Source organism: Phoenix dactylifera, chromosome 5, assembly GCF_051530095.1.
Source record: "Phoenix dactylifera cultivar Ajwa chromosome 5, Ajwa_hap1_PhDact_Kaust_v1.1, whole genome shotgun sequence".
Taxonomy (NCBI): Eukaryota; Viridiplantae; Streptophyta; class Magnoliopsida; order Arecales; family Arecaceae; genus Phoenix; species Phoenix dactylifera.
Window position 1 is genome coordinate 31,597,528 of NC_143194.1, and position 219,541 is coordinate 31,817,068.

Consider the following 219,541-nt stretch of genomic DNA (forward strand, 5'->3'; position numbering starts at 1 on the left):
GCCCTGGCCAAAAGAAGACAATCGTCAGCAAAGAGTAAGTGGGAAAGAGGACTAGCCCCCGGGGCGGGAACATAGGCCTCCAGCTCCCTACGGGCACACACCCTCTGCAAATCACGAGACAAAATATCAGCACAAAGAATAAACAAGTAAGGGGATAAAGGGCATCCCTGACGCAGCCCCATGGTAGACTCAAAGAAAGGAGAAGGTGTGCCATTGACCAAAATCGAAAACTTTGGCCCCCTGACACACCCCAGCACCCAGTCGATCCACTGCCTATGGAATCCGTACGCCTCCAGTGTCTGCTGAAGAAATCTCCATCTGATCCTGTCATAAGCTCTCTCCATATCCAGTTTAATAGCCATCAGGCTATGTCGCCTCGATGCTCGCTGAAGGTCCCACATCATCTCCTGAGCCAGCAGAACATTATGGGAAATGTTCCTGCCAGCTATAAACGCCCCCTGCTCCTGACTGATGATGGCAGGCAGAAGGGGTTTCATCCTTCGAACCATAATCCTGGCCACTACCTTATACAAGGTAGTGCACAAGCTGATGGGTCTGAAGTGGCAGGGCTCGGCCGCCTCCTGACGCTTCGGAATGAGCGTGATGAAGGTAGCCTTCCAATCCCCTGGCATCGCCGCCTGGGAGAAGAAGCACTGAATGGCCTCAACCACCGCTGTCTGAATAATACCCCAATATCGTCGAAAGAAGAACGGGGGAAACCCATCTGGTCCCGGAGCCTTGTCTGGAGCCAAAGCCCACACTGCCTCCCGTACCTCCTGTGCCGACACCGGACGGACCAGGGCTGCGTTCTCATCATCCTCGATCCTCACATCCACCCGTGGAGGGATGGGGTCACTGTCGTCGGACTCCTCCTCCTCCGTCCATCTGGAGCGGAAGAAATCCAACAAGATCTGACGAATGGAGGGCTCACCTTCTACCCGGCGTCCCGACCAATCTCGCAGCGAGTGAATCGTGCTCCGCTGCCTCCGAATAATCGTAGTCCGGTGGAAGAAACTAGTATTGCGGTCACCCTCACGCACCCACTGGATTCGAGATTTCTGACGCCAGAAGATCTCGTGCTGTCGTAGAAGGGAGTGGTGAGTCGCTAGAAGCCCCCGAAGGTCACCCATATCGCTCGTCGAAAGCGTGCCTTCCAAATCTTCTTTCGACTGCAGCTCGGAGATCGCGGTCTCAACCCCCTCCACTCTCCGGAATATATCGCCCACAACCTCGCGGTTCCATCTCCGGAGACGCCTCTTGGCCAACTCTAGTTTGCGCGACACCCGGTGCATAGCGTCTCCACGCACCGGGAGGCGCCATGCATCACGTACAATATCCCAGGACTGGGGGTACGATAGCCAAACCTTCTCAAAGCGGAAGGAGCTAGGATGCCTGGGTCCCAGTGATGTAGAAATCAGCAGGGGGCAGTGGTCCGAGGCGATCCGAGGTAAGTGAGTAACCCTGCAGGTAGGAAAGAGAAGAAGCCAGTCTGGGGACGCAAAGGCCCTGTCCAGACGCTCCCAAACCCTAGCACTGCCAAGCTGGTTATTGCACCAAGTAAACTGAGGTCCTGAGAAACCTAAGTCCACCAGGCCCGTGCGTGACACAAAGTCACGGAACTCCCTCCTGTCCACTCTATCCGTGAAGGCTGCCCCTCCCCTCTTGTCACCCGAATTCAGGATGCAGTTGAAGTCACCAACAACAACTGTCGGGACACCCTGGGCAGTGAGACTAGCAATCTCCTGCCAGAGGACTCTCCTGACCCTGTGATTCGTGCTTGCATACACCCCACACAAAACCCACGGAGGAGCATCAGGTGCCGATACAACCATAACTACCTGTTGAGAGCAGTTATGGAAGACATCAAAGGTCGCCACCCCACGCCTCCACAGGAGCAAGATACCTCCCGACAACCCCTGGGACTCGACTGCGTATGTCTCCCAGTCCCTCCCCAGACGCCGTCTCAGACGTGCAAGCCCCTCACCAAATAGCCGGGTCTCACTAAGGACACATATCTCTGGGCAATGAATTTGCACTAACCGTTTAAAGGAAGACATGAAGGAGGGCTTGGCTGCCCCCCTACAATTCCAAGCTAGGATCCTCATGGGTCACAGTCCACAAAGTCGGCCTCAGACCCATCCTCCCCCTGGTACGCGGGGCCAGCCTCAGGTACGATGCCTGGGCCCATCCCCTGCTCGTCAGCAGTGGACTGCATGACTGCCGTCCTGATGAGCTGCACAGTAGTCATGTGGTCCATACCCTCGCCTGGTCTCAGTGGCGCGTCCTGACACCCCTCCGGAAAAGGCCTGAGGTGATCCCTGGCCCTACTCCCACTAGAGGAGGCTTCCCCCTGCTCACCCGCAACCAGGGGCAGAGGGCCAAACCGGAAGACTCCAGCGGGGCCAGTACCACCCTGCGCATCCCATGGCTGTGCCTCACTCGGGGGGGGATGGCCACCGTGCGAGTCGGCCCGGCCCGGCAGCTCCCGGACCCGCTCTTCCGCCGCTGGGGGGGCCCGCAGGCCCGGGGCTGATCGAGCACGCAGCGTGCCCCGCGCTGCAGATGCATCCCGAGTCGCACCCGGCAGCCCACGACCCCGACGTCCCCGCCCCTGGGCCCGGCCGCGGGTCAACAGCGTGTCAGCCCGCTGACCCACCGCAGGAAGCACACGTAGGTGATCCCCCCTACCTGGGCCTCCATGCGGGCCCGGGTCCACCGGTGGCCTGGGCCTCTTCTGAACTTGGGCTCGGGCCACAGCTGGCCCACCAGACCCGGTCTCAGCCTGCAATAGGCTGTCCTGACTCGGCCCCAGGTCCGCTCGCATGTGAGTGGTCCCCCCGTGTCGATCCGGCTCGGCTGGCTCGGTCTCGTCGTCCCCGAGCAAGTCGTCATCGGCCATGTCCACCGGAAACGGGCCGAGAGGAGGGGCTAGCTGGAGCCCTTCCCCCTCCGCTGCCGCCGGCGACCGACGCCGAGCAACCTTAGCCGGCTTCTGCCAGCCGGCCGTGTCAGCCGGAGAGACCGCTGCAGGCGATGGTGACGCCACCACCGGACTCACCGGCCGCCTCGCAGACGACCCAGCCCCGTGATCGGGCCCGGGAGGTTCCTTCGGCCGCGGCGGCAGGTCCCCCCGCGGGATCTTCCGCCGGGTTGCCACCATCCAGGGGCCGAAGACTGGCCCCTGGACCTCCACCCCACCACCGAAGGTCGGTAGACCCGAGCTGTCCCCCGCCTCCGTTGCCGCCGGATGCACCTCCCTGTGTGCGCCGGCGGCCATCTGGAAACGGCACGTCACCTCTGTATGCCCCATCCGCCCACAGCTAGGGCAAAGAACAGGGACGTTCTCGAAGACGAAGGGCTGCCACCGCACCTTCGTCTTCCCCTGTATGAGCACCCCCGGCCGCAGCGGTTCAGTGGGATCAATCGCCACTTTAACCCGGGCGAACCCCATCGCCGCCTGCTGCTCGGTCACTTCATCCACCGCCACCGGCTGGCCGGCGCGAGCCGCGATGTGGAGGATGGTCGACGTCGACCAGTACTCCTGGCGGTCATCTTGATGTAGCAAGCTGTGGCCCAAATCTATTTGTTTAACTAATATTCCTCCCTTGATATTTTTGATGGCTGGTCCGTCGGAAGTTCTACATACGTGACGAGCGCGATGTATCCACTTGACACACAGTGGTGCAAACATTTCAACACAACCGGCTGCAATACGTAAGGACTGATGATGTTATGATGTCATGTAGGGAGTTAGAATAGATAGATGATCAAGACGAGACAAGTATGGGCAGAGAATGGGACTGCATTACGCTGGATCGATGTTGAGAGAAAAATTGAGAGAGAAGATGGGTAGAGTAGGGACGTCTATCGCTCCGTCTTCTCGTCCGATCTGATCTTCTGGGGAGTGGGATAGGATTGTTGGGCGTGAAAGGGTCCATTGTATCGGCTATAAGGCTGCATTATGTTGTAGCTATACAGGCTACGAGTGTAGATATTGCCCCCTCCTAATTTCTCTCTCTCTCTCACTCTCTCTCTCTCACTCTCACTCTCCATCCTTGCTCATGATCACATCAAGGTGCCACCGTATTGTACGTACTCTGACCCTGCTATCTAATACTGCTATGTGCACTATGTGGCTGTGCATCAGACCAATCATATCATATCTCATTTGCATCATTTATCATGCCCTTATTATTATGTTCGAAAGTACTATTATCTACACACTGTATGCAAGCCTAAAGCCACTCATAATTGCTGATTTCTAGGACTCCATTATCAGGCGCATATCTTGATGCCCGACCATTGAAACCAATAATTGTGTTGGCTGCTTGCACTGCCTTGTGGTGCACACAATTTAGGCAATAATTGTTCTGATGATTGATAGATGAAAAGAAAGGCATATTGCATGGTGCACATAATGTAGGTTATAATTTATTGTTATCAACAAACTATAGGGAAGAAGGGCTACTCATTTTTGGAAAATTATATCTTAGACCATGCATACTACATCCACAATGCACCATAGAAAACAAACCAAGATAAGATATACCCGGGGGCAATCTGACATAAGCGCATGATTAATAGAGCTTATAGGAAAAGAGATACGTGATTGCTGTGATGTATCACTAATATGGTGCAGGTATCATTTTTTGAATGTTCTTCTCTGAACGATGTGCCGCTTTTCTAGCGATCACTATAACAAAATCAGATATTGCAGACGTTTTTTATTGTATATACCGATGCTTATAAGCATCATTAGTTTTATTCTGACGCTTTATAAAGTGTTGCAAAAGTGTCGGCAATACAAGCGTTGAAAATTAATTTGCCGATGCTTTTAAAAAACGTCAGTAATTAGACACCATAAAATTGTTTTTTACGGAATGCAGGTAATTATAAATTGTCATTATTTGATAGAAATGTCTCCACTTTTTTTTCGTTGAAATACAAAAATGTTTTTTTTTAATATTGTTGATCCCATGATAATCCCCACTTAAAACATAACACTAGCTTACTATTTTCGGTGAATCTCTCTTGTTCGTCTCTCTCGTTAAACAAACTAAGCACTCCCCATCGGCATGGCCATCGACCATCGTTAGCCGGCCACCAATCATGTAGCAGGACCCACCAAGCCTAAGTTTCAAGAAAATAAATGTTTTAGTGCGCCATAAACCATTCTCCACTTCAGTATGGTATTATGAGGATTTATATTGGTATGTATTTAGTTCAATATGAGCTATATCATATACAGATCTTTGGTACGAGACCAAAGAATTCAAATCACAATTTTTTTTTGACTTGCCTTGTCGGATCTTAATTGTTACAAATGGTATTAAATTTGACTTATAATCTATATAAACCAGTGGAACACAAGTTCATGAGGAGTGACCATAAGCTAATTATGGTATCTATAGTTAGATTTGATTAAATATGGATTCTTTACGCAGTAAAAATGCTAAAGTTTGAACGAATGCCTATGTTCAGTTCCGCTATTTAATTTTATATTATTATGCATTGAATAATTTTTTATATTTATATAAAATTTAATTAATTTAAATAATATTTTCTTGATTAGTCTTTTATTATTATTATTATTATAGGTTTGGAATATAGAACCCGCCTGGGAAAGACCGGCGAGGAATGTCACGGGCCCTAGAAAGCAAATTTTTTGGAGGACCACCGTTCAGGGACCATTAGCGAGCCAACTAGCTTATCCCACGTGTAGTCCACGTGTCCAGCCCTTCGTTCGCTCCCGCGTCATTGCTGGTGCAGCTGCAGCCGCTCCCTCCGCGGCGTGGACTTGAAAATATATTTAATTAGCGTGCGAATATTACTGTTAACTAAATTATATCTTTTTCTGAGGTCCGAGGACCACCTCGCGTGGAAGCGACGACTTTTTTTAAATTATTTTTCTTCTCACGGCCCTATCCTTTTCTCGGTCCCTGTCTTCTCACCCCTTTGACATTTAACCAAAGTCAAGTTGGAAGCCCGAACCCAGTTTCCGGCCTTCTGAAAACCATGCGCACCTCCACCTCCACCTCCACCTCCACCTCCACCAAATCCCTCTCTTTGCTCTTATCCCCCCTTCCTCTATAAATTCCAAAACCGCTCCCCCCCGTCTCCAAAAAAAGGTCAGCGCCGCTCCGTCCTCCCCTCTGCCTTCCGACTTTTTCTCTTCGTTGCCGCCGCTTTCCTCCTCGAAATTAATGGTTACATAGCTCGACTCCGGAGCTCAGATCTCGAGCCAAGCGCGAGTTTGGAGGCATAGTTTTTCCTTGTTTTGGTTTGGTTTGTTCTCCGAGGTGGCGATGGACGACGACAACTGGGATCTGTACGCGATAGTGCGGAGCTGCAGGTTTACGGGGCGCCCTGCGACGACAGACCCCTTCTCTTCCTTCCCTCCGCCCTCGGGCCTCGAGGCGGAGGAGGCGGCAAGGCCGGCGGAGGAAGGAGGGGCCTGCTGCGGTGGCGGCATCCCTTTGTTGTTTCCGGATATGTCGGAGACCCAGAACGTTCTCCAGGAGCTGGAGGAGCTCTGCAAACCTTCCTTCCCCAAAGCCCAGCAGCAATCGCCACAGAGCAGCCCTTCCTCGCCGCCGTCCCCCGCCGTGGGGGACCCCCAGCAGCAGCACAGCAGGCAGCCCCACCGCCCCCTATCCCAGAATCCTCGCTCCAAAAGAAGGTAAGTGCGCCACCCACCTATTTCCTTCCATTCCCTTCTAATTAAAAGCCATTCGTCAAGAAAAGAAAAAGTGGATCTTTGGCTGAAAAAAATAAAAATCGGATCTTGATGTGAATACCAGGAAGAACCCGCAGAAGAGGGTGGTGTGCCATGTCCCCCCCGACGGTCTCTCCTCCGATATGTGGGCCTGGCGGAAGTATGGCCAGAAACCCATTAAGGGCTCGCCTTACCCTCGGTTAGTGATCTACCTGTTCCTCCTCGTTCCTTCTTCCAGTTATTTTTGGTTCCCAAAGAGAAGAAAAGAGGCAACTTTTTCGGTCGGTTTCTCTCGGAACAGGGGATACTATAGGTGTAGCAGTTCCAAAGGCTGCTTGGCCCGGAAGCAGGTGGAGCAGAGCCGGATGGATCCGGCCATGTTCATCATCACCTACACCGCCGAGCACAACCACCCGTTGCCCACCCACCGCAACTCCCTCGCCGGCAGCACCCGCCACAAGTTCTCCCCTCCCCCTTCCTCCTCCGCAACCCAGCCGCCCGCCACCGGAGGCGAAGCCAGCGACGGCCAGAACCTCCGTCCCATCAATCCATCCTCAAGTCCGCCTTCGTCCTCCACCGCCCCGGGTCTCTCCCCCACCACCCCGCTTACGGCCTCCATGGAGGACGAGCTCCTCCGCCACGGCCCCCGCCCGCGCAAGGGGGAGGGCGGCGACGAGGTAGACGACGACGAGGAAGAGGGAATGCTACTGGTGGAAGACATGGAAGTGATGGGCGTGGATGACTTTCTCCTCATGGGATTGGATGAGTCTTCCGGTGCCCCGGCCACCTCCGCAGCCGCATCCACGGGCGGCGATGCCGGCCGTCACCTCTACCTTCCTCGACGATGACAGTGCCTTCGGGGGGCACTTCTTCCCTCCCCCGTGGCTGTCCAACAGCAGCAACAACGCGGGGGCCGCCGCCGCCGGCAGCTGACGACAGCCCTCTGCTCCTGCTCCTGCCATCAGACAGCGGAAAAGGGGTCGAAGAGGCTGGAAGAAAGCATCTGATCCGTTCATTCGCATCCCTATTTTTTTAATATTTAATTACACCATATACGCAAAAAAAGGAGAAAATTAGGCCAAGGTTCTAATGTTCCATGTTTTCTCTCTTTTGCTCTCCGAGAGCCAGAGACGGCAATGCTTGTAATTTTGTTGACTTGTTCTTTTGATAATTTTGGCTGTGCGTGAGATGTGTTCCCTGATGATTCGATTGCTCTTTGTTTCTGGTCGTATTTCTTTGTTCGGTCGTAATTTAATTTAATTTTTTATTCTTCTTTTGTTTGACTTTTTGTGCTTCTCCTTGTTTCCGGCCAACTTGAATTTTTTTGGGTAGAAGGTTATAGCATTTTTAGGCCTGTTTGAAAGTGCTGTTGATAGTAGAGCTTTTGAAAGTAGAGCTTTTATAAAAAGTTGTTTACTATTTGGTAATTACATTTTTGAAGTGCTGTATGTTTGGTAAACAAATTGAGAAAATACCTTTGTATGATAAAATTACCATAAAGAATATTGCATAGTATTATACAACAGAGCATAATAAAATATAATATATAGTAATACATAAATATATGATATAGTATAATATTACTGTAATATAATATAATATTATTATAATATAGTAATATAACATTATATGCTATACCATAATAATTTATATTAAATTATTTAACATAAAATATCAATATATTATGATATAATGTAATATAATATTATATTTATAATATAATACAATAATAAAGATACAAAATATTATAATTATCAGCGTACATTAATTTTTCATAATATAATATAATATTAAATTATTTAACATAACATATTAATATATTATGATATAATGTAATATAATATTATATTTATAGTATAATACAATACTAGGAAATAAGAATTTTTTTTTTTTTGTTAGGACTCCAGCAGATTTTTAGGTTTATAGAAAGAACAAAATATGTAATTGTTATATTCTATTACAAGTATTTCGGCCAAAAAAAAAAGCTTTTCGACAAAGCTCAAAATAGTTTTTTTCGTAAAGCTTCAAAATAAAGCTTCTTTCAAAAAAAAAAAAATTGTTTTAGCTTTTTGAAAAAACTAAAAGAGGTTTTCAAAATTTAAAACAGGTTTTCAAAATTTTTACCAAGCATCCTTTTTCATCCAAAAATACTTTTGGAGGCCAAAAAGTACTTTTTGGCTCTCTAAAAACTTCCTTAAATGAGGTCTTAGTCTCCCTAACACCTTTTTTTTTTTTTTTTGTTATTTTCTCGCAAAGATTACATAATTATTTTAATTGACTTTAGGTTTAAGTATATAGAAAAGATCTCGGACTGGCAAGACAGTTGTCGATTGGGGCACCACCCACCGAGGACCACATGGGAGAGGCCTCGTGCTGCCACGTAGAGATTGGGATGGACGGATGGATACGCTGTCGGCACGGCATACGGTTTTCTTTTTGCAAATCACGCTGTTTACTGTTTGGCACTATCATCCTGTCATTAATTAGGAGATGACTAATCGTGATTATAAATATTTTGGTTATCTACTTACACATATACATACATACATACATACATATATATATATATATATACACACACACACATAGGTATGTATGTATGTATGTATTGGTTATCCTAATACAACTGCAGCACTCGGGACTAAGATTCGATGAGACGTGGTTATACGACCATTAACATAATTTATAAGATCGCCTTGTCGATGCGCAGCGATGATTAGAAAGGGATTGAATAATTTGATGGACTGCACTAAATGATGCACGCCGATCTCACTCTCTTAGATCTAGTCAAATCCACATTCTTTGTAGATTCCAGGGAAAGGTTGTTCTCATTGGGCCATTGTCGTGGAGCCACATAGAGTAGCATTTGCATGCACATCTTTTAATTCTATCCTCATGGGGGAAAATATAAGCCTACAAGCAGGTATTGCAAGAATGACATATGCCAGTTCCATGCACGCCGGTACCGTAATAGCGCTGGAATGACATACTCATACGTGGGATAACTCACAGATCAAAAAGGACACGCGGAAACTTGCGACTCGCATCAAACATTTTCTGATGGAAGGAGGGCTCGGTGGGGACTACCACGCAAGTAAGTTCGTTCTCCCCCCTCCCCCCATCTTTTAACCAAAAAAAAAAAGAAATGCTTCCATACGTGTGCAATTATTTATGAAGTCATTTAGTGATACCAAAAACACTAATTATGTGGAAGATCACAATCTCACTCTTATGCATTGCATACGTGCAATGCTAGCACATGTATTGGATGTATGGGATGCTTCTTGAAGATATGGCTTCCATATGACCATGTGCTATAAGAGCTGGTGTTATTGCTATTTGCTTGTATTTGTTTTAGTATGATACGCTTCCCTTGCACAACAAAATTGTATGCTTGCTAACATGAAAACAATTATTTTCGAAAGCAAAGCCGTACTGAAAATTGGAGTAATTCATACCTTTCTATGAGAGATGAAACTGAGGAAACCTAGGACACAAATGACTAGAAAAAAATGTCGAAACTTAGCTTGTTTCATTAACACGCAATTGCAACTAGGCACCATGCATGGACACGCCTTTCACACAACTCCAGCATTAGATGAGAAGCAGCTCATACACCATGCGACCAACTCGCAGGTGCACTCGGAGCATGCAAGAATCCTGTTTGTATTTCCCATTTCTTACAAGATCATAACCAATCGATCCAACAATAGACAGCTTCTAAACTCCCTTGGCAAGAATTTTCAACTTCCAGGCCATAACCATATGCGAGTTGGATGCACAACTAGGTAATCAACTATTACATGAATGCATGCCATGAGGAGGCAAAGAGCATCTACACATACTACGCACTGCAGAAACTTGTTTTATGAAGCCACATTACCAAAAATGCAGGATGAGAAGAGCTTCTAAGTTGATGTGCCAACAATGAGGTAGGGAATGAAGCAGGTGTAGTTTGCCCCCGCCTTGTTACTGGCCAGCCGTGCATCTACTAGAGATTCCTCTATATCAGTGTGCTCATAGCTCGTATAAACTAATATGATGCATGTAGGAGTTTCAGATGATTACCTGGTTCTCTTGCTTGCCTTTACAAGGGAAAGCTCATCTAATCTTCTCCTCAAGAAAGCAAAATACTCAACTTGGCTTGACCAGGCCGATACTAGGAGGGGGAAAGCGAAGAGAATCAGATGCAGACAAGGAATTGCATTCGCCCAACTGCCAGACGTTATTGATTTGACAGTTGACAATTTGCTCCATCCCATTTGACCCATTCTCCTCAGAGTCAAAGGCTTAGACTTCAAAACTTGAGTGCCCCGTTGGCATCTCAAGTTATTGGCTGTATCTTTGATGTCGGCCACTCCTCTAGCTGTCAATGCTAGATAAAACAATTTTAATTAATCTGTTCATTTCCGGTTACAAAACCTTGCGTTGTCTTCTGGACATACTTCCTTCCCCTACGTTATATGATGTCGATTTCATATTTTGAATATCTTAGAAAGCGAAAAAAAGTGAGAGAAAAAAAAGGCATGCGAGTCGCCAAACACAGGGTGGCAATGAAGCGAATGATCTTATATGACTTGTAAACAAGACAATTTTGGACCTATTTGACATGGATCAAGAAACCAAAGTTTTTAAGTTTCAATGGACCAACTCACTCGTGAGAATTCCGGTTGTCCCTGTCCCAGATATCGCATATCTTACTGAGAGCAAGACCTTCCGTGGAAGTTTGAATGTAATCATAAACATCCATCAAAGCATTGTCTCCCAACTTGTGTCATCACAGTTGGATCTTCAGATTCATGAACCTAAGCTATTTCTTCCTCTCAGTTTTAAGCACATCGTTGTTCAAGTAATACTCCCCTTTTGTAGAAAAACTGCAGAAAGTAGTAATATGGCGGGTAAGAACTTGATCGACAGAATCTAGGCTGACAAGAACCTCTTCAAGTCAAGCAACGAAGATTATATGGACCATAATTTTTTTGACTGACAACAAAGATAATTTTTTTGACTGTCAACTCAAGCATCAATGACAGGAAGTTACATGGACTTCCATTGGAGGTGGATGAAGAGGTCCGTCCACAAGAGCATCAATTATGTCAATATATGGAGATGCAACATGACCGCGCGTTTTATAGGCAAAACAGTCGGCAAAAATTTGGAGAAGGCTCACAATTAAAGAAAGAATATTGCAGAGCGTCAAAAACCAATTGGATAAATAGGAACTTCAACAAATCTCAAAACAGAATAGATTACCTAAGAGATAGAGTAAGAGAATATGCATTTATTTCACTAAGTTGATCAGGAATTTAGAACATTCGCAAGCAAAATTTATAGGTTTTGACAACTAAATATACCAAGATAAACAGGCTGATAGAGATTAGAAGGCTTAGAGAGAGTATTTAAGGTTGCATCGGCTGCCTAAACTTAAATCAGATGTCCTGTGAGAATATGTCCACACACAGTGTCGACAAACTTTGTATTGTCCAAAACTTTTCATAATCTCATCTATTCTATAGCAACAGCCCAACAAATCATAACGAGTACTCTTTGTAGTGTGCAGCCAACGATGCAGGATTCTATGGGTAGAAGCTGCTTCATTAGCTTTGCGACTCTCTTAAGTATCCCAACTTAAGATTTAACTGATCTGAACTGTTAAGTGGGAGGATTACATGATCATCTTTGAGCTCTATAGAAGAACGTCCAACATCCTTCTGAAGAATATAGCCGGCATGATCATCTTTGGTCCCAAATGCTTTGGATTTGTAGATGCCAAAATAGCCAGCATCCTTCCAATTCTCTCAGGCTATCCCCTTCTCCAGCTAATCCTAAAGAAGATATAACTGCCAAGAACCTACTGCCTAATCTTTAAGAAACTGGTACTGTCTGTCTTATCCTCCTAAATATCTAACACCATGTGCATCACCAGTAACAAGCTTTCATGGAAAACAACGCAAAGTTTCAATGTTTCAATCCGGTACACTATATAAAAAAAAATCATTTGTAGCTTGTGTCCAGGGATTGCAAGTAACTCACAACTTCATGTCCCAGCAACATCCTACGATAATCACCACAAGAAGCAGTCATTCTATTGGTATTGTATGTGCTTCTGCAGAAAGGAGATTTTTTCCTTCAGCAAACAGATTATCACTAGAATAACTGAAGTAACACAATCAGAGATCCTTCATTCACCTGCTTTGTTTCATTAGTGATTTCCATTGTTGGTGAATGATGAACAATGATTTCAAGGATTCTTCATTACCCTCATTCATCCAAATTGCATGTCTCCAATACCAGTTTTTTATTCTAGCACACTATTTATGACACCAAAATCTAATAAAAGCAAGTCCTACCTAACCATGTGTAAAATATTCGAAGAATTTGACAGCTAACATCAAGAATATTGAGTTAGCTATATCAACAATTATGAGAAAAATAAAAAAAAATAATTTTTATGATGACATCAAGTCGCACTTTGAACCAAGTCCCTGTTATGGCATCAACACTGATGCCTCATCTATATGGCAAAATTGCAGAGTAACTCATGAAAATCACCGAACCCCTAGGGCATGAAGATGAGCCAGACACCCATCTCTATCCAATAGAACACAAGGTTCATCCTTGAGAAATTTTGGCATCAAGCTAGCCCACAATAGAGATGATGTTGAAGCCAGATTGTTCTTAAAAGAGTGGAGAAGAAAATGAAGGGGCAGGATTTCCGCCTCAGCGACCATCTTGATTAGTGAAACAGAATGAACAAACAGAGGATATTGTGAAAAGATGAGCAGGCAGTGAAGGCATTAAAGAAGTGTAATACAACTAGTATACCAATGAGCATCAAAACAATAGAAAAAGAAAGGAGAGAAAGGAACTACAAGGTGAGGAAGTAGGCTTGACAAGTTACATTAGTCGCACACTTATAAGACCCTCCTACCTTCCATCATGTCTTAAAGCTGGTTGCTGCCTCTATCTCATAACCAAATCTTCTAACAACCTCAATTTTACTTCAAGTAACTAAATTTTTTTCGGGAAAAAGAAAAAAAAATCCTGCATGCCATAGAAAAGATGTGAGAATAGAGATGGCAGATTAATCACTAAAATTATTTCGGGAAAAAGAAAAAAATATCCTGCAAGCCATAGAAAAGATGTGTGAATAGAGATGGCAGATTAGTCACTAAAATTATTTCGGGAAAAAGAAAAAAATATCCTGCAAGCCATAAAAAAGATGTGTGAATAGAACTTGATATGTTTTCTAGACTATAATCAAAGAGCTCCAAAAATAAATACATGCACCTGCTTCGATTTCCTACCCCCTGGAAAAACACCAAAACAAAGCATATATATGACAAGCTCTAGAACCACACTCCTGTACTTATTGAGAGTAAGAGAAACATGTTTGGGCCAGATATAAATTTAAGCGAAGAAACATCTTGTAGTGTGAAAATAAAAAACATTTTAGCAAAAAGATCCATATCCATTTCCATTCTGCAAGGGGTAGCTTTTTCTTGGAAAAAAAATGTTTGCTAAACCATCCTTACGAGGAAAAAGAAAATAGAAACATAAGATAAAACTATCAGAGAGACCTGGCTGTTGAAAGCAAAATCCACACTCAGCATGTGTCTTTCGAAGGTCTCCCAGCTGTCTCAACATTCTCAGCAGCAGCAGCAGCTGCTGTGGCAGCTTCATTCAAGCCCATCTTTTGTAGCTCGTACAGAAACCCATCAACATCAGTTGCACTTATTCTGTATGGCGTGTAAGCTGCACCTGGAAATGATCGGTTTTCCACTTCTTGTTTGTACTCTGATAGAGCCTTGTTGATGGCATCCCCCACATGCCCAAATTGTTTGCAGAATTTAGGAGTAACCTGCCAGATGGTTAAGAACAAATGTGCACATTTAAAGATCCTTTTGGATTGTGAAGAACAAGAATACTGTCTAGCACTAACCTTAGCATGATGAGGGTGTTGTAACATGCCCAGCAAGTCATGGTAAACTAGCACCTGTATGGAATGGACATTAATTGACGTAAATATGACATTAAAAATATGTTCTTAAAGCTCAGCCGAAGGAGGAGCAGGAGGAGGACGAGGAGGAGAATTTCTTCAGTATTAAAAAATACAACCAAAAAATATTTTTAAAACAAGGTTAGGTTTCTGCATTAGAAAGACTATGAACCAAACTGTTTTCACTATTATGGTCTGCAGTCAAATAGTAAATTGTAAATTTCAGTTATGTCATTAAATGAGATCATAGACATCTTCAATTTCCTTGTCAACACAACCTTTCCAAATCCTTCCCCACAACCTTCATCTACAGTTGAAGTCCTCTAGTCCTTTACCCTAATTCTTTCACCTGATTCCACATCTCATAATACCAAGATAGCTTTTCTTTTTAGAGAAACTAGTAGCGGATATGGCAGCAGGGTTGTACTTCCCAACTCTGGTACATGAATACAAATAACAAATTGCCAGGTTTTCTGTTTTTAATAATTTTTCTCCATGCATCCAACAGAATTAAGAAGAGTTTCAGCTGTCACTCATATAGCGCATGGTAGCTGTAAGAAACCAACAAGAAGTGAGCTGCCATTCTCCAAATTAAAAATACGTGCTAAAACTTAGCACAAAACAGCAGACTAATGATTGAACTAACTAAGACACAACACAAGCAATAAGGGTGCAATAACCATAAGAAAAAAGAAAATTTAAGAGATTTGTTCATTTTTAAAGATCAGTGTACTTCTCATGAAAGTAAATAAAGCAGAAAAAAAAATGGAGTCATACCCCACAAAGAAAAATGAGTGATGTGATCAGAAAGTGGCCCAGAAGCCTAACCGAATGACCCCTCAATAACTTTTTGTCCTAGCCTGGCCTATGAAGACTAACAAATCTTTGAATCACAAATTCTACAGAGCTATCAATTGTTATCAACTGATTCCCTCAATATAGATCCAAGGGTTCTAATAATATATTCTGATCACGAAAACCATCAGTGTTTTAGGTCTACCTGACAACATCATTCTTTGGTAAGAGTCTCAAAAGGTTGAATGTCATCGCCTTAAATTTAAGCATAGTCTTTAGTTTCCCTGGCCTTACTAAATTCCTTATAAAGGTAACTTTTCTAGTCTACATATTCAGCTTATCAATTGCAGTACTCCACCACTATAGATTTGAAATCTAACATATGACTACAAGAAAATTCTTTCTTCACAAAACAGGCAGCAAGAAAGAGCTTCAGATCCTACAATAATGAGTCCCTCCTTATGACACAAAAACATCTAAGGTATAGTGGTTTTTGGACTAGGAGTGCCTTATTAGACATTTTATTATAACTCCTATCTACCTCTTGCATCTTTTAAGATTTTTGGTTTTGCAGCTAGGACCATTCCCCCTCTTATACATAATAACACGTTCTTTTATATTTCATCATTTTTGCCTTTTATATTTCTCCATTTTTCCATCTTGTTCATTTCATCCTAAATTTCATGCAGCCATGTTTTGCTTTTCAGTTTGTTTATCCCTGCAATTATATCACTCATGTTAGTTATTTCCAAATATATTAGCAACTGCCAAAGTAGTTAAATTTCACTGGCTTCTTGGTTACTCTTTCTCCAGCAATTACATCACTTGAATCAGATCAAGTTTGGTTCACCATGCTCTAGGAAGCCGAAGCTTACAATTTACTTGCCTGAAATTCTGAAATGTTTTGCACCATGATCATCTCATACTCCACGCTAAAGATGGTGTTTCTTACACATAAATCTTACCATATCAAACGAATCTATTTAAAGAGTTAGGGAAATTAAGATTGCCAGTAACCAACCTCAAGAAACATAATTCACCATTCGAGTACAATATTCCTATTATGCTACAAACAAATTGCCACAAGCAACACATTGTGCATTCTACCCTCATCTATAAATACACCACTAAGCAATCCAACAACAGATTGGCCATTCTTTCTATTCCTGAAGACCCTTCTATGCTAGAACTACGTGCACATATCTATCATACATCACAAATGACAAAATTAACATGCAAACTCCTTGGTAATGTCGGAACCCTTTCATGTCCCCTAGCATATCATTTCTAGTTATGTATTATACTAAATTTACCAAGTAATAATCCAACAAATATTGCAACTGGTCAGCATTACCATTTCTAATCAAGTGCTATAAGCTATGTACCATTGTCAACCATAGTGGTCTTACAATAATTGTTCTTCATACAATGATCAAATGGCACTTGTAGTACATCTCCCATTTTCTTGGCCTCCACCAGGCTGCACTTCTCCTGGGCATTTCCTTGCTATCCTCCTTTCCATACTTAAATAAATTTAGATAACGGAAGTTGTTGATAAGACAATGTGGTATCAACCAACTACTTATAAATAAAAAAAGGCGGTGGAGTGGCATCAAGCGGACAAATTGTTCTGACTAAATCATAATATAATTCCTCATTCTAACATTCTCTTTGCCCATGGTCAAATAAATGACGCAATCTTTGACTCCCAGGAAATACAAATTTAGAATCTCTTAGATAATCGGGAAAAAATCAAATGGAACTAGCAATCATTTACTCCCTATCTCCACAACTAATTATAAAGTATAATTGCCTTTTTCATTCAGCAAATGATTAGGCAAGTCAGATCAAGCTATTCTACAAGCAATTTAAAGAATTTATACTTGCTTCCCAAATCAAATGCAAAAGAACATATCAGGACACAGCCACTGGATTCTACACATCCTAATGTTAACAATATCTATAAATGTGTAACAGCCCTCCAATCATAACAATTTTAGATTCTCTTGGCCTTATCTAATGTCGAAGAGACATAAAGGATAGATGCTTCTCCAGTAGTGATTCCAGATGCAGTTGATCTTCTTTTGTTTAATGTTTTGTTACATGCAAAACGAAATTAAATGGATTTCCTACAGCAGTTCAGCGGAGAAACTTGGGGCCAGCTGGGGATGAACAAACCTGACCACTGCAGAACGGCCCGGCCCCAATGCCAATGGTTGGAATTTGGAGGGAAGAACTAGCTGCAGCTGCCACCGGTGCCGGCACGCACTCCAAGACAACCGAAAAGCATCCAGCCTCCTGCAAGGCGAGCGCAGTCTCCACAACCTGCACCAGAGCTTTCCAGTTACCTACGAAAGCCAGCGAAGATATACCATTCAAAATCACCATCCAGGTGGCGAAAAGGAGAGACCTTGACAGCACTGGTGACCGTCTTGCCCTGGGGCCTGAAGCCGCCGAGCACGCTGATGGCCTGTGGAGTTAGACCAACGTGCCCCATGACCGCAATCCCGGCCTCGACGATCGCCTTGGCCGCCGTGATTCTAGAGGGGGCGCCCCCTTCCAGCTTGATGGCGTCCATCCCACCTTCCTTGAGAAACCTCACCGCCGTGTCCACCGCCTGCCCTGCCATCGATCCAAGAATCATTAACAAGAAACGAGATTTTTTTAAAAAAAGTTTTTTTTTTTTGTAGTGAGAGATAGAGGGGTAAAGACCTGGGAGGGGGAGGACTCATAGGAGCCGAAGGGCAGGTCGCCGACGAGGAGCGGGCGGGAGGCGCCGCGGGCGACTGCGCGGCAGTGGACAAGCATCTGATCAAGGGAGACGGGGAGGGTGGTGTCGTGGCCGTGGACGACCATGGCGGCGGAGTCGCCGACGAGGCAGACGTCGATGCCAGCGGAGTCGATGTGGACGGCGGAGGGGTAGTCGTAGGCGGTGACCATGGTGATGGGCTCACCGCGCTGGTGCTTCTGCCGGAGGTGGGTCACCGTCACCCGCCGGTTCGGGCTCTGCGGCTTCGGCCCGCCATACACCGTGTTCTCCGGCATGTTGCTCATCAGCCGCCTCGCCACCTGCCGCAGCATCCTTTTCTTTTTGGTTTGCACTTCCTCTCCTTCCTCAATCCTCCTCGGCGCCGCAGACAAGGGGGATTTTTTGATAGAGAGATACTGGGGCCGGGGAGACGGGGAGATCCAGCTTGATTTGGAATCGGCTACTTACATGGAAAATTTTGACACGTTACGAGATGCGTACACACGGGCAAAGATTCACGGCGCTACGAAAAGCAACAATTTATATTTTTTGTTATGTTACTACTAGTCAAAGCACGTGTATCATAAAGAGAAATTATTGGTTATTTTATTACATCTCTGATGGGAGGAACATTTACCAAATACTGTGAATGTGGGTTTTATCAGAGGTTTACTGGATGATACCCGGTTAAAGGTGAAAATATTATTAAGTTTGATAAAAATATTATTTCAATTCATATTTTCAAGCTTCATAAAGATGAAAACATGTTATGTAGATTGTGATAATAATAAAGTTCTATAAACTGAAAACCATACGACAAGTATAATTAGCATAAGAGTTGTCTTTATCCCAAAATATTCCTAGTAGATCGATTGATAATACGCTTGTTAAGCATAGCTTGGATGGCTATAAATCTATCATAACCATCTAGCAATGTCTAAATATACAACACAAACTGATAAATAGACTTCCTTTTAATTGGAAAAAGGACCTCTTTTTTGAACTTAATTTTCTTCTGTAACCTCCTTACTTTTTTTTTAATTTTAATCCTCAATAGATGAAAAGGTCAGAAAAGAAATTGCAGACGTAATGTCATCATCTAATTTGACAAAATAATATATTCAAAAATATTTTTAAGAGAATGCCCATTGCTAAGGGCACAAAGGGCTGATCACATGGTATGATAATATAGACAGTAATCCCATGCAGGCGTGGGAGAAATTGCAATTGTAGAAAGAATTCTCCTGATCAATTTATTTTGCTCTCCGGTTATTGCTTGAAACAAAAGTTGCGATCCATGGTTCCGCACTTACTGCCCCCTTCTGTTGTTTTCTCCTCTCCAAGGCTTCTCGAAGTAGCGGTGCCACAAAGATTAAAAAATTTCTATATGCCCTACTTCGTTTATAATCATGCCATTTTATTTAGGAGAGCTCTGGCTTAGGAGTCCTACGTCTTAGAATTTCTTACTTTTTTTTAATCTAAACAACAATTTTTAAAATGTCATACTTTTTCCCAATTTCCCCTCCAAAAAGAAAACCTGCAAAATGCTCTCCTTCCATGGAGTAAACAAGGCTTTGGAGAATGACATATTTATCCTCTTAACATAATGGCATATAATTTTTCCCTACCCAGCAAATGCCACAATGGGGGCGTTTGGTATGGAGTGATCGTCCTAGGATTAAGAGTGATGTAGATGGAGGTGATGAGATCACTGCGTTTGGTTGCACCACGGTAATCCTATGTAGCGGTGATCTTAAATCACCTCCACTCCTCAAATTACCTCCCAACTCGGTGATGGGATATCCGTCCTTGAGGTCGAGAATCCAAGATCACCCCAGGGCAGTGATCCTGGGTTGAAAGTTAAAGATAAAAATACCCCTCAAGTTAGCAGAAAAATTGATATATCAATACCATCAAATATATATATATATATATATATATATATATATATATATATATATATTATGTTGATATTATATATTATATTAATGATATACATTATATTATAATATATTACTAATCATATTATTATCTTATCATTATTGAAGGATAATTTTAAATTCTAGTAGAAATATATTATTATATTTTATATTTATATAATGAAAATATTTAATATATTACTATATTACTCCTATTTACCTTATTTTTTCATCAAAATAATTATTAGTATTAAAAAATCTATTATAAGTATAAATAAAAATATTAATTCTATATGAAAAATAACATATTTTTATAAGATTAATAATTTATAGGAGTAAAAAATATATTTTTATAGAATATATTAATAATTAATATATTGATAAATATATTAATATTTTATTATAATATATTTTATATGATTAATAAATATATGATAAGAACTACTAAAAGTAGAATATGTGACAAAATTATGAAGTTATTATAGAAATTAGTATATTGACTTACATTTTTAATTCATGAGAATTAAAAATATATAAAAAATCCATCTAAGATATATCCAGGATATTTGTGGTATTATGTAGTCAGTGATCTTGCATCTCCGTACCATACCAAACAAGTTACTCATAAATATCCGAAAATTTTTAATCACTGGATCATGGCCTACCAAACATATTGATCTTAAATTACCGGAGATCAAATCACCCCAGCATTCGGATCACCAGGAATCTTAAATCACCGTGGTGATCCTGTTGGGGTTACCAAATGCCCCCAATAATCCCAACCGGTTGTCATCATATTTCCATGCAAACTTAAGATTTTCAGCATCCGGTTAAAATGAGGGCCCTTCGCTCTGTTCAGAACTGTTGTTCGGATTATTTAACTGGAGAATTGATCCAGATCTCATATGAAGAATTCTGAGATCTTATATTAAGAATATTTGCACAAGGATATGGTTTTCAGGCAATAGACACAGCAGAACGACAAATGTAATAGCACGAGAATGTCTCTGTACAAGCCCTACCTCATGCTTTTGACCAGCATCACCAACCTCTCACAAGGAAAACTTTCACGGTCGCCTTGAAAAAGGCGCTCTCTTCTTTTTCCAACTTACGGATCTTCTAAAGTATGTGCTCGCTGCAACGACCATCAACCAGAAGGCAGTAAATACCAACTGTAGAAATGAATTTTGATCACAATTGAAATGTGCCCAAGTCTTGACCATGCCGAGTAAGTTTAACACCCCTCCCACCAATCCATTGAAGCCGATAAGAGAGATCAAGGTTGTGAATGAGCAGCTTCAGACTGTCTGCCTCATCCAGCTCCATTGCCCTATCCTGCAGAGATGAAAACCATAGGTGGTGCTTCAAACTGGGGCGGAAAAAGATCTCTTCATTGTTTAATCTTCTAAATGCTGAACTGAGTTAACAAAGTAAGGGCAGCAGTGAACGTGAGATTCCAGAGGGAATATACATGGATCCTACATGCATCGGCTGAAGGGCCCTCATTAAGAGGAGGCTAGTTGTGTGGTTCGCATTATGTTTAGGCAGCATTCACCTATGCATCTAACAGCACATTATACAGCATGACAAGCACAAGAGGCTACAAGTCTTCACTATTTGCTATGAAGTAATTTCATGATTCTTTATTTTAATACAAAATGCTTTTCTTTAAGAAAAATCTGGTTATAAGCAATCAAAGAATTTTCTTCAACAGCGACTCAGGCAAAGTCAAGGATCCAATGGCACTACACCAAGCATATTATGCTTCTACTTCTAGAAATGCTGCAAGAACCAAGGATGACATGCTAAAAAAAGATACGTAGGAAGAACTTGAAGATATCCCAAAAGATGTAGTAATTAATGTTCAAACACTGATAAGTCTGATATACCTGCTAGTGTCATATATTATCTTTGCTTTCAAATTTTCCATTTCGGGCACAAAGTCATCAATATACATTTTCAGCAGGAACTCAAGTTTGGAATCATGATTACAAAGTCGTAAACATCCTTTATGGCCAGAACTGTGTCAGTTTATATTTCACTTTGAATATAGAGCAAGCATATCAGCATGTAGGACAAAAAATTATTAACTCAAAGCGCATTTCTTCATTGATTTCTATTAAAAAAAAACTTTTCATGAGAGAGAATTGGATAAATCCATTTTCTATTTAAAAAATGTACAGATCAATTAGGATAGGATAAGACAGTTTTCAGGAGCTGAATGGGAAAAATGCAACAGAATGCATAAGGAGAAGGGATACTATCATCGAGTCCAGCCACTCAGAACTTAAGGTACACTTGCAGCCCTTGATTAAATCACCAATAATTTTAAAGTAATCGCCAAAAGAAAAGATCTGAGGATTTTCCCTTGAAAGGAGCCTATTTGGATTTGGAGGACATCTTTAAAATACCACGGTGTAGGAAATGTGTGAGGGGAAGACAATTAGAACATACTGGTCCAATGCTAATTGCATGTGCTATTTGGGTGACAAAACTTAATGGAGAATGACTTGAAAGTTGTGGGAAGAAAGGGGTAGCTGGAGGTGCAATGCCAATAAAAGGCCTTCATTCTCTCTTCTTGAGAACTCCAAGTAAGAGGAGGAAGTGTAGATCAAGATTCTAGAGTGCCATTCCTCACCAGCAAATACAGGGTGTACTGTGTCGGCTTAGTTCGGTACCACTATAATATGGGGGCTCAATGTGTCTCCATACTGACGTGCTGTACTGACTTCAACAGCATACCATGTGCCAGTAGAGGGATGTGATGCACTTTACCATACCAGTAAGGTACTAATACAGGGCGCTATACCCAAGGCTTAAAACATTGGCATGGATTAAATTCTAAGTAGGCAAAGAGAAAAGAATAGATTTCTTTTGTCTCATGGATGTACTGGGGCTAGACTTAGAAGATTCAGAAATTGTGACACCTGGTTTCCAAATCAGTAGTCTAGGCATATAAAAGGATAAGAAGGCTTTCTAAAGATAAATAGTAGAGATCAAGGGAACACCAAATGTAGGTTCTTTTTACCTTCAAGGATGAGAAATTTTGTAAGGTTACTAGTAACATTTGCCGAAGAACATAAATAAAATTTGTCATAAGAATGACCCTCAACTACAGTTGTCACCACCTTCGTCAAGAAACCTCGAGTTAAATTTTGATATCAGGTCCTTCAGGTGACATCAGCCTGCCTAGAATCCACTGGGTTGCATAGCTGCATATTCCACTTTGTGCCATTTAGAATGTCAAGAGAAGATATATAAAATGAATGCTCCTGTACTGAAAAGAATCAAGTATTGGGACACATCTTTTAAAATGGTTTGTAAGAAAACATGACCTAGTAAAAAGAATAAACATTTATGTCGTCTTGTTTATCTGATGTAAAATGCAATTTGCTAGCAAAAGATCATTAAAAAACAAGGGAAAACAAGTCAGGGGAGAAATTCCGGGCAAAGATGCTTGATAATCCAATATAAAGGAGAACAGTGACAGAATCAAGGAATGCAGTAGATTGGTGTAGAAAATCAACTAATCAATCAATAACAGTTTTCCTCAAACAAAAACAAATAAATAATTGACTTATTGATGCATTTTAATGGAAAATTACCACTTGAAGATGTCACTAAAACATCCATTAAGCAGGTATAAGAAAGTAACAGACACTCGTAATATAAAAATGTCTTAAGTGCATCAGCTACCTGAGCATTGACCCCTTTAGTGTGCCCTATTATGTTTGCCATTATACTTGATCGAGAAGAATTAGGTGAAAATCCTTCCCATGGAGGAACAAAAATGAGTTTAGTGCATTGGACAGGAACAAGACTTCTGCTGAGCTTCTCCCACCAGGCCGTTCCAAGAGACCACCATCTAATCATCAGTCCATTCTCAGAGAAAGCAACGAGCCCCTATTTCAGGAGAGACCTTGTTAGAATACATGCAAGAATGAGCATTCTTGATTACATGGTATGGGCCTATACAACTCTTCAACTGTTCGATTTGCTGAAAAAAATTACAGGGTTATGCTTTCAAATATTAATGTTGTCAAACCTAAAACCTGTATCAAATGTAGGAACTGATGCTTGCAGTTTATTTGGCTACCAGAATACAACAGTGTAGTGAATTTCTGTGTGTTTGTGTGTGGTGATGTTTTGCGTATTTTATTGAAGTAAACCATTTATTAGGAAACTGGAACTACAACTTGACAACTGAAGCATGTCCTTGAAAAAATAAGAAAAGTGTGCAATTTCAGGACAACGCCATCATGGAGATTTATGTAACAACAGATGCAAAGCAAAGTTAATAGTCATGTTTGAAGATATCATTTAAAATATTCTAGAAAAATAATTAGCATCAATATGCCTTATAGCATCATAAACAACTTCTAAACATAATATAGTATGACAAACTGTATTTTAGCCCAGCAGTTGCAGTCCACCTTTATTTTTTTGGAAGGAGATTCTGGGTTTCAACCTTGCGAGGTGTTTCCAAGCATATTGACTCCACCTAATTCTAATTAGTAGCATTCCCACCAATATACTCAAAATATTAAAAAGGAAGGTATGACATTCCATTTAGTAAACAATGGAAATGATCATTAAACAGGAGCTAAAATGAAGACTGTCATGCTACCAAAAATGCCAATGCATAAGACATGAACCAGCAGACACATCATGTACAAAAGAAACCAACGCAACCCAAATATCAGGATACTGGATACACATTTGCAAACATAGGTTCTTTAAATGCAAAATGTCTAGGATACTCAACCTCTCCATCTGGCGAGAAACTCAAAGCTGTTATTGCTGTACTGATCCTTGAATTTGAAGCTCCTTCAAGCAAAATTGGAAGACCTGGAGGTCCACTTGCATCCAGAATCTTTATTTTTGTCACACTACAAGAAAACAAAAACATAATTATATCAACAAGAGAAAGCAAACTGTGAAAGAGTGTAATGTCAAAGTTGAAATCAGGTATTTATTAGACTGCATAAACACCAAGCGAAAGATCAAACATGATGTATGCTAACATCCCAAAACTTGTGCAAATTAAGCTCCAATTTTCAATCTGTAGCATTTTACATTGTTATACACTATGGAATCCTCACATCTATTCAACCATTAACAAAGATTCTAATGTCTCAGATAAGATATCAAGCCTCAAATTTTTAGCAGAATAAGAACCATCAGCTGAATCCTGTTGAACTATCAAACAGGGCAATTTTATAAACAAAGGAAGCTAACAAATGCATGGACCCGTTACACACACAGAGAGAGAGAGAGAGAGAGAGAGAGAGAGAGAGAGAGAGAGAGAGAGAGAGAGAGAGCATTCCCCTTTATCTGATACAAGATATTAACTCAAGAGGACAATCATGTAGAGTCAATTTACTTAAAGGCCTTTCCTTTTAACTCAATATGGTTTGTTATTCTCTATAAGGAAATTTCAGAACCTGCTTTTACAATCTTTAAACCAAAGGCCCGATTGTTGTGTCAGTTTTATGGATCAAGGTAACATCTATTAAAGATTGTGAATATTCATATCCAACAGAAAAATGTGACTCAACCCTCTGGCAAGACAATTTTAGGCAAGAGAAGACCTACCATGAAACCCAAAAGGGCAACTGTTAAGCAGGGGACTAGTGATATGCCTTACACAGTTTAAGCTCATGAAGTTAGTGCTCAACCTTCTAAGTTCCTCTAAACTTGAAAAGAGTGAAGATAGATGTAAAATGGCCAGGTTTAGAACTGTTACAGTATCATTCTAAAGAAGCCACCATACGCTCATATATTATCATAAAGTTGATTAACTAGTAGAGGGTCTTGGATTAGATTGCCAATTTGCTTCTGAACAACTAACAACCTTACACTGTGTAGATTATTACATCTTATTTGTCATTTATTTTTCAACATACCTTTCCACATCATATACACAAATAGTAGCACTGTGAATATCTCCAATAGCATCTCCAACAGCCAAACGTGTTGCTCTCCCATTCAGAGCAATCATAGGAAATACACGTGCAATTTCCCTTAAAGCAAGCATTGAGGTGTGAAGGCAAACCTTGCGCATCACTAAGTTGCTAGGGTCCATGGTCTGTAAAACATAGCTTACAACCTGCAAAATCTGCAATTTGTCAGCAGGGTTTTTGATCCATATAATAGAAGGGAGACGAAGAGACATAAAATTCATAAAGTGCACCATGCAAACTTGAATGTTTCCCATGTACAGAACTCTGACCATGTGTATACACCCTCCAGATGTGACTCATGATACCATGTAAAAAATTACAGGTTAGAATGGTGGTCAAAAGGTCTGTATTCTCCTTTTGTGTCCAGTGTTATTCAGGTAAACACATGATACAGTTATCCAGGTGTCAAGTGTTCCAGCATCCAGAAGAATCTGATACAGGTACTTTCAAGGAATTTAGGACAAAAGCTGTCTTTATCTTAAAACTACTTGTGAAGAAATATATGGATGATTTTAGATAATTAATCATTAATTGGAGAAATTGCTCCATAAGTTTATAGCACTGATGAAACAAAGGCTAAATGTTCTATTAGGCTTCGCAATGTTTATATAGAATGCCAAAAGTTGACATATACTGGTGACAGCATCATAATTGTATGATTTAAGGTGTCAAGGAATTTTATTAAGTGTCCAAGTGTTTGACATGATAAGAAAACTTTTCTTTTTTGAGAACACAAAAACAAAAAATAAAATGTCTAGGTGGCACTATACATATCACATTAGCAAGAAACCACTAGATTGTAGAAGTGAGAACCAACTAATGATTTTGTAATAACACTGTAATATGCATCAGAACTAATAGCCCACCAGCAAGCAAATTGTAGTATGATTTTTTATGTAGGTAAGTGGACAAAGTTAACGTCCGAGACGTGACAATAAACAAGCATATGAAGAGAAACATAGAAACTAAAAGCCATCGTCATCAGTACTGATGTTAAACTGTAAATATATGTAAGAAGGAAATCACAAGAACAACTCTTTTATTCATTGTATCGAGCCAGTGGTAATACAAACCTTATCAAGATATGGAGCTAAAGGCTTTGGAGAGCCACGGACTACTCTGATAAGAGTTTTGAGTGATACAAGATGAACAGATGAATCAGAGGAAGTAGCCCAGATCTGGCCTTCTATTACATTTAGAAATCCTAAAACATCAGCCACTGCTAAACTAGGCAGAAGAGTCCCAACCAAAGCCTCCCGAATAGTAACAGCTACTGCTGGATTTTGTATCACATTACCATTCGGTGTGCCACCAAGACATTCAATCTGGAAAAAAATATCTCCAATAAGATGAGAAATTTCAGGGCCTAAGCATACTTTCCATGTGCTATCCATACCCTCTGCTAGAAGCTCTGCTGCAGTTGAGCTGTATAGGTCATTCATGGACATTACCAACTTAATTAGTTGGTTCACAACCTGCTTGGCAAGTATATCCTTTACTATGCTAGGGTACCAAACCACTAATGCTGCTGCAACAACGATATTTGAGGCCATCGCATCTTGGCTTGTCCCCCCAACCCATGAAGTCCACTCTTGAATCTCGAATGATTCCATCCAGGAACCTATGCTGGATGTTTCAAAATCAGCACTGCCAAGGTTGTTACCGGACTTATCTGAGCCTGTGTAGGTACTTAAAGATATATCACCAATATTTGAAAGAACATTCTCCTCTGTAACATCTAAAGGACTTGAAGGAGCTTCAGGAGATATGGTTTTCTGACTGCGAAGAGGATGTGGAATGGCACGTGGGGCTGCACAATGGAATAAAGAGCGTGCAGCCATGCGTACATGCTCATTAGGATCTTGCCAAAAACTCACTAAGAGCTGCACATATCGTAAGCCAAATTAGTTCTAGCCCCAGATAAAAATTGAGCTGACAAGGTTTCAAGAATACAAGTCTAGATTCTGATTGTTTAAGCGATGATGTTTAAAGCCTAGCTGATCATAAATGTTGAAAATGAAAAAAATAAAAGAAAAGAAAAGGCAAACACCAGAAAAACTGAGCATTGGCAAGAACTCATATGGCTTGGTAAACTAAGCTCAACAGGAAAAGAGAAAAAACTGGCACCTTTTAAGAACATTTTCTGTAACAAAAGTGACATTTTCATTAGAAAGATCAAAGAGAAAGCAGGAAATTGTTAATTAAGTGTCTGTTATTGCACATTGATTGATGAAGAGAAGTACATATTAAACTGTCACTTGAGTCCCACAAGAGAGGCAACAAACTTAAAAAAGAAGAGGAAAGAGATAAAGAAAGAAATGCAAAGAATTAACAGGTTGAAACCCTCCTTTGTCATATATATGCAATGAACTCTTTAACTAAGACAATATGCTTAAAAGAAAATTAGGAAACAAAGTAGATAACAAACCAAAGGATCATGACATGGCATGGACTACATGCTATAGATTCATGCTGCAAAATTACCAGCACTACACTCACAAACATGACGAATAAAAAATACATCCTGTAGGGCATAAGTCATGTGTATTAATCTAGTATGATAATGTAGCTCTATATTATAGTATATCAGCATGCATCAAATTGTGACAGGCCAGTATACTACAATATGCAGCAGAATTATATATATATATATATAAACTGGAAATTGGTTCACTAGAAAAAAGGAAGGAGGTACCAAACCCATTATTTTTTTCTAAAGCCAATCCCACCATCATTTTCCAAAACATTGTGTCTCATAAAGTCAAGTTTTGAGATGGAAAAACATTCAATCAAGGATCAAACAGAATTTCTTAACACCCCTCATCCCCCGCTTTACACCCACAAAGACCATAATTTTATTTTAAACCAGATAAACTGATTGAGAAACATAAATATATTTACTCTTCAGCTAATGTGTGGTTAAGCTTTAATATATAAAGATTTATTTCTGGTTTAAATTAAAAAAAACACAGTTTTTGATTTTCTCCCCCTTGAAACAATCAATGTATCAGAGAAAGACCTGAACTATTTTAGACTTTCAAAATGTTATTTGTTAGTAAAAGCTTGCTCATGCCACAAAGTGAAATATGTCCTTTAATTCAGAAGATTAAGGTGACTTGGGGACATCTCCCGACCAGGGCCGTCCTAAGCAGGCGCGGGTTGAGCATTCCGCCGACCTGTTCTAGGTGCAAGGTGGAGGAGTCATTCTATTTCAATATGATCGAGATGTGCGGGTGTGGAGACTTTTTGATATCCTGCCGAAGGCTCTGCACTAGTCTGGCTCCTTTACCTAGGCGCTCAGGAGGTGGTCCGGTACGCCTCAGACCCGGCATGTGGCCATCAGGGCTACTTATGTTGCTTATCACATTTGGCTGGCTAGAAACTCTTGGATATTCAGGGAGAGCAGTTCTATGCCAAGGCTCGTCTTGGAAAGGGTCCAAGTGCAGACTGCGAAGATCACCCAAGCAGGTCCGTCTGGCGGGCTTTTGATAGCTTGGGGCACCTGGGACTCTGTCTCTGTTCGTGTAGCGTCTTGGATGGTGTACATCACCTGAAAGCCCCCACCCCTGAGCTTCCTCAAGGTCTACTTCAATGGATGTGTTTTGGATGGTGGCAGGAGGGATGGCGTGGATTTTGTGATCAGACGCCCGGACTCTAAAGTGGGGGCAGCCGAAGGAAGCTCGGTCTTCGGCATCTCAGTCTCTGGGGCGAAGCTGAGGGCAGCTTGGGTTGATTTTTGTCATGCTCGGCATGTGCTGCGGGCCAATGCCATCCTATTTGAGGGTGACTTGGCCATAATGATCGGTTGGATCCGGAGGCGTCCTGGGACGCCACCCTCTGCTTCAGGACATCTGAGGCATGGCTAGTGGCAGTATCACCTTCAGAGCAAAGCATCTCTATATGGAAGCTAATGGAGTTGTGGACTTGGTGGCTTCCTTTGTGACAAATCACTCTGAGGGTTCTTTGGACTGGCGAGGGAGAGTTGTCTCTGGCGCTTCGTGACTTATTGTATTTTGACTTTTTTGGATGTATTCATACTACAATTGTATGAGTCATCCGGTGTAGCAAAAAAATGATTTAAGATGACAGTGAATATTTTTTATGATTTTCATGTTTAGTACTTTCGTTAAAAGAAATGTTACGTTTTCTATCCATTTAATCACTTAGTGTATTTAAGAAAGTTCTTTTATTGAAAATAATTTTCCTTGACTTGATTGCAAGTTGGTAAGGGACTACATTTTTCTCCTGTGGCAATTAAGATTCTCATGTTTCACACAATTAAGAGGAAAATCACTAGAGAGACATTGACCCATGGTTGGTGGAATCATCCCAAACCGCCTGGTTCGGAGCGTCCCGAGGTGTACCGGCGGCGGATCAGAATAGTTTCGGCAACGAAAACGAGACCGACGATAGAGAGGGAGAAGGAGGACAAGGAGGAAAAGAGAGAGGCGGAGGAGGGAAAAAGAGGGAGATGAAGGAAGAGAGAGGAAGGTGGAGGTCGAAGAGCCGCCGCACGAAGGCGGCGGAGGTCGGAAAGCCGCAGAAGAGGGGCTCCACCTTCGGTCCCCTTTCGAAATAGGGGACCGAAGGGGGAGCCCCTCCTCCGCCTCCTCCGCGCGGTGGGTCCCCGGCCTCTCCCTTCTCTCTCTCTTTTGCTCTTTCCCATTCTCCCTCTCTCCCGCTTCTTCTACTGTGTCGGTACAGGCCCGGCATGGTAAGGCGCAGGCCTGTACTGATCCGTGCCGCCGGGCAACCGGTCCGAGGCCCGGTACCGGCACAATAGGCACTGCATTAACTTGCTAAATTTTGGAGAAAAGTTGTTAGAAATATATTTTCTTCTAAAAAGAAGTCATTCATGCTGCTTCCCTCCTTGCTAGTTTATGTGAAGATACTTGGATAAAGAACAATGCCTTACAGGAAAAGTTAATAGACTACTTTTTACCAACTTTTCTACCTACACATACTCAGACACACATAAATAATATACACAAATTTGTTTCTGTGTGTAAAAACACTGCATTGTTCCCTATGAAAGCCCACAGATATGCATCTCCATTATGGAACCCGCTTAATACCCTGCGTTCCCTAGTTATATTTCTAGGGTGCTCTTCGTGAAATGGTGATCACTTCTTTATTATATAAAAATTTCTAGTTTTTGCAAGAATGATGAGATGAAATATCAAACTGCAAAATTTTCTTTGACAGGAATGTCTTGGATTCACTCAACTTTTAAGCATATTTTGTTCAGTCTCATATTCAAGCAGTCAGAGGAAGATATTTATTCACATCAAGCAGTTAAAGAAATCTTGAGCATCTTATCTATGTTTAATGATGAGTTGATGACTTCACTGGGATATAGAGAAGATGCCAAACCATTAGTATATTATGCAACCTGGAGTAAAGGAGGCTTTATATCTGGAACTTTCTCTGCAAAATTGCGAGTATAAAATGCTGCCAAAGCACTGCAAAAAACACCAAACAGATAAATCGCATTTCCCAACCTCAAGACACAAGAATTATGTTGGCCTCAAGCACATGCTCTTCAAGTTACAAATAATAAAATAAAATAATGACATAATCCAATAAGGGACAAACCAACATAGTCAATATCAGTTCCTATATAGTAATTGAAAAAAACAAGTGCTCACATGTATAAGGGCTCATGCACATACATGTGTGTCCATCTGTCTAGTATGTATGTATGTATACAAGTATGCATGCATGCATCTGTGCATGTTAAATTTTGCATCTTCCAAGTAGCAGTAGCTTCCAAACAAGACATGGCATATTATCAAACAGCTTAAAATGATGCTAAATAACCTTACATTCATATCTGCGTATTCATGGTCCTTGTTTTAAGGAAAGTTTACCTAGCTACATATTGAAAGCAGGGCAAGTGTTGGAAGGGTAGAAGTAAAATGCAACAGAATCCACAATTGGGACAATAGTGCAGTAACTCAATTTTAATAGGTTATGTTCCTTTTAAGAGAAAATGAGGGTGGAGCGCATTACCAAAAGTCATCCTGCATTGTAATAGCCCCTACAAATCTGATAAGTTGTCTATAAAATGGCTTGCTATATTTGCCAATGATACAGCCCCCCCCCCAATTGGAAACAGAAGTTTCAAACTTTGCTTATCATATAAAATTACAGTACTAGAACTCATTGGTCTCTATCACTTCTGTTCTTGATTGTAGAGCAGTATACCATTTGGGCTACAGCAAAAGTATTTTAAAAAACAAAACTATCATGCACCTCCATGTCAGATATTCCATATGAGGCAAGGATTGCTAACTCTCTTTTCCAAAACATACTTAGAAGTGAAATATTGGTAAAACTGATAGCCAATAGTGACCCTTGTGTGGCACTTTTCATTATCAAGAACCAGTTTGCAGAAGAATAAAGAGATAAGGGTTCAAGTTATAGTTATGACATACATTATTAGTCATTTGTTGTATTCACATCACATACAAGAGGATCATAACTTATTGAGTTGTTATATTGTCTTATTACACCCAAAAGTGGAATACTTGCACCATTGTACATTCGCAATCCACAGCTAGCTTCAATAGTTCCATCTATAATATTTATTATCTGCTCTCTTAGTTCATTTTATGTAGCTTTTAGGTTAATTTGAATAATATGAGCACAGTGGGGCAGAGACCGAGCCAATGAATTGACTTCTAGAGAAGTTGATCGAGGCTTGGTACAGCTTGTTCACATTATCCTATAAATAGAGCATGTTCAATCAGAAAATTACGGTCTGTTGATTGAAACTATTATTGATTTAAATATCATGTTTCATAGAGTAAAATAGTGAAAGAAATGGCACCTGCTAGCTGTTGCACTGGAATGAGATAAGCTGATCATGCGTTGGGCAAGAGACACTAATGCCAGGGATCTCATAGCACAAAATTCTGATGAAGCCTTCCAAAGCTGAAACATATCATGTATCTTAGAATTCATTGGAAGCCCTTAATATGTAAGGCATTGACAGAAGCCACTGAACATTACCTCAAGAGTAGCACGCAAGCCAGGAAACATCAATGTTAGGGAGCCTCTATTCCCTAGCACACCAGAAGCTATATAACACCCTTCTGGCTTGTAGACATTCATCTCATTCACTAGTAATTTATCTACTTCATGATCGACATCCCATAAATGTAGAAAACATAAGCTGAACCGAAGTAGAGATCCTTCGATTGATTCTTTTATAGGATGACTTTCAATTGTTTCCACATCAGAATTATCACTCAAACTTCCATGTTGAGAAGCCAATTCTTTAGTCTCAAGGTCAGAAACGAGAGTATTAACCTGTTTATCACTGCTATGCACCAAGTGCGGAGACATTAGAGACGATATGTCAAACTTCAAACTTGCAATACCAGGAAATGGGCAATAACATTTAACAGGATGTTTTATTTTTTGAGGAGTGCTCTGTGACGAAGCCTGCTTTGCAAAACGGCTTCCAGCCAAATCATGAGTGATGTCATGGACTGCTCCTAAAAGTGGTACCTTCACTCTACTGCTCTGTGCCAAAGAATTATTCAACTCAAGGGAACCAGTACTTGTTTGAGATTTGTCATCTGGAAGCACTGCACTCAGCCCCCTCTCACTCTTTGTAACACGAGATTGAGAACCATTTTTGAAAACTGGAAGACGCAATGATGATGCTGAAGTAGTTCCACCCAATATGCTGCCAGTGATAGAATTTTTGTTGATGCCCCTACAGAAATGATCGAACATCGAATGGGAAGCCGTTCCCCGAATAACTCGTTCTCGAGCACCAGATTTTACATCCCAAAGGTAAAGAACACTAACTGCATCTGATGATGATTGGAGATTTCTACATAGACAAGCTATGTAGCCTTTTGTGGTGTCCCATGCAACCATTGACGGGTAACTGGAATGTCCAGGAAACATTCTTTCAACACACAAGGTCTCAAGGGATACAAGAGCCACACATTGATCTTCCCCTACAGAAAGAAAACAGTTGTTCCATGGACGGTTGGTCCATGGTGGCGGCAATATGATTTGCCTAACTGGAGCTATGTGATGATGCATTACTGAAAGAAGATTGCCTGCATCCATATCCCAAATACGAACTGTACAATCCATGCTTCCTGAAATCAATGCTTGACGAAAACATTGCCCTTCAAAGCATGCAACCATACGATGTGCTGCCAAGCACAGAACAGCACCTGTGTGCCCTGAAAAAAATCGTTCCGATATGTACGGATAAATTTGAGATTTAACACTAGTGGCATCAGAATTCACTTCAGGAGACAAATTTGCAAATCTAAGCACTTCTATTTCGCCACTATAGAAACCATATACTACAGCATATGGAGAATAAAAATCTTCAGAGAGTACCATTGAAGATGATACAATCCGTTCGCTCAGCTCAGGACCATTGCTTTCAGGTTCTCTACATAGACCATTCGAACTGTTGGAGCCTTCAATGCAACTTTGCTGGGAACTTTTCTTTGCCCTGTCTTTTGCCTCATTCTGGCAACAGGAGGACCACGTCCCTGTCAGATCACCTGGAAAACCCCCTTCACCTACCAAATTACTCAGATAAGGCTTGCCCAAGTTATTATCTAACCTTGATTCAATTTTTTCAACTAGCCATTTTGTGATATAAGGTCTCCAAATTAATGACTCTCTAACTACAAAACAGAATGACTCAACCCGAACAAGACAGTGGTTCAACTGACAGAAACGAACAGATGCTTTCCTATCAAGTATGCAAGGCATGTCTGGAATTTTGCACAGAGCTTCAAACTCAAACATAGCACCTGAACCAGATATCCTGTATGCAATTGCCGCACCATTCGTATTCCACAGAGCAAACATCCTCACAGAGACTTCAGCCAAATTCTTGATTTCGGATCCACAAACACCATTATTGCCCTCGAGAAACATGCCTCCAATGAGTTGAGCCTTTGTTGAAGGGTCATCATTGTATAGCGAACTGCCCAGTAAGGAGATCTCACCAACTGTAACACCATCAGCTAGGCACTTGAACACACAATGATTCCCATAAACGAGAGCCAAGAGTTTCCTATCATCTGAAAAAGCCACCGCCTGCACTCCTTCACTCGAAACCTCCCCCAACGTGAATGCTGCAATGTCGGGCGAGGAGCTTCCGCGCGGAAGATTTGCACCTTGTCCGTCATGATCAGCCTCCGGCACTGCCAAGAACTGCGTTCTCCCATGCCCATCAACCAAGATCACATCTTGTTTATTCTTTGCCCCATCCTCCTCTACTGGGACCACGGCCATGGACTTCACTGGCCCAATCGACAAGCTCCCGTGGAAAACGGTCTGAAGTACGTTCATGGTACACGAGTCCACGATGACCACCGCGCACTTAGGCGCTCTTCTTGGGTGAGCTTCGCCATCTCCGGCGGCAACGTTCGGATGGTGGCCGGCGGCGGGATCAGAGGAGCTGCAAACGATACAGACGTAACGTGGGGACGAAGGGAGCGGCGATAGCAAGGACGGCGTCCCCGCCCACGGTGGCAGCCTCCGGCGGCGACGGCAGCGCCCGCTACCGGCGCTCCAGACGCAGATCACGCCATCAGCGCAGGCGCTGAACAATGCCGGGACCGGGTTAGGGCTCGGTTGTTCGGACTCGGCGGGCGTGCAGGTGACGAGGGCGGCGATGGGCGCCGCGTGGCCGCAGAGCACGGCCATCGGCCAGATATCGTGGGGGGCGGCGAGGTTCCACCAGACGATTGAGCCATCGAATCCGCCGGTATAGAGGGCGGGGGGATCGGGAAGGACGGCGGCGGCGGTGATCCGGTGGGGCGGAGGGGAGGCGGGCCACAGGCACGCGACGGAGGGGCACTTCATTTGCCCCCACTGGGGTTTCCTTTACCTTTGGGAGAGATAACAAGAGCGAGACATGGAGTCGGTTGGGTTCTTGGAAGGGAAAGTAGGAAAGGTAGAAAAGGACTTATAAGAGGAGATCGTTTCTGAAAGATCTGTAAGAGGAGATAGGTAAGGCGGTGAGGACACCGACGGCAATCTTGGGCTTTGGGCACAGCTTCCACGGCCGGAGGACGAAGTTAGGAGCGGATCGCGTGCACCGTCCGACAACCCTCGAGGGCGCAATCCAGCGAGGGTACAATTTCTCCTGAGGCACCGCACCTGCTGTAGGGTATAAATTTTCCTTGCCGGATATGAAGAGGTGCACCATTTGCACAACTGCACCAAAAGATCAAATCGAGGCAACATTAAGTGAGGCTGGGTGGCAATCGGAACATAAACGGATCGGATCACATACAGGGCGGATCAGAAAATCATAAATCTGAACCCAACCTATTTATTAAACATGTCATAAATAACCCGTCATGTTTAATAAATAGGTAACCCGATCCGATCCGTTTAACCTGTTTAATAAACAGGTAAGCTGTTTGCCCAACCCGACCTGACCTGTTTAATCTGTTTGCCCAACCCGATCCATTTAACCTGTTTAGACCTATTTAACCTGCCCAACCCAACCTGTTTAACCTGCCCAATCCGACTTGTTTAGACCTGTTTAACCCGGTTTAACCTATTTAACCCGTTTAACCTGTTTAGACATGTTTAACATGCCCAACAGTTAAACGGATTACACGGTTTAAATGGGTCAGACATTTAAAATCCGTAGGTTAAATGGGTCGACCTGTTTACGACCCGAATCTGTTTAAGCCGAACCCAAACCTGTTTATGGCGGGTCGAACACGGATCGGATTGGCGGGTCGGGTCATATTTTGCCACCCCCGCTCAATCCTATAGAAGCACATGATGAATAAGCTCACAGGAATCAAGATATATGATTGGCACGGTCCATTCCATATGGTGCATCGTCATACAGTGCACGTGTGCAGCAAATAATTTTTTTGAGATAAATACAGCTCCCGAAAATAAAAAATTTAATTAGCATGGTGCACCACTTACATGATGCATACGGTATAGGGCATAATTTTCTCTTGCTATGCCCGATCTTGGGGCTTTGAGCGATGATGGTTTTTAGCCCATTTCGGCTCCACCAAGCTCTATGATTAGACAATTAGGTGCGCCCACCAACCTATCAAGCCCAACGAGCCATCAACTATATATATATATATATATATATAATGAATGACGAAGATAAAACTTCCACAAATATTCTAGACCATGATATATTTTTGGTACAAAAGAGGAGGCTGAACCTTGACTAAAATCTATAGTAAGACGCATTAAGTACATTAGCATATAATATACTTCCCAAGGAGGGTGAAACAGAGGTCTGATTTTCAATGACGAGATCCCTAGGATCGCCTACGCTGCTATGCAGTCTGTTGCCTGAATTCCTTTGTAGTAAATATGGGTTGCTTTGAATGCAAAGAAAGCTCACTTCCAATGCCGAATTTTTTTTTTAACGCGAGTACGTACACACTCAATAAAATAAAAAAAAACGATATATTCCGAAATACCCTAGGCAACTTATCATCCCAGGTCCACAATGTGCCGCCAAAATGATTAGCCACATAAGCAGCTACCCAGTCTACAACATCATTGGCCTTCCTAAAAACGTGTTTGGCCTGAAACGCTACTCCGTCCCCAGCCATCGACCAAATATTTCGAAGCAGGGGGTGGTCTCCGCCTAAACCACGTGGATCCCCCTGAATCCAACCTATCACCGTGGTTAAATCACCCTCCATGATGATAGAGTCAGCCCACAATACGCATCGAGCATAGCGAATGCCCGCCCAAGCCGCTCGCAACTCGGCTCTGGAAACAGTGGTGTAAGAGAGCTGACATCCACCAGCAGCCACCACCTGCGAGCGCGAGTCCCTGATAACAAAGCCCACGCCCCCCTCTGTCTCCACCATCCACAACTGATCCATCAAAGTTGACCTCGAGAATATCTTTCAAAAAGAGGTTAGCTGCTTCCCTCTTTAAGTAAGCTGCGTTGATCCAAGGGCTCGTTTGGTTCGCGGAAAGTATTTTCCCTCCGAATCAGATTCCTAGGAAGAGGATACCTAGAAAAGTACTTTTGGCATGTTTGGTTAATAATGGAAAAGTGACAACTTTCCAAATTGCTTATGTTTGGTTGACCATCCACTTTCCTAGGAAAGTTATGTATAATTTCTATTATGCCCTTAATAAAAATTAGATCTTTAATGCCTCTTTAATGCTTCTTTAATGCTGAAGGGTCTTTTTGGGAAAAAATAAAAAAGGAGTGATTCCCACCTCATGGGAAAGTAACTTTCCTATGTTTCTCATGGGAAAGACTTTTCCATGAAATGTGGGAATCATATTCCCATGGGAATACAACTTTTCCATCTCTCTCCTTTGAAAACTCCAACCAAACAAGAGGCATTTCATTACTTTCCCGTTGACCATACTTTCCCCTCTCCTTTTCCTGCGAACCAAACGAGCCCCAAGAAATAGTAGCAGTAGAGCCTCCTTCGATACAAACCTGTGGCACATCAAAGCAAAGTACCATACATCTAGATCATGATCAATTCGATATAATTGCTAAGAAATTTATTTGTTTGATAAATTAGTACCTTTGAGCCGGTATATTTTAGGCATGCTGCAAATTGGAAACTTTTAGACCCACCTGCCGTGTCTAATGGTTGGCATGTTTGTTTTTCACATTCAACATACGATATACAACATACATATCAAAACCCACAATGCATCGCAAGCTGATTCAAAGTGAAAAATTGGTGAAATCACATCAATGCTTGAATATATATGTTGATGTGCATAACTAATAGAAACAATTCATCATTTAACTAAATTGAATTTTACTCGAAACATGCTAAAATTTTACCTAAGATTGGCCATTCTATATATGCCGTGATCTGCTTTGATATTACCAACTAGATGGAAAAATAACTAGTAATAGCTAACCCATTTTTTTTAAAGTCACTCATGTTACATCATGGATTACAAGACCTTGGCATCATAATTTAGAACTTGGGATCTCTAATTAGCATTTAGCTTTCTTATATTTTCTATGCAAGCAAGATAGACAACCTTATGAGAGACTTTTATTATTCAAAGGACCAAATGTGAAATAAATGGGTGGATATCTCTTTGAGTTGGGCATGCTAGGTGCTCATGTGTCAACTTTGTAGGCATCCTAACTTTATCTAGCATTTAAAAAATGGTGACACTCTTGAATTCCTTTGGATATCCTCGCCCCCTGATCCCAAAGTTTTGCTATTTAGAATTCTCCAATATATTTTTGATAAAATATTTCAGCTCCTTTTTTTTTCTTTTTTATTTTTTTAAAAATATTATAAGCAAATTTTCTAATTTTGATTTTAATATAGTTGCAAGTGTACCAACTTGCAAAGCCCTAGATTCAACATGTCAGTGATACTAGTGAGGCCATCACATCCTATGCCCCAGCCCTCCTCTCCTTCCATATTTTGTGCTCATAAGTTTTGTAGCATTCTCATCGTTACTCTATGCATGAGAATGTTGCTTCCCTTTTGCAAACTGGATTATAGCTAAATTTCAGCAACCTCTTTCTTACAAGTAAGAGGTTAAGGGTTTTAACCCAAGTTATCTATTGGAAATGGTCCATGCATGTCTTCTTTTAAAGGGAATAGGTAGGATATAAATTTTCTCATGCCTAAAAAAGATCAAAAAAAAGTTGCTTCCCCTTATATGGCATCATATGCGCAAGAAGAGAGAGAAAAAAATTTACAATAATCCAAAAATAATTAAACATGCGATCCAGTGCACCAAAGCTCGAAAAAGCTCAACATGCCATGTTGAAACTTAAATAAATCAACTAACAAATAAAATCACACGTAGAGATTTCTTGATGGATAAATGTGTGGGAGACTACCACAAGGCTGATACTCCATAAAATCAAGCATGGCAAAAGGTGTTTAGTTGTAGAAAAATACACATACAATCCAAAACTAACGTTCTCCCTAACTCATTTGGTTCTATATTTCATGTTGCCCTAGCTTCAACCCAACCCAAATACTGATCCCATTGAATGAAACGGAGTCAAACTCGGATCCACCCGGATCTATTGACGCCAAGGAAATATCGAGCCGCCGTCAGCGCGGACAGCATTATGCGGCCGAGCCCCTCGTCTGCCTTATCCAGGCCTTAGTCCTTTCTGCGTCCGGTCGTCCTTCGGCAAGGGGGTCCGTCGCTTCGGAAAAGAAGCGTCTGGAATCCTCGAACCCTGCGAACTCCCCCGTCCCCATCTTGTCGTCTCCTCCTCGCCTTCTTGGTCTTCATCTTCATTGATCCCTTGTTGTTCCTCTCCCTCTTTCTCCCGTTCTGGTGCTCTCTCTTCATCTTCCAATGGAGACCGATCTCGAGAAGAGGGCGAAGGAAGCCTTTGTCGACGATAACTTCGATCTTGCCGTGGATCTCTACACGCAGGCCCTCGACATGGACCCCAAGAACGCCGATCTCTACGCCGACCGCGCCCAGGCCAATATCAAGCTCGACAACTTCACTGGTAGGCGTTGGCTGATCAAGAATCCTCTTATCTAGTGCTATTGGATAGTCTTTTTAGGTTTTCAGCTTTATTTGCTCCGTTCTTTGAGTCCCCTTGCCTGTTCTATTGTTGCCTGGGGTGAAAACCAAGTGGTTTATGATTATATGGTGGCGGTGTATTTATGTAAAAGTTGGTAGCAGGCTGGTTGATTGATTTATTGGTTACTTTTTTCTCGATTTTGCGATCACTTTTCTTTTCTTCTAATTTGATAATGTTCATACTCTTTTTCGCACAATTTGGATTCTCTCGGCTTCTCGAGCCAATCCTTGCGTCATGGAGAATTATAATTAGGCATTCAATGACCTCTTATTTGAGTGCCCCTTTAAATGCTAACCAGCCCCCCCCCCCCCCCCCCCCCCCCCCCCCTCCACACACATTCTGTGCTAACCCGGGAGCGATATTATTTATCTAGCTTGCAACATTCTATTTTTCAGTAGATCAATTTATCAATATCATCGTGAGAGCAAACCAGTCACTTTAATTACATTAAGGACTCATTTGGTTCGTGGGAATTTTTTTTTCTCACTGGAATGTTTTTTTTGAGAATATGATTCCTAAGAATATGATGCAGTTTTAGCATATTTGGTTGATCATGAAAAAGTGGCACATCTCAGAGTGGCTTATATTTAGTTGAGCATCTACTTTCCAAAAAAAGTTGTATGAAATACCTATTATATCTTTAATTAAGTGTACGACCTTACTCATGGCTTTTGATGGCTTAAAGGTATTTTAGGGAAAAAAAAGAGATCTTAATTTCCAACCGGTGAGAAAATAGCTTTTCCATGTCTCCCATAAGTTTTTCTTTTCCATGAAACACGAGAATCTTATTCCTATAGAAATGCTATTTTTTTCAATTTTCTCCTTTGAAAACTCCAACTATACAAGAAGTATTTTTTTGTTTTTCCGTTGACCATACATTCCCTCCTTTTTTCTGCAAATCAAACGAGTCGTAATGAAACATAACTTGGAGAAATATGGACAAGAAATAAAAGGGAGATACTACTATAAGGCAATATGACCATTTCCATGGCCGGCAACAGGTCACACTTGATTTATGGTATAGGTTGTCTGGGTATAGTTGCTTATTAACTGCATAACATCCGTCCGTCTATGCCAGTTCCTCGAAGTCATTACTTTTCAAATATTGATGCAAGAGCAACTAAGACAAATTTTGCACCATGGTCTTTTTTTAACCTGTGTTCTCAAGCTGAAAGCCATCCAGCAAGTGTTACTTTACATATGGATTGGAAGCTGCCCTTCTTTTTAGGGAAAAAGAAACATCAAACATCTGAAAATCCTGTCACCTATTGTAAGTAGTAGGTTGTAGAGATGTGCTCATATGGGTTAGAGCTTTAGGGGACCAACTGGTTTCTCAAGGACATAAAGGAGCTAATTAATACATCTTTAAATGATAATGGCTTAAATAGTCTTGCTGGTTCTCGCTATTTGTGGGACAGATCCTTACCTAACGCTACCTTTGTGACTGTTTACTATTTCTTGTTGATTTCCTTCTATATATATATATATGTAAATATTAGGTAAAGATCTATTATGCATTCCTCTCTTTTTCTTTTTCTTTTTTTCCTTATTTTTTAACCATAATTATTAACAGAAATCTATTTTTTAAAAAGCTGCGACACTCTCAAAAAACTATATTCTTGCTAGTTTGACATCCTAAATTTCTTTTTTCCAAAAATGGGATTGGGTTAGTTTCTTGTATGAGTTTGTTGTCTTTTAGAATTTTTTTTTTTCATGTCATTTAATTTATAGATCATGCCCAAGTTGATATCTTTTCTCATGTTGTTAGTTTTATGTATTTTCTTTTTATTTTGCAGAAGCTGTTGCAGATGCAAATAAAGCGATCGAGTTGGATCCTTCAATAGCAAAAGCTTACTTGCGAAAGGGGTTGGTACAATTATTCCTGTACTATTATGTTATGCACCATGTATATAGTTGACCTTGTGTACTTTGTACAATTATATGGACATTTTAACTATTAAGATCAAATAGTATTGTAGTTGAGCCTTTAAGTATGGGCTGACCCTTTGGTTCTCATTCATTGGATTGAGCATGTCAAAACAGGGCTTGGGCCTAACAGATTGTTGACTCGGGCAACTGTCATCCTTGATTTTGTTGTATAAATGAAATACAAGTCATAAACCATTTGTTCTTGAAGAAGTTAATGTTATCACTATTGAATCTTATTTTTAGGGTTATACGTACATAGTACATTCCTATACATACCTATGAGGCCTATAATATGCAAGTCCTGGTTGGTTTAGATAATGTTGGAGAACTTAGTAAAAATGTATTATTTTCTCTCTCTCTCTCTCTATATTTATAGAGCTATGGATCTTGTCAATATGCAATAAATCATCTATAGAAACAATAATTTGCTTCTTGAATAAAAATTTTACCATAAGAAGCTAGGGGATGCAAATTCTAAACATACTTTTTTTTATAACATATGCATTGAATTCTACTAAAAGATACCTAAAAAAATTTACGGGCAACTTTTTTTTGGTAAGCCGAATACATCGTACTGTCCTAGTATGGATATATCCAAAAAAGTTAGAAAGAAGAAGATAGCGAAGATGGGGTGGTGAAGACTCATAACTATTACAAATCTAGACACCAGAGTGCGGCGCAACATACGATGTGACCCAATTAGCAGCTCCATTCGCTTCGCGATATACATGGGTAACCTGGGAGACCATGCAATTCCTCAACAGGTTGCGAATGTCCTGCAATAGTGAGTGTTTGTCGCCAGCCCTAGCATGGCACTGGATTCACCTAATCACGATCGTCAAATCTCCTTTCAGGTGAACTCGATCCACCCCCAATGTAACTCGCGCGTAAGTAATACCCTCCCAAGCAGCCTTGAGCTCAGCTCCAGAAATAGAGGTGTCATAGAGTTGATTGCCTCCAGCTGTAACCAATCTGTAATCAACATCTCGAATTACAAACCCGACTCCTTTTCTCCCATCATCAGACATACTACCATTAAAGTTTACCTTAAGAAAGCTTGGGGATGGGGCCTCCCAAGAGACGAAAATTGTCCGAGATGCTCTAAAAGCTGAATGGGAATCCCAGATGTTCCTCGCAATCTCAGGTCCTCCAAAAATATGCGCATGGGAGAACTCATCAGCATAGAGAAGTACTCTATCAGCCACCGCCCTATGGTTTTGTCACTGCCCCTTAAAGATCCTGGAGTTTTTGTCCAGCCAAATATGATAAACAATATAAGCAGAACTGACACCCCTGTTATTAGTGATGGGTCCCTTCAAGAACCTTTCAAGTAATCAAGGAACGTTGCGATCGGGCTCGAAGACTACTGTAAGCACTCCGACCAGTTGCCACACCTAAACTACTCTTGGGCAACTAAACAGGACATGCTCGATAGACTCCACCATATCCCAGCACCCATCACAGGTAGGATGGAGCCTTATGCCCCATCTACTTAAACCTCTCTGGTCGGCAGACAGCCCCACACCACCTTCCACAAGAGCAAGGCATCCCAGGACTGAACACGGAGCTTCCACATCCAACCGACATCCATCGATCGAGACGCCACAACTCTATATAGCTCCTCCAGATCAGTGGCTCTCATCTTGGATCTGCACATCGTACTCTAGATTCTTCTGTCAGGCTATCAGTAGGGCTAAAATTCTCTCCACCAACTGAGCCCCAAAGAGCCGCATGATCTTCGCTGCATCCTATCTCCGCTCCTCAGAAATGAAAAGGTCACACCTAAGGTCGGAGCTCTCCACATCAACCGTAGTGTGCCACAATTGGAGAGGAAGATTTGACACCCAAATATCCTTCAGAACATCGATCGATTGGCTGTCCCTGACTACCCACCTAATCTGGGAGGTCCCTTCCGAGGCTTGCTTGCACATCTCCCGCCAGATAATGGAACTGTGCTGGCCTGCCTGGAAGTCCAATGCCTGAATGCCATAGTCCGTACTTAGCCCTCATCAAGGAGCATCCGGTTCAAGCAGGAATTGGGCGACATGCCTGGCCGCCATGGTCTCCCCTTGGGCAACTTTCAAAAACACATAATTAGACATATGGGGCTGTTGATGAAGTTATTGAATTTGTGCATCTCTTTTTGTTGTTTCATGACATGAATGTTCAAGTTATGACACATTCATCATAATCGAAGTTGACTACCTATGCATTTTAAAAGAAGACATAGTTGCATTGTTCACCTTTAACCTTTCTCTCGTTGTATCTTAACATGCTAAAAACAATGTTAGTATCTTTTCAGTTCATTTGATTTTATTTTATTTTTAATGTAGTGCTCTACATGTTTCTCCATAGTCATTTGTGATAAACAGGAAGAAGTTGCTTCATGTTATTCTGGACAAAAGAGGAGAGAATGGGGTAGACTTCTTGAAGAGAGGATGTCATGTTACATTTGTGACCTACCATGAATGCTAGTGAGCCGACCTATGCGGCCCTTTATTTTGATGCTGTACTTTTTCTTATTATATGTATCTATTTATTGGATGCAGTTGTTGATTGCTACAATTAGTAGAGTCATACTTTGAAAGTCTCGGTAGATGTTTTGACATTTCCTTATGGACATTATTTTCTCCATACTTTTTACTTACATGAAGAAAGTCCATGCAATTCACTAATTTGAAGATGGCATTGCATGGTAATTGAGCTTGTGCTTTTATGATCAGTTAAACTTTGTTTCTCTCCCTTCTGCTTGTATAGGTTCCATTTGCTTAGCTTGCAGTATAGTTATTTCATGTGGGTTGATATGATGTCATTTGATTTTAAACAATTAGGTTACTATGCTCTGCTTATATATATATGTTATTTGCTAGGGCAGTCTTGACATTCCATGTGGATTGACAGTACATGCTGGATTTCTCATTTATTTTTAAACTTTTGATCACCTTTGTAATTTGTTTTTTCCTTCAAGTAATTTATGGTGTAAAATTGTGCTGACAGAACTGCCTGTATCAAGCTTGAAGAATATCAGACTGCAAAGACAGCTCTTGAAGCAGGTGCGTCGTTGGCACCTGGAGATTCAAGATTCACACGATTGATCAAAGAATGTGATGAGCGTATTGCAGGTATAATCTTGATTTAAACTTTGTACTTTCTTCATACGGGATGCAATGACAGTTCTGTTAATGTCATGCATGGATGGAATGATACGATGAACTGGTCATCAATTGTTTATTTATATCTAAAGCCATTTTTACATCAGTCTTCCTCATGATTCTCATCAATAAACTCAATTCTTTGATCTTTGTTAAGCTGGGATAATTCTTATGAAATTTTCTTCATGGTCATGCTTGCTTGTGTGCAGAGGAAACTATTGATTTGCCCAAAAAAGTGACGCCAAATGCTTTACCAAGCACAATGTCTCCTCCATCAAATATAACTACTGAAATCAGAAAGGATCCTCAGTCCCCAAATGATTCACCCTGTCAATCTGCAGTAATCCCGAACAAACCGAAGTACAGGTGATTCCTCCTAATCATGATTGGCCTTCTAACTTTGTTTCATTTTCCTGATACTTATGAATCTTTCATGGTCTCTGTGCATGTTGTAATGTTTAATGGAACTGCTCCCATAGCAAATCTTCTTAAAATAAGAGCACATGATATGTCTAAAAGCCTTTTTGCTATTTTTTGCCAACTCTTTGTGTGAGGTTTTTGTATTTCTGACTCGCATTGTAAGCTGATATATTGAATTTTCCCCATTTCTCGCATTATATTATTGTTCTGAATGTGCTTTGAAGAGTATTTTATTTGCTACACCAGGGCTTGAAGTATCACATTATGGGGGTGTACTTGTTACATTCTGGCACAGTATGTATTGCAGTACACCATGTCTACTGATGGTTTGCCAGTATGGTGGGTATTGTATAATATATGGGCAGTATAACATATGGTAAAGGTTGGTATGTACTGCAACATAGTTGTTTTTTTTATACTTGGTCGCATCATCATCCAACCTGCAGCTTGATTTATCAGTAAAAAGAGAGAGCCAATGCTTCTCTCTCTCTCTCTCACACAAATATTCTAGGTAGGTGTTGAAAGATGTAACTTTGAAAAGTGACATTCAAGCTTAATGTCTAGTAAGCTTTATGATGCTGTTATATTTCTACCCTCATTATTGTAGTAAGGTTTAAAACTAAATTTATGGAGAAGCTTTTGGAAATACAGAAGGTTTAACCCAGTTACTTGTCAAAGGAGTTAATTATATTTATTAATTGTTTATTTAAGTAGAAGGCCATTTGTGGATGACAGGTGGTGAGGTAGGGGAAGAAGAAAAGTTATTGGTGGGGTTTCTTCTCCGAAAATGATCTACTAGTTTAGGATGTTATGGTTTTGTCCAAGGTCCGCCGAACTGGTACCGGAACTCATACCGGTCAGCAGATATGGTGCGCTTGGGCGTGTCGGTTCTGAACCAGCATACCATTTTTTTTTAAGTTTTTCGAGTTCAATTAATTGGTAATCAATTTTTTCAAGTTTTTCAATGATTTTAGGTCTAATTTGATTTTTTTGATTTTTTTTGATATTTTTTTTGATGTTTTTATGATTCCGATTTAACCTAAATGATGCATCTTGCTGTTTTAAAATGATACAAAACATAAAATGATTAGTAAGATGTTGCATGCTACAAGAAGCAACATGAAATATTCTCAAATCAAGTAGTAAGTTGAAAAATATAAAATAATACAATCAATTACATATATTTAAAATACAATATACATATGCACATCTAAAATCTCGTCGAGTGGCGATGCCTCTCGTAGATATCCGGATCATTAGCATAGTTAGGAGGTAGATCAACCCATCTCTCTAGCCAAGCGATGTTGTAGTCTTGTATGTTCATTCCATAAGAAACACACTCTGGGATATAAGCATTCTCGGATCTCTTGTTAAAGCTATGGCTCTGAAAGGTATTTTCTGGCTGATAAAACGACTGTGAAGGTGCCCATCCGAATAAGCAGACAACAAAATCCATCCCGTAAAATGCTCCGGACTATGTAGGATAGTAGCCATCGGAAGATGTCTCAAACGTACCATATTTGTATCCGTATTCGAGCTATTTTTTGGAGCTCCTCCAAAAAATAGAGGAAATGAGATAGGAAAGAGGAAGCACACCTTATTTAGGTTTGGATCTTCTTTCAGTTGCACTGAATCGGTGTGATTTTGCAAATTGGAGGGAAAGGAGAGCTGTTTAGACTTTAAAGTCTAAACCAAACAAAGAAGATGATGTTGGAAAGGCCTTCGGCCTTCCCAACACCTTTTAACAAAAGAAGTAAAGGGGGAGGGGGCCCGGTTCCAAATCGGGTCGACTCCGGCTCGCATCGAGTTTGAACGAAACCGGACGGTTCTGAACAGTTTTGGCCGATTTGGTCTAGTTTCGCCCTTCTCCGGCCGGTTTTGGTTGGTTTGGAACTCGTTCTGGCCGGTTCGGGGCCAGAACTAAATTTAATAGACGAACCGACCTGGTTCCCCACCGGGTCGGCTCGGTACGGGACGAACTAGGCAGTTCGGTTCGGTTCGGCCTACCTTGGTTTTGTCACTATCCAAGGGCTAGAACCAAAGTAGCCTAGCTTTAAGCTGTGGTGGCTCATTTAAATCTGAAGGGAAGCAAAGAACTTCAGGTTAAAAGTGAGGACCCCATTCCATTTTAGAGAATTTTCCATAAAGGGAAAGGGCTTTTATTTTTGAGGAAAATTTTGAGGCTAATTTTAGGCTATGCAGGATGCTTTCTTATGGTGAAATGTGTCCTACTGTGTCCCAATTGGATCTGATGCATGCATAGGCCAATTCACCAACGGACTTCTGCATTATACATTTTTTTTTGTTTTTATTCTATTTGATTTTATATTCTCCCATTTTCTTGGTGGGTATTTTCCATTGTGCAAAGTGCAAACTTATTATTTGCAAAATATATGAAACTTGCATTTGTTTACAGTTTCAAGTAAAATTTATTAAATTAAGGTAGATAGGCACTTGATTGACGAGAATGTATTCATATATATATATATATATATATATATATATATATATATATATATATATATTCTATATTTGGTAGATTGCTCAAGTTACCATGTTTCATTTTTTGTGTGCTGTTTGGCTATTTTTGATCACATGTTGTTTGGATTTTGCTTTAATTGTAGTGAAGCATTAATTTTTAGGAATGTTGGTTTATTTCTGCTTCTTTCCAGTGCATGGTTATTTTTGCAATTAATGATCATGGGTTGGTTGTCTTTGCAATGCAGGCATGACTATTATAATTCTTCTACAGAAGTGGTTTTGACAATTTTTGCTAAGGGTATTCCAGCTAACAATGTATCTGTTGACTTTGGTGAGCAAATGGTATGCTCTTCCACGTATTCTTATCCTTTTCCTTTTTGATGCTTTACTAGTTTTATCTGAGTCAGTAAATGCGGAACGTGATTTGTTTTGTGTCAATACTGAATCATAGTTTTCTTCATCTTTTCAGTTGAGTGTTATAATAGACATCCCTGGGGAGCAAAAATATCATTTTCAACCTCGTTTATTTGGAAAGGTATGCACTTGATCTGATATTTCATCTTATGTGCATATAATGACCATCATCATGATATAGGAAGGGATTGAGTGCTTCTCTATTCACCTTTTATGTATACCGGCCTTTTCCGTCTTTCTTGCTCCGTTAAAAGATTGGCACTGTTCTGTCCATTGTCATTTGGCATGTTAAATTTGTTGATATGTGAGTCAATCAAATCATCCATTTTGATGTCAAACATCCTTTGCGTAGAGTGAATTTTTTTTGCAAGTTATGATTCTACTAGAATAGAGCACATGCACCACACGTGAAGAGAAATGCATTGTATGCATATGGGAGAAACCAACATACAGGGTGAGGCTCGAATGAGGTTGTATTTGCAAGATAAACACATCATCTTCTTTTTTCTTAAAAAAAAAAATAAATGGATGCAGGGTCCTCTAGGGAAATTGCGGGAGGCTTTGGAGCCGAAATGCATATATGGACTCTGTAGTCTTTCAGGTTATTCACTTTTTTAACTGTTTAGAAATCTTTGTTCCAAGACTTCTAATTTTACTCATAGATTAAGAAAAGAGAAGTGGATGGTCAACTCCGATAGGTAAGGCGCCAAGATGCAGAAGTGCTCTGGACAAAAGCATGCAGTGTCACACTTTTCATTCTAAACATTTGTTCTGAAGCTTACCATGATGCATGGGGAGAAATTAGATGTCTGTTCTGACTCTGAAGGAAGTTCTGTTTACAGTTGTGTTCCATTGTATTCCTACTGTTGGCTGTCTTAATATGTTACATGGATACAGGTACGAGAGTGTGGTGTATCTAAGCTTTTCTTACGAATCCATACCCAAGTGTTGCAGTCAAATATCGTCAGGTGTGAGGAGATATTTAACATAGCCATCCTATCAAATATGCACATACGAATTGTAAGATGCATATTAGGAACATCTGCATCACCAGCTCCTTGATGGCACTGTTGCCAAATCATCATAATTCAAGCAGTCATACTTCTCAACGTATGTATTATTATATCGGTGCTAGTCATAATGTACATTAGGAGGCAACCGAGCTGAGACTGCCCACCCCCTCTGTCAAGCATTTCTAGAAGAGGATACTATAAGATGAATGTTTTCATAAGCTTCTTTCTCACACAAGAAGTTGTGTTTTTGCCTATTGTCCTCTTCTTTGAGAACAGTAGGTCAATCTGCTAATCACTTTTTTTTTGGATTAATATGGATAACTGACAGCAGCTCCCTTTTTGTTGTGTGCAACATTTGTTATAGTGGAACGTGAACTTCCAAAGTATGCCTTAGCCTTCACGTCAAGCTTTGTTAATTGATAAGTTTCTATGATCATTACCAGATGAGCCTTGTGCTGCAATGTCCTTTTTTTTATAAGGGATAGCTGATTGGCTGCTTGTAGATTTCAGCATGATTAATATTTTCTTTTATGCAAATTTTGATTGTTTATTGTTCTAAAATCAGCGAGAAACTATCATGTGCTTGTAGTCCATGATCATCATGATCATCTTTTTTTTCCTGTTTTTGTTTTTTTTTAATTTTAAAGTTGGTCAGTATGGTTTTGGAGGCTGAGTTATTAGCAAAACATTTTATTTCAGATGGATTCCTGAACTTTGTTTCATGTACCTATTTCATATATTAGTGTTCGTTACATTTCTAATTATGCTCTTTTCTTCCTTTCCTGATGTTCATCGGGAAACAAGCAGATTATACCAGAAAAATGCAGATACGCGGTCATGTCTTCCAAAATTGAAATCCGTCTTTCAAAAGCCGAACCTATCACGTGGACGTCTTTGGAATTTAGTGACAAGAGAACAGTCCCCCAGAGGATAAACACATCATCAGGTAGTGTAAGTTTCTTGTTTGATGCGATGATTTGTGCACATGGCCTTTTGCCAACAAAAGAAGGGGAAAATAACTATTAAATCTTTTGATAATTCTTAAAATACGACAATTATCCTGTTCAAGTACTGGAAGACCACTTGATAAGTAGGCTGTCTTATCTGCCCATACATGTATGCAAGGCACACCTTTGATTATGTGTTGGAGCATGTGCTCACCTGTCCCAATGAAATTCAGTTTATCTGCATTTGCTTATCTGCTTCTTCTTGACATCTGCACCACCTTTGTTCAAGAGTTAAAGACTCTTTTAGATGACAACTTTAAGAATGATTTTTCATTTTTCTAGTTAACTTTTCATGTTTCATCCAAGGTAAAAGATATCCTTTGATAAAATATAATCCAATTTGGAGGTGGTTTTATTGCTGCTACTTGCAAGTATGCAGTTGTTTCAGTAGCCATGTGAGTCTCTGACTCATTTTACCCAACTTGAAGCAATCCTTTTTGCAAAACAATATTGACAATCTTGTAAATAAAACAGAACTTCGATTATCTTTTCACAGAAGAATAAGATTACATGTTCTTAATATAAAATTGTTTGGTTTACATGCATGCACAATCCTTTGTTTGGTTTTTGTTTGTTTACAGGCTGATAATGGACTTAAACTTGTCCCATATAAAGGTCCAATACTTTTCCTTTTTTTAGTGCAGATATATCGATTGTCTATTGTCTGGTTGCTAAATGCTTGTTTTGTCGGAAGTTGTTACCATCTTTACTTGATAGCCAAAACCAAATATTAACAAAATCTTCTTGCTTTATTTGGGCCAACAAGATATGCGTTGTACCTTCTTAAGTTGAGCAACCAAACTGTGCCTTGAATTTCCCATCTCTTTATTAAATTAGGAAAGCATATGTACTTATTTTAGGAATGAACAAATGTTTTGGGAGGAGTCTTGCGGTTTTTTTTTTTGTAGCATCCATTTATATTTAATGCTTTCTTTTTGTTAATGAAAAGATATTGAAATCCTTTCTCTAACTTTTGTCTAGATTACTAGGTACCTCTCCTTTGATTGCCTGAGACCTGCCCGGGTGCCCCTGTTTAACAAGGTCTCTTGGGATCTAGCTTGCAATTTGATCCCTATATTTGACCCATTTTCTATTTAAACAAAAGAATCTTATTTCCTTGTAATCAGAAATATATTTTTCCTTTCTTTCAAATTTTCAAAGTTATCAGTAGCTATTCATTTGATATTCTTCACCATGTGGTTCCGCCTATCCAGTTCCTTTAAAAATGTTGGCTTCTCTCCAACACTTTGTTGTCAAAGGATTGTATATGGTCCATGTTAAATGTTGATATTTTGGCAACATATATTGCCAGTTTTTGTTTGTGTTTTGGTTAAATTTTCTGGTGCGTGTTCTTTAACTGGGTTATGGTGACATCAATTTTTCTCTAAAACACTAATGACTTGCTTAAGAATATCTCAGAAGTTATGCTAGTGAAATATTTGGTTCGCTAATGGGACCAAGAATAGTTAGTAATAGGCATTAGATGCTTGGAAAGGTTATTTTGTTTGAATCTCAGTGATCAGGATATTCTGGGCACCGAAAATGCTTATATTAGTAATTAGAGATATTAGACACTGATTATCCCGCTTATTTTGAATATGCAGTACCAATGTCCAAGAGACCATCTTACCCGTCATCAAAAGCTAAAATCGATTGGGATAAGTTGGAAGCTCTGGTAAAAAAGGAGGTAATCAATGACTTGTGTGTGAAGAACTTTTAGGGCCTGTTTGGGAGAAATCCCAGAGGGATCCAACTGGATCATTCAGGGAAGGGGAGCCTGGAGAAGAAAGAGAAGGCGGAGAGGATGGGAGAGGGTTGTCATGGGGGTCGTGGGGCATGATTCCAGAGGGATCAAAAAGTACCTCACAAGGTGTTTTTTTTCTAAATCCCACAGGAAGTGGGCACAAGGACCCCGTCTGGCTCTCTTGGGTCTTCTCCAGAATCCCACTTCCCGGCCAGATCCAATGGGAAGTTTCCGAACACGCCCTTAGTAGGGCTATCATCCTTTTGCATATATCCATGGATGCCTATATGAAGCCAATGAACCTATAATCTCCACGTCTTTCTTTTTCATTTTCCTAATGTTTCACGACTCCAAGATGAACATGTCATTTGCTTTCTTTATTTTCTGTTGCTTTTTGCCAGGAGAAAGAGGAGAAGCTAGATGGTGATGCGGGATTGAACAAAGTGTTCCAGGATATGTATCGAGATGCTGATGAGGACACAAGACGAGCAATGAACAAATCCTTTGTAAGATATTATTCTTATCCAGTAAATATTGTTTCATTGAGGATGATAGCCTGCTATATTAAATTTATGATGATTATACTATTCTCTGCCTTTGTTGTTGTTGTTTTTGCTAGAATTGCCCTTGCGGCAACTGCTTGTAGGACCCCTTCAAAAAAGCCTTGTCAGGGAGATGCCTGTATCAAATTTTGTTTCCCTTGACTAGAAGTCTAATTTGGTGTTCATTTTTATAGATTGAATCTAGTGGCACGGTGCTCTCTACGAATTGGAAGGATGTGGGTTCAAAGAAGGTAGAGGGAAGTCCACCTGAAGGGTTGGAGCTGAAAAAATGGGAGTTCTGATCTTATTGCTGATACTATCATGGTGCAGCTTTTATTGGCAACATGGCTGTGCATCTCAGTTCAAGGATGGAAGTATAACTGTACAATTTCACTCTGGACCAGCTTTTTATTACAAAGTGGCCAATGTCACATGTCTTTCAATGTCTGACACAGCTCACTAGAGGTTGATTTGATTTTTTTTTTTCCGGAAGAATGCAGTTTTTGGGGTTGTTTGTGCTGAAGTTCTGTTGTTTTATTCATCCGTGGCTTGTGAAGGTTTCTCTTCTTTTTGTATGTTTGGTTTGAACCTGTTGTATTTTGGTCCACTTTTTCTGTGTCTGCACAAGGAGAGCATATTTGATATGGCCAAATTTGGTACCCTATCTGGTCCTTTACTGAAACATGTTTATTAACAGTTAGGTTATCAAAGGTGAGCGTCCTTGATGACCATTGAAATGCTTCTGGGAATTCTTAATGGAAAATGCAACCCAAATATGACCCGGATATCCTTTTAGAAGGGTGGTGATGTGCTTTCAGTACCTGACAATGTAAGCTAATTCACATTTAATGTGGACATGATCCAAAGAGACTGGATCCAAAGGGGTATGGATTCCAGTAAGCAGCCCAAGACAGGTTATGTATGGGTGGAGTGTAAGTGTTAGCTACAATAAAAAGTTTGGTGCTATCTATCATGCATGTTTATGCTTCTTGCCTCGACTTTGTTAAGCTTACTGATCAAACGGAGGGTGGAGATTAAATTCAAATTAGACTTTCGAAAATGCTTGAATTTAACAAACTGAAATTTTTGTTTCAATACTTTCTATGTTGGTCTCATTCTTGATACACTTTGGTGGTCAAAATTTTGTCATCTCCTTTTAAAACATTACGTATGTGGGGGTTAATCAATTCATCTATAAAATGGCTGGGTGCATATATTTATCCATGCAAATGTTTCTCCTTCTTAAGAATTTTCTCCAAGTCATATGATAGCATCAACCAATCTGGGTTTTCTCAGGACTGTTTCATTTGTTAGATGTATGCCCTAGAAGCCAATTTGGCTGACACATTGTTGATTCTAGGGACATAATTTTGTACTTGACTATTTATTATTGAATAAATAAAAGGCATCTTTTCATTCATATTGTTTATGTGTCTATGAATCGTCCAAGGAATTAATAAGATGATGATACATATTCTCAAGAGTTGAGAATTTGAGCCATGTATCATTGGTGATTAATTTCTAAATGCTCCTGATCAATGGATCATCACGAGGACGGTGATCGATCCGATCAGTGCACAGATCACTCTCCTTCTGGATGGACGAGGCTGGAGTCCACAGTGTAGGGACACTGAAGTGATAGTGCAGGTGCTTGTTAGAGAACAAGGGTACTGAGCGTGACCAAGACAAGAAGTCACTTGGATGTCTATCCACTCGTCAGTGACTTGCTTGATGTTGCAGTAGTGTGACTGGTCCTTTGACCTGCGGTGCTTCGGCTACTCACAGTGAGGTTATTGTAGTTTGACTGCACACATACATGGTCTCTAGCCATATGGGTCCATGCAGTGTAGATTGGCTGCAGTAGGTTCACTGTAGGAGTAGGGTATGCACCTATAAGGAATCTATCGACCTTGATAGAAAAGGAGTGATCCTATGTGATTTGTTAGACTGAGTTCTAAGACCTTGGCCAGGGCAGTAATATAAAGTGGAAAAAGAGTTTTCCACTATCGAACTCAAGTCGAATAAATCTTGACATATGACAGACGATGGGGTTTGACGAGTTGTCCATGACCTCCGTCCTGTAGGGATCCACGATAGTAGGATTGTATCACACGTTAACTGCACCTAGAGGTTCATCATTCCATTCTGCTGGGTAGCCACTACATGCTGCTAGGTGTCACTGGTGGATGGTGGGACTCATAGGGATTATCTCGATGATCGATAAACCCTAATGAGTTGAGTTGGAATCGTTCCAACCAATTGAAAGGAGTTTTCAATGATATAGTGATAGAGATAACAATATATCTCACTACCAGTCAGAATAGAACCTATGGGGTCACACACACTAGAAGTATTGACCGATCCGATGGTTGAAATCGTGATTAAGAATCACAAGTAATCAATTTGATTGATAAAGAAGTTGAAGAAGGAACAAAGGGAATTAATTAATTGGACTTGAAACAAGAATCCTACTTCGGGTAGGATACCTAGAGTCCTAATTGGATTAGGACTGGGAATCCTAGTTGGAGTAGGACTGAGATTCCTACTTGGGATAGGATTCCTAAAATCCTAATGAGATTAGGAGTTTTGAATTAAAATTGGATTCCTACTTGGAGTAGGATTCCTAGAGTCCTAATCGGATTAGGACTTCGGATTCAAATAGAGTCCTAATTGGATTAGGACTAAAATTAAACAAATCCTAATTGGATTAGGATTCCTTAAGTCCTAATTAATTAATAATCTAATGAATCAACATGACTCCTAATTGGATTAGGATTGAAGAGTTCAATTGAGTCATGATTCATCCAAGTCCTAATTGGATTAGGACTAGCATAGTTGAACCCAAAATTGGCTAATCCTAATTAGATTAGGATGAAACCATGAGAGAGGCACCTAATCCTCTTCGGAAGAGGATTAGGTTAACCAACTAAGAGGGGCATCAGCCCCTCTCCAATTGCTTAGGGCGACAAGAAGAGAGAAGGTGGCCGGCGCTCCAAAGAAGGAAGGCTGTCAAGGGCTCCTAACTTGTAGGAGCCCTTGATGCTTATAAAAAGGGACCTAGGGCCGGCGCCCTAGGGGTGAGCTCTCTTCCTCCTCTTGCTGCCGCCACCAGCCCCTCTCCACCCTTGGTTCAGCCGCCATCAGCAAAAGAAAAGAAGAGGAGGCGTCTCCCTCCTCTTGGTCTTCTTCCTTGGCTTCAGCGCGTGTGAAGAGAAGAAGGCTGCGAAGGGATTTGATCTTCTTCTTCTTCTTCAAGATCCTTCTTCTTCCTCCTCTCTAGTGCAATCAAGAGTTGATTGAAAGAGAGGACATCAGCCATCAAAGCTATCTTTGCAAGGGAGCTAGCACCCCGGTGAGATAGAGAGCTTGGATCGAATCCTGCTTCGTGTGGATACCCGTAGAGGCCGGACGTTTGAACGGCTTCAAGCGAACCCTCTTCCAAAACCACGAATTCAGATTTGCGGTGATCATCTACCCGCGCAAGGTGAAGATTTGATCTTCCTAATAGTTTTAAAAGTTTTAATTCTTACCTAATTACGAAAGGTCTCGAAACAACGTTCATGCGATGAACGTCGAACCCGTGCATGCCGATTCCGCTGTCATCTGAAAAATTTTTGAAATATCAGCGGCATGGGCGGGTTCCCAACAGTGGTATCAGAGCCTAGGCTTCGTAGATTAAGGTAAGAATTAAATATCTAAAGGCATATTAGATCTGAAAATTGAATGATCATGCATGCTGAAAAATTCTGCATGCAGATTTTTCAGGGGTGCTGATTTTTTGCATGCTGATTTTTATGTGATAAAAAGATGATTCTAAATGCATTGTTAATGGGATTACAAAGTTTAGAATCATGATTAGCATGATCAGCGACCTATGTCATGATATAATCAGTTAGTTTTCAGATCTGAAAATTATAATTGTTGCATACGGTGATGATCATAGGATTCAAACCCTTTTGGTATCAAATGTAATGACCTGCGATGTGATCTGCGATGTCATGTAATTTTTCAGATGCTTGCATGCATCTTATTTGATATTTTGAGAGGCCTGCGTGCCTCCTAAAAGGAGATGTAATTTATTTTTATTTTTATTTTACATCTGGTTGTATTTCTGTGATGTGATGTACATCAACGATCAAGTTGAAGCAAAGGCATGAGATGAAAGGTGATCTAAGCGGTTGATGGCGATGGGATCAAGAGTTGATCAAGGATCGAATCAAGGAGGCTTGGAACCAATTCAAGAGTTGAAGACCACTTGATCGATTGATGTGCATGTGCTTGTAATACGACCTAATTAGAATCCATGATCATCACCTAGTTAAAGTTTAGCTTTAATTTGATGCTGCGATTATAACTGCCTGTGATGTGCCGTTTGCATGTGATGTAAATGCGAGTCGGGTAGATAGGTTTACATGTGATGTAGCAAACCCAATTGAGACCTAAATCAAAACCTCCTCAATCAAGTCGAAAGTGAACCGACATGAGCAAGTCATATTAGATTAATTGATCTAATTGGTGTCTAGGAAAGCATAAAAGGTGGTTACTTAATTAGGACCTTACTCTCTGAGTAAGGGGAGCCTCCCACCTGCTTACCTGGCCAATTGTTTGATTACCTCTTATGAAGGGCTCAAGTTGCAAACACTAAGACCTGATTAACCAATATTAAGTCAATAGGTCTTCCACTGTAGTAGAGCTGCTAAGGCCTTTCTGATGTTGATTTGTCTCGGCTGGACACAGTGGTCAAGTTGCATCGGGGGGCTGGACCTCTCTATAGACATGAGATGTTGTAGGGTAAAGGTGGGGTTGGGCACCAATAACTGTTAGGTGAGGACCCAATGACGACTTTATTCCTACGGTTATACGGTGGGTCTGACTTAACTAAGAAATGGGACCAATAACTGTTAGGTGAGGTCTTCATGGCTTAGAGACCAAGTTGCACTGCAACATGCTTGAGAAGCATTGAACAAGAGTTGTACACTCATCCATCTATGTGTCACCAATAACTGTTAGGTGAGGTGGCATGTAAATCGGTGGGACCGCAGTACCCACTAGAAACTCTAGTCGTGTAGGATTTCCGTTTTCCTACCAGGGGAGTGTGAGGGATTCGAGAAAATAGTGGGAGTTACATTTGTTCTAAAAGACCTTAGAACAGATTAGGATCAAGTACAAAAGTCTAACTAGAATCTTTACTCTCTGCAGATACAATGTCGGCTTCAAACCCTTTGACCCGTATTCTTGAGACCAACCGACTGACCGGAACCAATTACAAAGACTGGCTTAGAAATCTCAAAATTGTTTTGGACTGTGAGAAAATAGGCTATATACTCGATTCAGATACCCCCACACTACCAGCACGTCCTACTGATGTTCAGCGTGAGATGCATAAAAAGTGGTTGGATGATGACATTAGAGTAAAATGCTCTATGATGGCATCCATGTCTAATGAACTCCAATGCCAGCATGAAAATATGAAGACTGCTAGGGAAATACTGGCACACCTGCAAGAGTTGTATGGTGAGCAAAGTCGCACAGCTCGTTTTGAAGTGTCCAAGAGGCTTTTCAAAACAAAGATGCGCGAGGGGCAGTCTGTCCATGATCACGGTCTGACCATGATCAAGGACCTAGAGGAGCTTGAGAAGCTCGGTATGGACATGCACAAGGAATTGCAAGTGGATTTGATCCTACAGTCACTTCCTGATTCATTTGGTCAGTTTATAGTAAACTACCACATGAATAAGATTGAATGCACTAAGACTGAACTAATCAACATGTTGGTAACTGCTGAGGGAGCCTTGAAAGGTTCAAGGGGCAATGTCCTTGCTGCTGAGTTGACTTCTGGTTCCAAGAGAAAGTCTACTTGGAAGAAAAAGAAGCCTGCTAAGAAGTAGAAGAAAGACAAGAAGCCAAAGAAGGAAGTTCAAAAGAAAAAGGCTAACGACAAAGGAAAATGTTTTCACTGCAATGTCGAAGGCCACTGGAAGAGAAACTGTCCTTCATACCTCGAGAGCCTGAAGAACAAGAAAGGTGACACACCTTCAGAAGGTATAGACTTGCTCATAATTGAAACTAATCTAACGGTTTCTTCTACTTCTAGTTGGGTTATAGATTCTGGTTCTAGTGCTCATCTGTGCACTACCATGCAGGGTCTAAAGGAAAGTAGAAGGCTGGCGGAAGATGCGGTAACCCTTAGGGTTGGCAACAGGGCAAAAGTTGCTGCTGTGGCTGTAGGTACCTACCATCTGCGACTACTGTCTGGATTTAGTTTAATACTTAGAGACTGCTATTATGTACCTGTTGCTAGCAGAAATTTGATTTCTGTTTCATGTCTAGCACAGGAAGGTCATGTTTTTACATTTGACAAAGACTGCTGTTCTATTTATTTGAGAAATAAAATAGTCGCACGTGGTTTCATGATTGACAGTCTCTATCATTTACATATGGATGTATCTGTGAATGTTACCGAGCAAGATGTGAGTGCCAAAGGATCCAAAAGATCCAGAGATGAGATAAACCAAAGATATTTGTGGCACCTCAGGCTTGGCCATATTGGAGAGGACAGAATGAACAAAATGGATAAAGATGGGCTTTTAGGCTCATTGACTTCCGAGTCATATCCAGTTTGCGAGTCCTGTCTTCAAGGAAAAATGGCAAGACTGCCCTTTGTAGGACATGGGGAGAGGACCACTGAATTACTTGCCCTAGTACATACAGATGTATGTGGCCCATTCGATGTGCTAGCCAGGGGACGTTATTCTTACTTCATTACCTTTACCGATGATTATTCACGGTATGGGTATGTGTATCTTATGAGACACAAGTCTGAATCTTTTGAAAAGTTCAAAGAGTTCAAGAATGAAGTAGAAAAACAAACTGGAAAACCTCTTAAGGCTCTTCGATCAGATCGAGGAGGAGAATACCTTAGTGGAGAATTTCGGGACTATCTCAAAGAAAACGGCATAGTCTCACAATGGACACCTCCGGGTACATCTCAACTCAACGGGGTGTCAGAAAGGAGGAATCGGACCCTATTGGATATGGTCAGGTCCATGATGAGCTTCACTGATTTACCTATGTTCCTTTGGGGAGATGCCTTACTCACAGCGATTTATTTATTGAATAGAGTTCCCTCTAAATCCGTTCCTACCACACCGTATGAGATATGGCATGGTAAGAAACCAAGTCTGGGTCATCTCAAGATTTGGGGATGTCCGGCCCACGTCAAGAGACTACAGGCGGACAAGTTAGAGGCTAGGACCATAAGTGCTCGTTTTATAGGATATCCTAAAGAGTCATTAGGATACAATTTTTACGTCTCAGAGGATCACAATGTGTTTGTGAGCCGTCATGCCATCTTCTTGGAAAATCAGTTTATCCTTGATAGAGGCAGTGGGAGGAAAATTGAGCTTGAAGAGAAAGTCTCTGAAAAGCAACGAGTCATGGATCCTATTGAACCCATTCGTACAGAGCCAGTACACGATGTCCCTCGACCACCTCGTAGATCTAGTAGGGTCTCCCATCCTCCCGATAGATACTTAGGTATACTAGAAGAGGATACCGAGGAAATGTTCCTAGTGGGAGATAGGGATCACATACAGGATCCCAAAACCTACAACGAGGCGATATCTGATGTCGATTCCGAGAAATGGCTGGAAGCTATGAAGTCAGAGTTAGACTCCATGCGTTCCAACCAAGTCTGGACTTTAGTAGATCCACCAGAAGGTATTGTACCTATTGGATGCAAATGGATCTACAAAAGGAAGATAGGTTTGGATGGAAAGGTAGAGACCTATAAGGCAAGGCTTGTGGCGAAAGGGTATAGTCAGCGCGAAGGCATTGACTATCAGGAGACCTTTTCACCTGTAGCCATGCTAAAATCCATCCGAACATTGCTTGCCATTGCAGCATTTCATGATTATGAAATTTGGCAGATGGATGTGAAAACTGCTTTCCTGAATGGATATCTTGATGAAGATATCTATATGGAACAGCCTTTGGGTTTCACTTCCAGTGATGGAGATCACAGGGTCTGCAAGCTGCAAAGGTCCATCTATGGACTAAAACAAGCATCTCGGAGTTGGAACACTCGTTTCGATGATGCAATCAAAACGTTTGATTTCATCAAAAACGAAGAGGAACCATGTGTTTACAAAAAGGTTAGTGGGAGTGCTGTCGTTTTTCTCGTACTGTACGTAGATGACATTCTCCTGATTGGGAATGATGTTCCCATACTAACCTCGGTCAAGGTCTGGTTGTCAAAAGAATTCTCCATGAAAGACCTTGGGGAAGCATCCTATATTTTGGGAATAAAGGTCTATAGAGATAGATCTAAAAGGATGCTTGGCCTGTCACAGAAAATGTACATAGAGGAGGTGCTGAAGAGGTTCAGCATGGAAAACTCCAAGAGGGGTCTCTTACCCCTAAGGCATGGAATTCATCTCTCCAAGAAGATGTGCCCCAACACATCTGAAGAGATTCAACGCATGAGCAAGATTCCTTATGCATCGGCAATAGGAAGCCTCATGTATGCCATGCTATGTACACGACCTGATATAACTCTTGCTGTGAGTGTCACAAGCAGATATCAGTCGAATCCAGGTGAAGAACACTGGACAGCTGTAAAGAATATTCTTAAGTACTTGAGAAGAACTAAAGATTTATTCTTGGTCTTTGGAGGATCATCAAAGTTAAAGGTAGAAGGGTACACAGATTCAGACTTCATGACTGATGTCGATGACAGGAAGTCAACATCTGGATATGTGTTCTTGTGCAATGGTGGTGCGGTAAATTGGAAGAGTTCTAAACAACCGATCATTGCTGATTCTACTATGGAAGCCGAATACATCGCCGCCTCTGAAGCTGCTAAGGAAGGCTTCTGGTTCAAGAAATTCATTGCAGAGTTGGATGTGATGACATCAGATGCCATAACACTCTACTGCGATAATAATGGCGCCATAGCCCTTGCTAAGGAGCCAAGGTCTCATCAGAAGTCTAAGCATATAGAGCGGCGCTTTCACCTCATACGCGACTATGTGGAGAAGAAATATGTAGAGGTGCAGAGAGTAGACTCCGCGGATAACGTGGCAGACCCGTTCACTAAGCAGCTGAGTCAGCAAAAGACTGAAGCCCACCTTGAGAAGATGGGCCTAAGATATATGACCAATTGGCTTTAGTGCAAGTGGGAGATTGTTAGATGTATGCCCTAGAAGCCAATTTGGCTGACACATTGTTGATTCTAGGGACATAATTTTGTACTTGACTATTTATTATTGAATAAATAAAAGGCATCTTTTCATTCATATTGTTTATGTGTCTATGAATCGTCCAAGGAATTAATAAGATGATGATACATATTCTCAAGAGTTGAGAATTTGAGCCATGTATCATTGGTGATTAATTTCTAAATGCTCCTGATCAATGGATCATCACGAGGACGGTGATCGATCCGATCAGTGCACAGATCACTCTCCTTCTGGATGGACGAGGCTGGAGTCCACAGTGTAGGGACACTGAAGTGATAGTGCAGGTGCTTGTTAGAGAACAAGGGTACTGAGCGTGACCAAGACAAGAAGTCACTTGAATGTCTATCCACTCGTCAGTGACTTGCTTGATGTTGCAGTAGTGTGACTGGTCCTTTGACCTGCGGTGCTTCGGCTACTCACAGTGAGGTTATTGTAGTTTGACTGCACACATACATGGTCTCTAGCCATATGGGTCCATGCAGTGTAGATTGGCTGCAGTAGGTTCACTGTAGGAGTAGGGTATGCACCTATAAGGAATCTATCGACCTTGATAGAAAAGGAGTGATCCTATGTGATTTGTTAGACTGAGTTCTAAGACCTTGGCCAGGGCAGTAATATAAAGTGGAAAAAGAGTTTTCCACTATCGAACTCAAGTCGAATAAATCTTGACATATGACAGACGATGGGGTTTGACGAGTTGTCCATGACCTCCGTCCTGTAGGGATCCACGATAGTAGGATTGTATCACACGTTAACTGCACCTAGAGGTTCATCATTCCATTCTGCTGGGTAGCCACTACATGCTGCTAGGTGTCACTGGTGGATGGTGGGACTCATAGGGATTATCTCGATGATCGATAAACCCTAATGAGTTGAGTTGGAATCGTTCCAACCCATTGAAAGGAGTTTTCAATGATATAGTGATAGAGATCACAATATATCTCACTACCAGTCAGAATAGAACCTATGGGGTCACACACACTAGAAGTATTGACCGATCCGATGGTTGAAATCGTGATTAAGAATCACAAGTAATCAATTTGATTGATAAAGAAGTTGAAGAAGGAACAAAGGGAATTAATTAATTGGACTTGAAACAAGAATCCTACTTCGGGTAGGATACCTAGAGTCCTAATTGGATTAGGACTGGGAATCCTAGTTGGAGTAGGACTGAGATTCCTACTTGGGATAGGATTCCTAAAATCCTAATGAGATTAGGAGTTTTGAATTAAAATTGGATTCCTACTTGGAGTAGGATTCCTAGAGTCCTAATCGGATTAGGACTTCGGATTCAAATAGAGTCCTAATTGGATTAGGACTAAAATTAAACAAATCCTAATTGGATTAGGATTCCTTAAGTCCTAATTAATTAATAATCTAATGAATCAACGTGACTCCTAATTGGATTAGGATTGAAGAGTTCAATTGAGTCATGATTCATCCAAGTCCTAATTGGATTAGGACTAGCATAGTTGAACCCAAAATTGGCTAATCCTAATTAGATTAGGATGAAACCATGAGAGAGGCACCTAATCCTCTTCGGAAGAGGATTAGGTTAACCAACTAAGAGGTCCGCTGATATTTCAAAAATTTTTCAGATGGCAGCGGAATCGGCATGCACGAGTTCGACGTTCATCGCATGAACGTTGTTTCGAGACCTTTCGTAATTAGGTAAGAATTAAAACTTTTAAAACTAATAGGAAGATCAAATCTTCACCTTGCGCGGGTAGATGATCACCGCAAATCTGAATTCGTGGTTTTGGAAGAGGGTTCGTTTGAAGCCGTTCAAACGTCCGGCCTCTACGGGTATCCACACGAAGTAGAGAACCGATCAAAGCTTTCTTGTCTTCCCGGGGTGCTAGCTCCCTTGCAAAGACTTCTTTTGATGGCTGATCTCCTCTCTTTCAATCAACCCTTGATCGTGCTTGAGAGGAGGAAGAGGAAGAAGGAACTCAAGGAAGAAGAACACAGCTTCTGCAGCCTTCTTTCTTTTCCCCGCGTTGGAAGAAGGATTGGAGGAAGAGGAGGCGGACAAGGCTCTCTTCTTTTTCCTTCTTGTTGGCGGCTGAACCAGGGAGTTGGGAGAGGGTGGCGGCAGCAAGGAGAAGAGGATTCAATTGCTTAGGGCGCCGGCCCCTAGTCCTCCTTATAAAGGGATTGGAGCTCCTAACTTTTAGGAGTTCCAATGACAACTTGCCTAAGAAGGGGGGGCGCCGGCCCTAGCTTCTTCATGTCGCCCTAGCCAAGTGAGAGGGGCTGATGTCCCTCTTACTTGGTTAACCTAATCCTCTTCCAAAGAGGATTAGGTGCCTCTCTCATGGTTTAATCCCAATCCAATTAGGATTAGCCAAATTTGGTTCAATCTACGCTAGTCCTAATCCAATTAGGACTTGAATGAATCATGACTCAATTGAACTCTTCAATCCTAATCCTATTAGGAGTCATGTTGATTCATTAGATTAATAATTAATTTAGACTTAAAGAATCCTAATCTAATTAGGATGTATTTAATTTTAGTCCTAATCCAATTAGGACTCTTATTTGAATCCGAAGTCCTAATCCAATTAGGATTTCTAGGAATCCTACTCCAAGTAGGAATCCAATTTTAATTCAAAATTCCTAATCTCATTAGGATTGTAGGAATCCTATTCTAAGTAGGAATTCCAGTCCTACTCCAACTAGGATTCCCAGCCCTAATCCAATTAGGACTCTAGGAATCCTACCCGAAGTAGGATTTGTGTTTAAGTCTAATTAATTAATTCCCTTTGTTCACTTCTTCAACTTCTATCAATCAAATTGATTTCTTTGTGATTCCTAATCACGATTTCAACCATCGGATCGGTCAATACTTCTAGTGTGTGTGACCCCATAGGTTCTATTCTGACTGGTAGTGAGATATATTGTGATCTCTATCACTATATCATTGAAAACTCCTTTCAATGGGTTGGAACGATTCCAACTCAACTCATTAGGGTTTATCGATCATCAAGATAATCCCTATGAGTCCCACCATCCACCAGTGACACCTAGCAGCATGTAGTGGCTACCCAGCAGAATGGAATGATGAACCTCTAGGTGCAGTTAACATGTGATACAGTCCTACTATCGTGGATCCCTACAGGACGGAGGTCATGGACAACTCGTCAAACCCCATCGTCTGTCATATGTCAAGATTTATTTGACTCGAGTTCGATAGTGAAAAACTCTTTCTCCACTGTGTATACTGCCCCGGCCGAGGTCTTACGAACTCAGTCTTATAAATCACATAGGATCTCTTCCTTATCTATCAAGGTCGATAGATTCCATATAGGTGCATACCCTACTCCTACAGTGAACTTACTGCAGCCAATCTACACTGCATGGACCCATATGGCTAGAGACCATGTATGTGTGCAGTCAAACTACAATAACCTCACTGTGAGTAGCCGAAGCACCGCAGGTCAAAGGACCAGTCACACTACTGCAACATCAAGCAAGTCACTGACGAGTGGATAGACATCCAAGTGACTTCTTGTATTGGTCACGCTCGGTACCCTTGTTCTCTAACAAGCACCTGCACTATCACTTCAGTGTCCCTACACTGTGGACTCAAGTCTCGTCCATCCAGAAGGAGAGTGATCTGTGCACTGATCGGATCGATCACCGTCCTCGTGATGATCCTTTGATCAGGAGCATTTAGAAATTAATCACCAATGATACATGGCTCAAATTCTCAACTCTTGAGAATATGTATCATCATCTTATTAATTTCTTGGACGATTCATAGACACATAAACAATATGAATGAAAAAGATGCCTTTTATTTATTCAATAATAAATAGTCAAGTACAAAATTATGTCCCTAGAATCAACAATGTGTCAGCCAAATTGGCTTCTAGGGCATACATCTAACAAGAGGGGCATCAGCCCCTCTCCAATTGCTTAGGGCGACAAGAAGAGAGAAGGTGGCCGGCGCTCCAAAGAAGGAAGGCTGTCAAGGGCTCCTAACTTGTAGGAGCCCTTGATGCTTATAAAAAGGGACCTAGGGCCGGCGCCCTAGGGGTGAGCTCTCTTCCTCCTCTTGCTGCCGCCACCAGCCCCTCTCCACCCTTGGTTCAGCCGCCATCAGCAAAAGAAAAGAAGAGGAGGCGTCTCCCTCCTCTTGGTCTTCTTCCTTGGCTTCAGCGCGTGTGAAGAGAAGAAGGCTGCGAAGGGATTTGATCTTCTTCTTCTTCTTCAAGATCCTTCTTCTTCCTCCTCTCTAGTGCAATCAAGAGTTGATTGAAAGAGAGGACATCAGCCATCAAAGCTATCTTTGCAAGGGAGCTAGCACCCCGGTGAGATAGAGAGCTTGGATCGAATCCTGCTTCGTGTGGATACCCGTAGAGGCCGGACGTTTGAACGGCTTCAAGCGAACCCTCTTCCAAAACCACGAATTCAGATTTGCGGTGATCATCTACCCGCGCAAGGTGAAGATTTGATCTTCCTAATAGTTTTAAAAGTTTTAATTCTTACCTAATTACGAAAGGTCTCGAAACAACGTTCATGCGATGAACGTCGAACCCGTGCATGCCGATTCCGCTGCCATCTGAAAAATTTTTGAAATATCAGCGGCATGGGCGGGTTCCCAACATCATTGGTCAGCAATTTTTCAATGTTGGAAGCATCACAAGCTTGTCTACCGTACGGTATGGTTCTTTGAGCACAAATATCATTTAGACATGGTCTATATTTGGAAGCATGCGAACTTGGGATTCAACTTCATCTGCATTTCCCGTCCAAGATGTTCTACCAAGAACCAAAAAATGGAAGGAAAGAAATCCATGAGAAACGCTCAGCAAACCCACGGGCACAATTAAGAGTAAAGGAGACGAATCACAGAGCCAATATGGAAATTCTTTGTTGCCACTCTGTTTGGTATCCTTTGTGAGAAGAAACTATTTTGTTTTTATTGTTGTAATGTGGCTGACATGCTGTATAAATCGGGCTAGGTGCTTTCTAACTCCTGGTGCTTTCTAACTCTTGTCTTCATATGACATCTCATAGACTTCTGTTTCTAAAGCAGGCATAGTAAATCTCCAGTGCATCAGTGCCTGTTTATTTAGTTCTAGCTCCAGGAATAAGCAATGTGAGAACTGCAACTAAATACATACATACATACATACATACATACATACATATAATTAAAGTTTTTAAAATTGGAAGGGCTTAAAGCTTTTTGCCTATTTAAACTCGATCAAAAATCTAAGTTGTCGCATCATTGCTGTAGTGTGATTGGACATGCTGTATAAAATCTGGCTAGATGCATTAAACTTCAGTCTTCATACGGCCATTCTGGTTGGCTTGCCTTTTCTAAAGCTGAAAGAATCTCTAGTGCCTGTTTATTGACTCCAGCTCAAGGAGAAAGCAATGCGGGAACTACATTTAAATACCGTGCTTTTATTCCATAAAATAAGCATGCTTAGATTTTTTTATCTATTATTTTAATTTTATTGAAAAGGCTTAAAGCTTTTTGTCTATTTAAACTCGATCAAAAATCTAGGTTGATAGTATTAGTTCCCATCATCATCTCAATCATCTTAATCTATGACATGCAGGATGCAGCACGCGGTAGTGTCAAATTATTAAAAGTGGTTTGATGAGAGTTAAAAGCCTGTCCATGAAAATGAACCATGAGATGTTTGGTCCATTAAAAGCATCGACACACCTTGCCTTCTTATGCACCTCGATGCACGATTGCTAGCTTGGCATTGCAATGAATAGTGTTTTTTTGTTGTTGTTGTTGTTGCTGCTGTTCTTTTGGTTACAGAGAGCGTGAATAGACTACAGATGAAGAAATGAAACACTTCAGCATCTGCTCGAAGAAGATAAGCTAGAAGAGGAGGGAATCCGTCACCCCAAAACGATTCCCGTCGCCACCGTTCCCTTCCCCTCGACCTTGCCCCTGCTGTCCTTTCCTCTTCCGCCCTCACTTGTGTGGTGCACATCCCCCTTGCTCCCATGTTCTTGGGCACTCGGCATTTCATAGAACAATTGTTAGTCCCTGACCATGGAGCTGCTGTGCGAGCTCTGCATCCACTCTACCAATGCCCTCTCCTACCGCCACCTCCGCACCCTCATCTGCGACCGCTGCCTCTCCTAGCCCATCGCCATCCGCTGCCTTGATGACCGCCTATCCCTCTACCAGGATTGTGACCAGGGTGGCCTCGGCCACCGCCATTGATGCCACCCCGTGAACTGCTACTCTGGATGCCCGAGCTCTCCTCGACGTGGTCCTCCATACTATTACTAGACCTCCAGCCATTAAGTTGTCAGGCTGGCGGGCCCGAAATGGTCATGATCGAAGAGCACCTGCTGGGAGCCTAGGGAGGACTCAAGCTCGATTGGCTTCTTGATGGTCCGGATGTTAGGTGGCTTGGAGCCTTGCGAGCAAGGTCTGCCGTATCGGTATTGGTCGGCATACCGGTGGCGGCCCGAACTGATAAGAACCGGTTCCGTACCGGTCCGAACCGGTTCTGTACTGGTTCTCTAGCAATAAACCAGCCGGTACCGGCCGGTACGGACCGGTACGGCAGACCATGCTTGCGAGCGCTAAGTTCGGCTCTGGAAGAGTTCTTGAAATGAACATGCGCATGCCGTTGGGTTGCCTGGATGACCTATTCTTGCGCCTTCTTCATATTTTCTTGCTCTTTTTCAATCGCCTGAAATTCCAAGGCATGTTATAGGTGAGATGTTCAATCTCATAGGTGGGTTTCTCTTCTGGAGAAGAATTAAAAACGGGGAAGAATGCTCCAGCGAATGTTCATTTTGCGTTCACATTTTCAGAAACAGGTCACGTTTATTATTATTTTTTTCACACAAATGGTCGAACTCTTTTGGACCGTTATGATCATGCTATGCGACATACAACATCAACTTATACGTGCATCCATTGCTAGTATGTGTGCATCGAGTAAAAAGTAATATTGATTTAAGGATATTGATATAATGGTCCCTAAAGAGAGATGATGGTCCATTGAAGTCCTGGTGGATTACTTTCATAGAACAAATATCCCAAACAATCAACCGCCCTGAAAATTGCACCCGAGAAAATTCAAGATCTCTGCTCAATCTCAAAAAAAAAAAAAAAAAATGAAGTCCTGTGCTTTGATGCCTGTTTATCAAGAATGTTTGGGGTTAATTTGAGTTATCAATTTTCTCCGACTTCATTAATTTCTCAAGCAGAGATATTTTTTTTTATAATCTCGAGAAGGGTTTTAATACATGCTCCAGTTGCTCATGCAACTAATTTCTGAATCATCATCCAGTTAAATCTTAACAGAAATATCAATACGGACACCGAACAGATGCATACTGCTGGACATGTTAATTACGAGAGACCGATGGTAGCAAGTGTTGATAATTTTCACCAAACTTTCCCATGAATAGTCCAGAAAGTTATCCATCCCTCCAAATACATGCTGTTACCTCCAATCAACCATGTGAAAGCAATTATGACAAATAAAGGGAAAAAAAACATTTTCCAAAGAAGAAAAAAATATGATCTCAAGGGAATTGAAGTTCAAATATGGATGGGTCACAGCAATGTCCTCTCCTCTAACATGTAAGATGCTCATCCTGTGACAGGTGTACATGAATTCACCCTGATGTTAATGTACAACCTTCCTAAATAATTCAACTAATCTAATCACCTAAAATACTCTGGAGCACCCGATTTCAAACAAAAACTAAACAATATGTACACAATTTGCTACCTCATTACAGTTAACTGTTCCATGCACGATCATTAACAATCAAGTTTCAAAGGTCTCATGGTTCTTATGTGCTCGAACCTCCTGGTTGATTGCCCTCCCCTTGCCTCAAGTTAGCCTGCTGGGTTAAGGGTCCACGGGCATTGATGCTATTAGCAAGGAACACTGATAGGTGATCAGATATAGAGATAGGAACTGTGGTAACAGGTGGTCGGACTTGCAATGACTGCGGTGGAGGAACCAAGTATTGGCTCAGTGCAGCAGAGTACGCACTACCTGTTAGGCTTCCTCTCATCCTTCCTGTAGGCCGCCAATTCTGCTCAAACGGCAGCTCTGGCAAGCCATCAGATCTTGATAATGAAAGTGCAGGACCCCTGTCAGCAGTTGCTGGGGTAGATGGTGCTGTTCTGGGTATTTGTGGATGAACTGCCGCTGTTCCCGCTTGCAGCCTCACCGCTTGTGCTGCATGTTGGGCAGCCAATATATTACGAATACTTCCAGAGCTTCCTGCTGCTTGACCAACAGCATTTTGTGATGCTTGTTGAACCTGCATTGGAGGGATGAGAGAAAACTGTGGAATATTTCCAGATTGGCATGTTATTTGGTGTGTCCTCTGATTAAGTATCTGATGGGGATTTTGGAGTTCTGACACAGGATGCAATGTAGCTCTATAAGCACCCGCTCCTCTCTGTTGGTCACCTGGAGCTCTTGTGCTGATGACGTATGGTGCTCGAAGGCCAACCACCTGGTGCATTGCTGGGTTCAGAGTGTATTGGTGGTCCTGGCGATCACGGTTCTGTGTATGCAGTAACTGAATGGGGTTAACCCAGTAAGGGAATCACAAATAAAAAGTGGAATGTTAGATAAACTTATCAAAGTAAGCACATCTAAATCAAACAAAACTCAAAAATGATAAAAGCTACAGGAATATCACCCATGAGACAACAATATTTAGTTTCAGAATTGGTAGGCCAAACTCTATACAAATAACTCCAATATAATGGTCATAAATATTCAGTTTCTAAAACTGACGGTTCATTGTGGACCTGAAGATGTTGAATAATTGCAAAGCATGCATGAAGAGTCTTGCTTCAGTTCTGCTTGTAGTTATGGTGAATGCAGATGCAGCTGATAGTAATTTTACTGGAAGTGATACATAGGTGAAAAATTCAATGATACAGAAGATTTTTTAAATTCAAATATACTTCATAGAAATTGAAATTGGAATGTCCAGATGGATATAATATGCCAGTGAAAGTCTATCACAAATTTTGCAAAAATCACGATGCCAGGGGTCTTAACCAGTAGCACTCCACAGAACCACTAAACTCATGGCTAATCACGGAGAATTACTAAGTGATCCCATGTGGTTAATAAGAATGTGGCAGTTGAGTTTTATCATTCAAGTGTTCAATTCATTAGCGACATGTAATTTAGTTATGTGGCAATTTGTACCCTCTGATTTCTAAAGAGGTAATCTAAGATGACACATGATGTATAAAAACCAAAATCACCATCCAGATGCAGGATATCCCAACGTAGATGCAATCAAGTACAGATCTCATTAGATAGAAATAGTTTTGCAACAATCAAGCCACACTATAAAGAGATATCAAGCCGTTGGAAGGCATCATTTTTGGGGTTACTGAATGGTTAGAGTCTAATGATGTTCGTGGGTTTCAGCTATCGAGCTTTGCACTCATGATTGGTAACATCTGTATCCAGGCCTTCTAGTGGTAGCCCAGACCATAAAAGCAATATGTTCATTTGACCATAAGTTGTGATGCCTAGTTACACAAGCATTAAGGGTAACAACAATTGACAAGGCCACCTGAAGACCATTTTGTCTGCTCTTCTCCTTGTGCTCCTCTCCTATCTTCTCCATTCTTTTAATTATAAATTTCCTTTCACATAATCTTTATATTTCTCCTATGACATACCTTTTTTCGCTAATCTATTTGAGGATGATATACCAGATACAGTCCATGTTGCATGTCACTTATAATCTTTGTTTAGAGCCTATAAAGCTTTTAAGCCTGATTCTAGCACCATAGGTCTATAACCTTAAGATCTCAGAGTCTTCCCAGAATAACCATCAAGTGATTCGAAATTTTAATAATGAAGCAAAATTATGAGGGAAACAAATAAACTGATATGACTCAAGTAACTTAAATATCCGGTAACATCAGATTATGTCGTCTTCAATATTGGTTGCTTTTAATTCAAGAGTAGAAATACCTGTGCCGCTGTATGGAGATGCAACGATGAGGAAACTGCATCAGAAGTGCTTGAAAGTTGCTCAATTTCCATGTCACCACTTACTGCCCCAAACCCATCTGAAGCAGATGTTAGTGGAGGATTTGTCTGATAAGTAGCAGATGCAGGACTGTTGGGGATGACAGATGTGGAACTGAGTATATTTGTCCACATCCTGCGAGATGCATTGGGTGTCTGTGTCTGCACTGGAAGGGCCTGAACAGCTATAGGGTTCCTGCTGATATGTCTAGGCAATGAGGGCCTTGCAATTTCATTGTTGATAATTGAACCTCCAAAATGTGACTGTTGTAATTGCATAAGCTGCCTTAATTGTGTTGCATGATGAAATGATAATGTTGGTTGAGAAAGTTCATGATTGGTCGTGGCATCCCGGTTAAGTGCTGGTGAAACAGCATCTGTAATAACAGGATTCAGTATAATATCAGGCACAAGAGACTCCAAGGTTCCAGATGCATGAGCATTTGATCCATTTGTGGGGGCTAACAACACATTTGAGTAAGTAGTTAATGGCAAATTCCTGGACCAAATACCATCCACATGATGCGCAGCTACTTGAGTGGTCCCAGAAGTACTGGCAACTGGCAGTTCAGAATGAAATTCAGAGCCAGAAAAACCTTGAATATGCTCGAAAGGTTTCCTATCTTCAAATTCACAGGTACCATTTTGACTCATTTCACTTTGGTCATCGTCTTCCATTGTCAGGTCCACAACAGTGACTGTGTTGATATCACTCTCGATGCTACCATCCTGCTGTCCCTCAAGTCTCCCATCATGCAGTTCATCTGTAGTTTCATTATGTTTGACGACCGCCTTCCAAGATTCATCAGCAAAGATAACAACATCGGAAACACCCTCTCCTGCCTCTTTCAATATCTGAAAAAGAGGAAAAAGAAAGAAAACATCATGCACTATGGTGGGAAAGTGAAATCACCCCATAGTCAATGGATAGTTGAAGTACTTACCTTAACCATATTTTGATCAATACGCAAGTCAATATAGCTAGCAGGCGTGTTACAACATGGACAGCGCCAGGATGGCTTCCGTGAGTTCACTTCCATGAAATTGTCATAATCAAAACACTATGGAAAATCCTCAGAGTCAATGAACAGCTTTATCCATTTCCATAAAGCAAACAAGCAAAATGAAATTTACCTGATGGTGTTTGCAGAGATGTCCTTTGACAGGAGTTTTTATGCGCTTAAAGCTGCACATATTAGGACAGAAAATAAGGTATTGGCTGATAGAACATAATAACACACTGAATAACTATGAATGATGCATTAGATGCACCTGTATTAATGTCAGGTAGATTGATTTTTCATTTCATTTGGCTAATCAAAGGAGAATATTGAAATCATAGAGACAAAATAATCAGTACGCAAAAGCTATCTGTGCACATGATGCCTCTCCATTCTCCATAGTAAATGGGTCAAAAAAGTCACGCACACACCTAATGCCTGAAATGAATGATATGAAGGCATTTGTTGTCAAATCCAAATATTGGACTCTGTTAGCCCTCATAAATCATCAAGCCTTTGAACAAAGGAAGCAAAGGGCTGGACCAGGACTAGAAGTTGATGAAGGGAAAGATGTTTATTTTGTTGTTCAAAGTGGCATGACTGACATAAATATGAGTACCATTTGGCAACAGCAAATGATCAGATCAATGAGAAAATGCACAGAATATCATCTAACTAGATAAATCCAGAAGCATGGGAGCACAAACATATCTATCATTGGGCCATAAGACAAATATACATGTGTATTGACTTGGTCGCTAACATGGAGAGAAAATCCTGCAACAAAGGAAAAAACAAAATATCAAGCAAAATTAACCATCTCATACAATATATATGCATGCATCCCCACATAATGGGTCCTCATGAAAGAAGGGAAAAGAAAGATTTCTACTCTCTCTCAAGAAACCAGAATCTCCAAATCCCAACCTACAAACCCAAGAAACGAAAGAAACAAAAGGATGAACTCCTCAAGAAATCTGCAATTTTGGGTCCCAACCCATGAAACCCACAAAATTGGCTTCTCTAGGAAATTCAGGCTCTTGGATCTCAACTTGCAAATCCTATTTCAATGGACAATTTCTTCTCTCTTTAATCCAATCCATCTATATTTCCTCTCACATATGTCACACATGCCAAGATCTGGGAGAACACAAGTATAGGCCACCTAAAATAGAAAAAACATATAGGTAACTAATAAACTGACAAACCTTCAGCATTATATGTCTTCCAGATTTTAGTGGTTCTTATCAGTTTCAGTTCTTGCATAACTCATAACATAGGCATTTCTACTTCACCCAAAAATTGGTCCCATTTGACATTTTCATGCTATTTCATCGATGTTTTTATGGTAAAGAGAGGTCATGAAAGCCATGCTGATAGGGATTCTTTTCTCCATAATCTTTAAGTTACATCTTCAATTCCTCTAATACTCCTACTAATCTTTAAATCTCTAATTAAATGCTCACCCTCCTCAGTCTCATCAACAAAGACTTGTGAAAGTGGAGATATCTAGAGGCTCATATTTAGCCTTTGGCGAAAGTCCTTTGTCACTATGGCTTCCCGTGCTCAAATATAAGGACAATAAACAATAACAATTGATTCCACCTACATGTATCTAATGTGATAGAAAACTTACTTGATATGCCTTGTTTACCATGGACTGCTATTATTCCTTCCATAGTTTTTCCAAAATGTAGATAAAAACTTACTTGAACAGTAAGTAGGCACACGGTAAATCAAATTAAATCAAAAGGAACCTTAGCTTGAGAAGCTGCACAGCTGCAGGATTCCCAGCAATACAACAGGGAAGTACAATAAGCAATACAACATATGGAAGTACAGGAGTTGCATTTGGATGGAGTACAAGGGCTTGGCAGACGACTTGAAACCTTGGTTTAATGTGATATTTGTGAACATATAAGCATATGAAAAATGGCAAGTTATTTATCGCAGGAATAATAGGAAGTCCTATAATATATAAAGATATGTGTAGTGTGTGTACATGTGTGTGTGTGTGAGAGAGAGAGAGAGAGAGAAAGAGAGACTAAATAGACACATGATAGTGAAAAATGCTTCAAGAATGTTCTAAAATACCTTATTGGACAATTCAGCGATATTCTTGATGGCCCCTCAATGATCTCAGAATCTAACATCAAATTCATGAAAATGTGTTCGTATTAGCAATGCATCTTAAAATTCAATATAATCCTTGAACACAATCAACTGTAAAACAAAGATGAAGTCTAGCCATTTAACATTGCATGATTTGATTTCCAGCATACTCTATGCCAAAAAAATGTAATTTATTGGTAACTCAATGCTTCTTTAACATGTCTAATTGGCTACTAGCCTGGAAGGTATTTCAATAAACATAAGCAATTTAATAAATTCCAAAATAAAAGCGAGTTGATAAATTTCAAAAAAAAGAGTATGGAAGACCATGATAGATAGTGAGCAATGATGCCTTTTTATATATGGATTAACTTTAAATCCTTTTTCTTTTCCTAAACTTGTTTCTTCATAAGTTGACATAGGTTATGCCAAACCCTTCTTCAAGCACCATTTTTTTGCTTTCACAAGGAAAGTTAACCATCAAGAAAACTTCTTGTTTTTACAGTTCCCAGAGTAAGCAGACAATGATAGTGTCACAGAGATGTTTTTATAAAATTTTAAAAAAACAACAGCTAACTGATATTTCCACTAACAACATTAATGATATGGAGTAAGAATAATTTGAGGTGAAACAAACAACTAGTTGTTACTATGTGTACCCACCAGGTGCATTAAAACTGAGAATGTTAAGGAATTGAAAACAAGCTAGATATGTTAAACAAGTGAGTACCCTAAGGTTTACTCTGAAAGTTAGGCAGGAAAATGGTTGGACATTAATATATTTTATTTTGGAGGTCCACTAATAGAGGATTTACTGATGGAGAACTAAGATTACATGATAAGATTAAAGACAACTTGGAGTGTAACTCAAACTTCAAGAATGGAATAACAGTTAAAAGCAGCATACCCAAGCAACTTCAATATAGAAGGAATGTAAACTGCATGCATAATGTTCCCTCAATAAAACATATGGTGAACAATAAGAATGTCAAAAGGCCAGACATGAGTCAGGCATATCCGAAAATTTTAGTAGGCCTGACTCGATACCCTGTACCAAAACAAAATATAAAAGGTCCAGAGGCAGCCCTATTTACGTCCCTACTAAAGAACTATTCGACTAGCAAACAAATTAAGTGTCTCTATAATGGTCATAATCAGTTGTCAACAACCTAAACCATTCAGGATGAATTCATCAGCTAACATTTCCTAAATTTGCTCCAGATTTTTTTCAAAATTCTACCTTTTTGAAAGTCTCCTTGGCATCTCAAATCAAATTCTGCATCCATGGAAAATATTGTATAACCAAGTTTTAGCAGAGATGCACTTCTACAGAGATGTTCACTTGTATGTTTAACAGTGTATAATTGATGACATACAAGGAACAAAATTGCAGAAGATCTGATCAGCAAACACCAGAGGCTCGGTATCTCGTATCCTTGGTTCCATCTGTAGCACCTCAAGTAATGTCAAGTAACAGAAGGCACTGGAATCCACATCAACCCCACAAGTTGAGCCAAATGTCTTTGATTAGATTAGTATTCTGTCCATATGTTGGACAAGTAGCACAAGCTCTAGTATAGCCCTCACGTGGTTGTTTTAGTTTCTTCTATTTATTTCCATTTCTCGCTCCACTTTTTTAAGCAAAAGTGGAATTGCATTGCTTTTGCTTCCTTTAACATATTTTCAAGATAGAAACAAAATAAGGAGAGGATGACACCATAACACCAAAGCCCAAAAAACTGTAAAGTGTAAACCATAAGTTCCTAAAATAATTGGAGTATACAGTAGCCTTGTACTGCTTCTTGGTCTGCCCACGATAACATTTCTTACAAACTTCAATGTTGCTAGCACGAACTTGGTAAATGAGTCTTCAAGTATGTAGGTTAGTAGAAAGTGAAAACTATTCAAAATTGAAACAGGTTACCAGGTGGTTAGGACTTACAGCTGCATACAAACAGCATGCCCCCATCGTTATCTTAAAAACGTAGAACTAGTACGTTGATCGTTTCCCACTATTGATTGACTTGTTCTCGCTTAACCTGGGTTAGTTGAGGCCACCAAATAGCTACAAGAGCAGAAGGTCTCAGCTGACAGCTCATCACTACAGAGTGTGATGGTTGATGGGCTTCTTTTGCATAATAGCATTGCGCTCAAAATGACACCCAATCCTCAACCATTTCCAGTGACAAATGTCAAAAATATGAAGTGCTTGAAGATCTTTATGAAGAACGATTTTCTTCTGCTTTTGATGCTATGTAACATAAAACACAATATGTACCACTGTTTTAACTACCAGAATATGCATGGCATAGTGTACCATACTGGGAGGGAACCAATACCTGTTATGCCCCCCAAAAACCAAGTGCACCAAAAGATATACCGTACAGTTGAGTGCCAATACTTGTGCCGAAACTGGGTATAAAACCTTGATATGAACTAATAGTCAATTACATCCACCCAGCCACCCACATACCCATAATGCACATATATGCAACTCAATTTTTTTCCATGGTCTGGGTGTTGATGAACCTAGTTTCTTCTTCAGAAATACTGGGCCTAGACATGTTTGAAATGTCTAGGTTCCAAATGATCCTACATTATCTGTTAAAGGAGGAGGTATTAATGAAAATAGGGTTAGGATATTATTTAGATCTATTGCACTGGAGAAGCAATAGAGTCAGAAACTCCATTAATGATTAAGCACTTGAATCAACCATAACATACATGGTTGACATGAAAAACAGTCTCAGGCCATGACTCAACAGCTCCATAGCATTCCTGTTTCAAGTTACAATGGATGAATATCTCTTTAGAAGACAAAGAAGACCCCCTTTAAAAAAGGTAGGCTCCTTCATGCTAGGACATCACACTCTAGAATCTACACAACAATAAAAAATGGCATTTAAAGTTTATAAAAGAGTTTTTTACCCCCACTCCAGAAATTCTTTGGAAATTCTCTTGTTCTAGAACAACAACATAGCCAACGCAGTGAAAAAGCCTGTATATCATCAATTTACAGTTATCTTACTTCTAAATCATCAACTTCCTAATATATTTGAGAATCCAGAAAAAAATGTTTGACTCTTACTGTAACTCTAGAATTCTATTATCTATCTGAAGAATGCACTACCATAATCACACACATTACCACCAAGCCTTATCACATCTAATTTAAGTTCTTTAATCACTCTTTATGATTCACCTGGTGAAAGCATAAACTTGTGCTCATATCCTTTCTCCAACAAGGTCAATATTTTATTATCAATTTATCACCATAAGGCGATGACCTCATAGTCCATTGATCCCAATTATACCTTTGAACTTTTTTAATACTCTAGTTCAGTGCTAACCCCGGTTCTTATCTCATCTTAGACTAATACAGCAGCTGTAATCATCAGATACACCAGAGGACCTCCTATATCTCAGCAATATCCATGAAAAGAACAGATAAGCTGTTATTGGGTTTTCTTGATATATTTCAGTGTTAACGAAGAAAAAATGTTAACTGGGACAAGATGCTACCAGTACTACCTCACACTTGCAATTGCACTTCTATACAAGTATTTCCTTTTTCTACAATTACATGAAACGCAAACAAGAATTATAACCCATACTCATTCAAATGAGAGCCAAATTTTATTGACCATCTATCATATTGCTTTCTCCTTTTGAAACATGGCGATTTTACTCTCCTCATCTCTAATAATGTTTTCTTCGAGGAACAGAATTAATTAATTCAAACCTTCACAACTACAAACTTCTGGGCTATAATTTCACCATGGAGTTTGGTGAGGAAGACTAACACAATCAAACGAGCTAGTAAGGCATACCATGAAAAGACCTTCTATGAGGTTAGAATTGAGACTACGATCAAAAAACGATATAAAAATAAACGACAAAACTGAAAATCTATGTAACCTACTGCTTCATATCATGCACAATGTTGCTACAGTTGTTGGACCTCTTATTGGCTCTAACTCAGTTTGGTACAACATATGATCATCTTTTGGTAAGAGAAGCGGCAAAGCCTGATAGCTTTCAGAATCAATACTATTTATATCAAATCATGGGCAGATATTATTCTAGACTTCCAGCAAATAATTAATGACAAAAATGAAAAAGAAGTGGAGCAATTTCCAAGGAGGACATAAAACTAGCGAATATGGTGGGCAAAAGTAAGCACTGAGTTGTTTAGAGAATAGGATATTTACAAGTTACAACTGCTTTAGATGTCTGGAAATGTTTGAGATTTATATGTCTCATGTGATTGACTAGACCAATAATCCAAGCAAAATAGAAAATAATACATGTCATACCAAAGGTGCCAGCCCTAGGGGAAAAAGAATCCATTTCAAATTGGCAGTCTCGTCAATAAAACAAATGCAAAATACTGACCAAGGTTGGTCTTGCTTACCTGAAACAAGTTCTGCAGCCACAGGTTGGACATAATCTTGGAGTACTGGGGCATCAAGGTAAGCTATCTTGCTCATAAAGGCTATCACTATGACATAGTTACCTGTTATTTGAGTTAGACAGGGAATTGATTACAAGCAGATCAAGTAAAGGTGCACTGTGCACTCATTTTTTTTTTTTGTAAAACAAGTCGCACTCAATTTTGAAACCTTTTGTGCATGTGCATATGCATGTGCATACCATTAAAAAATCCAACTGCCTGGATAATATTTGTCCCATATTTGAGCATTTTAGTAATATCGGTCGGAAACTGAGGTCCAGTATCCTGATGAATTAGAAAAACATATATTTAGTATGTTTATGTTGCACCACTCAGAAGACCAAAAAAGAAAGAGTGGCTTGAAAAGCAGCCATAAAAATCAGTCATTGAAAGCCCACAAACCATTGATATATTTGTTCTTCTATCAACGCCTCTTCCATTCACCAAAAAGCTGCAAAAAGGGGGGGTTTAAACTTTAACAAAGATCAAACTTGCTGTACTGGAAGAGGAGAAAAGAAGATGTACCTCACATGTGGTGGGTTTATAATACAAGACGATGTCTCTAAATTATCTGTTCGAACAACAAATAGCCTCTGCAAGAATGTGAAGTTAAACTCAATAGACAACCAACATTTGGATTGCTTGAATTTAAAGATAAAGAAGCAAAACATGTTTTTCATTATTAGGTGGCGCACACGACAGCATTCATCAAGCTGGGCACATGGGCTCATCCCACCTGCTCTGTTTTGAGAGACAATATGTGCTACATGCAGCGCAATGCATATGTACTATTAGTGCTATCAAGCATGGACGGAAAACATAGAAAATGAATATGGAAGCAAAAAATAGCAGTTTACTCATTACTAAATTATATGTGCATTCTCAAAAGAAATCACATCAAATAATTAATCGAAAAAGAACCCAGCCAAGATATCAAAGATGTGAGCAAAGAAAAGATACCTCACTCCAAATACTAAATAAATAAGGATATCAACCAAATGAGCCTAGACAAATAAGAAAACAACAGTTCTCTTCCAGTAGGGCTGCCTCAACTAGCACAAAGAGATTACAATAATGCACCATGCAGCAATTACAAAAACTGTATCTGGCAGTTGACCTCGGATTTGTTTTCAAAATGGATCAACTCTATCGTATCCAAGATAAATTAGATGAGTCAATAGATCATTGCTTATCAAAAAAAGTAAACTACACAACATGTATCAAGAAAATGCTTACAATCTTCTCATCTGCAGGAATATTCCTTCCGATTTGGAAATCAGCCATTAGAACATGGTATCCATGCTACAAAATAGATGAGCGAAAAAAATTAAAACTTGCCTGAAGAATCAAGTCCTTTCAAAAAACTTCCAACAGCATCATAAAGCAGAATCCAAATTAACTTAGCAATGTACATAGATGTTAAAATAAATAAAGAATCAATTTCCGCAATCTCGGTATCGGATACCGTATCAATATCTTATCGGTTCAGTTCAGCACGGTACATCTCTGTACCGAAATAGCTTTCTAATCATTTTTCTCAATTTTTCTCTTAGTACGCCTCAGTACAGACCGGTATAAACCTCAGTACGCCTCGATATGGGTGGTACGAAGCTTGTACCAACTTGAAGGTATGTTTCATACCGATTTTCTCCCAGTACAATACGGTACCGTACGCTCCGTACCGGGCAGTACGGCAAGCCTTGCTAAGTATTAGTTTTGTGTCAAGCTACCAATGGTAAAGCAAGTAATTCAATGGCTAAGATGTAAATAGGTATTGAGTAGCAGCAACAATAAACCCTCTAGATTAACCAATTAGGGGAAATTAAGTAGCAGCAATGCACATAGATGCATAAAATGCACGAGTACATATATCTTTTTCTTCCTATAAGTAGTGTCCAAATGTATAAGAAAAAAACAACGTACAATAAAGCATATGGAAGTGCTGTCAGCATATCAAAATAAAGCAGAGTGCCAAGATTTACTAATAGATAAACAACACAAACCAGCAGTGCATAAGGGAATAAATGAAAAATGTATCATGTGTATAGAAAGAACGGTCTGCAACGCATTAGACCCCTCACTTTCACGCTATAAAACTTACTGTTTTCATGTAAATGTAAGTTGATATTTGGAGAGCCTGCCCCTTCTCATATATAAGTAAATTTATGTATTATGCCAGATACATTGATGCTCAATTGACCATCCATCTCAGCATCTCATCAATATGTTCTCTCATATCTAGGATGACTTCATGGCTTGGGTCGATACCTAATTTGGATAATAGATGAAGGTTTATGAGACGATTAAAATATATTTCAAAATACATGCTATGTTCCCTCCAAGAAATGTCAGGATGGATTTGCTTAAAAATGGCATCACTACATTCTTGAGATTGATTGTGCTCTTCTTATATTTGCTTCAATGCCTTGAATTTGCACATCTTGCATTCTATCATATAGTAACCTCTAATTCCTAGTTGCAACCACGCAACTTGAGAAATGCAGTTAAGCTGGCATGTTGTCTTCTATAAAAGACTACATTCATCATGATTTGATTTCTTTGCCAACTTGTTTATTGGCAGATTCTTTCCTTTTCACATCATTTACTTGCAAGTAGATATTTCGTCATCAGTCCCTCTTTCAGTAGCCTATCCTTCTTTTGTGACAGCACTTTATGCTCATGAATTCCTTCCTCTCACTCATGGTATGCCATACCGGCCTGAACCAAGCGATACGGGGCGTACCGTACCATACCAGTTCGGTACCGATATCCGGTACAGATGGGTGGCGTGCACCAAAAAAATTCCATACCATATTGTACCGACGATGTGCTAGTGTGGCACCGGTACAAGATCCGATACCAAAACAGCGAACCTTGCTCTCACTCTTAGTTATACTCGAAAACTCTCTTATAATTCAAGTTTATACTCATAAAGCCTCATCCTACATGGCACTGAAAAAGTAGCTGCCGGTGACGAACTTTATTAATGCGTCAAGTAGTATTGCAGTTAGTTTGTTATAGAGTTCAACCCTTTACGGTGCTTTCAAGGTTACCTTGACACCCTAAAAGTACATAATGGAACAAAAGCACACAATATACCTTGTTGATTGATTGCATTTATTTTATCAATCAATGGACTACAAGCTATCCAAGGGAGCCACTTTTGTAGGTTTCTCCTATCTTCATTAATCCACCCAAGGTCCGCCGTACCGGTACCGGTCGGCGTACCGGTGGCGGGCCGGACCGGTACGGTACCGGTCCGGTCCGGTACGTACCGGCCGGTATCGGTACAGTACCGGCCAGTATCGCGAGCCAAAAACCACAGCGCCTCGTGCTGTGGTTCATATAAAAAAAAAAAATCGTACCGGTGCGAACCGGCCGGTTCGCACCGGTATGAGGCCGGTACCGACCGGTACCGGCCGGTACGGGCTCCGTACCGGCCGGTACGCACAAGAAAACCGGAGATACCGGTTTTCTTGTGGTTCCGGTACCGGTCTAGGACCGGACCGGTACGTACCGGCCCGTACTGGCTGGTACGGGCCGGTACGGCATTCCATGAATCCACCCATTGTCATCTTACCAATGACCTTGTCTACATAAGTATTACTTGCTTAGCATTGTGAACCATGTCTACATGCTTCATTCAAGTTCTTTTGAATGTTATACACTTATACTTCTCCAAGCCAATCTTCCGGGCTGTTAAATGGTCTAGAGACTGCAAGAGCAAAGCTTCTTTATGGGCTTTCACAAGTTCAGAACATGCTTTTGATCCAGGCAGAGCAAACCAACAATATGGTCAAGTACCTTACTATGGAGCAAACAACTTCCAAGACTGTACTCAAGGACCTTTCACATGACATAAGCATTGAGAATAAGGTTTGCCGTCTCGGTACCGGACTCCGTATTGGTGCCACACTAGCATAGTATCGGTACAGTACGTGATTCTTTTGGCGTACCGAGTGTCGGTTCCGAACCGGTACCGTCCGGTTCGGTACGATACGGCATACCATGATTGAGAATTCTTTACCTAAACATGCCCCTCATGATAAAAGATAAACTGTCAATGTTACATTATTCCCAAGTATGATGCATGTCCATATTGATTTTACTGATTTTTCCATCAGCATTGTGTTGGTCTTTCCCCTTTCCTCTTGACCACTTATAAAACTTTTGTTGCTGATTTTTGTTAAAAGAATGCCTATCCACTATCTTTTATACATTTGATTATTGTGTTTCCAACTCTCTCTTAAATATCAGAGGTATCAGTCTATTATATAAGCTTATAAAGGTGGCCAATTTTCTTGTAAATACAATTGTGCCGTCGATCTCATTTTCAATTAGAAAGAATCAAAATTAACCCACTTACACCAAACAGCCTGATAAACCAATACAACATCCTCTAATTAATGGAACAATTTGAATAATGTCCTCCACCCATAAATGCACGGCATACTTGGAAATACCAACCTCATTTCTCGAAATTGTTGCAAAGAATATCCCCAACCAGTAAATTGCACGTAGAAACAAAATGACCCTCCATATTTGAAAAAGAGTGACTCATTATGCAAATTTATGGAAGGATAAAATTGTTGCTTTTCTCATCTTTCAGCACATCTTGGAGGTGTTCTGTATCCAAAGCAGTGAGCTTGGATTCCTGAAGCCTCTCCATAAATTTCTTCAACTTCACCATGTGATTTCTTCAGCACCAACTAGACCATAGTACCAACAAAATGCAAGCCACATACAACACATGTATACATACACACACATCTCTCTGTGTGTGTAAAGGTCTGCTTGCAACCATACAATATGCATATACTGGCGCTCATCACAGAAAGTGTTTAGAAGCAAAACCTAGGAAAAATAAAAGAGTGCTATGACTTATGATGCTAAGCAATCACATGTAACCTTTCACATCCATGGCATAGTGATATTTGACCAGCAAATTTTAGCATGGGGGGTCCATTTGGTAGATGTTTTTAATGTTATCCCAAAACACCCCCTAGGTAACACAGTGCATGCCCCACTCTCTCTTATCCACCATCTAGTGCAACCACCCCCTTGCACCACCACAAATCCAAATGACTCGTGCAAGAAATGCACCCTCAAACATTAATCATTGCCCAAATGCTCTGCTCTACGATGCATTGCAGTTAATATACTTAGAACAGTTATAACTGTTGGCATCATTGTCCTCATCAATAGGCTCATGGTTTGCCTGTCAAGAATGTCTGAGCCCACACCTTTGGTTGACCCTGCTGATGGTGCATGTGTGGGAAATTTTGTAAATTGAGCTCAAGGTGACAATAAAAAGAGGATCTCATTTAAGACAGTAAAGAAAATGCACAAGTTGAAAATCTACCGAAATGAATTAAGAGGGTGATTGGTGTGAAAGAGGAGCAAGAGAACAGAGTAAAGGAAACTAAAGGTCTTCCAGGACTGTCAGGTATAAAATTCAAACCATGAGGAACTTCAGCTCGAAACCGCAAAATTGATAAGAGCGCGTCAAATGCCAGCCAAATGGCATGGCAGCACAACACAGGAGACTGTTGCCAGTTTGCCACTTAGCATTCAGTAAGGATAGCAAAGTATGCTACTTATTCCACAAGTTACACAAGTCAAACCAGCTTTTAACCAACCAACTATGTCCCATAACATTTTTAAGTAAGAAAAATTCATCCATACTTAAGAATAATAGTAGGAATAGTAGGTGATTGGAAAATAATCTCAAACATTGTCGAGTTGGTACATGTCAAAGTTGACATCGTCGTTCAAATCAATAATGACCATCGCCTAAGATGTATTACCACTAAGACAATTTTTCTTATTCTTGCTCTACAACTAGTGGGTTTTGTGTAAAGCTATTTTTTGATCCCCAACTCTGGCCGTTACCAAGACAGTTATGACTATCAAACATCATCAGCAAGTGACATAGGTATTAATTTGTTAAAAGGGCAAAATTTAGACAAACAGACATAAATATCAACCATATAATAAATATATATGGGTAGGTTAAGATTTGCTTCCAAAAAAAACATTAGGCTTATAATGGCAAATAAAACCAAGCATAAAAATCATGATGGTTTCGCACTATCACAAGATCAAGGTGTAGATATCTACTCGTTATAAATGAAAAATGATAACACCACCAGACCTTTGCTTCAAAAGAAACAACTGAACGAGAAAACTTCAAATGGGGATAATACCTGCAGATTGAAAAAGATGATATATAATGAATGCATCAGGTACAATAGAAAATTCTTTATTAAACTAAATATCCAATTATGCTGTAACCTCTTTACAGACTAAGCAATCATGTCAATAACTAAAAGGGACACTACTTACAAAAATATACACAAATAAACTAGAAATATTAGCATGATTAGTTTTATTTTTTGATGCATAATCAAAAAATAGTCATAATTATTAGAAACTTCTGCATTCAAAAATTTAGTCTCAATTTGACACAATTATCTGTAACAAAATTCTTGTGTATATGCTAATCTACAAATAGTAACCATATTAAATCCACAATCAGATATGGTCATACAGTAATAGCATAATGTAATATGATCAGAAATAATCAACTGAAGTAAAAAATGTGAAGAAATTTCAGCTAGACCCAGTACTATGAAGGCATTTACCAATTTTTCTATGGATTGTACCAATGAATCTGCAAAAACAATCCTCAGTTTGGTGCTTAAACATGAAAATACTTGCATCATGAGTTACAAACCTCAGTTATTGAGATTTCTCAAATTTATAGTGAATAATGTTCTCTCAATGCATGTAAGAGGGTGCATTATATAAAGGTGCATGTTTCTTATTAGTTTGGGACAAGGTCCGCCGTACCAACCGTACTGATGTACCAGTGGGCGTCGGTACCGAACTGGTACCACTGGTTTGGCTTGGTTCATACATCTAAAAGCCCCAAAAAAAAATTGAAACCGATATGGGCCGGTACAGTTCGCCGGTATGGGCTGGTACCGACCAGTACGAGCCTGTATCAGTTTTTAATACCGAACCGGACCGGTCAGAGCTGGTACCAGTTCGATATGGGCTGAACCGGCCAGTCCGTACTGGCCGGTTCAGCATTCCTTGGTTTGGAAATAATTTTCTGCCTAAATTCAGTCTATAATGTGTTAGCTATGTAAAGATGAACACTCTTGACTTGGCCAAATAAGTCCTGATAGTGCTCCTTACATATCTTAGCCGGATTTTCATTTCCATCTTTCCCCTAATGTTTAAAATCAATGAATAAGTAATGTTTATAAAAGCAAATTATATGTTCATTGAGACTACCCTTTTACACTTAGCAACTAGAGACAAAAGATTCAATAATTCCTAATGGCTTAAAACGAGGAGAAACTTAAATGTGCCTTCCTCTTAAAGTGTACAAAATGTATTAGAGGATATGACATCAGGTAAATGGGGTTAATATACATATAAAGTAGTGAAAAAATAGTTGTAACACGTAGGTTGTAACTTTGGCTAGACTGATTAAATATCTTCAAAGATTTAAGTAGAGTAAAAGAGTAGATCAATATGGGAATGTAGTAGATGAAGATGCCTCTTAGCTCTAATAATATTAAGTTTAGAAACATAAGTTAAAATAAAGACCACGCAGACTAAGCTTAATTCAACTTAATATGGGGTCTACTATAGAAAACGGTTTTAGTCGAGAAGGCTCAATAGATTGAACAGATTTTATGATCGGTTGTCAACCAGACAACAAGAGCTTGCACGACATAAGCTTGCCATGAAACCTTTATAGCCAATTGGCGGACAGGGAGGAGTGCCTAAGATGTACACATGTAATTTATTAAGTGCATGCAAGGCCATAAGCAATCTTCCAAAATCTTCCTAGCAAGGAAGGTCGAACTGACCTAAACCGGGCAATTCAGGCCGTGCCAAACTGAACCAGTCAAAAACTAGAATGGTTCAAGTGGTCGGATCGGTTCGGCCCTTTAAAGCCTCCCATGCCCCCCCCCCACCCCAATGCCCTACAAGGTCCTCTCCCTCCCTCACTCCCTCTCGTGTTGTCTTCGCTGCTTGGTTGCTTCCACAGGCATGGCGTACACCGTGAATAGGAGAGCCGGAGGGGGTGTGAAGTCAACCTTCCGCCAGATCTACTTTCACCTCAAGACAGAGTTGCTTGAGGATCCCGCCTTCAACTTCACTAATGCGGTTGTAGATGGCCTCGCCAACGAGGTAGACGCCAAAGGCAACAAGAGCGATGCCGAGGCTTGAGAGGGCGTGGCACATCTGGTTGTCGACCATTGAGTGCTTTCTCCGCACATCCCTATGTCAGAAGAACTCCCCCAACCTAGGAGGTCCTCTCTGTCCCTCCTAGAGTAGATCGATATGGGAATGTAGTCGATGAAGATGCCACTTAGCTCTAATAATATTAAGTTTAGGAACATAAGTTAAAATAAAGACCACGCAGACTAAGCTTAATTTAACTTAATATGGGGTCTACTATAGAAAACGGTTTTAGTTGAGAAGGCTCAATAGATTGAACAGATTTTATGATCGGTTGTCAACCAGACGACAAAAGCTTGCATGACATAAGTTTTCCATGAAACCTTTATAGCCAATTGGCGGACAGGGAGGAGTGCCTAAGTTGTACACATGTAATTTATTAAGTGCATGCAAGCCATAAGCAATCTTCTAAAACCTTCTTAGCAAGGAAGGTCGAACCGACCTGAACCGGATAGTTTGAGCCGTGCCAAGCCAAACCGGTCAAGAACTGGAATGGTTCAAGTGGTCGGATCGATTTGGCCCTTTAAAGCCTCCCATGAACCCCCCAATGCCCTACAAGGTCCTCTCCCTCTCTCCCTCCTATGTTGTCTTCGTGGCTTCGTTGCTTCCACTGGCATAGCGTACACCGTGTGCAGAAGGGCCGGAGGGGGTGTGAAGTCATCCTTCCGCCATATCTACTTTCACCTCAAAGCATAGTTGCTTGAGGATCCCGCCTTCAACTTCACTAATGCAGCTGTAGATGGCCTCGCCGACGCGATAGACGCCAAAGGCAACAAGAGCGATGTCGAGGCTCAAGAGGGCGTGGCACATCTGGTTGTCGACCATTGACTGCTTCCTCCACGCGTCCCTATGTCAGAAGAACTCCCCCAACCTAGGAGGTCCTCTCTCTCCCTCCTAGAGTAGATCAATATGGGAATGTAGTAGATGAAGATGCCTCTTAGCTCTAATAATATTAAGTTCAGAAACATAAGTTAAAATAAAGACCATGCAGATTAAGCTTGATTTAACTTAATTTGGGGTCTACTATAGAAATCGGTTTTAGTTGAGAAGGCTCAATAGATTGAATAGATTTTTAGATTGGTTGTCAACCAGACGACAAGAGCTTGCATGACATAAGCTTGCCATGAAACGTTTATAGCCAATTGGCAGACAAGGAGGAGTGCCTAATTTGTACACATGTAATTTAAGTGTATGCAAGCCATAAGCAATCTTCCAAAATCTAACTAGCAAGGAAGGTCGAACCGACCTAAGCTGGGCAGTTCAGGCCATGCCAAACCGAACCGGTCAAGAACTAGAATGGTTCAGGTGGTCGGATTGGTTCGGCCCTTTCAAGCCTCCCATGCCCCCCCCAATGCCCTACAAGGCCCTCTCCCTATCTCTCTCCCTCCTATGTTGTCTTCGTTGCTTGGTTGCTGCCACTAGCATGGCGTACACCGTGAACAGAAGAGTCAGAGGGGGTGTGATGTCAACCTTCTGCCAAATCTACTTTCACCTCAAAGCAGAGTTGCTTAAGGATCCCGCCTTCAACTTCACTAATGCGGTTGTAGATGGCCTCGCCGACAAGGTAGATGCCAAAAGCAACAAGAGCGATGCCGAGGCTAAAGAGGGCATGGCACATTTGGTTGTCGACTATTGAGTGCTTCCTCCACTCGTCCCTAGGTCAGAAGAACTCCCCAAACCTAGGAGGATCCTCTCTCTCCCTCCTTTCCTCTCTCCCTCCCTCCCTCTCCCCTTTCATCTCCCTGATTCAGTACATCCTGGAACAGCACAGTACAAACCCATACCGTCCCATGCCAATTGTCGATCGATATGTGCCTCAGTATCGGTTTGACGAACTTGGCCCCCCTAAACCTGGAAAATCTACATGAAGGAGAAGATGATAGCTTTTGATATCAAAAGCAGAGTTCATCTCAAAGGTAAAAGTAAGCCAAATAGAAATAAAAGCTGCTTTAGACTAAGATTGAAGTAAGGAAAAAACTTAAATTAAGGTGTGAGGTGGCTGCAGACTCGGTGAAAAGCCTTAGTTGTGTGTAATTCACACTCAATTACAACACTGTGCAAGGCTTCCTAGGCATGGAACTTTGTGAGTTGAAAACCTATTCCATTATAAGGCATATGGACTGGTTTCATTGCAATGCTCGTTTTCAGGGTAAAAATATCAACTTGTGTGAACATACAGATGTAGCTAACAAGGTTTATGAATGTCATGGTGCAGTGGACAAGGCAGTTCTCGGTACTAAGTAATCATGCAGCACACTAGAAGAAAAAAACGACCATCAGTATTTTCACAACTCAAAAATGCATAAAAAACAATTTTTTTTTATTTCACATCATAATATAAACAAAAGGGGCTCTACATAGGCCAAGATAAAAGTTCATACCTAGACATAACAATGGATATAGTGTCTAGAGCGTTAATTACATCAGTGGTGGCAGTCTCTGGCATACAAAAGCTGCTGCATAGCTACGTGCCAAAAATTCTGTAATTAGAAAGACTGACTTAAAGGCCAGAACCAAAAAATTTAGTATAGTTGTGTTGTGTTGGGACAATTTTGAACCTCGTTCGCCATGCTGAGAAGTTCTTCAGAATCCGAAGACTGAAACCATCTTTTCTTACAAGCATTCTGAAAGGTAGACCGCATGATTAGAAGCATGGCAAGAGTTAAACAGACCGGTGATACGTGACATAGTGGCTAATAAGAAACTTAAAAAGGGAGACTCTGAGATCAAGACCCAAAGAACGGATATAATACATAAAATAGAAAGTTCAGAAAAATAGGATCATTAGAAGATAAAACAGAAGTTCATCAATACGAAAATATCGCACATGTGATATTTCTGAGGTTCAAAGCAACAGAAAATTAGGTGGAGATAAGTACTGTTGTTGCTCAAAATTCCTGAAGAAAGAAAATAGTCTTACAAGTTACAATAGTATCTGTAATTTTACCAAACAGAAGAATTGAACTCCTTACCTAGCAATTTAGAAAAATGTAATATCTGATTGTGAAATGCTAAACAAAACCATCCATTTAACTGCAAAATTCCTTTTACCGATCAACATCAAACATTTTTTTAATGTAAATTTTTTTATACTGATACCATCAAGCATTTCTGAAGTTCCATTCAAAACAGACCTGTTTTGGCCTCATTGAAACAATATTCACGTAAACATAGCTCATACAATTATTACTTCAGACTGAAAAGGCAGCAATATCATTCCATTCAGTAATGTGTTGGAAAGAAAACAATGATGATCAGAGTAATATAGGAAGCACATACCAGAAATTAAATAGAAACATTAAGACAGTACAAAATTTTACCTAAGACATCCAAAAAGAACTTGCAGCGTCTTGGAAACCATTACCGGGAAAAGTAAATACAAAGCAATCAAGTATCCAGGCTCAACAGAAATGACTCAGAAAGCTCAAGGTGGTTAAGACCACGAATCTAAAAGCCCACAAAAGTTTCTGTTTATAACTTGAGTTGAGCAATAATAATGGTTTAACTCCCTATCAAGTTAGTCTGCCTCAAATTTGCTTACCTTAATGGCCTTCTCATAAGGCCAATGTTTGAACAAAGCTATTTGGAGGTGGTTACCGCTAAAAGGAAATGATTGACTAAGAGATGTCAAATAAGGATCACAAATTTTCTCAGAGGGCTTTCCTCCTAGAAGATTTTAATAGCCAAAATGCATCAAACAGAAATTTCTTAGTGAAAGGTGATAAATTTAAATTGCAGTAAAGTCAGTTCAAATTAGAAATTAGTTAATGTACATTTGGATGAGTGATAAATCCTGTAGCCACCCCACCCCACCCCAACACACACACAAATATATATATATATATATATATATATATATATATATATATATATATATATTATTTGTGACTGGACAGTCTTATATGACTTTTGAGTGTAGCAAATCGAGTGATATATTGCTCTAGACAATGAGAAGATTGATACTTCTTGCTTTTTCACATAAGGCACTATTCGCTTCCATCATGATGAAAATGAATAGAAGGTGATAGTGCTAACAGGAATACTATAGGTGAGAAATACATACATTGTTGCATAACATGGACATCAACCTATTTTTACTTAGTTGTCTTTTAACCAATGCACTAGAGGCCCTAAAAATGATCATGATGCCCAAAGGACATGGGGCTCCACTTCATAACATATCTTTGTGATAGTAAAGAACCCTCCCCAAACCCTGTAGTGGCAGGAGCCTCGTACACTAGGATGCCCTTTTTCATGATTGTAAAGGATAGAGCTAGGGCTTATTATGTAACAAGCATGGCAAGCATCTTGAATCTGGAGCTCTCCCCTAAGGCATAAATGCTATTAAGGCCTAGAATTGATTGACTTCAAATGAGCTAGTGTCTACTTATCCAATCACAAATATTAACATTGAATGTGCACCCACATATCTCAGATCACCATTTAAGTTATTCTATACCTAATGATCAGCCCTATGCCTCATTTAGCACCATGAAGGAAATTCAATACCCTGCTTGCACATCTAATGCTGCATACAACTTAAAAATCAAGAACCACCTGTCTTCAATGGATACATGGGGACTTACAACATTGAACCTCCTACAGTGCATGAGCCATGAAAACAATACCATAAGTGGCATCTCTAGATCATACAGAAGCTAGCGTGAAATTACAACTACATATCACAACACAGAACTTCAACCTGTGCTAGCATGACAATTATCATACTACTTGGCATTTTGGCAATAAAGAAGGTATGCTGTCATCGTAACTTTAGTGTTTGTACATTAATTTGATATTTTGATGCTGTTGTCCTCATGTTTTTCCCTTTTTATCAGCAAATCTTCATACCATTATAAAAGGCTTGTGCTTTCTACCTTAAGGTTTAAGTTCTTAAGAATTAATTTGCTTTTTCCATCAAGCACAACTACACATTTTTTTAATAAGAAACACTAACATTATGGTTGAACTTGGTTCAAGGAAAAGCGGCATAGGGATAGTTATTCCTCGTACTCCTTTTCTTCTTTGGCTGAAATTTCTCATTCTCGGCTGGAATAACTGTACGACGAGGACTGAGGGTATCAATGACTTAGAAAAAGAGGCAGGTACAAAAAAGACAATACCACAGAAATAACATGCTTGTTTTTAAATTGGCTAAAAATTCTCATTCCTGGCTGGAATAACTCCAGGGCTGAGGGTATTAATGGCTATTAAAAAAGAAGCAGTGCAAAAGGAAAAGAGCTTTATTCCAGAACAATGCACCCCTTTAAATTGTTATTCCAGGAATAAGCAAGTTTGACTAGAATAGTGATCCATCCCTTATTCCTATTTTTTTGAACTCATTTGACAGGAACAGGTTTTATTCCGACCTCACTCCTGAACCAAGCACAATCCACTTGTGCTTATGGCATATTTTATTGATAAAAGCATGCTCACTCTATCTGATTTAGGATGAATAAAGGTCATTTGAATGTTCAAAATATGCCAGTTTATCATTATAATGCAATCTAAAGGGAGTAGTAATTAAAGATAAGAAAAGGTATTCTTGTTTTGAGCTGATGCATAACAGCACAAAAACAAATGATCAATTTAGGAAGGAATCTACAAAAGATGCCACAAATCAATCAACAATTTTGCTATATCCAGATGCTCATCTTATGTACTTAGGCCTCTCTATTGCACTGTATTATTACGTTTATAAGTTAAATTTCTTAATAACTACTAGAACTCTTCAGCTATAATTAATTCTAACTATTTATTAATTTTCTTTCAAGAATTAGATTCACTACCTCACCACTTTTAGCCTTCATGTCGAGAAGCTAGATGATTTAATTAGAGTTCTGAAAAAACCTTTTACAGGATACCCATCATAGCAACTCCCCACCAACTGATGAATGATTTGAACCCTAAGACATAAATTGTGGGTCTTATTTGAATTGTGATCAAAGAAAAAAAAGCTACAGATGCAAAAGGTTGCAGATATTTACTTAAATTATTGCTTAAATTGTTATCAAAAAACAGCAGTTACGAAGTTGTTATGACACAAAATTTATTTAAATTGAAGGAGAGCCAGACATGTCACAAACAACAGTATTACTTTTCTATGTTCACTGCCTTTCATGTTTCATCATGCCCACATTACTGTGAAAGTATAAATTATGCCCTGCATAAGAGAAATTACCTTGGCAGAAATCATTAGCATTGTTATGGCAGATTGAAGTGATGAATCATTCCTACGCTGATATGCCTATTTAAATTGAGAATCAAAATAATAAAACGGTAAGAGTTAGAGCAAAAAGAAAAGTTGACCTGCAAATAATAGAAGCAGAGAAAGAAAACAAGGAAAAAATGCACCAAAGTGAAATTTTCTATATGTGAAGTTGCTTCTAGTTATATGAATTGAAGTATCTTGAATTATGCAGATTACAAAAACCAACATATCTTCAGCAGGATAGGAGAGGAAGGTTGGATCAACTAAGCATATCCAACTACAACAACACATTCACTCTTTCCAACGACTTCATCAGGTACTCCATGTCAAAATGTCATGCAAGGGAACAAAATATGACATGTAATTAATCTTTTAAAAGAAACTGATGTGATATGAATGCACCTTCTAGAAACAAATGTATAAATCTAAAAAACAAAGACATGACCATATTTAACTATTTGGTACCTCATACTTGGGGAAAAGTGATAAGAGCGGCAAATATTATGGGTCAAGGCATAATATACACAAAACTCAAAAGCAACAAAAAAAGGAACAAAATGCATATAGTACCTGGATCTTTACAACATAGTTTAAATTCACCTGCAATTCCACAGATGCACACCCTTTCCATCCTAGAGCTACATATCAACTATCAATACCATGTAATACTAGAAATTGATGATACATGGCAATAAGAATCAAATAGAGTTGATAATTCTAACAACCAAAATATATAAATTGTTGCATTGCTTTTTAAAAAACAGGCTATTTTTCAATATGTGGTCCAGTGCTATAAGTAAAAGTATAGTATACTGGTTCTACTAATGCATATCATAACAATTCATTGCTGCAAGGATGTATGCTATTATACCTTTTTTTCACAAAAAAAAAAAAAAAAAAACAAGCATGAATTTCAGCAGCTGTCAACAATGCCTATCTATTATCAGAGAGATGTCCAAAATAGTCCATATTACGGGCAGAAGTGTTCCCTTAGTGCACATTCATGTATATTGTCAAACAAATAGCAGCACTATGCATCTTTTGACGTCAGTTCTTGCCACATTGTCGCAATGGAACAATAAGATGGTGGTGTGGAACAGTACCACCAAAAATCATCCTATCTTCATAGCTTCAGCACATTCATTAAGAGAGCTTTCAATCTATCACCAACCTTCAATTTTTTTCAAGTTACATAGCACATTTACAAGTAGCACCATCTTATTTTTTAAAGGTAAAAATATACCAACTAAACAGCAGATTCAGGCCAGAGGCATGGGGAGGTGCTCCTAGAAGAAATTACGAAATTGGAGTGACACAAAAAATAGTTTAGACGTACTGATCATAATTTTATAAGATAATAAACATCAATTTATCTGGTTTTCTTTATATAAGTAAATTTGGTGATTACATATATTATATATGGACGAAAAAAAGCTACCACTATGACTACGATCAAATGAAACTTAGATTTAATAAAACTATTATAGAGGCATGAGCAACCACAGGTTTAGAAACAAATAATTAGAGACTGATCAAAAATCCAGATGAAACCAATAGAACAATGTGAAGGACAACATGCAATTTATAAAACACAAGTATGACAAAGGTAGCTAAACAACATGACATGTTTTATCTCACACTTACACTAACATGACCTTGCAATATTTTTGTTTGGACAGAGCTTTACTGAACAATAAGATGGCAGTTTCAGTAGAAGCTTTACAGACCGATGCCTCTTGATTTTTTTGGATGTAGTGCAGCCAAATTAGCAATAGAGATGTTTGATATCCATGGTGGTATAAAATAATAAAAAACCAAGCACAGAAGCAGGAATAGATAAGTAGCAACATCCAAATCAAAAATTACAAATACTAAGGGGGTGCCATATGATGGTGATATAATTCTTCCAAGGAATATCATACACGTGCATGCGTGCGGGCACAAAAGGATGGCTTAAAAATGAACCAGTAGAGAGTGTCTAGCCTGCAATTCGTTGGAAATATTGTTGAGTTTAATTGTGAATTCCAGATATTTGATAAAAAAGACATGTGGTTCTCCTAATAAGCACTTATTAAGCCAAAGTAAATTTCCTTACGTATGGCAAAAAGCATAGATTTTGTGCATCGTTCCTCTTATTTTAGTTATAGGTCATTGTATAGGATAATATGCAATATCTAAAGAATGAAGAATCACCAAGAGAAACAACTGAATTATAAATGCATGCCCCTAATCATCAAAAGACCTTGTTTAGGAGGATAAGTGGTACATGACCACTTCAGAGAGTAGCTATCATCATCTACCGGGAGGATAACATCCCTATACGGTATAAATCACCTCTTTAGCAGCTCAATGATAAGAGTTTGTGCATTAAATACATGTTTTATTATTATAAACATTCTCCTTATCCACAAGGAACAAAAAGTGCATGTATTAAGATGGCACATTAGCATACTTGTAGAACTACCAAGTATATACTAGAAATTGGAGGCATCAGTGGAGTAAAATAGACTTCAATCCATGCTTGAAAGACTATGAAAAGCTACCCAAGCCATATGCCAATAAACTAATAGATTACTTTGCCTTGTCACAAGATTAATCCACCTTGCATTCTTCCCAAACAACAAGAAAAGAATATCATTTACTTCTTTTCTAACAAACCATCACATAGCAAGGCAATCAAACAACTGTATCTGTTTTTCCTTCCTAGTAGAACAAATTTTATATATCAAGAACTAACTTATTCATGTTCTCATGTGTAGACACTCTATAAATCATATCAAGTGATTTCCTTCTGGACCTCACAGATAGTAGGTGTTACCCTTCAAACACCAAAGACACTAAGTGATTTCCTACAATTAATAGAAAAGACAAACATGTTTTAAGACTGTTTCTTCCTCTACAAGACCAAATATTATAGGATTTCCAAAGTCTATCTCTTAAAGCTACATTTTGGCTTCATTGCCCTGATATTCCGCAAATCATAGTCTCTTAATATGTTATGTAACTCCTTGTTGGATACAACTACAAGAATCTAATAATATTATACAATCTCATAATTTATCCTTTTAACAATTTAAAATACCTCATGCCTTAAATATTGTGAAGATTAGACAAGGCAAGTATATCAAAGATACTTCTATCTCAGTGAAGTTAGAAAGTAACACTAAGAACTTCATATAGAATACGTTAAGCTTTTGTTTATTTTGAATAAAGTGGATTATCATGTTATCTTGCTAAGGCCACAATATTTCACAGAATAATCTTATCCATACAGCTGTTGTAGTTAAGATAAATCTATGAGTTCATTATATGGATATTATCTTCAATTAAATAATAATGAAATGTGTATTATATCTTTCTGTGATATACTAGGTAGGCTGCATGGCAAATAGAAACAATTCATGCAAGATATCACAGCTGTAAAATAATATTCCCTTAACCATCTCATGTTATCCAGGTGGCATTTAAATCATTCTTTACAGCATAAATTATTTAAAACAAAAGCAGCTTTCAGAAATAATTTTAACATTATTATATCCAAGGATGCTGCATCTACTCAACAATAAGAAAATTAACATTAAATAATTCCAGTAATGTACACAAAATGCTTGCAAAAGCAAAGTTTTTAGAAAAAGTAATATCCTTTAAGGACAAAGTGTGTTTAAACAGTAAAATTTTCCCTGAAGGACTGAAATAAACTTTGAGTAAATTTACCTGTTTTATTAGTGGAGGCAGACGATGGGCTATTCCAGGAATATCATTGCTTGAGAGTGCATAATCAATGCCTCTGCATTTATCAGGAATATGTAATAAAGAAGAATTCCTATGATCAGCATGACTTCTTATTAGCATGTAAAATATAATTATTCTGGCATATTGACCTTACATTTCTTTCAACGTAAAAGAACAAACATTAAAAATATATACAAAAGAATTATGCTGTATTGATGAACATAAACATGTTAGAAGTCAGCTTACAAGAAAAAGTAGAACATGAACACCACAAAGGACCAAAAGTATAATGAGACCTATATATAGAAACCCACTATAAGCATGAGAAAAGAAAAAGAGCATGAGAAGGGAGCGCTAAAAAACATGCACGAACAACAATACGACTTTTAATACGTATTTCCCTTTTAAATGATCCATAGAAAAAAATTATTGCAGAAATCCACAATAGGCAGGAATTAACACCAAATTGACAATATAACCATGTAATTGAATAGTCAAAATAAACCAGCAGAGTCTTTTGCCCATAGTTATTGATTACATAATCTAATTCTTAGATAAAACGCAAGCTGGCTGTATATAAATTAATAGTCATTAGAAGTACATAAGCATCAATTTCAATACCAATATGTGCTGCAAATGAAATTACAAACATAATGTTTTTCTGATCAGTTTCAAATGGGGCTATGTTAAAATATATGTTCGTACAAGATTTAAGGCACCTTTTTCTCATTTGGTCTTTCCTTTCCCTCTCTTTATTAATGCTACTTAAGCCTTCTCCAAGATGTGCTCAAACCAAAACTAGACTAAGGTCTGAACAAACCCATATTTAACTAAGGACGGAACAAATTCCAAGATCTAATGGCTGAATATTTGCCCTTCTTGAGGGATTTTTTTTTTTCAAATTGCAGTTGCAAATTATAGTGTGCAGTCAGAAATTTGACAAAGGCATTAATTTCTGGATGACATTAATGTATCTTCTGGTCTTTTAGTGATATATTAAAATTCTTTAATGCCCTGCAAGTTTGTACCTCCTGGATAATGTATTGATTTAGAAATTTATTTTTGGACTATAGGTGCACATATCTAAATATATGTATATATATGTATGTGTGTGTGTGTATACATACATACATACGTATATATGTATGTATGAAGACACATTGATGTCATGCGGCCGATAAAACAAGTTATTTTGGTGAACGAAATTATATTCTTTTGTCATTAATAGACCTTTTTCTATTAATCATGTTGTTGCCCTCTTGGCAAATTTCTTGCGTGTGGTGATACATCTTGATCTCTGCCTTTAAAATACCTACTATTTGTACGAGGACCAGCATCAATCATTATCTGAGCAAAAAAAGAAAGGAATCTAAACAGGAGTTCTACTAATTTCTTGAATGTGGCAATAAATCTTGATGTCCGCCCTTAAAATGCTTCCTATTTTTAGGATGACCAAGCATCAATCATTATCTGAGCAAAAAAGACAAGGAATTTAAACAGAAAGAAACCATGATCACTCAAGAATCAACAGAACTTACAAGACCGCAAAAGATTTACAGCAACTTCATTCAAGAAAATAACGATCGCAATCATCATTGGCTCAAACAGTAGACAATACCGAGAATCCAATTCAAACGAGGCATATCACCTCAAGATTCAGAACCCCTTAGCAGTCATGTTATATTTCTTGGTTTTTTAACCATCTTGCTTGCCAAGAATCATTAAAGGGATACCAAGAAAACAGTAGCGTATCGCAAAAAGAATTGGAAAAAAAGAAAGGGCAAGCACGGCAAAAAACCAACAGTGACGACAGTACCTGGCGAGGGCAAAGTAGAGGCGGAAGAGCTCGAACGGGGTCACACGGATAGCTCCATTGATGTACAAGGCGAGGCGCTTCACGACGGCCTCGAGGCGGACGGCGTTGGCTTCCACCGCCGTGGCCACCGGCATCTGAGAGGCCACGGGCACCGCCGCCGCGGGACGCTGGGAGGGAGGAGGGGGAGGAGCCGGAGGCTGAGGAACAGCACTCGCCATCATCCCTCCTTGCTCTCTTCTCCTCTCGCTCTCTTACTCTTCTTGGCTCTCTTCTCTTCTCGGGAGTCGGAGGGGTTGGTAGAAGGAGTCGGAGAAGGGTTTCCCCGTCACGGCCAGGTCGAAGAGAAACGGTTGGAAATAAAAAGAAAGAGGAGATGGTTATAAACAGGGAAGGCCCTTGGCTTTTATTTATCGCCCGGTTCGGTCCTCCAGACGTCGACCCACCGTTTCTTTTACCATTTGGTACAGCGGAGGATGCCAACGAACATGAGAGGCAGCCCACAGTATCAGCTTGGATCAGAACAGCCAATTTCAGCATGGAAAAATTTAAGCCAGCCTCCAAACCATGACTTGGGTGTCTATAAATTCAAAATTTAGAAATCTAGAAGGCCTTCTGCCCCTCTGTCTGTTATACAGCCACTTCAACTGGGTTTTTGAGGCCACGCTGACCCAGTAATTTTGGTTGTTAGGGTTAATAAAAGGTAAGGTTATAGTAGGTGAGAGTGATTAGAAGAATGCAATACCCTCCGGCTTAATTAACTAGTATAACCATAGTAAAGGTAAAATACAAAACTATATATTCTAAAGACAAATATCATTTTCTTGCGAGACGCACCAAACCCTAACGAATCGAATCAAACCCTAACAACTTGCATTAACTTTGAGATAAGTGCCTTGGACATTTTAAATCCCTATTAACTTGCAAAATTGTCTCATTCGCAGCATTCATTGCACATAGCTCTCGTGAATTGCTTTAACTTTCATGAGTGCTTTGAACCTTTTTTTTATCTCTATTAGCTAGCAAATATTGTCCCATTAGCGCCTTCGGTTGTTTTAGCTAACAAATTTTGTCTCACTACCAGTATCGGTTGTTCGAGTTGACAGACTCACTAGCAGCACTTGTTTTTTTAGCTTGCAAGTGTCGTTTCATTCATAGCATTGGCTATTTCAATGGCCAACATTGCCTTGTTCACACAGTCCATTATTTTGGCTATCAAATATTCTCATGTTATTGCCATCCATTACTTTAGCTAAGCAGGTAGTACATATTATCTCGTTTGCAATGTCAGACATTTTACCTAACAAACAAAATTTTATCCATACGATCAATCTTAAAGATATAATGTAATATAACTAGATCATTATATTTTTTAAAAAATATTCTATAATTAATGATTTTCTAAACCAGTTCAAAAATATTGGCCCGCTATCCTTAAGCATGAGGGACTTAAGAAAGTCTAACTAATGAGCACGAAAACTCCTTTCTTGGAATCTTAAATCCATTTAATGAGAAGCGGAGTTGCAACTTATGCAAGTAGGTTTAAATTAATGACTAAGTCCTACCCACTATCTAAACTAGATGATTAAGGGCTAAGTTATACCTAAATTCTAAATCGACAGTCCAACCCATAAGGCAACCCAACTCAACATTTTTTTGAGAAATTAGAGGCTACAGTATCTCCGTAATTTTGGCTATTAGGGTTGATAAGAGGTAAAGTTGCATTAGGAAAAATGTGAGTGCTGCGATTAAGGAAATTTAATACGTAAAACCATGATAGGAAAAAATATAAAAATGAATTTTAAGTAAACATTCATCATTCTCTTGCGAGGCATATCAAATGCTTGCGAATCATATTAACTTTTAGATAAGTATGTTGGACGTTTTATATCTCTATTAGCTTGCAAACATTGTCTAATTCGCAGCGTCTGTTACACTAAAGTTTAGTAAATTGCATTAACTCTCACATAACTGTCTTGGACATTTCGCCTGCAAACTAATAAATTTTGTCCCATTCGCAATGTCAGTCGTTCCAGCTAGCAATTACTACCTCACTATCGACACTGGTTGTTTAACTTAATAGGTATTGACTCACTTATAGCACTTGTTGTTTTAGCTAGTAAATATTATTTCATTTGGAGTATTGATTATTTTAGCCGGCAGCCTCATTCACAGCGTTTGTTGTTTTAGCTATCAAATATCCTCCCATTTATAGCATCAATTGTTAGCTAAACAAATATGGTCTCACTTGCCATATCAGTTATTTTAGCTAGCAAATTTTGTCCCATCCATATAGTCGATTATGAAGATCATGATGCAGCCAATTTCAGTATGGAAAAATTTAAGCCAACCTCCAAGCTATAACTTGGATGTCTATAAATTCAAAATTTAGAAATCTAGGAGGCCCTTCTACCCCTCTTTGTTTGTTGTACAGCCACTTCAACTAGGTTTTGAGATCGATTTGAGGCCATGCTGACCCAGTAATTTTGGTTGTTAGGGTTAATAAAAGGTAAGGTTATAGTAGGTGAGAGTGATTAGAAGAATGCAATGCCCTCCAACTTAATTAACTAATATAACCATAGTAAAGGTAAAGTACAAAACTATATATTCTAAAGACAAATATCATTTTCTTGCGAGATGCACCAAACCCTAACGAATCGGTTCAAACCCTAACAAGTTGCATTAACTTTGAGATAAGTGTCTTGGACATTTTATATCCCTATTAACTTGCAAAATTGTCTCATTCGTAGCATTCGTTGCAGATAGCTCTCGTGAATTGCTTTAACTTTCATGAGTGCTTTGAACATTTTTTTTATCTCTATTAGCTAGCAAATATTGTCCCATTAGCACCTTCGGTTGTTTTAGCTAACAAATTTTGTCTCACTACCAGTATCGGTTGTTCGAGTTGACAGACTCACTAGCAGCACTCATTTTTTTAGCTTACAAGTGTCATTTCATTCATAGCATTGGCTATTTCAATGGCCAACATTGCCTTGTTCACACAGTCCATTATTTTGGCTATCAAATATTCTCATGTTATTGCCATCCATTACTTTAGCTAAGCAAGTAGTACATATTATCTCGTTTGCAATGTCAGACATTTTACCTAACAAACAAAATTTTATCCATACGATCAATCTTAAAGATATAATGTAATATAACTAAATCATTATATTTTAAAAAAAATATTCTATAATTAATGATTTTCTAAACCAGTTCAAAAATATTGGCCCGCTATCCTTAAGCATGAGGGACTTAAGAAAGTCTAACTAACGAGCACGAAAACTCCTTTCTTGGAATCTTGAATCCATTTAATGAGAAGCGGAGTTGCAACCTATGCAAGTAGGTTTAAATTAATGACTAAGTCCTACCCACCATCTAAACTAGATGATTAAGGGCTAAGTTATACCTAAATTCTAAATCGACAGTCCAACCCATAAGGCAACCCAACTCAAAATTTTTTTGAGAAATTAGAGGCTACACTAACTCGGTAATTTTGGCTATTAGGGTTGATAAGAGGTAAAGTTGCATTAGAAAAAATATGAGTGCTGCGATTAAGGAAATTTAATACGTAAAACCATGATAGGAAAAAATATAAAAATGTATTTTAAGTAAACATTCATCATTCTCTTGCGAGGCACATCAAATGCTTGTGAATCATATTAACTTTTAGATAAGTATGTTGGACATTTTATATCTCTATTAGCTTGCAAACATTGTTCCATTCGTAGCGTCTGTTACACTAAAGTTTAGTAAATTGCATTAACTCTCAGATAATTGTCTTGGATGTTTTCTTCCCCTACAAACTAATAAATTTTGTCCCATTCGCAACCAGCTAGCAACTATTACCTCACTACCGACACCGGTTGTTTAACCTAATAGGTATTGACTCACTTATAGCGCTTGTTGTTTTAGCTAATAAATATTATTTCATTCGGAGTATTGATTGTTTTAGCTAGCAGCCTCATTCACAGTGTTTGTTGTTTTAGCTATCAAATATCCTCCCATTTATAGCATCAATTGTTAGCGAAACAAATATTGTCTCACCTGCCACATCGGTTATTTTAGCTAGCAAATTTTGTCACATCCATATAGTGGATTATGAAGATCATGATGCAATACAACCAAAATTTTATAATTGTTAAAATATTTGAAGATTATTGATTTTGTAAACCTATGCAAAATTATTGGCCTCTCTATCCTTAAGCAAGAAAGACTTTAAAAGACTAATTAATGAGTAGGAAAACTCTATTCTTGGTTTCTTAAGAACAAAGTCCTATCCGCTATCTAACTACATAATTAGCAGCTAATTCACATCTAAACTCTAAACTAACAACCCAACCTAAAAGCCAACTCAATACTGCAGTTTTTTTTTTGTTATTAGGAGGAGCTAATCGCCACCTTCTGTTTTATATGCACCATACCCTTTAAGAGCTGGCTCTGACTAGAATCAGACCCATGACCTCTTGCCCAAGTGGCAAATGCGATACCATTCGAACAAGCAATTCCACAAGTTTAAACATAAAATATTAGTTAGATCAGGTTGGATGAGATTCAAGCGTACCATATTGAGTGGAGTGATATTATCTATTTAAATCCAAATTGTCAAGGATATCTTCACAGAAAAAGGGATACCATGTTTGAGGCTACACCAACTCAATAATCTGGCTATTGGGATTAAATTAATCTAAGATAAGGGTTTTAAGTCGAATGTAATGTGGCACATGCGTTAACTAGCACTGCCATGGTAAGGGAAAAAAAAGAAATTGTACACCAAATACAATCATCATTCTCTCATAAGTTGCATCTAGCCCTCGTGAATTGCATTAACTTTTTAGGTAAGTTTCCGAGACAGTTTTATCTTTTTTGGCTGGCAAATATTGTCTTATGTATACTATCGATATTTTTAGCCTCATTCACAACGTCAATTATTTTAATTGGCAAATGTAGGCTCATTTATATTGTCAGTTGTTTTAGCTGGCAAATATTGTTATTCAGAGTTTTATTATTTTTGTTAGGAAGTATTGCATCATTCACAATATCGTTTGTTTTTGTTGGCTAATATTCTCTTATTTGTAGCATCAATCATTACCTAACGAATATTGCCTCATTTGCATGGTTAGTTATTTTAACCGGTACATATTTTAATGCTCACAATGTCATTTGTTTGAATCGACAAATATTGCCTCATCCATACAGTCGAGTTTATTTAAGAATTATAAGGTAATATTGCAAAATTACAAAAGTTCTTCTTTATGTCTAATTATCTTGTAATAATGACTCAACTAGTTTAGAGACATTGACATCTATGTCCTTAACCAAAGGCGACATAAAACTCCAAGTAACGAGTAGGGCTGCAAATAGGTCGGGTCGACCCGTGACCCGACCCGACCTGCATAAGACCCGACCCGATCCGAATTGTAGGATCCGCGGGGCCAGGTCGGGTCCTAAATATGAACTCGTTCTATTTTTCAGGTCGGGTCGGGTCGGGTCCACCCAATTTTGATCTGGACTCGGATCCGACTTGACCCATTTTTTTATCAGTTTTTTACTATTATATAGCAAAACTTTGAATATAAAAATACATAGATCCGGATCCGACTCGATCCGAATGATCCGTCAGGTCAAAATTTGTAGGCATGGACCCGACCCGATCCGATTTTCAACTAGGTCGGGTCTGGGTCTGAAATTAGGACCCAAACAAGAAACTGGGTCGGATCAGGGTCACTTAGGACCCGATCTGACCCGACCTATTTGCAACCCTGGTAACGAGTGGGCAACCTCTTTTATTAGTTTCTTAAATTCACTTAGGGTATATCTAGTGGCAAGGAAATATACAGAAAATAAAAAAAAAATAAACTAATTTATAAAATAAATCCTGAAATGCAGCGACAAACTTTCTAAGCTGGGTTTTGGGCAACTTCCAGGCCTGGCATGCCCGCCTTAGCCGAGGTCGATCCATTGTCCATTGATGGTCCGATACTCCGACCCACCCAAGTTGAAATATTACAGTACTTCAATATTTTCACACCGTAAACTCCGAATTAATCTCAACATATGAATCCATATATGGATATATATATTTTACTCAAAGACTTGCTGCTATACTAAGTTGGATCCCGTATCAATACTATATATCCTGTGTCGTCTTATAGCAAGTAAACCTTTACGTATTTGTCAAATGCATTAGATATTCAAGCCTTGGATGGTGGATTTTTACGCCATTTTTATAGTCACATAATATTTTCTTTGTTCATGTGTCTGGGACCAAATGCTCTCATGGTAGAAGCACGAGACAATGTGGCCTTAGGACTCCGTCACATGCCACAAGCATAATTGCCTTTGTATATTGAATTTTCTACCAGAAGACGCAAGCAATGCACTGCAAGAAAGATGAATGATTATGATTAAAAAAAAAGGTACGTACATGGCATGCATGAGGAACATTGATGGTTTTAAAAATATTTTTTTTTGTAATTTTACTCTGTCTTCAGCTAAGGGTTTGTGAATACCATCATAATATATACCATGCCATGCCACATACGTGGAGGAGTACGTAGATTACTAAAATCATGGAGCTTCCTCTATCCAGCATATACGTACGAGACTCGAATAAAAGAAAGAGAAGAATTCTGTCGACCATTGATCCATAACAGCTCTGGGCCAACTCCCCATGCAACCTGCGCATCCCACGCGTATGACATCATGCATGAAGAACATTGATGGTTTTAAAAATATTTTTTTTGTAATTTTACTTTGTCTTCAGCTCCTTGTTTGTGAATATCATCATAATATATACCATGCCATGCCACATACGTGGAGGAGTACGTAGACTACTAAAATCATGGAGCTTCCTCCATCCAGCAACCAGCATATACGGGACTCGAATAAAAGAAAGAGAAGAATTCGATCCATATCAGCTCTGGGCCAACTCCCGATGCAATCTGCGCATCCCACGCGTATGACATCAAGAACACGTGTAGGAACGATGGCCTTAAACTCGCCTCCCACTTGGACCGATTCAACTGGTGCTGGAGAGCACGCGTCCGTCTTACGTCCACGAAGCACTCCGGGCGGTGACAGATGCCAATAAAGCCGTAGAAACTCTTCAGCCTTCAGTCCCTCGTTCATCTATAAATCAAATCCACGGTCCTCCAGAGAAATAACGGGCAGAATATATAGAAGCAGCACAAGGGCTGGTGGACAAGGCAAAGGAATTCATGGCGCAGCTGGTGGACAAGGCAAAGGAGTTCGTAGCTGACAAAATCGCCCATGTCAAGAAGCCGGAGGCGAGCCTCACCGACGTGTCCATCAAGCACGTCAGTAGGGACTCGGCCAACTTCATCGGTCAGCTCGTCGTGGACAACCCCTACGGCCACGCCATCCCCATCTGCGAGATCTCTTACTCCCTCAAAAGCGCCGGCAGGTACGTTGCCTAGTAATTCCGGCCCTGTGGAATTTTTCCTGCTTTTGGAGTGATGGTTGCGTGTTTGCAGGGAGATAGCGTCGGGGACGATGCCGGACCCGGGGTCGATCGCGGCGAAGGAGACGACGAAGCTGGAGATCCCGCTCAGGGTGCCGTATGACTTCTTGATGAGCATCATGAAGGATGTTGGGAGGGACTGGGACGTCGACTACGAGATGCAGGTGGGACTCACCGTGGATCTCCCCATCGTCGGCAACTTCACGCTGCCGGTGTCCAAGAAGGGCGAGTTGAAGCTCCCTACCCTTTCCGATGTATTCTAGTTCTCTTGCCGTCATGCTAGGTGTAACGAATAAATTAAGTATTGTGTTTTTTTTTTTTTTTTTTTTTTTTTGCTAATACTGCTGGTGTGGTTAGCCACGAGCTCTGTTGGCTTTTCTAAACAAATGCTTAGCCTAGACAATTCCTTCATCACTTATCATCATCCAGATGAAACATTGGTCACCGGCTGCAACCCTCTGGATCCAACTGATGCTCATAGCCGAGTCATCTACTAGGATGATTAAACTAGCTTGTAGCACCCAGTATTGTATTTTGGAGCTGTAACTTTTTTTTTTGGAAAGAAAACAGGTGAAATCTATCTTATTAGTTCGTTCCACTTTCCTGTGAATTATTATGCTCTTTAGTTCTTTCAATCTTTGTGCAATTCTCGAAAACTCAAAAACCCTTAAGGTAGGATCGAATCCTATCCCTCAACTTCATCAAACTCTTCGATTTATCTCATATACTCCTTGATTGATTAAATCCACAAATTGTGTGTGGGTTGACACAAGCAAATATCAAAACCTCCTCGAGTAACACATCCGAGGGCACAACCTATGCACTGGTGACCAAGGTATCTGTAGAGGCTGCATGATAGAATGATAACCAGGTAGGGATCCTATCAAAGCCTGATTAGCTCAAAGAACTCGTGCCTATCAATGGTGCAATATATTCAAATGCAATGCCAAAACTAACTAATAAAATTAGAACAAGTCATAAAGAAACTGCGAGTTTAATAAAGCAAGCTTCAGGCATCAGGAACATTGGCTCAGCTGTCAGCTTGATAAACACCAATTTGATGTGTTGCATATCAGGGATTGAACGTGTAAATACAACCAGAACATTAGAGTACAGTTGGTAATAATGATAGTAGAGCTTTCAAAATAACTTTACACATTCAGGACTTTGCTTAGGCTAGTTAGCACAGCATGCAAATCTCAGCTTCCTGTTCAATCCTGATGCCTGGACTTGCTGGTAAACTAGGTGAAGCTATGTCTGATATCCCAGAAACCTTCCAAAGGACCGAAATATAAGATCCACTCGTGGTAACACCTGCTAACCTTTTCCACCCTGATAAAGCCAAACATAATATCAGTATGAGATTCAACAAGTCTGTTGGCAATGAGCAACTAAGATATTGCAAAGGGCTTTTCCCTTTCTCTTTTTAACTATAGCGTTGAATTTATATTGTGCCAAAAAAACAGATGGTGGTAAAGTTGGTGCATATGGCATACATGCAGCCTTCTGTAGCAAATATTGCAGATGCCTTCACTTATTTTAAGGGAATCAATTAGACTAAGAAGAAATGTGGGAGATAAATTGAAGATATAGCGGCAGCAAACAAAATGAGATGGCATGGGAATGGGCCATGGATAGTTGAGAAGGCCTCGGTACAAGAAATAGTATGTATTTGTATCAGCTGTCAGAAATAAATTCGACTCCACTCCAGTACATGCAAAGGAGTTGGGCAGAAGATCTGACAAAGCTGGTGACAAAATAAATAACTGTCAATAAGAATGAACGACAAATTATTCATGAAGCCACCCCATAAAAAGTAGAAAAAGAGGGTGAGGTTTGTGCTTATATACAGATGAGATTTTCAACAATGAATCAGCAAGAGGTCAATAGAAATGCAATGTCAAAATTTTCAATTGCAAATAATTTGGAAAGTGCTAAGTAGATCATCTTAATTACTCAGGGGAAGATAGTTGAGATCAGAATTAAGGTTTCCATGGGATACATCCACCCTGGCCCTTAATAATTTGATATCTACAGGGAACATTTCCACAATGAAAACAATGGTCCGAAACAAGAGGAATCAACATCAGCAAAGATGATTTGCATGTGTTGCTAGAATCCAAGTTAGTTGAAACGTTCAGAGCCTGAAGAAAAAGCTGCAGCTGATACGAGTAATAAATAATCAGAAGTGGCAGCGACAGAAGTCAAGCGGACACACTAAATACGAACTTTAAAAGTGAACCAAAACAAAAGAGAGCATAAATGGCCAGACAGAAAAAAATGAATTCAAGGTTCCCATCTCGGTACCAGACCCCATGCATGTACCATCATATTACAGTGTCTGTATATGGTACAGTATGAGAAGGCACGACATACTGTAGGGTATGAGACTGCATACTGGTTCAATATTGGTATGATACGGTACGTCCGATATGGTACGATACGAACCAGTACGGTGAACCTTGAATAAATTACTTTACATTGTTGTATTTTAAAATGCAAACTAATAAAAAATGAGAAGAAAAACCTTTTTTTTTTCTTTTTTTCTCTTTTTTTGAAAGAAGAGCATCAGTTGCAATTGAGCTCCTTTCCCATGAAAACATGTTATAAATTTATATTACCTCAAAATGAATAGAATAAGAATATTTACTTTTATATAAAAACACAAGTCCAAGTAACTCATGAGATAGTACTTGTTATACAAAAAATGCAAACTTGCAATAGATATCTTGCTCATGCAGTGTATAGTTGATTACCTTTCTAGGAGGTGTTCCTGGTTTCATTAAATTGTTCCCAAAACCGATCTTCCCTTTCTTATCAGATGGTTTAAGAATTTGAAATGAACATGTCAAAGTATCATCCACGCTCATCATAGCACCGGCATTATCAAACTCCCCACAATAATTTGGGGCCGAGAATATGGTAACCAGCTGGCGTTTTGCAAAGAACTCATAACCATCTTCTACAACCTGCCCAAACTGATATATCAGATGAATGCACTCAGAAAAAGGAAGATCAATTTGCTCAAGAGACCCAACTTTGGAAGGAAGTTGTTAGATATAATAGAGAGGAGATAGTTTTGTCTAGTCTACTTGCCTAGGAGGAAACAAGAAATATCATTTCTTAACTTGGTGTATGATATGCAGCAGAACCTAAATCCAGTGGTTTATCATTTGCTTTGTTTAGCCATCACCTCAAAGTAAAAGAAAGAGGCAATATACCAGTATACTTATCTTATTCAAATCTTCAGCATTATTCTGGTGTAAAAACTAAAAGCTGGGTCAATCAATTAGTCAATAAATAAATGCCCCGATTGATGTTTTCAGATACCACCACTAACCTGATGGGCTCGGCAAATGAGATCTAGGTCATGCTTCTGAAGGAACTCAGCTACCTTGTCAGGCCCAAAAGTGTAAGAGACTCCTCGGTCATTTTCCCCCCAGCCTTCAATATCTTTGTCAGGGTCTGACCATAATAAGTCACAAAGGAGACCTTGATCTGGTACATCCACCGGACGAGCAATATTTCGAATCTGATCCAAGTTCTTTAAATCAGGAGACAAACCCCCATGCATGCAGAGGATCTTCTCGTCAATAAGTGCAGCCACAGGTAGGCAGTTGAAACAATCAGTAAAAACCTTCCATAAGCGAACATTGAACCTCCTCTTGCATTCATCATAGAACCCATATATACGATTAATGGAAGCACACTCATGGTTGCCCCGCAGAAGAAAGAAGTTTTCAGGGTACTTTATTTTGTAAGCAAGAAGGAGGCATATAGTTTCTATACTTTGTTTACCACGATCAACATAGTCCCCAAGGAACAAATAATTTGCCTCTGGCGGGAACCCACCATATTCGAATAGTCGAAGAAGATCAGAATATTGACCATGAATGTCTCCTGCCAGCGAGAAAATAAGCAATTTGGAGATTCAACTAAATAATTTAAAATTGATGTTAACTAGAAGACACATAAGCATCATATCAAAAGCATTTAAACATGAAGATATCAATCCCTATTAAGGAAATCAATGTTACCGAAGTGTTAAAAAAAAAAAGACGAAAAATTTAATTAGTCTACTCTATATGTTAACAGAATTGTTGAGAACTGGTAACCCATTGTTTTTCCTTCAAATATTGTTCAATACCTAAAATGCCATTCAGCTTAATGACCTGGTCATGATGGTTGGGGCATGGATCCAACCCTCATAACCACCCACCATCAGGAAAAGATAAGCAAAAACATACTTTTGCATAACATCAATTTGATCATCAGAGCTTATTCCTTGTAAACATAAAGAAAAAATGTTGTTTAAATACCTACTTGAGCAGACATCTTCAAATGTAAACCAATAGAGGATACAAAAATAAATAGCTCACTTGTAGAATATCCAATACCAAGCAATTCAGTTTTCGTTTGGGTTAGATGATACAATTTGTTATTTAATGGAAGATACAAAATGAGAAAATAATGATATATTGAACTACAAGACTGAAAGATTACCATCCAGACATTATACATAAGGAATCTTACCCAAACTATTTATAGCCCACAGTATATGGTCATTATCAACTTTTTTGGGTAACTATTCTATTTATCCAATCCTCTACCACGCTAAGAAGGTTTAAAATCCTTCAACTACATAATGCATGTTTATCTCACACACAAACATGGCAACGGAACCCATATCATCTTCACTAATTTCATTGTCTATGATGAGAACAGAAATGTGACTGTACTCAAAGCTGCTGACTGCTCCCACAACCCATGAATATAACATAAGCATACTTTATAGTTCCATGCAAAAACAATGTAAACGCCAGCAATTACAATGGTTCATAAGTTACTAATGATAATAAAATTTTACACCTTTATGCCGTATCCATGACTAACATTTTCCCTCAACCCACAATAACTTCAAATATCAAAGGTATCACGTTTCTAGAAAGGTTGCACCCACATAAGCCAGAAGAACTAAGGAGCCAGACTTTCATCTTCACAAATCCATCCAGCAACATTTTGATTATAACATGAACACCATTAATTTTATCGGTCAAAACACAGGTTAACTGTGTGTTTGTACCACCAGTAGAGGTAGATAAGATATTGCTAGTCCACTACCATATGCCCCAAAAAAATCAACATAGAAACAAGAGAATTAGAACCAGAAGCAGTCCCAATCAATATAATAAAAGTTTGAGATTCTTTTCCTAAATGATCATTCTTAGAATCTCCTCCTGGGAGCATGACTTAAATTATATAATTCATCGGTAAACCTTCTCACAATTTAACTAAATTTGGAGGGCAGTGGATTGCCCAAAAAGCATCCTCTAATGCTGAACATGAGCACATCTTCAATGCGGGGTTGGTAAATGGCTTTTAGAGCTTATCTATGTAAAAAACGAAAAAGTCTATACTCTTCCAAATGTTGATTTCATGCACCAAGAAAACAAAAAGGGCATGTTTCCATGTCTGAAGTAGTATTTGAACACAAACTTGATAATACTACAAGAGAGAAAGAAGATCAACCTGATAAAAAATTCATCAAGAATCAATGCAACTGAATTTTTAAATAAACCAAAGAAGTCAAACCACTACTCACAAATAAGACATATTCTGTATGCTCCAGACGGTCAAACAACCAAAAGAATAAAAGTTTGAGGTCAACTAAAGGCTAGAAAGACTTTACAAAGGAGGAGCAGGAGGAGGAGAAGAAGAAAGATTAGAAAGCTACAAAAACAGGAATAAGGAAAGAGAGTGCGAGCAAAAAATTGAAGGGATAGGGACAATATGTGCCAGTTGTTTCCGTGGTGGTTGTTTTCTGGCTTCTTCAAATTGAGAAAAGTGAAGCAAGATCAAAAGAAAGAAGAGGTGAAAGATTTCTATTCAAGCCTCCATTAAACAAACTTCAAAAGTTCAAAGCACGTGATTTTGTAATTTCAAACAATCCATGCACATCCATGCAACGCTAGTTAAATTGAGAATCATCCACCAATTAAGTTCAAATCATCATTTCTCAAGACTTTTGTCCACGCAAGTTTACTTCTTTGCTTTCTCTTTCATCCATGCTATCTTGAAATTAACCTTTCCTTTCCACCTAAGACTACAAGGTGACATCAGTCAGTAAATGTGGGAACATTAAGATTTTCACTTCAGAAATTGAAAGTACCCAATCATCCACATTCCTTCTCTTCACTTAAAAGTGGGCCCAAGTAAGCAATGTGGAAGTTCAGATTTTGCTCTCCCCTTGAATACTGTGCATGTCAACACATGCTTCCATATCCCTTCCCCTACACCCCCCTCTTCCCCAAATAAATAAACAAACAAATAAGAAGGAAGAAAAATGCAAACTTTCCATAAATATTTCCTCAATGTAACTCAAGAACATCAACCTTTGGATATGATACCAACTTAAAGCATCTAATGGAGTGCCAAAGTATATTGATTTCCACCAATAAAGATTTTTCTATAAAGGAAATTGTAATAATCATTTGAAAGCTAAGAGATGAAGGTATTCAAGACTATGCTTTAAGTTTCTTCTAGTTAGTCACCAAGTACATTTTCTTTACTTAGATTAGAATTAGAAATAACAAGATAGGGAACTAGAGGAAGTGAATAAAATATTTTTAGCTTAGGCCTCTAAATTTTGTCATACAATTCTTTAAAAAGGTTCCACGAGTTTTACACAATATAACACCTTATGGTTCTTCAGTGTTCAAATATCAAAATATCTACCTAAAACATTAGCAGTAAGCCTTGATCCTATATATACAGGGTCAAGGTTCAAAGTACAGCAAACAAAGTTTGATAATGTTATCTTAATGGGAAAGATATAACCAAGCAAGGCAATTTTAGGAAGACAGGCCTACCATGAACTTGGGAGGGTAAGGAAAATCTATGGCCCTGCAACTTATAAGCAATCCTTTACAACATCTTAGACAATATGGGAATATAAGGTAGCTCTAATACAGGGATTTCCAATAATATGCAAAGAACAAGTTATGAGCCTAGATGCAAATCAAAACTCAATCCTGAGAATGATTGCTAAAAGACCTTCCAAATTTTTGAAGAAAAATTTCTTTTTTGTGTCTTGTCCCTGGAGGCAAATGTAATATGGTTTTATACCAATGTGAAGAAGAACAAACTTTGAAAGGAAGGAGAGACAAAATCAGACAACAATAAAATAAAAGAAATACACTAATTTCTGATGGTGTCTGGTTGGAAGAGGTGATTTAATTTTGTCTGGTTGGAAGTGGAGCATGAGGTTATAAGCCATAGGCTCCACATACCAAGGACTTCTAAAACATTCTTAACTCTTAAGTAAGAAAAAAAAACATCTTATGATCTTTTTTGTTTTTAAGCTATTAGTTATTATTAAAAAGCTACATGAGCCTTTATCATGGCAAATGTGTCCACAATTTTCCTTTTAAATAATTGAAACAAACAGCCACATTTTTTCACTGAAACCTACTAAGGCCTCCAAAATTAAATCAATTTCATCTAATGTGCCAAGACTGCCTATTACCTCCCAACCCAATAACTGCTCCCCCCGCATCCCCTCTCTAATTTTCATGCTTTCCATGCCAGCATGTCCACAGAAAGCTCCCTGTCAACCACCAACTAGCAAAAGACTCTGTAACAATCATTATTGCTAACCTGGCATTAATGCCTAATTCTAATGCATGAGATGATGGTAGTGGCAATGGGCAAGGGAGACAATTCCAATGCATGTAAAGATTTTAAAAAAAACATAAGGGAAGTAGAATCTTGAGGCAAACGGGTAGTTAAGGTACTTGATTAGCAATAAAAGTTGTTTCTAAAATTTGGTCTAAAACTAAAGGGGACATAGGCCAGGACATGATGACAGTGGCTTTCAGAAAAAACCAAAATAAATAAGAAAGGATGCATTTCTAATCATAGTTCTTGAACTGCATAGAAGTTTGTTAAAAAAATTTATGCTAATTAGAATTATCCATATAAATATCCTACCAGCCATCGATATAAAGGTTATTAAGAACCAAGAATTTTGAAAACACATCAAGCACTGCTCCAAAGCCCAATAAATTGTCCCCACAAAGGAAAGATTCGTTAGCAACTTAGCATATTCTCATGCTTTCTAAAATAGAAAAATTTATTCCCATAAAGCTGTTTTAAAATTGAACTTCCTCATGCCGTCTGATTTGACTTTGACTCCTTCAAATACACTTTTTGAAAAGATTACAATCCAGGTCCGCAATCTCAGTATCGGTTACCATATCGATACCTTATCGGTTCGATACGGTACGGTATGGTACATCTTTGTATCGAAATAGTTTTTAGACCATTTTCTCAATTTTTATCTCGGTGTGCCTCGATACAGACCAGTACAGATCTTGGTACGCCTCGGTGGGCTTGTACCGACTTGAAGGTAAATTTCGTACCGGTTATCCCCCAGTACAGTATGGTACGCCCCGTACCAGGCGGTACGGCAGACTATAGTTACAATGACAGCAACAACCATGCAATTAATAATACCTAATAAATGTAGGTGGGCTAAACTAATTGGTGGCTAACCATTGTATTCAAAACCTAAAAAGTAAGTCTCTGATCCAATCAACGGTGCAAATATAGGTACTAAAACCCATCCCAGTTTTGCCCTAGGATGGTACAATACCGTGCATCTGTATGATTGGGATGGATCAAGATTGTCATAATTAATAAGAATGAAAAGCAACAGGTGTGCAACTGGTACAATCCGTATGGATTGTCTGTATGGAGTATGGACCAATACAATCAGAATGACATGGATTGGTACATACCAATCCAACCAACTTTCGCATCCTAGGGTCCGTCTGCATACTGTTTGGCCATCGGATGGTATGGAACCAGTAGTACCATCCTATTATGCTAGTTTTGAAACATTAGATCTAAATTATTAAAACATCCTCCTTAATATAAAATCACCAAAATATGAAATGTAACACATAAGAATCAAGTGTAATAGTTCCAGCTAATTATTTCACTAGGACGACTTATTCTATATTCTTGTTTGATTACAAAGACTATGCATATACCTCCATTTAAAAAAAAATGGCTCCAACAAGGAAAAAAACACTAAAAACATGACTATCAAAATCCATGAACTACAGCTTGATAGTTTGTCTAGTCACGTGGAAAAGGAATAAAAGGTCCACCTATATACCTTTGAGTGACTTTAATACCATAAGGAAACAAAAAAGTCCTAGGCCTTATATCGAGAATAGTTTTGCAAATTCTTCTAATTTTGATTTGTCATGATTCTGTCGTGACCCCCAAAGGGTCATTTCTCTCTACGAAACTTCAATGCTTAACCATGCTCTCAAGAAGCCTCATCCCTTTGAAGTGCACAAACGTCCAAACCTATAACTTGTTCCAACTTTTCTTACATTGTCATGTACAAATGTGCAATAAAATAGGTGATTCATTCAAGGATTTATCAGCTATATTTGAATAACTCTGAGAAGTAGCACAACATAACAGTTCAAGCTTCTATCAAGCAAGTGTTTGATTGAGCAGCTTGCTATAGGCATCACATATAGATAATTACAAAGTGGTCCTCATTCATTCCAATGTTTACAATTCCAAAACTGAATAGAATGTTCCTCAAAACATGCTTCTCCCAAGAATATTACCATACTCAAAATCTTTGCCCAGCAAATGGGGTCCTTTGAGGATCACAACTCTAAGTTAGTGATGATCCACCATAATAAGCAGATTTTTATAGTCCACTGTTAACTCGGCATCAAATTTCAAGAATTATTGTTAACTTCATTGCCAAGGCAATGTTAGAAAAGGAGCGAGGGTATTTTAAATTCCTGTAGATTTGGAAAGAGTCAAGACGGAGAGCAAAGGTCACAAGGTTTGATATACTAAATTGCATCCATCTGTCAAGCATAGCCATAAGCCTCGAAGTAATAAATTGCACTACAAGTTAAAGAAAATGATTTTTAAAAAATGCATATTTGATATCGAATTGACCAACTATATACTATGCCTATTTGGCCATATGAGTAATTTTGGCTGCACCATGAGTCATAAATTCCCCTGCAATCCAGCAATTAAAGCGTACATCTAATCAATGCCAATACCATATAAACATCCAAAAAATGCTTCTACAAAAAAAAAAACTGATTTGTATCACTTACAGAATGAAATAATATAAAGTGAATGTTGACCAAACTTTGATACTGATGATGTATGCCAATAATGTCCTTGCAAAATAACCAATATAATCCTTGAACGAATCCTAAATATAAGCTCATAAAGAAAACCAATGATTACCCCAAAAGGGGTAAACTAACAACCATGCACTAAGGCCCTGATCCAGAGTGAGAAACAACTGACTTGGTTAATTGAATGTTACACTAATACCATGAGTCATATTGTCATATATTCCAGAAACAGTCAATCTTCTGAGCGTAAGCGAAGTATGACCATTACCAAAAGGTAAAAAGATATTTATAACATGCATGTGTGTCAGATAACAAACAAAATTTTACCAGAAAAACAATGAAATGGAATATCAAATTGGTCTTTGGGATGGTAAAAATTAAAATTTGGCAGGCCATTAGAAAACAGGTATATGGTTATGTGAAGTTTATCAATTTATGATCAAACTAAAACTCATAAGTTGAGCAATGCGCATGTTGTCATTAGCCAATCATAGATCAACAAGGATGACTATAAGTTCTGTGATACTTGGACGTGTTGCTACGAGCCAAATTTAATGCTCCGCTCTCCATATTTTGATGTTTTTAGCATCCAGGTTGAGTTTTTTCCCTATTAATACAACTAATCTATCTTGAAATCCGTGAAATATCACTCCCAAAGCCAAAAGCGCCTCCAAACGTAAGGAGGAAGCGAACCCATAGTATCATTTCCATATGAACTGAACAGATGCCCGCCAGGGAGTAACACAGCTAAAATCTAGGATCCTTTCAATCCCAAAACCACTCAGCATGCAGAGAAGAGGAGAAAACGAAAAATATGAGAGCTTTAGCCGTTTTTACCACAAATCTTGATCGGCGCTTCGAGTTCCAAGAGATTAGGCTGGCTGACAAAGATCTCCTTCGAAGCAAGACACAGCTGCCTGATCTCCGCCTCCGTCAACTGGACCGGCCGCACCGTCCGCCCGTTCCTCGCGTCAAGAAGCCGCCGTATGATATCATCCAACAATCCCTCATCCATCGGCATCACCCTCCCCCTCCACCAACCTCGCCTCCCCTCTTCTCCAAACCCTAGAAGCACTAGAACTCCTCCTACCCTCCTCCGATCGACCGAAGGGCAGAAAGGCAAAAAAGCAAGGAGAACCAAGAAAAGGAGGGCTGTACTTGGATTTTTCTATGGCGGTCCCCTTGTCGCTCACTCGCTTTCTCTCTCTGATAAGCTTTGCCGCATCTTCTTGAAGGAAGCAGTGGGCGTGGAGGCGACGCTCTCGCTTGGCTGGCTTCCCGCCGCGGTCCAAAAGAACGGAAGTTCTCTTTAATCTTATTATCTATATTCTTTTCGGAGCCCTAGATGGCGCCCCTGGTACCTCTTCTCGCTCCCCCCATGACGCGTGCCGTTCGACGCGTGGCGATGCTGGTATATCTCTATATATGGCATCGCGTGTTCTAGGAATCCCGGAAAGGGCCTTTCAATCACGACCGTCCGTTCTACATGATGGGCTCTAAATTTTTTTAAAAGTTTAATAAGTTTTGATGGAAGATTATGTCGGCAAAATTACTTGTCGGCAAGCAGTTTGCGTTGCTAAGCTTGCCGACAATGATTATCACTCTAAGGTTCGCTGGCATTTACAGAGGAACGAATAGAACAGCAGATTAGGTACCCTCCTTTGTCGCAAACTATTCACACTTCTCCGTTTGGATTCAGCTCATTCAGCTCCACTCCAATTATAGGATATTTTAGCTTTTTTGAGAGGAAAAGAGCATCGCAGCCGGCCCGCCCCCTCTTTCGAAGCAATTCTTGTCTTAACAATGGAGCTTTTAGAAGTGAAGTTACAGCCCCAATGTTCTATGATATCCTTGGAATTCTAGTTCTCCTTCGCAGACAGATTGGAAGCATTGATTTTGGCGTTTATGTTAAAAGGGCATGATGACAGAATAGAGCATCTCTAAATCTTACTGGGGACTGTGGCCTCATGACAGCCAATATTATTCATCGGTGTCCACTGTTGAATGGCATAACATCAAAAGAAGCATGGACAGACAGAAAGCTTGTGATTTCACATTTGAACAAAGGCCCTCGAAAATAGAGAAACCTACAAATAAAAAAATACCAGCCAAAAATTTTACCTCGGTAAACCTTTGGAATACAGATCGTTGAGCCACCGACAACTTCCAGGGTTTCCTAAAATAGGGGTACTTCGTGATTAATGCCGGAGATTGTATTTACTCCAGATAACTGTGCTGTGCTAAATAAAAAATTTTTGTTTGCAAAAATAGTTATAAAAATATATATTATTAGTGCCAACCGTGCTGTCCTTCAAAAAAAAACTTTTTTGTTTGCAAAATGGTTATAAGACCATGTATTATTAGTGCTCCATGTACACCATGAATTGTTACATATTAAAATTTGTATCTCCGAAGAGAAGTTTGCCATCTATATAATACTGAGGCTATATTTGGTTATGGAATAAATTTTAGGGGGGGGGGGGGGGGGAATTATTTGGATAAATTTAGAGTAACAAGGCTATTTCAAGAAATAAGAGTTTTGTCCATTTGGTTGGATGGATAAGTCTATCATAATATTGTTTGATTGAAGTAGAAAATAAGTAATGATTTTTTTAATGGATAAAATTGTCCTTCAACTAATAAGAATAAATTGACTAAGTATTAGGGTTTAGAATCTAAACAACTTCTCCACTCCTTGCGCCAGTCAACATTCACTGCACCCTCCTTGGTCCCCTCTTGTATGGCAGAACAAGATAGTTTGGGAAATGTCCATAAAAGAATTATAACCCACAATTATGAAACAAAAGAAATTCATTTCCATGATAGAGTTAATATTATATATAAAAAATATTGTAAATACAAATAACATTGCGGTTCCAAATAATGAGTCTATAATAGAATTGTAAATTCTACATGACATGGATCTTCTCATAAGTCGACTGCCTAGTCAATTATAAAAAAAAAATATCATTGGTAATTGCAAATATAACTATGGCATCACATATAACTTATGATTTGATATGATACTGTTTTTGCTTCTACATCATGTTCCCCTATTGGTTCACATCCGGGCACAATGTGTGACTAAACCAACATTTTGCATTGGATGGTGAATTAGTAAAATAACCTTCATAACAAGCATCGGATAACCCTACTTCGTGGTCCAAATAACAATGAAAGCAAGTAAAAATCAAAACATGAAAAACCAACTTAATATTAAGATGAAGGCTCGAGCTATGAAAATATCTTCAATGGTTTTGCATATAACGCATGCTATGCTCGATATCGAAAAGCGAACCACAACAACCCTAGCTGTATGCAATGCATTTCATGCCATGCATCAACTAGTAGATCAGGAACGCGATAACATCGGATACATGCCAAGCTTGCCAAAGTCCTCGAAGGCTAGCATCCAACATATCATCATTGTCTCGCAAGTGCATGCCTTCTGGCTATCCAATTGCATCCAAAATATTTTGAGAAAAGAAAATCCTGAAAAGGCATCCAATGTAAGTAAAATTTAAAATAAAATCAAAATTAAGATGTACACCCATGCAAATCCCTCGTCACATGCTATCGAGGCATGTTGTGTGTATAGGAGTATGCTATGCCCTCTCACAATATACACACGTATCAACTGAGAATACCCTGCACAAGGGTGTAATGAACAACCAGCCAACTACCAATATAAAGTGTGTAAAATTATGCTACTGAGTACAGATGATGCAAATGTTACTCAATCACCAAGCCACTTCTATCAACAACCACATGGAGAATTTATCAATCATGCAGCGGGCATAGGATAAAGTTATCCTCCAACTATTCTACCCCACTCTCAGTGGAATTTCCTATTATCTCTGATATGGAATATAATGCATATCAACGAACAGTTTATTCCAACCACCTAAGAAAGCTATCCAACCTCTTTTTCATCTACCAAGCAAAACTTTTGTCTGAAGATGCCCGAAGTTGGCCAACTAGCATGTGGAATCATTGGCTCTTTATACATGATGCATGCTGAATTGCCATGGATGCTGTGAAAGAGTAAAAATATCAAGCAGAATAGCTCCAATTGACCAAGGGATTCCATCTTGGCGGCTCAAAATGTGAACCAACAAAAGAAAGTTGTTCTCAATCTCAAGCTCGGGTATGCCCATGTTAGTGACGTGAGCCTCCCAAACCAGTGAACCACCCATGCCTCGGCCAATAAGGACCGAGACTTGGCTCTCATTCCTGCATGTAGATATGCAAAGCATCAAATGTTCTCAAAGCAAACCCAGAACCATCCCTCCTATCATTAGGATCATAGGAATCATCCATGATTAGTTTAATTCAATGTCGAGACAGTTATGTCTACTAAGTCACAGCTTAGTTTGCTGGATAATAAGTTTGGAGGATATATGTGTATGATGGAAGACCGTCGCATTTCTACTTTTCCAACCATAAGACCAACTCAAAAGAGCAGGCTGCTATGTCAGTGGAAGTTGATAGTCGTAGCCACTCCAACTGAATTCACTAATCAAATAACGGCATGTTTGGTTGGAAAGACTTGGGATATGGAATGAAAATGGAAATAAGTAGCTTCTATTCTAGCAGTTCGGTAGATGAGAGTTTCATTTCCATTCCGATTCTAGAAAGAAATGGGATTACCTCAATCCTCCAAAATCTAATTCCGACTCTCCTCTAAAATTCAAGTTCTATTCCAATTTCGATTTTGATGCCAGTTATGAATCAAATGTGTTGAAGAATATGGCCGTTTGGATTCCTATTTTAATCGATTTCGATTCCGACAAGCCTACACTCAAAAAAGCAAGTGGTGCATTGGGCAATTACCATCGGCCGTCAGGGCAATAGCATGAAGATACTATTTTGGGCAATTGCCCCACAAGGGCCTCCACACAAATGCACATTACTATGTATTTATTTAGATTAATTTATGAAATTATGGAAAATTATATCAGGAGTATTTAAGTTAATTAAATGAGTACCACCAAAACTTCTACTACCAAAATATCCTGAAATTTGCTTTTAGAAGTACTGTAAATATATCTTAAAAAAGCTAGGTATGATATTTTCTCATCTTATAGGGATTATATGCGAAGGTATATATAGGCAAATTACTGAGAATATTGATTCGCTTACACTTAAATCTATGCACGGGCCAATCTTAATATAAGCCTGACAGATGGGCCGGTCTTGAAATATAAGACTGCCAGTTAAAAATCTAACTTTGATGATTAAAAAGATATTAATATTGTCTTTAGTGAACCGACACACCTTGTGAACAACCATAAATATAAATTTATGTGTCTCACCAATTCCTTTCTAATAATATTTACTCTTTGCAAGTTTTTTTATATATTTTTTAAATTGAAAAATAGAGTTCAAAAAGTTCGAGATTAGGCCCAAGCTTAAGTATCGTGCTCCGATTTGGAAAGTATGTCCGATGGCCGGGCCGGATCGAACTCGGGTCTGACTAAATTATCTTTAGCTGTGCCCGGCCGGAACACGGCCCGCCCGTTGACGCGTAACTCCTCCCATCATCCCTCCGGTTGGAAAGATCCGATCAAGAAGTACCGAAACCCTCTGCTGCCGCCGTCTGGGAGCAGAGATCGAGAGGAGGGGGGCGAGCGGGCGCACGGACCAGCGATGCAATTCTTCGGAGGGTCGTCTGTGGCGGAGATCGCCCCATCTCCGGCAGCGCCGCCGGGAACGGCGACGGGGCTGGCCAGGAACAACGGGAACATGCTGTACATCTTCAACCGGAGCGGGGTGTGCCTGCTGTACCGCGAGTGGCACCGCCCGCTCCACACCTTGGACGCCCAGCAAGACCAAAAGCTCATGTTCGGCCTCCTCTTCTCCCTCCGCTCCTTCACTGTCAAGATGGATCCCACTAGGTTCCTATTCCCTTATTCCCCCGATCCCCCTTTTATCTTTCTTTGTCGATCCGAGCCCTAATAAACCATCTCCTTTCATTTCTTTTGGAGCAGCGTCGATAAAGGAAATCTGGGGGTGCCTCTGCTCCCGGGACAAGGTTGCTCCTTCCACAGCTTCCGCACCAACACTTACAAGTTAAGCTTCATGGAGTGCCCCTCTGGGATTAAGGTCGGTTGTTCCGTGACCTCCTTTATGTTCAATCTGATCGAAATTATTCGAGAAGATCGGAAAACTCTTTGATGAAATTGCCTATGATTGTAGTTGCCACGATGCCACACTAGTTGAGTTTAGAATACTTTAGTCTCCAATGCGTTATACTGGATTCTAAGAGCAATGACAGTAAATACGGAAAAATGAATGAATCACAGTGAAAATTAATGCATGTGTAATAAAGTTAGCAGCCATTTGGTGAAGCAAGACCAAAAAGACCACAATGTGTTGTTATTGGCGAATAATTTTGCATATTAGAACATGTTTGCTTGATGGTTGAAGCAGTGAAATATATAGATGTAGTCTCTGCAGTTATGTGTTGCAAGATATTCATCCTATCTCATCTGTGCATAGCACATTTCTGTGCCATCTTCACTGCTCCCTCTTTTACAACTATGCTGGACAAGTACAAAAGTTTCTTTCTTTGGAAGAAATTATTGTAATTAGAGCAACTTTTGGGATGGTATTGGATTTTAAAGTAGATTCTACCTCATTATCTGGGGCCATGTTTGGAAAAGAAAGAATTGGAGGAATGTGGGCTATTGTAATTCCCAGTGCATGAGTATATCCCCTAGTGGCCCATGGTATTGAAGTGAGAATAGTCTCTTGAGCATTTCTAATTTGAATATCAGAAAATAAAACTTTGTAGATCTGTACAAATGCTTGGAATTTGGTACATGGATTACTTGTTTTCCATGAGGTTTTAGAAGGGAAACAACAATGCTAATTCTGCTCAGCCATATATTGGAAGTGAATTTGAAATCAGGCACAACAAAATGGTGATGATCCGGATATGCAGGTAGTTCAGAGAAAAGAAGATTTAGTACTATTTTTATTAATCTTGGCAAGCTTTTTCCTAGTATCACTTTCATGGTTAGGGTGTCTATGGATAGCTCCAGAAAGAGATTCTTGATTTTGATTACTTTGGAAGAACCTTTTCTAATATCATGGATTTGTTCTAATAAAATTACATGATCTTTTCATGGAGTGCTATATATGGAATAATTTGGGGCTGAATGTTTGATCTTACTTGTTTAATCATTTATTTCCTGCATCAGTTCCATTCTGATTTGGAAAAACTTAAGAAGTCATGCCGCCTTATCTTCCCCCATCATTTCCATAATAAGCCTTCCTGAACACCATAGCTTCTAGCAAGCTGCTTCTCATTTAGTCTTAAGATATATCTTGTCACTCCTTCACTGAACTCTGCATGTCTTCCTTTCACATACATACTTTGTATTCAAATCTATTTTTGCCTTACTGCTTCACTAAATCGCTTCTGACTGGGCTATTTATTCAATTACATGGGTTACTGAATGCAACAATATTTAAATATTTCCCACTAATTTTCACAATTTTAAGAAGCTATGAATTAGAGTTTGATGTAGTTGTGAACTCACAGATATATGTTATTCTTTATATGCTGTTGGTTTGGATGCTACCCATCTGTATCCTTTTTGTTTCATGGGAGTACTTGCTTGTCTTGTTGCAAGGTTATGGACTTGTATTTTACCTCTTTTGATGGTAAATTGATTTGCTAGTAGCTTCATAATGTGTACCATAGCTGGCATTTGCCTACTCCTTTGATGCAGATTATTTTGGTTACTCATCCCAAGACTGGTGATATGCGGGAACCTCTGAGATATATATACAACATTTATGTGGAGTATGTCATAAAGAATCCCCTCTATGTTCCTGGGTCTCCAATCAAGTATGATTCTAATCACTTGTTATATTAGATTTTCAATTCTTTATGCCTTGAGCACTGGCATTAGTATCCCACCTAAATCTACAAGTTTCCATTTTCTTGAGCATGGAATGCATATCTTATGCACCATTATCATTCAATTCTTAGAAAAGGAAATGTTCAGCAAGTTAAGATTTGTCTGTGACCGCTGTATCTAGATGCTCTCATGCCTTTGGACCTGGAAGGTTTAAATGACACTTCCTGGACAGACAAAAGCAAGCTCATGCAAATCTTCATATTTCAACATATAAAATTAGTTCTACACTTCTATTGCCTAACAGCAGGTTCTAGGCAGCATGCCTAAGATTTGTATTAATGAATAGTTGGGTCCAAAAGTGTTGGTGAAGGACTTCTTGTTTCTTTAAAATATAGAATGGTGAACTATGAAATGTGAACTGAAACCAGTTCAATAATGGAAGGAACAAGTCCAACTGCCGACAATTGCTATTTGAGGGTGCCCAGGTGGCTATCTGGTTAAACTTCAAGACATGCTAATGTTGCTCATTTTTGACCTTTGAAAATATTGTTCTGTGAAATTTGATCTGAATCTGGCATGGTACATAAAAGGGATATACCAAATGTTAGATATTGATACTTTACGACGATTTAAAGCATAGCAAAATCCTTTTTTTCTGGGGGGGAATATGTTAACCATGAAATTTGAACCAAATCTGTTCAACAGCAGGAAAGGATGATTCAGACTAGCATTAATATACTGTGTGTAATTTGCAGACCTCAAATGTTGATGTAGTTGAAGTATGATGGAGATAGCCAGAGGTAAGTACATCTATTAACTATTATGAGCTGCAGCTATTAAGCAAAGTGCTGGAGAGTTGAGTTATCAACTAAAATTGTAAAAGCTTGTTCAGGTGGTCCTTAAGAGACCTTGGTAAAGAGAGGGGATCAACTTAGTCAAGGGGTTCGAAAATGGAACATAAGAACTTGGAAAATCTGAGTGGAAGTATGAAAATCTTTAGAATACCTAAAATATAAAAAATCTTTAGATATTTTTAGAATTTAGATTTTGGTTCAATTTATCTCGAATCTAAAATTTTTAGCAGCCACATGCAGATGCATGTGCATTATAATTAGTACACCAAATAAATGCATCATTTTTCAACATCCCACTTTTATTAGAGAGTTTCTGGGTTTGTATCTATTTATTCCTATTGGATTCTCCCCAATTAGGAGTTCTTGTACACGGTCACAGGGTTCCTTGGCAGCTTTACTAGGAACCCAAACTAAGAGATCCGATCATCAGAAAAGAGCCTCATATCTTTCCTCCGTACAATCATTTACATTTGACCTCTGATAGCTAAATATTTTTGGTCTTGGGATCGGATCACTGCTAGACCTGCAGAGGGGCAGCGGTTAGTCTTAGAGCAGCAGTTTATCACTTCATCGCTCCTCAGACCACAATATAGCCTATTGTTCTCAGGAATATAATTATGTCTATTGTAATATCTCTCACTTGATATATTAAGGTGCATTCATGTTCCATGTGCTGTTTTGGAAGGGGTTTAGTAATTTTTCACTCAGAATTATTCCTCAAATACATGCAATACTTGCATACATACATTCAACAGCATAGAGTGAACATGTTGGTGTGATACATTTATGGACATATAAATTCATCCTCGGATGTAGACATATGCAAATGGTACACGCATTGCACCTGCGCATGCATTTCCCTGAATTTGTATTCCCAATCCGTCCATAAGAACAGAATGTATCTGTATAGAAGGGAGGCTGGATGGCTTGGCCTTGCCTTAAATGCTTGGCTTGGTGTAACATCTGGCCACTCTGGGCATTTTTGTTATGAGTGGCAGAGAGAGTGCACTCATCCATTTATCTAGACAAGTATGTATGCAGCATGCATACATTATCACATGCCTACATTGCAAGCTTGCATTCATCTATTCATCGGTATATGCATATATGCGTATGTAAATGCATCAGCCAATATTCATGAATACGTTAATGTGCCAATTGACCCAGATGCAGAAATGTATGCAGAAACCTTGATATTCTGACTTGCCTGATTGTGAGTCAGCTTAATTCTCAATGAAATCACCAATAGCTCATTCAAATATAATATTCCCTGTGCCACTGTATATAGTTTTTATCTGTTTTGCTTGAGAGTGCTTTTAATCTGTGATTTGACCAAGCCCAAAGATTAGCCATCTATTGTCTGATGCATTGCTCAACGGTAGTATTCATTTCGGATATGTGTCCAACTTGCTTGCTGTGCTGTTTCCTACCAAGTAGTGACTTCTAGTACATAAGCTGGATGGTCATTGCTTTAATTTTTCCATGCAAACTCAGAACTAATATATAAGTTGTGCCAGTCTGTTGCGCGCAATTTCATAGCATGTCAATTTAATTATGCAAACTCCATTTAGAATAAATTTCAACTTCTGAACAGATAAGTGTGATGCCTGATTGCATTTTATTTCTTTTTGTAGATGTGAACTCTTCGTTACAAATCTTGACCAATATGTGAAGACTTTGGTATAACTTTCTGAATGCCAAGGTAATTTCCAATCCCATCATGATGCTTATAAATAAATTTATTGGCTGGATATGATTTTACATGTTTTTGAGCATGGAGCAGCAACTCTCTCTCTCTTTCTCTCTCACTCACTCACACACACACACACACAGTCTCTCTCTCTCTCAACACACACACACACACACACACACACTCACACACAGTCTCTCTCTCAAACACACACACACAACACTTTTCAACACAAATACTTAGATCAAACCAGCTGCCTGATGGGTTATTTGTCTTCTTGTCTTGTTGCGCTGCTGCTGCTGCTTTATGCTAGCTATCGGAATGTGAAAGTCCTTTATGAGTTCTCGTTTCTGCAGGGCTTGCTGTCAGAACTGCTATCATCTTGGAAAATCTTTTACTGCAACCAGAGAATCACAGCTTATAGAAGTTTCCATGCATACAGATGAGTCTGGATATCCTGAAAACCTGGAACATAGAGAGGCTTAAATTTCTGCTCATATTCTGCCTGATGATGTCCAGATGTTTCTCACTTTATACGAAAAACTTTTTTGCTGCTTGGTGTTCGGATGCTATATTCATGAGTTTGAGCTCACAATGTAGAATTGTGCACAGTGTTGCATGTCTAGATACAGTAAAAGCCATTGACTTGTCCCAGTTAGAAGAATTTGGATAGAGGATTTGTCCAATGGTTTTTGTTTTATTTCTTTACTGAATATCACAGAACCAATTCTGCAGAAATTTCGATACCTTTATGTTTGAGTTTTTCTTTTGTTCAATTCCTCTATGTTTGAGTTGCTGTAGAAAACTATTAGGGTAATTTGTTGCTTATCAATTGTGGGTTCATTTTTCTTTCCTTCAGGTTCATTAATCTTCTAAATTTCTTGCAAGTCCAGCACTTCATAGCCTCATGAAGCAACGACTTCAAGGTCATTATTTCTATCATATGTTGGAGATTTGGTAAAAAGTTTCATGTTTATCCATTGCCGTTAAATACATGTAACGCACAAAAAAAAGGAAAAAAAAGAAAAAAAAAGAGAGAAAAGAACAGGTCTTTACATCAAAAGGTCGGGTTATCTATACAATTCTCCACAGATGCAACCATGTTCATTAATAATGTAAAGGAGGTATATTTGTTAATGACGCCACGCATCTACGTTTCCAGAAGTGGCAAATTATTCAACATTGATATTTATCATCATCTATAACCATAATTATGATTGACAAGCTTTGTCTAGCTTTCTGAGCTCCCACTGTTGGTTCAGGAAAAGAAGATCAGTAATCTTCAACGTCCCTTTGAACCAGATATTTTAGCACCAGTTGGTGGTTGGATTAAAGACTAGCCTTTTGGTAAAAGGTGCAGCTTCACCTTTTATTACAAAGAATACATTTCGTCTGAAAAGTACACATATTTGCTAATAAAAATAGTATATATCAATCACTTTTTAAAGTAGATTAACGTGCAATTCACTTCAACAAAAAAAATGTGCATTTTTCATTTTTTTTGTTTGATTATGTCCTCCGATACTTTGAAAGCTAGTAAATGAACTCCCATTCATTAATATACCTCCTATTTTTTTGCTGAGAGATTACAACTCTTTATCCTTTAAGACTGAGAGATAATAACAGTGACATGTAAATAACTGGAAAAATCTGGATGCCGTAAAAATGAAACAAAATGATCCTCCGAATCTAATCTAAATTGTTCATACTTAATGAAGGCATTACACCTATTTGCCTTTGCTTGATATTATTGCAAAAAATCTATTAGTATATCGCTAATATTTGATAGCTTCCATATTCCCTCATCCCCACCTGCAAAACTAGGAATCTCTTATTTGATAATATAAAATTTCCAGTTCTATTTTTTTTTTCGAAGTTTGCTTGGATGCTACACTAAATTAGCATCATAGCCATATAATATCTTGCAAAAGATAAGAATTCAATGAATGAAGAAAGGTTGCAAAAGTCAAAAAGAACTTGTGGAATATATGAGTCTAACAATTTTGAGACCTTTGAAATGCTGAAAATGACAAAGTTGGAAAGGTTTCATTGTTCCAAGTGTACCAGGATTGAAATTTGCCCTTACCTATCCCTCAACACGGAAATCTTAATGAAACAGAAAAATATCCATATATTGTTATTAAAGTCGATCCATGTCACTCATGCCCGACCAAATCATTAATCTAGCCGTTCATGTTCAATCAAAGCATCACGTAGCTCTGCATGAATGACCGGTTCAGCCATTGGATCAACCATAGCTTTAAATAAATTTTCATAAATTGACCGATTTAGAGTTCTATTCGGACCGGAAGCGTGACGTGCTGATGGTTCAACGGTTCGTCCGGTCCGGCTTTTAAAATATCGCGTGGATAAACGGAAAAAATAGAGAACCGGAAAATTAATAAAACGCCAAAGTTAGGTACCTAGGGTTACTGGTAGGTGAGGGACACGTGTAACAGCCTCGCCCATGCCAAGACGGCGTATGGTAGAGGGAAATAGAAGCAAGAGGATTGCAAAAATCCCAGGCTGTTTTTACCAAAAAAAAAAAAAAAAAAATCCCAGGCTGCCGTGGCACACAACAACGCTCACCCCACCCCGCCTCCCCAACTCCCGACCTCTGACTTGCCGGAATATTCCGTCATGACGGCAATCTCTTGGATTTTCCCGAAAAGTATATATACCTTTCTCGTCTCCTCCTTCCTGCCCTAAAGTCCCCAGACCCCTTTCTTTCCCCCTTCGCTGCCCCATCTCCCTATTTCTTCTTCCCCCTTCTCTCTCTAGGTCGTCTCTCTCTTTCTCGCTTGCCCCTCTTTCTCTCTCCATGTGCTTGTTCTTGGTCGCGTGGAGATCGATGCAGCGGGGATGGAAGCCTTCGGAGGGGATCCGTCGGCTGGGTACTAAGAGGAGCTTCGGATCGGGAAAAATAGGGCCTTTCTTGGTTCTCTAGAGCGCAGAGCTATCTTTCCGTGGTGGATGGACGCAGTGGAGTTGCCTCTGCCAGTGAACGTTGTTGTATCGAAGCTCTTGGCGACTGAGGGTTTCGGGAGGGTTGGGGAGCCGGAGAATAGAGGCTCTGACGCCGCTGATGCTCCCGTTTTCGGAAGCCACAAGATATCTGGGTGCAGCCCTTGTAGTAGCGGTATGACTTTTGCCCCTTTGATATGATAAAATTTCGATTTTAGCGCCTTAAAAGGGATTAAGATTGGATTTCTGGACTTAGAAGGGATAAAGATTTGATTTTTGCATGGATTGTGAGTTATTTTTGTTTATTTGCTGCTTCTTCGGGGCATAGATGGATGCATGGGAGGATGGTAACTCGCATTTTAGGAGTCTTAGTGGATGGATTCTGTACGGACGTGAAGTTGTTCCTCAAATATAGGGTTTCGGCTGTCAGGAATTGAGGGATTTCGTTTGTTATTGCTTTTGTTTGTTTTTTTTTTTAATATTTTGTGTCTGGAAAACTGGGTGTTATTACTTAGGGATAGATTCTACGATCTTCTGGTGGAAATTATTGGAAATCCGTGGGTTTCATATATGCTTGCTCTTGTTTGTATGTTAGTTTTTGAGTCCGGAAAAATGGGTAAATTTCTTAGTTAGAGATGGTTTCTATAATCTTCTGGTGGAAATTATTGAAAATCCATGAAGTGGCTTTTTTTAAGCCAAGTGTGGTGGTATCATAGCACAGTCGGTTTGATTGGACCAAAATATTCTGTCAGATCTGCTGTATAACAGCTAATTTGACGTTGGTCGCTTTCTGTTTCCTCATGAGTCTTGTGCGGATGCATAATGCATATTTGTATGTACGCAATATTTGTATGTGTTCACATTAATGCATACATATTTGCACAAAGTTATATTTATACATGTTTACATGCTAATTCCATTTACTTCACGTCTATAGGTCACTGGAAGCAATAAAAGAAGGGGTTATTTGGTATGGCATCTTTTTGTACTTTTGATCTTTTCTCATTGTTTTCCTTGTGCGTATGCTTTATGTTATTTCCTTTATATTATCATTGTGAACATGATCATGATATGGTCATGAAGCTTATCAAGCTATATAGTTTCAGAATTTTCTTTTTAATGACATACCAAGCAGGGTTTCCAGAGAATTACTACTGATACTCAACAACCATAACAGTGCAACATGTCACCATCTTTACATGCTCTTGTGCTCTTAAGTATCCAGATTCCAGAAAATATACTTCCAACATATTGTTGCATTGCTATCTGTGTGTATAACTAAGGGATCTACTTTTTGTGTTTTTGAATCTTCATATCCATATTTATGTTAGGAACTAACGGCATGTGAAACGTTTTTGATGCTCAAGGATGTGTTTCTTTATTATTTTCTGGCAGTTGTCTATACATGAGTAAGTCTGATGTTTCTACTACTTCTATTTATAAATCTTCTGTTGTGTAAGTGCTGAAACTGAGATAACTATATCTCAAATTTTGTTGTTTAAGCTTAATTTCTTCTTAATTGATTTGGAACCAGTTATATCCATGACAGATGCAGAACATCAACACTCAATTTCAGAATGCAGTTCAGTTTCCAGACACAAAAAGATTGACCGGGAACTATGTATGAATGAAAATATGCCTCCCAGTTCCAAATGTGAAGGTAATGGCAAAAGGCATCACCTTGGGGAGGCAGATATGCCTATCTTATCACTAGCCAAGCGTGAGGGCAGATCATTGAACAAGAAATCTGTGAAAAAACCAAACACTTTCTCTTGCTCTAAGCGACCAAGAATAGATCAACCAGAAAATTCTGTGACGAATTCTGGAATTGATGACCGTAATATTATATCCAGGACAATTGGATCTGACAGCATACCATGCTCTTCTGCTGGTAAGAAGGATACTACTTTTGCTTTTACTTTTTTTATGATGTATACCTCTGCATTTCTTAACATTATTAGATAACTTAAAGAAAAAGATGATATTTGTAATAGCTGACCGTGTTGTTTCTTGATCTTTCATTTGATTACACAGATAAATCCCGGATGGTCAAGCAGAAGCGTGGTCAGGATGGAAAGAGAACGGACAAAAAGAATTTTAGAGGTTGTCTGAGAAGTAAATTTGACTGTTTTACAACAAAGGCTGGATTAACCAACTGTGATTCCGCTTCCGGAGGAAACAACATTCTCGGTATGCAGCAACTATGCCGATTAACCTTTTTCTAATGTCTCCTATATGTATATCTTCCTTTTCCATTTGTGTGTGTGCATGTGCTTGTGTGTGCTCATGCATGTCTAAAGCAATGTACGCGTGCACGCACATGATATTTCTGTGTATATAATAGAAGGGCCCTAGTTTCTCAGAAAAATAAAGAAAACATGTTGGCCTTAATTAAGCAAATTACTCTCACTGTATTTTTCTTTAGGAGAACTTGGTTGAAAAGTTATTCACTTTGATGTCTCATATGATGCTTTTGTGGACATGTCATGACATGTGTACGTTATCTGTCCTGCTAGCAGGTGCTTTTTCACATGTAAGGAAGCAAAATCATATAAGGAAGGTTTTAAAATTTAGAGTGAGGATAGTTATCTATATTTTTGGATACATATGGTGGTTGAATTGATTTGTTATTTGATAATTGATAGTCAGCACAGGAAAATTTTTTTTGCTGTCTTGAAAAAATGATTTTTTTTAAATTTTAAATCTCCCAGTTTTGTTTCTTGCAAAAAGTTGTTCCAACCGGTGGTGTACGTCAGAAAGATTTTTGCTAGTCCTTTTATGTAGCATTTTGTAGTCCTCTGTAATTGCTACCTTTTCCCTAATTACTTGTTCGAGGCGAGGGTGATATCTTGCTGAATTTTAACAAAAATGTCTTGACTTGGTTGTGAAAATTTCTGCCTTAGTTGTTGCAACTGCTTTCGATTTTTTCCAGTTCCTGCTTTCTTTTGGATGCTCCCGAAGTTTCTTTATTTTGTAAAATCTGATACAGTTTTGTGCCCCAATGTAAACCTCCTTTTGCTGAAGAAATTCTTTGCTCTCGGTCCATGTCTTCCTGGACAAAGCTAGGTTCATCTTGCTTTACATAATATTTCTATCGCAATAGCTTCTGGCACACTTGTGTTCATTATCATATATTATTGTCACTTCTTCATTCTGTCTCTTGAATTCACTCACATGCCCTCTACCATGTTCATGTAATGGTAGTCTTCAGTGATAAGCAAACCTAAGTGGTGCCTAATACGACATGTTGAATGAATGAACGATTAATACAAGTTCTGCTATTGAGTATTTTTAAGGACTGCTAGTGCAAGTCTATTTCCATGTTTTCCCAAATATGGTTGTCTTTCTAAATATGTTTTCATGCAATTGAGATCCTGCTCATTGTCCAGCACTTGGTGACATCACCTTGGTCCATTCTTTCCACTTTATCCCACAGTGGTGCAAGTCCGTTGCTTCCTTTTTTTGTCCTCCTTTTTACCCTCTTTTCAAAAGATATGAATTTCCCTTGAAACCTGAAAGTCATTCAATGATCACAGAACTTCCCAGAAGCACCTCTCTGAGCCATCCATATCATCCTTCTTTTGCATGATTAATCTATGAATACGTAAATAATGTCAGTTGGGTATTACGCTGTGATTTTGTTAATGCCTTTTATTAGTTGTTGCCTCCATGAAAACTGGATAGTATATTCTGATTTCTAGTTTTATTAATCTTTGGCTTGATTCTTCAAAACTTGCCACTATAAATTTAATTTGTTGTCGTCCATATTTTGGGCTTATCTTTAATCCTCTACCCTCTTCAAATTGCTTATGCCATGGCATCTCCTCTTAGTATCAAAAGGATTTTTTTTTTAATAACAAATCTTACAAATAAACAGGCTTAGCACTGACCCTTGATTTAGGGTCAAAGCAATTAGAAACTTTTGTGTCTTGCCATATCTATTCGTAGTAGTTGGAATCTTCTATCTAAGGTAACATGCCCTTTTTAGAATTTTCCCTTGAACTCACACCCGCTTCCTAAGCACTTTTGTATTAAAAGTGTTTCTAAAATATCCATTTCCCTCCATCCACTCTCGCACTCATGCCCGGTTTTGGAAACCAAATATCTGGTACATATTTTGTTCCTTCATATTAATATTTGCAGTATATATACAGGGATATTACCCTGTAATGATCCCGATAATCCAGGATTCTTCAAAGGATGAACTTGGAACAGGCCTAACCTTAGGCTTTTTTTGCACTGAGTGGCTGCCCTACGACTATAACCCGCAACATCATACACACAAATATATCACATTTTTTTTTCTCTTAGTCGTACCCAATCAATTGGCATCCTTTATGATCGTAGCTCTTACTGGATTGTCTCTTGACTCCGTAGTGTGACACACAAGTTTAATTCTGGTAATTGACCTGGTTTTCTATTTTACCTTTATTCATGAACGACTACCACAATATTCTTTCAATATTACTATGTTATCTCGATTTTTTTTCATGGAAAGAGTTTGGCAATCTATTAATCAGTTCATTCATATATCTACTTTTCCCCTTTTCTAATAATTGGGCTGCTTTCTCTCATTCCAAATCCAACATGTAATATAGGCCACCATATATTTTTGCCTTAATGGCCTTTTCCCCCCTGCATAAACTTTTTTCTTTCTTTTAAAATTTTGTCCTTTGCCATGTCATAAAGCCAGGAAAATTTATTGTCATGATTTTGAACTTCAAGATCCCAAATCAAGTTCTTGCCTTAAGATTTTTTTTTTTCAAAAGATTCTTTAGAAACTCTTGCTCCCCCCCACCCCCCCTCTCTCTCTCTCATACAGAGATGTGTACACAACATATACACATTCAAAGCTAACAGAAATATTATCTATGCTTTGATGCTTTGGATTCTAAACTATCAAACTTTGACTGAAGGATTTGCACATGAAATAATGTATTTACAATGTGAATTCAATGCCAGTAATATAGTATATGTGACAAACCGACAGTTCTGCAGTTAGTACCTTCTAAGAATCACCAAGGCAATAGCAAGATTGTCTCTTTCCCCCTTATGTTTATTTTTAGGTTTAATAAGCAAGTTACTTGTGTACTTACACATAATTTTATCGTACCATTTCAAATTAGGAATATATGGTCTCAAGTCAGATCTCCGTGATGTTACAAAGCATATGGATGATCTATCACTAAATGAACTTCTTGATGGCAATTACAAATATCCTAACATATGTCCAGAAAAAGGAAAGAGAGCCTCAACTGTCAATGAGAATATATTAATCTCGGTTAGAAAGGCTTGCTCTATCCTTCCACTCCATGGTGCAGTTGATAACAATGGAAATGGAAAAGCTGTTATAAACCTCTTGAATCATAATTGCTCTTCACTGAACTTGTCTGAATGTGATAACAAGGATAAGGGCATTGAGGAATTAGTATCTTGTAGCAAGGTGAGTACAATTTTTTTTTAAAATTTTCTCATATGAATGTAATTATATAAATTAAAATCCAAGCATTTTATTTATTTATTTACACTTCTTGACAGGATCCTTGTCAGTTGAACTTGAATGACTCCACTTTATACCAGCCTAAAGACATTTTGAAGCGGTTAACACTTCCTGCGGCCCAGGATCTGAATGCTCTTTTGTTGGAATTAAACATGACTATGGTCCCTTTACGTTCTACTGTGCACATGACAACTTTCTGCCATGCTAGCTTGCCGCCTTTTCCTTGGTCCTTTTGTCACCCTGGAGCGTGCAAACCCAGTGTAGATGTTGGTAAATTGCCTTCAACAAAGAGCACATCCCAAGGTAAATGGGTTAGAATAGGAAGCAATTCCACTTCCCTTGGAGATGATCAGAGTTGCTTCTCTGAAATGGAATTGAAGTCATTTAACCACAATGAAGATATGGTAATCCAGCATAAGGTCAATGATCTTCTTCAAGATGTGAACACCCTGGCAACATCTGTCAGGCCGCTATCTGATGGGCCTTCCAGTACCTTATGCAATCTGTCAGTTTCTCCAGAAGCTCATAGTTCAGATGATGTTGATTTGAAGAAAGATTCTGGTGTTTTCGGTTCATTTATTTCTAAAATGCTTAATTTAACAGAGGAGCATGTGGACACTTCAGATTGCCATTTGGAATTTGACCATAAAGATAGCGTGGTTTTAGGAACTTCTGAATCTGAAATCCATCTGAGGTTTAAGGGACTTGAGCCCAACTTAGTGGATCCATCACAGACTACTTTGCAATTCGAGGACAGCGAAGTCACTCGAAAAGCACAGCATACAGTAGGCAGAGATGGTTATTCAGAAAATTGCTCTTGCTACTCTTGTAAAAGCACTTTTAATGGATGTGATCAGAATTCACAATATTTTCCTACACCAAAGATATCCAAACAAGGTAATCTGCTAAAATACAATATGCATTACTAGAGGCATCCCATACTTTAAAAATGTATATCATGTTCTTTTCTAGGGTTATCAGTTCCTTTTTTTCAAAGGAAATTTTATATTAGTGACATATTTAATATCATCCATCTCATGTTTGAATGTAATTTACTAGACTAGTATATATATGCATAATATATGTTTATTGGTTATTTAATTCTAGCATTAAACTGTTGTTGAAGGTGATAAATTAGGAAGAGGCACTCATCATACTTATCTTGCTATCCATGAGAAGGAAAAATCTAACAATTTGTTGTTCTTTGTGGAATTTTCAAGTAAAACGTTCATGAGTTTGCCAATCTGTTTAATAGTTATGTTGTAGGAAGAGCCATAGTAGTGGAGTTCGATGTATCTGTTTGTGAATCTGTTTGATGCATAACTCTGGAATTCAAGTAATTTTTCTGTCATTTGTGTGATTTAAACTTGTTGATTGCGATTGTGTATCTGTTTATGCAGAAAATATATGATTTGCAAAATCACTGTGAAAACAGCTTGTGTTTGTTGATGTAATTTCTATCCATCTAGAACATGATTTCTTTCTCTTCGGTTGAAATATGGGTTAGTTTTGATAAATTTTCAGCTCTGCGATGCAAGGCTTTCTTTTTTTCAGGTGACATATTTTTTGGTTCTCCATTGTATATGTTGTTAAAATATTTTTTACTTATCATAAAAGAGAGAGCTGATAAGCTGATGCAGTTCTGCCAGCTTCTGTTTCATGGAGGATGTTTTAGATTAAGACAGGTGCCTTTCCATATTTCATTGCAAGTTAGAAAAGCATTACAAACATTAGCTTGCACTATAGGCCAATTTCCATGCATTCCTCTGTTCTCTCTGAATACAGACATGCACTACCACATGTCGGGTAGTTCCAGATTGCATGGCTGAATGTGGCAATTATCACATGTGATGAGAGTGCATTAGACTGATGAGAGTGCCTCAAATATTAATTGGGAGCTACTTTATGTTTCTCAGAGATGGAGTAAGGGTTGCTCTCTCAGAAAGGTTAATCAAGATATGATCCTCCTTTTTATTGAGGAAATAACCTGGCATGCATTCTAGAATTGTTTCAGGAGATTATTTGTTGTTTGAATATTCATGATATATGTCAAAGTTTTACAAAGTCATAAATGAAGTTGCTAAGGTAGAAGATTTTTTTTTTCCTGATTCTTTGAGACTCTTTAGTTTAAAACCGGAAACGGAAAGGCCTAAATTTACTTAGAGTTGGCAAAGAATTAGGAAGTCATGTGTTAGGCTTGCCCTGATAAGTTGCTAAGGTAGAAGATTTTTTTTTTTTTATGATTCTTTGAGACTCTTTAGATTAAAACCGGAAACAGAAAGTCCTAAATTTACTTAGAGTTGGCATAGAATTAGGAAATCATGTGTTAGGCTTGCCTGATATATGCCAAAGTTGTTTTACAAAGTCATAAATGAAGTTGTTAAAATAGCAGATTTTTTTTCTTCTGATTCTTTGAGACTCTTTAGTTTAAAACCGGAAACAGAAAGACCTAAATTTACTTAGAGTTGGCATAGAATTAGGAAATCACGTGTTAGGCTTGCCCTGATAAGTTAAATTAACAAGTATTTTAAGTTATGCATCAAATAATTTTTCTTTAAATATCAGAACTGAGGGAAAATGGCATCGTGAGAAGTCATTTGACTTATTATGTAATTGAATTATTATTTGAACTGGTCAGTAGGACATCGTTGAAGTATTTCTGAGTTTCCTTAAAATTTACAACAAAATAATATTTGATTCCATTGAGCATGGATTTAGAAACTCAGCAAAAATGTAAAGATGCTGGCAATGTTGTATGGATTCTTTGGCAGTGATTATAACTAATTGAAGTCCAAATATGTCTACTTTCTCATGTGCTGAAGGCTTTAGGGAGAACTGTGTAATGGATCCTGGAGATCAAATAATCCATTTGTTGTCCAGGAAGTTTTCATAGATGCTGATAACCTTTAACAACATGATGATAGATGGAGTGTGCAGAAATAATAGCTAATGATGGGTAGACTGTGCAAATTTTTTTTTGCAGAGGTCAATTTTTTGCCTCTCAGACCAATCAGGCAGCTACATGTTCATCCTGTTGAGGCTTATTTAAGTGATGAAGCCGCCTAAACTAAATTTGGTTTAAGTTTTAGCAAAATAAATTTGGCGATTGAGGTGACGAAACTCTTGTATAAAATAGATAAAAAGAAATACTAAAAAAGAAGATAGAGAGAGTTTTTGAAACCATTGTATCAGTGGTGGTAGGGGCTACTACTGTCCCCTGCAATCAACAAGTACTCCTCTCTCGAGTTATACAGGTTGCCAACACAAATGTGCCTGACTAAGAGTAGGCTACCATTACCCTTTTGACTACTCGGGACATCATTAGAATTAGGAGTGATTTGTTGGTTCAGATTCAAAGTGTATCCAATGAGATGTCAGACTCCATAACTTTTGGGGCTTTGACTGGCACTGATTTTTATGCGGTTTATCTCTATACATCTTTTAGCTGGTAACATACTGACTTTAACAAACACAAATGGCCACTGCTAATCTTTTTTCTTGAGAACCATGAGTCACGGTTAAAAAAATGGACCTTGCTTAAGCTAAAACAAAAATACCTTGAATATATCTGGTGTGGTTTTGATCCCTTTTTTTAATTCTATTGACAGTGGCTCGCATTAGGAAGCATCGTGGTTTAGGAGTTAAGAATTGTAATCATCGAGGTCTTTTCATGGCCCGCAACAGTCACATATGGAAAGAAAGGAAACAATTCTGTGGATTTAGTACATGATCTCCTGATCAATAGCTACTCTGTACTTTCACATAATGCATGATTTACCTATAGTCAGGCCAAGATCCATTTGAAAGGTCAATCTTGTTACCTCTGTCTTTTTATTTAAAATTAATGTGGCAATAACACGGGAATTAATGAGCAGTGCCATTATGACCCTGTGACGTAGCCTGAGAGTCCACATGCGCAAGCAAGCTGGTATCATGGAGATTAGCAGGTAACAAAATAGAGAAATAACAGACACCAAGCAAGCAGCAAATTCCTGATTTTTGAATTCTTTTATTAAAAGACTGTAATATTCAATAAATAGTACAATATGGTTTCCTTTTGTCAGGTGAGATAGCTCCAATGAACTTACTGTAATATTCAATAAATAGTACAAATGTTTAGTGGGATTTTGTTTGGATCTACCAGTCAGAAATGTCTCAGGATGACCGCCCAAACCACTTTGCCAGAATTGTAGTCGAAAAGAAAATCTTGGGCCAAGTTCTTGTCGGTGCCACTTGTTTTACGACATCCTTAATAAGAGTTCTTTTATAAAGCAATATCATACAAAACGTGGATTGAGGTGAGCTTATCTCAAGGTTCTATAAAATATCCTGACTCAACTCATTATTAGAACACCGTACACCTGTCCCAACTCTCGAACCTATTGTAATAAGGTTTCATCATGTGATAGAAAGTCATCATCTCCTGGATCAAGCATGATGATATATGGTTACAGTTTTATTATCGGACCAATTGATATTTATGGCCTTTTTGAATGCATGAATATATTCTTGTAGGCTTCTAGCTAGTTGTATTTGATGCTTTTCTTCTGCGCTTATTTCTTTTTTCCTGTCAGGAGTGCAGCATATATTACTTCTATCTGCTGGATCCTTTCTCCCCTTTGCTTATCTGATGAAACTATTTCTGCTCATTGTCTTGTCAATTCTTTTCTTACCCATTCTGATATCTACAGTATATTTGTTAATTAGGCTCCTTACGGGGGGAACTGCATGCTGCTGAAATACTATATGCGATGAGACATTGTTCCAATGCCATCAAGAATCGGAGCCATGACAGTGGGAGGATAAAATGGCCCAAGACATCATCGCAGAAGACCATGAAAGCTCGCAAATCTGCATCTCCCATGGATAAAACAGAGTTTTCATTTCTCGCAGGTAGGCATCATGATCCAGTTGGAAGTTCAGGCCCTGCATTTGTGAGACATAAGTTGATGAGCGAAAAGAAAAAAGATTTCATGCACATGAATAATACTGGTAGAGGACCTGCAAGATGGTCTGTTCCTGCCGAAGGTATTGCATCTCCCAGCAAACTGGAAAAAGATCCAGCCATCAGCACGAGACCATCGCATAGCAGTGCCATCAGGCCGCCCAGTCTGATGTCATCACCTGCTCGAGGCGAAAAGGGCTGCGACTATCAGCAGAAGCTTAGGAAGGCGACGGTGACATCATCAGTTACCTTTGGAGGGTCATGTATTAAAGACTGGAACAAGGGAAGGAGCAAGAGAGTGTGATTGTACATTAACATATACAATGAATGCGTTTGAGCTACCTGTTGAGAGGCTGTAAAAATAGATGGAAGGGGGGGTCTGGGTTGAGCTTCTCAGCAGGCGACAAGCTACATATCTTGTGTTACGAACGGTTGACTGGAGGGAGGAAATATGCCCCCATTTGTTTGGTTGAATGTGGCCGTTGGAGGGGCGTGAGTTAACCGGGCATTTTTTGTGGGCCAATTTGTAATGGGCGTACTTGTCTTTTATTGGCAAATAGCGTTACAGATGGGCCTCTTCTTTGGCTTGAATCTGTCTTGGCTGGAAATCATCTATTAATTTTTAGAGGCTTGTTGTGAGTTGATAGCCGGTCATAAAATTTGATGTTTTAAATTGGAGAGCTTCGCAATCTAGATTTCTTCTCTATATTGATCCCACATTTGTTTGGACAAGATTTGTACGATTATGAAATGATGAATACGCTTGCAAAACTGGGTTTGTAGTATTGATTGCAAGCATTCTGTTGCTGGGAAAATAGCTGTCTTAGAGGCAATATTTTCATTTTTTTTTTTAATCACATGAAGGACTTATTCTAGAAGGGGTTAGACTTTAGTGAGCCAGTCATAATGGATGGTTTTGCTGTTCTAATTGGATGGTTACTATACACTTACTTAGCCCCCCATTTGGAGAGAGAAAACTGGAATTCTCCGCAAAAAAAGATTGGGGCAGAATCTTCCTACAAAGAAGGATTCATCTTTAGACGAATCCAACGTTGGATCTCCCACCGCACAGCTCAAAGCATTCCGAACTCCATCTTAGGGATCTCAGAAAAGGTGAAGGATGCAACCCTAGCCCCTCACCAAAATTTAGCAGCACCCCACCGAACGATGATTTGATTTGGATGGTACATCCCTCGCCGCTGTAGTTAGGGATGGGGTTATCCAATTTCCAAACTCCAAAAGCAACCCTCCCGCTTTAAGCTCTATATATTTTTGACCTTGTGTATATAGATTTTGGGTCGCTTGCTCTGGTTGGACCTACGCTCGGTTTCCTCAACAGTCGTGCCAATTAACCTGCTGATTGGCTGGCATCTTACACATGAAATTTTCCAGCTTACCCCCAAGCTTCACAATGTTGTTTCAGTGGATCGGGCGGATATTTTCTTCTCAACTTAACCCTTTTACCTTCACGATTCGTTTGGTTGGGATTTATATGCCAGATTATCATATTTGCTATGAAAAGAGAATGAAAAAGATGATAAAATAAATGATGAGTCCTGTGCATATTAATGGTGAAAGAGAAGGTTAAATTTAAGCAAAAAAAAAAAAAAAAAGAGAAGGTTAAATTAATAATGTCACGTCCCTGAGTTCATGAATTGGAAGTCGTGTCAATTGGCGCATACCCATAAAAAATTCTTTCCACAAACATGATATATCAATATGATATCATAAATATACGACAGAACAATTTAAATAATAATATACAAATTTTATTTCAATAACTAGCTTAATATTTAGATGCCTCTCTAACCAAGGAAGAGAGGTGCCCAGGAAACCATGACCAACCAATTGATGGTTAGCGGCTGGTTGTAGCAGGCAGCCGACAACGGAAATCCATCCGAAAATAGGATCTCTACCCCTTACATTGTGTAATCAAGGCTTTCCGATGGTTAGAGCCTCGGCCACAGCTGCAAAGCATCGTGGGAAACCGAGCGGAGGCCTTGGTGACAAAAAAAATCCAGCGATCATCGATTGGAATCAAAGCTTCCAAGGACCACATAAGGAGATAGAGAGGTCAATTAAAGGCTGTCGGACTCTTATTTAGTTTCTGGCGACAGTTGGCAGTAGCAATGGCGTTGGAAGTGGTCTGACATTCGAGGAGAAAAATTGAGAAATTTCGACAGCAGCATTGATCAAAGACTTGGTCTCTCTGATGTGGTGGAAGAGGGATGAGAGAGGAGTCGGATCTCGTCCGACGAACTTGAGAGGAAGAAGACTTTCATCAAGAGTCCTCTTTTCTACACAAGATTAATGCTTTACTTGGCCTTTTTTTTTTTTCTTTTTTTTTTTAATGACATTTCATATAGCTCTAACGTTGATACAGCCTGCCAAATCAAAAGAAGTAAAGAGTACAAGGAAAAGGGTATATCTGCTACAGTCGTCCAAATGAAGTCTCTAGAGTGCCGGGCATTAAAGGAGGCAATTCAGTCTGCTGCTCTGTTTGTCTTTCGAAATACGTGGGCTGCTTGAAAAGAGCCCAACTCCCGGTTTAATCTATGAGTCTCGTGGATCAACGGGTGACCATCCCCGTACCTGTCCACTCTCCGAATCCACACCATGGAATTCCCATCGAGCCACACAAAATGCGTTACTTGGGCATTCATTACTCCTAATGCTACTAGGATGATGCACCTCAAAAATTTGTTCCCAATGTAAGAGCAAGCTGGATCAATTGGTGAACTAAGAATTCTGCCTCCATAAAAACATCCGGACCGATGATTCGAGGTTCATACTCCGTGGTGCATGCAAGCTAAAGCTGTCAAACGCGCCCGCGCAGAAGCAGGCATTTTACGAATGTCCAAGTCCAAAGTGCAACTTTTGACGAAGCACTGCATGAAGACTCCATTTCCGCTGCTACGCAGAGCCATGTTACATCAGTGCTGACAATATCTTATTTAGATTGATGCCCAAAATTGATGTTCTGCTTTGAAAAATATTAGTTGGATTCCACAAGAATCATACCTATCGTAAGGTGTGACGCTAATCTACTTGTTGGGACTCGACATCGTGCAAACTTATGTCTTACCAGGAGTCCTATAAGAGATCGACTGAGCAACCAAAAAAGAGTTGCACTTTTAAAATTACCTATCTGAATTTCATGCAAGTTTATATTGCACGAGAATTTGACAAGATTTCGTTTGTTGGGGCAGGGGTTTGTTCATATTGAAAAAGAAAGATAAATTATGTACATAAGTACATGAGAACCGGAAAAACAACTGAAATTGGTCCAAAACTGGATGCTAGGAACTAGATGTGAGCACAATAAGCTTATGGAGCTTCTTAAAAATTCACCTCCCCTTGCCCCTCCATTTTCATTGACAAAAAAAAAAAAACAAATTTTATGTTTATTATCCTTACATCCAATAATTTGTAAAACTCATATTTACACCTGGTTAAATTAATGGTGCTGGTAAAACCATTTGCCTTATATTATCTTCAAGCGAGGAGAAGAATACACACGTTTTTTTTATATCCATGGATGGTTGTTATATTACGTAAGATTATTTTTATTAGTTTTAAATTTTTTTCTGATGTGGTATTTGGTTCCTATATAAAATTAAAGATTTGACTAGCGTTCAATTAAATTATGAGTAAAAGTGTTGGATAAAAAAAAGCCTAGCGTAGATTGTCAAATTATTGGATATAAGTAGAATTTACTCCTAAGTCCTAATCTCATAAGAGTTAGTATAATTTATTCAAAAAAAATTTGGCCCGCTTGTGTTGCAGCATGTCTTGCATGAGTTTGGGCTGACGGTTAACTTAGAAGGAGATGCATAAATGGCTGCCATCAGAAAACAGGAATGGCACAACAGATCTTCTTAAGTATAAAGTTTTGGGTTATAATTAGCTTGGCTTGCTGGTATTTGGGCGAATTAAAGCTGCTGGGACTTTCCTGAAACACCAAATCCTTCCACCCATATTTTTCCATAGGCTTGTAAACTTCATAGTTTCGTTCAATCATGTTCCTGTCAATTCTAGTCCTCATGCATTTAAAAATAAACACCAATTTTAAGTTTGTCTATATAAAGTTCAAGCCCAATTAAAGGAGTTTGGAAGAGAGAACTTTCACGGGATGATGTCTAATGTACAGAATCCACGACCGCATCTTGTTGTGCTTCATAGCTACGGGTAGCAAACAGGCAAGTTGGGCCGGGTTGACAGTCAAGCCCAGGCCCAGCACAAAATTGTGGCATCTCTACCCAGAAAGTATCCAACCCGAACTGACCTTAACTAGAGCTTCTCAAACTATACCCAACCCAGGCTCAAAATAGAATCGGTTAGGGTTAGGTCAAGTCATATTGGGTTGGATCGAATTGATTAGATCAGTTTAGCCAACTCACCTATCAATGCTCTCATGCCATATGAATAATATTTTAAAATAAAATAAAATAAATTAAGAATCGCAATGTGCGAGCATAATTTGGATCCTAATTTTAGATAGTTAAACGAGTACTTGTGAGATCTTAGAAATAGAAGCACGTTTAATATATATATCTATTATAGATTTATATGGGCTTGGTTCCAAGTTAGGTAAGGTTGCCCGATATTTTAAGCTCAATCCAATCCGAATTTGAGCCAAGTTGGGATTGTCAACCCAAACCCAGCCCGGGCCATGCCTAAACCCATCCAAGGCTTATGGAATTACGGTTTGAGTTCGGGTTGACGTGCCTAATTTCAACCCATATTCATAGCAAGAACCAGATTCTAATTAGTATTACCGCGGCATGTAGCAGCTCATATCCGAGCAACATGCTACTTGCACCTAACAGAACGCTGAATACTCCAATGATCCAATACTCGTCTACCTGAACTCTTTTGGGCCACCAAGCGCGGATGCTTAGGGAGTTGTTTTCATAATGCCGCAGTGAAGTTCTTCACTCTTTGTTATAAAAGAAACAAAAAGAAAAGATCAATACTACCTTAAAGGATAAGTCCTTGGAGATCAATTAACTATACTAATAATTGTCAACCACCAGTGTAGTGTCAGTATCTGTCCACCGGCCTAACTTTTATATATATATATATTATCCAAATATTCTTTCCACTGGTTTTTTTTTTTTGGGCTAAAACGGAAGTATCATACATAACGTGTACGAATACAACCAAAAAAGTCAAAAGGTAATACATCACGGAGAGCACTAAGGCCCTGTTTGGGGGAGCTGTTGGCAGTAGAGCTGTTGGAAGTAGAGCTGTTGGAAGTAGAGCTGTCTGAAGTAGAGCTGTTATAAAAAGCTGTCTGCTGTTTGGTAACTACATTCGTAAAGTGTTGTGGTACTTTGTTTTGTGTTTGGTAAACAAACTGAGAAAGTACTTTTGTATTACAAAAATACCATAAAGGACATTGCATAGTATTATACAACAGAACATAATAAAACATAACATAAATTAATACATAAATATACGATATAGTATAATATTATTGTAATATAAAATAATATTATGTTAATATAGCATTAATATTAAATTATTAGAGTAAATTAATATTTGATAATATAACATAATATTAAATTATTTAACATAACATATTAATGTATTATGATATAATGTAATATATATTATATTTCTAGTATAATACAATAATAAAAGTATAAAATATTATAATTATTAGAATAAAAGAATTTCTCATAATATAACATAATATTAAATTATTTAAAATAACATATTAATGTATTATAATATAATGTAATATAATACCATATTTATAGTATAATACAATAATAAAGGTATAAAATATTATAATTATTATTATAAATTAATTTTTCATAATATAACATAATATTAAATTATTTAAAATAACATATTAATGTATTATAATGTAATGTAATATAATATAATATTTATAGTATAATACAATAATAAATGTATAAAATATTATAATTATTAGTATAAATTATTTTTTCATAATATAACATAATATTAAATTATTTAACATAACATATTAATGTATTATGATATAATATAATATGATATTATATTTATAGTATAATACAAAAATAAAGGTATAAAATATTATAATTATTAGTATAAATTAATTTTTCATAATATAACATAATATTAAATTATTTAACATAACATATTAATGTATTATGATATAATATAATATGATATTATATTTATAGTATAATACAAAAGTAAAGGTATAAAATATTATAATTATTAGTATAAAATAATTTTCCATAATAATTTCCTATAATTTTTCATAAAATAATTTTCCGCGGTCCAGGGGCTCTTCTTCGTGGTCCACGCTCGAGGAGGACCTCAGCGTGGGCCGCGAGGTTGATAATAAAAAATAATAATAGATTGATTTTGGAAGGTATGGAAAAAGATTAAAATTTTTTTCTTCTAAAATGTGGTTCAAGAGATGCATACAAAAATTGAAAAGAAAAATACCTTTTCTTACGGAAGGGAGTCTGACGGTTAGGGTTCTTGGCTCCAACAGATTTTTAGGTTTATAAAGGGACAAACTGTGTAATTATGTTATTTTAATATAGGCATTTTTGTCAAAAATATAGCTTTTCCGAAAAAGCTGAAACAGCTTCCTCCCAAAAGCTCCAAATTGGAGCTTCCTCCCAAAAGCTGTTTTCAGCTTCCCGCAAAAGCTGAAACAGCTTTTTGAAAAATTTACCAAACACAGTTTTTCATCTAAAAGTACTTTTGGAGGGCCAGAAAGTGCTTTCTGGCCCTCCAAAAGCTCCCCCAAACAGGGCCTAAGCAATTTCGCCTTGCCCACCCATAGGTGGTCTTCAGAGTAGACAGCAACAAAGGAAACCACCCAATCCACAGCTCCATTGGCATCTTTGAAGACATGCCTCGTCTAAATCACCATCATGTAACAAACTATGGCCCAGATGTCTCTCAGCAGCGGGTGGTAATCGCCAACCCCACCTGAGGCCTGTAGGATTTACCCAATGATTGTCGCAGAGTCACCCCCCATGAGGACCTCTCGCCCTAGCAAAGCAAAGCATCCGAATATAGCTCAATTCAGACCAAGCTGCTCTCAGCTCCGCCGCTGGCACCGAGGTGTCAAACAAGTGGCAGCCCCCGGCCGTGATCACCCTAGAATTCGGACCCCTGATAACGAAGTCCGCACCTCCACTCCTGCCGCCCTGCAAGACGCATTCATCGAAGTTAACCTTGAGGAAACTCGGGAATGGGGGCTCCACGAGCAGATGTAGAGCCCTAGATGTCTCGACCTGTCAAAGATCTATCCGAACAGATCACCTGAGAGGTCTCCACTGCCAGCATTCGCGCTCTCTCAACCGCCACCCCAGGTGGGGGGCTCATCTCGCCAAAGGTCTATGAATTCCTCGCCAGCCAGGTCTGATAGGTAGTGTAGGCCGCTCGCACTACCTCAGGTCTGGACTGCGAGACCCCAGCCAAGCATCAGAGTATCTGGAGAAAGGACATCGCGTGATGCTAGAAGTCCACAAGGAAACTTGCCCGCCTCCAGATCCTCCTGGCTCGGTAGCATTGGAAGATAGCATAGTCCAGCGACTCATCAGTCTGACACTCAGGGCACTGAGGGCGGATACCCATTCCCTTCGCACACAGCAGTAGTCTCGTCGATAGCCTATCTCAAGCGACCTTCTAGAGAAATAAGGTCACTTTGGGGGTGGATACCCCAAACCGCCAGATCCAGCTGAGATCTACCTCCAACTACCTTCCGCCCTAGACAACACAGCAAGTGTCAGCCACTTTGACTCTGGACCTGCAGGACGAGCTCCACATCCTGACATCGGGGCAAGGGTACCCTGGAGCTGGGAGTGACCGAATCGCTTCCGCAAGTGGCTCCCCAAACAACTGATCGATCCGATAGGTATCCCAGCCTGCACGATCAGGGAGAAGAAGGTCGCACACCATGAATTCCTTCTCGGCCTCAACACTAACTAGGATCAGCTAACGCCTCAACGGGAGCTCCTCCACCCATACGTCCCCTACCACATGGAGACTCAACATTGTTTCCCTTTATTCACATCCTGTGAATGGAATTCCGAATGAACTTGCGAATTGGAGTTATCCTGCTTGTCTTCTTTAACCGGCCTCCATGAATTAAAGTATTGAGAGCGTGGCAGCTTTCTAGCGGACAAGATTTATCTGCAATAGTTTTTATGTCATTGGCTTATTTCTTGCCGCTTATTCTTCATTAGTGTATATATATATATATATATATATATATTTGTCTATGTATATGTGTATATGTATATGTATATGTATATGTGTCTATGTATATGCATATATGTATATGTATATATGTATATATGTATATGTATATGTATATATGTATATGTATATGTATATATGTATATGTATATATATATGTATATATGTATATATGTATATATGTATATGTATATGTATATATATGTATAGATATATATATATATACACAAATTTAAAATTTTTTGCGGTGTGCTACTTGTACTGCAGAATATTGTGCAGCACTTGATGGCTGCTAGAAGATAGATGGCTACCAAATAAAATAAAAAACTCGCTATTGCTGCCTCCACTAGATCAGCTTAAGGCTGGACCACCTTTCTGAGCAAACTCACAACAACCACCATACATTCTCAATACCTTCAAGGCACCATTGTTGACACGTCTTCCTCTCTACCAGCAGAATTTCCTTTCATTGTTCAAAGATGTGCTGTTGGTGCCTTCGCTGTGTAGAAAGAAATAAAATAATAATAATAAAAATTATAGCTAGCTGCAATCGGTTACCTATCAAATATTTCCCAGAATAACTTCTATAAATTAAAATATTTCCCACAATATTTTGATTTGTGCTTGGTCCATGATGCACATGAGATGCAAAAGAGTATGTTTAAGGTGACACGTACACGTGCATGAATCAATCATAAAAGGTCGGTCGTGCACTACGAACATCTCTAAATCAAGTTTGGAAAGACCGAGTCCAACGGACATACCGAGTTTCGGATTCTCCCCAACACCAGAAAAGATACCGAGTCCACCTAAATTTCCAACGCCGTTTTCCCCAACAAATTCGGCACACGAATATTACAGAACAGATGGCAGAGCAACACTGGTTCCCACTCTACATCTGGGTAGCTTTGTACCCAGGGGATTCCAGGTGCCCCACTGCCAGCTATCTCCGGACATGCAAGTGGAGAGAGGCCACGACTCACGGGATGCAGGAAGTTCCCAAAATCCAAAGCCCGTGAGCGGGGCCGCCACGGATCCCAAGGAACCATCCAAACCATCCGACACCCCCGCACCAACCGCTCCACGACGAATGACACCTCGGATTTCCGACTTTCCCTCCTTCGGATGTCAACGCGAACGGAGATCCAAATATTTAATCCATCACCAAATCAAATAAAATATTGTTGATTAAAATTAAATAGGAATAGTTTTGATAGTAATCCATGCCTTCTCATTTTGTTGATTCTTTGATTCGGAATCTGTTACGGGAGAACTTAGCCACCACGCCCCACGTGACCGGCACGCGCGCCCAGGAAGACTACGGCTGCCCCTTGATCCAGCAATCCGACCTCGGGTCGGATATCTTCAGCTCCGCAGCCCGACCTCGAGTCGGCTGCCCCTTGATCCAGCAATCCGACCTCAGGTCGGATATCTTCAGCTCCGCAGCCCGACCCCGAGTCGGCTGCCCCTTGATCCAGCGATCCGACCTCGGGTCGGATATCTTCAGCTCCGCAGCCCGACCCCGAGTCGGCTGCCCCTTGATCCAGCAATCTAACCCCGAGTCGAACATCTTCAGCTCCGCAGCCCGACTCCGAGTCGGCTGCCCATTGATCCAGCAATCCGACCCCGAGTCGGCAATCTCTCGACAACAACAGACTGTTCCTCTGAGGCACGCCGCGGCCCCCTGCTCCACTACTCCCTGCAACGGCCGTATCCGGCGCTGCCCCACGATCCCCTGTAACAGCCGTACAAAGCGGAGCTCCACTATGCCCTGCCATGGCTGTACCCAGCGCTGCCCCACGACGCCCTGTAACGGCCATGTCAGTGGCAGCCCCATCGTGCCACACGATGACGAATCCCCGGAAAAACCCCCCAGCCTGATATATATGAGGCTGGGGGGGAAGGGGGAGGGTAAGATATATCTTCCAGAGTATCATCTCACCTGCTACCTTCTCCTTCTCCTTCTCCTTTAATCTCCTCTGACTTGATCGTCGGAGGGCCCCCACTACCCCGGTGGTGGTGCGAGGCTTGCTTGCAGGTTTCACGGCGGAGGGCGGAGCGCAACCAAAGCAACTCAAAGGAAACCCCGTTCACACCGCTGTGCCAATCGTTCTCGGTTTGGACCACCAGCAACAGAACCGAACTCGATACCGGATCCGAAGTCCAATAATTTTAATATTTAATAACCTTGATACCCTTTATATTTAGTATCAATCCAAAATTCTACTCAAGATATTTGAAAAAAAAATTCAAAACGAATAAAAAATTTAAATAGTTTGCGGTTTTTAGGTTTCAATTTTAGTTTTGATTTTGAAGAATGGTGGTGGAAGTAAGGCATCCCTATGGCTTCTTCCTATTTGCATTCAAGATGAGAAGGTCGCTAGTGGAAGTAAGATATATGAGCTTGCAAAATAGCAACGTAGGATTTTGGGTAATATAATTTCCACGCCTATAGCCATGGACCAAATTACTAATTATTTCAATTGTATCTCGAAGCGATGAAGCTGAATAAAATTGGTTAACCATTTGACCAGGCAATTCTACAATCACATAATCCAGGTGTTGGTTCATGTAGGTACTCAGAAGAACTCTTCTACTTGCCATTTGTCTTTCTAGAGTATCGGTCAATGGAGAAGTTTGCATATCCTATATGACTCCTTAACTAGCCATTTGTCTTCCTAAAATATATCTCACTATTAGCTAAATTAGATAATAACTCCGAATCCTCCACGTTGCATGTTTTGCACCGAAAAAAGTTGTGTATACTTTAATAGCCACTATATTGTTCATCTCAGAAATGAAGAGCTATTTTTTTCCCCTCAATTCTATGGGCTACACTTATACTAGAATAGTGTGAGCAGCCGTTGTATCAAAAACAAAAATATATGAAAAGCTATAATTCATACTTAAAGAAGAGTATGTATCAATTTATTCTATGATGTAAGTTCTACAACTTATACATGAACAATCTGGATTCTGCTCTAAACAAAAAAACTTCCATAGCTAACTTTTTATTGGATAATATTGAAAATTTAACTTATTTATTTTGCTCAATGTGTACGAAAAATTATTTACTAAATAGTGAAAATAAAATAACATTATTTAATTAAAAGATTTCCACCATCTACGAGAAATATTTTTAGTAAAAATTGGGAGAGAGAGAAAGCAGAGGAGGGAGTACGCTGAAGTTCTCTGAAAAAAACACTGGCTGATGTGATAGTCGTACCTGCAGCCATCTCGTCGTGCAAGCGGACCCCTAATCCTTTGTGGGCACCGCATTTTTAAAGAATTTTTTCATAAACATCTTTCTAAAAATTCAAATTTAAGTAAATACTTTATTAAAATTTATATTTATTTTTAATTTTCATAAAATACTGTTATTTTACAAATGATCTTGATATAACGGTTTTCTAATACCATTAATAAAAATCATTTTTATTTTAATTAAAAATAACATAAAATTTTAAAATTACTTTTTTTATTCTCTATTTTGATCGTCTTATAATTTTTTTTTACGTATCTATCTATTAAAAATATTTTAGTTATTATAATTTAAAACTATTAATTTTTTTAACGGCATTAATGATGTAGGTACATATACAAAAATAAGAATAAAAATAAAAGTAAAATAGCAAAATAAGTGTTGTACGAGGGTATACATGTAAATATCAAATTTGGAATGATATTCATATAAAATTTGTTATTTAGAAGGATATTAATGTAAAAATCTTTTCAAATTATAAACTACATTTCATGAACAGTACTATAAAAGTAAAAGTAACAAAAGAAAAACCCTAAAGGGGAGCTCGATCTCCATCAGGACATCCGGAAGAGCTGAAATTAAAAAGAAGCAACTTAATAATTATAAGCAATGGACACACAACACCCTGGCTTTTATTGCATCAGCGGCCGATCCCTCCTCCATCCGCATTAGCTTACGAATTACGATCATTTCCTGGCTCTGGAGGCCCTCCTGGTGAGCACGATCCAGTAGAGCGAGCGGTAGGAGACAAAGAAGCCGAAGAGAACCCAGAGGTTGGCCCACCTCTGCCCCTTCCTCAGGCCCCTTCTCTCCAGGACGTCCCTCCCCGTCACCGCGCACTCCCCTCCCTCTCCCCACCCGAAGCACCGCCCTCCGTCCGCGCATCCAAACTCGTTGGCCAGCAGCGCGTCCAGCGAGTACTTATACGGCGACAGGTAGTGCACGAACAGCCAGTACTCGGGCATGCTCTCCTTCGCTATGAAGTAGCCCGAGAAGAGGAAAAAACCAGCTAAAGAGATGGTCACCAGCGACGTCCCGGCGATGTAGTTGGGTGCAAGAGAGCTCATGAGCAGGACGAAGGAGTTGGCGGTGAGCACCACGGCCCAGACGATGAGGACGAAGCAGGCGAAGGCGGTCCAGGAGGCGCAGAGGCCGACGAGGAAGTAGACGGCGACGCAGTAGAGGAGCGCGATGGCCAGGAGGTAGGGGAGGAAGACGAGGGTGTTGGCGGCGAGGTGGGAGGAGAGGCGGTAGAGCCCCGAGGAGGTCTCGCGGAGGAGGATGGGCCGCTCCACCACGAAGATGGGGAGGGTCTCGGTGGTGGAGGAGAGGAGGAAGGTGAGGGTGAAGGCGAAGAAGCCCAGCCGCTTGTGCACGCCCTCCTCGTCGTAGCCGACGTGAATGTAGATGCTTCCCAGAAGAAGTCCGACACCGAGAGCTTCGAGGGTGTTGGTCAGAAGAAGCTGTTTGGTCCGGTAGATGATCTTCAAGAAGCGGTTGTAAAGAGCGAGAATTTCGCGAGCCCGAGAGCTTGTGTAAGGGATCTCTTCAATCTTGGCGGCGGCGGCGGCTTTCCTTTCGTCAGCGTAAGAGTTAGAGAGAGGAGCAGCGGTGGCGGGATGGGGGAGTTGGTGGAGGACTTCCAAGGCGTACTCGAGGGGGTTGAGAGGAGGGGGAACGGAGAAATTGGAGTCGAGGAGGAAGCTGTCGAGGGAGGAGAGGGTGCCGTGGTGGAGGACAGAGCCCTTGGAGAGGAGGAGGAGGGAGTCGAGGGCGGAGAGCAGGCGGCAGCTGGGCTGGTGGATGGAGAGGACAACCGTGGTGGAGCGGGAGGCGGCGACGGAACGGAGCGACTGGAGGACGAGGAGGGCGTTAGCGCTGTCGAGGCCGGAGGTGGGCTCGTCGAGGAGCAGGACGCCGGGGTCGCGGAGGAGGGAGAGGCCAATGGAGATGCGGCGGCGCTCGCCACCGGAAAGGGCACCGGAGAGGCGGGTGGAACCGAGGTGGGAGAGGCGGAGGTCCGCGAGGAGGGCCGCTACTGCAGCGGGGACGGCGGAAGGGTCCGGAAGTAGGAGGCGGGCGGCGAAGGCGAAGGTCTCGGAAACGGTGAGGAGGGGGAGGGAGGCGTCGTGCTGCGGGACGTGGGCCGAGAGGCGGCGGAAGCTCGGGGGGTGGAGTGGGGCAGAGTTCACGAGGAGGCGGCCGCTGGTGGGGGCGGTGCGGGCGGCGAGAATGTCGAGAAGGGTGGACTTGCCGGCGCCGCTGGGCCCCACGATGGCCAAGATCTCGCCGGGCCGTGCGGTGAAGGAGACGTCGCGGAGGATGTACGTCGGCGGCGGTGCCGGCCTGCATGTTTTCAACAGGTGTTTGAGTGAAGAAGAGGTAGGCTTGGCGTAGAAGATGGAGCATGCTGTCAACTCGTAGGCCTTGGCCTCTGGATTTGGCGGAGGCGGTGGCGGTGGGGATTGATCGGCCATGGGAACGGTGGTGGTCGGAGGTGGAGAGAGGGAGCCGGTGGTCGTGGGAGGCGGGTAAGGAGGAAGTAATGGGACTGGGTGTGAGTTGGCTCTACTACCATGCTACTTGGATGCAAGTGGAACTGGGTGGGATAATGGAAGTGGAGGGAGAAGAAAAATAATGGCTAAAGGATGCTCACATGCGTTTCTTGGGTTCTGTTTGTTTCTTTCGCACGAAAAAATGATTCGCCTTTCGGACGTCAACCGTTGGATCGCTCAATGTCCGCTCCGAGATCTGCGCAGACGGATCGGAGAGAGTTCGAATGCTTTGAGATGTGTACAATATGCGATCCAACGGTTCCTTCCTTCGTGCGAAAAATACAACCCGAGCCCGTGTTTCTGACTGACGACATTGTTGAACCACTGAAGAAAGAACACGACTCGTTACAGGCCGTTGCAGCGGTTATATGACAAGCTACTCGGATGCTGAAGTTTTGGAAGGAAAATAAATAAACAAAATTCCAACTTTAAGTGAATTTGTTATTAAACAAATTAAAATTTGGACAGATAAAGGCCATATAGACAAAATCAAATAGTTCATTACTTTGTTAGGACTTAATTTGATGCGGTTTAGAACAGATTGACTCGAGCATGACTAGCTTACATTATTCATAAGAACATAAAACTAAGGGTCCTTGTAAGAAAGTTAATGTACACTTCATTTCTCAAAAATATTAATCCATATCAAATTCTTTTTAATTAAAAAATAATTAAAACATGTTCTTAATGTGGCAAGGTAATCGGCTTGAGGATAATAACCATGTATGACCATTGAAATTTTTCTCTAGCAGCATGATGGAGACAGACGACTATCTATTCGTACAATTTACGATCAGCATATTATCTTCTATGTGGTATTGTAGCACTATTGCTATTATGGTACTTTGATACATTCAAAAACTAGAGCATGAACGCTCTGTTGTGGTTTGCACTATAGAGTGCCGTGGAATCCTCAATGGTTTCTATCGAAAGATGGATGGCTATCAAACAAAACAATCTTATATGCCATACACGATACATCGTTATTGATAACCATTCATCTTTTGATGCCCGTTCTGGATCATAAAACTACTGTTAGGAACCTTTGTGCTGTGCGGCAACATGCTTGAAGGTAGATGCAAGAAATTGAACAAAATGAGAGGCTGCAAAATCATGATCATATAGACGTTGAATTTGACACAAGCTAATGATAGAGGCATGCAGAGCACGTAGCAAGTTTGTTTCTTTGATAACCAGCCATGTTAACGTTGATGCTTATCAGGATTGTACCTGAAAGACTAAGTACATGATGTCCCGTTAAACCACCAATCTATACACAAATTTTTAGGCAATATGACGTGTTACTGGGCTTCTTTAAAAGACCATATCACGTGTCCTTTGTCCTCTCGGCCCGTGGGACCACGGCAGCCCTTCCGAGGGCATGTGCTTGGGTTTGGATATAGTCCTTGAATTCACGGGACGTGACGAAGGGTCAGGCTATGATTCCTACCGCTTATACCAATACCAAGCAAGTCACGAGATTGCTGTAGCAATTTGCCTGCTCAAAATGACTCTAGTCTTTATCTGACTTAACATGATACTACTATTCAAAATCCAAGGCAACTCTAGTATTGTATTCTTTTCAATATTCATTTCAATATTTACTTTTATTTTTGATAAGTACCTTATTGTCCATCTTACCTTGGATTTCAAGCAATCCAATGCATCCGCATCATTGGTTAGCGTATCTTTTATGTAAAGGAAGGGTTCAACTTTTTTTGTGTATGAATCTACAATTGGATCACTAGCCGATGCTTTGAGATCTATGTAGGCAGATGAGCGGTAGAATTCGAAGTTCTTTGAGAGCCGTGTAATAGATGATTTAATAGGAATTCATGAATTTTTCTTTCGTGCAAAAGATGCAACCCCTGTCCAGTGCCATCAAGCAAGCTTCTTGGCCTTGGCAGATAGTTTCATACTTTGCAAATATGCTTTTATGTTGGCTATTTTTTTCTTTCTTTCTTTTTTATATTCGAAAAAAAAACTTCTTCCAATCTTATTTTAGAAAGAGAAGAAACACTTATACTATTCAAAAACGAGAATTGCTCCGAAAGAAAAGATAAAAAGAGAATTGTTTTCATCACGAGAACGGAGAGCTTTTAATTGAATGAGAATTCGAGCCATTTATGTTTCCTCACATGTGTAACATGAAATGAAATCATTAGCGTTCGGATTGCTAATGGGCTCGATCTGGTGAGTGCAAATTAGAGTTTTCAATAGTAGAAGCCCAAGGCCTGTCCCGAGCTATTGAAGAATCTGGCCCACAGGATCGTTAGTAGCAGTACTTCATAATATCCTTTTATCCGGCCTAGAATTGTGACTCGGCGTCCTCCATAACTTCATTCGTTACGTATGAGGTGAACTATAAGAACTTAGCTTGCTGTCGGGCATCTGAAAAATACGGATTTATATAACAATTATTGGTCAAGTTAAGCAAAAGAAAATTATGAATCTGATATGATAGCACGACCAAAGTATAATATATATATATATATATATATATATATATATATATATGAGAAAACAATTTGACACCAACAGTCAAGCTAATTTCTAAGATTATTTGATAGTTTCAGCCTAAATAGCCAACTAACTACTAAATGCTACTATGCTAAGGTTAAGTGTGCTTTCAAAGTTATCTCACGATGTCCAGGTCATCCTTGGCCAACCATTAGCTTAAGTGTGCTGCAGCTAAACCTAACTTGCTTTGATTACATAAACTCAAGGCAACTAGCTCTTACATTTCCCTTAATTTTCAAACTGTCAGCACCACTGGATTTCTTGACTTACAATGCCCGGGCATTAAAGGCTGGATACAAAGTCCAAACTACGCACGCTGGCATTAGACATTATGCGTTCTATGATTTAGATGTTGATATGTTAACAAATAGATACATGTAATCTAAATCAGATTTTACATTCATATAATAATAAAAATAGAACCGTTAACCTCACTATATTTCTCAAATCAGCTAACGAATCCAACCTACGACTTTAGTGGTCACAATACCATCATTCATTGACGATACGGGCCAACGTCCAATAGAAAAAAAAAAAAAAAAACCCATCCAGCAGAAGAAAAAAGAGAACCCAAACCGAATCACTCAGCCTATTTGGAGGAGCTGTTGGAAGTAGAACTTTTGAAAGTAGAGCTGTTGGAAGTAGAATTGTATGAAGTAGAGCTTTTATAAAAAGTTGTTTGCTGTTTAGTAATTACATTTCTAAAGTGCTGTGACACGTTAACATTGTTTGGTAAACAAACTGAGAAAGTACTTTTGTATAACAAAATGACTATAAAGGAGATTACTAGTATTATACAACAGAGCATAATAAAATATAATATATAATAATACATAAAAATATGATATAGTAAAATATTAATGTAATGTAATATAATATTACTATAATATAATACTATAACATTGTGTACTATAGAATAATAATTTAATATAATATTAAATTATTTAACATAACATATCAATGTATTATGATATAATGTAATATAATATTATATTTATAGTATAATATAGTAATAAATGTATAAAATATTATAATTATTAGTGTAAATTCATTTTTCATCCTTTTGATGATTATTTATCTCTCTAACAAATTTTCTAGCTAGATGATAAAATTGGTTAAATAATTATTAATATTTTTATTTATTTATTTATTTATTCCCTCCTCCATGTTTCCTCCTTGCCCTCGGATCGGGATGTCGCTAGATTTGGGCACTCTTGTGGCCTGATGATCGCCGCCGTCCTTGCTCATGCTGGGTTCTACCTCTGGTATTCTCCGTCGGCGCCTCTCCTCGCCGGACTTCGGCGTTGAGAAAAAGGAGGAGATAGAGAGGGAGAGAGAGAGAGAGAGGGGATGGTGAGAGAGGAAGAGGTGGTGGGATGGAGGATTTTGGGAGGAAAAAGAAATTTTTAAATAAGAGGTACTTTGGTCAAAAAAACAACTTCCGATAAAGCTGAAAAGAATGTTTTTGGAAAGCTCCAAAATAAAGCTTCTCCTAAAAAGCTGTTTGGAAAAGCTAAACAGCTTTCCGAAATTTTTACTAAACATCTTTTTACATCCAAAAATACTTTTGAAGGGTCAGAAAGTACTTTTTTGCCCTTCAAAAGTGCTCCCAAACGGGCCTCACTACAAGTAGTAATAAACCCCACCGTCTTTTCGTCACATCCCCCACCAAATAATAGAGTTCCCACTGCCGCCGCCGCCATGCTCGCCGATCACGAGCACATCACCCCACCCCCACCGCCGCCGCCGACCGCCCCACCAGCGACGAGGACGACCCCTACGCCACCACCCCGACTCCCCTCCTCCCGCCGCCTCATCTGCTGCATCTCCTGCACTGCCCTCGTCGTCATCAACATCGCCATCGTCCTCGCCATCATCGCCCTCACCGTCTACAAGGTCAAGGACCCGATCATGACGATGAAATATATATATATATATATATATATTATTTTTGTAAGAATTTCTATTAATTATAATTATAGATTTATTTGCTTAGTTAGGTAATATATTGCTAACAATCCAAAAAAGTGTTTGGTTTATTTTTTTTGTTAGTAATATATAATTTAATAAATCATTCTAAAAATGTAATAATTTGTTTAATTTCCAAGAGATTTATCATACCTCCATTTGGACTCCTTAAGGAGTAATTTCCAGATCCCATTTAAATGAAAAATTAGAAAATTAGTTAATACATAATAATTAATTCATTGAATTGACTTATTAGATCTCAATCAATTATTCTAATAAGGTAATAAATCATATAATTTATTGAATTAATATTTTATATCTCAATTACAATAATTGACTTGCTACCACAAAATTAGTAATCAATTATTCTAATAAGATAATAAATCTTATAATTCATTGAATAGCATTTTAGATTTCAATTACAATAATTGTTTTGTTGTCACAAAATTAATAATTAATTATTGAATTAATATTTTAGATTACAATTATAATAGTAGGGTAAACCCCACCATCTCTTCGTCGTATTCCCCACCAAATAATAGAGTTCCCACCGCCCTCCCTGCCCCAGGACCCAGCCATCGCCATCGCCGCCGCCGCCATGCCCGCCGATCGCGAGCACATCACCCCCCTCGCCACCGCCGCCGCCGACCGCCCCACCAGCGACGAGGAGGACCCCTACGCCACTTCCCCGACTCCCCTCTCCTGCCGCCGCCGCCGCCGCCGCCTCATCTGCTGCGTCTCCTGCACTGCCCTTGTCGTCGTCGCCATCGCCGTCGTCCTCGCCATCATCGCCCTCACCGTCTACAAGGTAAAGGACCCGGTCATGACGATGAACTCCGTCTACGTCAAGAACCTGAACATCAACCTCACCTCCCCCCACGCCGCCAACATGACGGTGGTCGCCGACGTCTCCGTGAAGAACCCGAACGCCGCCTCGTTCCGCTTCGGGGAGAGCACCACCGCCCTCTACTATCGGGCGCGGGAGATCGGGGTGGCGTACGGGCCTCCCGGGACGGCCGGGGCCCGCAAGATGTTCCGGCTCAACGTGACGGTCGACGTGATGGCCGACCGGCTTCTCGCCGATCCGGATCTGCTCGTTGATCTGGTGGGGGGAAAGCTGGATTTGACCACGTCGACCAAAGTCGGTGGCCGAGCGAAGATTTTTCTGATCATCAAACACCATGCGGACGTGATGATGAACTGCAGCATGACGCTGGCCGTCTCCAACCAATCGATTTTGGCTCAGAGTTGCACCCAGCGCGTGTGGCTATGATTTATGATCATTTTGGCACAGATTTTAAACTTATAGATTTGAAATAAAAATATTTTGATATGTCCTAGCTAAGAGATAGCAAGATGCTGCCCCTGTTTGCTAAGAACAAGAGGAGATACAGTATCAAAGAAGAATAAGGTTGTGATGAGAACACAACAAGGAGAAGGAGGAGACTGTGTTGTTTCAGTTAGACAAAATGGATTGGCCTCGTTCTTCTCAGAACAAGGGTGAGGCCTTTCTCTAGAGAAACGGTCGACCATTTTGCTTCCTCCAAATCTCCTAACAAGCTGCTGAAATCAGCCGCTCACCTTCCCTCCTCTCCAGCTTAATTTGATTCTTCCTTCTCCACTCGGTCGCCCTCTTAGATGCAATTGAATGTTTAAAGTGATCCAAAGGCTTTTAGCAAACGGACATCTAACAAACAAGTGGTCGACCAATTCCGTTCTGGATCCACACAATACACAACCTCTATCTATGTTGAGAGGAGGGCTTCAACATATTGGTCGGATATGGTTATACGTATAAATTTGCAAAATTTGTGCTTCTATGCCTATGCTTTTCTTGTTTCTTGTTCCCTTTTTTTAATAAAAAAGGTGCTTGACTTATACACCATGTAGCTAAATATCATCTTCACAGTCATTATGCGTTATTCCGGATGGTAACGGTGCATATTGATACGGAACCGTTGCACGGTGCCAGAGACATATCAAGTGTTGGTACACCGAATGAACTTTGTATTGGATGTATTAACATCGTACCAAAATATTATCATCATGAGGTCGGTACCGAGATAACGAATCTTATTCACACAATATGAATATGTACCTCCATCTTTATATGAGAGGTGTGCATTGCTTATGTTTGAGTGTGAATGGATTCCCAAAGCATTGATCCAGGCCTGCTCCTCGTTCATAAAAACCAATCCAATACAACAACCTACATAGACCTCTTTACATTCGTTATGGAGATGGACTCTTCTTTCCCTACTTTCTTTTGGACTTCTTATTGCACCAATAAAACCCTGAAAATGTGCAGTTATGAAATATGAGGGGGTGCAATCGAGCTACAAAAGAGGGGGTTCAGCTACAAAAGGTTTGCCCCTTTAAATAGGAGAGAGATGTAGAAAGATATTGCCTATAAGCACATATACTGATGTAGCACAACTGCAGGAAAAGAGGAGAAGGAGAAAGAACAAGGGAGGGAGAAGGAAGAAGAGGTTATAGAGACGTAGGAAAAAGAGAAGGGGGAGGAGCAAGAAGAAGAAGAATAAGAAGGAGGCTAGGGTTTTTTCATTCAATCATTAATTTCCTCATACATGAGAGTGGTGGTCTTTATATAGACCTTACACATTGACCCAATTACATAAACCCAATTGACCGGTCTAATAATAAAACAACGGACCAAATTAACTTGACTAAGACAAAAGTAAATAATGCAATAAAAGAAAATGACTCGGACTCAAATGGACCCAATCCGAGTCTGACTCAATCCGGAGGCTCAGGATCATCTGGATGAAGGGCTCTGATGTCCCCATTAACTCCTTCCAGATGAGAAAAACTCAATCCCGTCGAGTACAGGTCTGGCCGGCTGTCGTACTGTTCCAGAAGATCGGGGTTAAGGCATTGCAACTGGGCTCTAGAAATCCACGTCACGTCAGACTTTGGTCGACCTTTCCACCGAACAAGGTAACGTTGGTAATCACCGTTCCTGGTTGAAATAACCTGCTCATCCAATATATGTTCTATTTATTCTCTGCATGCATGAAATTTAGGAGGTGGTAGCTCAACATCAGGTAATAGTTTAGGGTATTCAACATGGGCAGGTATATCAATAAAGGGGTCAGAAGGCATGAATGTTGTCTTTTTGTATGGGACTAAATCTTCAATATTAAATGTCGCGCTAATCTCATAGTCATCAGGAAGATCCACAATATATATGTATTCAAACTAATTTTCTTTAAAACTTTAAACGGTTCCGCACTACAAGCTTGCAATTTCTTGAACGTTTCCAAAGAAAGTTGTTCAAGCCTTATTCTTATCATGACGTAACCTCTTTCACTTAACTCTTTATATTGTTTGTGTAAATCAGCAAGGAATTTATATTTTAAGTTATTAAAGTGACTGTAGTTGCTGTTTTTTGATGCAATGAATGTTGATGTGATGCAAATGATTGTGCATACTCAAAGATTCTATACTGATGAGACATGAAAAATAGGTCTATGGGTTGCTTAGGTTTGTAATCATGCACCACTTCGAATGGACTCATGCCTATGGACTTGTTAACCGAACTATTATATGCAAACTCAACTGTCGGTAATATTAAATTCCAGGTCCTAGCATATACATTCGGTCTGAGCCTATGATGTGGAAGGTTGGGCGGAGATGCTCCGGGTGGGGGTGGCACGGGCGGATGTGAGAAGAACCGGGCTTCCCAGTTCTATGGTTTTGGGGGGGAAGGGAAAAGTGGTCTACTCGCTATGGGTTAGTGGCCTGCGGTGGCCGCAGAAGATCGGATCGGGGAACTTGGGGCGGCCCTTCCTTCTGGTGAACGAAATTGACAGAGAAAGGGGCTCTGTTCTTATCGTTGGTGGGAACCGATGAAGAGAAAAGAGAACCTAGTGAGACTGAGAGAGAGAGAGAGAGGAGAGACAAGGAGCTGGACCGTGGCTTTGGCAGCAGGGGCAAAGCCGAGGCTCTGATACCAAGCTGATGTAGCACAACTGCAGGGAAAGAGGAGAAGCAGGAAGAACAAGGGAGGGAGAAGGAAGAAGAGGTTATAGAGACACAGGAAGAAAAGAAGGAGGGAGGAAGAAGAAGAAGAACAAGAAGGAGGCTAGAATTTTTTCATTCAATCATCAATTGCCTCATACATGAGAAGGGTGGTCTTTATATAGACCTTACACATTGATCCAATTATATAAACCCAATTGACCAGTCTAATAATAAAACAACGAACCAAATTAACTTGACTAAGACAAAAGTAAATAATGTAATAAAAGAAAATGACTCGGACTCAAATGGACCCAATCCGAGTCTGACTCAATCCGGGGGCTCAGGATCATCTGGATGAAGGGCTCTGATGTCTCCATCATATACCTTCATCATTAACGTAGACCACGATCCGGCTAAAGAGTTGGAAGCCAAACCAGCCATATTTCTAAACCCAAGCTTAATCCAATCCACAATCGGGCCTCGACCATCTAATATTTGAGTCCGATTACACGTGCCACATGCTGGCCAGCCCAACGTACATCACAACTGTTGATCCAAACCTTTATTTGATAGATAGGGCATAGACTTATATAGTCCTAAATTCATGTCCTAAGTTCTCCATCTTCTACGTATATCGACCATGCACGGGTATTGAGATTTTCAGGTGCCATAACACTAATTAGCAGCAAATTGTCTATAAGGCCAAAATAAATGATCAATAGCCAGACTTGCTTAAAAAACAAACTACACACCGGAGAGATTTTGGCTAAGGGGTAGGTTAGAGGCATGGGATGCAGTTTATGTGGTGATAGAGTCGGGTCGACCTCATATCTCTTTGTGAAGTGCCCTTGTACAAGAAGTATGTGGTTCTACCATATCAAAGTGCATCTTAGCATTAGGGGTTGGCCGTTTGATATTCGAGTGCTGGAAAAATTTAAATGCACACGCGGCCTGAGACTCGGTCGTGCGCATTTGAATTTTGTGAAACGCCCGCTAGGGCTTTCGCAAAATCACCGCGGGCGCGTCCGCAAAAAGACCAAAAAGCTCCTGCTCAAATACTTCTATAAATACTTTCTATTTTATCCTATTCTGGATATGAAAAATTAAAAAAAAATATCAGAAAATTCTGGAGAAAAGTTCTTCCTCTTAGCCACTTTTGATTTTTATTTTTACAATTCTATTCAGTTTATTTTATTTTATTTATTTCATGCTTCGCTGGATTTGCAAGTCCGATCGGGTTCGATTTGGCTTCTTCCGAAACATACTGAAGAAGAAGTTTAGGGTCGTCGTATCTCTGAAGAGGATTGTCGGGGGGCAAACACTTCTTTGGGACAGCGTCTACGTACTTTGACCTGCCTTCAATTAGGATATTACCTCTTACTTTTGTTTTAAATTTAATATTAGTAGATCTGTAGGATTTGCAATTTTATGATTTGAATTTATTAAATGAATAGATTTATTTTGTGTTAGAATAGATTTCTTTTGTGATAAAATAGATTTACATTGATACCGAATAAAATATATACATATATATATATATATTATTTTCTTTAAGAATTTCTATTAATTGTAATTATAGATTTATTTGCTTAGTTAGGTAATATATTACTAACAATCCAAAAAAGTGTTTGGTTTAATTTTTTGTTAGCAATATATAATTCAGTAAATCATTCTAAAAAGGTAATAATTTGTTTAACCTCTAAGAGGTTTATCATACCTTCATTTGGACTCCTCAAGGAGTAATTTTCAGATCCCATTCAAACAAAAAATTAGGATATTTGTTAATACATAATAATTAATTCATTGAATTGACTTATTAGATCTCAATCAATTATTCTAATAAGGTAATAAATTATATAATTTATTAAATTGATTTTTTAGATCTTAATTACAATAATTGATTTGATACCACAAAATTAGTAATTAATTATTCTAATAAAGTAATAAATCTTATAATTCATTGAATTGGTATTTTAGATTTCAATTACAATAATTAATTTATTGGTACAAAATTAGTAATCAATTATTTAAATAAAATAATAAATCTTATGATTCATTGAATTAACATTTTATATCTCAATTATAATAGTAGTAATAAACCCCACCTCTCTTCGTTGTATCCCCCACCAAATAATAGAGTTCCCACTGCCCTCCCTGCCCCCGGCCCCAGCCATCGCCATCGCCGCCGCCACCATGCTCGCCGATCGCAAGCACTTCACCCCCCTCGGCACTCCTCTCTCCTCCCGCCGCCGCCTCATCTGCTGCGTCTCCTGCACTGCCTTTGTCGTCGTCGCGATCGCCGTCGTCCTCGCCATCATCGCCCTCACCGTCTACAAGGTCAAGGACCCGGTCATGACGATGAACTCCGTCTACGTCAAGAACCTGAACATCAACCTCACCTCCCCCCACGCCGCCAACATGACGGTGGTCGCCGACGTCTCCGTGAATAACCCGAACGCCGCCTCGTTCCGCTTCGGGGAGAGCACCACCGCCCTCTACTACCGGGCGCGGGAGATCGGGGTGGCGTACGGGCCTTCCGGGACTGCCGGGGCCCGCAAGACGTTCCGGCTCAACGTGACGGTCGACGTGATGGCCGACCGGCTTCTCGCCGATCCGGATCTGCTCGTTGATCTGGTGGGGGGAAAGCTGGATTTGACCACGTCGACCAAAATCGGTGGCAGAGCGAAGATTTTTCTGATCATCAAACACCATGCGGATGTGATGATGAACTGCAGCATGACGCTGGCCGTCTCCAACCAAACGATTTTGGCTCAGAGTTGCACCCAGCGCGTGTGGCTATGATTTATGATCATTTTGGCACAGATTTTAAACTTATAGATTTGAAATAAAAATATTTTGATATCTCCTAGCTAAGAGATAGCAAGATGCTGCCCCTGTTTGCTAAGAACAAGAGTAGATACAGTAGCAAAGAAGAATAAGGTTGTGATGAGAACACAATAAGGAGAAGGAGGAGACTGTGTTGTTTCAGTTAGACAAAATGGATTGGCCTCGTTCTTCTCAGAACAAGGGTGAGGCCTTTCTCTAGAGAAACGGTCGACCATTTTGCTTCCTCCAAATCTCCTAACAAGCTGCTGAAATCAGCCGCTCACCTTCCCTCCTCTCCAGCTTAATTTGGTTCTTCCTTCTCCACTCGGTCGCCCTCTTAGATGCAATTGAATGTTTAAAGTGATCCAAAGGCTTTTAGCAAACGGACATCTAACAAACAAGTGGTCGACCAATTCCGTTCTGGATCCACACAATACACAACCTCTATCTATGTTGATAGGAGGGCTTCAACATATTGGTCGGATATGGTTATACGTATAAATTTGTAAAATTTGTGCTTCTATGCCCATGCTTTTCTTGTTTCTTGTTCCGTTTTTTAATAAAAAAAGTGCCTGACTTATACACCATGTAGCTAAATATGATCTTCACAGTCATTATGCGCTATTCCAGTTGGTAACGATGCATATTGATACCGAACCGATGCACGGTGCCAGAGATATATCGAGTGTCGGTACACCGAATGAACTTTGTATCGGATGTATCAACATCGTACTAAAATATTATCAGCATGAGGTCGGTACCGAGATAATGAATCTTATTCACACAATATGGATATGCACCTCCATCTTTAGATGAGAGGTGTGCATTGTTTATGTTTTGAGTGTGAATGGATTCCCAAAGCATTGATCCAGGCCTGCTCCTCGTTCATAAAGACCAATCCAATACAACAGCCTACATAGACCTCTTTACATTCGTTATGGAGATGGACTCTTTTTTCCCTACTTTCTTTTGGACTTCTTATTGCACCAATAAAACCCTGAAAATGTGCAGTTATGACAAATGAGGGGGTGCAATCGAGCTACAAAGGAGGGGGTTCAGCTACAAAAGGTTTCCCCCTTTAAGTAGGAGAGAGATGTAGAAAGATATTGCCTATAAGCACATATACCTTCATCATTAACGCAGACCATGATCCGGCTAAAGAGTTGGAAGCCAAACCAGCCATATTTCTAAACTCAAGCTTTATCCAATCCACAATCGGGCCTCGACCATCTAATATTTGAGTCGGATTACACGTGCCACGTGCTGGCCAGCCTAACGTATATCACAACCATTGATCCTAACCTTTATTTGATATATAGGGCATAGACTTATATAGTCCTAGGTTTGTGCGCCAATAAGTGTGCCCAATATCTGATTCATGTCCTAAATTGTCCATCTTCTTCGTATATCAACCATGCATGAGTATTGGGATTTTCAGGTGTCATAACACTAATTAGCAGCAAATTGTCTATAAGGCCGAAACAAACGACCAAATAGCCAGACTTGCTTAAAAAACAAACTACACACCGGAGAGATTTTGGCTAAGGGGTAGGGTAGAGGCACAAGATGCAGTTTATGTGGTGCTAGAGTCGAGTCGACCTCATATCTCTTTGTGAAGTGCCCTTGTACAAGAAGTTTGTGGCTAAGGGGTAGGGTAGAGGCACAGGATGCGACTCGGCCGCATGCGCGTTTGAATTTTGCGAAATGCCCGCTAGGGCATTCACGAAATCACCGCAGGTGTGTCCGCAAAAAAGATCAAAAAGCTCTTGCTCAAATAATACCCCCTATTTCATCTATTCTGGACATGAAAAATTAGAAAAAAAATACTAAAAAAATTCTAGAGAAAAGTTCTTCCTTCAGCCACTTCTGATTTTTATTTTTGCAATTCTATTCAGTTTATTTTATTCTTTTTATTTCATTCTTCGCTGGATCTGTAAGTCCAATCGGTTTCGATTTGGCTTCTTCCGAGACGTACTGAAGAAAAAGTTTAGGATCGTTGTATCTCCGAGGAGGATTACTGGGAGATCCGTACATGGAAGTAAATACTTCTTTGTGACAGCGTCTACGCGCTTCGACCTGCCTTCAATCAGGCTATTTTCTCTTACTTTTGTTTTAAATTTAATATTAGTAGATTTGTAGAATTTGCAATTTTGATTTGAATTTATTAAATGAATAGATTTATTTTATACTAGAATAGATTTCTTTTGTGATAAAATAGATTTATGTTGATACCGAATAATATATATATATATATATATATATTTTAAGAATTTCTATTAATTGTAATTATGGATTTATTTGCTTAGTTAGGTAATATATTGCTAATATTGAGACCTATGGATCGCCTGGAGACGACAAGTAATTAAAGAAGACCTATAGAAGAGCATGGGATCAGACGGCGTTGGCGGTCTGTTGGCACACATGGTTAGATAGGAATTTTCGGATCTTTCTCTAGAAGAAACCAACCATATTTTCAGTTCTTCAAAAGGCTTTGCAGACTTTTATTCACTAGGGGCATTTGTATGATGGCAAAGCCTCTTGAGAGCCATAACACTCTGCTTCCCATACTGAGTCCTCTGTTAGTTGGGCGAGACCCTAATTGGCATGCGTTTTCTTTCCTCATGGCATTGGTAAGATATGTGACACTTTATATAGAATAGTCGTTATTGGACATTCTATCAGTTCCAAGATTATGACATTGGCAATACCTAATAATTTCATAGACTTTTCTTATAGTTTAAAAGTTTGAATGACTTTAACACCAATACGGTACTATTTGAAGAGTCTGCAATGATTTGAAACATGGCCGCTAAATATTAATTATGGTGTTAATAGATTCATGATCTGGCATTCTTGACCTAACATGACTTCAGAGATCAGAGTGACAACTGCAGTCATAGACTTGGCTATTGATTTTTTCCTTCTCACCCTTTTCCTTTTCCACATTAGTGGAGGAAATAAGCTTCTCTCGTTTGGACTATCCTTAAGGAGTCTTTGACCGAGTCCTGCAGCTGATAAGTCCTAATGGCCATAGACTCAGAGTGCCGCTTACGTTCATCTCACTGGAAAGAAGAGTTCAATCCTGGAGAATGGTGGACTTCATTTGACCCGGTAACTCAATAGAAAAAAATCCCATGATTGGGCCGGAAATCACATAAGAAGCTTCCTCAAAAACAAATACATTTTAGAGGAGTACTGGGTTCGCTGGTGCTTAATTTTCACTTTCAGAAATAGAGGGTTATCTAATTTATCATTGCATAGAAATTTTAAAGAATACGTAACCAGCCACAACTGGAAGAATAATCATGTGACTTCAGATTCTATATATGAATAGGGAGTGGATTGAAAACTCTTACATTAATTCTCTTATTTTATTTCATTTTATTTTTTTCTTTTTTCTTTTTTCTTTTTTTTTTTTTGGGGGGGGGGGGGGGGGGGGGGGGTTCCTCAGCTATATTACTCTCTATATATTATTAACTCATATTATTGAGTATGTCTTAAAACCATATAGATTATGTGCTTTTATTTATTTTTTTTCTTTCTGATCCGTTATTCTTCGTGACTATTGTAACGCATATTAAAAACATCCTCGAGCTTCATTAACCCACGATATATATGACAATCCTCGAGTGCCCTTCCAGAATTCATGGGATACAAATATAGTTGTAAACATGTTATTTTTGCCCCAAATCTAAAATCATCATCTTACAAATAAACTACGCAACTATGATCTAAAGTATGTTGAATTAAAATACTTTTCGGTTCTTTCTTCAAGTCTCTCTCCAATACAAACATGTCTCTAGAACCCATCCGGTTAATTAAAAAAAAAACAGAAGAAAAAACAAATACTAGTTAAATTATTATATTGATAGATAATAAAACAAGGCAAACTAGGGTGCGACGACATAGTGGCGTTGGTGCGATCTCATTAAATCCAGAATCTTCTCTTTTTTTTTTTCTTGAAGTACCTATCTTAGGCCTTCAAAATTCTCATCTCTTGACCACGCAAGTACGCAACAAATGACTTCCCGTTTTCCACACGCTATAATCTTTAATTTGAGACCCCAATATAGAATTCACCAAACCGTGTCTCAAACTCAATAGTTTCATAGTCAACAATCAGCCGTGCTAGCTCGGTTATCACAATGACAAATAACCAAAACAAAATTACATTCTCCTCACCCTCCATTTATATATCAATGGAATGGATGCAGCGATGGCAATTACAAACGCGGAACTCAAGGAATTAACCTCTCCCACCACCCTCACCCCCTTATCTTTTCAGACTTCAATGGAAGAGGATCAGGCCAAGCCGCTGGCCCATCCGACGAGCCCGGCCACCCCGTTCAACGGATCCATCGGCAGCGACGAAGAGGAATCTAGCAGGTGGAAGTCGTCCCAGTACCTCCGGAAGCGCCGCTGCCTCCTCTTCTGCTGCGGGTGCTGCAGCGCCGCCGTCATCCTCCTCGGCGTCACCATTCTCGTCCTTGCTCTCACCGTCTTCAAGATCAAAGACCCCAGCCTCACAATGAACGCCATCCACGTCCATGGGCTCGACGTAGGCTCGGGCACCGACGATTCGGTCTCCGTCAACGCCACCCTCATCGCCGACGTCTCCATCAAGAACCCCAACGTGGCCTCGTTCGGCTTCGACAGCAGCGTCACCGAGTTCTACTACGAGGGGAAGACGGTGGGGGTGGCGCACGCCCCCGGCGGGCACGTGTCGTCCGGCCGGACGGTGAGGATGAACGTGACGGTGGAGGTTCTGGCCGACGAGGTGGCGGGCCTGCCCAATGTCACGGGCACCGTTCTATTTGGTGGGACCGTCAACGTGACGAGCCACACCGATCTCAAGGGAAGGGTGGACGTGCTCGGGATCTACAGGCGGGACCTGGACGTGACGCTCAATTGCACCATGACGTTGGATTTGTCTTTGAGAGAGCAGGACTTGAAAAATAGAGTATGCTTGGCTACGGTCATGTGAACAGGAATTTTATCATACTGCCTTCTTTTCTTTTCTTTTCTTGCTGCAAATCCTACAGCGTTCTTGGTGGAGAGTATTTTTGGTGGAGTAGGAGCTGGTTTCAAATTCGAGAGAGGAAAATTAAATTTATTTTCGGTGGATGATATCTTCTCAGGGACTGTGTACAATTATTGGGCATGTTACGTGAAGTTGAAGAGAAGCATAAGATATCATTGGTGATTACAGACTTATTTTAAAAATATTAGACATGTAAATCAACCAAATTAGTGCTCTTAAAGTATATATAAAAAGAGTTAAGCTAGGACTCTTAAAATATAAATTTGGACTCAAATACATTATAATGAAAATCAATGATATACCTCTGAAAATAAAAACCGGTATAGAGACTATAGATTATTTATTTTAGAAATGTCTTGCCTATGCGTCGAGAGCAACCATAAAGTGAATGATGGTAATAAATCTAGTGAGCTTTATTATACTATACATTATATAATTTCCAAATTTAAACCACGGATATTTATCTAAATACTTTAAAATAGATACATGTCAAATTTGAATTAATTTGGATGCTTCTGGATGATAGATATGGCATCATTTTTTTAAAATTGTTTGATTTCATAGACCTGATTCATGGATGAAAGATCTGGGAACCATGCGGTGTTTTTAGTTTCTAAGCATTTTATACATAAAATCACATTCAACATGATTTTTATTTTGAAAGGTCGATTATTGATTTCTAGTAGAAAGTATTTGGACTAAATATGCTCTATATTATCCTAACCTAACTCTATATTTATAGAGAGATATGGACTACTCTTCTCTCGAGATGAGAGAATATTTATCCTCCTCCTCTCCCTCTCTCTCTACTTATTTATTTTCTATATATTATAGCTAAGCTAATTCTCGTATCTAAGCTAATCGTTGAGGTATTATTGCAATTCTCGTACTTTAAAAGAGGCTTGTATACCAATTTAAAGCTTTTGTAAGGATATAAGTATTTGAGTTTTAGAAGGATGATACGCTTCGAATCCAACCTTTGCCAACCTAATCGATGGACCAATGGGAACTCGCCATGTAGCCTCCACTAATTGTACCATAAAGTTGGCTAAAGCTCCTCCAATATGCGCCAATTACTGCTCAGCTACGAAGGCATGTCCTAGGTAGTTTAGTCCCGCAACATGCATAATGTAAGGATAGTTGCTGCTCGTCGAGCAGTTAAGATGTCCATTTGCCCTTCGTGGTAACCGACACCAACCCTTACTACATATAATCCAAACCTAGTGGACCTCTATGTATGCTCATTCTAACATTCTCCTCCATTTTTCGTTGCTTGGATCTTCACTATTCCTTAGAGCCTGACCTGACTTAGTCATAGGAAGATCCCTATTTGGATAAAGTCTGACAACCTTCATTGCTCTTTTTTTGCTTCTATTTAAAGGTACGACTAATTGCTCTGAGCCTAATTCTAATAAATCAGTTCCGATATCTAACCAAACCGACCAAGCACTAAATACCTAAGTCGAGTCAGATTTTGGAAGAAAAAAAAAGTATACACAATTTTCCTTTTAAGGGATAAATGAAATAATTATTTAAAGTACATTCAAAATCTTCTTAATTATTAATATCATTTCATATACCAACCCTCCTTTCTATTGAAGCCTGCTTTCTAGGATCAATCAAAATATAAAAAAGTCAGTACCCACCTGGTGCTGGTTTGGCACCTTCATTTTCAACCATCCCTTGCATTATGCATCAAGTCCTACGAGTTAGACCAATCCCCTTCTGCCATGTGATAAAGGGATCTTGGTGATCAGTGTTTCAGGATTAAAATTTGTATGTTGTCATATTATATACAGGAATAGTTTATAGATCTGCAGCTACTTTCCTTGATGATTTCTTGGGGGCATTCGGAAAATTTTTTTTAATCATCTATTGGCCAAAATAGATGCACCCAACCCGTTTTTAATTGCATACAAAGCTGCTCAAGTGCAAGCCGTTCATTTGCAAACCCTAAGTATTCTTGCATCCAAAATCAAAAAAAAAAAGTCCTTAGTGAAAGAAGAATTATTTGCTCTTTGCTTTGCCCATCATGGACAATATTGATTGGCAAAAGAGATGTATGACCGAACTCCAACATGGTCCCTCTGCAGGGAAGACAAAGAGGCAACCGAACCTTGTGGCCCCATTCATCAGCAATCCCACGGCCATACTTGGGACTCGAGTTCTGATCTTCAAGGTTAAGTGAAGAGCACCCTTCACAATGACTTATTTGGGCCTAGACTGACAGGGTCACGTTTGTCCCTTTAAATTTGGGCTACACCCAAGTGATAACATCAGAGATCAAAATGATTCTCCAGATCTTCATCACTTAAAAAAAAAAAAAAGATCGGACAAATCTTCTATGATTACAGAAGATCAAAATAATTCTTCAAATCTTCAAATCAGTGTTGTTATCACCAAGCAGCTGTGAATCCTTAGCATGCCCTTAATTTAGTGAAGGCCCAAGATGGAGACCGAATGTAAATGCTCATTTTTACCAATATCATTTAAACCAGTCACAAGGACCAAAGAAGGACAAGCAACAAGAGGCATGCTTGCTATGAAACAAATACCATGTCCATATCCGTTGAAAACCCCATTGCAATCAATATAGCAGTCGCTAAACACATGGACCACCCACTGCCATTCATATACTGTAATTTATAACACTTGTCACACAAAGAAACAAACTAGCAAGCGTACATCTTTTTTTATTAGAAATGCCTTGTATCATTTGCTCTCGAACCCCTCTATTTTGATGGTACCACTCTAATTATAAGGTTGAAATGAAAGATGAGACATCCCTCCACTAACATTAGAAAAAAGATCACCATGTACTGGGCTTTGAGCTATGCGGTGCCTTGGATTCTAACGGATAACTGCGTTGGGTTCGCAGACCGGTTGCTTCTGGTACTGTGCTGGTTCCGTGACTCAGCTGCATTTCACTAATTATTTATGTTCTGTCCCCATCGAAATATGTGTTCATGATCCTTAAACCTATTGGGAAAATCGAGTTACATATGAATGATCACGTCATGTGTGGGACAAAAGTAAGACAGGACTTGAGATCTGGCGAATGGTCTGTGACATTGTAATTGGTTGAGTTTTACATTAGGTGCTCATTTGGACTTGGTCGTGGAGCAAGTGAGTCAAGTGTAATTAAAATTATCTTCTCTATAAGGACATATAGTTGAAGTTTACTGGGGACCAGGGTTGCATTTGAGATCTATTGGATAGGCTGACGGCCTAAACTTGACCTTTGAAGCAATTCCGATAGGACAAAATTAGGTATAATTATGTTTGATTATAACCTGGCTTTTATTGAGGTGGTCCAGTTTGTGCTGAGTCAATATAAACCACTGTACAACAAATCTATTCCATCTTCCCAAGTCTAAGATCATTTTATGATATTCTAAGACATTTGTTTTACGCAGTTGAGCTTATAGAGTAGTAATTTTATTGAAACTTGGAAGGGGGTTCCATGTTCTTATTAGGAAGTCCTTGGAATTCGAACAGGGTAATTCCTCCATCATTGCTGCAAAATGATTGAATTTTGGAGAACAATCCAAACAATATAGGCTCTATATTTTCATGATATTTTGATGTAGGACAATGCCGAAAAAAGAGGGAGAAGGAGGAAAAAGTGAAGAGGAGGAGGGAGAATCAGACTTCTCATCTGGCTATGATCGTAGCTTCACACTAGGGTTGCAAACAAAAAAGGAGGCTAATTCATTCAGTCAATCATTAGACCCTAAACACGAACATGGAGTCATATATATAGAATCACAAAATAACAAAAAGGCCCCTACAAAGAAAACAATTACATAAAAGCCTTAAAATGACAATATGCAAATAAGCCCAATCGATAAAAAATAAAATAACATAAAATTAATTCAAAATAAAATCAAACTAACTGGACTGGCTGAACTGGCTGGACCTTATAGCGACCATCGACCCGAGTAATGGTTGATCTGGCACTGATGTCCGCACCATATTTTTCTTAAAATATGGCAACATCCACCAACTTAGCTAATCCAACAAGTTAGGACTGTCCTTAAGTGATTTTTCATTTCTTAGAATTTTCCTTCCGATCGTAATCAACAAATTATGAATTTGCGAATCTTGAAACTAAGCATCATATTACTCCATCAGAGTTAGGCAGAAACCACTATGACAAATTCCCGGCCCCTCCTCCGGTGTAAATTATTTCAGGGAATTGGTCCTTCTGAGCAAGGGAGGTGCAGAAGCCAGTGGCATGTGATCTCATTCAAGGCCTTCACGTGCCACACTTCTATCTTGTTTCCTGTAGCATCTCACAAGTACCATACCATAACCTATTCCCTGCGTCTATCTTGATGACAAGTCTGCACACAAAATTTTTAAATCAAAGGATCAAGTTGATGCCACCGTTTAACAAAATATTCGGCTAAAATATGGGGCACAAGAAACATTGTCTAAGTCATGCAGATTGCCAGTGAATTGGATCAAATCCTGTTTTCCTGTACCCCATCTGAGCCAACCTGTGCATGCTTGAATTGAGCCACTCTCCTCTCTCTCTCCCAAAAATTATATCCTACACAGCATGCACTATATGACCGTATGCACAATGCAGGAATTCAAAATTTTGGCGATGAACTTTTAGCGGCGAAACATAATTTTAGTCGTAGTCAATCTCGTATTTAGTGATGAAAATAAAAAACGATTACAATAAACCATTTTGCTCTGTATCTCTAATGACGAAAAGAAATACTGTTGCATAATATATATATATTATGACTATTTTTATTTTATCACAAAAATATTTATCACTAAGCAGAGATTTTTAAAGTTAGGAAAATAATATTTGTGCTAAAATCAATCTTAGTCAACTTATACGATTTTATGATTCATCCCTAAAACTTTTGTCTTTAGTGATAGCATTTTAAAATGGTCATTGTGGATATATGCCTTTAATCAGGGGCGGCCCAAAACATTTGGGGGCCTAAGGCGAACTCACAAAAAGAGGCCTTTTTTTTTAAATAATGAAATTTTTTTAATAAGTATAAAATACTTTAAAATTTTATGTAAAAATAACTCCTTTTTGAGATGCAAAATTACTAATCAAATTTTTATACTCAAGATCCATTAAAATACTATTTTCAATCGATAATATAGCTAATCCATTTAATCTTTCTTGTGACATACTTGACGACAAATAAGATTTTATCAACTTTAATTTTGAAAAACTTCAATTGTTCGGTAATCACAGATTCACAGAACTATTAGAAAATAAAACAACAATCAACAAATACTTTCATGAAATAATTAGTAAATAGTGAATAGTGATTAGTCAATATAAAATATTAAAACTCACCCTTAGCCTAAGCCTAGGATTTGATTTTGGCTGCCTTTGCCCTTTGGGATTTGGGAGTTGGGAATAGCCGAGCTGCCGAATGATGCTCCACTCTGAGTGGAGGACGGGAGTCGGGATGAGCCGACGAGGCGACGAGGCCGGAACCCGGAGGGCCGGAGGTCGGAGGAGCCGGAGGCCGGAGCCGAGGACGGAGCCGAGGAGCCGGAGCCCGGAGGCCCGGAGCCGAGGACGGAGCCGAGGAGCCGGAGCCCGGAGCCCGGAGGAGCCGAGGACGGCGAGCAGAGCTGGAGAGGAGATTCGGACTCCGGAGTCCGAAGCAGGGGTGGTCGAGGCGTCGAGCCTCAAGCCATCGACGGTCGAGCCTCCCGGCTGCCGGTAGAGTGGGAAACTAGGGATTAGGGAAGGGCCGAACTGCCGAAGAACTGAAGTGAAGAAGCACTGAGGCCTGAGGGGAGATCGGGAGAGCCGGAGAGGAGAACGGAAGTCGGAAGGTACGCTCTGTTTTTTTTTTTTTTGGGTGCTTTGAAGGGTTCTGCGGCTTCTGGCTTCTGCCGACTGCTTTGAGAGGAGAACGGAAGGTACGCCGTACGCCCCGGCGCCCCACCCCGCTCTGCCTGTCTCAGGCCCCTAACGGATCATAGGCTCGTAGCCTGTCTCAGGCTCTCAGGAGGTAGCAGCATAGGCATAGCCGTCGGCCCGCACCCGTTGCCTCGTCGGGAAGATGGGGACTGTAGCAGGCCGCCGTCGCCCGTCAACCCTGCAGCCAGCTTTCGGATGTGACTCAAAAAAAAAAAAAAGACTCTTCACGAGTCGGGCGGGGGGCCTTCCGTGAGCCGGGGGCGGTCGCCTAAGGCTCGAGCCGGCACTGCCTTTAATGATAAATTTATAGAGTGGTTAATAAAAGTCTATATTTTTAGTGATGATATATTATGTTATTATAAGTTTGATGTCAAAATTGATATTGACCAAATCACTTGTTGCTGGAAACTGGACCCGAAGGTGACCGCGGACCAAGGAGGAGGAGCTCCAGCAGGGGATGCAGCGGCAGGCTGCGTCCTCCGGGGAACCTGCAAGAAGCCGATGGCCGAAGGTTCCGACGCCGGCCCTCCGATGCTTAAGTTAGAGGAGATTTTTTGATGGAGCCGGCAGAGAGGCTACATAAAAAGAAAAAAGATCTCTTTTTAGAAGGAAGAAGTTCCTCTTTTTTATAAGAGGGGTATATGGGTTACCTGTGATGTGACTGTGCGAATTAATGAGTTACCATCATGATTGAACGTGATTGTGTAAATTAATAAGTTGCCGTGGATAGCCCGAGATTTTGGGCTGGCTGGAGGTCCGTTAATCATTGATAGTCGCTGGGGCGGAGATCGCGGGATTGAACCCCAGATGAGGAGGAGAGGGGTTTGATTTCCGGTGGAGTGGAGGGGTCTGCTTCGTCCTTTGACTGGGTCTCTTTTGGGCTCGAGGTCGATCGGGCTCAGCTTAACCGAGATTAAGACTGCAAGGCTGCGAACTCTGAGGTCGGGCGTCTCGAGGTCGAGCATCCTGAGGTCGGGCGTCTCGAGGTCGGGCGCCTCGAGGGTTGCCGCAGTCGCACTTGTCATCACGTGCCGGCGATATATCCATGTATTTTGGGCGATCCATTTTTCCCCCAACATCACTGATGACAAATTTATAATTCATTACTAAAATTTATGTCTTTAGTGAAGATATTTTAAAATAGTCACTGTAGGTATATATCTTTTAGAGACGTTATGATAAAGTGGCACAATAAAACTCTGTGTTTATAAAGACAATGCAGTATATTGTCATAATTTTTAATACTAAAAATAATATTAGTGAATATACTAATGACAATTTTATGATTCACCACTAAAACATATGATTTTAGTGACGGTATTTTAAAATAGTCACCATATGTCTATATTGTTAATGATGAGCTTATAGAGTGGTCATTAAAAATCTATGTTTTTACTGGCGATACATTATGGTATCACTAAAATCTTATACATTAATGATGAAATGATGATATCATCAGTAAACATATCAAATTATAATAATATTTTAACAGTGCATGTGTTAGTCACTAAAATAGAATATGGATCATGATTTTCTATCGGTGTGTTGAAAAAACCAAGCCAACCATCGCGAGATATAGCTAATACCTTATAATTTTGATTGGTTTTAAAAATACATCAAATTGCAAATTTTTTTTGATAAGTTAAATATTTTTTTTAACTTGATTTGATTCAATCCATTTATTGAACAAGTTATACGAGTCAAGATAATTTAACAATCAGAGAACAAAAATTTAATACGAAATCCACTATCAATATTGCAAGCGACGCACCACAACCAGATAATAGTTTATGACGTAATTATTAAAATCTTGTATGGAGACTAATTTAACTAATCGCGATGCACTGCTACATACACAATCCTCCTCCATTGTGCCCGCTATCGTCATCAACATATAGAGTTTTGAAATAGTAGAAAAAAACCCCATATCATTTGCAAGAGTGATGAGATGCCACGTAGTTCTATATCCAAGTTTAGATGATGAGCCCTCTATATAAGTAGAATCTCCATTGGCAGCAGAGGAGAGTTCAACTCAATTCATATTGCTCCAAAATTTGATATCCAATGTTTCAGACTATTCTGTTATCAAAGTCTCTATTTTTTTTTTCTTCTTTAGACCTATGTACCCTATGATATATCCGGCCTCCAAGCACAGTGAAAAGGGCAGGAGTTCCCGGGTCTTCCGGGTAACCTAATAATGGCAAGATTAATTGGGCATTTATGCTTTGGGACCCTTCCACTAATAATCCAATAAAAAAACACTATTATGACACATAAGTCCGGCCGGTATGTCCGGTAAAGACAAATATATCGTCCCTTCCAATTTAGAATGACAAGCAGCATCACACCCACCTTCATCCCATGTTGGTGATTTCACCGACAATCCACGATTTCGAGCACGAAGCTAATCACATCCCGGTTTATTTATCTCAACCGCCACGTTACTCGAGAAGCCCCAAATGGCTTACCTCGTTTAGCATTAAAAAGTAGAGTAAGAGCCGTTAAGAATCGGCGGGCGAGTCCACGAGCCTCTCTATTCGCTTCCCTTGTGCAGGAATCACATGGACACCCGATTTAAAAACCAGAGCATAGGATTCGTTGACGCCCGCGCGGACAACCGAATTGAATGCAGAAACCGGACGTGTTAAGGCTCTGTTTTGGCCTCAGGCCGGTCGTAATACCGACACCTCCCATCGTTGCGCCTTTCGAGTTGGGGTGCAGCTCGTTTCATGTGGAACAAGCAAGCAGACAAATTGCATCCTGGCCGTACCTTCTCTGCAGTCGCCTAGTGCAGGAACAAACATAGAGAGAGAGAGAGAGAGAGAGAGAGAGAGAGAGAGGAGAGTCGCAGGAAACGAGGAGAGATGAATCCAAAAGAACGATTGGAGAGAGAGCCACCCTGCCACCTCCAAACTGTTGAAAAAAGAAAAGGTGGGGAGGATGTAGAGAGGGAAAGAGAAGAGGCTTGGCCTTTGCACTTCTTTTTCTAATCTCACAGGTGTCAAAGCTTTTCAGGTTTCCTTTCTGGCCTTAGGCAGCTGCTTTCTCTTTCCCCAAACTAAGAAAGGCCCGGATTTCCAGGTTCCCGACGACCCAACCAACCACGCTAAGAAAGACGGGAAAGCGAAAGCGCTAAAGATATATATCTATACACACACAGGACTGCGCCAGAGCTGCTGCTGCAGCGTTGCGTTGCATCTAAATGCTCAAAAATATGTATTTTTTCGACAGTGATGGTTAAAGAAAAATTGCAGCAGGGTTCCCTATGCCGTGGAATCTTTCACATCTGTGAATGTAATTGTCTTCTCCACACGAGAACGAGAAGGGAAAAAAAGAAGCTGCCTTCTTCCTCTCCCCTCATCTTCCGTGTTACGAAGACGACAAAAGACGACTGCATCACAAGATAAAGTTCGAATAGATATAGAATAGAAGATATATAATTACATAAGCACCACCACTTAAAATCTTGAAAAACAAGGAGAAAGAAGCACAACGTCACCGCGGCTAAAAGAGACGTTTCGCCGCTCTAAGTATTTGCTAAGGCCTAAGGGCTACAGATCGCAAGACATCTGACCTTTTTTTTTTTTTGTGTCTCGCGTCCACCAACGGTGAGGATAAAATCATCAAACGCAGTCGCCCTAATCGGACCTCCCATCGCTCGGATCGCTCTTGGACCGCTCCAGCGGCGGCTCGGACCCTGCCAAAACGGGCCCAAAGCCACCATGAGAGACCGAAACCTAAATTTTAAGACCATCACCAACCGCTACTTAGGAGTGGTGACCGGATCCGGAGCGTTCGTACCTTTGGCCGCGTGGAACGACTGCTTGCAGTGCGCGATGGCGCTCTGGATCCCGTCCTGCTGCTGGAGCAGCGAGTCGTCCCGCCTCTGCGGGGGCGGTGACGGGACCGCTGCGACGGCGGCCGACGCCGACCGGCTCTTCCCCAGCCGCTTGCACACCACCTTCAACCCCGCCGGCACGTTCACCTTCTGGCCCTTAACGACGCTGGCCGTTCCGGTTGCCGACGCCGCCGACGCCGCAGGCGGCGGCTCGGCTACTTCCGCCTCTGCGTCCGTTTCCTCCCCTTCGTTCCTCGCCGCCGCACCACCGGGGGTCAGCTGCCCGGAGAACCTCAGCCTCTCTGCGTACCTCTTCGATACTCTGATGTAGAGCGGCTTGATCTTGTTAAGGTACTTCTGTACCACTTCCTTGGAGAACTTCTTCTCATCCGCCGCAGCCGACGACGGCGCCGCCGCGGAGTCCGCCTGGGGTTTGGCCGCTTTACCGCCGATGGAGTTTCGGGAGCTGTTGTCGCGGGTGAAAAGCGAGATGATCGGCACCTCCTCCACCTTAAATTTAACGAAGAACTTGCTCTGCTGCTGCGGCTGAGATTGCTGCTTCGGTGACGCCGCCACCACCTCCGTGGCCGTGGCTGGAGCGGTGGGAGCCCCATTTGGCTCCACCGGTGTGGATTTAGACTTCCGAAGGCCTAACATGAAGACCCGTAACTTGGTGGCGGACTTGAGAAGGGAGACGGCGAACTGGGGCTTGGGATCGGCCTCGGAGGAGGTGATGACGATCGAGGATGGCTCCAGCGGCACGAGCTCGCCTTTGAAGAACAGATCGTCGGAGGGCGAGAGGGAATCCGACCGGAGGCCGCCGCCACAGCTACCCTCCGAAGACACCGCGAAATTGAACTCCCTCTCCTCCTCATCCTCCTCATCTGCCTCCGCCTCCACCGCCACCGCAGAGCCATCCTTCTCTTCTGCACCTTCCCCCTCCTCCCCCTCGCCGTCTTCTTCCGGCACGGCGAACTCGAGATCGAAGAAGGGGCCATCGTCGCCGTCATGGCCGTCTTCGTCGTCGGTCTCGCCAGATGGGTCGAGGACACAGGTGGCGACGGTGGTTGTGGTGGCGGCGGTGTTGTGCATGCTAGCGGCGGCTGCGGCTAGAGCCGCTCCACCACCGCCCCTCCAGTACTTGAGCAAGTTGAACGATTCCATTGTTGGGCGAGCCAGAGGCAGTGCTCTCAGCTATTTTGCTTTTCCTTTCTTCTCTCTCTTTTTATTTACTGCGTCCTAGAAGGAGAAAAAGATATGGAGAGGAGAAGGGAGAGGAGATAAAAAAAAAAAAAAGGGGGAAAGGGAAGGAAGAGAGCGGGAAGGGGAGGAGAGTAAGTCCGGGGAGCAGCAAACGCTGGCAAGGGCGTGTGATGGGTCAGAAGGCGGCAGTGGGTGCAGGCTCGGTAGAACAACCGAGGCTTTTTCACGGAACGGACGAAAGTGAGAGAAATTTAAACTTACTGCGATATTTTTTTCGAGTCCGCTCGGTGGCCCCGCTGCAAAACGGCTCGAAGAACCACACCTTCCGATCAATCCCATCGCATACACCTGGACTTTTGAAGTTCGTGTTTACAAACATGATGCCGCTCGCGCCAATCAGCGGCCGTATCCCAAATGCCGTAGGCGCGGTTGGGTCACGTGAGGTGGGAAAGGAAGTGTAGTTGCGAGGTACACGTGTGCCACGGATTGAGCTCTGATTAATGGATCTTGGCCGCGAGTGAAGGAGTGTTGTCGCGCACCGTCTGATTTGTCCGGAGGCCTGGAAAGGAAAAAGACATTTTGGTAAAGCTGAGTTTTTCCTTTTATCCTATTTTAACTTTTTACTGCCGGAGGTGGGGAACATCTTGAGGAAGCTCAACCAAAGTGTCTTGGATTTACTTGTCTCTCGAGGGAAAAGGGTTTCATTTTAAAATCTATATAGATAGATAGATCGATAGATCGATAGATAGATAGATGAATAAAAAAGTTTGAAAGTCATTGTAATCTATATCCAAGCAAGACGAAAAACAAACCAAATCAGCGGTCTCAATAATTCTCCTCTCCTAATCGATTAGATTGTCTCACAAACTCCTCCTTCGCACTCGATCTAAGGTAGCCCTAGCAATGGTGAGGCTTGACGAGCATTTTCTCCTTCTATTCCACTCAAAGTAAGCATTGTTCGATATCGGTGATCGAGGGTTCTATGTTTTCCAATTTTTGATTAGATCCATAGGTTGATTCACTTGAATTTATTATTGAAATAACTAGTAATATATTTAATTAACAAAACTATTTAGGTTCCTTATTTTATTATTGAAAGTGACTGGCGATTTTAATATTAAAAACCAATATAAACTATTATCTGGATGGTATTAAGCATATTTATAACAAAATAATTTTATTTTATTACTAAATACATGATTGTTTCCATAATTAATTTATGTTAATTAAGTATCCATTTTAAACAATACTAATTTATTCAACTAGAGAATAATTATGATAAATAATATTATTAAATATTGGTAGAATAAAAATAATACAACAACAACAATTAATTTGTTTAATACATACTTGTATAGGAGAAAGAGTGTCTATCACTATCCTTCTTTCTATACTATATATTTTATTCTATTATTAATACTAAAATGGGATAATCTCGCCACCCACTTGGGGGTGTCCATGCCTCTCCTCCTCCACACTAGCCAAATATTCGAAGCAGTTGAAAATGACTTTCGTTATAGAAATGCCCTTCCACTATCCTTGCTTCCAAGCAAACCAAATGGCAAAAATTGCTCACTTTCAAAAAGAGGAAGACACTCACGATCCACTTGCACAACCAAACAAGTGTTGCAGCAAATTACCATCATGGAAGTTCTAGATTCAAACAAAACATTTGTTTGGACTAAGTGGTACAGTCTATCAAAGAGAGATTGGCCTTGGATCATGTCGAACACCTAAATTTGATGTCGAATTTAGGTAATGGTCATCGGTGTAACAAGGGATATATATTGATGCTTCAATATATGGCTTTGTAACATATCAAATTTCATTACCTCATTCAATGAAAGAAAAACATATATCGCCCTAGTCGATGGCCTTGTTTAATATGACATTAACGTAACTCAAAGCATTCTACGCCTTGTTTAATATGATATAAAAAGACACTGATCACCTTTGTCAGGAAACAGAAAAGATATATCCTAAGAATGCATGCAATATGATATTAACATAACTCATAGCAGTCTACTTTCTTTTTACTGCTTTATAGTAAGTTCTTTTCATTCATCAAAATAGATCATAGACAGTTACTCATGACATGTTGTAGTCATAACTGAACTATGCTAAATTGCACTTGGATTGGTTTCCGTGGACTACCTCGGAACCAAATCGAATCATGATAAATCTTGCACAACTGCACTTCAAAACCAACAAATAGTCAAATTGAATCGAATTGTCACACTAATCCACATCACATAAGATCAAACCAAACCATGCAAGCCCCCAGGCAACTGCATACTAGAGATTATGCACTTCAAAGGATGCATAGTGTTCGAATTCAAACATTGAACCTCGGCAGACCAATCTGGAGGTATGTGGAAGTTTTCGGATCACCTACAAGGTCTTAGGACTTGGCTCTCACTCACGATAACACATAACAAGTTCACATCCAGACAAGAACCTTTTTCCTAACATACCTACTAATATACTCTTCACCAAACCATTCCTTCTGAAATGAGGTTCGCAAAGATAGACTTATAACAGCCTATAGGACCATTCCCCCCTTTCTCTGAATATGGTGTTTGCCATTCCCAAGTCATCATGAAGCAGCAAAGCTATTGTTCCTGTGTCACACTCACAATGTTCTGACAAGCCAACCATATCGGCGATGATCATTGGCTCGACCACCAGAATTTCGATTCCACCGAGGCCAGAGCAATCACATCTACTGCAGACCGGCATGGTTTGCCTTGATTTCTGAATGACTATCATTCTCCAGAACTCGAGTCACATAAACTATCACGGAGTTGGTTCCCTGCCAGCCGACCGAATGACTCTATGAAATTACGTCGATACTTCCACATATTACGGGTAACGTAGGAGACATCTCTCTTTTTCCCCCGGGGGATCTTAATTACCACTGCTTAGCTTTCAATTCGCCTCTGACCATCAAATTAAATGTGAATAACCCGTCCTCCTCTCTTTGAAACAAGGGGCGCTTCCGGTTCTGTGCGTGCTTCAAACAATTTTGTTGTGGACTTAAAGTGGATGTCTCAACAGCAAGTTCAATTGTTTTCTTCAAATTTTTTCCAAGCAAAACCATGCATTATCTGAAAAAAAGTTTTGCATGAATGCTCTGTCAAGCATGATTCTTCCCTTGCGAAAGTTTCAAGAAATTATAGCCTGTAGTTTCCAAATCTCTCCTCAAGTCCTCAGCTTTCAACATATGTTGTTCAGCATCCGGGAAGTGTCCGTCTGTAAAGCTGAGGATGAAAGCTTATGGTCAAGTTATCTCCACATGTAGGACTGCAAAACTGACGACACTAGCACATCTCAGCTTCCATTTGTGAGTAGTGGCACATACTTTTTTCAATTTTTCTTTTAGTGTCGAGGACAAAAAGATCTCCAACTTTCAGGGTGGTTCACATATCACAATATGGTCGCGCTTGAACATCCAATCAGCAACTTTTTTTCATTTACTCAGGAATAGAAGTTCATTTTGGCACGCAGTCATTGCTGAGGAGAACAAAGCATGGCCCATGACTTTACAGTACCTAACCTCTTTTAACTTTTGTATCAGCTATTGGAGAAAGTTTCTAGATTCCACCACTTATGGTGGACTCTGCTGTTAGTGGCTGAATTCAGCCGTAGGTGGCATGCATCCATATCACTATATCCCTCAGCATTCAGCACCACCTAGAAAATCACCAAAGAGCAACTCCATCCATCTCAACCTCTGTGCTCTTCCCAGCAATGACTGCATGCCAAAATCCTCTCAAATCATAACACCATGACCTCTTAACTAGACATGTCTGCAATAACCCAAGACCTTGGTTGTTCATGGCAGACCACTCCATCTGGTCTTTTCCTTCACTACCTACCAATGCAACTCGGTAAAGGTTGCCTATCTGCAAACCTGCACTGCCTCAACCTATCGAAATCATATACTTGTTCTGATGCCTTCGAATTAATTCCTAGTATGCATCCAGATCTTTATCAACAATGTCTTCATCAGCCCCCCAAGTGACCAAGGTCCCCTCAACATAATGCCCAGAAGCCTAAAATTATGTTGGTTTGACAACAAACTGCAAGATAATAAACTAGATTATAGCATAAGACATCTGCTCTTTTAATTCAGCTAAAAAAATTAGTGAGCTTAACATCAAAGGAAAATCATCTAACTTAATGTCTCTAATGCTTTAAATGGTACACTGCATTAAGATTACAAGATCTATCATTTTTGTACCCGTAGAGCAGTTGTAGCAAATCATACAAACACAAAACTGTAGTTCAGGCTTTGAAGTATTTCTAGCTAGGAAATTGCACATTAAAGTGTTGTGTAAGACAGAAGGGCCTCGAATGCACGCCGATCGAAGAACCCCTCAGGGGAAGGACACTGCCACAACCACCAACATGGAGGCAGTCAGAGGCCTTGCACACAGATACTGCCATTAGGTTGAAACCAAGTAATGCAGGACATATACCTGAGATCATATTTAAGGACTGTCATCACTTTAAATCCATATCAGTTTTGGACAAAGCCAGTGCTTTATGTCAAGTATAGAAGAGCGAATGATTAACTTAACAACAGTAAATCGCTCTTCTATACTTCCAGAAAGCACTGTATTTGGCTGCTGCTCTTGCACAGCCAGTCCTCTAAGATCGCTGTATTTTTTGCTTCTTTATCAATAAAGTAGGTAGTTTGCACCTACCTTTTCATCAATAATAATAATAATAATAACCTACAATAATTAAATGCATCTATTTTCTACTTAGACAAGCGGGCCGATCAATTGAATTGGCCTACATAGTGGACCAGATCAATCCCTGATGCACTCACACATGAAGGGCCGCAGGGAAAAGGTAAACAGAGTTTCACTACAGGAGAGTGATTCCTCGTGTGCTTCTTTGAATCTTGTGAGCTCCATGGTGCCTTTAGCATCCCAAACCAGCATCCATGCCTTATCATTAGTACATTTTGGCATAAAATAATTTCAACACATCACCCTATGTGAGGATTGTAAGCAGGATTGGAAGAAAATGCACACGAAATGGCAAATGAAAACTGATGCATTTTAATATGATCCACATAGCTTGGGACCTCAAGATGCATAAGTGAATAGTGACTGCTACAACTTTTAATTTAAGTAATTAAGTCCAGAGACATTCATGATATGGTGGCCAAAGAAGATATTTGGGACTCACAACTTGGAATATTGATTAGCTGTCAACCTTCCACAAGCAGATGATCAGACCTGTAAAGATTAGAAGAAAGTTGAGGTCTAGAGGACTCTTTGAGTTATTATGTACCCAGAGCAGTTTTAAGATGCTTCTCAACATTCATGGCACAAAATGGTTTTCGTTCTTCTAACATTACAGGTAAAATGCTGCGGTGAACAATATGCATACTTTCTATATATAAAGTTAGCGATCCTAGATCTCTTCAGAGAGTGCGAACCAAGATTCATTCTCTAGTTTCATTTGAATATTTCTAATTATCAGAGGCTGTCTTGATATCAAAATAAGAATTATGTCTTCTTGTCCATGGTCGCTTAAGCATGTACTGTTGGACTGAAAGATTTGTGAATATCATATCTGAAAGACCATTAGTCATCCTCCTCCTCTTCAATATATTCCAAGCCTTCCCCACCTTTCCCTGAAAAAATAGGTTCAGGAATGGAACCTATAAAAAATAGGTTCAGAATGGAGCATAGCTCCAAGTTCAGAAGGCTCCATGAAAAGATCAAGCAGAACTTTTAGAGTGAAAGACTGAGCAGATTTTTACAACTAAATATCAACTTGGTGCCAACCTCTAAACTTGGAGTCATATTTTGGGTTAAGTCAAAAGAACAATCATTTAAATTTTTTCGTAAACTTGGATAGACACTAAGCAAAGAGGAAAGATGACAAAGTTCAATAAAAGCACGCTCTGTTTGATGTTGCCACAATTAGGTTCAAGTCGCAAAACTTGCATGTGCTCAGGCTGAATCTGGTCATGGATCAAATCACAGATCATAAGATCATTGTGAGAGAAAATCGATGCATTGCTTGTTCCTTGTGACATATAATTGCTCGAAGTTGCATCATGTAGTTTATTGGAGGAAGATTCACTGGCCATGATGAAAGATCACTTGTATATAGAGTGGGAGGGGGGAAGGAAGAGAAAAGAAATGTATCTTAGTTCCCACCGATGGCTTGATACCACGAGAAGTTCTGCAAAGGATCTTGTATACATCCATCATCGTATTCACTAGTATATAAATTCAATATATAGTTAGAACAATTCGCACAAAATAAGAATTAGGTATACAGTACAGCAAGGAATTCCATTTCGGTGGTCAAGAAATTCCATGTGAAACTGGCTTCAATGCTAAGGAATTTCATACCAGATTAACTTCTATATTGGGTCAAATATTTCTTCTTTTTTTTTTCTTTTGTTGATTGAAGAGAGGCTTAGCCACCCATTTTATGGGTAAAATATTGGATCCAATATTTCAAAATTAGTCTTTCCTAAATATAAAGCACTGAGAAGAACAGTTGCTATATATGAATGTACTGCAGACTGCAGTTATCCAGCATTGTTAGACGATTGGTCCCGAATGGAAGAGTTAAAAAAAAATAATGCAGAATATTGCATCACTGAATGGATTTCTAAGTGCAAAACCTCGGGTGAATAATCACTGTGAATCCCAATACACCAGCTAAGAGATCTAAAGATGTTATGATCTTGTCAGCTTCATGCAATGGAGACTTGGATTGAGAAGATTGTCATTTTGATTAGACTTGGATTAAGAAGATTCTCTGAAGAGCTAAAACTAACACCCAGTGAGATGCATATCGTAGAAAACAGGAACAAGATTCAGCACTGTAAATTGGAACAAGAATGAGATCATAAGATCTGATGGTCAAGTTCTGACTCCTGTCAGATGATTAATACTATCTTCAACCAATTATAATGAACAATGGAGAGGCATACGAAGGGAGGGCGGTAGGGAGGAGTTCAACAAGGTGAAAGCAAAGTGAATAAGAATGCAATGAAGGTTTAACTAGAGAACATTGGAACAGTGGGATTATTGAAGCGGATGATAATTGAAGTCAAGCAAAAAATTGGCTAGAGAAAATGATATAGGAAGCATAGTAGTTGCAAACCAGCTGCAATTAACTTAGTATGAGATACAATAAGATGATATAAGCATGTACATTCAGGATATGGAGGCTCAATATAGAGAGTTTAATTGAATGGTCATGAAAATGAAGAGAAAATCTTAAAATAACCTTAAAGATCTTGCCTTGACAAGAAGTAACCCATAAAGGAACCATGTATTTATACCTGTTTCTAAGCTCCAGCATGACACAGTCATGGAGAAGACAGATAATGTTAGAAGTTCATTCTCCGGCTGAGGGTTTCTCGTTATCAATATTCAAACATCCACTGGATCAATGGAAAAAAACTGGCACTAAGTACTCTAAAATTGGCGACTAACAACAAGAAACCATCAAACAGTAGGATAAAATTTGTGCCCTTTTTTGATCCCTTACACGAATAATTCACTGATCGTATGTTCAGACCTACAACAGCCATCAAATGATCGCTTAAACAGAAAACAGACCGTAGATGCATGAAGAGACGCAAGAAAGAAGTATAAGAAGGAAAAGGGAATAAATAGGATATTGGAAAAGAAAGGTAAAAGGTGCAAAGAAAAGGAAGGTGGTAAATGAACTTGGTGATCGGTCCATGCACCCCCTTACAAGGCCAGCCAATCACCTGTGGACATGTTTAAAATGCCTCAAGGCAATCTGCAACTAAAGTTGCATCCATTAAGTTGGAGAGGCCAAAAATGAACGTACAGTTCAAGCAAGATAAATTACATTATTCTCCAATAAACTGAAACACATAGAACAACTAGGCATGTAATAGTTAAACATGTAACTGTCGAACGTCCCACTCAAGTTGGTACATAAATTCTTCGCATGAGTAGCTTGAACCACATCCTACAACTTGTAACATTCAAAAGACTTCTCAAATGATCAACAAGCTAATACTTCACCAATGGGAAGATCTACAGTCCTAGCAACTCATTTCAATGGAGAGAGTAAGTCTTCCCATGTCTCCACAGTGGCTTAGAAAGAAGGTTGAAATCTCAAACCTGACTCATTTTAGGGATGGACAAGGTCCTCACATGTATAAAAGATATGAAACCACTTCCATCTTAAACCAAGTCATTAAGATAACCAAGCAAGATATAGATGCTAAACCATCATCTCACTAAAATATCCATCTTTGAGGGTACAGTGAAACAAGAGAAGTCCTCCTCTGAAGACAACAAACAGGATCCTTCTCGTACTTCAGTTGTAGCATTTGGGTATGTCCTTGTTTAATAATCCAACAATTTGGCCCGACAAACATGGATCAACCAAAATGGACGCTGGTACGTTGCGATCTAAGGAGCATACGATCATTTGCTGTGACGAGATTATGCATGATTTCTGACAACTGTAATAATGTAGGCTCGAGTGGGGCTCTGGACCGCGGATGTGGGCCCTTTTTTGTCCTTTTTGACTTCGAGCCAATATAGAGATGGCTCACGTACAGGGAAGGCAACCAAATACCCATTGCTCTGCATGTACACGACTACAGTTTTCCACATTTATCTTGCTATTACTAAATCCAACAAAGGGAAAGGTAAGAGGAATGGCAGTCGCATAGAAGCAAAGCCTACGTTCTTTTTAGCAAATAAAACAAAACTTACTTAATGTTAATTTGTAATGCTTACTAAGGAAAAAAGGAATTTAAGAATCACCAAAACCCACAAAAATTTAGAGATGCATCCAATTCTATTAAAGACATGAAGCAACCAGTATAAATATATAAATATATAAAGACGGACTCTGTCAGACAATATACAATTTTTAGGGATTTATCTTTATAGCATTCAGCTTCACAGGTGTCAACCATGCTGCAACTCCTATATCCGGAATTCTATTCATTTCTTACCTGTGGAACGAAGAGAATTTAAGAGAGATGAAGTGGGTTTGCCATTTTGGAAGGTGAGGAGTTTTACTAGTGATGGCGGGGAGATGGATCGACTGGGTCTCAGGCAGTCCGTGCCACCACCGGCTGCGATGACGGAACCAAACCTGAACCCAGACCCGAATCCGAACCGGATGAGGTGTGTATTTCCGGCTCCAAACCCGTCACAAGTCCAAAATTTCTTTCCAATTTCCATCTCGAGCCCGAACCTGGTCCGAAGCTCGATCGGAACCACCCCAACTAGGCCTGTTTGTGCTGAAAGGCTGGATTCGACCCGAAATGGCTCGACTCTTGAAATTCTTGTCCCGGTTGGTCAAAAATTTGGGTCCAAATCGTGGGAGTGGTAATGTGTCTTCACCACCCAATCAACACGTGCCACAAACACGATCCGTCCGGGATCTACTACCTGGCAGCGCTAAACACACCCACGCTCGAACCCCAAAACACACACTCGGGATGTATGTGGGTCCCACAACCCGCCATCACCTGCAGGGTGCCACGTCAGAGATCGCGACAAGTGGGTGCGTCGGGCGTTCTATTTCAATCCCGCGGAAACACTTCACTGAGATACGTGTGGCGATTAAGATTTTCGTGGTGGGCCCAACAAGCATGTGCAATGAGAATTCAATCAGCTGTTCAATCAAATACCGCACACCAGACCTCCCAATGGAATATCGCCAGGTAGAAGTAGAATGTGCTGGCCACGTCATATTGTCCGAAACGGCTGATGAACGTTCACGGCGCTTTGGACCCTGCTGAAGAAAAAATGCAGCCCCTCGAAGCAACCGCCGTCAACTCTTAACGGCCGCGTCTACCTTGGAGTCGAACTTTGATCCGTTTCGGACAACCCTTGCCCCTGCGCTGCCCCGATTTTCGAGAAGGCTCGATCCCCGCCCCGATCCGACGGTCGGGATCGCATCTCGGAGTCCTGATTCCACATATATTGTCCCCGATCGTCGTGGAGATTTTTCCCAAAATAGATCGAGAGGAGCGCTCCTCTAGTTGGGGCAGATTCGGTGTCCCTGCGAAGGATTAGGGTTTCGTCGCGCCCACCGCGATGGCGGAGCATTCGGAGGAGTCGAGCTCGAAGCCGGAGTCTCTGATGGAGAAGATTGCCGACAAGCTTCACGGCCATGACTCCTCCTCGTCGTCCGATTCCGACAACGAGAAATCGGAGCCGTCCGCGTCATCCGTGAAGGCCAAGATCTACCGCCTCTTCGGGCGGGAGAAGCCCGTCCACAAGGTCCTTGGTGGCGGCAAGCGTACGGATCTCACCTCTTTCCCCTCTCTCCCCCCCTTTTTTTTCCCATTCATTTATTGATCTATGTTACGAAAAGTTTATATTTTTATCGGTATTTTTTTTCTTTGGAAATGTATAGATCGGATCCAATGTTGCTAGGTTTACTGAGTTGCTTCGAAATGGGATCTATGGCATGAATTAATTTTTTTTATTTATTTATCTCGATCGCCTAATAGGATTGCTCACTTTCTACTATTAGAAAGTACTTAGATTTTCGGGTTTTCGGAAACTGTGAAGGAAACACATATCATGCCGTTTTGAGCATTGTTGATCTATATCTAGTTCACTTCTTTTGATTATTGTGGATTTAAAGTTATAAACCCTATCTCGGTTTCGAGGCCACTTGCTCTTTATTAAAATCTTTTACCTCGATAATTTTGCATCTGTCCTTATCACAAAAATGTAATCTTTGAAATCTTGATTTTTACTCTTAAATTTATTATTTAGAGATGTATGACTGGTGCAGCTGCTGATGTCTTGCTCTGGAGGAACAAGAAGATCTCTGCCGGGGTGCTTGGCGGGGCCACCGCCGTCTGGGTTCTGTTCGAGCTGCTCGAGTACCATCTGCTCACTCTGGTCGGCCACTGCCTCATTCTCTCGCTGGCCATCCTCTTCCTCTGGTCCAATGCAAGCACCTTCATCAACAAGTGGGGTCTCCGTTTTGAAAATATAAATTTGGATTTTGTGTGAATTTGTGGGCAAGATTAGATTTTTCTTTTGCTTTTAGGACTCCGCCGCACATACCTGAGGTGAGCATTCCTGAAGACCTGGCCGTGAATGTTGCGCTTTCCCTGAGGTATGAGATCAACAGGGCCTTTGCTATTCTGAGGGACATTGCATCAGGGCGAGACCTGAAGAAGTTCCTTGCTGTATGTTGACTTGACTTGCGCCTTCCTTTAATACTTTCAGGTTATGTTTTACTGATGATACACATGGTTTCTCAGGTAATTGCTGGACTTTGGGTACTTTCGATCCTTGGGAGCTGCTGCAATTTCTTGACCTTGTTCTATATCGGTAATTATATCTTTCAACTTCCCAGTCTTTCTTGATTTAATTCTCTATGTAGCTTTTGGCGTTTAATGTTGAAGTTCTAAAATTTTTTGATTTTTTTTTTTTGAATGGAATAAAACAGTGTTTGTGACGTTGCACACCGTGCCTGTGCTGTATGAGAAGTATGAGGACAAGGTTGACCCATTTGCAGAGAAGGCAATGGCAGAAATCAAGAAGCAGTATGTGGTGTTTGATGCCAAGGTTCTAAGTAAGATTCCCAGGGGCCCATTGAAAGATAAGAAGCAGTAGAGAAGAAGGCAATCTGAGGTTGTAGTAGGTTTGCACTCTGCTGTCAATTAGATGTGGTTTTTCTGGGCAATGTTGTGTCTGTTTATCTTTTGTCAGTTAGGGCATCTCTTTACATCTTATTATATGAGGTGTTTGCGTTCTCAATTTGGATGAATCGAACTTGTCTAAATTGTACTGATTCCAAGATTTTGTGATATGGATTGTCATTATATATGCATGGAGTGTGTGCAGTTGCCTGCACGCTTCTTTTGTTGACAATTATGGGTTTCATACCAACTGCTTCCACCATTGTCATGTTTTAGGTATGCTTCCATGTTTGTCTCTTTAAAATCTGTGCTCTGACTTTGATATGGTAATAACATGACGTGATTCAGTTCAGTAATTTGCGATTCTTTTGCATGTCCCTTTCCAGTAAAATTTATAATCAAAACAGTGTTGTCAATATGTATACACACTGATGTTCGACTGTGAGTGATACTGAGTGAAAACTCTCCTATTGGGTATTCCAACGCCTTCTCTATCTCTGTAACATCCTCTTGGTACAGGCTATACAAAAAAAATTAATGTGTCATAAGCAACGGATATTCATATTCTTGTAAAGAAGGTAATAATTAGGATACAGTTATGAGAGCTGTTGCCTGGCAACTTATGTCTTTGCATATATGTATTGAGTATGCTGTTCATGTTCACAAGTATGTTGTCATTCATTTTCTTTGAATTCATGTGTTTTGCTGGATTTTAGATTATTGAAATCTTGTTTTAGAAAGAACTAAAATGTCGCAAATATCTTCCTGTGTGATACATGGGGTTCTAATATACATGGGATTGAGGCTTGTTGATTTGAGTATTAGCCTGACTTGAAATAAGCTGAGTATGAGGAATGCCTAGAAGTTGTATCTTCCATTTCTTATCTTCTTTTACCTTTTCATTTAAGAGTTCAACTTTTAAGCATTGACGATTCCAATCCTACCTCTGTGCTAAACAAAATTTATCAAGCTAAATAATCCATGCATTGAGAAGTTTATCAATGAAATATTCAATGCATGCTACAAAAATTAATATAAGCAACAAGCACTCAATGGTTAACTATATAATGATAGGCTAAAAATAGAAAGATACACTTTATTTAAAGGCAAGCATATATATCTAAATATATTCTGACATCACTATTTTTAATCTTTTCAAGTTGAAGGATATATAAATAAAATTAGTATTATATGTGCATGTATATAAGTAGGTAGTAGGTATTTATGTGTGTACATATGCATGTATATAACAAATTGGGTAATTTATTCAGGTTCGGGTTGTGGAAAGTCTCAAACCTCTTAAGCTGAAAGTTTCAACAGGTTTGACTACGATTCCATACCTAATTCATTCATCTTCCAAGTCTGGGTTGGTTTCGGGTTTGGGTACATGGATTGGAGCGAAATCCTGTTTGTGGATAACTTCTTCTGACATTCTGGGGTAGGATCAGGGGAGATCATGACAAAGCCAGTACTTCCAGGGAAGTAATAAATTTTCATTTAGAATGATATTCAAGTTACAGATATAAATGTCTGTGCTAGTTATGGTGGATTAGCATAGAATTGTTTAGATTTGGACCATAGTTTGGTACGAAGAAGCATTCTTTGCTCTATGTTATTCAAAGGGTTATTCTTTGCTTGAAATTGGAGCTCCATGTTTATCAGTCTGCCTTATTGATTGTCATTAAGAAAAAATATTCTTAAGTGATTTTATTTGCTAATCTCTACTTATTCTACCCGCTGTCCATCTTGCTATGGTGTAGATTGCATGATGTTGCAGAACCGAGGATTTATAAATGTACATGTCTCGAAAGCAATTAGGCATTAAGGCATGTTTGATTGTGGAGAGTTGGACTGTAGAATAGAAATGAAAATGAGTAAATTCTAATTCAGCCATTTGTTTAGAGCGAGATCTATTTTTTTAGTATTTAAATTTCATTCCAATTTCAGTTACAAACCCATTCCGATTTTTATTTCAATTCATTTTGATTCGGTTGCGAACCAAATGCTAAATCCCTTCCCTGCTGCTATTACAATGGGTAATGCAGCGACCATCGAAACTCATGTCCGGTGGTGTTGAGGGGTACATGACTGAAAATAATATAGAGTTGGGACTGTCTTGGATGGGCTGCGGAGCCTCGGTGGAGTGCAGGGAACCTGCTCTTCTTCAGTCCGGAACCCTTCTTTCCTTTCTCAACACACCGTTGAGATTTCAAGAGGATGGGCTCCAAACGTCCATTATACACAACTATAAGCTTCCCATACTGGTCATCAACTGTAACATGATATAAAGCTTCCTTGAATTATAGTAATTTTCTCACGGTGGACTGCATGGGCCTGGAGATGCATCAGTATCCCAACTCAACTAGCCGAACAGTACCCCACTCGATTCGTATACGTGAAATAAAATCATGTACTTACCAGAGATTTCATGGTTGTCATTGCATGCACTTCATTCTTCGCATCCTTCATGTTAATCCATCATGAACATTATCCTTTGGAGCAAGATATAATATGCTTGACTGGTAGAAATTAGAATCATAACGTACATTATGCGAACATTTCAGTTTTTGAATTGACGAGCTCCATTATCATAGGATCGTTTGGACTCAAAGCAAAAACCGTTGGAAAATTACTCATAAAGAAACGTTCTTAAATTTATTATAGTTGTTAAATATGCAGTTATAGATTTGGAACTCAAATTGAACAAGACAAGGAAACATATTATTTGGTTTGGATTTGGATTTTGCTTGGATCTAACATCTAACCATTTCCATCCACAGCTCCTTAACACGCAGAGAGTGAAATCTTATATATGTTTTCCTACAGCGGCATATAAGCTTAATTATATATTTTCTAAACTCAGCTGCATTATCTCAGCCATGATGCCTAGGATTTTTCAGCAGTCTTTCTAACTAAAATGCTCAAACTAAGCAGGCAAAAACCCTTCTTCCTGCATGAAAGGGCGAAGCCCCGGTAACTCTAATGCTAAAACGAAGATGTATGACCATATCAGAGAGAGCTACCTCAAAAGGGCCTAGCTGGTTTTTCCAGCACTGCAGAAAAGAACACCTCTTGATCATCTTTATCCAGCTTTGGCACCACGACCCACTTGTGCTTCTTGTACCTCAGCATGCTAAATTCATCCAAGTAATCATCCAGATCCTCCTTCCGACAGAAGAAGCTATCAATCCAGAGCAGACCACCTGGCCTCAGAACTCTATCCCAATCGTACAGAACGAAGTCCAGGTGTATGAAATCGATCCAGCCATCAAGGAATCTTGTGGTGTGGATGATGTCGAGCGTGTTATCAAAGAAGGGAAGCCTCTGGTTTATGGTCAGGTACAGAGGGAGGAGCCCTCTGAGAGCAATCATCTCATTGAAAGGAGCCCCTAGATTGATGGTTGCTGACACAATCGTCGCATCGAACTCTCTCATCCTGGCAGCAAAAGTCCCGGTGCCTACGCTGAAATCCAGCCCAATCCTTATCTCCCCTGGCTTAATCCGCAGAACCTCTTCTATAAGGAAATCTGCAGTCAGATTCGAAGCTGGCTCGACGTGGACTGCTTCCATCCATCTCGGCCTCTCATGGTGGGTGAGGTTGAAGCAATCGGCGCACTTGAAGAAGCCCTTCCCGGTGCTGCTCCTCGCGAGGCAGGCGAAGGTGCTGCACCGGTAATGGCTCCACCGGACGTTCCGGTCGTCGGGGAGTTTCCACATGGACTCGTTGATGGGGAGAGGCTTTGCGTACAGCTTCGGGGCCCTCGCAAAGCATCTCCTTCTCGGCAGTGGATCGCAGCCATGAACCAACAGCCTCTGAGCCTGCTTCCAGTCATCCTTGCACAAGTCCCCCACATCGTAGTCCATGTACTCTTCCAGCTCTTCCTTCATGGAGAAACAGGCATGGCCGATGCTTGCGAACGTTCCATTGGCTCCAAGGAAGTTTTGTTTCCCCAGCCTGTTGGGTTTGATTCTGGCGTACTTCCGTATCTCTTCCACCAGAAAGTACTCCATGATTCTGTCGTACGGCTGGTTGGTTCTTGACAATGGATGAGCCATCCCTGTCTCAGCTTCTCGCCGTCGAGCGTCGCCTTCGATGCGAGGGAGGAGCGCCTGGATGGATGCCAGTTTTCCCAAGATATCAGCAAGGAAGGAACTATATCTGAGTCTCTCATTCTTCAATTCAGATTGATGATCCTCCTCTGAATTTGCCCCTAGCTCTTTCAACTGCTCCATCTCTTCGACGATCTTTCTGATGATGCTATCCATGATCTTGTCAGCCTCTACTTCGGCTGGCCCATCATCAGCCTCTCCACGGTCACCAAAGGTACTGGTGATAAAGAGAGATCTCTGAGAATAGAATTTGCATAGCGTGGCTATACTGAGTAGAGCTGCAAGCATAGCCAAGAGAAGGGTGAAGCCATATACCCCTCTCTTTAATCCGACCCTCAGGACCAGGTTATTCGAGCTTCTCATGTCCAACTTCACTTCTGGGGTTTCCAATACAGTACCACGAAGAACTATTAACAGCTCTCTAAATCATGTAATAATGGAAAATATTCTGAATCCTGAACAGCAACAGAGGACCAGATCGCGGACTTCGACAGAGAATATAGAGTTTGGACTAACCATCAACTCAACAAAACAGGGTCAAAAGTCAGTGATGGACAAGTTTAGCGAAGAGTACCAGGGGAGGTCCGGAAAGTTGATGAAGAGAGTGGAAGAGTGCTGATCATCTGATAGACACAGTCCTATTTAGTTTATGGGGAGGTGGAAGGAGGACAGTGGAGTAGTACATGGAGATTACAGTCCTATTTAGTTTATGGGGAGGTGGAAGGAGGACAGTGGAGTAGTACATGGAGATTACAGTCCTATTTAGTTTATGGGGAGGTGGAAGGAGGACAGTGGAGTAGTACATGGAGATTAGTGACTGGGATTTTTTATTACAAGTTGTTTTCGAAAGACTTGCCTTCTTGGCTCGGTTGCCCATACTTTTTTTTTTTATATAGTTTTGTATTGGTTACCGTTTGACTTCTGAGAGAGAGAGAGAGAGAGAGTTCTCTGAGCTCACATGGGGTGGTCCAAATTTCCCAAAGCCCGATCGAAGGGCACCAGGCGTCTCATGCACAGCTCTACAGACCTTCAATGTCTGTAGAAACTAATATATCATAAATTCAAAAATAAGAAATATGTGAGGAAACAAAGCCCTCAATTACATAATTAGCTGAGATTGGATTTGGAACAACTGGAGCTTCCCGTTCCACGTCCGGACTGGACAAGATCCTAAACTCCGCATTTGAAATCCTACGTGGACCGACCAAACAGCATGTACTAAAACTACGGCTAAAAATAGATTGCAGCTCTCCCAAGATTCATCCATGTGATTTCCAAAACAACACCCCAATGTCAAACAAGTCCGCTCCTATTTTCGTCTTAACTAATAGGTCCAAGATCCGGTGCCACACTTGCACTGTAAAGATATAATACAATACGGAGTTTTTTAGTGTACCAACTTTCAGTATGCCATCCGTATCAGGTATTAATATGATATAACTCATACCATCCTATTCGAACCAGGCGAAGAGTAAGTTTTGAACGGCACAACTCTTTAATTAGATATTAGAGTCCCCCCTACACATATACATGCATCCATACATCTATCTATTCATCCATCCATTCATACATCTCATGCATGTCATGAATGCATGTAAATTTTAGTGATTAATATCCAGAATACATGTGCTGATGCTTATAATCCATTGTAATTATTCATCATCGAGAGCACTCTTTTGCTTGTAAACATCACAACAATTTTCTCTGTTTTGTAAGAAACATCCTCGCAATATTTCACAAACCAAAAATAAATAAATAACAAAGGCATACATCTGAAGTGTTATTTCCCGTGGCCTTCCAAGGCCTGAACGGATGAACATTTATAAAATACCACTCAAGAGGTAACGACGAAAACCTGAAATGCTACATTAATTTATGACCGATACAACATATGATCATCTCATACTAGTTTTTTTAAATATATTATCAGCCACAACCAAACATTCATGGGAAGCATGAGTGCAAGCATAATGCTGAGTATCAATATCAACACAAAGAAATATTACATTCCAGCGGAACCTAAATAGAGACGATGCAGACAACCTTCAAAACTTAAGACGTAAGCAAGCAAAAAGAGCAGGCCGAGCTGTAAAGAAAGAATAACGATGTCGGGTCTTCGTCTTCGAGCTGTTCACATCTATTTGTATGCTCCAACACTAATAAAATCTCACTAAGCTTCATAAAAGTTCAATTCGTCGTGCCCCCCCCAAACTCTTGCCATCTTCTCATGAGCTTAAAGCTATTCTTAACTTTCCTTTTGCTGGCTTCTTATGAGCAAGGGAGTTCATTTGTAGCAAGATGTTGATTCCATGCATGTATATTACTGTATATATGCATGCGTACTCCTATAGGAAGTAAGTTAGCTGTTGTTTCTTTCTTGAGCCTCCTTCCCCATATAATTCGTTCCATTGCTTCAGTTCACTCATTATAGAACCCTCTGGAGCAAAACTTGCAGCCACCTGCATGGGAAAATTTTAGGCAGGGGAAATCACATACCCAAAATGTCTGATATAGATTTTTTTTTTTTTTTGACCCCGAGATTGAAATAGGACAAGGGGAAAAAAAATCTTATCTTGATGTCCATCTGAAATAATTATACCAATTTGAGCGTAAGACCAACACAGAAGGACATGAAAGCTTGCACCATACTGTAACTAGAGATTGATACGGTGGGTAGCGAGTGTTATTTCTGAACTAGGACAAGGGAGACTCCTAAAGCCTTGGCACTGGTACTATGAACCATAGTGCTGACAGAAGAAGGCATTCCAAAAGGACTAGAGAAAGACGGCATATTCTACATACTGTCCTTAGTCCTTACTGAATCCAAAACCATCCCTCATTATTCATGAAACACCATGTATCTACAGATGCTTTCAGAATAACACGTAAACTCACTTTAAATTGATAAATCATCTAAAAAGAGCAATCACTCTCCAGTTCAAGTTGAATGACACCCATTCAAGTTAAACTAGTAGGCTATATTATACATGACAATTCTGCAGTTAATATAATTAATGCTTGAAAACAAAATCAGTAAATAGGCAAACTTACTTGACTCTTTGCCAGCCTCATGTCTTCCATATTTAATGGTCTAAGGATAATCGATATTTCCCCCTCTTCTACCTTCATTTCTGAGGTGTCTGATGGATTCTCTCCTCCAGCTTTCCGCTTCCTCTCCTGCGACAAAAAACTAAATGCTGTTATATAACTCGAAACCATTAAGAAATATGTGAATAATCAGCTTTCCTAAATTGAAGCAGTCAAATAAACATAATTCCAAAGTTTACTGAAAACAAAATAATGACGGAACTGGATATATTTCAGGTAAAACATAATCAGCAATCAATCACAAAACGTGACCATCATAAACTATAAAGTGATGTAAAATGTGTCTCGGTATTTTTAAAAATCGAAAATGAGGATAATGGCAGAGATTTATGGAGCTCAATATAAATAAAGGTGCACTAATTACTTAATAATTATAAAATAGCACTAAACATATATAGAGAGAGAGCCCATTCTTCTTTATTGAAGGTTGGTGCAAAAAAGAGAACAACGGGACAGCATGGATTAAGAGTAAATGATTGAAACAAAAGGAAAGAGTGTAAGAAGATGGGTAAACTACTGCAGATAGTAAAACTATTGTGCAAAGAGAGTCCCAAACTGGTCTCGGAATCAGATACCTAAAGCTGTTTAACAAGGCCTTACTCATTAAATAGAAGTTGAACTTATATAAGTACATTGACCTTTTAAAATAGTGGTGTTCAACAATTTATTACCCTCACAGCTGAACTGGAATGGAATAGGAATTACAGCTTTGGTATGGCAGTAAACTAGGAATCAAGATTTCCCTTGGAATCATCATTTCCTTAACTGAAAGAATGGGGATTCCACTCCTAAATGAGAGGAACGATCATTCCTAAGACGATGGCAATGAACGAAATTTTTAGAAAGTGATTTGATTAGTAATATTTATGGTATAAAAGACTTCCTAACAGCAATGTTGGAAAATTTAAACACCATGACAAGTACAAAATCACAATTCTCTTCTCACCATGTCCTGAAATCCATATATTTATGGCCACTTTTCTTACTCTAGCTATGTTACTCAGTAAAATTTCATATCTGAGAAATCAGATTTTTGAAATTATAATATTTTTTTTTAAAAAAAGTAAATAGTCATACCAGTTCTTTCAGTCTTTCTTTTTGAATTAGCTCCCTCACAGGACGATATGCTGCTGTTGTGCACAAGTTCTGCACTCCACAGTTACCTTTTAGTAAGCTAAATGGCCATTTAATTATGCCAGAATTCCATGAGACACATACATACCTTGATATCGCTACCACTATACCCCTCCGTCATAGTTGCAAGCTCCTTGTAGTCAAGTCCTTCCTCCACCTTATCCTTTGACAAAAGTGTTCTCAGAATTAATTTCCTGCTCTCTAAGGATGGTAGACCAACCATTATTCTGTTCAACAAAGGAGACATTAGCAAGCAAACGAATATGTTTGCCTTTTTTGTAATGGAACTGAAAGAGGGGGGGGGGGGGGGGGGGACAACCAACCTGCGTTCGAACCTCCTAATGATTGCCTCATCAAGGTCAAAAGGTCTGTTTGTCGCCGCAAGAACAAGGATTCTTACCCCAGGCTTTGTTAAGAGTCCATCCCAATGTGTCATAAACTCATTCTTGATCTTCCTCATTGCCTCATGTTCTCCAGCCCTACTTCTCTGCCCAAGCATGCTATCAACCTCATCCACAAAAATGATAGTAGGGGAGACCTTCGCGGCCAGTGTAAACAAAGCTCTAACATTCTTCTCATCTTCCCCAAACCATTTTGACGTGATGGTGGACATTGAAACATTGATGAAACTTGCTCCAGCTTCATTTGCTATAGCCTTAGCCAGCATAGTCTTCCCAGTTCCAGGTGGCCCAAACAGTAATATTCCTCTGCAAGGCTTTAGGAGACCACCTTTAAAGAGATCTGGCCTTCGAAGGGGAAGCATGACAAGCTCCTGAAGGGATTCTTTGATGTCATCTAAAGCACCTATATCATCAAATGTTACTCCAATTTCATTAGCTGGGATAACCTCCGGTCTAATCCGCTTTTCGAATTCATTGTCCGGGGAAACTTCCTAGAAGCAGGAGCATAATAGTTGGATAAATTGTCAAGCAAACTTCCATCAACCCTTTAAAAATCAAATGTTTTTTCAAAAAAAGAAATGAAATTAAAAGGAAAGCAAATATTCACATTTTACATACAGAGGATTTCTAGATATATCATGATAAAACTCAATCTATGACCAATCAGGCGACATAGCATAAGCCAAAACAAGGGGCGAACATGAAAACCATCTAATTCTTTCCCATCAGCAAAGAGTATGGTTTAACCAAAAAATGAATATAAAGTAATATATATATATATATATATATATATATATATATATGTATGTATATCTATATGTACGTGTATATATATATATATATGTACGTATATCTATATGTACGTATATATATATATATATGTACGTATATCTATATGTACGTATATATATATGTACGTATATCTATATGTACGTATATATATATATATATATATGTACGTATATCTATATGTACGTATATCTATATGTACGTATATCTATATCTATATCTATATATATATATATATATATATATATATATATATATATATATTGATATCTCTTACAATTTAAACAATATAATCTAATCTTGTTTCATTTAAAAATCTGAATTTAAATTGTGCATGCATTTCATATTAAAATATAGTAGCAGAGGATATATTTCAATTCTTCCTTCATTTGCATAGTTACATGTCCCGAATGCTTGAACAAGAAAATAAAACTAACTACTTTTGGCCCCATGAAGTCATTTAACTATATTTAGCACAAAATAATCAAAACATTTAAATTCCACAATATTTGGTCATTCAATGTTTTTTAAATTATGCTATAATTTTCTAATATTACCTTCAAAAGAATTTTCACATTTCATCTGTAACACAGTTTGCTGTATCTAACCGTGCCTCCCAGTACAGGGCATCCGTACAGTACTAGTAGAGTACAAAGACTCAATACCCCCTTTGTACCAAGTGTCGGTACCAAAGCACGTACCATACCAACTCTCAGTATAGGTGTACCGGTTGGGTACTGATATGGAATTTAGTACAGAGACTGCAAACTTTGACCTGTCTACTACCAATTTGATGCAATCTTCAATACACTTTTTCCCAATTTTACATGATTTACATGAATCTTGAAGGGTTGCCCCATGATTCCACAATCTTGAACTGCAGCAATAACATAGGTTTGCTTTTTCATACTGGCGTTCAACACAAGCCCCTCTAATATCCAATATTGCGCTAGCCAGGAGTTTGACACCAATATACCGCGGGCGGTGGGGTTTGGAGGATATTGGATTGACAGCTGGTCATCAGTAATCAAACTAACGAACCATACATTAAGTGAGAAAACCAAAATTATACTGATAAATACAGGATTGTAAGTTAAAATTCATAAAACAATTTACGATCTCTACAAATTGACCTTTGAAAGATTAGAGTACATTTTGCTCAGTTTACCTCAGTTGTTTCAATTTTTTTAAGTCATATATTCCAAACACGAGACACTACTCATGACAGTAAAGTCTATTGTGTTATATTCAATGCAAATATAATTAATTTCTAGTTCACACTACTGCACTATACTGACTATGCAATCATCACCATGCACCTTGAGCACCTAGTTTAAATATACAGAGGAAATTGCTGCTAGAAAGCAATGTTAGTGCTAAAGTTAGGGGGAAAGGAAAAACAATACAGACCAAACTAAACAGGAAATCAAGAGAAGATTGGTGAACTTTAAAAGAGAACAATGTAAAACATTATCAGATCCAGCTTAACTGGGTCCTACTAATTCCTTCCTATTTAGCATCACATCCTTAGCATTGCAAGCCTGGCAGATCCTCTCCACCAACAGCCAGGTTTTCTTCTAGGGCTAACTGTTTGCCCTTAATAGAAGTAGAGACCCTTACTAAGGCCTGAACAAAAATGCCCATATGAAATTATCAGGGTTTCAACATAAATTTTCTCATAATGCAGGTTGGTTAAACTGTTGAAGTATTACATGTCAGCATATCAATCAGTCAAAGATAAAGGTGTGGAAAGAGTGATAAGCTTACTGGTGCTTTTGGTAGTGGACATGAACCTACACCATCCTTGTTAACTGATTTCTCTGATTCACTTTTGTTTTCTGGAGGCGGAGCTTCAGATTTTGTCTCGGATTTTGTGGCAACTGCCGTATCTTCTTTTCCAGCTTCCTAGAAATACATACATATATATATATTGTCAGACATGACAGCATGAAGAAACAGAATTTATTAACTCCATCACCACAACAAACCTTCATTCGATCAACATTTGCCTCCAGCTTTAGAGTATCCTTGCCACTAAGCTCGTTCTCTTGGAATATATTTAATGCATGAGATAAACTATTCCATGGAACATATAATGAGTGAATAAACGTAAGATAAAACAGAAATAAAAAAAAAGAGTCATTAAATATTATCTAACCTCTTTGGAGATATAAGAAGTTTTCCATGTTTATATTCAGGATCCTTGTTATTCATCAGGTGATAAGAAACTGCTGACACCACAATTTCTTCTATATACTTACTAAGAACCAAGGTGTCTGCAAGGCAGATTGAGCCTAAATCATCACAATCAAGATCATTTGCTGCAAGCACCTCAGTAATGTGGTTTCTGTTATCCTGAAACCGAAGTATCTTCATGTCTTCTTCCATCTGGGACTTCCAGCTGACAAGGTGGGTCTCATCTTCTGGTGGCTTAATCTCTATATTGTAAGGAAATAAAAGAGTAAGCCTTTCATCCACTTCTCTATAGTCACTATCCATTTCTATCACCCTTGAACCAAGTATCAATACATGTCCTGTTAACTTTTTCAACATTTTCCGGAACAAGAAATACATCCTCTGGGATCTAAACAGAAGGTTCTCAACATCCCTTATGTAAAGGACAATTGGATCGCTCTTGGATACTGAAAGCAGAACCTGGAGAGCAATCCCAAGATCAGTGCTCTATATGTACTTAAGAAAAAAAAACATATGCATGATTATTGACCTGTAAAGCAGGCTGAGTTATGCATTGCATCACGTATCAGACATATGGTATTTTTTACAAGACCAGGTGGAGTAAAAGTAAAAAGGAAAAGAAATACCTTATAAAGGGCCTGGATTAGAAGTTTCTCATCAAAAGACCAGCTGCCAGTACGTTTTAGAGTTACTGCATCAAGGCAGAAGCTTGTAAGGAACTACAAGGAATAATTTGGATTATGAATTCTTGACCACAAAGATGCATGAATAATGAAGCCATCAATTTAAAAGACCGTATGATTCAGTTCAAGTTACTGTAAGAATTTCTGGTAAAAATATTATCAAAAGTGCTATATGATTGGCATCTAGCATTCCATCTACACTATAAGTATAATTTGTCTCCATCTATGCGAGCATGGCCAGTACCATATCTGAAGGGAATGTTAGAGGTAGGTGTTCAGATGTTCCACTCAGATATGCTACATGTTTGAGAACTGGTTCTGGGTGGAGGGCTAAATTACCACTTCCTTTGCTCTTTCTTTTGAAATACAGCAGGAATACCCGACATGCATCAACAACATGATATAATAGGTTCTCAATTCAGTCCACCAGTGCATCATCCTTTCATAGGTTTCCAACAAAGAATCAGTGAAAACAAATATAGTAAAGGATAATATGAAACCTCTGCAGATTATAATAAACATGCCCCAGAAAATGTCAATCAGCCTACATTTTTGGGCCACCATATCTTCCTCCATAAATACATATTTGGCTAAAGCAACCTATCTTTTAAAGAATTCAAATATTAAGAAGCTTCTACAACAGTTCAGGGCATGTTAAAAACGTAAGCATGTTCTACTCTACCTGGACACATTATTTAAAAGAGCACCCACCAATCCTAATGAAATAGTTTGATATGAAAAATCGGATCCTAGCTAGCTCAATCTAATCCATTCAGTTGACTTCTAGGATAAAGGCCCTCTGTCTGTGCCGGCAATCAATTCCAGCCAATCCAAACCTTGAATCTATAAATGCAAGTATACAGCAACATCCACTGTTGCTCACTGAGAGAAAACCACTGAAGGAATATAATCCCAGTAATTGAACTGTTCTACGTCAATCCTTATGCGGATAATTCTAACTACTTGTGTACCTTAGCCAACCACAACGTGATAGGAAAGGCTTGAACAATTATACCATTGAGGGAAATGATGATTTGACATTTTCAATCCATTGATACTAAGCCTGTCACTCATAGCCAAGAAATCCATTCTTCACTCTTAACGCAGGAATATTTTACCATGCCCAGATAGAAAAAGATTTCCTATAAATACATAATACAAGCCCATCTAATTTGAATACAAGGTGGAATGATAGATTATACTTCCCCAATCCTATTGTATGTTTTGACCAGTACAATATAGTAAATTTCACAAGTAGGATGACAATAATGCCACAATAAGATAGTGGATTTTGGATATCCTGAAGGATGACTTCATATTGGAGTTCTCTAGGGATTGTTCATCTTCCTGTGGTGGCCTTATTCTGGGTTCCTACTTTCATGATACCTTTATGACTTTGATTTATGCCTCTTTCAAACATCTCCAAGCCAAAATTTGACAACAAAAATAGCAAAATCAAACATCATAAGCTTGAACTTGAGATACAAAATTCCTGGATATAATTAAACAAAGTAACTCTCATCAATGATAACTGGATCCATCTCAACCGATCCATCTCAACCTTAAATTGCTCCAGAGATCAACAGAGCATCCAGCAATGACTGATTTGAAGAGTTAAATGGACACAAATACATCATCCAAAATGTATCGAAAAAAAATTATACGACGCTGATTAAGATTCGCATTGCTGCTGACCAGAGAGTAAGTCATATATTGCCACAAAAAGTTGCATAATTGATATAAGAAAAACTTCTGCCAATTTCACAAAGATGTATCCTACCAAATGGCGATTGAGAGCAACAACCTGGATTGACAAGAGGGCACTGTGACAAGAGACTGCTAATATCAGCTGAAGCAGAGGCATTCCTTCGAAGTTTTGGTATGTCACTAGCACTTTCTGTTCCCCTAAAAGTACATGAATACATGGATATTTAAAAATAATTACTCATGTAAAATATAAAAAAATATATCTGTGCTCAATATACCTTGACCTTATGTCCACACTACTGCTCTGTCTGTGCAGAGATCCTGCAACAAACCTCTCAAATTGATAAATAAGAAAAGGCGGATCAGCAAATAAAGGTAAATTACTCCAGAATCTACAAAACATGTACCAAAATAAATGGATGATATTTCTGCAGCTTAGCAATCCAAATTTATACAATCATAACGATTACACTGTATTACCAATTGATTAAATTGAACTGTGCAAAACATCTTTTATCATTATAAAAAATCTTAGTTTTGCTCACCGAAATAATCTGAACAAAGTATGACATCATAGTATAAAAGCCGACCAGCTAGTTCGGCTATCTAGGATTAAGCATCATAAGAAATGGCTTTATGAGTCACATTATGCATATTAGGAAAGTACAGCTACTATAAGCAGATGATGAAGTGGTTATAGTTTGCATTAAAATGACAAGTTCTGCCCATGGTATTTGAAAACAATCTTGCAATTCTACACAAAATCTTTCTTGTGCAACAGAAGCAACTTGGTATGTGTTTCCATAACAATGAAGCTTCAAATAATTTCCAAGCCTCTCTCAAATAACAACGAAGCAGCAACTTGCAATTCTAATTATCATAACATGCCTCTATTGCAAACAAAAACTTGAAATTTGACACCATCAACAGAATCAAAATCTTAAACCACCATTTAACATTTCAGTTTTTTTACGATAAGGTTTTGACAAAGAAAGTTACAAGAAAATATGGAAGAACCGACTTTATTAACCAAAGAGGGAAGAGGGAAGTTCTAGCCATTAACTAAATTTAACCTCACAATCCAATATAGATTCTGGTTGTAGTCTCTTGCAACAGGACAGGCCATAAATTTGCATAACCATGATATTTTTATTGATGCTTATACATAAACCAACCAGTCGCTGAGAACAAATTTAACTGACCAATCTACAATTTCTCTCACGTAAATGTCCTTGATTTCACATACAGGATTTATATAGGCTAAATTGGAAGTTATTTTGTCTTGGAAACCACACATCCAGCAACAGTAAATGACAAATATTAAAAAATTCTAGAAGACATCCTATTCTGCAATTTTTAACTTCTTAGCAACAAAGATTGATTCCCTCACACCCCGTTTTACACCCTTAACTACAAAGTGCTTAGATCATTTTAGGTCCATTTCTCCCCATTTATGATACATCTCTTAGATGCAATTACTAAATTTAAGAAAAGGCAGTACTTATTCCCCAATCTCTCCTCCTTGAATTAGTAAATTCTTCAAGATATGTGGAGCTTCAAGCTGTCCATCAGGGACACTGCTGCTCTCATCACACTCAGAATATCCAGTAATGGATAAAAAGACTTCAGATTTTCTCACATGCGTCCAATTAGTTCACCCTTGTTCCCTTTTTGTTAAAAATAACTAAGGGTATGTTTGGTTCGCAACCAGAATCAAAATCGGAATGGATTGGAATGAAAATTACAATGGTCATATTCCCCGATGCATTTGGTTCGTGATTAGAATCAGAATTGGAATCAAAATGGGATTTGAACATTAGGTGAAGTTCGGATTAGAATTTGGGGAATTGGGGCATTCCCATTCCCCCTAAAATCGGAATGGGAGTGGGACTTCCCCCAACCAAACAGTTGGAATTGGAGTACCTCATTCCTATTTCCATTCCAGAGCCCAACTCCCCCCAACCAAGCATGCCCCAAAAAGATTTGCTAGAAACATCAGAACTAGTATAAGTCCCAGAGTAATCCATCTTGCTGATTTGATCTTCTAATTGTGAATCTTTCTAATACAGCCAATTATATGCACCAATTCCTTGTTTGATTTTGTGCCTGATGATGCCTTAGAAATAAAGCCCAAATAAATAAAACACCTAATTACTGCAGTGGATTTGACCCTACCACATAACTGACTACACCATTGTTTAAAAATAACAAGCAATCCTAAGGTTGTGTAGAAGTGCATCCACAGTGATGCAACATCATTGCTCGTCATAGTACTTAAAAATATATTGCACCAAAAAGATTGTCTCGCCACAGATTTCCCTCCAATATCTATCTTCTCTTTCACTTAATTCCTCCTTTCCTCTCAAAGCCTGTATTCTCATAAGTTTTTCCTTAAAATCAGAAAATTATATTCAGACAAAAGAAGTCACTCTAACATGAACCAACTTACCAAAAATAAAGATGAAGGAATTTTCTCCAGTAAGCAAATCATCATTCTGCTTCATCACAATTGATTCTTAAGGTTTTCTTTCAGCCAAATAATAATAGTATGAAACATCAAGGTCATCTATCTCACACTGATGCATCAGACAACTGATTCCATTCAACTGTATCCTTAACTGCACAAATGTTTTAAATGGTTTACTCACTAAGCAAGCAGTAAATTCCTACTACTTAAAAAAAGGAGCCAGAAAAGCATGAACTCTAAAGAAAAGTTCATTAAAAGAATACTAAGCAAGGGCAAAGGAAAAAAGTTACTACTTTTCATAAGGATTTGAAATTAGCTGCAATCAACATAAGGCCATGAACTAGGTGTTGGCTGAGGAAAACTTCTAAATAACCACTAAAAATTGTCTTTTTATTCTTTTCACCTTCATCTAAATATCCTCTTCCTTTTTCATGCACGTTTCCATGATAGATGTTGCGGCCCCAGCTACAGCCATTGGCACGTGATGTTGCAGACTTGCAGTTATTCCAGAAGGAGACGAGAAAAAAGATGAGAAATCTCCATTTCAGCAAATTTCTTTCTCAAGGGCTCATGGGGTGCAGGCACTACCCTAAGGGCCAAGTCACTATCTAACGAATGGACAGTCTAAGAATAGTTGCCAGGTATTACCTAGAGGGCTACCTGGCCAGCCTAGGTGACCACTTTTTAAAGCCACAACCCAGACATACATAAATGACTAGTTCAATTTAGCTTTCTAGCTATAACTTAAATCCAATGTCAAAAAATATGAGAAAGTACCATAGGGCAGTACATCCACGTATCAAAAAGCAGAAAAAAATTAACTTACTACATCACCTTGTTTCCACACTTATAATGGAAGACAGAAAGACAGCCCTTCAATGCCTTAGATCATCTAAAAGGACCAAGCTCCGAACCTTCATAAAAAGATCATTCCTACTCCGCCTTAAGCGAGAACTAAAAGGGAAAGTTATATGTTATGCAAATTACAGATGTTACTAACAAGCATATAGAACTCTGATTCTTACCTCAGAAAGAGAGTGAGTTGTTTGATATGGAAACATAACATAAAAAGCCACTATGCTAACAATTAAAATCATCAATCCATAGCCTTCATTCATATCTAAAGTCTCTCCACATAAGGAAATTAGGAAACATTTTTTTAAAACACCCCAAGACACACCATGATAAAATATCCTCTAGAATATGCAAGAATATGTGGGCTCATGACTTTCATGTCTTGAATCTACATGTTCATAACTAACCATTACCCATCAAGAATTCAATTCTCGCTAGAGGCACCTTGAAAGAATTGAATCCTACGAAAATCCTTGTTGTAAGGCAGCTTAAAAAATTCACTAAGCAGCAAAAGCCGGTAGCTTAACTCATTGTTATTTAGTCTACAAACTCCTAAACCTTCTTCTTAGAATGAGAACTTGTGTTGCCTTATTCCACAAATTTTATCATAAAAATAGAAGCCCCTTAAAGAGATAGTGTCAGTTCAACTTTGATGATTCAAAATAATCAGTCTACTCCAAAAGGAAATATCTAAATTTCTCCTTTTCCTAAAAAATTTATACACTAGTGACTAGACACATGCTGACTATAGTGTAGCATCTTTAGGGGATTTTTCGAAAATATATTCATGGTATTATCATTCCATGCCACAATTGAGAAAAATCAATAAAAGGACTTTGAAAATTGTCAGCTTAAAAAAGATACATTATATATTTAAATCAAGAATAGGGACAAAACGTTCAATCAACCATGTTATCTAATATCAAATCATGACTGCAATACCTCACAGATACAAGGTAGTACCTTTTGGTTCCTCTCTTTGGGGAAGAATCGAGAAGGATCCAAGTAAACTGGACATTCTTTCTAGTGTAGTCTCGGATATGGACCTTTTAAAAGACTGCAGAAAAGAAAAATGCAAATGAATGCTTGCAATCATAAGAATGCAACACAAGATTTGAAAATCTCATAAACTGTAATAAAAGAAAAGTACACCAACATGAGAAACAGATCTATAACAAGAGTAATTTATCCGTCCAAAAAATATCAATCTATAAATGATAAATGGGCCGTAAACGATGTTTCAGAAATAAACAAATATAACAGAATTAGAAAAGTTAACTAATTTTGAAACATGAAAGTACACAAGCAGACACATAACAAGAATATCGACAATGCACACATTTTTTTTCACCATGAAACTAGATATTTCCTGCTGAGAGTAGTGTTATAAAGTTGATGTTACTCTTTGATCACATCTGGCAAAAAATAAAACACAACGACTATTTGCATGGAAGTTTGACTCAACAAGATTCATAGATGAACTATTCTGATCAGTTTTGGAGATCTTACAGAATCTTTGGTGGCACTGCCATATTTGCTCTGGATCTGCATCGCAATGCCCATTTCTTCAGTTGCACAGAAAAAATACAAACAGAACTGTGATTGAGTATACTCACCTTACGTGAAAAATCAGTTACATCTAGCAAGAGTAATTTGGCCTCAAAATAGTGGGCTAGCGCCTTTGCAAGCATCTGCTGGTAAAGCTCTTCAAATTGGAGATTTTATTTTTATTAGTATCAATCACATAATGAACATTTACGCATTAACCACTTTGTAGCCTATTCTGTTAAATGGTATTTTCAAAATAAACTACCTGCAGGGCCTGAGAGTATAATAGCCTGACTTGCGGGAGAGAGATTTCTCATATACTTTGAAAAGTCTGCTTGCTTCAAGTGAACATAAGCTGTACTTGTCAATACCACCCGGGTCTGCTCACTGTCATCAACATGCTAGTGCTAAGCAATCAAACAAATAGTAAGATAAAGAGGGGGAAAAACAATAAACATTAGAAGATCATCTGTATATTCCACAGAAAGTTGAGATAAGGATCCGAAGATGTTCAGTAAGTGAAGAGCATTAGATAGCCTCTAGTCTCAAGCACAATGACTAATTGCTCACACATAAACTCGCTCTTGATATTTCTCTTTTTTTTTTACAACCTTGTTTCTATGCAATTGTTTGCAATCGTAAGATACTGCCAGATTCCAGAAGCAAACCATGCCATAGGTTCCTAAATCCATATCCCAATGATCATCAAATGTTCATAAATCAGTCAAGTATGGACCTATATTATGTGAGAATTGCTTACAATCTAGAGGCATAGGTGCTACGTATACCATTGTTGAGTTAGACTCGGTTGAATCTGACCCCAGTCCATACCCTCAAATCGAAAGATAAACTGCGAGAAGCAAATGATATCCTGGAGCATGTTTCTTAACTTTCAAATGATGCAGTTCAGCAATCTACAAGTTTCAAGGTTATTATTTTTTTTCGACAAGTAGTTTCAAGAAATAATTGACATGGCACCGAAACCTGACCTCCAAATGATGTAGTTCAGCAAACTAGAAGTTCCAAGTGTTTTTCCCCCCCGGATAAGTACTTTCGAGAAATAATTATCATGGCATTGAATGATATGATGGTTGTACATCTTTGCACAGTGACAAATAAACCAAACAGATATTTTGTTGCATCCCACATACAGGAGTGAATCCTAAAATAATCAATAGCATTTGATATTAGTATTCAAGAGCATCTTGAGCTCCTTGTTGAGAACCATAGCAAAATATTGGCCAGCAAAATTTATAGAGAACCAGACTAGTCTGCAATATAATATGCTGCAGTCAAAGGTTGAATTAAACCTAGGATTTGCATACTGAATGAGTATCAGGACAAAACACTTAAGACTTTTAAATATGTTTGTTGACTAATAATCTCAGTTATACATTCTTGCAGTCTAAGGGTAGTATAGGAATTTTATTTCATTTTATAAAACAATTAAGTTTATCATATCTACTTTCAAAAAGAAATTATTTATCATATCCAGTATTCTATGTTTAAGATGACATGTGACTATTTGAGTTATTACATAAGTTTTTAAGCTTTATATGGCTAACGAAGTTTCGTGCGAGTGTGTATAGAATTCCTCTTTTTAAGTATCTGACATTGCTATATATTTTTCAATAGATTTCAATGATTTTCCTCTATGTTCTTATATTTTTCTCCACGGTGCAACTACATGATGAAAAATGCGGACATGGACACTTATGACTCTATGTAGTTACCCTTTTCTTCAAATACTAATTATTATTCTGTCTGTTTTTTATTTCTTTTATCAAATTCCTTGGGTCTTTGTTTCAGTAACCATCTCTCTATGGTGGGAGTGCCACCTCCCAAGTTTGAAACCATGACATCTCCCTCATGTATCCACTGACAAGGAGTGCCACCCACCCAGCATGCCTAAGTCCTGTTGGCAGTAACCAGAAAATTGTGTAAAACAACACTAAACCTTTGCAGGAATTTATCTCCACCAAAGTATCAGATACCAAAATTTATCCAGCCCCTTTTGAAGGACCAGAGGAGGTGAGGAGGCAGGGGATCGGGATTTGGATGGGACAGGTGCGGGTTGTCTGGTAGAATAAAACCATGGCGCACACTGCTAATAGGCATGGCGCCAAGTTTTCTAAGGTGACAAATTCCAATTATTTCCAACCCCACTCAGAACAAGACAGGAGTTATTTGCTGTGTATGCCTTAAAAAAATATGCTCGACCTATTGAGAAGAAGTTCTAATCCATCTAACAAAATAAAAAGGAAAGATTATAAGCAAGTAATGTGAGATCCATCACTGTAATCCTCAACGCAGAACGGCACGAAGCACAATCAGTGATATAGCAGTTAGATAGGCACCGGTTTGATGATGCTACCCTTATGCAAATGTGCCAACTGGATAAGGCATCAGTTCAATTGTTGACACATGTTCATTGAAATTTAGAAAGCTAATTAATAGTTATCAGCCTATAATTTTAGGGACAGATGTCACTCATTGGAGTCATCTTACTCCAAAATAAGTTCCATAAACAATGGATAGCATCATGATGGTGCAACCTGGACAGTACCCAAACTTCACCAACTTCAAAACCCTATAACTAAATGCTCGGTCTGATACTTAATCCATAAAGAATAAAATACTTAAAAGCGGCATGCTAACTGAATCTTGGGATCATGACATATTCATCGTTTCCCTGAGATCCACATAAACTCTCTTTTCCAAGAAATCTTGATTCCTTAACAAATAATGTGCACCATGAAAAACTAGGTTAACACTGCAAATTTGAGGGTTAAAAAATGGTAACTTTTAAGTTTTTTACCTGAGGTAAAAAGGGAACTCATTGAAGGTAACTTTGCTGTCCCTCCCGTCGACGACCAACCTCATGAGTTCGTGTTCGATCTTCTCAGCCGTCATGCCAGAGGAGGAGCAGGCCGGCGCTGTCCACCGGTTAACCGTCTGTCCAGAGGCCAACCCGAGCCCCACGCCGACGCCTAGCCCAAGGCCGACCGCTGACATCAGTATGTGCTTTTGCTCCATCTCTTGCACCCACCAACTCCTCTGCAAACCCTAAAGATCCCTTCTTGGTGCCCCTCCGGAACTTCGCCTCCCCTTTCCCAGCCTCAGAAAGGTAGAACCTATCTTGCCTCCTCCATGGCGCTCTATGAACCCCAGAAACTGAAGAAAACAGAGGAATCTGTTGAAAAAAAGAAAAAAAGATACGATCTTGAAGGCTAAACCGTATTGGAAGAGATAAAAAGAAGAACCGCAGCGAGTTTTTCAATTCAAATGAACACCATAAACGTCCGCTTTACAATTATGTCTTCAACTTGAGGAGGGAAAAAGCCAAAGAAATATATTTGCAAGAAATCGAAACTAGTAAATGAGAAAGATCTTCTTGAAAAAAATAAATATACGGATAAAAGAAGAACCGCTGCAAGATTTTAATTCAAAATAAACATCAAAACGTCAGTTTTCCAAATACTGATTCAACGACATGGAAAGGGAAAAAATGCTATCAAGAAATCGAAACTAGCGAACGGAAAAATAAAAAGAAGGCTTTTTTTTTTTAATAAAACAATATTTCTGAGATTTGGACACAAGTGCTTTACATTTTTTTCTTTTTCCTAGTCCTGCGAGAGTTGCGCAGAGATCTCGACCGCTTCCCTCTCACCCTCTCGTCCTCTCGTTACTAAAACGACTATTTATAGGCGCAGTTTTTTTCGGATCCGAACCCTAAAAAGAAGCGGAGAAGAGGGAGTGTGGGTGTCGGAGAACGACTTCCCGGCGGTGGCAACGGCTATATCAATATGGCCGGAATTTTTGAAGTCGGTTTCGGACCTTCGGTTCTTGGAGGCCTTCACTTGGAGAGCGGGTTCGAGCTTTTATATCAAATGCCGAGAAAACGGTTGGTATTTTGTGGGGTCCGATCTTGACGTGGATTTGACGCTGGGATTTTAGACGATGGCCAGGAGAGGGGTGGTTCTATATACACCCCCCCTATTGCTCAGGACACCCTCCCAAAAATTAATAAAAAATTAAATACTCTCTACACCCACCATTTGCTAAGGACACCCCTACAAAATTAAAAATTCCTAAATTACCCCCCACCCTCCCCACCCCCTCACCTAAATTGCTCTCTACACCCCCCAAACCCCCCCCCACCCCGCTCTTCCCCTCCAAAACACCCGCCGGCTTCTCCCTTCCGCCCAAAAAACCTCGCCTCAAGCACCTCGCCGGCGGCCAAACCCCCTCCGTCTCCCTTTGAACTGTTCCGCCCAAAGCACCTCGCCAACGCCCAAAACCCCCCCGTTCCCCCTTCTCCCTCTCGTCGCCGGCATTCTCCCGATCTCCGACCACCTCGCCGGCTTCTCCCGGAACCCCCTCTCCGGCCATCTCCCGAGCAACGAGCACCTCGCCGGCGCCTCCACGACCACCTCGAGGTAGCTCCCCCCCCCCCTCCCCAAATCGTTCGGCACTGGTTCTTTGAACCAGTGCCTTCGGTTCGGCCCCATGGGGCCGACCCGCTGGGGCCGACCAAAATACATTGGTTCGGCCCCATGGGGCCGACCCAATGTATCTTGGTCCCCATGGGGCCGAATCCAAATTTTTTTTTTTTTTTCTGTTGCTAGACTAAGGATTATTTTTATTCCCAAATTTTAGCCTAAATCACGTCCTTAGGGTGAATTGGATACCCAACATCAAGGACAAGTTTTTCATTACTAGATTAGATAGTAATTTGAGAAGTAGGGATAATTTAGAATCATTATCATATAGCATTAACATGGTGCATCCAAATATGATGATCTTGTTACCTTCATCGATGTCATTCTTGATCTTGGAATGATTATCTCATATCAAATGCTCTATCAAATAATAAAACCACAACATTAGTTAACGAACAAAAACTAAAAACAAAAACTAAGAACTGCGGAATTTAAGTATAGCAAAACATCATCAGCTATGACACTGCGCAATCTCTCTAATGCCCAAGTATAGCTTTCTTCCCGCTCAGAATTTAAGTATATAAAAGCAATTGAAAATGTCATGTCAGTAGATGTCACCCCCACAATCTCTAAGAGCGGAAGACGATACCTATTCGTCTTGTACGTGCAATCCATTATCAACACACGGGGAAATGCACGGAACAAATCAATGCTGCCAGGGTGTGCCCAAAATAAGTCATGCACAACATCCGTATTAGTACAATTCCTATGCCACTCAATATATTTAGCCTCTGATAATTTACCTAATAGATGTTGCATTTCAGACCTCCCGGCTTTCTCTACAACCTTAAACCGTTGACGTACATTGTAGATAGTCTTGATAGTCGTAACATTGAGGGCATCTCTTTCCTTCAATGTGGATAATATGTCCTTTGGACGAACCAAACTCTTCGACATATCCACTAACAATTCCGTCTCCTGCTCAGATAATCTCCCTGCATATGAGTGCCCCTCCAGATTCTCTACAGCGGGATGATTGTGCACTCCACATACGACCAGTAATATCCAATCATCCGCAGTATCCAATTTCTTTCCTCTTAATGCAAAAGGGCATCCACACTTCTTTGTCCCACAGGCAGTCTTTATTCGCTTTTCTTTTTTGGTTCGGTACGTCCCACCCCTCTCACAACCTAACGTAATTCTGGGTTTCTTAGAAATGGTACCTGCATCGGATGATTTGATTACAACAACAAAACCATTTCGCCTCCCAGCTTCACGACACCAATTACACAATTCCTCCCTACTCTTGAAGATCTATACATTAAACAATTTATGTAAGTACACAGTTGTAAAAATAGCTCGCTAAACTAATACAA

General features: G+C 39.7%; 16 protein-coding genes and 1 pseudogene across 38 annotated transcripts; 9 read left to right on the plus strand and 8 right to left on the minus strand.

Annotated features, from left to right (window-relative positions):
- The first annotated feature begins 6,027 nt into the window (after nucleotides 1–6,027).
- LOC103710925 (WRKY transcription factor 22-like) lies at nucleotides 6,028–7,919 on the plus strand (annotated as a pseudogene). Its single transcript, XR_015987366.2, has 3 exons — nucleotides 6,028–6,679; nucleotides 6,801–6,914; nucleotides 7,017–7,919. The product of XR_015987366.2 is annotated as a WRKY transcription factor 22-like (transcript).
- A 1,366-nt stretch (nucleotides 7,920–9,285) lies between these two features.
- Nucleotides 9,286–18,782, minus strand: LOC103710885 (3-methyl-2-oxobutanoate hydroxymethyltransferase 1, mitochondrial-like). 5 transcript variants are annotated; one of them, XR_015987368.1, is made up of 8 exons: nucleotides 18,222–18,782; nucleotides 17,920–18,126; nucleotides 17,688–17,834; nucleotides 14,658–14,711; nucleotides 14,296–14,576; nucleotides 13,647–13,759; nucleotides 10,784–11,589; nucleotides 9,286–10,703 (listed from the first exon to the last, which is right to left on the minus strand). XR_015987368.1 is itself a non-coding variant. In XM_088722377.1 (6 exons), exons 1-5 carry the CDS (start codon nucleotides 18,588–18,590, stop codon nucleotides 14,322–14,324), a joined length of 1,032 nt encoding a protein of 343 aa, XP_088578503.1. In that variant the 5' UTR covers nucleotides 18,591–18,782; the 3' UTR covers nucleotides 9,286–11,589; nucleotides 14,296–14,321. The 5 variants fall into 5 exon arrangements, 3 of the variants coding, with proteins under 3 accessions (XP_088578503.1, XP_088578502.1, XP_008795028.3); XR_015987367.1 differs by having other exon boundaries at nucleotides 9,286–11,589; XM_088722377.1 differs by lacking the exon at nucleotides 13,647–13,759 and having other exon boundaries at nucleotides 9,286–11,589.
- Nucleotides 18,783–21,081: 2,299 nt separating this feature from the next.
- Nucleotides 21,082–36,354, minus strand: LOC103710884 (Transducin/WD40 repeat-like superfamily protein). The gene is made up of 8 exons (XM_008796805.5): nucleotides 33,155–36,354; nucleotides 32,973–33,076; nucleotides 31,533–31,602; nucleotides 27,214–28,023; nucleotides 26,084–26,286; nucleotides 24,943–25,066; nucleotides 23,874–24,080; nucleotides 21,082–21,512 (listed from the first exon to the last, which is right to left on the minus strand). Exons 1-8 carry the CDS (start codon nucleotides 35,996–35,998, stop codon nucleotides 21,369–21,371), a joined length of 4,506 nt encoding a protein of 1,501 aa, XP_008795027.3. The 5' UTR covers nucleotides 35,999–36,354; the 3' UTR covers nucleotides 21,082–21,368.
- A 3,795-nt stretch (nucleotides 36,355–40,149) lies between these two features.
- On the plus strand, nucleotides 40,150–54,078 carry SGT1B (phosphatase-like protein). Its single transcript, XM_008796803.5, has 10 exons — nucleotides 40,150–40,616; nucleotides 42,491–42,560; nucleotides 45,621–45,745; nucleotides 45,985–46,141; nucleotides 48,922–49,018; nucleotides 49,146–49,211; nucleotides 50,911–51,049; nucleotides 52,715–52,797; nucleotides 53,256–53,360; nucleotides 53,591–54,078. The coding sequence occupies exons 1-10, from the start codon at nucleotides 40,457–40,459 to the stop codon at nucleotides 53,696–53,698; spliced, it is 1,110 nt and encodes a 369-aa protein (XP_008795025.3). The 5' UTR covers nucleotides 40,150–40,456; the 3' UTR covers nucleotides 53,699–54,078.
- Nucleotides 54,079–70,154: 16,076 nt separating this feature from the next.
- LOC103710882 (uncharacterized) lies at nucleotides 70,155–100,622 on the minus strand. 4 transcript variants are annotated; one of them, XM_008796802.5, is made up of 16 exons: nucleotides 100,248–100,622; nucleotides 98,414–98,486; nucleotides 94,670–94,735; nucleotides 91,047–91,112; nucleotides 90,870–90,952; nucleotides 86,381–86,432; nucleotides 81,463–81,528; nucleotides 80,752–80,819; nucleotides 80,629–80,677; nucleotides 80,427–80,511; nucleotides 80,188–80,289; nucleotides 75,756–75,807; nucleotides 73,795–73,846; nucleotides 73,605–73,721; nucleotides 72,604–73,515; nucleotides 70,155–71,161 (listed from the first exon to the last, which is right to left on the minus strand). In XM_008796802.5, the coding sequence occupies exons 1-16, from the start codon at nucleotides 100,466–100,468 to the stop codon at nucleotides 70,433–70,435; spliced, it is 2,793 nt and encodes a 930-aa protein (XP_008795024.2). In that variant the 5' UTR covers nucleotides 100,469–100,622; the 3' UTR covers nucleotides 70,155–70,432. The 4 variants fall into 4 exon arrangements, with proteins under 4 accessions (XP_008795024.2, XP_008795022.2, XP_088578504.1 ...); XM_008796800.5 differs by having other exon boundaries at nucleotides 70,155–71,176; XM_088722378.1 differs by lacking the exon at nucleotides 94,670–94,735 and having other exon boundaries at nucleotides 70,155–71,176; nucleotides 100,248–100,602.
- Nucleotides 100,623–107,368: 6,746 nt separating this feature from the next.
- Nucleotides 107,369–108,318, plus strand: LOC103710881 (late embryogenesis abundant protein Lea14-A). The gene is made up of 2 exons (XM_008796799.6): nucleotides 107,369–107,670; nucleotides 107,741–108,318. The coding sequence occupies exons 1-2, from the start codon at nucleotides 107,465–107,467 to the stop codon at nucleotides 107,988–107,990; spliced, it is 456 nt and encodes a 151-aa protein (XP_008795021.3). The 5' UTR covers nucleotides 107,369–107,464; the 3' UTR covers nucleotides 107,991–108,318.
- On the minus strand, nucleotides 108,032–119,314 carry TOPP7 (Calcineurin-like metallo-phosphoesterase superfamily protein). Of its 2 annotated transcripts, none has more exons than XM_008796797.6 (4): nucleotides 118,755–119,314; nucleotides 111,068–111,627; nucleotides 110,484–110,696; nucleotides 108,032–109,059 (listed from the first exon to the last, which is right to left on the minus strand). In XM_008796797.6, the coding sequence occupies exons 1-4, from the start codon at nucleotides 118,936–118,938 to the stop codon at nucleotides 109,045–109,047; spliced, it is 972 nt and encodes a 323-aa protein (XP_008795019.1). In that variant the 5' UTR covers nucleotides 118,939–119,314; the 3' UTR covers nucleotides 108,032–109,044. The 2 variants fall into 2 exon arrangements, with proteins under 2 accessions (XP_008795019.1, XP_088578505.1); XM_088722379.1 differs by having other exon boundaries at nucleotides 108,770–109,059; nucleotides 110,484–110,705.
- A 4,031-nt stretch (nucleotides 119,315–123,345) lies between these two features.
- LOC103710878 (uncharacterized) lies at nucleotides 123,346–129,108 on the plus strand. Of its 2 annotated transcripts, none has more exons than XM_026806158.3 (5): nucleotides 123,346–123,814; nucleotides 123,908–124,022; nucleotides 125,657–125,775; nucleotides 128,277–128,344; nucleotides 128,646–128,784. In XM_026806158.3, exons 1-4 carry the CDS (start codon nucleotides 123,357–123,359, stop codon nucleotides 128,326–128,328), a joined length of 744 nt encoding a protein of 247 aa, XP_026661959.1. In that variant the 5' UTR covers nucleotides 123,346–123,356; the 3' UTR covers nucleotides 128,329–128,344; nucleotides 128,646–128,784. The 2 variants fall into 2 exon arrangements, with proteins under 2 accessions (XP_026661959.1, XP_008795018.2); XM_008796796.5 differs by having other exon boundaries at nucleotides 123,350–123,814; nucleotides 128,689–129,108.
- Nucleotides 129,109–130,799: 1,691 nt separating this feature from the next.
- Nucleotides 130,800–142,349, plus strand: LOC103710877 (uncharacterized). Of its 9 annotated transcripts, none has more exons than XM_008796792.5 (8): nucleotides 130,856–131,471; nucleotides 132,234–132,266; nucleotides 132,628–132,705; nucleotides 132,831–133,187; nucleotides 133,331–133,486; nucleotides 136,423–136,739; nucleotides 136,835–137,693; nucleotides 141,504–142,349. In XM_008796792.5, exons 3-8 carry the CDS (start codon nucleotides 132,702–132,704, stop codon nucleotides 142,043–142,045), a joined length of 2,235 nt encoding a protein of 744 aa, XP_008795014.3. In that variant the 5' UTR covers nucleotides 130,856–131,471; nucleotides 132,234–132,266; nucleotides 132,628–132,701; the 3' UTR covers nucleotides 142,046–142,349. The 9 variants fall into 9 exon arrangements, with proteins under 9 accessions (XP_008795013.3, XP_026661958.3, XP_008795014.3 ...); XM_008796794.5 differs by having other exon boundaries at nucleotides 131,035–131,471; nucleotides 132,846–133,187; XM_026806157.3 differs by lacking the exon at nucleotides 132,628–132,705 and having other exon boundaries at nucleotides 130,855–131,471.
- Nucleotides 142,350–153,773: 11,424 nt separating this feature from the next.
- On the minus strand, nucleotides 153,774–155,853 carry LOC103710876 (ABC transporter G family member 8-like). The gene has a single exon (XM_008796789.5). It carries the CDS (start codon nucleotides 155,698–155,700, stop codon nucleotides 153,910–153,912), a length of 1,791 nt encoding a protein of 596 aa, XP_008795011.3. The 5' UTR covers nucleotides 155,701–155,853; the 3' UTR covers nucleotides 153,774–153,909.
- Nucleotides 155,854–160,462: 4,609 nt separating this feature from the next.
- LOC103718557 (late embryogenesis abundant protein At1g64065-like) lies at nucleotides 160,463–161,846 on the plus strand. Its single transcript, XM_008807433.5, has one exon. It carries the CDS (start codon nucleotides 160,865–160,867, stop codon nucleotides 161,537–161,539), a length of 675 nt encoding a protein of 224 aa, XP_008805655.3. The 5' UTR covers nucleotides 160,463–160,864; the 3' UTR covers nucleotides 161,540–161,846.
- Nucleotides 161,847–166,388: 4,542 nt separating this feature from the next.
- LOC103718555 (uncharacterized) lies at nucleotides 166,389–167,111 on the plus strand. Its single transcript, XM_008807432.5, has one exon. The coding sequence runs from the start codon at nucleotides 166,444–166,446 to the stop codon at nucleotides 167,050–167,052; it is 609 nt and encodes a 202-aa protein (XP_008805654.3). The 5' UTR covers nucleotides 166,389–166,443; the 3' UTR covers nucleotides 167,053–167,111.
- Nucleotides 167,112–171,066: 3,955 nt separating this feature from the next.
- Nucleotides 171,067–172,457, plus strand: LOC103718550 (late embryogenesis abundant protein At1g64065-like). Its single transcript, XM_008807427.6, has one exon. The coding sequence runs from the start codon at nucleotides 171,281–171,283 to the stop codon at nucleotides 172,058–172,060; it is 780 nt and encodes a 259-aa protein (XP_008805649.3). The 5' UTR covers nucleotides 171,067–171,280; the 3' UTR covers nucleotides 172,061–172,457.
- Nucleotides 172,458–181,432: 8,975 nt separating this feature from the next.
- On the minus strand, nucleotides 181,433–183,849 carry MAKR2 (membrane-associated kinase regulator). The gene is made up of 2 exons (XM_008807426.5): nucleotides 181,833–183,849; nucleotides 181,433–181,728 (listed from the first exon to the last, which is right to left on the minus strand). Exons 1-2 carry the CDS (start codon nucleotides 183,031–183,033, stop codon nucleotides 181,670–181,672), a joined length of 1,260 nt encoding a protein of 419 aa, XP_008805648.3. The 5' UTR covers nucleotides 183,034–183,849; the 3' UTR covers nucleotides 181,433–181,669.
- Nucleotides 183,850–193,009: 9,160 nt separating this feature from the next.
- LOC103718548 (reticulon-like protein B5) lies at nucleotides 193,010–194,957 on the plus strand. The gene is made up of 5 exons (XM_008807424.6): nucleotides 193,010–193,362; nucleotides 193,867–194,047; nucleotides 194,128–194,269; nucleotides 194,345–194,414; nucleotides 194,533–194,957. Exons 1-5 carry the CDS (start codon nucleotides 193,158–193,160, stop codon nucleotides 194,697–194,699), a joined length of 765 nt encoding a protein of 254 aa, XP_008805646.2. The 5' UTR covers nucleotides 193,010–193,157; the 3' UTR covers nucleotides 194,700–194,957.
- A 2,644-nt stretch (nucleotides 194,958–197,601) lies between these two features.
- Nucleotides 197,602–199,345, minus strand: LOC103718547 (S-adenosyl-L-methionine-dependent methyltransferases superfamily protein). Its single transcript, XM_088722386.1, has one exon. The coding sequence runs from the start codon at nucleotides 199,196–199,198 to the stop codon at nucleotides 197,750–197,752; it is 1,449 nt and encodes a 482-aa protein (XP_088578512.1). The 5' UTR covers nucleotides 199,199–199,345; the 3' UTR covers nucleotides 197,602–197,749.
- A 1,625-nt stretch (nucleotides 199,346–200,970) lies between these two features.
- Nucleotides 200,971–217,575, minus strand: LOC103718546 (uncharacterized). Of its 5 annotated transcripts, XM_039129115.2 has the most exons (17): nucleotides 217,332–217,575; nucleotides 216,542–216,916; nucleotides 213,989–214,110; nucleotides 213,792–213,880; nucleotides 213,685–213,720; nucleotides 213,139–213,232; nucleotides 209,132–209,174; nucleotides 208,927–209,051; nucleotides 207,090–207,154; nucleotides 206,426–206,922; nucleotides 206,256–206,343; nucleotides 206,035–206,172; nucleotides 203,401–203,969; nucleotides 203,166–203,304; nucleotides 203,021–203,089; nucleotides 201,887–202,012; nucleotides 200,971–201,294 (listed from the first exon to the last, which is right to left on the minus strand). In XM_039129115.2, the coding sequence occupies exons 2-17, from the start codon at nucleotides 216,757–216,759 to the stop codon at nucleotides 201,181–201,183; spliced, it is 2,532 nt and encodes an 843-aa protein (XP_038985043.2). In that variant the 5' UTR covers nucleotides 216,760–216,916; nucleotides 217,332–217,575; the 3' UTR covers nucleotides 200,971–201,180. The 5 variants fall into 5 exon arrangements, with proteins under 5 accessions (XP_038985043.2, XP_088578511.1, XP_088578509.1 ...); XM_088722385.1 differs by lacking the exon at nucleotides 217,332–217,575 and having other exon boundaries at nucleotides 201,037–201,294; nucleotides 208,951–209,051; nucleotides 209,138–209,174; nucleotides 216,542–216,891; XM_088722383.1 differs by lacking the exon at nucleotides 217,332–217,575 and having other exon boundaries at nucleotides 201,037–201,294; nucleotides 209,138–209,174; nucleotides 216,542–216,891.
- Nucleotides 217,576–219,541: the final 1,966 nt, after the last annotated feature.

Bases quoted from the DNA above. Each gene is read 5' to 3' on its own strand.
- LOC103710885 (XM_088722377.1), bottom strand. From the start codon at position 18,590: ATGCTGCGGCAGGTGGCGAGGCGGCTGATGAGCAACATGCCGGAGAAC. The intron at 18,127-18,221 runs GTCTTTACCCCT...ATGGCAGGGCAG, and splicing joins ATGAGTCCTCCCCCTCCCAG to GCGGTGGACACGGCGGTGAG. The intron at 14,577-14,657 runs GTTAGTGCTAGA...ACCATCTGGCAG, and splicing joins AACACCCTCATCATGCTAAG to GTTACTCCTAAATTCTGCAA.
- LOC103710884 (XM_008796805.5), bottom strand. From the start codon at position 35,998: ATGAAGTGCCCCTCCGTCGCGTGCCTGTGGCCCGCCTCCCCTCCGCCC. The intron at 28,024-31,532 runs GTTGCATAATAT...CGATATGTGCAG, and splicing joins TAAAGCCTCCTTTACTCCAG to CTCTTAGTGAGTTTTTGGCA. The intron at 26,287-27,213 runs GTTTGTATTACC...CAGATTTTGCAG, and splicing joins TAGCTCCATATCTTGATAAG to GTTGTAAGCTATGTTTTACA.
- SGT1B (XM_008796803.5), top strand. From the start codon at position 40,457: ATGGAGACCGATCTCGAGAAGAGGGCGAAGGAAGCCTTTGTCGACGAT. The intron at 42,561-45,620 runs GTTGGTACAATT...TTGTGCTGACAG, and splicing joins AAAGCTTACTTGCGAAAGGG to AACTGCCTGTATCAAGCTTG. The intron at 46,142-48,921 runs GTGATTCCTCCT...TTTGCAATGCAG, and splicing joins CCGAACAAACCGAAGTACAG to GCATGACTATTATAATTCTT.
- LOC103710882 (XM_008796800.5), bottom strand. From the start codon at position 100,468: ATGATGGCGAGTGCTGTTCCTCAGCCTCCGGCTCCTCCCCCTCCTCCC. The intron at 73,516-73,604 runs GTAAGTACTTCA...CCTCTTTTTCAG, and splicing joins TTGATCAAAATATGGTTAAG to ATATTGAAAGAGGCAGGAGA. The intron at 71,177-72,603 runs GTATTTCTACTC...AACCCCATTCAG, and splicing joins ATCTCCATACAGCGGCACAG to TTACTGCATACACAGAACCG.
- LOC103710881 (XM_008796799.6), top strand. From the start codon at position 107,465: ATGGCGCAGCTGGTGGACAAGGCAAAGGAGTTCGTAGCTGACAAAATC. The intron at 107,671-107,740 runs GTACGTTGCCTA...GCGTGTTTGCAG, and splicing joins TCCCTCAAAAGCGCCGGCAG to GGAGATAGCGTCGGGGACGA.
- TOPP7 (XM_088722379.1), bottom strand. From the start codon at position 118,938: ATGCCGATGGATGAGGGATTGTTGGATGATATCATACGGCGGCTTCTT. The intron at 111,628-118,754 runs GTAAAAACGGCT...TCTCGCTGGCAG, and splicing joins AGCGCCGATCAAGATTTGTG to GAGACATTCATGGTCAATAT. The intron at 110,706-111,067 runs GTTAGTGGTGGT...CTGATATATCAG, and splicing joins TCATTTGCCGAGCCCATCAG to TTTGGGCAGGTTGTAGAAGA.
- LOC103710878 (XM_026806158.3), top strand. From the start codon at position 123,357: ATGTCCGATGGCCGGGCCGGATCGAACTCGGGTCTGACTAAATTATCT. The intron at 123,815-123,907 runs GTTCCTATTCCC...CTTTTGGAGCAG, and splicing joins GTCAAGATGGATCCCACTAG to CGTCGATAAAGGAAATCTGG. The intron at 125,776-128,276 runs GTATGATTCTAA...TTCTTTTTGTAG, and splicing joins GTTCCTGGGTCTCCAATCAA to ATGTGAACTCTTCGTTACAA.
- LOC103710877 (XM_008796790.5), top strand. From the start codon at position 131,306: ATGGACGCAGTGGAGTTGCCTCTGCCAGTGAACGTTGTTGTATCGAAG. The intron at 131,472-132,830 runs GTATGACTTTTG...ATTTGGAACCAG, and splicing joins GTGCAGCCCTTGTAGTAGCG to TTATATCCATGACAGATGCA. The intron at 137,694-141,503 runs GTAATCTGCTAA...TTTGTTAATTAG, and splicing joins ACCAAAGATATCCAAACAAG to GCTCCTTACGGGGGGAACTG.
- LOC103710876 (XM_008796789.5), bottom strand. From the start codon at position 155,700: ATGGCCGATCAATCCCCACCGCCACCGCCTCCGCCAAATCCAGAGGCC.
- LOC103718557 (XM_008807433.5), top strand. From the start codon at position 160,865: ATGCCCGCCGATCGCGAGCACATCACCCCCCTCGCCACCGCCGCCGCC.
- LOC103718555 (XM_008807432.5), top strand. From the start codon at position 166,444: ATGCTCGCCGATCGCAAGCACTTCACCCCCCTCGGCACTCCTCTCTCC.
- LOC103718550 (XM_008807427.6), top strand. From the start codon at position 171,281: ATGGATGCAGCGATGGCAATTACAAACGCGGAACTCAAGGAATTAACC.
- MAKR2 (XM_008807426.5), bottom strand. From the start codon at position 183,033: ATGGAATCGTTCAACTTGCTCAAGTACTGGAGGGGCGGTGGTGGAGCG. The intron at 181,729-181,832 runs GTACGAACGCTC...CCGTTTTGGCAG, and splicing joins GTCGTTCCACGCGGCCAAAG to GGTCCGAGCCGCCGCTGGAG.
- LOC103718548 (XM_008807424.6), top strand. From the start codon at position 193,158: ATGGCGGAGCATTCGGAGGAGTCGAGCTCGAAGCCGGAGTCTCTGATG. The intron at 194,048-194,127 runs GTGGGGTCTCCG...TTTTGCTTTTAG, and splicing joins GCAAGCACCTTCATCAACAA to GACTCCGCCGCACATACCTG. The intron at 194,415-194,532 runs GTAATTATATCT...GGAATAAAACAG, and splicing joins CTTGACCTTGTTCTATATCG to TGTTTGTGACGTTGCACACC.
- LOC103718547 (XM_088722386.1), bottom strand. From the start codon at position 199,198: ATGAGAAGCTCGAATAACCTGGTCCTGAGGGTCGGATTAAAGAGAGGG.
- LOC103718546 (XM_039129115.2), bottom strand. From the start codon at position 216,759: ATGGAGCAAAAGCACATACTGATGTCAGCGGTCGGCCTTGGGCTAGGC. The intron at 213,881-213,988 runs GTAGTTTATTTT...TCCAATTTGAAG, and splicing joins TATACTCTCAGGCCCTGCAG to AGCTTTACCAGCAGATGCTT. The intron at 213,233-213,684 runs GTAAGATCTCCA...TCTTTTCTGCAG, and splicing joins GCAGTGCCACCAAAGATTCT to TCTTTTAAAAGGTCCATATC.